Source organism: Pan paniscus, chromosome 15 (genome assembly GCF_029289425.2).
Source record: "Pan paniscus chromosome 15, NHGRI_mPanPan1-v2.0_pri, whole genome shotgun sequence".
Lineage (NCBI taxonomy): Eukaryota > Metazoa > Chordata > Mammalia > Primates > Hominidae > Pan > Pan paniscus.
The window spans coordinates 77,362,009-77,650,366 of NC_073264.2; the positions used below are offsets into that span (position 1 = coordinate 77,362,009).

The following is a 288,358-nucleotide window of genomic DNA, read 5'->3' on the forward strand; positions in this document are numbered from 1 at the left end:
TAGAGACAGAGAGACACACACAGAGAGAGACAGAGACACAGAGAGACATATAGAGAGACATACAGAGAGACACAGAGAGACACACAGAGAGAGGCAGAGGGGGGGGAGGGGAGAGAGAGAGGGACAGAGAGAGAGGAAGAGAGAGAGACAGAGAGAAAGAGAGAGGGAGGGAGAGAGAGAGAGAGGGAGTGGACAGAGAGAGAAACAGAAAGGCAGAGAGAGAGGGAGAGAGAGATAAGGGAGGGAAAGAGACAGAGAGAGTAAGAGAAAGAGACAGAGAGGGAGACAGAGAGAGAGGGAGTGAGACAGAGAGGAAGAGAGAGAGAAGGGACACACACCCACACACATGCACACACAGAGAGAGAGAGTGCTCTTGTATCTCTTCTTCTAAGGGCACTAATCCCATCAGGAAGGCTCTACCCTCATGAAGACACCATCTCCAAATATCATCCTTCTGGGGCTTAGGGTTCCAACACAAGAATTCTTGGGGGACAAACATGCAGTCTATCGCAGACATAATGATGCAAAGAGCTGGAGAGGGTGAGTCAGGCAGGCTGGAGGCTGGACCCCATCAAGGCTCACATTTCGGTTGTAAGGATGGGGAGTCGAGGCTGAGAAACAGCATGTGCAGCTCTGGAGAAGCCCGAGAGCCTGTTTCTCACATTGGGGAGGCTGGAGGGTGGGGGTCAGAGTAAGAATGAATGGAGATACTAGGAGTGCATGCTCTATTTTCGGTTCTCTGCCTGGTCCCTGCCTGTTAGCCTGGTGGATTCAAGGTTGGGCCCTGAGTCAGACAGACTTCAATTGACTCCCTGTTCTGCTACTCCAAAGCTGTGTGACCCCAGGCAAGTTTCTTAACCTCTCTGAGCTTCCATTTTTTTTGTCAGTAAATTACAATTTATAATCCTCCTTGTTGGAGTGTGCACTATCTGTATATTGAGGGTGGCAATAGTACCTACTTTACAAGGATGTGTGTAGATTAAATGAGATCATGCAAGTAGGGTACTTTGTGCAGTTTCCACTACATAGGAGGGACTCAATATATGTAGATGCTACAGATGAGATCAACCTAAACCCTGGGCCTCTTTAGGAGACAAAGACCTGGGCTCCTGGAACAGCCCTGGCCTGCCAGGTTTCTTTCCCCACCTTTCGCATCACACATCCTGATGACCTGTCCGCCTGCATCTCCTCCTGCTTCCAGCCCCACTTCCCCCTCTCTCTTTGTGGTACTGGAATATTTTCTGCAGTAGCAAACCAGGCTGGGACTTAGTTTAGTGGGTGCATGCCAGGATCTCAAATCACCTTTGTTATTTCTCCCCTCCTGTAAATACTTGTAATTGCAAAGATGTATTGAACATGCACTCTTCCCTGGCATGTTTCCAAGTTCTTTACTGGAATTCATGTATTTAACCCACACACTATCCCTGGAGGCTAATTGCTATTAATTATTAACATTCCCATTTTACAGATGGGGAAACTGAGGCACTGGGAGGTGAGATAACTTGCCAAAGTCACATGACTGGTGTGGTCAGCAGCCTCTAAGCTGCCCTTAAGGTTCTTGCCTCTGGTATTCACATCCACATGCAGTTCCCGCTCCCTGTGTGTGGGCTGTGCCTAGTGACTTGCTTCTAATGGATAGAATAGATCAAAGTGCGGCCTGTCACTTCTGAGATTAGGGCAAAAGCCTGTGACATTCGTCTTGCTCATACTCTCTCTCCCTAGCTCCTTTAGGTTGTTTGCTCTGGTGAAGGGACCTACCATGTCAGTTGTCCTCTGGAGAGGCCTCAAGGAACTGAGGGCAGCCTCCCATCAGCAGCCCATGAGGAACTGAATCCTGCCACCAACCATGTGAGTGAGTTTGGAAGTCTGAGATGACTGCAACCCTGGGCCATACATTGGCTGTAGCCTTGTGAGAGATGCTAAACCAGAGGACCCAGCTCAGCTAGTCCCAGATTCCTGGAGCCACAGAAACTGTGGCTCCTAAAGGGGCCCAGGGTTTAGGTTGATCTCATCTGTAGCATCTATGTATATTGAGTCCCTCCTATGTAGTGGAAACTGCACAAAGTACCCTACTTGCATGATCTCACTTAATCCACATACATCCTTGTAAAGTAGGTACTATTGCTACCCTCAATATACAGATTGTGCACACTCCAACAAGGAGTCTTTCTTAAGCTGCTGGGTTTGGGATAATTTCTTATGCAGCAATAGATAACCAGTGCAACAAGTAATAGCCCAGCCAGGATTTAGACCTAGGCAGTTGGACTCCAGTGCCTGTGCTCTTGGCCATGTTGCTATATGGTGGATGGGGAGGCCTTTGGGATTGAACCACTCAGGTTCCCAAGTCATGTTTGAAAGAGACAAGTGAGCTTGCATGGCTTTTTCAGACAGATTTAGGATGAGATTAAAGAAAGTAGTGTCTTGGTCAAGAGAATTTTTGTTGTTGTTATTTGTTTTTTTGTTTTGTTTTGTTTTGTTTTTTTGAGGTGGAGTCTCGCTCTGTCGCCCAGGCTGGAGTACAGTGGTGCGATCTCGGCTCACTGCAACCTCTGCCTCCCGGGTTCAAGCGGTTCTTCTGCCTCAGCCTCCCAAGTAGCTGGGATTATAGGTGCCCGCCACCACACCTGGCTAATTTCTTTATTTAAGTAGAGATGAGGTTTCACCATGCTGGCCAGGCTGGTCTCAAACTCCTAACCTCCAGCGATCCAAGTGATCCACCTGCCTTGGCCTCCCAAAGTGCTGAGATTACAGGCCTTGGTCAATAGAGATTAGTAAATACCATTTGGAAAATGTCACTTCTCCTTTGGGATTAACTTAGCCCTGTCCAAGAGAAACATGAGTATGTTCTTTGGGTATAGAGGAGCTTTATTCTTTAGGTGGCTGGTAGGTGGAGAGAGAGCTCTTCTTTCATAAGAAATGTGGTGTCATCAAGGGAGTCTTGGGCCCAGAATAGATAACAGTAATCCCCAGTAGTGTTCTCAAGAAATGCTTCCAAGTCAGGGTAGCCCCACGTGGTATATAACATGGCCCTTCCTCAGTGGCTGGAAGGACTTTGCCTCCAACAGGATCATAATCTTCGTGCTACCTCACTAACATTGGAAACAAATGGAGCCAATCTGGATTTATTCATGTGCTCTGTAAACAGTGGAATTCTGCTATGGCTCTGAGGAAATGGGGACATCATAAATTTGTCATTAGGACATTATTCCTTCTTTTTAATAAATAACTTTCTTTAGTTTTGCAAGAATTGGCCAACTCTCTCAGAGGAAGGCTGTGGAACCCTTAGAATTTAGTGGAGTCCAGGGACCATCCTTGAATAATGAGGGAAATCAACATTAAGGCCAATGCAGTGCATTTGTTATAAGGGTAGGACCCATATGGAGCAACAAAGAAGATAAATGTTATGTTCAAATCATAGAAAGCACCATCTGGGTAGAAAGGTAAGATGCCTTGATACTTGAGAAAATATTACCACTTTGAAGTTGGGTTTAGACTGCGTTATCTGCCTCCTACAATTAATATCTTTGGGGGAGCTCTGTGCCTCCTTTAAAAGGCCGGTAGATGAAGTAGCTGGCCTCCCTGTGGCTTATGCAGATTTAGGTACTGAAGGATAGCTGGATCTGGAAGGATCCACATCTACCACAGGGTTCAGTCTCTTTTTCCTCCCAGCTGTCCTTTAAAAGTTGGGTGAATTTTTTTTTTTTGAGACAGGATCTCACTCTGTTGCCCAGGCTGGAGTGCAGTGGTACAATCGTAGCTCACTGTAGCCTCCAATTCCTGGGCTCAAGTAATCCTCCCACTTTAGCCTCCGAAGTAGCTGGATCTACGGGTGCACACCACCATGCCCAGCTAATTAAAAAAACTTTTTTTCTAGAGGTGGGGTCTCACTATGTTGCCTAGGTTGGTCTCAAATTCCTGGGCTCAAGTGATCCTCCTGCCTTAGCCTGCAGAGTAGCTGGCACTATAGACATGCACCACTACATTCAATGAAGTTGGGTGGATTTGAGTATCACTGACCATCCAGTCAGGGCCTGATCTTTTGCTCTGTAATGATTGGCTCAGTCTGGGGGCATTGCCTGGGCACAGGAAGGATATAGTCAGAGAGAAAAAACTCTTACGGTGTTGGAGATGTTTCCCAAGTGAAGTGGAGAACATTTCTGAGAAATAGTCTGAGAAGGAAGAGACCCAGGGACTTCAAAGGGAAGAACATTCACCTTCAGCCCCTTATACTGCAATTTCATTTAAAAATTGCCCGACTCCTCACTAAACAAAATTTCCCAGACCTGGACTTAGGAGATAGAAAGGAGAAGCTGGTAAGGCAAAGGTTAGACTGTCCAAGGCATTGTATCACCAGCTCCATTGTTGTCTGGTTGCAAGAAACAGAAACTGACTGAGCTGACCTAAGCAAAACTGGAATGTATTGGAAGGGTGGCAGAGCTCACAGAAAGGGCCAACCCTCATAAAGGAGCCAAGGCGGCTGAAGATGTGGGGATGCTTGGCTGTTTTCAGCCTTTGGGTATCCAACTTTACACTCACCACCTAAGGAGAGATTGGCCCAGGATGAGTCATGTGATTAGCGGTGACTCCAAGGCTGCAAGTAATGGATGTGGCAGCGCTCGCCAGAGCAAAACTGGAGAGAAGTTATCAGACAAAGGGTATGCTGGACAAACAATAACAATAGAATATCTACCAATTACAACCAATCTCTCTCTCTCGCTGAAATCTTCACATTTGTCTAAAAAGTTAGTATCAGGCAAAGAGCTTTCTTTCCATTGATCCTAAGCTCATCCAACAGAAATGAAACCATCATTCCTTCATCATGGTTAAGCCTCTTTTCCTTCTCAGTCTCCCGTCAACACCCAAGACCCCATTCCAACTGCCGGTGTTCAGTGTGTGTCCTGGAGACATAAGCAGCACCCAGGGAGAAGCTGCCAGGGAGGAAAAGCACGTGGAATTGTGTGTACAGTTGCCCCTTTCTTAGGAGCTTCCTTGGATGCAAATAGATGATTCTACAGAGGACCAGGGCAGGGCCCAGGGACAGCAGCTGAACCTTATTTAAAAACGACAGTGAGATGTCTGTATTTGTTTGGGAGTGTGATGTGCCGGGGCAGGGGGCACTGCGGTGAGGTGTGTGCTATTCTGATGGGGCCTGGGAGTGGAACAGACCAGGCCATTGGTGCCTCACGTGCTACAAGCCTAGGAGCATGAACTTGCCTAGCCTCAGGCAGCACCTGGTGCTGGAGGAGCCAACTCGAAGTGCGTCCTGGGAGAGCAACCTCTTCATAAGAGCAGCCATAGGGGGCATGCGGAAAGTCATCAGGGTAACCAGCCTTAATAAAGGTAGAAGATGAGATTGGAGAGGGGTAGGTTGGAGCAGGGGGGGAGTCAGAGGGAAGGAAATGATTGCAGGAGAAACAGATGCAATTGAGCAAGACTCCTGGAGATGGATTTCCCTGCCTTGGTCCAAACTCAAATCCCTGTGCTCAGATTAATTAGCAAGGAAATATTTTCCTGTCTGCAGAACAAGGCTGCTGGATTGCCAGTGGGACAGGAGGGTGGGCAGTCTATCAAATAACTACTAATTAGGTTACTTCCCACTGCTGTTGACATGCTGGGGACATGTTCCTGGGCCAAAATAAAAGGGGGAGGAGGGGAGAAGAACGGAGGCAGAGATAGAAGAATAGACCAGGATCCTCTCTGTTCATTTTAGAAAATTGTTGGCTGGGATTGTGGAAGAACTGGATGCAAACAGGAAGACAACAGAAGAGAAGCAATGTGCTGGTTAACAGACAGCCCAGGGCCAAGACCTGTATTTGTGCTTGTATTTTATTGTTTTCTACAAATGATAGGAAAACATGAGCAGTGGTGGGACAGGTGCAGGTAGGGCAGGGATTTGGATGATGCTAATAATGATGGTGTTTGTTTATTGAGTGTTTACTTTCTGCCGGGCTTTTCCTAAGCACTTCATTCATCCATCCACTCAACAAGCATGGGACAGGAGGTTAGGTGATTCATACACATTTGCATCATTTGTTCTCACAACTATGGGGAAGGCCATTTAGGCTTTTTTATAGATAAGGAACTTGGGGGGGCTCAGAGAGGTTTCATAACTTGCCCATGGTCACACAGCAAGTAAGAAGTGGTAGAGCTGAGTTTTGAACCAAGGTCTGCCTGACTCCAGCCTCGCTACCCTTCACCACTACTCCACCAATAATGCACATTCGACCATACACACATTCTCTTCTTTCTTGTTCCTTTGCCTGTTTCCTAGTTCTACCCTGAAGTTCTCAAGGCATATTCTTTACTAAGTCACATGCAGGAGTCTTAAGTGTATGGCAAGAGGGGCACCATCATTTTCCCTGAGGTCTGAGGTTTTGAGATCTGGTAGTGACCTTGAGAGGACATCATCATCATCTAGTTCCCTCTCTTTAGCCAGAACTGAATTTGAACCATGTCAAACTGATGAGCATCCATTGTATTTGTAGACACCCCTCAAAGGAGAGTTGCACAGCCTATTCCACTGATATCCTGACCAAGGCATCTCCATCGTGCCTAGGTGGAGTTGGCCTTTTTCCTTACATTCTGTCTTCACTGGAGACCAGGCAGGTGAATCAGCTGGGTGTGAAGTGGCCTTCAGCCATGTCCTCTCCTGGGGAATCCATCCCCCTCCTTCCACTCTTTCCTTGTAATTGGAATTGGACCACCTGGTGCCCATGGCTCTCTGGGGTGAACCTCCCTCTTGGTGAATCCTGTTCTTCAGTGACATTTATTTTTGCTTTCCTCATGTCCCCTCTTGCAGTGCTCATCCTGTTGTTACAGTAGCTATTTGTAGCCTATGCACCAGCCTGTGTGTTCTTGGGGCCAAGGACTGTGTCCTATGCTCCTTCCTGTCCCCTGTATTGCATATTGTACCAGGAACCTAGTAGTGAGTGTCCCATGCATGTTTGCTGAATGAGGGAGTGAATGTCTGACAGACGTTTCATGGCTTGCATCCAGCCTGCCCCTAAATGTTTCCCTAATTTCTAATGCCGACACTAGACACCCCACTGAAGGACTAGGGTGTCTAACTATTCCATGCTAAGTATGGGCAAAAGAGGACAGTTTGACCAAGATGCTCTTTTACCCTTGTGTATCCAAGTTCCCTCTGATCATTAAATGAGCAGAGACTTCACACAGAAGGTGTTGCTACTGCTGCAGATGGAGGTCAGAATTAAGGTACTGCTACTGTTGATCTCAGACCTTTGAAAGCCAGACCCAAGCTTGGGGTCTTGGGGATGGGGATGCCAGGGGATGGGATGGCCAGATACACCAGAGTGGCTGGGAATGAAAGAGCGTCCCGGAAAACCTGCTTCCTTGGAGCCGATCCTGTGTGAGCAGAAGAAATCTATCCACAGAGGGGTGAGATCGCAGAGCAAGTGGGTTACCTAAAAATAGCAGTGCTGGTTTCCCACAGTTAGAGATGGGTCCTCTGCCATTCATCTCAATTGCTTTGTGCAAGTTTGCTTATGTATTGAGAGTGAGAGAAAAGGATCAAACCATTCATCCAAAGATGGAAATCTGCAACCTCTTCTACAATGATCAGCCAGCCAGATGAGCTGAGTGAGAAGTCCCTGAAATCTCAGAGGCCTCGGGCTGGCCAGGAGAGTGGGATGGGCATGCTTAGGAGAGTGGGGTGGGCATGGTTAGGAGCTGCCTCCAGCTTGCCCTGCCTTTGTAGCAGAGTTGACAGTGGGCTGAACCTTACCCCCATCATGGGGACTTTTGCAGGGGAGGCAGACCTGTGTGTACATGTGAGGGTACATAGACATACATGAACATCTAGCTCTCTGAGGGAAGAGATGAGATGCATAAATCACCTAACCCAGCACAAGGTACACACAATAGGTGCTTAGTAAATGTTAATTAGGGAGTCAAGTAGGTAGAAGTTGAGGTCAGGGCAAGAGGAGGCAGGGATAGAGGAACATAATGTGAAGTAGCCAGAGTATTTTTGACAAAAAGGTGTGGATTTTGGAGTCAGGAAAGCCTAGGTTCAAATCCCAGTTCCACCACTTGTTAACATGGTAACCTCAGACCAGTTACTTAACCTCTCAGAGTATCAGAGTCTTCACCTATACATTTTGAGAATGGCATGACATCTCATGGTGTTACTAGGATTATTAAGTAAAATAATATATTTAGAGTACCTGTACAAGCCCGGGGTTCAATAAATTACAGCTGTTTTTCTTTTTATTATCATTTATTGTGAATATCATGGACAATGAGGTTCCTCAGTTTATTAACAGTTAGAATCTTACTTTAAAAAAAGAACCCAAATTAGGCTGGGCATGGTGGCTCATGCCTGTAATCCCAGCAGTTTGGGAGGCCAAGGCGGGTGGATTGCTTGAGGCCAGGAGTTCGAGACCAGCCTGGGCAAGATAGTGAGATCCTATCTCCAAAAAAAAACAAAAAACAAAAGAACCCAAGTTGGAAATACTTGCAAGTCATGTATCTAATCTGATAAGGGGTTAATATCCAGAATATATAGAGAACTCATAAAACTCAACAATAACAAAACAAGCCATTCAATTAAAAAATGGGCAAAAGACTTGAATAGGCATTTCTCCAAAGGAGATATAAATGGCCAATAAACACATGAAAAGGTGTTCAACAACACTAATCATTAGGGAAATGCAAATCAAAACTACAATGAGATACCACCTCATACCTATCGGTATTAGGATGGCTACTATCACTGTCAATGGGGATGTAAATGATACAGTCACTCTGGAAAACAGTATGGCAATTCCTCAAAAAATTAAAAATATAATTACCATATGATCCAGCAATTCTACTTCTGGGTATGTACCCAAAATAATTGAAAGCAGGGTCTCAAAGAGATCTTTGTACACCCATGTTCATTCTTCACAATAGCCAAAATGGGGAAGCAACTCACCCATTGTCCATTGTACATTGATAGATGAATGGATATGCAAAATATAGTGTATACATATATATACATATACACACACACAATGGAATATTATTCAGCCTTTAAAAATGAAATTCTAACATACATTACGATATGGATAAACCTCAAGGATGTTATTTTTGGTGAAATAAGCAAGTCACAAAAAGACAAATATTGTATGATTCCATTTATATGAAGTACTTAGAGTAGTCAAACTCATTGAGCAGAAAAGAGAATGATGATCCAGGGAATGTGGGGAGAGGAAAATGGGGCGTTTTTGTTTAGTGAGTACAGAGTTTCAGTTTTGCAAAATGAAAAGAATTATGAAGATGGATGGTGGTGATGTTTGTACAATATTGTGAATGTACTTAATACCACTGATGTGTAATTTAAAAAGGATTAAGATGGTAAACTTTGCATGCATTTTATCACAACAAAAAAAATTGGAAAAGCACTAAAATCAAAGATACCAATTTTCCCCCAATCGATCCATAGATTTAATGCAATCCCAATGAAAACATCAGGCTTTTAAAAAACTGAAATTGACAAATGTATTCTAAAATTTATATTGAAATGCAAAGACCTCATAATAGCCAAAACAATTTTGAAAAAATGCAAAGTTGGAAGATTTATACTACCAGACTTCAAGAGATACTATAAAGCTACAGCAATAAAGTATTGGCATAAGGATAGGCATATTAACGAATGGAATAGAATGGAGAGTTTAAATGTATATCCATAGACATGTATGGTCAATTGATTTTCGACCAAGCTACTGAGGTTTTCCACGAGGAAAGAATAGTCTTTTCAACAAATTGATGCTGAAAAAGTTGGATATCCATTTGGAAGAAACCCCAAAAACCCAAAAAACAAAAAGCCTTAATTATTCTTACTTATCACAACACACAGAATTCAACTCAAAATGGATCATAGGCCTTGGGATGAGTAATATTATGTGTCAACTTGACTGGGTCACAGGTGCCCATACATTTGGTGAAACATCATTCTGGGTGTTTCTGTGAGGGTGTTTTTGGATGGAATTAACATTTAACTTGGTAGGCTGGATAAAGCTGAGTGCTCTCCCTAATGTGGGTGGGCCTCGTCTAATCAGTTGAAGACCTGACTAGAACAAAAAGGCTGACATTCCTTTGAGTAACAGAGGATTCCTCCTGCCTGATGGCATTTGAGCTGGGCTGTCAACTTTTTCCTGCCCTTGGACTTGAACTAAAACACTGGCTCTTCCTGAGTCTTGAGCTTGCAAGCTTTGCACTGCAACTATACCATCAGCTTTCCTGATTCTCAGGCCTTTAGAGTTGTCCAGAACTATGCTGTCAGCTCTCCTGGCTCTCCAGCTTGCCGACTCACTCTGCAGATCTTGTGACTTGTCAGCCTCCATCATCATGTGAGCCAATTCATTATAATAAATATCTTTTCATATCTCTGTATATCTCCTGATGATTCTGTTTCTCTGGAGAAACCTGACTAATAAAAGAAAAAAAAACCTTAAACTTTTGTTCATTGAAAGACAGTGTAGCAGGCTGAATAATGGCCTCCCAGAGATGTCCATGTCCTAATCCTGGGAACTGTGCATATATTACCTTACATGTTAACAGACTTTTCAGATGTGATCAAATTAAGGATCTTGAGATAGGGAGATTTTCCTGAATTACCCAAGTGGGCCCAGTGTAGTTACAAGGGTCCTTTTAAGGAGGGAGGGAGGAGGATCAGAGTAGATGTGATGACAGAAGCAGAGGTTGGAGTGATGTGCAGCCACCAGTCAAAAAAATGCAGAAAGCCTCTAGAAGCTAGAAAAGGCAAGGAAATGAATTTTCCCCTTGAGCCTCCAGAAGGAACACTGTACTGCCAACACCTAATTTTAGCTCCATGAAATTGACTTCCGACCTCCAGAACTATAAAATAATAAATTCGTGTTGCTTTTAGTCAGTAAATTTGTGGCGATTTGTCACAGCATCAATAGGAAACAAATACAGATGCTATTAAGAAAATGAAAACTCAAGCCATGTCTTGCAAGAAATGTACTCTCTCTCCACACACAGACACGCACTCACACGCACACACACACACACGCACACACTCTCACACACTCACACACACTCTCTCTCACACACACACACATCCTGACTTATACCAAGAATACATAAAGAAGTCTTACAGCTCAATAAGAAAAACAACCTGATTTTAAAATGGACAAAAGATTTGAACAGACAAAAAAGATATACAAATGGCTGATAGGCACACAATAAAGCATATCATTAATTAGGCAAATGCAGGTTAAAACCACAAGATCCTACCACATACCCATTAGAACAGCTAAAATTGAAAAGATTGCTAATACCAAGTACTGATGAGGATTTAGAACAATTAAAACTTGCATACATCGCTGCTGGGAATGCAAAATGGTCAACCACTTTGGAAAATTGTTTGCTAGTTTCTTACAAAGTTAAACATACGTTTACTATACAACCCAGCAATTCCACTTTTATTTACTCAAGATAAATAAGCACATATGTCCATGCAAAGATTTGTACATAAGTGTTTATAACAACTTTACTTGTAATAGCTGAAAACTAGAAACAATCCCAAATGTCCATCAACCAGTGAATAGGTAATTGTTATTATGATATGACAATATCTTGGAATAACACTCAACAATAAAGAGGGCTGAACTACAGACACACAACAGCATGAATGAATCTCAAAAACATTACACCAAATGAATTAAGTTGGGCCAGAAAAGTATATACTCTATGATTACATTTCTATAAAATTCCAGGAAAGGCAAAACTAATCTAGAATATCACAAAGTGGTTGCTGGGGCCAGGAGTAGATCTGGGCAAAGGGGCAGGAAGGAGTTTTTTGGGGGTGAAAGAAACAGTCCCTATCTTGATTGTGTAATAAGCTGGGTGTTAATATTTTAGAGGACCATATGATCTCTGTTGCAACTACTTAATTTTGTAAACAATATTTAAACAAATGGGTATAGCTGGATTTGTCTCAAGGGCCATAGTTTGCTGATCCCTGGTCTAGATCCATCAAGCTGTACTTTTAGAATAGATGCATTTTACTGTATGTAAATTATGCCTTAATACAGTTGACAACAATAACAAAAAATCAAAAGTAATATGTAGCTATTTTTGAAGTTAATTTTTTGGAAATCTGCATACAGAAAATGTACAAAGCACACGTACATAGCTTGATGAATTTTAATTTTAGCATTCTGGTAGATGTGGAATAGTATCTCATTGTGGTCAATTTGTATTTCCCTGATGACAACTCACATTGAGCATCTTTTTTATGTGCTTATTGGCCATCTGAAATTTTTTGTGTTAAATGCCTGTTTAAGTCTTTTTCTCGTTTTAAAATTTGATTGGTTATATTTTTTCCTTACAGATTTGTGTGAATTCTTCATCTACTCTGGATATAAGTCTCTTTGTCAGAGATGAGTTTTGCAAATATATTCTTCCAATCTATGGTTGCTTTTTTACTCTCTTATGGGTGTCTTTTGATGAACAGAAGCTCTTATTTTTAATACCAATTTATCAATATTTTTCTTTACATGAGTGCTTCCTATGACCCATTTAAGACATCTTTGCTTACCCAAAGATAATTGAAATATTCCTCTATGTTTTCTTGAAAGAGCTTCACTTTTTACCTTCCACATTTAGTTTTTCAACCTGGAAATGATTTCTGTGAATGAATATCCAATTGACCCAGTTCCATATATTGAAAAGGCAACTGTTTCCCACTTCACTGCAGGGACACAATTATGGTAAATCAAATAACCCTATATGTGTGGGTCTGTTTCTCTATTCTGTTCCATTAATCTAGTTCTCTGTCTTTGCACCAACACCATACTGTTTGAATGAGAGCTTTATACATTCTTACCATCTGCTATAAGTCCTCAAGTTTTATTTTTCTACTTCAAGATTACCTGTTTTTTATTGAGTCTTTGCATTTCCATATAAATTTTAGAATCAACTTGTTAATTTCTCTAAAAAACTGCTGGGGATCTGAGTAGGATTACATTGAATATATAGATCAATTCATGTACAATTTATCTCTTTACAATATTGAGTCTTATAATTCATGAACATTGTATATCCCTTCACTTATTTGGGTTTTATTTTCTCTCAGTAACTTTTCATAATTTTTATGTAAGGATTTTTGTGCATCTTTTATTATATATATATTTTTTCAGGTATGAGATTTCTAAAATGCTATTGTAAATTGTATCTTTTTTAAAATTATATTTTCTAATTGGTTCTGGTATGAAAGGGTATAATTCGTTTTTGTGTTTTAACTTATATCCAGGGCTTTTACTAAGTTCACTTATTAATTCTAATCATTTATTTATTTTTTACAAATTTTCCACATAGATAATTATGCTGCCTGCAAATAGTGACTATTTTATTTCCTCATTTCTAATTCTTAAACTTTTAATTTCTATTCTTTGCCTAACTGCTCTGGCTAGCATCCCAGCACAATGTTCAACAGAAGTGATATCTGTGGACATTTTTGTCTCATTCTCAATTTCATGGGTAGGGGAAAAGAAGGCTTTTAATAATTTACAGTTATTGCAAAAGTGAGGTTTATTGTGGGTTTTTCATAAATAGCCTTTTTAAAAATAATGAAGTTCTAATTTATTCTTAGTTTGCTAGGAGTTGTTTTAAAATCATGGGTAATAAATTTTATCAAAATTTTCTTCTGCATCTGTTAAAATGACCATATGTTTCTGTTTTTTCTGCAAATATAGTGAATTATATTGATTTTTGAATGATAAAAAACCCTTGATTTCCTATAATAACCCTAAGTAGTTGTGATGTATTTTCCTTTTTATATAACTCTGGGTTTGATTGGCCTATATTTCATTTTTATATAACTCTAGGTTTGATTGGCTAGCATTTATATTTGTGAGGGATATGGACCTATATTTTTCCTTTTCTATAATTTCCTTATCATATTTTATATCTGATTATGCTGACCAGATTATATTCCCCACAAATAACAAGCTGGGAAGTGTTCTCTCTTTTTCTATTCTCTGGAAGTTTGGGTACAGTAGGTGCCATTTTTTTCCCTGAATGTTTGGAAGCATTCGCCAGTGAAGCCATCTGAGATGTAAATTACAGATTTAAATATTTTAATATATAAAGATAACTATTCATATTTTCTGTTTTTCATATGTCCATTTTAAGATTTTTAAAGAAATTTGTTCATTTCATTAATATTTTTAACTATACCCACACAAAGTTATGATAGTCTCTTATCTTTTTTTTAAGTTTGTAGGCTCTGCAACCGTGTTTCTCTTTTCATTCCTGTTTATTAGTCTTTTCTGAGAACCGATTTTCAGCTTGTTGTTTTCCTCTTATATACATTTATTTTCTATTTAAATAATTTCTACTCTAATATTCATTATTTCCTTTTCTTCCCTTTCAATATATTGAATATATCAATATATATTCAATATAATTGAATATATCAATATATATTCAATATAATTGAATATTATATTCAATATTCTTTTAGACTTATCCGTATATATGCCCTTTTCATTTTTCATAATTATTTCCTGTATTTTTATATTCACATATGGAATCATTTTTGTCTTGCCTGAGAAGGGCTATCTTTAGCGTTCCTTTTAATGTGGGTCCAGCCACAATGGAATATTTATTTTTGTTTCTCTGAAAATGTAATTACATTACTTTTACTTTTGAAGTATATTTTCACTGAGTATTCCAGGTTGGCTTTCTTTTCTTTAAGCACTTTAAAGATGCCATTTCTTGCCTTCTGGTTTCCATCATTTATGTTCAGAAGTCAGCTGTCAGACTTCTTGTTGCTCCTTTTAGGAGTTGTATTTTTTTTATTTTTACTATGACAGCTTTTAAAATTCCTTTGTCTTTAATTTTCAGAAGTTTTACTAGGATGTGCTTGGATGTGATTTCTTCTGTATTTATCCTTCTTGGGGTTTGCAGTGCTTCTTGAATATTTGGTTTGATGTCATTTGTCAATTTTGAAAATTCCAGGTCTTTGTTTTTTTATTGCTTCCATGAATCATGGCTCTTCTCTACTTCTAGGACTCCAGAGACGCATGTTTGAGAACGTTTCACCATTTCTCGTGCACCTTTGCTCTCTTTTTATATTTTGCATGTTTTTTCTTTGTGTTTTAGTCTGATTTTTTTTCCAGCTGATCTATCTACCAGTAAAATAATCCTTTCTTCATTTTTGTCTATTATGCTGTTAAATCCAGGTATCGAATTCTTAATTCGTTATTGTATTATTCAATGGTAGAATTAATAAATTCCAATTCCGAGATGAACTTCTCCATCTTGTCAATTATCTTCTGGAAGATTTTCATTATATTTATTTAAAAGTTCATGCCTAATAATGCAAATATCTCTGTCATCAGTAGCTCTGTTTCTATTGGCTTTGTCCTCTTTTGTATGCCAGGAGAATTTATTGAACACTAGATTTGCATAAGAACAGTCATAGAGGGAGTGATCAAACGTTATCTCCCTCCAGAAAGGGTTCACTCTTTCCTCTGGAAGGCAGGTAGAGCAGGGCAGACCACCTCAGTGCGATCAAGGATTAAGATGATTCAAAGTGGGTTTAGACTTATTAAGGCTTGGCCTACCCTTGATGTTCCTTCCTCTTAGGGTGTAGTCTTCTAAAGGTTCTAAGAGGGAGCTTGAGATGTTTTCAAGCTCCCTCTTCAATGTTCAGCTGTTTTGAAAGCTCTTCGATACCTTCCAGCAGTTTTGGGTTTCATCCATCTTTTCTGTGGAAACATTGGTTGAATACAAGCTACTCTATTATAGTGAGAAGCAGACTATAACCAATATTCCTTTTTTTTTTTTTTTTTTTTTTGGAGATAGGGTCTCACTCTGTTGCCCAGGCTGGAATGCAGTGGTGTGATCATGGCTCACTGCAGCCTCAGCTTCTTGGGCTCAAGTGATTCGCCTGCCTCAGCCTCCCAGGTATCTGGGACTACAGGAACAGGTCACCTTACACCCAGCTAATTTTTGACTTTTTTTTTTTTTTTTTTTTTTTTTTTTTGGAGAGACAGGGTCTTGCCTTGCTGCCCAGGCTGGTCTCAAACTCCTGGGCTCAAGCGATCCTCCTGCCTCGGCCTCCCAAAGTGCTGTGATTACAGGCGTGAGCCAGCACACCTGGCCCAATATTCTTTTTTAGAATCTCTAGAACTGTTGTTTAGGTTCTGAGCCAGGATTAGAATTCATACATTTTCTGAACAATATTTATTGAATTTCTACTATGCTTCAGACATTGTTTAGGGGCTGGGGATATAGTAATAAATAAAAAGCAAAAATGTGGTGTTTATATTTCAGTGGGAGAGATAGACAATTAGCAAAATAACTAAGTAAAATATATAGTGTGTTACAAAATGAAAAGTGTTAGGGAAAATAAGAAAGAGAAATAGAAATGTTTAGGGGAATGAGTTATAATTTTGCATAGGATATAGGAAAAGTCTCACTGGGAAGGTCTCGTATGCATGAAGGCCTGATGGATGTGAGTGAACAAGTTATGTGGGTATCTGGGGAAGAACATTCTAGGCACAGGGAACAGTAAATGCAAAAGCCACGAGGCAGGGGCACAGCCAGTGAGTTGAAGGAAGAACAAGAGGCCAGTGTGGCTGCAGCAGGTAAATGATGAGAGCATGGTAGAAGATAGGTCAGAGAGGGCCAGGCACGATGGCTCACACCTATAACTCCAGCAGTTTGGGAGGCTGAGGCTTGAGGTCAGGATCGCTTGAGGTCAGGAGTTTGAGAGCAGCCTGACAAACATGATGAAATCCCGTCTCTACTAAAATTACAAAAAAAAAGAAAAATTAGACATATGTGGTGGTGCACACCTGTAATCACAGCTCTTTTGGAGGCTGAGGCACAGGAATCGCTTGGACCCAGGAGGCAGAGGTTGCAGTGAGCAGTGATCGTGCCACTGCACTCCAGCCTGGGTGACAGAGTGAGACTCTATCTTACTGTCTTAAAAAAAAAAAAAAAAAAAAGAGAGGAAATGGGGACAATATATGGAGGACCTTGGAGGTCCCTGAAAGGACTTTAGCTTTTAGTCTACATGAGATGCGAAGCCCTGGGAGGGTTTGAAGCATAGCAGTGACGTGACCAACTTCCAATTTAGCAGGTTCATTCTGGTCACTGTATGGTGACTAGAAAGAGGGAGGACAATGGCAGAAGCAAGGGGCCCCGTTAGAAGGCAGTAATCTAGGTAGGGAAGAGCTTGTACCGGGGTGTAAAAGAAGTGCTAGGATTGCATATGGGGTGAGAATGAGGAGAGTCAAAGATACTCCAAGGGTTTTGGCCTGAGCAATTGGAAGACTAAAAAACGGTTGACTAAGATGAGAACAGCAGGTTTCCAGGAGGCAGGAATGGGGATAGCAGAAGCTAAAACTTGGACATAATTTGAAATGTTTATTAGACATTCGAGTGGAATCAGATGACTGGATATAAAAATATGAAATTTGAGGAAGAGAACTGGGCTGGGAATGTAAATTTAGGAGCCTCAGCCAATAGCGAGGATTTAAAGCTACAACCCCTGAGGAGATGGCCAGGAGAATACATATAGGTAGAGAAGAGGTAAGGCTCAGGACTGATCTCCAGGCTTTTGCAGCTCTTAGAGGTTCAGGAGATAAGGAGAAACCAGCAAAGGAGATTAGGAAGCAGCCTCCAGAGCTGGAGCAGGAGAATGAGAAGAATGTGATACCCAGGAGGGAGTGATCAGCTATGGCAAGTGTGTTGCAGAGAGGGCCAATTAGGTTAGGATGGGGAACTGACCACTGGAATTAGTGATGTGGAGGCCATGGGTGATTCTGATAACAGCTGTTTGGTGTCGTGGTAGGGAGGAAAGCCTGTTATGTACAGGAGGTTGTCAGAAGAGAAATTGGAGACAGTGAGTATGCTCAACTCTTCCAAGAAGTTTTGCAATAAAGTAGACAAAGAAGAGGGGGTAGAAACTGCATTGGAAAGAGAGGTCAGAACTTTATAAAACTGGAGAAATAGCCAGGCGCGGTGGCTCACGCCTGTAATCCCAGCACTTTGGGAGGCCGAGGCGGGTGGGTCACGAGGTCAGGAGATCAAGACCATCCTGGCTAACATGGTGAAACCCCGTCTCTACTAAAAATAAACAAAAATTAGCTGGGCGTGGTGGTGGGTGCCTGTAGTCCTAGCTACTGGGGAGGCTGAGGTAGGAGAATGGCATGAACCTGAGAGGCGGAGCTTGCAGTGAGCTGAGATCGTGCCACTGCGCTCCAGACTGGGCGACAGAGCAAGACTCCGTCTCAAAAAAAAAACTGGAGAAATAGGCCAGGCATGGTGGCTCATGCCTGCAATCTCAACGTTTTGGGAGGTCAAGGTAGGAGGATGGCTTGAGGTCAGGAGTTTGAGACTAGTTGGGCAGCAAAGTGAGATGCCATCTCTACAAAAAAATTTAAAATTAGCCAAGTGTGGTAGTGCACACCTGTAGTTCCAGTTACTCAGGAGGTCAGTGAGCAAGTTATGTGGGTGGGAGGATTGCTTGACCCCGAGTGTTCAAGGCTGCAGTGAGCCATGATCACACCACTGCACTCTAGCCTGGGCAACAGAGTGAGACCCTGTCCCCTCCCACCACCCCTTGCAAAAAAACCCCCAAACAAACAAACAGACAAACAAAACTGGGGAAATAACAGCATGTTTGCTATGATGTTTGAGATGGTATGAGAAGGGAGAAATCAGTGATGCAGAGAGAAGGGGAGAATTACTTGAGCAATGACTTTGGTTGGGCAAAGGATACCGGGTGATCCAGTGCACATGTAGGGGTTGTCTCAACCAGGCACATAAACAGTTCAACAGTAGCCACACAGTGTGAGCCAAAGGCAGCTTTAGACCACACATTTCCAAGAAGAGGCTAAGGTTTCTGACCTGTCCATCTTATGACTTTATATTTTTCCTGTACTTCACAGCTAGAGAGTTGGCTTCTCTAACAAAGACTCAGCCAAAGGGGGAAAAACGTGCCAAGAGAAGGGGGCACCTTCAGAAACAGAAGAAGCAGGTTCCTTCTCTCCTGCCCTTGCATTTGGTCCAGGCTGTTTCCTGGGAACTACAATACAAGGCAGCTTGAAGGGAGACAAAGGTCTGTGGGTATGACTCAGCCCTGAAGGTCAGGCTGGCGCTTGAGCTCACTGCAGGGAGGGAACCCCCATCTCTGCCTTAGTTGAGGGTGTTATTATCCACCAGGGTCCCAGGCCTGAAATCTCACAGCTGAGGTGTTCAAGGAGTTTGAAGAGAATGAGGATTAGCTACTTCCCTACAACCTCTTATAATCACGTTATAAAAGGAGCAAGTCACAGACCAAACTATGTCCTCGTAGAGAAATTTATGAACTAACTTTCTACTGGTAGGCAAGCACAAAAACAGTCACACAACGTGTTTTGGAGGCTCAGAGAAGTCCCGCCTTTCTGCCCTTTTAGGTACTCCAAGTGCTCTTTGCTTGGAGGGTCCATTCAGGCAAACACCAAGATTCCAGAGGTGGGATTCTTAGTACCGTATAGCCCACTGGCAACCAGAATTTTCTAGAATCCACTGCTGGCTGGTTATTGAACCATGTTGGGTTCTGGCTCTGACCCTCACCCAGTGAGTAAAGCCCACAGATCCCACTGGATTCTTACACTCTGAGCGTGCAAGGGAGAGAGAATTTCTCCACAACATTTTAGCTAGCCCAGGTATTGTCTTAGTTTGGTTTCTCCATAAGCAGACTCTAAGACAAACCCTTAGGTACAGATGTTCTATGTGGGAAATGATTTCAGGAAGGACAGTGAGGAGGTAGGAAAAGTAAAACAGGGGAGAGAGAAAAGACAGCAAAATGTGTGCTAAGGAGCATGTTACTGCTGTGGGCAGCTGGGCCTGAGGGTAGAGCAAACTTCGGAGTCTTTTCACCAAAGGACCAGGAGCCTGGGGCATTGCACTAATGACCCACATGCCCATTGGCTGAGGATTCCCCCGGGGGCATTCACCCTCCTGGTGGTACCTGCTTTGGGCAGAGCAAGCTCCAGTAGCGGCAGAGAAAACACACAGAAAAGAGAAGAGACACCGGTGTTTGGGGGGACATGGTTAGGCAGTCGGACCACCCTGGCCAACATGGTGAAACCCAGTCTCTACATAAATATACAAAAAATTAGCCAGGCGTGGTGGCTCAAGCCTGTAGTCCCAACTACCAGGGAGGCTGAGGTAGGAGGATCACCTGAGCCCGGGAAATTGAGGCTGCAGTGAGCCGTGATGGTGCCACTGCACTCCAGCCTGGGTGACAGAGTGAGACCCTGTCTCAAAAACCTTTAAAGAAAGAAAATCTCACATGAGAATTCCCCTCAGTGATAGTTCACAGACCGCTACCCATCAAAATCAGTCTCTGACTTTCACCATGCTGCTTAGCCATGTGTTGTTCATGGATCTAGACACAAATAGGAGGCGCCCCGACCACGGGCCTCCCCACTAATTACCAACCCTGGCCCTGCACTATGTATTCCTGATGGGAGTCCCGGCAGCCCCTGGGTTACAGCTTAACCTGCACGGCACACACAGAACATCACGCTTACATGCTGAGCTGTGTTGAGGTAAATTATAGACACACAAATAGGTGGGTTGTTAGGTAAGGCTGCTCTGAGGGAACCATGAGCCTGAGCTCTGAATGAGAAGGAACCCGCCAGGCAAGGTCCAGGCAAGGTGGAGCATCTGAGGCCCAGGGACTAGTTCCTGCCACTTCCTCCCCCTCCCACTCCTTCTCTGTCCATCCCCAGGGCCTTGTATGCTTTTAAAATATCTACTTGGAAAATGCTCTTACCCATCTCTATGCTTGGCAATCTCCTCTACACTCTCAAAGCCCAGCTCAAATACCCCACCTCCTCATACATTCTCTTCCAACAACTCCAGTCAAACACCCCATCACCCAAGGCATTTTGTCCTACCTGTGGCTTAGCATTTACTGTGCTGCATAGATTTTGCCTTTTATGTATTTGACTTCTTAAGAACAGTGAGAGTGGTTTATTCATCTCTGTATCCCTGGTCCTTAGCTCAATGCCTGGCTCACAGCAGATGCTCAATAAACACTTATTCAATGAATGGTATCTGTGAGGTGGTCAAGGAAGGGGATTTATCAGGAGAATGGGCCAGGGCTCACTCTTCTTCCTGAATCACCTTCTATTAATACCAAGTTGTCACACTCCCAGCCCAAAGTCTCCTCCCAGAAATACAAGGAAGGGAACCGCTAATATCTGAAAGGGAGAGACTTCATTCTCCATGCTGAGCACAAAGGCAGGGCTTGTGAGCTATGCTGTGGGGGAGGTTCTGCCCTCTCCCGCTCCCTGGTTTAATGTGTAACTTGTCACCTTCCCTGAATGTCAATTTCTTCTATTTGCCTGTAACATTTTCACCTTGCTTGGTCTCCTTGGTTACAATGTGAAGTTTCAGGCCCAGGCCAGACCTGCCACCAGCCTACCCACCTCTGGATCCATAGTGACTGACAAAGGCTTTGACACCTTGGTCTCTGGCCCTAGGAGTCTGACCCAGACTTCCCAAATCTGCCAAACACTCTCCGAATCACCCCCATCCCAGGGCCAGCTGGTGGCTGAGCTCTTAGGAGCCTCAGTTACTCCTGGAGGTCATGAGCCTGCCCTGTGCCTCCCACAGAGCCCTGCACCTTGGTAAGGCTCAATACATATTTGTGGAATTCAATGGAATTATTCTCCCTTGTTGGCTACAGTCCCTTCATTTGAAGATTCTATTTCTGCCTCCTAGAAGAGTTCACACTAACCTACAAGCTCTCCCTTCTTCCCTTTTCCGTTTTCCCTCCCTCCTTTCCTTCTTTCCTTTATTTTTTTGAGACAGAGTTTTGCTCTTGTTGCCCAGGCTGGAGTGTGATGGCGCCATCTCGGCTCACTGCAAACTCCGCCTCCTGGGTTCAAGCGATTCTCTGGCCTCAGCCTCCCGAGTAGCTGGGATTACAGGTGCCCACCACCACACCTGGCTAATTTTTATATTTTTAGTAGAGACAGGGTTTCACCATGTTGGCCAGGCTGGTCTCGAACTCCTGACCTCAGGTGATCCACCTGCTTCGGCCTCCCAAAGTGCTGGGATTACAGGCATGAGCCACTGCGTCTGGCCTCCTTCCTTTCTTCTACACATATTAAATCAGCACCAAACATGCAGCAGGCAAGGAGGAGCCCCACAGTGACTAAGACCTTCCAGGCATCTCTTCTATGGAGATGACCTTACGGTACAGGACACATCAGCAAACCACAAGGTGACCTCACACAGTGGGAGATGCCATAAGGAAAAAACAGAGGCCCCGCCAGAGAGGAAAGGAGAGGGGTCTGCTCTGGAGAGGGCAGTTAGGGAGGGAGCTCTAGAGAAGGTGACAGAACACCAGAGGTGCAGCATCAGTGTCTTAATGATGCAAAGCTTTTGTTTTAGTTTTTAAGATAAGGTCTTGTTCTGTCACCTAGGCTGGAGTGCAATGGCACGATCTCGGCTCACACAGCCTCAACCTGCTGGCCTCAGGCAATCCTCCCACCTCAGCCTCCCAAAGTGCTGGGATTACAGGCATGAGCCACTGCGCTTGGCCACAGAGTCTTATTTCTGGGGAAAAAAAAAAAATCGTAGCTAATGACAGAAGAATAACATTTGTTCATTCTGGTGGCAAGTACATGAGCATTACCTTTTGCGCTTTTCTGTATTAAAAGTGTTTCTGTATTTAAAATGTTTTCTGCATTATATTATCAAATTAAAAGCTTCTATTCAACAAGTCACAATTTGTGACACTTCAGCCGTAGCTCCTACGAATGATGATTAGCCACCTTGGAGCGTTATCACTAGACCCCTGAATGACTCTGGCCCTTGTCTTGCGGCCACCCTTGATTTCCTCTTTTTCTCTTCCTGGCAATCTGTTATTCATCCTTCAAAACCCAGCTCAAAGATTACCTTCCCAGTGAATCCTTCCTTTACCTCCTCTGAGTCAGTTGTTCCGTAATTGTAGTCACTCAGTACGTTGTCTATATATTCCTAATAAATATATTCCTAGCATATTGTATCATTATTTATTTGTGCATATATCTTTCCTTAGTCTGTAGCTTCTTCCAGGATATACTGTCTGAATCTTGTTGATTTCCTTACCTTCAGTTTCTAGCAGAGAGCACACAGTAGCACATCGTAGATTCTCTGTGATGATACTCCACGCTGCCTGTTGGATGTATGAATGAATGTTTAACCTTCAAACAACAAGCTTTCAAAAGTATATTAATAGAAGATATTTGTATACAAGGAATATGCTAATTAAAATTAGTTTTATTTATTCATTCACCCAAACTCAGCAAGAACGCCATTTGGCTGCTATTAATGTTTAGTGTGATTTACTGTAAGTGCTAGAAGTGTAAAAAATGTGTTTCTTTTGAAAGGAAAGCTACAGTTCCTTCTTGTTTTCCTTCATGCCTCCCCCATTTGTCTGAATTAGTGAGGCTTTACTTTTAGTTCAAGTCTTTTCCTCAGACTTGAAAGCTGCTAGTACGGTAATTTAATTACCTCTGAATCTATCGAAGGCAAATACCAAGCAATCTACGAGGTAAGATTATGGAGTTCCAAGTTATGTATTAAGTCAGCCTCATGTAGTCCTCGAGGCGGTGGATGGTGACCCCTTACCCCCATTCCCATGTGTCAGTGCTGGAAGGGAAGCCCAGTTAGAAAATTTGCATCCTTGAGTTAACCAACAGAAGGGCGGCAGAGTCCTTACATGCAAGCAAACCGAGACAGAGGGCTGTCTGCTCCTTCCAAAGCTCTAGGGTTCTCCCTGGAGGGGCACGGATTAATAACCATAAAACCGGAAGGGAGTTGCCACCATCACTGAACAGATTGTGGGGGAAAACGTAGGTCTGGAGCTGGACTGACTTGGTTTCTATCCCAGCTCTGCCTCTTTCAAGGTGGAAATGCTACAGGACCTCCCACTGCCTCAGTTTCTTAATCACTAAGATGAGATGATAATGGTATCTCCACTTCAGGGGCTGCTGTGAGGATCAGATGAGTGAACACGTGTAAAGTGCTTAGAACAGTGCCTGGCACATAACACGTGCTCAGGTGCAAAAGAAGCTCCCCAAGAAACTCTCTCCTGCAGCCCAACTGATTCACAGACAAAGGACATCTTCATTGCTGCCACTTGTCCCCTGGGTGTTTCCTCACCTTGTCCCATATGCCCAGGGGCTACTGTGACTGAAACAATGGGGAATCATTGTGTAAAGTGCTGCAAAATGGGCAGGTTTTCTTCTAGCCCAAAGACTGACAATAATTTTTTGGAAGTGGGGCTTGGGGTTAAAGGAAGACGGTGGCCAGGGGCGATGGCTCATGGCTGTAATCCCAGCACTTTGGGAGGCCAAGGTGGGTGGATTCCTTGAGTTCAGGAATTCAAGACCAGCCTGGCCAACATGGTAAAACCTCATATCTACTAAAAATATAAAAATTAGCTGGATGTGGTGGCACGTGCCTGTAATCCCAGCTACTCAGGAGGCTGAGGCACAAGAATCGCTTGAACCTGGGAGGTGGAGGTTGCAGAGAGCCGAGATTCTGTCACTGCACTAGAGCCTGGGGGACAGAGCAAGACTCCATCTCAAAAAATAAATAAAAGGGAAAATGGTGCCAACTTATTACAGAGAGAAATGGAATAACTGAAAGTGTGAAATGGAATTCACACCATTGACATTATTCTACCAATGTTTGCATTTTAGGGATTCTTCCTTTTTTTTTTTTTTTTTTGAGATGGAGTGTCTGTCACCCAGACTGGAGTGCAGTGGCACAATCTCGGCTCACTGCAACCTCTGCCTCCCGGGTTCAACTGATTCTCCTGCCTCAGCCTCCCAAGCAGCTGGGATTATAGGCATGCGCCACCATGGCCTGCTAATTTTTGTATTTTTAATAGAGATGGAGTTTCACCATGTTGGCCAGGCTGTTCTCAAATTCCTGGACTCAGGTGATCTGCCCACCTCACCTCCCAAAGTGCTGAGATTACAGATGTGAGCCACCTCTCCCGGCTGCATTTTAAGATTCATAACCTGTGGGGTCTCAGGGCTTTTCTACTGGTTTACATGCAGTTTATATTAATTGTCTGGCTCTGGGCCATATGTAGCACCACACCCAGTTTATCAGTTAGAATGCTTTGGGATGCAAGTAACAGAGAGACTATGAAAAGGAAATAGTGATTTAAGAAATAGAAACATGCATCGTCTTCTATAACAAGAAGTAGGTGATTCCAGAGTTGGTTTCTTGGCCCAGCAGGTCACCAGAGAGCCATGGTCCCACACATTTTCCATCCTTGTGCTCTGCTGTCCTTGGCATGTTGGCTTTTCCTCTGCAAGTTTCTTTTTTATGGTTGCACTATGGCTTCTGAGGCTCTTTCCCCTGCCCTGTCTCTCTTTCTATCATGGAGGAAAATATTGCCCAAATGCCTTCCCCTTCCACCCCAGCAAACTCCCCCTTAAGTCTCATTGTTTGACTGGGACACATGGAAATCTCTAACTATAAGGGAAGCTGGGGAAACACCTGGTATTTTTAATGTCTACAGTAATTGGCCCAGCCAGCCAGGAAAACCGGAAGACTACAACGCAACCCATGATGTCTGCTGCACTTGCTCAAATGCCTCTTTTATCATTTCCATCTACATTCTCTTCTCCAAAAGCCTCTTCCAACTCAAATATTAACTGGTGGCTGGTTCTTTTTCTCCTGGAAGAGGGTCTATCCCTTCCTAAGTCAGTTCTTTCTATGGGGCTGCTGCACGTACCTGCCCACATTGTGATCTGCCCAATTCTAGGAAATTCATACACACTGCCATATGAATGGTGCTTCCTGGAGTTATGCAGTGCACAACCTTCTCATCTGATACCCTGCAGACCATTTCTCACTCATCCTATGTTGATCTCTTACCCTACTCTTCACCCATTTACTCTATGTTTCCTAATTCATTGTCATTCATTCATTCAACAAACATTTATAGATCACCTAGTGAATGCCAGGAACTGGGATAGGCACTGGTTGGTAGAGGATGGTAAAAACAAGAAAAAAGCAAGTCCTCATTCTCCAGGAGCTACATCCCAGGGATGGAGACTGACGTGTGAACAAATCTTTACAGTACTGTGTGATATGTGTTCTAGGAGAGTGTGTCCCACAATCCTGTAGGAGTTCAGAGGGAGGAGTGGCTGAAGTAGGGAAAGGCTCCTAGAGGAGGTGACACTGGAGCTGGGTTTTGAAGGCCGATGGTGTATTTCAGGCAGAGGGATGAAAGAGAACACAGTGGTGCAAGGGAGACAGTACCATGTGCTGGGGGCGGTGAGAGATGTGACCAGGAATATGAGTTAGATCTGAATTATGAAAAGCAAAGGACTTGGATTTTATCCCATGGAAAATGAAGAACCATTGGATATTTTTAAACAAGAAAATTAACAAGACAAGGATGCCCACTCTCACCACTTGGCTCAACATAGTACTGGAAGTCCTAGCCAGAGCAGTTAGGCAAGTGAAAGAGACAAAAGGCATAGAAATCAGAAAGGAAGAAGCAAAATTATCTCTGCAGATGACATAATATATACAGAAAAATCCTCCCAAATCTGTTAGAATTAATAAAGTTTCAAGATACAAGATTAACATACAAAAATCAGTTGCCTTCCTTTCTTTCTTTCTCTTTCTTCCTTTCTTTCTTTTTCTTCTTTCTTTCTTTCTTTCTTTCTTTTTCTTTCTTTCTTTCTTTCTCTCTCTCTCCTTCCTTCCTTCCTTCCTTCCTTCCTTCCTTCCTTCCTTCCTTCCTCTCTTTCTTCTTCTTCTTCTTCTTTTTTTTTTTTGACAGGGTCTTACTCTGTCATCCAGACTGGAGTGCAGTGGTACAATCTTGGCTGACAGCAATCTCTTCCTCCCAGGCTCAAGCAATTCTCCTACTTCAGCCTCCCAAGTAGCTTGGGACCACAGGCGTATGCCACTACACCTGGCTAATTTTTTGTAGTTTTTATAGAGACAGGGCTTGGCTATGTTGCCCAAGCTGGTCTCAAACTCTGGGACTCAGGCTATCTGCCTTCCTTAGCCTCCCAAAATGCTGGAATTATAGACTGGAGCCGCCACACCTGGCTTAATTAGTTGCGATTCTATATCCTAACAACAAACTATCTGAAAAGGAAATTAAGAAAGCAATCACATTTACAATAGCTTCAAAAAGAATAAAATACTTAGGGATAAACTTAGCCAAGGAGGTGAAAGACCTGTGCACTAAGAAGTACAAATCATCTTTGGGAGGCCGAGGCGGGCAGATCACAAGGTCAGGAGATCGAGACCATCCTGGCTAACATGGTGAAACCCCGTGTCTACTAAAAATACAAAAAATTAGCCAGGTGTGGTGGCGGGCACCTGTAGTCCCAGCTACTCGGGAGGCTGAGACAGGAGAATGGAGTGAACCCAGGAGGCAGAGCTTGCAGTGAGCGGAGAGCGCGCCACTGCACTCCAGCCTGGGCGACAGAGAGAGACTCCATCTCAAAAAAAAAAAACAAACTACAAATCATTGGCCTGATGCAGTGGTTCATGCCTGTAATTCCAGCACTTCGGGAGGCCGAGGTGGGCAGATCATTTGAGGCCAGGACTTCAAGACCAGCCTGACCAACATGGTGAAACCCCATCTGTACTAAAAATACAAAACTTAGCCAGGTATGGTGGTGCAAGCCTGTAATCCCAGCTACTCAGGAGGCTGAGGCAGGAGAATCACTGAGACAGGGAGGCAGAGGTTGTAGTGAACTGAGATCATGCCACTGCACTCCAGCCTGGGTGAAAGAGAGAGACTCAGTCTCAAAATAAAAGTACAAATCATTGATGAAACAAATTAAGGAAGACACGAATACACGGAAAGCCATCCTGTAGTCATGGATTGGAAGACTTAATATTGTTAAAATATCCATATATCCATAGCTATCTACAGTATTGATGCAATCCCTATCAAAAATCTCAATGGCATTTTTTACAGAAATAGAAGAAACAATCTAAAATTCATATGGTACCACAAAAGACCCCAAATAACTAAAGCAACCTTGAGCAAGAAGAACAAAACTGGGGGCATCACACTTCATGATTTCAAAATATACTACAAATCTATAGAAATTAAAACAGTATGGTGTGGCACTGGCATAAAAACAGACATATAAACCATGGTATAGCATAGAATAGATAGCCCAGAAATAAATGCATGTATGTATGGTCAACTCATCCTTAACAAGGGTCCAAAAATACATGTGGACAAGACAGTCCTTTCAACAACTGGTGTTGAGAAAACTGGATTTGCATGTGAAAAAGAATGAAATTGAATGCTTATCTTACACTATACGCAAAAGTCAACTCAACATGGATAAAAGATTTAAATGCAAGATCTGGAACTGTAAATCTCCAAAAGAAAACATAGGAGAAAAAATTGGCAATGATTTCTTGGATTTGACACCAAAAGCACAGGCAACAAAAGCAAAATTAGACATGTAGGATCATATCAAACTAAAAATCCATGCAGCGAAGTAAACAATCAACAGAGTGAAAAGGCAACCTGTAGAGTGGGAGAAACTATTTGCAGACCATATATCCGATAAGGGATTACTATCCAGAATACCCAAGAAACTCCTACAACTCAACAGCTGGAACAAGAACAAATAACTTGTTTGATTGATTGATTGATTGATTGATTGATTTTTGAGACAGAGTTTCATTCTTATCTCTCATGCTGGAGTGCAATGGATCACTGCAAACTTTGCCTCCTGGGTTCAAGAGATTCTCCTGCCTCAGCCTTCCAAGTAGGTGGGATTACAAGCATGAGCCACCACGCCCAGCTAATTTTTTGGTATTATTATTAGGAACAGGGTTTCACCATGCTGGCCAGGCTGGTCTCAAACTCCTGACCTTAGGTGATTCCCCACCTCCGCCTCACAAAGTGCTGGAATTACAGGCATGAGCCACCTTGCCTGCCAATAACTTGATTTTAAAATGGGCAAAGGAGTTGAGTAGACACTTCTCTAAAGAAGATATACAGATAGCCAACAATATGTGAAAAGAGGCTAAACAACACTAATAAGCAGGGAAATGCAAATCAGAACCACAATATCACCTCACACCTGCTAGGAGGGAAGGAATGAGTTCAAATTTGACCATATCCTGGTGATTAGACTTGGTGGCTAATTAGATGTGGAGGGAGACAGAGGAGTTAAGGATGACTTGGAGGCTTCCAGTTTGGGGAATGAGATGGATGATGGTACTGTTAGTTAAGAGGGATCACAGGCAGAAGAGTGTGTTTATAGAAGAAGATGATAAATCTGGTTTTGAGCACACTGCATTCAATGCAGTTACCTGGTTATGAACGCGGCCACATGTAGAAGGGAGACTTAAATAAGAATCTAAAAGACCCATGGTCCAGGGGGGTGACATTGCACAATGAAGGGAAATAGACTGAGGGGAAGGCAGGGTCCAACACAGTGCAGTTTTGTTTTGTTTTGATTTTGAATAGAGCAGACTTTAAAGCATTTCAATAAGTTTTGTGGAAGGAGTCATTGGAGAGAATCAATGATGGGAGAGAGGGAGGGGAGAACTGATAGGATGGAGTCCTGGAGAGGGGCTAGCAGCAGGGCTGGATGGAGCCGGTATCCTGGGGCAGGAGGAAGAACAGAAACTTATCTGAGATATGGTAGAGGGCTGCCATCAATCTCTCTATCCCTTAAAAGGCTCAAAATCCCCAGAGATTTTTTTTCAATTTGGTAAATTCATATTCCTGAGAGTCCTGAACAATTTCTACATTTATTTATTTATTTATTTATTTATTTATTTATTTATTTATTTATTTATTTTTAGAAACGGAGTCTTGCTCTGTCGTCCATCCTGGAGTGCAGTGGCGGGATCTCGGCTCACTGCAAGCTCTACCTCCTGGGTTCACTCCATTCTCCTGTCTCAGCCTCCCAAGTAGCTGGGACTACAGGCGCCCGCCACCGCGCCTGGCTAATTTTTGTATTTCTAGTAGAGACAGGGTTTCACCGTGTTAGCCAGGATGGTCTCAATCTCCTGACCTTGTGATCCGCCTGCCTCGGCCTCCCAAAGTCCTGGGATTACAGGTGTGAACCACTGGGCCCAGCACAATTTCTACTTTTAAAGTTTGAGTACCAGTATCCATTTCCTCTTGGAGAGGTGACAGGACCCTAGTCTCTTTTTGGGGAATTACTTTTCTCCCATTGTGCATAGTCCTGGTGAGCTGTCAACCTCTCCGAACTCCTCACCACCCAAGGTGATCACATGACCCAGGCTGAGCTGGTCATTGTCTTTCCTGGGGCTTTTGGCCTTTGAGCAGAAGGAAGCAGGGTTGGCAGTTGCTTGGAGCTCATTCATTCCAGTGACTGTGTCCTCAAGAAGCCACCCACCACATTCTGTTCTCAGACCCCCGGAGCCACCCTCGTTTCCTCAGTCTTTCCTTTTGTTATTGTTGTTGTTGTTTGTTTGTTCATTTTTGAGATGAAGCCTTGCTCTGTCACCCAGGCTGGAGTGCAGTGGCGCAATCTCAGCTCACTGCAACCACCGCTTCCCAGGTTCAAGTGATTCTCCTGCCTCAGTCTCCCAGGTAGCTAGGATTACAGGCGCCCACCACCACACCTGGCTAATTCATATTTTTAGTAGAGACAGGGTTTCACCGTGTTGGCCAGGCTAGTCGTGAACTCTTGACCTTAAGTACCCACCTCAGCTTCCCAAAGTGCTGGGATTACAGGCTTGAGCCACCGCACCCAGACAGTCTTCAGGGGACTTTTTAAAATATGAATGACTTATATCATTTCAATAAATTCTATTTCTGCTTAAGTTGGCCACAGTGGGATTCTGGCTGCTTTTGACTAAAGTATACTAGTGATAGCTCTGAAAAACTGCAGAATAATAGCGTGTTTATTGCTGATGAGGATTGTACAGGTATTTTCAACCTCCCATTTTACAGAGCAGATTTGACATCAGTCTCCCTATCCCCAGTTTATAAGGAACAAGACATAAGGCCTGGGAAGAGCTGCTGGAATCCATGGCCAGCATGAGCTTTGGCCACACCCAGCTCTGAGACTTCCTAAACTTTCCTCCCTTGTCCTTCTCCTGCCCCTCACCTCTCTTTGCCTGCTTTAAATCCCATCCAGAAGGAAACACTAGGGAGATCTAACTATTCCCCATGGGCTCTATCCGATAACTGGGAAATCTCCCAGCAGTCATTAGGTTCTAAGATCTTTCTCTTACTCAGCCAGAGGAAAAGACTCAAACCATGACAGATATGTGCTGAGCCCTGGAAACGTCCCACAGAGTGCATCCAGCCAGTGCAAACCCGTCTCTCTTTGTGCATTCCCTTCCAGCTACGTTCTTGGTGGAAATCCTATTGCTTTAGTTCACTAACACCATGAGGAAGTGTCACTGTGTACCCCCCACTTGGGTGGGGGGCCATAGCAGAAAGGCTATGAGCACAGGCTTTCATGCCAGGCAGAGGTTGGTCCTAACTCTACCATCTACCCACTGTCCGAAGTGGGCAAGTCACTCGCCCACTTGGCTTACCAGTTTCCCAGCTGATGAACTGGAGAAAATAATTACTGACCATCAGGGTAGTTGTAAGGTTTAAATAAGGTGATGTAGATCAGGTGCTTTCCACAGAACTTAGCACACAACAGTGCTCAATGAATGACAGCAGTTGTTCCATTATTACTGCCTTTTTGTAGCTTGAGACAAACACAGGTGAGAAGACAGCACACTACTCAAGGTGATGTGAGATGTGACATACACTCAGATGAGACGTGTTGGTGGTGGTGGGAGGAGATTTGAGGTGACGGCTGCTGTGGACAGGGAGTGGACAGATGAGATGTCACACTTAAGCTGGGCCCTGAAGAATGAATAGAAATTAAATAAGACAGAAGGGAGGCAGTGGAGCCAGGAACACACCTAGCTGGGACAGCATGTTTACGGGATGCCATGCAGTCTGGCTGGGCAGCAAGGCGGGTCTCCTGGAGTAAGGAAGTGGTGGAAATGGGGAGAGGGAGTCTGGGCCTGGGGGCCTTTGATTTGTCGACTTAGGTCTCCTGTTATTCCATGAGTCCCTGTTCTGGCAGCTCCCCTTCCTCTAAGAAGAATACAGCATCCCCTAGGGGATTGTAGGCATGTGCCAAACTGCTGGGCATGGAGAGTTCCCCAGCAAATGGGTTCCTGGTCAAAAGGCATTCTGCTTCCACCAGGTAGTGGGTATTTACTTCAGCGTGAGCACCTGCTTTTGAGGAATCCTTTGGAGACATCAATGTGCCCTTTCTGCCTCCTCTTCCCATGCAAGATGTCACCAGCATCAAACTGTGTGACCTCCACCTGACACACTTGTAGAATGCCCTCTGGAAATGGTGTGCCCAGCAGTGTCCCCAGAGCTTCCTCGTCCTTGAGTTTAAAGCCAGCATGCCCACAGTGCTGCTTCCCGGTCTCCTGTGTCCCGGCGAGAGATGATTAATGGCCTAGCCGCACCGGTGTGTTGTATTTAGGTCTCTCCCCAAGGAGATAGATTTTTCTTTCCAGATAAAGCGGAGGCAGGCCCTTCCTGGACTGCAGGTCCTTGCCCACCCCTCCTGGCTGGCGGTCTATGTTAGGGAATTCGGAAAAGTAAATGAATTGATAAGACAGTGTGGGAGGGGGATGACTGCACTTTCAGTGGCCCTTGTAAACAATGTAAAGTCACCTTGATGTGCCGGGACTAATGACGCTGGAGTGAGCCAAATGGAGCCCGGTGGCACTGAGCCAGTGGAGGTGCACACATCCCTGTGGCCGGAGAGGAGCCGTCAAGGGCCCACCTCCCTCTGCCTGTGTCTTTTTTGTGTGGTGACACACAGCTCTGTCTCATTCCAGGGGCAAGACCTCCTGAACTTTCAGTTGCTTCCTCTGTACAAGGGGATCTTCTAGGTTGAGCTGTGTCTCCTACAATGATGTTTAAGTCCTGGCTCCCAGTTCCTGTGAAGGTGACCTTTGGAAATAAGGTCTTTGCAGATGATCAAGTTAAGATGAAGTCACTAGGGTGGGCCCTCCTCCAATGACTGGTGTCCTTATAAAAAGGGGAAATTTGGACACAGAGGCAGAAACACACACAGGGCTAAGGTACTGTGAAGCTGAAGGCAGAAATTGGGATGATGGTGCATCTACAAGCCAAGGAACCCCAAAGACTGCCAGCCAACCACCAGAAGCTAAGAGCGAGACCTGGAACAGATTCTCCCTCACAGCCCTCAGAAGGAACCAACCCTGCTGACACCTTAATCCCAGACTTCCAGCCTCCAGAACTACGAGCCAATACATTTCTGTTGTTTTAGGCCCCCCAGTTTTGGCGACTATTCTGCAGCCCTTGCACACTAATACGAGAAGTAATAATTCTTCCTGTGGGGGTGTGCCGAGGATGTGACAAGAAAATCCGGGCGAAGCAGCTAGTACGTAACAGGTGTTCACAAATGGTCATTGACTTCTTAGGCTGGGAGGCTCACCCCCAGACCTAGGGGTTAAGAACTGGGCTGGATGTAGGCCAAGGGGCTGGCAGACCACGCAAAACAAAAAGTACTGCAAGGTCAGCCTCCTTGTTTCTACAGAATAGACACACGGGGTTAAGAGTTTAGGAAGGGACCGCTTATTGTGTGATGTTGTTTCTATGAAATATACAGAATAGGCAAATCCATAGAGGCAGAAAGCAGATATGTGGTTGCTGGAAGCTAGGGTTTCCAAAATGCATATGTTAAGGAGAAATAAATGCCTTTTGTTTAAGCCACCAAGTATGAGGTCTTTTGCTATGGCAGCCCTAGCAGACTAATGGGGGAATGGAAGGTGCCTGCTTAATGTGTACGGGGATGTCTTTGGGAGTGATGAAATGTTCGGAACTAAACAGTGGTGATAGTTTGCACAGTGTGCAGCATTGTGAGCGTGTTTAACGCCACTCAACTGCATACTTTAAAATGGTGAATTTGCTCATATGCAGAATCTAAAAAAGCTGACCTCTCAGAAGTAGAGAGTAAAATAGTGGTTACCAGAGGCTGGGGAAAGGAGTGGGAAGGGTGGATGGGGAGCAACTGGTTAGTGGTACAGTGTCTCAGTTAAATAAGCGAAATAAGTTCTGGTGTGCTATTGCACAGAAAGAAGGTTACAGCTAACAATATTGGATGGTATATTTCAAAATAGCTAGAAGAAAGGATCTTGAATGTTCTCACCATGAAGAAACAATGAATGTTCAAGATTATAGAAATGCTAAATACTCTGATTTGATTATTACATGTTGTATGTATGTACAGTTATTATGTGTCAATTAAATTTTTTTTCCAGTGGGCTTTAGTATATTTACTATGTTACGTGAGCATTCCAGCTATCTAATTCCATAAAATTTCCAGAACAATTCAGAGCCTATCAGTGCAATAAAAAAAATTAATAGTGAATTTTATGTCATATGAATTTACAGTATTAAGAAAAAGACAGCTGGCATGGTGGCATGTGCCTGTAGTCCCAGCTACTTGGGAGGCTGAGGCAGGAAGATCACTGGAGCCCAGGAGCTTGAGACTAGCCTGGGCAACATAGCGAGATCCCATCTGTAAAAGAAAAAAGGAAAAAGTATATATTGCACACTAAAAAATTTTGAAAAGGAGGGATTAGGAAGGAAAACTCAAGAAATTCTAGAAAAGTTGGAATCACCTTTGAAGGAGGAGGCAGAGCTCATAATCTCATGGAATAATTGGGGTTGCTGAGATATTTGGATTTTTTCAAAAATGTCATGTTCTGGTCAACTGCTGAGTGGTAGTAGCCTCAGGGTGGAACATGTAACTGTTCTGGGACACCAGAATACACCAGGTGGGCAGAGCATCTCTGGAATAATTGAAGTTGCAGTGATATTTGGATCATTTTTTTTAAATGCCATGTTCTGGCCAACTGCTGAGTGGTAGCCTAAAGGTGGAATATTCAACTGTGCCGGGACACCAGGGCATCTCTGGGGAAAAGGAATGGAGCAGGGTAGGGAGGAGTGAGTGTATTATGAACCTGGCCCTTTGTGATAGGTGCAGCAACCGGGACAGATTTGGAATCCTCTGGGTCTTCCTGTTCTTCTCTACACCTGCTTTTGGGCTGGCACACTAAAACTCCTAAAGTCCCCATGCGGTCTTCTCTTCCTGACTTCTGACCTCTGGCCAGCTCTGCGGCCAGAGCACGCCTTGCCGTGGGGTACTTGCCCTGCCAGTGCCGCTTCCCGTTTTTTGGGAAGAACCAAGGCAAGATCGAGTGATGTGGCTCAGGTAGGCAGGACACTGGATGGGCCAGGCATTGTTCTAAGCATCCTTTTGTGTTGAGTCATTTTGTCCTCATGACAGTCCTATGAGATAGACACTTAGAATTCCCACATTGCAGATGAGGAAACTGAAGCACAGACATACTAAGGAATTTTTCTAGAGTTTCCCAATAATAAGCGGAAGAGGCAAGATTCCAACCCAGGAAGTTCCGGTCCAGAGCCTGTGCTTAACAGCCCCATCTGACAGGCTCAGAGGTGTGTGTCCGGATGTGCATCTGCTCCGAGTGGACTAGCGGGCCTGGCCCTTGAAGCTGGAGAGGTTTTATGATGAGAAAGTGAGGCCATGATGAGTCTCCTGCAAGCAAAAGCCTGGGGTCTCCTAAGATGATGACCTGCCATTCGAGAGAGCCCCTGTGAGCAGAGAGAAATGCCGCTGGTTATCAGCTGGTCCCAGCAGACCCCTGCTGCCCCCAGGCCAGCTTCAAGGGGGCAGACACCAAGGCTTGGTTCAGTTGGCAGAGTTGAGAACGAGACTGTGAGATGATACGGAGGTCGACCTTGAGATAAAAAGCCAAAACAAAGGTGCCACAGGGGCTTCCTAGGGAGAGGGGTGGCTGGGTTCAACCCAAACACTGACCCCTTCCTACAGACAGGGTGCTGTGCTAGGGGGCCGTGGAAGCCCTAGGAGGGGCTGCAGGATGTCTGCCAGAGATCAGCGAGGGCTCGGTGAGAGTTGGAGGAGAAAGCAAATCACGGAGGGAAGTCCTCAGTTTGCATCAGAAGAGAAAGGTTTTTCCCTGAGAAGGAGCCTGGTGGTGAATGTGCGTGTAAGCGGCTATAGCCCCAGTCATCAGAATGGGAGTCTCTCTAGAGCCCTGTCTCTGCAGGGTTATCTGCTTTTCCAGCAACTAAACTTGCAGGGAACCCTGTGTGTGGCCAGGCCTGAGTAGACAGGAGTGCCTGGTGGCTGACCACTGGCATCACTGGCCTGGTACTCAGAAGGGCAGTGGTTCTCAGATAAAACTGTGAGTGAAAATACAGCAGTTTGACTATATCTGCCTGAAGTCTCACTCCCAGTTCTGGGCCTTCCTAGGGACACTCTTACGATACAGACATTTCTAGAGAGTATCTTACTTAGTCCAAAGGAGTGGCTCAAATGACAGTATCTTAAGTATCACTCTTTCATTCAATTAGTCAGTCAATCAATCCATACTCAGGAGGGTCTTGCTACAGATCAGGTATTATGGGGATGTGATGATGAATGAGACAAACACATAGTCTTTACCTTCTTGGAGCTCATATTGCAATGGCAGGCTACTGGTGGAAAGATTGGAGGCCCTACACGTTTAATAGGTTTTTGACTTCAGCAGCTTAGATACCACCCCATCCTCATAGTTTCTGATAACCTGGGGAGTAAAGGATTAGATCTAACATGAAGAGGAGGTTCAACTTCATTTCTTTTAAAAATTGGGGATCAGGAAGTTTTAGGGATTATGAAGTACCTGTCCCTTATCCACACCAGCAAGGGGTTCATCCTATGACCCCTCTTGAAGGGGAAACTCACCTGAAATTCTGCCTCATTTAGCATGCACAAGAAATCCAGAAAATCAAGACAGGTGACCCTGTGTAGTCAAAGCAAGTGGGTCTCCAGATGGCAGATGGGAAGCCCCCTGGGGTAATGCATGCTCACCTGGTTAATTGTTGAACAGCCCATACTTGTGCCGTTTCACCATGATTCTTCCAACTTCCAGAAACAGCCCCTTGGCTCAGCTTTCAGAACTGGACTGGCCTATCCCAGAGAGGCGGCCCCAACTTTGTAGAAACTGGGACAGGCAGTGCTTCTTAGAGACCCTCCGGTACCCCAAAGAGCGGGGCTTGTTCTCCAAAAAGGAAATCTTTTCAGATGACTTGATGTCCTAAGAAATCTTTCTGGAGAAAGCAGAGACATTAACACCCCCAGGGCCTTTCAACTTCAGGCCGTTCTTCTGTTGGGAACACCATCTCTTGGCCTCTTCAAAGACCTGGCCTCACCAGGCACCTGCACTTCCTCTCTCACCCTCCAGGAGCCTTCTGCATGGCCCCCAAGAAGCCTGCCTGGCCCCTGAGCTGGGAAAGCTGAGTTCCCTCCCTGCCTCCTAATTTGGCAGGAGGAATGGAAACTTTCGTGGAAAGCACTTGAGCTGACGAATGCTCCCAAGTCAGGACTTTGACTCGGGCCCTGACAGGGCCACGGGCTCAGGATCCGGAGGGGGGCGGCTCTCCTTCTCCAGGTCAGGACCTCCTGCCCTGGCTCCTCCCCTTGCTTTCTGCCGACCATCAGTCACCAGCTTCCCTGTGACCCCAAGTGACGGCCGCACACCACTAGAGAAGTCATTGTCTTACACATCCCCCCTTTTCACTTGCCCTCCCCCAGTTCCTCATGGTGTATTTTTCTTCCACACTTTCCTGCGTCCATCAGTGGCTGTGGAGTCTGTATGGGGCTCGGTGGAGTTGAAAGTCTAGAGCTTTTTGCTGTTTTGTTTAAGACCTGGTTATGGTTGTGAGACTTTTTTTTTTTTTTTTTTTTGTCAGCTGCCTGTTATATCAATCACGGAGTCGGGATCTATTTATAGGTTGGGAGTACTGTGTCCTTAGTCACAAAGAGACACAGACAGGGGACTGTCAGCTGGTACCGGAGGAGCGGAGCAACGAGTTATCAGCAACTGAAAGCACCTGAGGGGCCGCACATTCCACCCCAGCCCAGTCCTCGTCCTCCACGCCAGCCCCAAGCATGTGAGTAACCCGACTTCTCCCTTTCTCCTCCCCAGACTCTGCGGGTCCTTTTCTGTCCCCTTTCTCTCTCTCTCTCTCTCTCTCTCTCTCTCAATGGATAAAAATATCTCCCCATGCCTGTTCTTTCATCCTGGTTTTCCGCACTCTAAAGCATCCCTGTGTGGCCGAGAGGAAAACGTTGCCTCTCTTAGACTGTCACAGGAAGGTCAGAGGGTCTCTGGATGGCTGGGTGGGACGGTGACACAAACTCATTTGGAAGCAGTGAGTTCCCTTTGATTTTTGTTTGTTTTCACTGAGAAAAAAGTAAGTACATCAGAAGGGCAAGGGAAAGTTTACATGCAGCTCAGCAGGGTAGCGATGTCGCCCAGCATGAAAACTTTTATTTGCTGGCAGCTCCGGTGTAGGGCAAGCTGGGGAAGGTTACCCAAGAAGACCCAGTGCCCACAGGACAGGTAATGATGGGGGCTCCTGGAAGTTTTGGTTTCAACCTGGGAGCTTCCAGGTTCAGGGAAACTCCCCACAGTCCCGATGACCAGTTTTCTATAGCACCTTAAAGTAAATGACTTTCCCTCTCCCCTCCGCGGAGCAAGTTTGCTTTGAGAAGTCAAGATGAGAGCTGAGGATTTGTCCTGCCTTACAGGCTGTCATTGGCTCCCTCATTTGGTGTATTTTCTTAATCCTGAAAGGGAACTTGGCTGGGGACTGGGAGGAAGAGTCCCAGGCCAAAGCCAGGTGTGGAGGGAGGGCTGTTGACTGCTTTGCTCTGCATCCTTCGCAAAGGAAGAAACTTAATATAGCGAGGCTTTTCAAAGCTGTGCTTGTTTCAGACAATTCGAATAGTGTGCCGGCTCTGAGTGCACCTCGGGCGGCTGTAGATGGAGCCTCCCCGGCCACAGTCCTGTGTCCACGGGGCTTACCTGCCACGAGCTTCCCGTGCAACGTTTGGGACTTTAGTTTCTGGATATTGAATAGTATTCACCCGAAATCCTGTACTTGGGAAGATTTGCTTTATAGAATTTACAAAGGAAAAGTAGCCCTACATTTTGAAAAAAAAAAAAAAAAGTAATGATGCCTAATTTATACTTAAGTACAACTTTTTAAATGTACCTCTTTTTTTTTTTTTTTTTTAACCATGAGTTTCTATTTATCCAACGGATACCATATGCTATATGACTGAGGACTCCTTGATTTGTTTGGGAGAACAATATCCTACAAAGAAACAATCTTTCCAACAATTTAAAAGCATTAAACAAAGCAGATATGCCTGTATTATTTTTGATTGATTACAAACAAAATAGTTTTACCGGCAAATCTAACTCAATGAAAGTTAAATAAATATGGATATACACACGTATGTTTAGAGAAGCAATTTGATATCATTTTTATTTAGACTTTTCTGAAACTTTAACTTTCCTTTTTCTGGTTCCATGTTTTCAGCTGTATTTTGTTTAGGGTTATTAATATCTTTCATCCATTCATTCATTATTTTGGACGGGAGAGTGGGGATCAGGAAGCAATGAGAAATTAGAAGGCAAACGTCCCATGTTCAGCCAGTAAGACCGCATTCAGTAGTGGAGAAATTCAGAACAAGGAGTATGGCGTACAAGGGGGTAAATGTCACTATTTAAGATCTAGTATAGACGGTGAAGTCTAAGAACTCCAGAGGGGGACAAACGCCAACTAGGAGTTAAAGTGTCTTATACATATGGCATTATTATTCTTCCTATTATGAGGGCCTCTATTTTGGTAAATATGTCCTGCTAAGGTTTTTTCACCATAATGCTGAAGTGGGATTTGGTGGATTATTGTTAATTAAAGCTCAAGTGAATGAAGTGATTGAGACATTGCATTCAGAAATCAGAGAAGATTGCTATTGGCAAAGCTGAACTTCTAGGACTTTCAGATCTCAATGGCTTTTGAGAAAAAGTGTGGCTTTTAAAAATGCCTTTTAGTACAAGAACAAATTCTACCTCCCCTCCCCAACCTGCACACTGGAGCCTGCCTGGCCCACTGTGCAGGCCCAGTGTGTCAGGATTAAATGCAGTGGGAGAGAGTCCCGCATTCCTGAACAAGTCCTGTGTTCTCAGAGCCTTAATGGTCAGACAGAAGAATATTTTGTTGGGACATTTAGCTAAAAACTGCCTCTTCCCTGGGCTACGTGTAGATCCTTTCAGGTGAGATAGGGGCTTCTCTGACAGTGTGATAGAGGGCCTGGCTTTCATCCTCAAGTTCAGGGTGTGGTTTGGCCCATCGGGCTTAGTTATAGAGATGCAGTTCAGGGAAACTTCAGTGTATTTGCATGAGACAGCCTCTGATTACTTAGTTTCTGCTTCAATAACTATTAATTTTATGTGGTTTGAGCTCCCATCAAACTCTTTTTTTTTTTTTCAAACTGATTTCTTAAATGCAATTGGTCACGGGGCTGTCTGTGACTTCATGTCTGCAAAATCTAACCATTCCATCCTTGTCATTGTTTATTTCTCTGAATGTAAATGAGCAGTTTCCTGTGTGCATGCACTGTTGTTTTATGGGTTCCCCCCACCGCCCTCGAACACATAGGAATCCAGTCCTGACCTCCTCCCAAATTGGGGACAGTGGGGGCAATGAGCAGGTGCTTTGGAATGCAGCAGGCTCAGGTGCAGGAAGAGGGAATCACAAATACCTGGAAAGTGCTCCCCTAATTCAAACGATTTTACATAGTTGAGGCCTCTCCAAATACCCCATCAATTAAAATGGCAGCTGGCAGGATTTTAAAACCAAAGACCATGAGCAGCTTTTTCCCTATCACTTCACTTCTACAGTATATCTGTCCATCTTTTTCTTATCTCTATTTTTACATTTCATTATCCTCCCACTCTTTCTGTCCCTCCTGCTTTCCCTCCCCCTTTTCGCCTTTCTTGAAAACACATTTCTATCTGGCACAGAAAATAAACTCAGATTGTGGGTAGTTATGTTAATCTAATTCAATCCTCAGTGGGTTAAGAGTGAAATTCTAATAGTGGAGCGGTGGAGGGCTTTTTTGTTAATGGCTTGGGGATTACATTGAGTTAAAGGCTCATTTCCTAATCAAACAGAGAGGGAGAGAGTGACTCCGAATATTTATGAGTCTCCCAGTGAGAGTTTAAACATTCAACTCCAAAAGCAGGGTTTCTGCAGGAGGAAAGAGTTAAAACCCCTCAGGGCTGCTGGGAAAAAAAAATTAAACCAGTTAAGCCATCAGCATTTTCAGGCTTCTGTACAACTTCTGTGCTTGCAAAGTGGAAGGCAGTGTGGAGCTGGAGAGAGGGGAATCATTCCACAAAGCAAAAATGGCAACTGTGGTGCAAGCTCTGAAGCTGAAGTCAGCTGATTTGCTCAGAAAATAGTGTCCCTTCCAATCCCCCTACAGCTGATGCACCCCTCAGCTTGCTAAGGGCCTGGAGGGGCTGTGTGCCTTCAACTCCCCAGATCGCTTCTCCTGCTCCAGTTCGGAGGTGAGAACACAGAGACAGGAGTATGGCTCAATTTGCTAGCAGCTAGAGAGCTCCTGTGTCGTCTGGTGGGGCCAGAGAAATGGATTCTCTCCCACTTTGGTCATGCCCCTGGAGTGCGGAGGGCTCAGTCTTCCCCTTTAGCACACCAATTAACATCTCCACAGGACCCTTTTCCCACTGTGATGTGTTTGGGTCTGAATCCCTTGGTTCTCCTGCTGGCTTTCTTCACGTGAGGCCTTCAAAGTCCGCCTGGCTCACTGTTCCCAGGTAAAGGCAGGTGAAGAACTCTCTGGTCTCCAGCCAGAGAAGCAACTTGGCCAAGGTCGAGCAACGTCAAGGCCAAGCTGAGGTCAGAAGTCTAAGTCCAGGCAAGCATTCTGGCCTCTCTCGCCCCTCCTACTCCAGGGAAAGTCAGAGCCATATGGCTGCCGAAACAGGCCCTGGCTCCCCTGGAGAGAGATTTCCTTCTTCAGCTTGGAAAGGGAGGGCAGGAATCCCTGATACAAGGGGATTCTGCATGCTCTGTGAACACACATCCTTTTTTCTGCCACCAACCAAGTGAGCAGTTTCTATTTCTTTCACTTGGGCCTTTTTTCCCTGCTTCATGAGGTCAGCAGAGGCACCAGGGTGCCAACTTTTCTTCTATAGCATCCCCTGGCTTTTTATTTCGCCTGTACTTGGGCACTGTTCTTTCTTTAGTGCTTCAAGCTCAGTGCCCTGTGAGTCTTGTATTTCTCCTTTCAAGTCAAGGTGGCATCTATAACACGTCTAGATCAGCTCTTCTGGGGCGCCTTCTCCCTTTTCCTGGGGCTTTCAAGGTCCTTGCCTGGTCTCCCTCCATGACTGCATTCACCCCCTGTGCTATGCTTGTTAACTTCTGTGTCTCCCTCATTAGACCAGGATCTCCACCGAGGAGAGTCCATGCTTCATTTCTCTTTGTTAGCCTGCCTCATCATTGATAATTCCTGCCCTCTTGCCCTAACCCGTGCTCTACGGACAGTAGAGAGCTGCAGTTAAGCATGCGCCTTCCAAGTCAGACAGCCAGGGTTCAAATCCTGGCGCTCACCTTTCTCAGTTATGAGACTTGAGTTACCAAACCCCTCAGGGTCTCACTTTTCCCATCTGCAAAATGGGGATAACAATAGGATCAACCTCATAGGGTTGTTGGGAAGATGAAACACACGTGAAGTGCTTAGCCCTGGGCCCAATAGGTGTTGACACTTTTATTTGTTCAGCACGGAGCACTCGCTTCTGCACACATCATGTCACACCATTAAAGACAGGCTCCCACGCCTTCCACTGAGGGGATATTTTTCCTGAAAGTTGGCCATGCAGAGCTCTGTGTCAGCAAGACATGCAGCTTCATCCTCCAGTGGGCTATGCCATGAGGAAGCCCTCTAACCTGAGAAGAACCCAGGACCTTACAGCACTGTTTAAACCACTGTGGGAGAGCAGAGGATGTGACCTGGGCTTTGGGCATCACTCCTCAGTCAGAGGAAGCTGTGACTCTTTTCCCTCTGTAGAAAGAGAATTTTCTCAAGTTTCTTTGCCCTGGCTCACATTCCAGTGAGCACTTTTGTTCTTGGGTCTCCAAGTCACTGCTGCACCCCCTCCACCCCACATTCTCAGAGGGCAGTTTAGGCTCTGCCTACAGAGCAGGCCAGACCAGTCCTGGCTGTGCAACCAACAGGGCTGCTTTTATAGGGCAGCTGGTGACTGCTTTGGCCTCCTCCCTCTTAACACGATCACTTGACAAATGAATCCAAACTCCATCACTGGAGTTCCTGCAAGAGGTGTCCTCTCGTGGGATGTCTGCAGTCCTGAGACCCTCAATACTCCTTGTCCCCATGCAGGGACTCACGACGCTGCCAGGCAATGCTCTCTCTTCCTTTTCTTTGCCCACTGTTAAGCCATTGTTTCCTGATTGAAGCAGGTGACTGGAATATGAATCCCAGGGCCATCCAAACTTACAAAGTGTCCCATATCCTCACTCCCTCCCCTCTGCTCCCGCTCCTAGCAGTTGGTAGTAGTCATGGTAGTAGTACAATTAGTAGTAGTCACTATCTCCCTTTTTGCCTCCTTATTATTCACCTTTGAAATTCCCCAGTGCCTAGTGCAGTGCCTGGCACATAGTATGTGTTCAGTAAACACATGCAGAGTGAATTGCAGAAGTTCTTTCTTCATGGGGCCACTTCTAATCACTTCATCACAGGAGGAGGGATTTGATGCTATGGATGTCCACCTGCTTTCACTACTAGGTCAGCTCGTGACTCACTGATCATGGTCCTTGCCCCTATCCTTCTCTCCTCTCTGTCCCTCTCTCCTGCTTTCATGTTCCTCTGTCCAGGAAAAAAAAATGAGATGAGTCTTTTATCATATGTGCACAAATCTTCCCAGGAATTTTATTCTGTTCAGTGAAGAAGCTTTGTCTAAGTCGATGTCAAATTTAATTGCTAAACTGGTATCTCTCCTGTGAATATTTCCCTCATTTATCATGCTCTCTCCTCTCCCCTTTCTGAGCCATACCTGCTTCCTCTGGCTGTTCAAACTCTGTAGGGCCCCCTGTGCTCCTCCTCTTGCTTTAACCACTCTGGTCCCGGGTGGTACACATGAGAGGAAGACCTTCCTTCTGAAGCTTTCCAAAGTGTCTGCTTCCATTAGCACAGACAAGGCTTTTGAAAGGTGTCAAGTTATGAACATCATTTTGGGTACTGGATTCTTCCCACAACAGTTTTTCTGCTCTCGTTTGGAAGACAGGGGATAAAAACTCAGGCTGCTGACGGTTAAATGACAGCAATGAAAAGTCTAGGCATCTCTTGGGGACAAGTGGCTGGCTAAGACAATTGATTAGCTTGGCTTAGTGATCTTTCTAGCAATATTCAGGAGTAAAATTATTGCTGATTAGGCTCTGTGTGTGTGTGTGTGTGTTTTAGGGTTTACGGCAACAATGGTAGGATAAGATATGAGAAAGAAATGGATTGTTTGCTCCTAAGTCGGTCTCAGGAAGGAAGCTATCATCCCATGTGCATCTGGGGTTATATTAAAATTGTGGACCTTGTATGCACACAGGTCAGCTGGGGGAAGGCACAACGAAGGGTACCTAGGGCCTCCTCGTAGATTTTCTTTGCTACTCCCTGTGAATCTGTCATTATTTTGAAGTAAAAAGTTAAAAAATAAAGTCAACTGGAAAGAGGCCCAATGTTGGAGACCGCTTCCGCCCGCGGGCTCCGGTAGTCGGAAGGATGGCCCAGTGTGCTGTGGAAGGAGGCGGGTACCAGGCGGTCCAGCCCAGTTCCAACCTCAGGATTGCTGGTAATTCAGGTGCGCATGCTTTCAGGACCACAGTTTCCTTAATTATAAAATGAGCCACTGGGAGAGATCTCTTAGGCTCTCCAGCTCTACAAGTTTACATTTTTAGATGATGAACCCGGGCCATTGTTCTCCTAATATCACCAGTAAGATAGGTTATCCAGCCTGTGTTCCTCTCATCCAAGGCCTTGGGCCCAGATGTGGCTTTTCTTGTGCTATGTGGCTTTAGCATCATTCTCCTTGGTTTGTTTTCTGTCCTCACCTTCCCCTGTCTATAAGCACCTCTAGGGGTTAGTGGAAAACTGTCAGGGTTCCTTGTTCAAAAACAAGTTTCCAAACTCTGCATTTTAAATTTTGGCTTTAATTTGTAGAGACCCTAGTTTTGTACCTCTGTGGCTTTAATTTTCCTCCTTCCCCAGTCTTCCACCCCAGCAGTCGCACCTAGGCTTGTACGTGTCTGGAGAGGCCCAACACCTGGGCTCCAGGTTTGCTAAAAGTCCTTTAGCAGAGTTGGAAGTGAGGAGCACGGTTGAGGTTTGGGAGGGGAGTTGCCAAACGGGGTGACCTCTGCAAGTTCTTAACTTCACTGTAGCTTAATTCCTTCACCTGCCAAGTGGGGCTGACACCTCCTCTGAGTGTCTCCCAGCACTGGTGTGAAGCAAAATAAAAATCAGAGGATAAACTTTCCTTTAAAACTGGAAGTGCTTGCCAGTTTTAGACTAAATTATTCCCCCTAATGGTGACCTCCATGAAACAGTTTTGGTGAAAAGCAGGCTTCAGCACCAAGCTACTAGAGCCTTATCCACATTGTAATAGTTGTGACCTTGGGCAACTGTCCCAGCCTCTCCACTTCACACTCAGTTTCCTCATCTGTAAAATATGGGTTATAAGAACACCTCCTTCATTGAGTTGTTGTGAGAATTAAAGGAGCCCTGTGTAAGTCCCTTGAATAGTACCCGCTGGATAATAAACCCTCAAAGCCACTGCTGTGGGTGAGGATGATGACATTTTGGCTGTTATCATCATTTTGCAGGGCCTGGTGCCAGAAAGGCCAAGAAAGAGGAAACTTTCAAAGTTCCTATATTCCTCCCAGAGTCCCCCGGACAGCTTGCCAGTATAGCAGAAGATGCTATATTGAGTCACGGATGGCTGACCACCATACCCCTAATGTGCACATGTGTGCACAAGCATCTACAGGTGGTTTAAAACATGCTCTCATCCTTTACAATTCTCTGCTGAAGGGGACTCCACTCCCATATCCGATGACCAAGTGAGCATCCTTCCATTGCCTGTCTGGGCTTTGGGGTGACCTGGCCAAGCCTTTTTCCTCTCATGGAAATCTGCTGTCCATAACCTAAAACATCCATGGGCTGCTACAGTCCAGATGTGAAGGTGGGATGCCATTTAACATGGCTTGTCTTTGCTGTCCTAAGCATTCAGAACCACTGGAGTGTCGTCTCTGCACAGGGCCAATTCCTCTTCCCTGCGTAGCATAGCTAAAGTGGGGTTGCTTGTTTGCCACATATTTGATGGTGCATCTTTGGGGAGTACTTTGCAAGGAAAGAAGAATAGGAATAAGCATGGGCAATTTCTCATGCCTCTAAGGGGTGCCATTTGTATATTTCAAGGGACTTGGAGAACTAACATCAGGTTCTTGGGGAAAATTCCAAATCCAGACTTGTGACCAGCCTGGGTGTTTGTGCACACGTGTGCACATTAGGAAGGAGTATTGTGGTCAGCCATCCATGACTCTTCTTTCCCCATCTCAGGCTAAGAGTAATCTTGAAGGAACATGTAATTACTATTTACTCTAGGGCACTCAATTGAGAACACACTCATGTAATGACTCTTGAGTTTTTCTGCCTTTAGAATCCCATATGCTGTTTCTCCTTTGGAAACCAGTGGGTATCAAGCACCACTTTTAGCCCAGAGGAAAAGACCACAAGATGGATATGAGTCCCCGCAAGTTCAGACTTTACTCTTAATTAGTAGAAACATGGTTGGTGGTGGTGTCTTTCTTCGGCACAATCTTCACTCGGATCTCTGCCCTTTATGATGGAAGCTTCAAAACAGAGCCAGTGTTAACCTAATGGATAGTCTTGGTGGACTGGGGCAGTCAGCAGCATGGCTAAGGGAAGGGAGTTAAGAAAATTCCTAGAGACAGGATGATACCATTTATATAAGATTTTAAAACTTGCAATATATGCCATATATAGCCTAGGGATCAACCGTAAGACATGCATGGGAATGAAACACCAACTTCAGGAGAAAATGGATATATGCTCATTGGGATATCATCTGTACTCATCTGCCAAGCATGCTTTGGCTTCCTCGGTTTCCCCACTTATTTTTGGGATGAATTTGCCTAATCATTTACGGTGGGTAATGAGGCCAGAGAGGGGGCAAGTGGATGCATTGTTATTAAACCTGTGGAATCTATTTGCTAAAAATATCAGAAATATTACTTTGAAATATGACACTCTACTGATGCCGTAGGACACTGTCTCAGAGGCTACCAAAGTGCTTACAGAAATAAAACTGATTTTGTAGCAGCATATTGAGCAAGCCTTTACATTAGCTTCTATAAGCCTCTGCCTGATGGCTTTCTATGAGCCACTTCATCTCTTTCTGCCTCTGTTTCTTCTTCTGTAAAAGAAATCGGTAGACCAGATGACCTCCAAGGACTGTTCTGTTCAGTCCTGACCTTCTCCTATGCCCCCCTGGGCAGTGATCATGTTGTATGACAGCTGTTTGCCTGTCTGTTTCCCCTCCAGAATTAAGGACTCTGTAGGCAGGGCATGGTGGGCCCATCTTCCAGCACTGTGCCTGGACATGGCAGGCACTTGACACGCTATGGATGTACTAATGAGAGAAATGATACAAAAGTAGATGCCAACCCCCACAGCCCAGTATCGACTTGGCTGTTTCCAGAAATGCCACAAGCCTGGCTGATTGTGCTTAGCGGTTTTGGTTTCCTCCCTTAAGGCCCTCCCTCATGGGTCAGGGGTGGTGGTTGGTGCCTTCATGGTGTGAACTGGAGAATATGTTAGCAATAATATGTAAACTGAGCTGCCCCAAACAAACCCCTGAAAACACCTTGGAGGAATGACATTGTTTCCTGAATGCCATGCTTACTTCTCTCCATGCCCATTCTACTGCCTGTTTCTGGTTTTTTCCCCTCTATCATACTCTATTAATTTAAAAATATTACATTTGGAGACTTGCTAAATAAAGAGACCTCAGAGTACAAAATATCCCTCATCCATTTTCTGGGTCCCTATGTGCTTCCTTATAAAGATTTTTTCTTATTTTTTACTAAATGGCCTTGATTTTATCATTAATTGCTGTGCGACAATTCTTTTTACTGTGTCTAACTTATTTCTTAAATATTCTCCCATAAGTCCTTAACTCTATTGGTCTCTGTGCCCCTTTCCATTCTTGTCTTTGCCATTTTATAAAATTTATGAAGTGATTCCTTTATATATTGAACCCTTGATCTCAGGCCTTCCCTATAGTTTTCCACCCAAATTTCCCAGAAGAATGGTTCTTAACAGTTGGACTTTCACAGTCCAGGTAATCTCGGGTCTTTGTCATTTCCATACTGAGCCTGGGGACATGCTTTGTTCTCTGTCCCCTAAAATCTCGTATTTTCTTTAACCAGCAGTTTTCACATTGGGGTTGAACCATATTATGACTTTAAAGCTTTAAGAATTCTTCAGTATCTCTCTTTTGCTCTATATTGTGAAAGATTGTATGTTTTCACCTAGACAATAATCTCTCCTTGTGTTAACTGTACCCTTACCCGATACCTAATCATGACATTTCCCTAAGACATTTCTTTTTGTTTCCTTAGCTTGTTGTCTAGTGCTTGCCTGGTTCTTCACTTTTTCAAGTGTGCCTCCCCTGTATTACCCTTCTGTGTGTGGGAGAAGGAAAGAGGCATTTTTTGAGAGCCTGTTCTGTGCTGGAAACTTTCTACAGTTTATCTCACTTATCCTTGGAACAACTGAAAGATAGTATTAAGATTCTTCCCATTATACAAAAGAGGAAACTGAGGCTCTGAGGTTAAGGATCTTGCTTAAGGCCACCCAGGCAGCAAATAGTACCATAGAATGTCACCTTCTACAATAGGCAACGGGGCTGAGTGCAAACAGGCAACCACGTGAATACCCTTTTGTATCATTTACATGTATATTGAACTCAGTTCAACATTTTCAAAGTTTTCATCTTTTTATGTATTTTCTTTAAAAATGTTTGAGTGTCCGCCTTCACAGACCCATGTGAAAGAGAGGTCCTGATACTCTAGCTTTGATTCCCCAAGTCCCTGTGTCCTTGTAAAGATGACAACACAGACGCCTCTGCCAGGTCAGCCCTCTGTTAATCAGCCTTAGCTTTCCTTTGGAACTGCTAACAGCCTTGCTTTTCCATAAGTCAGTTTCTAAAAATCTCTGCTGAGGAGCCGGGAACCATGTTGGAGAATGCAGACCTAATCTGCAGGTTTAGACTTTCAAAGTGGCTGCGTCGCCGGGAACTCTTTCCGAAAGCACATGCTCATTTTCCCCTACCTTATCACATCCACACCTTCCTGGCCCCATCTCCTGCCCTACTTCTGACCTTCTAGCCTCCCTTCACCATCCCGTAGACAATGTTTTCATTCCATTGTGTTTCACATCTTGTGTTTTTCCCCACCATACTCTTTCCACAGGTCATCTTTCTTGAGACCTGAACCTGGTAGTCCATCACCTCTCCCACCACCAATATCATCTTAACCCCTTGGGGGACACGAACATGTTCATCCCTCCATGTGGGCTGTCCCAAGCTTACTCCACTGCCAGGCTTTCTCATCGAGGGAGTGAGACGTGGGCAGTGGGGTCTCCTGCCGATGCTGATTCTACCGCCTTGGGCAGCTGGCCTCCTCGCCCACTGTCCTGTGAACTTTATCTCCACACAATCCGCCCACCTTGGCTCTTGGGATGCTAATCACATTGCTGAGGAGAGTTATAACATCTCCCTACCTTGGATGGAGTCCAGCATGCGCTCACTGTTTGGGACAAAGTGTTTATCCTCTATCTGCCCGTGATATTCCGTGGACACAGGTTCATCAGGTTTCTGCCTTTCCGCTGGCTTCACTTTCTGTCCAGGGGCTCCCACAGCCTGTAGTCTCCCTTCTGAATGCAGTGGGTAAGGGGCGTCTGGGGTATGCTAGCAGATGTTTAGAAGTCCCTGATGTGATTTCCAGTGTTCAGCACTTCCTCCTTTTCTCTATGCCACAGTGTCACATTGAAAACCTCAGATCACCGAAGTTAGATGACCCAACAGAGAGATTTTTTGTCTCTAGAGCATTCGCATTCTTTGGGGACATTTTTTTTCTATCTTGTCTGGCATTCTTAGAGTCCCCAGTTTTTGGTCTCTCTCTCTCTCTTTTTTTTTTTTTTTCTTTTGAGAGAGGGTCTAACTCTGTTGCCCAGGCTGGAGTGGAGTGGTAGGAACATGGCTGACTGCAGCATTGACCTCTTGGGCTCAAGCAATTCTCCTGACTTGGCTTCTTGAGTAGCTGGGACTACAGGCATGTACCACTATGCCTGGCTAATTTTTTTAATTTTTGGAGAGACAGGTCATCACTTTTTTGCCCAGGCTTGTCTTGAACTCCTGGGCTCAAGCAATTCTCCCACCTCAGCCTCCCAAAGTGTTCAGATTACAGGTATGAGCCACTGCACCTGGTCTGGTCTTTCTTTTCATAAGGAGCCCACTCAAGTTCCCATGCTGGGGAGGGGAGGTGTGTTGGATGTGACTGTAGTTGCTCCTGATAGAGGCCCCTGGGTTCTCAGCTGCAGGGTGACAGCATGTTAGGGTGAATTGCATGGGATCTGTCAACTTCCCGAGTGGTGGCCTTGACCAAGGCGCTGGTTCTCCAGATGGGAGTGACCCAGAGGAGGCCAATGCTGTTCTCTCTGGTTTCTGGGGCCATTGCAGGTTCAGGGGCTGGAATTTCCCCCAGAGTGGGCGAGTCTGCTGCATAACTGGTGCTTCTTCATCTGACGGAAGCATGTAAGTATCTCTGCCTGGTGGTGTTTGGCATTGCCTTGTTCTTGGGTTCCATTGTCACCCTGGCTGTTTGGGGAAGACTTCTGAGAGGTAGGGGAGGAGACTAACTTAGGTCAGAGTCTCCAGGGGCAGAGCCTGAAATGGGCATTCTGGGCAAGAGCTGTGTTGAGGGAGTGCTCTCTGGGGAATCCTGTAAGGGACTGAAGAAGGAAAAATAGGGCGGCAGGAAGCTAAGCAAAGCTGTGGACTCAGCCAAGGTCTAGCCTCAGCCTATCCAGGAGCATAAATGACGCTGCAGAGTTGTCCCACCTTGAGGCACAGAGACTGGTCAGTTCCAACCCCAAGTCAATCAGTCATTGGCTGAGAGCTGCCCTGGTGGGGAGGGAGTTGACTCCTAGGCCCTTCTGGACCCCATGAGGGCTCCTGTGGGTCATGGGTTATTCTCAGGAGAAGGCTGCAGCTGTTAGCAGCTGGGGATGGGAGCTTCACTGGCCAGAGGGATCTGAGCAGAGCACCAACAGCATCTAGGACAGAGAGACGATGGGAGCTGGTGCCCTAGTGTTGTCCTCATCCCCTCCCTCTCTGTGGGGGTCCCTCGAGAATGTGACCATGAGCTTCCATCTCTCTCCAGGTTGAGCCCATGGTAGAACTCATCAAAGAGAACCAGGACCCTGGGTGTTGAAGCTTCTAGGCTACAAAGACAGGGATTCTGAAGACCATCAGTGTCTGGAGCTTGGGTTACATCTCTCTTTCTCTCTGCTAGTTTGGGCTCAGCAAAGGCAGAGGAAGGGGAATCACTCACTGCCACGTACGTACGCTTGGTGGAGGGCTGTAAACAAAGTAAGAAATCGCCTCTTTCTCTTCTAAGGATGACAGCTTCCCTCCAGGTCCTTTTGATGGAATTAGTTGCTCCCTACAATTGCCTTCCTACAGGGAAGTCTTTTGGCCTTTGATTTGCCTTCAGCGAAAGGCCAGGATAGGGAATGCAGGCATCACCTGTTACAAAGCGGCACTTTCTTTCTTTTCTTTTTCTTTTGTTTTTTTTTTTTTTTTGAGACAGAGTCTTTCTGTCACCCAGCCTGGAGTGCAGTGGCTCAATCTTGGCTCACTGCAACCTCCGCCTCCCAGGTTCAAGGGATTCTCCTGCCTCAGCCTCCCAAGTAGCTGGGATTACAGCTGTGTGCCACCACGCCTAGCTAATTTTTGTATTTTTAGTAGAAACAGGGTTTCACCATGTTGGTGGAGGTCTCCTGACCTCAGGTGATCCGCCCACCTTGGCCTCCCAAAGTGCTGGGATTACAGGCGTGAGCCACTGCGCCCAGCCCCAAGCAACACTTTTTATAAATGTCCATGTGCCTGGCTCTGCGTGGGAAAAATACGGAAGATAAATTCTTATTCTTTTGGAGTTTGAAATATCAAATTAGTTAGGGCAGGAGTGGGGAGAGAAAGGGAGGGGTTGTCTGCTGGCTTTAATTGGTTGTCGTCTGTCTGGCTGCCTCAAGGGAAAGGAGACGGGGTGTGTAAGGAAGGCAAGCACACGGAGAAGGGAAACTTATATTGCTGAAGGACCACGTTTAGAGTCCTGGGCCAAGTTCTTCTCGTATTAATGCATCTGATCTCCACGGCAAGCCTTTGAAGTAGGTGGTATCTCCAGTTTGTAGCTCAGGGAACAGAGGTACAAACAGGTACCTCTGAACAGGTAGCTCCTCAGCCTACCTGAGGAGGCTGCAGACCTAGGCAATGGCAAAGACAAGTTTCAAACTCAAGCCTGGTTGCTTCTTATAGCTCATGTTATCTTGCCACTAAACCAGTAGGGCTTGGATACCTAATTCTAGGAACACTGGAGTGGCTGAAGGGGGAGGTCAGGGCCATGAGGGTGCGCTGGCCCGCAGTAACTCTAGACGGCCCAGCTCATCCCAGGTCCCAAGGGCTTGAGTGTCTCCCTGAGTGAATTCCTCTACTGCACTCAGCCTCCTCTTCTCATCGCCCGCCTGTGCTGCACACCCACAGGCTGCAGCCCCCCAGCCCTATGCCACATCACATTTTCTCTATGTTTGAGACACCTCCTCCCTGAAGCCTCCCTAGTGATATAAAGGCTAAGAGTAAAGCACCCTCACTCCACATGCCCGGCATCCACCACTGACTGCAATCATATCTGTGCTCAGGGACCCATGCGTTCTCTCTGTGCCAGCCTGAGTGCCTGTGGCTGCCCAGTGGTTTCTTGTATACCCGCTCAGAATGCCATGCCCAAGTGTGTTTTTAACACCTGCTCTGTGCTGGGCACTGCTGAAACTAAGGAAAAAAAGGTAAGGAAAGAAAGAAACTCAAGATGCAATGATGTCCCAGTGCTGAAGTGAAGGAACCTACACATGGGCAGCTGATGGCCTGAGGACAGCATAGGGGATGGTAAAAGTCCAGACTTTGGACTTGGACAAATCTGGGTTCATATTCTGGCTCTGCTCCTTCTTAGCTTTGGGATCCCTGGCGAGTTAATCTGCCTCTTTGCACTTCAGTTTTCTTGTCTGTGCAAAGGGAACAATAAAATCCAATCTTGTGGGGCTACTCTAAGGACTAAAGTAGATGAGCCATATGGAAGCACCAGCTACTCTTGTAGCTAAAGTTCATGGACAGTGAGTGTTGCTGGCATTTGTGGACACAAAAGCATTGAGTGAGAAGAGTGTTGGTGGTAACAAGGTCAGTCTAATCTAGAACTTTGCTGACTCAAGAGTTTGGCTGTAGAAGTGGGTGGAGGGTAGGAAAGGGGTTTGCTTTGGAAGACGTTGGGGCTGCACGACTCCCTCCTCCTCTCCCAATTTCAGGACCCAGTTGCACCTTTGAAGGCCACTTGGCTTTCTTCTCTGGCTGTGCCCTGCACAGAGCAGGGGAAAAAAGCACCCTTCTTGCCAGCTGCTTTTTCCATACTTGATATGTTTACATCCCTGGGCGTAGGGAGGGCTCCAGGGTGCATAGGCCACCATCTGCTAGAGCAGCCACGCCTGGGCCCAGCACCAGCACAGCCTCGGGACCCCGTGCCCAGTTTTTGGCAGCTTCCAGGGCTGGGAGAGCCTAGGCCTGGGCCGGGTGACCTCGCAGCTGTGCCTTCCACCCCTCAGGGGCTTGTGTTTGTGTCTCTCTTGGGGGCCTTCCTGGCTGCTGGGCAAATGGCCCACTGTCCTTCACTACCAGCAGCTCACATTGCCCGGCCTGTGCCAATGGTTGCCAAGGGATTCTCAACCAAGAGGCCTAGTGTCCTGGTGTCTCTTGCATATGCAGCTGCCTGCGTGTCACCCAAGGCTGGGGACCCACGTGGGGGTGGGCTGAGCCACTGGTCTCTACCTCCTGGGGCTTGGCCAGCTTCCCCATTTCCCTCTGACAGGTCTGGAAACTCCTGAAAAGTGTCTATGCTCATGTGAGTCCAAGGGGAAAATTGGACAAGTGTCTCAGAAAATAGAGATGCTTGTTAAATTCTACTGAAAGGATATTTGACACTATGTGAGGTGGTAGGTTTTCTAGCCTGACTTCCCAGAAAGGTATTCAGCTTGTGATGATGATGATGATGATGATGAGCCAGGCACTGCGCTCTCTCCTGTCTTCCCTTCTCAGGCTCAGCAACCCAAGGAAGTGCATACTGTAATTCCCCCAGAGGAGAAAGATGGGCCCTGGGGAGTTAAATGAGTAGCCTATGGCTTACGGCTGTTGAATGGCGGCACTGGAAGTTGAACCATTTCTTACCCTAATGCCTGTGCTTTTTGTTGTTGTTGTTGCTGAGACAGAGTCTCACTCTGTAGCCCAGGCTGGAGTTGTGCAGTGGCATGATCTTGGCTCACTGCAACCTCCGTCTCCCAGGTTCAAGCAATTCTCCTGTCTCAGCCTCCCGAGTAACTGGGATTATAGGCACGTGCCACCACACCTGGCTAATTTTCGTAATTTTTTTTTTTTTTTTTTTTTTTTTGAGACGGAGTCTCGCTCTGTCGCCCAGGCTGGAGTGCAGTGGCGCGATCTCGGCTCACTGCAAGCTCCGCCTCCCAGGTTCACGCCATTCTCCTGCCTCAGCCTCCCGAGTAGCTGGGACTACAGGCGCCCCCTACCACGCCCGGCTAATTTTTTGTATTTTTAGTAGAGACGAGGTTTCACCATGTTGGTCAGGCTGGTCTCGAACTCCTGACCCCAGGTGATTCACCCTCCTCGGCCTCCCAAAGTGCTGGGGTTACAGGCGTGAGCCACCGTGCCCGGCCATACCTGTGCTTTTGACCTTGTACTGCACTTCAGCCCCATGCAATGCTTTGTGGAAATATGAGATCATTTCTACCAGAGCTACAGAGGAGACCTCAAACAAGTAAGGAGTACTTCCCCATTTTATAGGATGAGAAACTGAGGCCGGTGGTCAGAGCACCCTCAGTCCAGTACTCATGCCAATATAGGACCTCAGCAAGGAGGGTCCTCACCTCCTGGGGTGAACTGCAGAGTTGCTGGGACACTGTGTGCATTTTAGCAAAAGCTCTACTGTGTGTTTTAGAAACTTCAAATGTAGGAAGATACAGGAAAGAGAGGAAGCAGTTAGAGTTGGCCTAGGAATGAGATGTACTGGCTGGGAGGTCCCTTAGTCCCCCTGAGTCGGGGACCAGGACCATCAGCTTCTGGGGGACTCTATCAATGCCCCCAATCCACACACAAGTGCCGCAGGCAGCCTTTAAAAATGTGCATATGTGCCTGTGTGTAGGTGCCACCGTTCATCTAAGGCCAGGGCCCTTCTTGCCCCACCCCCGCCCCACACACCTCCCAGGGCTCACACCCACCTCCACTGTCCTCTTGTCCTTCCACTGCCCTTGAGTCCCATGCACCAGCTATGCGGCAACACCCTGTTTTCCTGAATGAGGGCCAGGCTGGGCTGCATCCCTGTGTCCTGGCTCACACAGACCCTTCATGACTCTGCTATATTCTCCCCTTCTCAGAGAAGCCTCCTCATGCCTCCTCTTGCAGACATCATCTCCCCTGCTCTGGTCCACGCATGGACTCTGTGCCCCGTCTGCAGTAGCCCCTGAGTCCCAGTTATGCACTGCTGTGTCTGTCTTCCCTCCAGGACTGAGATCTCTTGAGGCAGGAACTATGTTGCAAATATTCAAAAGAATGCCCCCAAGAGCTGTGTGTGTTTGATCTCTGGTGCACAGAGTAGTTGCTCAATACGGTTTTGTGGAGTCCAGTACAAAAGAGAGCAGGGGCTGAAAAACCAGGTTGTGAAGGGAGCTGAATGTCAGCATGGTCATGGGGGTGGGAGGGTAAGAGAAGGGAAGGGGCTTGGCAGCCAGTATTTTATGGTATTTAGGAAAAAGCAATTGGGTACCCGTTTGGCCACCACACACCAGTAACTCCAGTGTCAAATTGGATCACATTCTGGGAAAGGGGTCACTCGAGAACTTGTCTTCCCAGGGCCCAGGAGAGAACAAGGAGAAGTGGGAGGTTCCCAGCCCTAGAATAAATAAATAATTGAGTCAATCTCAGGTTTAACTCCCTTTGACCTTATGTCCCCAACACTGCTACCAGGCAGTCCCAGGGCCAGCAGGTTCTCTCTGTGTGCCAGTTCCCCATTCCCGTCCCTCTGCAGGGAGCTGGGAGGTTCCGTGAATCCCAATGCCGGCTGGCCCAGCTGGAAACAGCTGTGCACAGCAGAAAGATGCACAGCACATGCCAGGCACTGACCTATGCAAACACAAGCAGAATTATAGCCGCCCATAAACAAATTAGCATCCTTTAAAAGGTGAAAAGCTCCATAAAATGTCTGGGTTTTGTTTACGGCTCCGCGGTGGGGTGGCAGGGAGCTGGATTAAATCACTGAGGTGCCCATGTAGCGCGGGCTCTCTTTTCTCCTCTCACCTCCCCCCACCACCCTTGTGGGCACACACAGACCCGGGCGCACACTCACATGCACACGCTGCCCTGCCTGCAATGGCCGCTCAGTCCGTCCTGCCGTTGTTCCTGCCAGCCCGGGTCCCAGCAGGTGTTCCCTAATTAGCAATCTCTTCATTTCCAATCAAAGCACAAAGCGGCCCCAAAAGCCTGTCTTTATGAGGGAGCCGAGCAGCGGCTAGGGATGTGCGGGGGGGATAATTGTCTTCGCCAGTGGCGGCAGTAAGCGGGCTGGCTAATTCATTATTGTAATAACTTTGCTTGTCCTTGGGGAGGTGTGGGTGGGGGAGGGAGGGAGGGGAAGAGGGAAGGGATGAGTGTGGCTGAGGGTGGGGTGGGTGAGGGTCTGGGGCCAAGGGGTGGGAGGCAGAAGAGCGAATGACGGACACACCTGTTCGCTGCCCTCCTTGCCGGCCAGCAGGGAGCCCTCCCTCTCTCTGTGTACCCATTCCCCACCGCAGGCCAGGATGGGCCCTGGTTCTGAGGGAGGCTCTGGGATCTAGGAAGCAGGGCAGCGTTTACCCTCTGGGGCCCAAGGGTCTGGCACCCGAATAAATCTTAGGGTCAGTGATGTGGGGTGGGGCCCCGGGAGCCAAGCTGCTGTCTTCCCAGGACCAAATCCCACAAACTCCTGGACCTACATTTTCATCCCGCCTGACACAGTGGCAGAGGGGCTCCAGTTAGAGTGTCCAAGAAGCATCCCTGCACTGTTGTTGGCAGAGCCATATAGGTGACAACTCAAAGACCCCCCAACCCAAAGCAGGAACTAACCACGAAGGTGGCTATGAATACCCCTAAAAAGAGGCCATCATGGCCGCTGGCCCTGGTTGCCCCCGCACTCTGTCCTGGTGTACTTGCCCTGACCACTTCCTGGAGTAAGAGGTCAGGACCCCTCCCTGGCAGCTGGTTTGCAAGTAGACTAAGAATCGAGGAAGTGAGGATCGCGGTGGCTGGGTCGCCAGGGGGCTTCGGGAAGCTTTAGGACTCCAGCTGAGCCCCCATCAGAAACAAAACACAGGTATGGAGGAAGCAAGGGCACTGTCCCTGGTGGAGGAAACCTTGTGAGCAAAGGCTCAGGGTGAATCCTGGGCTTGAGGACAAAGGGAGGCAGGTCTGGGGGATGGGGGCAGGGGTATGCTGAGGAGTCCTGGGAGAATCTGGGAATGCAGGGTGGGGCTGGCCACGGAAAAGCTGAGTGGCAGGCTGGAGACTCGGTCTTCATCTCTTGTACCCCCAAATCAATAGCAGTAGCAACCCCTGCTAGACAGCCTGCAGATGGCATTGCCCTGCCCTGGAGAGATGGGGTTAGTTAGGTAAACCCTCGGTTTCTGGGGACAGCCTGTCCTTGCTCACACTGGAACTTGGGGGAGATGGCCAAGATAGGAACCTACCAGATGGCCAAAGAGGAAGGGATCGCCTCCCCATACTCCTCCCTCTCCCCTGAAGCTGCCGTCCCAAATCCCGGCCATGTGACACTTGCTGTGGACATTAGAAATGACTTCTGACCAGCCCTGGCATGACTCCTGGCAGCTTTTCTCTGAGTTCTGGGCATTTCCCTGGCCTGAGTGCCTGGTGAAGACCGGCCAGTGGTAATGGTTGTGGCTCCAGAATCAGAAGACCTAGAGTCAAATCCTGGCCCCATCTGTGAATTCACCTTTGTGCCTCAGTTTCCTCATCTGTAAAACGGGGATGATAAAAGTAGCTGCCTCACATGAACTAACACGGGTGGCATGCACAGCACAGCGCTGGCTCATGCAGTGAGGGCTCCTAATGTGTTCGCTCCTGCTCTTAAAGATGTGAGAGGGAGGAGGTGTGTGTGGTTGGGGGAGAGGCTATCAGAGCTTCACTTCCTTCCTTTACCCATTTTTCTCCCACCTGGGAAATGGAATGGAGAAGGCCGAATATGGACTATCTAAGGTTCTCTGCTTGAAGGACAACAGAGAGCTAGGGATGTGCAGCTGCCTGTCCTCTTGTCCAGGGGGCTAGCTAATTTGGAGATCTCGACATCACCCTGGCAGCAGTGACCAGGAGGCCAAGGCCCAGCCCTGTTCCAGCTCAGCCCTGCCTCTTTCTGCTTGGTTTGGGTCAGGAGGCCCTGTGGCAGCATTCTGGTCCCTGCACCTGTGCCAGGAGGGTGGCCACATCCCTGGCTTTGCTCATCAGGAGTCCCCCAGCCCCGATCTTGGTCTGGCCCAAAGAACTGAGTTTAGAAGTCCAGGTGCCCAGCGCCCAGTCATCTCAATGGTCATTTCCTGAGAACTTTGTGGCTTTGGTGTTAGCTCTCATCCTAGCTTAAGAAAACCAAGGAGCAAGCTTTCTGTCCCCTCCCCAACCCCAATTTACAGATCATTTTACAATAGCCTTTCAACAAATATTTATGAAGCATTTATTATGTGCTTGGTGGGAGAATCTGATGCCACACCAATAAAGGAGAGGATGATTGGAGTTGCCTCTCTCTTGGGATGGAGAAGCCCTCCCTGCAGAGGTGACATGTAAGCCTCCATCCACCCGAGGGACCTGCAGGGAACCAAGTTAGAATCTGCGTGGGCTGGAGCAGTTCTGTCCAGTGGAAATGCAATGCAAGCCACGTGTGTAATTTTAAACTTTCTAGTAGCCACACTTTTAAAATTTTTGAGACAGGGTCTCAAAAAGGCTGGAGTGCAGTGGCACAATCACAGCTCACTGCAGCCTCTATCTCCTGGGCTCAAGCCATCCTTCTGCCTCCGCCTCCTGAGTAGCTGGGCCTACAGGGTGCACCACCATATATATATATATTCTATATATATATAATATATAAATATATATTTATATATGTATTTGTATATAATATACAATATAATATATATTTATATATTATATATATTTATATATTATATATTTATATATTATATATAATATATTATATATTTATATATTATATATTTATATATTTATATATTTATATATTATATATTTATATATTTATATATTTATATTTTATATATTTATATATTATATATTTATATATTTATATATTATATATTTATATATTTATATTATATATATTTATATTATATATATTATATATTTATTATATATTTATATATTATATATTTATGTATATTATATATTTATATATTATATATATTTATATATTATATATTTATATATTTATATATTTATATATTATATATTTATATATTATATATATATTATATATTTATATATTATATATTTATATATTATATATTTATATATTATATATATTTATATATTATATATTTATATATTATATATATTATATATTTATATTATATATATATTTATATATTATATATTTATATTATATATATATTTATATATTATATATTTATATATTATATATATTTATATATTATATATTTATATATTATATATTTATATATTATATATAATATATTATATATAATATATTATATATTTATATATTATATATAATATATATTATATATAATATATTATATATAATATATATGATATATTATATATTAATATATGATATATGATATATTAATATATAATATATGATATATTATATATTAATATATAATATATATAATATATATTATATTATATATTATATATTTATATATTTATATAATATATATTATATATTTATATATTATATATAACATATTATTATATATTATATATTATATATAATATATTATTATATATTTATATATAACATATTATTATATATTATATATTTATATATAACATATTATTATATATTATATATTATATATAATATATTATTATATATTTATATATTATATAATATATTATTATATATTATATATTATATAAATATATTATATATATTATATAATTATATATTATATATTTAAATATATAATATATAAATATATATTATATATATTTTGTTGTTGTCAGTGGAGACAAAGTTTCGCTGTGTTGCCCAGGCTGGTCTCAAACTCCTGAGTTCAAGCAATCCTCCTGTCTTTGCTTCCCAAAGTGTTGGGATTACAGGCATGAGCCACTGTACCAGGCTACATTTTTTTAAGTCAAAAGAAACAGTTGAAATCAGTTTTAATAATATATTTTATTTAACCCAATATATCAAAATATTATCATTTCCACATGTAGGTAATATTTAAAAAATCATCACCGAAATACTTTACCTTCTTTTTCTTGTGCTAAGTGTTTGAAGTCTGGTATTTATTTTACACTTCCAGTACTTCCCAGTGTAGACTGGCTGCATTTCACGTGCTCAGTGTCACCTGCGGCCCTCGGCTACCATGTTTGACTGTGCAAGTCTAGAGGTTAGGAGCACAAACTCTGCAGCCACTTGCTAGCTGTGTGACCTCAGATAAGCTGCTGAATTGCTCTGTGCCTTAGTTTCCCTATCTGTAAAATGGGGCAGGAATAGAAGCCCTACCTTGGAGTTGTTAGGAGAACTATAGAAGCTCCTAAACGTACAGGGCTGAAATAGTGCCTGGCAGGTAGAAAGTGCTAGCTAAATGTTAGCTATTAATAAGAATTATAAAAATAAGAATAATAAATCTCTGAAGGATGAACAGTCCAGGCAGAAACCAGCAGAATGAAGAGCAGGAAGCCAGAGGGGCCTGGGTGGGTGGCGAGGGGGACGGAGGAGGCCAGTGGGGCACCTGATCATCATGTCCAGCCTCCAAGATCACGGTTTCCTTTTCAGCTCCATGCGCAGAGCTCGAGAATATACTCTGGAGAGAGAACTCTAAGGGCCGAGACTTTGACACCTGTTCCCAGGTGAAGGGATGGGGTACGAGTCCTGGGCGGAGGGCCCAGTGTACCCCTCCGTCTTCCTCATCTTGCTCTGACTCCAAAACTGTTGCAGCCTCGCGCTCACAGCCGCCTGGGAAGCACAGGGCATCAGCTGGAGGGGGAATATTAATGATTCAATTTTCAACCGGGTTCCACTCCAGGGCCTGGCCTGCGACATGCATTTTTAATCATAACAAAACAGAATGACAAAGGGAGTCATTTGCAGCAAGGCAGCCCCTGCCGGCTGGCCTCCCTAAAGGATCTGATGTGGGGAGGGGTGGCTGGCCCCAAAGACATTAAAGATGTCTCCCCAACTTCAGAGAGTTTGTAGCTGTGGCCCAGCCTCTGACCCTCCTGTGCTGTACAAGCCATTTTCTTTGGGCCATCTCCTCTCCCAAAGTGGGGCTGCTGGGTTGGGGGAACCAGAAACACTCGGGTGCCATCAGCTAGGGCTGGTAGAAACTGGGGATACCAGAGATCTGACCATCTCCTTAGGGTTTCAGCTGGTCTGCAGCAGGGACAGGGGGCCACGTGGTGATGGGGGCCCTGTGGGTATGGAGGTGACTCCGAGGCCCGAGGTGACTCTTCATTCTCTGAGACTCTATCAGGCATGTGGGTGTATTCCTGAACCAGCCTTCTGGGCCGGTCTCACCTTGGTAGTACCTGGTGATTGGCCAGCCCCTCTCTGATGAAGGGCACCTTAGTTCCCTATTGGTTCCCCTTAGTTCACCACCACTGGGTCCTGGCCCATCCTGTTTGGCAACTCGCTTTGCACTGAGTCCATTTGGAATGCTCTCCTTCACTGATATCCTTGAATCTCCATTAGCCAATCTCCCAGGCTCTTTTCCGCCAACATTACTCATTGTCTGCACCACTGCCTTGGCACCTCTGCTGCCCTCTGACCAACCCTCTGTTCATCCACCCAATCTCTGAGCCAGTATGTACCCAGTATATACCAGGCACTGTGCCTGGCTGGCTCAGTCTGGTGGGGAAGGCAAACTGGAAGCCACTGTATGGACAGTGGTGTATCAGCGGTCACAGAAGAAGCTGTAGGGACCAGTACAATTTAATGTACACATGTTATTTATTTAACCAACATTTATAAAGGAGCTACTATGTGCCAGGCACTGGATGCTGTGGTTGCAGTGGTAGCGAAGACAGACATGGTCCCTGCTTTCACGGAGTGTACAGTTAGGTGAAGAGGAAACAAACCAGCAGGTGCTCCATGTTTCTTTTTAGATCCTCCCTTGTGTCTTGTACACAGTGGGTGCTCAATGATTGCTGGTTGGTGGGTTCTAAGTTGGCGAATTATCTGACTATGCCATTTTCTTCCCGCCCCTCACCATGGCTTTGTGTTTTTGAAGTTGATTCCTAAGTTGGACTTTTACTTGCTGGGCTGTCCCCTGTCCTGATTCTGCAAGCTCTGGTTTCAGGTGTCATAAGTTAATCACACCAACCAGCATTCATTGAATGCTCATGATGCGCCCGGTGCTAAGCACTTTGCTGGCGTAGTTAATATAATCTTATGTAATTGTCACAACAACCCCAGAATAGATTCTATTATTCAACCTGTTTTAACAAAGGGGAAAATGAGGCACAGGGATGTGAAGTCATTTATTCAAGATTGCACAACAAATAACGGGCAGAGCTGGGATATAAACCCAAACACTCTGGCCCCAGAGTCTGTGCTGTAAACACGCCGTGTCATCCTGTGGCTTCCTCTTACCATGTGGAAAGCAGGTCAGAAAGATCCCTTTTCACCCAATCTGCAAAATCTCGCTGCCTTTTAGTTGACAGGGAGCCATTGCCAGGTAGGTCCAGGCTGTCCACATCCTCCAGGAATCATGGAATGTCAGTGCTGAGGGTCCTTAGAAGTCCTCTCCTGCACCCCTTTCATGTTTCAGCCAAAGGAACCAAGGCTCAGCGATGGAAAAAGACTGGCCCAAGGGCTAAAGACCAAGTCTTGGCTGAGTGGTTCTCCTGGCCTTGTGTGTCCACAGCCCCAGGCTGACTTCCTGAGCATGGTTTTACATGGTTTAATAGAGAGCAGGCAGCAGATGGCTGGTCTTGGATGAAGGGGCAGAAAGGCCCATGACCTTGCCTCTGCACCTGCCCCACGGCAGTCCTTGAAACTAACCAGACCCTGATTCCTGGGCTTTCAGACCCCCTGATCTCTGACACCCTCTTCATGGCTGGGACCTCCCGCTCCCTTCCTTCTATTGTCTTTCCTGCTGGGGTGACAGAAACCAGCAGCCTGCACTTCTCCCCAGGATCCCCAGGGCAAGAGCAGGAGTGAGAGGAAGCCACTGAAAGCTCAACTGCAGGAGCTGCAGTTCCCTGGGGGCATCTGCCTGGGGGGGGACGATACCCACTTTTCACTCACTCACGCATTCCAGCAAATGTATTAGCGTGTGCTAGGTGTGGGATACAGCAGTGAACAAGACAGACAAAAGTCTCTGTTTCAGTGTATCTTACATTTATGGGGGTGGGGGATGGAGGAGGCAGACAAAATAGCCAAGATCGTGAACACATTTATGTATTAAACAGGTAAGTGCCATAGAGAACTAGTAAAGGAAGGAAGCCAGGGCGATCTCCACCGCCCTTCACTATCCCTGCAGGAGGTGAGGGAGAGAGCCAGCCCTGTACAATTCCAGAGAAGAGATTCAAGCAGAGGGTACATGTAGCAAGTGCAAAGGCCCTGAGGTAGGAACGGACTAGGGGTGTTCAAGGCACAGCCGGGCCAGTGGCTGGCGTGGCGTGGATGAGGGGAAGCATAGAAGGAGATGCAGAGAGAGTGAATCTAGGCATGGACAACTTGGGATGCTGCTGATTAAAGGTGCCAGTGAGAGACAGAAGTCACTTGCAGTGGCCAAGACTCTGCTGGGGCTGAGGCATCCTGTCCCATGATGTGGGAAGGCAGATCTGACATCTAACTTGGCAGAGATAGAGGACTTTCCCTTTGGAGCTGCCATGGGTGGTGCAGGATGCAATAGAGGTGTTAGGTAGGAAGGTAGGAAGCATTCGTGGTGGTAGGTGCTCCTGTTTGTTCAACTCCTGCCTCCAGATCAAGGGAATTTCAGAAAAAGACGGGTCCACTCATACATCGTGACTTCCTCTCACCTTATATGGTGCTGTAGGTGGAATCCATAGAACCTTCTAGAAAATGAGCAATGGGTAGGTGTGTGTGTGGGCAGGGGCTGGATGGGGAAGGGCGGGTGCTTGACTGTTCACCTGAAGCTTCATCAGCAAGCTTTCACCTTGGAAATAATCTTTCTCTTTGCTCCAGCAAAGGGTTTCTCAAAACTGTGGTTCCCACAGTTGTCCTAGGAAGGAGGCTTTGGTTGATTACCAACTTTTCTAGGAACTCCTGAGATCCTGGTCCTTGTTCTGAGGGGGACTGTGCTGAGAGCACACCCTCTATGAACACTGCCTCCTTTGCCCAATCCTACTCCTACTGCCACGGCCTCAGGTAGGAGTCCCTGACACGGTGTAGGGTTTTGTGTGGACACAAGCTCCGGGGCTGCAGCCGTCTTGCCCGATGGGGCCTGCAGCTTCTGCTTTCCATGCAAGCTTACATCGCCTCCTCCTTCCTTCCTGCAGCCGCCTCTCTATGATTTAAGGGCAGGTTTTATTCCCGAGCTGCCTCGGGGCCCCTCTTTCTGATTGCATTAAAGTCTCTGCAATTCTCCCCTCATTAATGATTGGCATATTTTTACCTCTCACTAAAGGAGCTTCAAGGCGACTCCCAGGGGGCCCTACTCTCCGAATGAAACAATTTCATCCTGCTCCAGAAACGCATTAAAAAGGGTTTGTCAGGATCTTATCGCCAGTTAGAGAAAGCTAATCAAATTACTTCTATTTATTAGCTAGTACAGCAGTATGTCATTCCATCAAGCCCTGGCCCTGGCTCCAGCCCGGGTGGGCATGGAGCGAGCACCCAGGCACCCTGGCTGCTGGAGGGGAGAGTGCCTGATGGGAGCCTGCTGCCCAGCCTCTCTGGCCCAGCTAGCACCTCCGTGCCAGCCCTGCCAGCCAGGAGAGCCGGGTGAGCTACTGGGGCACCAAAACCATGGACATCTGTTATTCATCAAAGATGGTTCCTCACGGCTGCCTGCATCTTCTCCTTAGCCAGACGGTACATCTCAACTCCAGGCTGCCTGTCCCTGGCAAAGCCGGGTATGAAATTGTGGCATATTTATAGGACATATATTCTCCCCTCCTTTCGAAGAGAGGGGTATAGCTTATTTTGTGTTCCTTTAGGAAATAAGTTTTCTTTTTTTAAAGAATAGAAAATAGCAGGCCAGGTGTGGTGGCTCATGCCTGTAATCCCACCACTTTGGTAGTCCAAGTTGGGTGGATGACTTGAGGTCAGGAGTTTGAGACCAGTCTGGCCAACATGGTGAAACCCGGTCTCTACTAAAAACACACAAAAAATTAGCTGGGTGTGGTGGCCTGTAATCCCAGCTACTCGGGAGACTGAGGCAGGAGAATCTCCTGAACCAGGGAGGTGGAGGTTGCAGTGAGCCAAGATTGTGCCATTGCACTCTAGCCTGGGCAACAAAACTAGATTCTGTCCCCTTAACCCCCTGAAAAAGAAAAATAGCATGCACCTCAAAGGGACCATGGATAATATGTTACCTGTGTCTCGTGTTTTGATAAAAAAATGAACATTTGATTTTTTGTGCCACATCTTCCAGTTATTTTCTCCTCTTTCCCAGTGATGAGTATCATGAATTTATTATGTATCTTTCTAGGGCCCTAAAAAATCTTTTAAATAATGTGTATATCATATCCAAGAATGGCACACCCTAGTGGGTGCAGCTGCTCTGAGCCTCTGCTTTGTGGCATCACGGAAATCAGCATCGACTCCACTTGAAATCATCAGGTCCTCCACGCTTACGGTTCTGTGACCTAACCTCCCCATGCCTCAGTTTCTCCATCTCCATAACGGGGATACTACCATCACTTACTTTGTAGGATTTGTTGTGAGGATGAAATAAGATAATGAATGCACTTAACAAAGGGCCGGGCACATGGTCAGTGCCCATGAATGGTAGCCATCGTCATTACCATTGTCTTTACCCCTTCCACCTGCACCTCTTGGGGCCCCATGAGCTTCCGGGCTCCACCTCAGATGTGTGTACTCATACCCACCCAGCTTTAGGCTGCTTATGGACGTGTACTATACCATGTCCAGACAGGCCCCTGTACAGCTGTGTGGACATGTGCATGCTCTGCAAGGAGCCCCAGAATCCCACAATTCTCTGGACAGAGAAAGCAGCCTGGGTGAAAGAACAGGCCTGACTCGCCTTGGTCTGGCCTCCTGGAGCCGACCCAGGCTGGGGTAGAAGAGCAGCCCCCCACACTCACAAGCCCGGGGCAGGAGGATCTCCCAGCTGCCTGGCTGCCTCTATGGCCCCAGGAATGGTTCAAAAGGCTATGCCGCGTGCCCCGTCACATCGCACAAAAGGACATATTGATTGGTTTGTAGAAGCATTTCCTGGGGTGCTTTATATCTCTCTCCCTCGTCACCCATAATGAAGGGGCTGAGTGCACAGAGGAGGGAGAGGCCGGGACACATCCATCCGGGTGGGATTTCTTCATCTTATCAATCAGGACTTTAATTAGACACGTCCGAGAGGGCAGTTCCATCTCGGGGCAGGCGGCAATCTTTATCAAGCATGCCACATCTCTAATTACTGTGTACTGACAGATAACAATTGGGGGGCAGGGTGGGGAGCCCAGGAGGCCGGAAAAGGACAGCAGGGCCCAGAGAGTGGCCATTCACCCAAGCAAAGTGTCCTTCCTAGACAACCTGGAGGGAATCGCTCCAACTCTATGCCCAGGGGCTGGGGATATGGCCTCAGATAACACCCCTCAGAGTGATGACTGGAACGAGGCACAGAAAGTGGCTGGGTCAGGAGACAGACAGATGTGAGCACCCCTGTGCCCCCGGCCCATGCTCCTGACACACATTTCTTTCTTTTCTTCACATCTGAGTTTTCTTTTTACTCAGAGTTTTTAATGGCATTGTTGAAAGAGCCAGGAAGACCTAGGCTTGAATCCTATGGTTCGGTTCCATGGCTTCATGTCAGCCAGCTTATGTGACTTTAGACAAGTGACTTAACCTCTCTGGGCTCGGTTGACTTCACTGCCACATGGAGATGGTTCTACCTCCTGGTAGGATTGCTGTGGCCGGGAACTGAAATGAGGTGTGTGCAGGAATGTGCGTTCTCCCCATCCCCACCTTTCTTACTTCCTTGTCCATCAGGTGAATGGCTTTATTGAAGGAATGAGGAGCAATTCAGTATCAACAAAGGCTAAATACAAAGTCTGTGCCTTTCTGGTGTGAATTTCCTGCTTAGCTGTGTTGACAAACCATGAGGGAGGACAAATCTGGACTTTGTAGACAAGGCACAATGCAGCAGGTTGGCAAACTCTGTCATGGGTGAGGGGCTCTGGCTTGGAGGTGATGGAAGAGGAATATGCTTCTGCAGTGGAGCTGAACTGCAATGTCTGCTCTCTCTGTTATGAACTGAGTGAGCTCGATCATTGGTTCTCTCTGAGCCTCAGTTTCCTCATGAGCAGAATAGATGTAATCATCCCTCCTCCCAGGGTTGGAGAAGGGGCATGTGAAGTACCGAGACTCAGCCTGCCCCTGCACCCAAGTAGCTGCCCAGTAGGTGGGTCGAGACAGGGTTTCCCCAAGCCCCCTCTAATCTGTGTGCTCCAGCCTCCTGCAAATGGGATTTTCTCTTGCTCCTTCCTGTCTTCATGGACTGAGTCTCCTCCCTCTGGGCTCCCTTCTCCCCTCTCCTGGGTCCTGGCGTTTCTCAGAAGGGAAGCCTGCACAGTCTTCGCTGAGTGCCCAGCCACGTTGTCCAGACAGCCCCCAGCTCTCCCTCAGCTGGTTCTCGGCCTGGGGGCCTTATGTCCTGCTGTCCTCGTCCCCTCCCCAGCCACCACATTGTGACCACTTTCAGAGATACCTCAACATTCACACCTCACTGGCGGGGGCTTCAGCAAACAGTTCATGTACTCCCCTCCCTGTGGCCTCCTGGAAGCCTGCAGGTTTCACCCGGCTCTCCTGCCTCCCTCAGAACTCTTGTCCCCAGGCCCTGCGGGCTGACATTTCTCTTGAGACTTGGCCTGAAAGCCTTTAATGCTCCTGGCCTCCAGGGTCTCAGGCCAAGTTTCCTAGGGAAGATGGGCCATGAGGTCTCCAGGGAATAGAGTGGGGAAACAAAAGTATGTGCTGTTCTTGATGATCATTAAATTGATCAAGGCAGTCTTGCTAGTTGGATAGCTCAATCCCTGCTCAGAGAGGTTAGCAAATTAATAAGCCCACCCACTGTCTCTGGGAGCCAGAATTTGACCCTAGCTTTGGTGTCCAGTTGGTATTCTTTAAACTACCTGGAGGGAAGTGAGTAAGGCTGGGCACTGGAGGCATGAGAATACCTGAGGATGCATCTGGATAAGAATTCTCACATAAAGCTTTGGCGAATTCATGCTTGTCCTTCTCCAGGCTGGCAGCGTAAAACCTGTTGGAGAATGGTGAGGAGTTGGAGATGGTACTCTGGCAAGAGTCCACATGTCCCTGAGATTGCCCAGTGAGGCCATGGCCTGGAGTTGGGCTGATGGGGACCCCAGGGAGGAACTTCAGAATGCTAGGCAGGTTGGGACATGGGAGGGCAGGTGGTGGCAGCAGTGATGCGGGTATACAGAGAAGGATAAGGTGAAGTCTCACCTCAAAGACATCAGAGCGTATTTGGGGCAACAGGGCTAACACACAGGCCCTATTAGAGAATAACAAAGGGCCCCACTGGGTGGCATTGTGAGAGTTCCCAGGAAGGAGTCAGCACAATGGTCCTGAGTGGCAGGAGGCTTTCCCAGGGGTGAGCAGCCTTCTCCCTCTGGCTCTCTAAATCAGACACACCTTTCAGAAGAGGTGGCATTCTGGCAGGGAAGAAGGAACAGCATGGGCAAAAGTGAGGGGCAACAGGGAACTTGGTGAGAGCCCTAAGCAAGCCTGTAGGCAAAGCCCACTGAGCCCTCAGACCACTCCAAGACCAGGGAAATATTGCTGATTACAGTAAGGGCATTCTTCCACCTGACACCTGTCATGATGCTGATGCTGGTGCTCCCACTTGCAGCTGCTATGGTCATCTCCACTCGTTCAGGTGAGGAGCCTGAAGCTCAGACAGGCAAAGAGAGGAACGGGCGTGGCTGTCTGCTTAAGGTTATAGGCTATGGAGCCAAAGACTTCTGGTTTGAATTTGGTCTGCATGAGCTTTGATTTCCCCATCTGTAAAGTGGGAATAGTAAGGTCCATGCCACAGGGTTGTTGGATGTTGACCACTTAGCACATCTCCTGGCATGATTCCTAATAGGAACTTGACAAATAATAACTGACTTTTTTGTTTGTTTAGAAAATTCTTGTTGAGCATCTACTCCATGCCAGGCATTGTGACAGGTCCTGGGATCACAGCAGTGAACTTGACAGCCACGTTCCTGCTTTCAAGCCTTTTATGTTCCAGTAGAAAAACGGGCAGGGATCGAGTAAGCAAAGAATGAGATCATTACAAATTAGACTAAACTGCAGTGAAGGAAATGAACAAGGTGATGGAGTGGACAGGGGAGATGAAGGGATCCAGAAGATCCCCTAGACAGGGCATTCAGGGAGGGCCTCTCAGAACTTCTGACCTCAGGCCTGAGAAGTGAGGAAGATTCAGTCATTGCCAAGAGCAGCCCAGGCAGAAGGAACAGTGGATACAAAAGTCTGGGTCTTCAGAATGTTAGAGGAACAGAGATGAACTGAGCCAAGTGAGAGGGAGGGTGGTCCAAGAAGATGTTGGAGAGACAGATTAAGCAGGGCCTTGTACATCCTGGCAAGGAGTTGGTGGTTTATTCTAGGTATGGCATAAAGTCATGGGATGGTTTTAAGTAGGGGAGTGATGGCATGATGCCAATCAGTGTTTGAGAACACGGACTGTGAAGTCAGACTGTTTGGATTCGAATCCAACAAGTGTAACCACCTCCCTCAAACTTAGTGTCTTAAAATATCAACAATCCTTTCTTTTGCTAACGAATCTGAAATGTGGGCAGGGCTTGGGGAGAGTGACTTGTCACCACACCTTGCAGTATCAAGCTGGGGTGGCTCAGCTGGAGCTGGAGGTGATGCCCACTCACATGTGTAGCAGGTGGTGCTGGTTGTTGACTGGGAGCTCAGTCGAGGGGACTGTCAGCCAGGGGCCTCAGTTCCTCTCCACGTGGGCCCCTCCATGGGGCTGCTTGGGCTTCCTCATAGCATGGTGATTAGGTTCCAAGAGCAAATGTTCCAAGCTGCATGGCTTCTTCTGACCTAGCCTTGGAAATTATGCATCATCGTTTCCACTTCATTCTGTTGATTAAACTAGTTACTAGGGCCAGCCCAAATTCAAGGGGACAGAAATAAAATCATTAATTTGTAGGAGGAGGAGTAAAGAATTTTCAGCCATGAACTACAGAAATTTAGAGAGGTAGGCTAGATTAGAGACAAATCAGGCAAACCCTTGTAGGTAATGGTAAGACATTTTAATTTAAGTGTAATGTGAAGTCACTGGATGATTTTAGGTAGGGAGTGATGTCAAATATAGTGGGAGATAGACTGAATATGAGGATTAGACTGCCTGGATTTGAATGGTGCCTGCGGCAATAATTATTAGCTTCAGAAATATTTCATTACTTCTCTGGGCTCAGTTTTCTCATCTGTAAAATGAGATCAGTAACAGTACTAACCTCAGAGGGTGATTGTGAGGATGAAATAAATTTAATTCTGTAAAAGACTTAGAATAATGCCTGGCATGTGTTATGTGCTCAAAATATTCACTATTGTTATTAGTGTTGTGCTTTTATTTATTTATTTATTTTTAATTATTTTATTTTTCCACAAGTTACGGGGGTACAGGTGGTATTTGGTTACATGAATAAATTCTTTAGTGGTGATTTGTGAGATCCTGGTGCACCCATCACTCAAGCAGTACACACTGCACCATATTTGTTGTCTTTTACCCCTTGCCCCCCTCCCACTCTTCCCCACGAGCCCCCAAACTCCATTGTATCATTCTTATGCCTTTGCATCCTCATAGCTTAGATCCCACATATCAGTGAGAACATATGATGTTTGGTTTTCCATTCCTGAGTTACTTCGCTTGGAATAATAGTCTCCAGGCTGGGCGTGGTGGCTCATGCCTGCAATCCCAGCACTTTGGGAGGCTGAGACAGGTGGATCACCTGAGGTCAGGAGTTCAAGACCAGCCTGGCCAACATGGCAAAACCCTGTCTCTACTAAAAATTCAAAAAATTAGCCAGGCATGGTGGTGGGCACCTGTAGTCCCACCTACTTGGGAGGCTGAGGCAGGAGAATGGTGTGAACCCAGGAGGCGGAAGTTGCAGTGAGCTGAGACGGTGCCACTGCACTCCAGCCTGGGTGACAGAGTGAGACTCCATCTCAAAAAAAAAAAAAAAAAAAAAAGAATAATAGTGTCCAATCTCATCCAGGTCATTGCAAATGATGTTAATTCATTCCTTTTTATGGCTGAGTAGTATTCCATCATATATATACCACAGTTCCTTTATCTACTTGTTGATTGATGGGCATTTGGGTTGGTTCCATGATTTTGCTATTGTGCTACTATAAACATGAATGTGCAAGTATCTTTTTCAAATAATGACTTCTAAGACTTGAAACTATAAAAATTCTAGCGGACACATTGGAAAAACCCTTCTAGACATTCGCTTAGGCAAAGATTTCATGATGAAAAACCCAAAAGCAAATGCAATAGAAACAAAGATAAATAGCTGGGACCTAACTAAACTAAAGAGCTTTTGCACAGCAAAAGGAACAGTCAGCAGAGTAAACAGACAACCCACAGAGTGGGAGAAAATCTTCACAATCTATTCATCTGACAAAGGACTAATATCCAGAATCTACAACGAACTCAAACAAACCAGTAAGAAAAAACCAAACAATCCCATCAAAAAGTGGGCTAAGGACATGAATAGACAATTCTCAAAAGAAGATACACAAATGGCCAACAAACATGAAAAAATGCTCAACATCACTAAAGATCAGGGAAATGCAAATCAAAACCACAATGCGATACTATACCTTACTCCTGCAAGAATGGCCATAATCAAAAAATCAAAAAACAGTAGATGTTAGCATGGATGCTGTGATCAGGGAACACTTCCACACTGCTGGTGGGAATGTACACTAGTACAGCCACTATGGAAAACAGTGTGGAGATTCGTGAAAGAACTAAAAGTAGAACCACCATTTGATCCAGCAGTCCCACTACTGGGTATCCACCCAGAGGAAAAGTGTTGTGCTTTTCAACACTTGCCCTGGCTGCTCTGTAGAGGAGGAGTTGCAGAGTAGCTTGAATAAGATCAGAGAGACCCAATTAATAAAGCCAAGACTTGAATTCAGACCTTCCGGGCACTCTCTCACGTTTGTTTTTTAGGTAGGTACTGTGTGCCAGGCTGTGTGTCTTGCTTTCCCAGGGCTGCTGTCACAAATTGCCACACACCAGGTAGCTTCAAACAACAGAAATGGATTCTTTCGCAGTTCTGGAGGCCAGAAGTCCAAAATCAAGGTGCTGGCAGGGCCATTTGAGGAAGGATCTGTCCATGCCTCTCTCCTGGTATCCGGTGGTTGCCGGAAACGCTTGGTGTTTCTTGGCCTGTAGACATATCATTAGGGCCCGCTTTAATCTCACATGACCTCATCTTGATTACACAGGCAAAGATCCTATTTCTAAATAAGCCCGCATTCACAGAGTGGACATGGATTTTGAGGATATACTATTCAACCCAGTATATGGTCAGGGCTAAAAAGATGGAATCCATGCAGATCCTGCCCTTAAGGTGAAGGAAAGCTGCTCCTCCAACTTCTGTAATACTTGGTGGGGAACTGCTATGTGTCCTAAGTGGGAATGTTAACCCCTCTGATTGGCTGAGACGTCTACAGCCCAGCCTTCTCTAAATCCCCAAAGGCCAGACCCTGAAATGACTTCCACCTGGGGCACCCATCCCTGGCTCACCCAGGGCAACACCCTTAGTGTCCTGGGTTTGAAAGCAGGAGGCAGAGAGCATAGGGGTCTGCAGGTTGCTTTTGTCTGCTGGAGGGACTCCCCTGGGGCTAGGCCTCAAGACACCATGGGGGCTTGGTGCCGGGTGAGCTGACCTGAGCCTGGATTTCTGGCTGGGAGTGCCAGCCTCCACGCCCCTCCTTCCCATCCCTCAGGCAGCCCGGCTGTGCCCAGGCACCTCAATTGGGAGCTGCTTCTGGGGGCTGCTCCCCGACATGCCCAGACCACGGGAGCATCTGCCCCAGCTGCTCCAGACAGACCATCCCCAGCCAAGCCAAGCCAGAGCCCTGCAAGGTCTGAGAGGTGTGCCCAGGATCCACCAGGATTCTGTAATTGGACTGTTGTTCTTTCATTTTGCCACGCCGTAGTGTGCGGATTATAGACACCACATGCTATAGATTTCCTGTCAGAGCTCATGAATCAAGCCCCACTGTCTTATTTACTGTCGGCCAGCAGCTGTGAATAACATCACCCCCAACACACAGGCTCACAGGCACGTGCTTATGCAAACACTGCCTGCAGAGCCAGGCCAAGGCTGGGACCCAGATGCCACTTTGGGGGCTGTAGCAGGAAGTGAGGCTTCTCCGACACCTTTGTCCCTTACTCTGGCCTCTTGGAAACAAGCAGTCTCCCTATATCACCCTGTAGGGAGACTGATGCCTTCAGATGTCATCTTTCCTCATCCAACTCAGGGTTACTGTCTGTGGGCTGAAGGAGGAGTCCAGACCCTAGACTAGGCTGTGAGCTATCAGCCTATGCCTATGTATGTGGGTAGTGGGAAAAGATTGCTATTGTGCATGGACTCTGGAGGCAGAGAGATGTGGTTCAAATCCCAGCCAGGTCTCTTAGTACCTATGCAATCCTGAGCTGGTTACATGTTCCCTGAGTCTTAGTTTCCGCACCAATAAAATGGGGACAGTATTTGCTCATGAAGTGTGTGTGTGTGTGTGTGTCACACACACACAGAGAGAGAAAACTAAATGAGAATTAAATGGGTAACACTTAGCACAGAATGGGGGGCCCCATACTCTAAGCTACTATTATGGACGCTAAAGCCAGTGCCTGCAACAGTGCATGTCATAGACACTGAAATAGCTCACTTAATCTGCCCAACAACTCTTCCAGGTAGGTATCTCTTCATTTTGCATATAAAGAACCCAAAGCTCAGAGGGGTTAAGTAATTTGTCCAAAGTTGTACAGCTAGTAAGTGATGGAGCCTGGACTCCAATCCAGTTCTGCCTGACCCCAAGGTCCAGAGCATCTCAATTACACTCACCTTGAGGTCAAGGACTCTGAGCAAACAGTTCAGGAGACTCCTCACCCCACTGAGCCACCAACCAGTCAGATCACCAATGGGCAGCAGCCACTTCCTTTCTCCTACCTGAGGGCACAGACCATGTGTGTCTAATTCACTGTTCTTTCTATATGTGACAAATGGTCAGGAAATATTTGGATGGATAGGTGGATGCTGGATGGATGGCTGTGTCCCTACAGATGTCGTAAGAATGACATCTGAGTATGTTTTAAACTAAATACCTACCACACTTCCCAATCAATTTCTTTTGTTCAGTATCCTTCATTAAGTTGGTGCAAAAGTAATTGTGAGTTTTGCCATTACTTTCAATGCCAAAAACCTCAATAACTTTTGCACCAACCTAATAATTATTAGCCACTTCAAGGTGGCACAAACCTGGTAAAATCATCATTAAAATGCAAATTCCTTCACTTCGATTTAAAGAGAGATGTCAGATGTCCACAAAGGAAACACTGATAACCTTTCCCCCAGGCTCAGCGCCAGACCCAGCCCTGTGGTGGGTGTCTGGGGCTTGAGACTGTTAGTTTCCACAGACTTGCAAGAGGCTGTACTTAGAGGACAACAGGAGGTTTTCCAACGTGAATATTGTTTCCGTCATACCCACAGGCTGGTTTCTTAGTATTCTTTCCTTGTGTCTTTAAAATGTAAGTCAGGAAAGAGGACCAGACTTCAATTTTTCTGGGCTGTCCTCCTGCTCACCTGTGCAAGACCTCAGAATCATCCTTAGCCAACTGAATTCTTAAAGCCAGTGCAGTTCCTGAGAAAGCAGGTCACTCAGTCTCTCCAAGCCTCAATTTCCTAGTCCATGAAATGGGACTGAGAATACCTGTCTCACAGGGATGCTATAGAGCTTAGAGTCTTTGATTCTTCTTCTCAAATCTAGGCTGAGGGATCATATTTTATTTATTTCCTTTGTATCTGGGCAAGTGCATAGACTGTGTTAAATAAATATGGGTGATTGCGGGGTTTTGGGGTGCCACCCGGGGCTTTGGGGACACTGCGCATAGTTACTGATATACCCCGTGTTGATGCAGGTGTTAAGTCCCCTTTTGCCTAGGAAGGTGGGTGCATTCTCTTTCTCCCCCCAAGAACAGAAACTTCCACGGAGTAATAAGGCCTGTAGGGCACATAGCATTTGAATGAGACACACCTACCCTGTGGGATGCCACTAACCTCAAGGCCTGCTCGTGAGTCATCTCCAAGCAGGCCCCCCTTCCCACTCCCCCAGAAAAGCTTTCACTAGCTTGTTCTGTGCCCAGAGGAAATGGTTCATCCTCAAATGTAATTGTGTCTGAGGAGGTGTCCTCTGTGACCAGGCGGGTCACAGAGCCAATGAGTGAGTCAGCGCATCCGGGCAGAGTTAATTAAAGCAGCAAGGGCTGGCGGGGCAGTTGGAGTCCGGAGTGGCTGAGCTGCTATGGCGGGAGACAGCTCCCATCAGGAATGGGGCCCAGTGCGTGCCAGGGCTCCCTCTGTGGTCTCCTGGGCTCCAAAGGGTGCAAAGCGGGGATCACGAAAGGAGGCAACAAAGGGAAAGGCAAGATCTCAGTGGCTCACACCTAACTCAATCTACATTCTTTACGCAATATCCACTAATAATCAAGAGTTTCCTGCAACATCTCTGTGTCCAGAGGGATGCACTGGTCTGGGAAGGGAGGGGTAATTCTTTTAGACTGTACTTAACCCAAGAAGGTGTGGCCTCCTGCGAGATGCTCAAGATCTCCAGGGTCTAGAATGGTGCCTGGCACATCCTAGGCACTTAATGGACAGCCCTAGAATGAATGAATGAATGAGATTTGGACTCTCTAGTTGGGGTTTATCTGAACTACCAATAGCCTAGTGGGTGGTAAGAGAAGGATGAGAAAAAGGAAAGCAGAGAGCATCCTCATCCACTAGAATGTAAATTCCGTAGAGGCAGGTCATTTTGTCTGTTTTTTCCCTGCTGGGTCCCCAGCACCTGGAACAATGCCTGACTCTGGGTACGTGCTCATTAAAGATTTGTTTAGTGATGAATGAATAGAGAAGGGAAAAAGGGAAGGAAAGACTCAGGAAAAGGAAAGAGCCTTTGCAGCTAGGAAAATACTGCTGCACTACTGGGGAAGTAGGATCCATGTGCCTGGGGTGGGTCTAATGAAAACCAGGCTTACATTCAGTAAGATTCATCAGGCTTACTATTCTCTCTGCCACCTCACACTCCTTTTCTTGGGTACCTGTTCCTGTAGGAGACAAGCATTCTTTTAATGAGTGATACTGGAGCATTCTTTTCTTCCTCTACTCCCTTGCTGCCACCGACCAACCTGCCCCAACTTCTGAAATTCCCATCCTGGGGGAAGTTCCCATGAAGGGCTCCTCTACACCTACATGGAGCAACTGCCCTGAATCTCTGCTCCTCTCCCTCCCACGTAAGCTGGGCTGGACAATCCAGAAGGAACCTCTACTTCTCGCTAAAGCATGTCCGCCCTCAAGCCAGCCAGGGGTGTGGGTAGGGCTGACCACGTGCCTAGCTTCCTTTGATCATAGAAAACACTGTGCTGGACACAGAACAATTCAAAACAGCCCTTGCCCTCGAGAAGTTTGCTACCTTCCTAGAGAGACAGGACATATGCCTGCGAATGTCTGTACATCCAGAAAAATGTCAGCAAGCTGAAGGGGTTTGAGAAACACTTGCATGGCTGCCCAAGAGACTCAAAGTGACTGTTGCCAAGGCCCCAACCTACCAGGATGGCAGAAGCCACTAGTGTCTGTAACTTCACAATGAGGGACTGAGTCACTCCCCAGTTTTCAGATTTGGCACTTTGTTTATTTTCAAACCAGAATATCCTAAGCCAAGCAAATCAATATTCTGTATCCCAGAGCCTGAAGCCCTCTGATGAGCCAGGAACAATGACAGCTGTATCGAGGCACTTTAGGGGGTGATTGTTGAGGGAGAGAGACCGGGTCAGGCATGACTCCCCACAAGGCTGATGGCCTCTACCTGATGCCACCATGGGCCACCTGGACACAGCTTGATGGACTAGCAGGACGCAGCTTCTCCCTCTGCCCTGTCCCTCGGCAGGAATCAACAGGCAGTACATCAGTGACATGAGGCTTTGGCAGTGCTGAGTGAGGCTGGCAGGTGAGGTGCAGGGGCCCTGGGCACACCTGCCTGCTGTCTGCCTTGCCTCTGCCAGCTGAATACACCTTTGTCATCTTGACTGGTAACCATGGGTCTGTTCAGTCAGGTAGAGGATGGTGATGCTGAGACCACAGGTTGGGGGTAGATGTCATTGCGGCCGGTGAGCTTTGCACCTGTGCATGACCTCAGTATTCCCCCAACCCTGGCCACTGTGGGGCTGGAGTGAGAAAAAGAACCTGGATGAAGGAGCACACCATCCCCATGAATGGAAAAGAATTAAAGTTAATATCATTAGAGTGGTTTCCTAGGGCAGCTATACCAAAGTACCACACACTGAGTGGCTTAAAAATAAACAAATGTATTGTCTCACTGTTCTGAAGGTTAGAAGTCCAAGATCAAGGTATGGGCAGTGCCATGCCCCCTATAAAACCCTGGGGAGGATTCTTCCTACATCTTCCTCACTTATGGTGGTTGCTGGCAGTCACTGGTGTTCCTGGCTTGGAGCTGCAGCACTTCAGTCTCCTCTGTTGTAACATGTCTGTGTCATCCCCACGTCTTCTCCTCTTCTGATAGGGCCACTGGTTGCATTGGGTTAGGGCTTGCCCTGCTCCAGTATGGCCTCATCTTAACTTGACATCTGCAATGACCATATTTCTAAATAAGGTCACATTCTTAGGTACTGGGGGTGAGGACTTCAGCATATCTTTTCGAGGGATGCAATTCAACCCATAACAGCCATCAGTATACCACCTTCTGGGTGAAGGTGAAGGAATATTATCTCATGTATGCCACCATATGCAAAAAGCTTGTTTTCCTTTCTGTTCAGAGCATATGACCTCTTCTCACCTCTTCTCATAAACCAACAAGAAACAAGGACTGGGTGAATGTCAGTGGGGGACTCTCTATAGCTGATGAAGAGTATAAACTTCCCTGGGTGCAGTGGTTCATGCCTGTAGTCACAGCTACTTGGGTGGCTGAGGCGGGAGGATCACTGGGGCCCAGGAGTTCAAGGCTGCAGGGAACTATGATGGCACTACTGCACTCCAGCCTGGGAGACAGAGCGAGACCCAGTCTCTAAAAAAAAAAAAAAAAAAAAAAAAGCAAACTCCAAGAAAGCAAGTGAACAGGTTTTTAAGTGTCGTATTCGCTGTTGAGTCAGAGTGCCTGGCACAGAGTAGATTTGTTGAATGAATGGATAAGTGAATATGGTGGTTGGAGCTCCACAGGCTGGAGTGAACCGTGTGACTCAGGAAAACCACTTACCCTCCTTTACCCGCCTGACTTTTTTCGTGTGTAAAATGAGAATCAGAACAAGTACACGTAATTTACACATCATTGGGAGTATTGCATAAGAACCTATGTAAATGCCTTAACTCAGTTCCCAGCATGCAGTAAGTGTTCAGTACATGTTAATTAAATCAGAACCTGTTGGCGGCCACTGAGCAGTCTTTGAGGTTTGGGGCAGCTGCAGTGATGCCAGCCTAGCAAGTGGGAACGTAGCTACTCAACTCTTCTGCAGGAAAGGGTTGAGCTACCTTAACCAGGGAGCTGCTAGTGAGAAAGTGATCAAGCCTCAAGTGGACCTGGGAGACTAGATTACTAGAGAAGTATTATTACAGGGCACCGGTTGGGGGCACAGGCCCTGGAGCCAGACCCTGGGCCTTCAAATCCCAGGTTTAGCCCCAGCCAGATGTGGGACCTCTGGCGCAGGGAAGCTCAAGTTTCTCTGACTATAAAGTGGAGACAATAATAACATCTGGCTTTCTGGTGAGGATTGGATAACAGTGCCTGGCACATGGTGAGTATTGTGTAAGTTTGATATCACTAGTGAAAGTTTTCTATGTCCTCGGCCCCGGTTGCTCTGAGCTAGCTGATTGGAAAGCCCTAACCCTCGAACTCCGGGCTTTCTGGAAACGCGGGCTCTCGCCCCTCTTTCCCTCCGCCCCCCCACGCACACAGGCGAGCACCGTCCGCCCTTCCTAGCTCCCACCGCACGCCCCTCGCTGAGCGCTCCGCACACTCTGAGATCCAGCGCGCCCTCTGGTGGCACACGGCCCCGAATCGCCGCGCTCCTGAGGGCCGCGCGCAGGGTCGCCGGGTAGGCACAGGCACGTCCCGTGGCCACGGACCATTGCGCTCTGAGGCACCCTAGACCTTGGCTTTCTCTCTCTCCATTGCTCCTGTGAGAAAAGCTGCCTCGCTCTGCGGCCTCTCTCACGAGCGTGCCATTGTCCCGGAGGGCCCGGGAGTTGAAACAGCCCCTGGATAGAGCTGGGAAGAGGGCAGCACCCCCTTATCTTGGTGAGGTTTCAGGGCTTGCCCTCCTGGTTCTAACCTCAAAGGAGGGAGTTTAGCTAGGAGACAGCTGTTTTTACAGTCCCCAACCCCACCACTTTTTTCTCTGATGTGCTGTTGAAACCGATGGGCAGCTGAAAGGCCCTCATCTCTGCAAATCCGCCTGACTTAAGGTTCACCCTGTATGTCTTGGGTTCGCCAGCCATTACCATCCCCTAAGACTCGGGGATTACAGTTCCCGCCCTGCCTGCCTCTGTGTGGGTTTATTTAGACCTTCCAGCCCCATCACTTCATCATCATCATCATTTATGAATCGCTAAGCATGTGCCAGGCACTGTTCTAAGTGCTTTGTGCATATAACTCATTTTATCTGGACAAGAGAAGAAACTATAAGTACAGGAGAGCCTATGAGGAAACTGAGGCACAGAGCGATTAGTGACTTGTCCAAGATCACAGATTGTAAGGGCTGGGTGTGGTGGCTCATGCCTGTAATCCCAGCACTTCAGGAGGCCAAGGCAGGAGGATCGCTTGAGCCCAGGGGTTTGAGACCAGCCTGGGCAACATAGTGAGACGCTATGTCTCACTATGTTAGTTACAAAAAAAAATTAAAAATTAGCCAGATGTGGTGGTGTGTACTTGTGGTCCAGCTACTCAGGAGGCTGAACCCGGAGGATCACGAGCCCAGGAAGTTGAGGCTGCAGTCAGCTATGGTGGAGCCACAGAACTCCAGCCTGGGCAACAGAGCGAGACCCTGTCTCAAAATAAAAATAAAGAAAAGAAAAGAAAACTAAAAGGTCACACATTGCAGGGGTTTGAAACCTAGCAGCCTGACTCCAAGCCTATGTCAGCCCCGCTGGGTCCTGCTGCCTCCCTGCTGAGCTTCGTGTGGCTGGTCCTGCTCCCTTGCTTTGCATCCACAAACCCTGACCTCTCCATCTGGAATGCCCTTCCTCACCCCCGGGAAATCTGCTTGGCCAACTCCTCTATGAGCCCTTCCTTGGCCCCCAGGGTCCTCTACCCGCCCCCCGCCCCCCACCACACTTCCACCCTCACCTCTCCATGTGCCTGTCATTAGTGTTACTTGCTTGCCCCTACCACTGGGCTGTGGGGCTGCTGACAGCAGAGGCTGTTTTCTGTTCATATTTGCTCTCTCCACTGCCTAGTACGATGCCAGGGACATGACAAGTGCTCCTGCAATGAAGCCAGGCTCACATAGCAGCAGCCTTTTTCCAGGGACCTATCTCACCATTGCACTCTGAAGGGGGAGGACAAGTGCATTAGTCCCATTTTACAGATGTAAAGGCTGAGGTCCTGGGGGTGAGGGATTCATCCAACATTGTGACCCAAATGGGAGACACTCTTACCACAGTCCCTTGTTCTGTGCTCAGTGTCTTAGGCCAAAGGCTTCTGAGGGACCAGAATAAGGTGAGGGGCTGACCCACAAGAACCCATGGGGTCTCGGGGGTGGAAGAGTGTGCCTCATTTGTGTAGGTAGGTCCTGGGCTTTTTTTTTTTTTTTTTTTGGAAATGAGTTTTGCTCTTGTTGCCCAGGCTGGAGTGCAATGGCTCGATCTCAGCTCACTGCAACCTCCACCACCTGGGTTCAAGAGATTCTCCTGCCTCAGCCTCCTGAGTAGCTGGAATTATAGGCATCCACCACCACGCCCGGCTAATTTTTTGTATTTTTAGTAGAGATGAACGTTCACCATGTTGGCCAGGCTGGTCTCGAACTCCTGACCTCAGGTGATCCACCCACCTCAGCCTCCCAGATTGCTGGGATTACAGGCGTGAGCCACCATGCCCGGCCGGTCCTGGGCTTTATCTGCACGGGCCAAGGAGGAGAGAATTTGAAATCCGTGTTTGTTTTATTCTCTAGGGTCTCCCCTGGAAAGATGTCACCCTTTGGGTATACCTTCCTCCTCGGATGGGTCTTTTCCAGGCAGCCTTCCTTGCAGTCTGAAGCCGGGGCCAGGTGGCCAGAGGTGGTAGAGACCCAAGTAGGGCTCAGAGAAGTTAAGGACAAAGATAGGGACAGCTACCAGGGCTGGGGATGCTGCTCTATAGGGCAGCTTGGGACCCGAAATACTGAGTTTGTGTGTGTTAAGGACCCTGGCAGACTTTTACCACACCCTTCTCCCTTTCACCACTCATGTTTCCCTCACTCCCCACTGCCCATCCACGTGGTTCCCAACTTTCAAGACTCAGCCCAAGCCTCACCACTCTCTCTTGGGCCCAAGTCACTTGTTTCGTCTGCCACGTCCCCACAGTACTCCATCCAAGCCACGTCACTGAGCACTCTAGCTTGTATCAATGTGGATCATTTGCAAGACTTTCCCAGGCCAGTCATTTCTCCTGCTCTAATGGACACCACTTAAAAAGAAAAATCAGATATTCTGTCCTGTCTGTGTCCCCCTCACTGGCCAGTACAATGCTGGGCAGTAATAAATGCTCAAGGGTGGCCAAGCTGCCTAACTTCTCTGAGCCTCAGTTTTCTTCTCTGTAAAGTGGGGATAATATATGTATATGTGAGACTGTATACATCAGAGCAGCCAGCACAGGGTCCAACACATAGGAGGGAATCATTCGATGTTAGTTCCCCATCTTCCTCATCAACACTTTCCTGCTGCGCCCTCAGCCTCCTGCTCCAATCAGAAAATGAGGCATGGTGAATAGTATCCTCTCTCACCCCACCCTGGCCCCAGGTGTCTGGTGTGCAGAGGATCAGATGACCCTCTTCTGCAATCCCTTCCCCCAACCTTGAGGGGCTGCAGGGGACTCTCAGGGCTCCAGCCAAGTGGAGGTTGGAACTTGCTTCTTCCTTGCAATGCCCAGAGGGAGCCATAGGGAGCTGGAGGTAGAAGTTGAAGGAGTGGCTGTCATTGACATGACCTGCTCCACAGCCCTTTCTCATCCTCACCACAAATGGATCGGTGAATGAATGGGTGGAAGAGTCAGAGAAGGGGCTAGGGTTTCTCTCTGGGCATTTTCTGGGTTCATGAGTGATGGTGCAGAGGGCACAGGCTGACCCTCCTTACCCTTTCTCTGCCTGGCTGTGTCTACAGCAAAGCATTGACTCCTACATTGTGGTGCAGGGAGGAGCAGGTTTATGGGATGTGCTTGTCTCAGTGTTTTCTCCTATGAACCCATTTCATCTCACAATCACTCTAGGAGGCTGGTACTCTCTCTCTCCCATTTTACAGATAAGGAGACTGTGACAGAGACTTGCTCAGATTATACGACTACCCCAGAGACTCTAGCCCCAAAGCCTGTGCTCTATGTTATCCTGACTCTAGGATGACAGAGTGAACATTGTCATTGAAACCCACAGTCTGATTCCTTCTAGCCCCAGCCTGCCCTTCTGGCCCATGGCCATGTGGCCCCACCAACCTCACGTGACCCCACTGACCTCACATGGCCCCATGTGTGCGCCCTCTTTTTAGACCTCCCCACTCTGTGCTAACTCCAGACTCATCCTATCCTCTTGGTGCTGCCTGCCTTTCAAGGGGAGGGGGCAGGTCCCTTAGGAAATGGAGAACAAGCAATGCATGAATAAATAATCACTCCTGTCCAGCCCCATCAGCACATGGTCCTGCAATTGTTCTGGGAGGCTGGATTCTCCTGTGGGTTTTAACTCACTCTTATTCTCTTGTCCAACTTTATGCTCCCTCACTGCCTGTCCCCCATGATTTCCATCTCTCCTGAGGAGGGAAAGGGGCCTTGTTGGGCCTTTGATGGCCACTAGGAGCTCCTCTGAGGATCCTCAGGGAAGGTTGACTCTCTCCCTGAACCCCCTCTCCTCCACATGCACCCCCTGGGGGAGGGTGTGGGCTCCTGCTGATGCCCCTGCCAAGCTATAGCCCAGCTAATGGAGGATAATCTACTAGTATTCGCCACTCCTCCCCAATGAGGGATAATCTACTAGCATCCACCACTCCTGCCCAGTGCCACCAGAAGTATTTTTCTGGGTTCACGGGGCATGAGAGAGAAGAATCTATATCCAGAAATTTTAAGGTGCAAGGAGGAGCTCAGAAATGCACAAAAGTATTACCCAAGATGGGATCCACATTTTTTACAAACAGTGCAAATAATAAAGAGCCCTAATAAAACATTCAGAGCCTTTGACTTAGTCATTTCTCCTCTGACAGCTGATTCTAAGGAAATAATTCCAGAGAAGAAAAAGGATGCATGAGACATGAGGAGGTTCATTGCAGAATAGAAGCAGCCTACATATGGGGGAATGATGGTTAATTGACACTTTGATATGATGGTACAATGTGGGGTCATTTTCTTTCTTTTATGTATGTATATAAGTGTTTATTTATAGAGATGGGAGTCTCGCTCCCTGCCTAGACTGGAGAGCAGAGGCATGATCACAGCTCACTGTGGCCTTGATCTCCTGGACTCAAATGATTCTTCTGCCTCAGTCTTCCAAGTAGCTAGTACTATGGCATGCACCACCATGCTTGGCCAAATTTTACAAACATCTTTTAGAGCTGGGGATCTTGCTACATTGCCCAGGTCGGTCTCAAATGCCTGGTCTCAGGTGATCCTCTCACCTTGGCCTCCCGAGTAGCTGGGATTACAGGTATGAGCCACACATTAAGCTGGGGTCGTTTTAAATAGTGTTTATGAAAATTATGTAACAACATGGAACAGGGACATTCTAACAGGATAAAATACAAAACTACATAAAATATATGTGCAGAAGGGAATGAGCAACACTGAAATAATTTTGGTGTAAGTGAGGTGACTAGGATAGTAACTTTCTTTAAAATAAATTGCCTGTTTGAAATATTCCTGCAATTAAAAAAAAAAAATTGCAGGCTGGGCACGGTGGCTCTCGCCTGTAATCCCAGCACTTTGGAAGGCTGAGGCGGGCAGATCACATGAGGTCAGGAGTTCAAGACCAGCCTGGCCAACGTGGCAAAACCCCGTCTCTACTAAAAATACAAAAATTATCCAGGCGTGGTGGCGGGCGCCTGTAATCCCAGCTACTCGGGAGGCTGAGGCAGGAGAATCGCTTGAACCTGGGAGGTGGAGGTTTCAGTGAGCCAAGATTGCGCCACTGCACTCCAGCCTGGGATACGGAGCAAGACTCTGTCTCAAAAAAAAAAAAAAAAAAAAAAAAAGAAAGAAAGAAAGAAAGAAAGAAAAGAAAAGAAAAGAAAAAGAAAAAAATGGCAATGGATGGGGCAGGGGTGGGATTAGGAGGAAGCATGAGCTGGGGTGCTGCAGAGTTTGATTTTCTCATCGGCGTGCTGGGTACATAGATATGTTCATTTAATGAAAATTCAGTTAACTGTATGCTTAGGATATGCGAACACTTTTGTATGTATACTGTACTTCAATAAAAAGTTGACAAAAGAAAAAATAAGAAAAAAGTAAGACATGGTGATCACCTTGCGTTCACTAAAACACACTGTGAACTGCAATCTGCACCATCTATGGCTAATAGATTTCCCTTCTAAAATGTTTTCTTGTTAAAAATTAGTAATGACTGTTTTTAAAAGCCCTGTTTTCTGAGATTGTTTGAAGCTGAAGATATGGATAGTAAGAAGACAGACTTAAGAGCTTAAAACATGTAGAATCTGTAAAACTTCTAAATTAGTGGCTCCCATGCTTGAGAATCTTCTCCATGACTTGAGCGCTTGTGAACACACAGATTGCTGGTCCCCACCCGGCAAGTCTGTGGTGGGACCCGAGAATATGCATTTCTAATACTTTCCCAGGTGATACTGGCGCTGCTGGCTTTGTGGAACCCACATTGAGAACCACTGCCCTGAAATAACCTTCTAGAATACCAAGCATGTTGGTAGGGGAAGACCATTGCTGAGAAACATCGCCATATGTTCTTCCTTCTGCAAAACCGAAGCTGGTGTTAAGTTTCGATAATAATAATTCCAACATCCAGAGGACATCAGTTCCTATGATCATCTGGCACTATGATCTGTGCAGAATGAATTGATTTTAACTGACCCTACTGATGTCTTCCAAAAACTCTAGCTGAAGCTGGTATTGCTGTCGTCAGGTATGAAAAGGACATAGAGAGAAACCCATTCAAGGGTGAGGAAATGCACAAATTAGAACTATTGGCATTATATCTTTAAACACAAGTGACTGCCTTTTATAGGGGTGAAAAAACAATAAATAACATTTATTGAACAATTACTCTATGCCAGGCACTATGCTGAGAACTTTTATCTGCCTTGTCTCATTTCATTCGCAGAAGCACCCTATTAGGTCAGTCCTATCAGTATCCCCATTGCCCAGAGAGTTGAGTAGAGTAGCTCCCCAGAAGCCCACAGCCGATACATGGGGGAGTCAGGGTTGAAGCCCAGGTCCAGAGCCAGTGCTCTTGCCCAGACAGACCCCAATGGGTACACAGTAACCTCCTCTTGGAACCACCTGAGGAAGTGGCCCACAGGGAGGAGGCAGAATCCCAGGGCTGTTGGAATGGGCAGGCCAGGGAAAGCAGAGGGCTTGTGGGAAGGGTTCGTGCAGGAGGCAGTCTTCTCGGAAGGTAAGCATGAGAAGGGAGGAAGAGGAAACAAAGTGAAGGAAAACACCCAGGAGGCAAGGCGATGTGACTCGTATTTGCTGGGACTCTTGGGAGTGAAAGAAAAGCAACTGACACAGCAGAAGCCCCAAAGGCTCACGTATCTGTTATGTCTGGGCAGATCCTGTCTTCAGGTATGGTTGGATCCAGGATCATCAGGACTCCACCTCTCCTTATTTTCTGACTTCTGTAAAGGGGCATAATAGGAAAAGAAAAGAAATAAGGCTAAAGTCAGGTTGCCAGGGTCTAGTTTTCAATTGCCCAAGTGCTCTGATGCCTCTCAGTGGGATGCCTGTGCCAGGGACTTCTCTTCCTCCCTCTCTGAGTGAGCATGGCAGGTGGAGAGTGCCTGCTGGTTGCCTGTGTCCCCAGTGCACTGTCACATTGCCCTGCTCTGAGTCCAGCGTGTTGTATGTAGGCTGATAATCCCATCCTGTGTGGGCACATCCTGGTACAGCCATGCACCTTTCTAGGGTTCCTAGTGGAACCACTGGATTTCCTCCCTCTCCATGAACTCCAAGATACTTGGGTCTCTGGAGCAGAGCAGGGATCTGGTTAGTTGTAGACAGGTGAACTGGAAGGAGAGGGAGAGGGAGAGAGAGAGACAGAGAGAGACAGAGACAGACAGACAGCATATGAAGAGGCCAACTTTGCTGTAGCAGGCTAGAACCCATGAAATCAAGTGGGCAAGAGAGAGCACTGGGCAAGTATGCAAACCTTCAACACCTAGTGGCCCTACCGCCAGTAGAACATGACCCTGAGAATACCCTGGACACTGACCAACAGACTTCTCCCCCCTTTCCCATGAGCAGAGGTGGCAATGTAGGAGAGAGGCTCCCTCTCTCTTTAAGCATGTGTTGTTATATTTGTTGGGGCAGATATAACCCCAAGTCCATTGCCTTGCAGACTGCTTTATCAGAGGGCTCCCTCCATTAGCTAGCACTGAATGTAACAAGACTTAACAGTTGATAGATAAAGAGGCCTGTTGCTCTGCCCTACTGCTCCAAGTCTGCACACACCTGTCTACCTTTCTGGGTTGTTCCATCCTTAGCTCCAATGACATAGATTGACCTTACTCATTTCCCCCCGGCCAGACAGAGAGGAGGGATTATTCTGCCTCTGACTGTGAGCTAACAAGATCCATGAGACAATATTCAGGCAGGGCTTTGAAATGGCAAGACATCTTATACTCATGCACCTAACACATGGCTTCCACCCTGGTTGGAGGTACTTCTACCTGGTGCCTCCTGCAGGTGTTGGACAGGGAGCTTTCTCACATTGCTGGTGGTAGAATCATGAAAGAATACATTTGAGAAGCTGCCCCTGTGTTCATTATATTGAGACCATCCTACATTGGAGATGGTCCCAGCACATCGAGATGACTCGGCTGCCCAGTGGCCTGGCAGGTGGAGTCTATGACTCACGTGCTTATCCACCTGGACTGTTGATGCCATTCAAGGTGGCTGCCTTGAGACGTCCCTTATGATGGGAGGCTGGGGTGTAAAGGGGACCCCAAGGTAGTCAGCTCCCCTCTGCCACAGCAGTGAGGTGAGGTGAGCTCAATTGTGAGAGATTAAATAGCCATTATCTCTCCATTACCTCCAAAGTTTCCTTTAGAGCAGAAAAAGCTAGTGTTTGGATTGTTACATATTGATGACTCTTCCTCCAAGACTAAGAAATCGAAGTAGTATACATACTTCTGAGAGTTATCGGCAACACCTGGTGTTACTGAAAAATGTGTAGGAGAAGGGAAGATTTCCAAGGCTGGAGTAAGTCTCAGAGGCTGAAGGAATGGCTGTTCTTTTTACACCTGTTGAAGGACTCAAGTAACAGTGGGGTGTTCTTTTGAACTGTGAAACTCCATGTCTGAATCACAGTGAAGACTCAAAACCAACCCATGGGCATCTCTCATGGATGGTCCTAACTATGTGGCCTTAGCCCTGACATTGTTGGGGACTCTATGGCTCACCATGATGGATCAGGCATTGGGTTATGTGGTTGGGGAACTCCAGGGAAGGTGGACACAGCATGACTGGGCTCTCAGGTGCCGTGCTGCAGTCACATTTGGGAAGATATGTTTGGTCCTATAGGCTCTGGGGATGAGATGGAGCAGAGAGGGCAGCTTGGGAATAGGAGCCTTATGAGCTGTCACAGTAACAAGGTCAGCCACGGGTTAATGCCTCAGCTGTGCTCTGCCCTGAGTCTGGGGCTGAGTCTTACCAAATCTGAGCACAGTGTGGGTGCTGGATAGTTACAGGGAAGAAGATGACTGTGAGAGACAGGCTCCCCTTCTCCAGAGTTAAGGTCAGGACTTCCACTTGGGAAAAGAGTGGGTGTAACTAGTGTCTGTTGAATGTCTGCTACGTGCTAGGCACGGTGCAAAGTGCTTTCTTTACACACACTACCCTGCAGCAAGCCATTTTAGAGACTGTGGAAACATGGGCAGCGAGGTCACAGATTGTCTCAGGGTCACATTGCTAATGAAGGGCACAGCAAGGATTCGAGCTTGGGTCTGCCATACTCCAAAGCCAGTGCTCTTATTTGCCAACATCAACATCCCTAACAACCGGCTTCATACCTGATTTGAAATCCATCAGTGTATCATGATGCTGTTTGAGTTCCACCAAGCCATTCTACCCATGAGGATGAGTTTGGTCCTGGCTTGCAAGGTTGCTGCAAGACCTGCCAGCCTCATCCTGGTAGCAAAGGACACCGAACAGGAAACAAGGGTGTTTGGGCAGTTGCTAACTTTTAACTATGGCCTCCTTTGACACAGCACCAGAGCCTCCAGAGGGGATGTTATTCTAGGCATGGGTCTGATTTGTAGTCGTGACACTTCTTTATTCATTTGATTCCTTTAGAGAACAACTGATTCTAGAGATGCTGTTTTGATTTCCAACACATGCTCCGGGGAGACCTAGGAGTGCCACAAAGATGTTTCCTGGGCTTCCTGGGGGTGGGGGTGAAGGACTGAGTGGGAATGGGGTGATCCCTTCTTCCCGCTTGCCTACCCCAGAGCAGCTAGGTTTTTTCTTGCTTTCTATAGCAAGTTTCTATGTACAGTTTCAACTGAAGAATGACTACTCGGGGCTCTTTTTTAAAGTTTGAAAGCCATTGCTTTAAGATGATGCTTTTGAGACCCATTAGGCAAAAACATTTCTGTTTGTGGGTGAGTCACTCTCCCACAGAAGCCAAGTGCCTGGTCATTTGCGGAGTTGTTGAGGAACTAAGTCTCCATAAAGACTCATCCTCTACCCTATCCTTTGATGGTGAGAGCAAGAAGTGCATCTCCTTGGTTGAATGGCTGGGTTGAGAATCCAAGGAATGAGAGGAATTGTGCATTGGTTGATGTTGGAAGAAACGAAAATAAAACCACCTATTTGGTCTCATTATGGCCTTTCAAACTGGAAGAGGAAGGAATATGGTGTAACAAGCCCTCTTTATTTTGCTAAGGAATTTATTTTACCTCCAAAGGGGACCTCCTAATTTCTTGGGTGTGTTTGCAGAAATCCTTCAAGTGCACCTAGCTGGCTTCAGAACTGCTGCCCATTTGGACCTGCTCCAACCAAGCGAATTGGTCCTCATGGGGAAATTTTGCTTGGCAGTGGACGGTCTTCCTTTTCGTCACCTCCTCCTTCTTCTTCCGGCTGCCCTTCATCTTCTCCAAGTCATAGAAAGTTAAAATGGACCCTTTGGCATCATTCCATAAAATCAATTGGTTTCTTCCCCAATGTTATATTCCTTTTCTCATTTTCTCCATTCAGCACTGAGAGCACACCTCATTCCAATTGGAAAGAACTTTTCTATTGGGAATGGACACATCTTTCTAAATACATGGACAGTGAGGAGAGGGCTGGCCCACACTGGCCTCCCAAAAGGAGTTGTTCCTAAAGTCCTCTTATCCATCAATTGGTTGGACCTACGCACATATTTCCCCAGTTATCTACTGTGCTTAGGTTTCCAGGCCTACTCACAAACGCCCTTTCTTTAGTGACAGCATGCTGCACTGGGATGGACTCTGTTGAAGTAACGTAGTAGAATTGACAGAGAGGACAGATTTGGGGTGAGCTAGACTTGGGTTCTAATCCCAGACTGTTTTCTGGCCTTGAGAATCTTACCCCCAGAGCTTCAATTTTCTCCTCAGTAAATAAAAGGAGAGTGATGACACCCAGCTCAGATGAGAGGTGGGCTTGACTTCCCTGAAATGGGACTAAGTGGCAGAGCACAGCCAGGTTCCCAGCACAGAGTAGGTGTGCAGCAACTGCCAGCTTCCTCTCTGCCTCCTGCTGCCCCTGGTCATTGAGTCTGAGATTGATGCTCTAGTTGGCTTACTCCACAGGTACAGTGAAGAAGGGGCCGAAAGTGAAAATGCTATGGTTTTTACAGTGATTGCCCAAAAGAGAGGAACCAACCATATGATTGAATAAGAAATAGAGTTTCTGTCTTTATTGCTGGTATTTGATAAAAGGCAGCATGATTTGATTAGAGAAAGGTAGAGTAGATGGGCAAATGATGAGGATGCTGAGGGGGCTTCTGGACACTTTCAGGGGTTTGGTGATGGTTACTACTGATCTGTTTGGGGATGCATTCTCTTAAAAATGTCCTAAGGGGCCAGGTGCAGTGGCTCACGCCTGTAATCCCAGCACTTTGGGAGGCCGAGGTGGGTGGATCACCTGAGATCAGGAGTTCAAGACCAGCTTGGCCAACATGGTGAAAACCCATCTCTACTAAAAGAAATGCAAAAATTAGCAAGGTGTGGTGGTGCATGCCTGTAATCCCAGTTACTTGGGAGGCTGAGATGGGAAAATTGCTTGAACCTGGGAGGCAGAGGGTGCAGTGAGGTGAGATCACACCACTGCACTCCATCCTGGGCAACAGAGCGAGATCCTGTCTCAAAAAAAAAAAAAATGCCCTAAGGACATGTGGACAGTTGCCTTTTTCTGTTTCTCAGAATCACCAACCCAACTAGGGGGCAGGAAGAGACAAAGAATAACTGGGGAAAAGGAAGGGTAGCAGGACATGGCTGGGAGGGACCTCAAGCATGTGACACCTAGATTGGATCATTTTGAGCAACTGCCCTTCTCTATACAACAAAATTATTCTTGGTAACAATCATGTAGTAATAATAATCGTGAACTTTCCTGATCTGTCGATTAATTTAAAAACAAACCATAAGCTGTTCGGAACGAAGAATACATTTCTATTTTAAAGGTATTATTTAAATTCATTGAAATTTGTTATGTATGAACTAATATGTGATCCTACCAAGAATTACATCTCATAGTTCGGGATTTGTTTCATTGTTCTCAATTTTAAATGCAAATAAAAATGCCAAGTGGTCACAGAATAACCAGAGTGAAGTAACTTGAGTTCTTTGTTTTTAGAATCACTGTGCTAAGACTGGCATGGTGGCTCACGCCTATCATCCCAGCACTGTGGGAGGCCTAGGCAGGTGGATTACTTGAGTCCAGGAGTTCAAGGCCAGCCTTGGCAACAAAGTGAGACCCTTGTCTCTATAAAAAAATTTTTAAAAAGTAGTTGGATGTGCTGGTGCACACCTGTGGTCCTAGCTACACGTGAGGCTGAGGTGGGAAGATCACTTGAGCCCAGGAGATTAAGGCTCCAGAGAGATGTGTTCACGCCACTGCACACTAGCCTGGGTGACAGAACAAGACCCTGTCTCCAAAACAAACAAACAAACAAACAAGCCCCCCACTGAATCTATTGTTTGAACGCAGGGGTATGTAGTACTTCAGGGGCTGAGACACAAAGTGTGCCTAAGCGAGCTTGAACCATTCTGAACCATTAGGAATTTACTCTGGAAACATTTGTGTAGTGTGTGTGTGTCTGACTTTTTAACTTCCAGGTGGAATGCAATTTGTATTAAATAATAGGTAACAAAAACTTGCTAATTTGAAGCTTACATATATTATTAAGACTCAACAGCAACTGCAAAAATTGTTTAGAACTTAGACCAACAAAAGATTTTCTTGGAGAGGAGTATTTTATCATTGACATCATTTCGACTAGCTGGAGCAAGATGATAATTAAAAACACTCTGACTTTTAGTCAGTGTAAGTCTTGCTTTTCCATTCTGTACAGAAAATGCCTCCCTTATTGCTCGCTGACATCCGGTCTCCTTCCACCACCCTGCACACGGTACACCTCAAGGTGTAGCAGTCTATTGGTTGCCAACTCAAGAGCCATTCCTGCCTCTGCTTACAACAGAAGTGGATTTGCTTGTTATTAAATGCCAGCGTTCTCAGAAAAGGCAAGCCTCTCCCCTACCTTCAGGGAGTGATCGTATTTTAAACCAGTCATGGTGGACTATTTCTCCTTTGACAGTGATTGGTTTGGGGGTGAACACGTGACTGGATTCTGGCCAATAGGAAGTGAGGATAAGTTGCTGGGGTGGGGAAGAGAAGCTCCTGTAAAAGATTTTCCTTCACATTAAATTCAAATCAAAACACAGAAATAAACAAAAAAACAAACTAAAGAAATAAGGAGTGACATATCCCTCAACACGAACACACAAATACATTCACCTCTTTCCTGGATTTGGACACAGCTGGGTGAGGAAGTAGGATGCTCAGGCCCACCAAAACCGGCCTTCAACAATGGGAGAACAAGTTGAAGGTGAAAGCCAGTATGTTAAGGACGGCAGAAGAAAAAAATGAAACTACCTGCCTCTGGAAAATTTGCTGTGTGATATAATAGACTCTTACCCTTTAAGCTACCGTCACTTGACCCTCCCATTGCTTGAAGACAAAAGCAACTTAGAGCTATTGTTGGATGTGTGTGCACGTGGAGGGGAGATGGTCGCCCCGGGAAGTAGCAGACTCCTTGTGGAGAAAACCAGGGCAAAGAAAGAGCACAATATGTACTTGGCCTCTCAGGTGTGGTGGGAGGAGAGCAAGCCAGTGGAGAAGGGATACTGGGCCAGATGGTTCTACCGCTTGGCTTTAGGTGACACCATTAACCTGAACATCCTGGCAGCTGAACCGGAACTAGAGTGTTGAAGTAGGTGGGTGGGTGGATGGTGCAGGGCAGGGCCTGTGTGGGGCTCTGCAAAACAGTGAGTCTGTAACTGGGTGCTGACTACAGATAGTCATCCATCAATCACTGTACTCACTGTGTGCCCCCTTCCTAACCAAAGAGGGGGTTCGTAAATAATACAAGAATTAAATGGAAAGAAAGTCAGTGACCCTAAGCGATTTGCGGACTGGCTGTTTGACTCAGCCCTGGTCGTCTAGAAAACAGAGCCCTGGGGCGAGCATTAAGTTACTGGTACTTCATTTGGGAGTTGCAAGCCCAGGGAATGGAGGTGGTGGCAAAAGGGAAGTAAGGGGAGGGGAGATGCCAGGCAGTGAGACATGATGATGTGTGCTGTGCTGGCCACCACTGCATCCAGCCTCAGAGGCTTAGCAGGTTGCATGCATTTTCTGGAAGGCTTATAAAGAAAAAAAAAAAATTGACTGGGCACAGTAGTGGCTCATGCCTGTAATCCCAGTATTTTGGGAGGCCAAGGTGGTAGGATCACTCGAGCACAGGAGTTCAAGACTACCCTGGCCAACATAGTGAGACCCTGTCTCTACAAAAAATTTTAAAAAATTAGCTGGATGTGGTGGCACACACCTGTAGTCCCAGCTCTCCAGGAGGCTAAGGCAGGAGGATCGTTTGAGCCTGGGAAGTCAAGGCTGCAGTGAGCCATGATCGTGCTACTGCACTCCAGCCTGGGTGACAGGGGGCGATCCTGTCTCAAAAAAAAAAAAAAAAAAAAAAAATCACGCCATGAAGCAGTACACAGACTGGGAGAAAGAAGGAGAAATTTGGGGAGCTGCCCTCCTGAACTTCTGGGTGCCATCATCTGGCTTCTCAGCAAGCCAGATCTTAGGCACTGGGAGTAGAGGTGAGATTTCACCTGAGAGGGAAGCTGACTAAGAGAGACAAAATAAGAAGGCAGTCCAGGGAACCCGAGCCAACAGCCTGTGTGTGGTACAGGGTCGGCCCCTAAGTGTTTGCCCTTCCATGGGCAGAGACAACCCATCCCTCCTTGTCCCATGTTCCTCCCCCTCCTTGTGGTGCTCAGACACCCTGCAGAAGGCCTTTGTCCCCCTCCACCTTTCTTCAAGTCCTTTCCACAACACCCTTCCAGTTTGCTTTTTTTTTGAGATGGAGTCTCGCTCTGTCACCCAGGCTGGAGTGCAGTGGTGCTATCTCAGCTCACTGAAGTCCCCTCCTCCTGGGTTCAAGCGATTCTCCTGCTTCAGCCTCCTCAGTAGCTGGGACTGCAGGTGCGTGACACCATGCCCGGCTAATTTTTCCTTTTTTTTTTTTTTTTTTTTTTGTATTTTTAGTAGAGACGGGGTTTCACCGTGTTAACCAGGATCGTCTCAATCTCCTGACCTTGTGATCTGCCCTCCTCAGCCTCCCAAAGTGCTGGGATTACAGGCATGAGCCACTGAGCCCGGCCCCAGTATGCTTTCAAAGCAAGTGCCTCAGAGGTGAGTGTAAAACGCCCTCTGTGGCTTCAGGAAGGGAGAGTAAAGAGGAATTATTACTGCTCCCTGCTCTGCTGGGCTTGGTAGAATTACCCCAATGCAGTGTTTATTATGCCATGAAGCTGGATGCCCATGTTTAATGTGCTATCGGTTCTGACCCCAGGTGTCTCTCTGCATCACTGCTCTCCAACCAGCGATCCTACAGTCTGTGGCTCAGCTGAGGGTCATTGCTGACAAGTGTATTACTGGTGTTTATCCATATTAAATCTTGTAGCGGTGACTGCCTTTTACCCATTTTTCTAAACTCTCTGATTCCTCTGTAGTTTCCCTTCCTGCTTTGTCTTGTCCTTCTTGGAAAGGCAAACCCTCCCAAGTCAGGAATTCTATTGAAACTTGGTGTTCCCAGTTGTTTATGAAGAATAAAGATGTTATGGATGGCCATGCTATGAAGCTCGAGCCTTCATGTAGAATTGTACTGACCCATTCATAATTACATCATTCAGAGTGGTGGGGAGTTCACCAATGGGACTGTTTTAATTACAGTATACATCTGTGAAGGTAATGGTCAGCCAGCACTTTTCTCGTGTAAAAACACAGTTAAAAGCTGTCATCTTGGCTGGTCGTGGTGGCTCACGCCTGTAATCCCAGCACTCTGGGAGGCCGAGGTGGGTGGATCACCTGAGGTAAGGAGTTTGAGACCAGCCTGACCAACATGGTGAAGTCCCGTCTCTACTAAAAATACAAAAATCAGCTGGGTGCGGTGGTGCGTCCCTGTAATCCCAGCTACTCAGGAGGCTGAGGCAGGAGAATCGCTTGAACCAGGGAGTCAGAGGTTGCAGTGAGCTGAGATGGTGCCACTGTACTCCAGCCTGGCAACATCTCAAAAAAAAAGAAAAAAAAAAGCTGTCATCTTAACCATGTTTTCTATAGGTCTACACTTTAGAAAACACTGATCTTTGATTTTTTTCTTTTCTTTGAGGTTTTTTTTTTTTTTTTTTTTTTTTTTGAGACAAGATCTAGCTCTGTCACCTAGGCTGGAGTGCAGTGGCATGATCTTGGCTCACTGCAACCTTTGCCTCCCAGGCTCAAGCAATTCTCCTGCTAAGCCTCCCGAGTAGCTGGGACTACAGGCACACACCACAGTGTGTGGCCAATTTTTGTATTTTCTGTAAAGACAAGGTCTCACCATGTTGCCCAGGCTGGTCTCAAACTCCTGAGCTCAGGTGATCCACCTGCTTCGGCCTCCCAAAATGCTGGGATTATAGGCACGAGCCACCATGCCTGGCCTCAATGTTTGATTTTTCCTAAAACCTGGAAGCATTTGCTGGTTTTTTTTCTCTCCACAAAACATTTTACTAGAACAAAAATAAAATGCATTTTATTCCAAAAAATAATTGGGTACAATGAAGTTCTACCTTAATTGAGCCATTAGGAAATAAAAACACCTTTGAATGTCCCCAATGTTGAATTTTCTGTCATTCATACTAGGGAGACAGGCTCTGTCAACATGTTTCTTTGTTTGCACTTAACAACAATACAAGTGTGTGTGCTGCTTTAGAATTAATTTTCCGAAAGTTTCCCATATTTTGTGGTTTCTCTAAAATAGTTATCTTTTAGAATAGACATGCAAATGGAGGCATAATCTGTGAGTTTGCAAAGAAACTGTTTATTCTTTCTGTGGCCATTGCTGACCATGGGATTTTTGCAGTTAAAACTATCATCAGCCAAGGAGAACTTTTTCTTCTACCAGTGATGAGACCCTAGAAACAAATTGCTTGCATTACTATTTGTAATCAACTATGTATGCTCAAATTGTTGCCAAAGCCAGGCATGGTGGCTCACGCCTGTAATCCCAGCACTTTGGGAGGCTAAGGATGGATTACCTGAGGTCAGGAGTTCGAGACCAGCCTGGGCAACATGGCAAAACGCCATCCCTGCTAAAAAAAAAAAAAACACAAAAGTTAGCCAGGTGTGGTGGTGGGCACCTGTAATCCCAGCTACTTGGGAGGCTGAGGCAGGAGAATTACTTGAACTCGGGAGATGGAGGTTGCAGTGAACTGAGATCACACCATTGTACTCCAGTCTGGGCGACAAGAGTGAAACTCTGTCTCGAAAAAAAAAAAATTGTTGCCAAAGTCACAAGAAACTAAACGATAATGTAATATGTGACACGGACAAAAATAAGGTCAAGTTTCTTTGTTATAAGAAAAAACTCCACAATCCACTGTAATGGAAAATATTTAATGAGACAGATCATTCATTCAGTCAATAGCTAATTGTTCAATGCCTCTTAGCTACCAGGTACTATCGAGGTATGGTATTCTTTCTCTCCCCCTGATCTCCCTTCTCCTCCTTCATTTTCTCTTTGTGCTTCTCCTACTCCTCTTTTTCTCCCTTAGAAATTTGGCAAGGGATAAAGCTATTACAGTCATAATGTGCTCCTATTCTCCTGGTAGTTGGTAGGAAAAAAAAAGATTTTTGTTTCTATGGGGAGACAAATCTCACTTTCCTCATCCTCCAACCTGCCTGCTCACTGCAGCTACCATCTTGTATAGGGCCTACAGGAAGAAAGAATCTATGGTAAAGAGAGAACTTTAATATATTAATCAGCTGTGGTGGTGAGAATGGATCTTGAGGCTCAGAAAAAAGAAAAACTAATGGAGCTTTGAAATATCTGGAAGTTATTCCAAGACCCCTGGTAGGGATTTCAGATAACGAAATGGATGACGTCAGTGGTGGGAGGGCACCCAAGCATTTATCCACTCAAGATGCCCCCTTCATATTTTATCCTTGGTGTCGTGGCAGCAGTGCTAATAGGACATGAGCCTTCTTGCCCCAATAATGGCCCATTACGGCTTCAGGAAAAGCCATCATGTTTCCGCAGCATTTATCTGTCAGCAGGAGACTATTATGAGAGCACAAACTCGCATTGTATTAGCGTTATCAGTTAATTATGATCCTTGGGACCAGTGCCAGCCAATGGGCTAGCAGTCTGCTGACCATCACTCAGGGATATAACTCCACACCCCCAAATTCAAGCATGTAAGAAGACAGCAGGTCCGCAGAGACGTGTGGTCAGGGACATTTCCCCTGGCCGGGAGCCCATGGAGCACTGTCCTCAGAGATGCGCAGGTTAGGCTCACTGTCTAGGCCAGGCCCACCTTAGTCATTGTGGACTGGCAATGGAAGCCCTTCCTGGACACACCTGCCCCAGCCCTCACCCTGGGGTGGAAGAGAAATGAGCTTGGCTTGCAACTCACACCATTCCACGGAGGCATCCTCCCCTTCCTGGGCTGGTGGTAAGAAGTGGCTACATACTGTGGGTGTTTCTGAAGGTATCATTCCCACCTGGAAGCTTGGCTTCAGGAAAATGGGGATGGGTGAGGGACAGGGATGGCATAAACAAACAGTTAGCATTCCTACACTCACTGGATTTAGAGAGCATGTGGCAGATTCTCCCAAAATGCCTGTTGGGTCTTGTCTTTTAGTGAGGAAGCCGTCAAGTCCTCTACTCTCCTGGGGACCAAGCTGGCTCCACCAGCTTCTGCTAAGTTGCCTGGCTTGAAAGGTGGAGGAAGTATCCTCCTATTGTTGGTCCTAGGGGAGCATATGGCAGGGAGGGGATTTGAGGACCTAAGAGACACTGCTTGCTGCTGCCTCATTTGTGCAAAAATGGCTGGTGTCTGGGGAGGCTGCCTCAAGAGAGGGAAGATACTACCAAGACTGGATTCCATTAAGAGTGGAGATTTTCACCCGACCTCTGGCAAGAGTTGCTGTGCTGGGTTAGCCTGCATATATCATGACAAGACTGCTCTAGTGACCCCTGAGATCTGGGCCTTGGAGTAGGATGGCATACCCTGAGGACTTAGGCAGGCTGGGGTGGGAAAGGGCGGGTGGTTAGTGGGAACCTGTGTTTGTCTAGATCTCTGACATACTCAGTGCTTTTTGTACCCAGGGAAATAGAGGCATAGGGGACAGAGTGGGCTAGGCTGTGTGTGAAAATTTTTCCTAATTATCTGCCACATGGAGCATTGCTTACTGTAGGACAGCAGCCTATGACATCGGCATCCACAAACCAGTGCTTCCTTTTTCCCTCCCAGGAAACCACTGGGGGAAGGATGAGGACACAGAAGCCTGTGTCCCCTCTGTCCACCAGGTAAAGAGTGTGTGGAGCATGTTGTATTGGACAGTTCTTGTTTGTCATCATTTTTCTTAGGGAAGAGCTCAAACTCAGGGAGGGAGGGAGTAGGAAAAGCAGAGTGGCGGGTCATGGTGGCTCATGCCTATAATTCCAGCACTTTGGGAGGCCAACGCAGGCAGATCACAAGAGGCAAAGAGTTCTAGACCAGCCTGGGCAATATGGTGAAACTCCATCTCTACTAAAAATACAAAAACTAGCCAGGTGTGCTGGTGGGTGCCTGTAGTCCCACCTACTCGGGAGGCTGAGGTGAGAGGATGGCTTGAGCCCAGGAAACAGAGGTTGCAATGAGCTGAGATCATGCCACTGCACTCTAGCCTGGGCGACAGAGCTGGACCCTGTCTCAAAAAGAAAGAAAAGAAAAGAAAAGAAAAGAAAAACTTGTCTTTTAAGATTTAGGAATTGAATAAGTAGAAATTCAGTGACCACAGATGGAATGCTTTGCCAGATATTCTCTGTGTGACCTTGGTTAGGTCACTTCACCACATAGAGAAATTTACAAATTTCCTTTGTCAAATCTGATGATGGTTCTAAATGGTTCTCTGAGTCCCTCCTAGCCATAAGGTGCTGTGAATGTAATGAATATCAATTTAAAGGCATTTGTCACAAAAACAACGTGAGCTGCTGTCATCTTACATCCTCCACATTTACTGCATCTAATACTTTTTGTCCACTTTCCTTCTGGCTGACTTGCCTACCTGGGGGTACTAGTACTGGGGTGGAGGGTAGTGAAGGGGTGGCTTAGAGTTCTTGCTGAGCGTGGATTACAAACAGCCCCTCCTCTAGGTGAGCAGTAAAATAAATCATGATTGGTTGACTGCATTTTAGGACTGAAGAAAGCCAAGAACCCTGCCCACCCCACTCCACCCCTGTACAGCCTCCGTTTTCTGGAGAAGAGATGACTTTGGCAAGGTCACACGGAGGAGTCAGGACCCGATCCGAGTCCTTTACTGTCCCACACTGCTGCCTCTCCAGCCAGAGGCATGGAGCCTAACCCTGGCTTTGGGAAGGAATCCATCCTCCGTGAGTTGGCTGAGGGCAGAATGGGAAAAATGTGGGCCCCATGCACAGTGTGGGACCCAGGCAAGTTTGTCTGGAGAATCACAGGAGGATCCTGGCCCTGCCAAGTTGGATCATGCCACTAGGGTGTCCCGGCGGCTGGCCCTCATCTCTCCTCTTGCAGAGTCAGAAAGGAAATGAGAAAGAACTTGGCCCCAGGGCTGTGTGAGAGGAGGCTCAGGCAGAGGAAGGCTGAGAAGGCCTAGCTCTCTAGGAGTTCATTCCCGCCTGGAGGACAATCAGCTAGTGCCCAGAGATAAGGCTCCGGGTCACCTTCATGCCTAGACCTTAGAGGCAGAGAATAATAGTAGGCAAGCATTAGCCTAGTGTTTTAACCAATGCAGACCCCACTTTCTCCTCATTTGCTCCCAGTGGCTTTGAATCCATTGCTCTGGGCTGTGACGTGGTCTTTCTTTTCAGGCCATGAAGAGGACCTTATTTCTACCAAGTGTGCCTTGTTTCCAATTAAAAACGGTGCACCCACACAGAGTAAGAAGCCAAGGGGCCCCAGACAACCCATCAGTGCCTCACCTTCTTCCTGGGCAGCGGCCTGTCATTCAGCAGGCTGTGGCACCCCACTCCAAACTCCTACAGGTTAACCATTCATTCAGCAAAATCTTCATCAAGCAACTGTTATGTATCAGGCAACTTTAGATGCTAGAGATTCTCTGGTGAACAAAAAGAGACATGGTCCCTACTCCCATGGAGCTTACAGTCTAGTGAGGGAAGGGTGGAGGAGGGAATTATCACCATGCCAGTACACAGACAATTGCAAACTGTGATAAACTACCCGAAGCAAAGGAACCATAGAAGATTCTGGCACTATATGGAAGGTGGGGCCTTCTAGGTGGCAGATGTAAAGACTGGGGCCCAGAGGGAAAGCAGCAGGGGCTGTGGAGAGGAGCAGACGGACCTGCAGGAACCTGTCATAGGATGCCTTCCTTGGAGGCCAAGGACTGGGGCCTTTTTCCTAACTGCAACAACGGGACATTGGATGTGCATTTTACGAATCGCTCCCTGGCTGCTGTGTGCCTGGAGAATGGATTTCAGCAGGGCAGAAAGGATGCCGAAAAACCAGTCACTGAGGTCTTGGTGAGAGATGATGGTCATATAGAAGCCAGGCTCAAGGGAAGCATCTCTGCACCCCTCTTTCTGTCTCTGATGAAGTACCTATGTGATTTTTAAAAATCGGGGGCTGCTGGGGGGCTACTGACAGAGGAGACATCTTCATTCATCTCTCTGTGAGATGCCTTCCTGAGACTTGCGCCCAGAGAATCCCACTCGTTCTTCCACTTCAGCACGTATGAAAAATCTCAGCTCTGTTTCCCAACCTGCACGAGCACATTTATCCAAGTCAAAAATCATCTGCGATCCTTCTGCCCACTCTCCCAGCCCCTGCCCAGGCGGCTGGCCCCTCCTGGGGTTTCTCACAACCCTCCCTGCCTTTATTCCTGAAGTGCTTGAACATTGCCTGCAGTTACACTCCATTTAGACATTATTTTGATGATAAAATTATGTCTTCCCCCCTACTGCTCATTGTCTTCTGCAGAATATAGGAGAATAAGGTGGTGGTCTCTCCTGAGGGCTTTTCCCCCCTTTTAAATAATTCTATACCTACCCCCCTCCCCACACTCATTTGAATCATCAAATTGATTATTATCCCTGTGGCTGGTGCATCTCAAAAGGTGAAAAACCCAGAAGCAGGGCTGGGGCATGACTTACAGCTCATTTTGGTACAGTGGCATCCCATAATATTCGGGTTCACTGAGGGAGCAGCGGACGGCGATGCAGGTGCGTTTGTAGCTGGGGATTCAGGTGTGTATTTCAAAGTGTGTACTTGTGCCTTGGAGTGGATGTGGCGGGTAAGTTGATCATTTTCACCACGATTGTATTTTCCTAAGCAGACAGGAATTTATTTGCTCATGTCTGTGTCCTGGGTACATTTCAGAGAGCTGCCAATGACTAGAGCATCACTTCATACATTGAGAGAACGTTTTATAGATGCGCACCCTGCATCTAGCCGTATGAGAGTGGTGCAGAACTGACTGGCCCAGGTGATGAGAGCTGGGAAGGGAATCTGTTTCTCTCCTGCCTTCTTGCTGTGCCTCACCTGCTGGCCTGACCCTTTGCACTTTTGCGCACACAGCGCAGGGTTTGAGGCTGCCTCTTCTCTTTGGTGCGTGGGTGGAGAAATGTGACTCATTTTTAATTTGGAAAACAAATCCATTCCAGAAAGGCTGAGAGGTGAGTTTGCTAGACCTGCCAGTTAAAAGATGGGATAGGGGTGGCCGGGGGGTATGTAAGCAATAAATCTCCCCCCACCCCAGACCCACCTGGCGGTTGGACATTCCCCCCCCCCCCCTTTAACTGCGAGAAGGCAGGCCTTAGGGCTCTAACACCCAGTACTCCTATTGCTCAGGAGGTGGGGACCTCGCGCGCTGAGCGTCTCATTCCATGAAGTCTCTCTGTCTCACCCCCCTCCCCCCACCCCAGCTTGATTCTGTCACTTTAAGTCCAGCCCCTGAGAGATAGCCAATAGGAGCCAAACTATACATCAGTCTCCCAGCCTTAAAGCTACAGTAGGGTTAGTGGGCTCCAAGTCTCTTGTGCCCCAGCCTCCTCCACGGCTTCGCATCCCCTCTGCCCGCTCTCTCCGGAGCGTGCGGATGAGTGGAGCGCTGGGCTGTGCGCGCACGGCTCTCTGCCTCCCTCTCCCCCGCCGCGGCCGCCTCCTCCCACTCTGCGTTCTCGCGCTCACTGTGCCCTGCCCGGGCTCGCACCTTGCCCGTGCCCTTCACTCGCTCTTCCGCGTGATTTCCCCGCCGCCTTTCTCTACCAACTGGGAATGCTAAAACGGGACTGATGGACGTGTCCGAACTCTGCATCCCGGACCCCCTCGGCTACCACAACCAGTAGGTGCCCTGCTTCTCGGTCTGTCTGTCCTTCTGCCCGTCTGGCAGTCTCTGTCCTGGGGATCGCAGTTCCTTTTCTGCACATTCTTGTGTAAAAGTGGAAGGGACTTCTGGGGGGCACTTGGGGGACGAAGGAGGGGAAAAGCCGCACACTTCTGGGTTTCTTTCTAGGGCATAAACCCACCTCTAACTTTTTCCCGCACCCCCTTTTACAAATCCACACTTTCAGGCAAGAGTGGCGCTTTCTCATGCACTTTCTCCCTTTCTCTCTCCTCTCTGATCTTGCTCCGGGGTGAGAAAATATTTGAGTTTTTGTGGAATGGAGCAAGAAGGGAGGCAGAAGCCCAGAACAGGTGCAGGGATGTGGTTGCAAGGATGTCCTGTCCTGTCAGAGAAAGCCTTTCCCGCGGGCGCTTTGTTTTATTATTTCCATCCTGGGGACCAAAAATGATCCCGGCAAGAGAGAGAAAATCGAACGTGCCGCGGCGGTTTGGAAACTGCGGGCGGCCAGTGCCGCTCTCGCCTCGCGGTCTCCGTGGGGCGCCCCGAGGGTGCGCACGTGGCGCGGCGGATCCAGGGCGCCCGGGGGATGCGGGCCCGGCGCTGCGTCGTAGGCAAAGTTCGTTCTCGGCTTTGGGGGAGGCTGTGCCCAGCGGAACAGAAGGGCACGATTTCCCTGCTCCGAGGCGGCTTTGCGCTCGCGGTGCCAGAACCTGGGGTTATCCGAGCGGCGTGGGCGCGGGCGGCAGCCGGCGCCGCGAGAAGCGACTCTCAGAAACCGCGGGTCCCCAGCCCCGGGGCAGCGCGCCAAGAGCGCAGAGTGGGAAAGTGAACTGATCGCCCAAGCAGCGGGTGGTCAACCCGCGTGTCATGTCCGGGCTCTCGGGGATCCCACTCTATCCACCTACGGTTTCCCTCCCGACACCCTCCACGGTCGCCGCTCCACCTGCTCGGGTACCTGCCCAGGTCTCCCCTTGGGCGCTGCGCACCCCACGGCGCCCCCGGCGGGTGTCCCGGAGGCAGGTTGTGTGCGCGTGCAAAGTGGTCCCTTGGAAGGCTTAATAATAATAATACATAAAACTCTAGGTTCTTACGGACAGCTTTCCTGCTTAACTTTGTGCTCATCTTCCTCTTTTTTTTCTGACGCAAACTAAACTCTCCAAGTCAGCGTTTCTCCAGTTCCACCGTGCTTTCATTTGTGTACCACTCGCTTTCCCCCTCCCCCCAAGAACCACGACTACATCTCTAAAATAAATACTCTGGATCATGTGGGGTCCCAGGAAGTACCTAACCCCTCTCCTGGCTGCACGAAGCACCTCCACCACGGTGCACCCCGCTTGAGAGAGAGGGCAGCTGTCCACAGCATGGCTTGTGTTGTTGACCAGACTGTTCCTGCTTCTAGTTTGGGGATTTTCCCCACTCCACCCTGGGGCAGAGGGCCTTTTAGATGCCACCAGAATGTCGGCAGAAGGCGCTGGTCTGGGATAGGAATCCTTAATAATAATGGATTCCGATTTCCATCAGCTTGAAAAGTGGCTTTCATTCCTTTTAAAGGTTAGATTCTAGCTGGGGTGGGGATAGGGTGGGAGAACCTGAGGTTAGTGAGGCTGTGGACAGTATTTGGTGCTTGTGGAGCATTTCCTTACATAAAATGATCAAGTATGACAAATATTGGATATTTAAATTATTAAGGCTCCCTCTCTCCAGAGGTGACTTCTTTAGTTGAGCATGAAATACTTATGTATTTGTTCCTGGCTCAAGTCATAGTCAATAAATATGAAAATTTGTATGAAGGAAGTACATTCTTTGCTTATGCTTACCAGGAAAGCAAGGAGTGAGATGGAGGCTTTAACAGCTGGGTAATTCATCGAGTTGACGGCAGCCCTGACTGGAGTTTGAGGAGAAATATGGGCAAAAAGGCAATGTCAGGGAAGCAGCAGAAGGAAGTCAGGGAGCTGAGGTCCTGGGGGTCTGGGAAAGGTTTGAGATAGAAATCATTTATAAACTAAGCCTGACAGAGGTTTAGATCCCCAACCCTTTCCGTTTTGTTTTGTTTTGTTTTGTTTTGTTTTGTTTTGTTTTTTGCAAAGAATTAGCTTGTCCCTCCATGGGGCACAGGAAAAGCCAAAAATATACCTGCTGTCTCCACTGAGGAATTGAGCACCCCTGTGAGATGTCATTTCTCAAAGCCCAGGACCCACTGGGCAGCAGCCCAGGCATTGATGAGCTGGCCTCTTATACATATATGTGCCGCCTGGGGAGGGTCTGCGTGTGCTGTGGCGCAGAGGGGCATCATTTCAAGGACGAGCTTGTGGAGGTCTGGGGCTGGTGTCTGGGGAGACATCTTTCTGACCTCTACCCCACGGCTTTGTGACACAGCTTTAGAGCCATGGGTAGTAAAGTAACAGAGCGGGGGACTGGATTCTTTGGTTTGGTAGAAGGATAGTAGGACAAAGCCATTCATTATAGTGCCGGCATTTCCCAGGGAACATACAGTAAGTGGGTTCGTGTATGCTCTGCTCACAGTTTTGACCCCTGTGGATTGGCTGACATTCCCAGACTTGAGAAAACCCAAGGGCACAGGGACTAGAGTTGAGGGAGGAGGAACTCTCTGGTCCTCCCTTTTGCTTCTAACACATAGAGAGCATTTGTTAATGCTGTAGAATCATTCTCACTTTCCCAGGTGAGAAATGAACACACACAGAGAGAAACATACGTACCTTCCTACCTTGCTCTCCTTCATTTTCATTTTCCTGTAGCCAATCCTGTAGGTGACTCCATTACCCATTCTAATCAATATTTTATGTACATATATAATCACCCAGAGTGGGAGGCAGCGTGCTCGCCTGTGTGTGCCTGTGTACAAATGGGTCCATGACTGGACCAGCTGGAGACCCACGGCAAACAGTCCAGAGAGCAAGGGGGGCTATCTTCCCCACCGTCCGATGACCACTTTGCTGTTGTTAAAGAAATAAAGAACAAATTGTCCTGAAGGTAAAATATGTGGGTTCACACGTAGGAAAAATGCCACATGGTAATTCAGAGTCAGTGACCCGGAGAAAAACAAAGGGGGAAATTAATTTTTAATGGTACATTTAAAAATAAATCAGAGTGAGGACATTAGTCTCGGTTTTCCAAGGGAGGGGCTCTAGGAAATAAACCTTTATGTGCCTGTCAGCCTTCTGGAGGTGTGCGCTGCCATGGAAGAGGATGGGTGATAGGAGGTGGGAGGTGTTCAGGCCTGAAGGCGATGAACTGGGAGGAGACATTAGGTCAACGCTGGAGGGCCCCGGTCCCGGGTAAGGCCCTTTCCAGCTCAGTGAGATCCTGACATCACTGGAAATTTCCTCTTGGAGTTTGTTACTTCCCCCAACCCTTTTCATTTTAGAAACAATCCTTTATTTTGCTGATAATGAGGACATATGAAAAAGATCTGTTCCAAAAAAAAAAGCACAGAGAAACAACCTGGCCACAAAACAGGAACCTTTTTATTCTATTGATTTGGAGTAATCAATAAATATTCCATTTAGTCTGGGAGAGGAGGGGCAGAGGGGACTTTCGGGGAAAGCACTTCAAAGGAGGTGGCGGTGACAGAGATTTCATGTCACACCCTGCCTTCTCAGAGCACCCCTGGCCCTAGCTCGGGGGCCCTTATAACTTTGTCCTGCGTGTGCTCCATTCATATTCCTGATAACTGGACATTTTGCCAAGTGGTTTTTAAAGATAATCTAAACTCATTGAGAAAGTTTGTCCCCTTCCTCAGCCCTCTGCTGAATGCCTTGTTTCTTTTGAGCAAAGATCTGCCTACTTCTGATGGGCCGGAGGAAGGATGCGTGTGACAGAGAGACATTGAGGGAGCATGTACATTGGGGAGGGCGGTGGAGTTGGCCATGAATGCATAGGATTCAGAAGGAGACAGAATTCGAAGACAGTAGACAAGCAAGAAACAGGATGCTTTTGGCCTGACTCTGCAGCGCCCTTCTCTAGAACTTGTCTCCCCAAGTCCTTTAAGCGACTTCTTAAAAATGATTAAAATTCTTTTTGGTTCCAAATTTAAGGGAAGAGATGGCAGATATTTAGACCATAATGTCCTCCTTCCAAGTAAAGCCCACACCACACCTTGATTGCCTCCATTCTGGTGTTCCCCAACACCTACCGGCCATCGTCGAGTCTCTGTCCATTTCTTTCTGAAGTGAGACCCTCGTAATGCTCTTCCTGCTGAGCAGGAGCTCTGCCCAGAATTAGCGAGGATGCCGCACAGCTCCCCTGGGAGCTTCTGTCGTAGAGTCTGGTGGCTCTTGACTGAATGTTACTGGGGTGGGGAGCCCCAGCTTGACTTGAATGCTCAACCTCTGGGGTCCTCCAGTGACACTACAGCCCCTAGAGGTGCTGCCAGTGCAGGGTCTAAGGAAGGACCCCAGGAAGCCAGGAGAGTACAAATTAAGAATGGGCTGGAACTAGCCAAATCTGGCCCGGAATCTTCCTGAACATCCTGCCTGTTTGCCCTTGAAGGCTTTTGCCGATTTCTAGAGATAAATCAAAGACCTTTTTAGTATGTATGCGCTGGTGACCCCTGATTGGTCTCTGTCTCTGGTGAGTTTCCCCTTCCTCAGCCCCAGCAGCCTTAGACCTCTGGGGACAGTCACAGATATGGTCTTCCCTCAGAGGAGGGACCCATAGGCTTTGGGTGGCCCTGGTGTCCCCTGTCCCCTGGCATGGGTGGGGTGGGATTATATCCTTTTAGCCCCGTCAGCTGGTATGGCTTCGTCCCTGTGCGGGGAGGTTGTGGTGTTTATAATTGCAAATGTAATTAGCAGACCAGCTCTGGGGGACTGGGAGGCTCAACTTCTCTGCACATCACGGTGACCCCTGTAATGGCTGGCCCGGCAGATTAACCCTCACCGGGCCAGCCTGCCTCCTGCCACTGGTGAGGCTGCTGACCTTTTCTAATAATGGCAGGGCTGTCCTGGGACCAGACACCTTCCGTGGAGGGGTTGTCAGGGCAATGACTGGGAGAGATCCGTAGTTGGGAGGATTTTTTCTTCCCCAGGGCACTGCGCTAGTGACCTTTGCCTCTTGAGACACTGTCACCCTGGGCAGCAGGCTGTGCTGGGCCATTTCTTCTCTCGTGTTCCTGGCCATACTGGAAGGATGTGACGGAAGGACTGTGAGTGCATGCTGGTCAGTTCTGTGGCTCTAAAGGGACTCATTGTGACTTCCATCTGGTGCTCCTGGGCTCAGCGGGCAGTAGCTTGTATTCACCCATCTCATCAGCTTCTTCTCAGAGCCAGCTTTGGGGAGGTGACTGTTCGCTGGCTCCTGGACTCTGAGCAGGTGTTCCACAGAGCTGGACTGCTTCGGGTAGGGAGGCTGGTCATAGGAGAGCACAGGCTCAATTTGTTTCTGAGAACAGAGACCTCCCCAGTTAACCATCCAACAAAAGGACACCAAAACACCAGACAAGTGGGGAACATGGAGCTGCATAGTCTTTTCCCTCCCTCCTATGAGTGTACTTGTATTTGCCTCTCTAGGGTGCCCTTCTGTACTGATCAGGATTAAAATCATCAAGGGTCCTAACAGGACCTTTCTTTATAAGTCATTGCTTAACAGAGTGTCAAGCCCTTCTGTGCTGCCAGTAAAGCCCCTGTTGTAGAGGATGTTTCTGAACCTCGAAACATCAAAAGCCGTGTCCACCCCTAAGAGAGTTTCCACCGTGGGAAACCTGTGTGTGCACATGTGTGAGTGTGTTCCGGTGGGTAGTCCCCTTTAAGATGGGGTGACAGTGGACAGGGGTCTCTGCTATTTAAACATGTTCCTGCTGACTGCTATACCCCTTGGCTGGGCTGAGGTCTGGCTGTGACCACATTCCAGCAGGGGCTGCCATGCCTTGGGATTGGTTCGTCCATGGTGCAAAGGGGACTGCAGGGGCACCTGCTAGGTGGCTGTCCCTCTGGTTTGCCCAGAGGATTTCAGTCTTAAGAGCCTCTCTGCAATTTTCTGGCCTGGGTAGGGCTGGGGCAGACCCCAGAGAGGGAGAGAAGGAAGTCCTGCCCTTCTCCAGGATAACAGATGGCCACACTCAGAGGAGCATTTGGGCCATTCTGTTCCAGGTTCCCGACTTCCCCTTCTCTCCCTGGAAATAGCCATTGACAGGTTGTGGCTTAAAGAGTCAACTGTTTTCTTAAATCAAGGAAAATCATACTGGTTAATCAGCCCATGGGATGTTCACTATGGAGTTGGACTAGGTGGAAAAAAATTATTGGCCAAATGTTTTAAATTCAGAATTGTCTGAGTTTGAGTTAAAATTGTATAAATCTAAAACAAAAGTTTTCCTGGGGCTCAGAGATAGAATTTTTTCATTTCATTTTGCTGTGCTTTTAAACCTATACACATTTTGGTCTGAAAGTTTCTTTTTTTTTAAAAAAAATGTCTTTCCTTTGTTCCTTAGGACTTTAAAATACTCTATTCAATATTGTCATTCAGCATCCCCGGGACTGAACCTTTTCAGGGAATGGTTTTCTGGAAAATTTTATTTTATTTCTCAATGTCATTTCATTCAGAGGTCAAAAGGCAGTTAAACAAACTCCAACAAGCCTTTGTTTTTATCTTCTGATTTCAAATGTGATCAATTTTTATTTAAAATCGTATCAGAGACCTCTCCTACCAATTATAGTGGCAGTCAGCCTCGTGCCTGACCATTGGTGTTTACCAAAATCCTGCATTTAAAACTGTACGAATGTGAAGTGTCAAATTGAATTCAATCTTTTCTATCAAGGAAACGATGAGTTTAAAAACCCCAAATACCAAATGTGGTTTTAACTTGGTTCTTTTATTTTTAATGGCTTGAATTGGCTTGAGTTCATAAATTAGTTTTTATGTTTTATTCTTTTTGTTAATTCATTTTGAAATTTTTATTGTTTTTTTTGGCATTTTCATCTGGCTTATGCTTTAAAAATGATGCCTGATAAAGGGTTTTTGAGAATCATTGGCCTTTTGATGTGTTCTTGGTTTCTGAAGGGCAAAGAACAAGGAAATACAGGTGTAAGGAAATGCTATAGGAGAGGATGGAAGGGGTGAAGAAGCATGATCTTTTAGATGAGATTTCTCTCGTGTTTTACAATTTAGCATTTTCTTTTGTCTTCATTTTTTCCCCTCTATTTTTATTCCAACTTGCTGTAGTTTGCCCTTGTCCTTTTGTCCCTCCTTGACTGTTTTGGAGGAAGGAGTGTAGGTGTGTGGTCTGCCTGTGTGTGAGTGTGTGTGTGTCTGTATGGCTGGCTGAGCTGTTCAGAGGTGCTGAGCATGATTAGTTGGGTAAAGTCCCAAAGCAGAATGCCTATAATTGGCCCCCCTGTTCTGATTCAGCCATCAATACCTTTATTCATGGTCGCTGGCTGGCTCATGTTTTGGTGAAAAAAACAAGAAGGGTGTAGACCTGCTGTTTACAGACAAATTTCGGGTGGTCTGTTTGTTATCTGAGGAGCGTGGTGATAGGGGCTGCAGGTATGGGTGAGGATATGAAGAAGCACTAAACTTTATGCAAAACCAATTTTTAAATCCCTCCCCTCATCTCACCGCCTATGCTTGGAACCCTAGTTTGGGATCTTGGTGATGCACAGTAAATGAGCTGTTGTATGCTTTTGTTTTTGTCTTCCTAATCGATCAGCAGAAAACATTTCCTTTTGATGGTGAAACAGGACTTCAGCATGCAGAGCGCAGTATTTATCCTCTTACTTTTAGCTTCACTCTTTGTCATTTGTCTCTTGGGTTTGTTGACATTGTCTACCTAAGCAGTCAAGCTAACAAGCTTTGGCAGAAAGAACACTGCTTTTACAGAAATAGTAGCAATTTTAATGTGATGGTTATAATAATTGTGATTACAGTAATCACAGCTTGTACCTTTTTCTTCCCAAAAAGCGCAAAGCAATTCTCGTAACCATTTTTCTCATAGTAGCTGGATGAGGGTGGCCGTTTCTTGCTCCCAAACATAAATATCTTCATGCAAACATAAACATGCAAAGGCTGCAGGTTTGCGTGTCTGAATTCACCCAGGAGCAAAAACTGCCTGGTCTCTGAATACGAACAGGCAGGTAGAGGAGAATACGGTGTTAACCACCTGGCCCCCCTGAGAAAAGCTGGGTGCTTTGCCTTTGAACGAAGATGGGAGAAGTGTTTCTTGTAAGTGATGCTGTGCCAAGTTTGACCCCACTACCGCCGGCTTCTATGCCCCGTGCCATGCTCTGCCTCCCAGTTTCCCCTTGCTCCTTGGTTCCTCTGGCTGCATTCTCATGACAGGTTTGCAGACCAAAGGCACAGAGAGGACAAGGGGGGATTATGACTTGGCGCATGTGAATATCTGGGAGAAGAACTGTGTGAAGAGAGAGGCAAAGTCATCTCTCCACCCTTGATCGCCTTCTTGGCCATTTGGCTTCTATGAGGCCGTTGTCCCTGCTCCTGAGTACCTCAACCTGCACTATGGAGGCGATTAGAGGGAGGTCATCAGGGAACTGACCTCTCTGAATTTCCGTGACCCTTCTTGTGATGCTTCATGGCGACTCCCAGACCTGAAGCCTGCTCACCTACAGACCATGCTCATCTGTGCGTTACTTTAGAATCCATCAATGCTTTTGTTATTTCCTCTCTCATTTCCTTTTTTGTATATGTATCGTGGAACGAAGAAGCAGCTCTGCTTCACCTAATATTCCAGGGTCCCATAGCTGTCTGTATTTTTTTTCCATCTTAATATTCTTACTCATGTTCTTACTCATAGTTTCTTTTCCTCAGGAAAAAAAAAAAACAAACAACCAAACCTCAAAGCTTTGGATTATTAATTGATTATTAACTGATTTTACAAACAAAACATTCCACCCCCAAGGAATGCAAGCAAGACTCTGGCTGTGCTGCTCAGGTTGAGATCTGCTTTCCCCCTCAATCGGTGAGAAATTTTATATCTTCAATTCCCTTGTCGGACCCCGAGTAAAAAATTAATTCATGAATAATAAAAACCAATCAGTCTTGTTGAGTTTAAGAAGGATTAGGAGAAAGGGTGTTTTTTCTTACAGAGAACATTTGGAATCTGTGTGTCACTGTCACCGAGTGTTTGGGGGTGGCTTGAGCGAAGCCTTTATTCACGGCAAATGAGCTGTTGATTATCCTGAGTATAACACATCTTCCTCAGTTGTTAAGGCCAGCTTACTGCTGACTGTTACGGGGTTCCTACTCACTGCTCTCCCACCATCCCGTACTCCAAGCCAGTGATAATTCACTGAAATTAAGACAGTTTCCTGTGTAAGTGGCATATAACCAAATAGCAACCGACCTGGCCTTTGCATTATGAATAAGCCCATTTGTTGATGGGATGGAGTCCTTCTTGGTTTTCTTCCCCTTTCTTTCTCAGGAAATAATTGACCAGAAATTTACATGCTTTTCCCAGAACTACAGAAATTAGATGTGTAGATTCTCTTTTCAGTTTCCACTAATAGTATCTACCTCCCAGGGTTGTTTTGAAGATTTAGTCAGAGGACAAGCACCAGGCATATAGTAGGTGTGCATTAAATGTCCAGTGTTATTAACTTTTTGATGTTATCTTTGGGGCATTACTTTTTATTCCTTTGACATAATCTCACAATTATAGTCTTCCCTACAGTGAGACTGGGGTGCTTGAACTGACTACTTTGTTTAATGTGATCAATATGGCTTGCGTGTCAATATATAACACAAGGGGATTAAAGAAGGAATTACAGTTTGGGATGGAGAGGATGAATAGGAAATTTTCCTCTGAATGAATCCCTATATTTTCAGTAGGGCTGTCCAGTAAAATACAGGATACCCAGTTAAATGTGAATTTTACATAAATGTGAGTATCTTTTTTTGTATAAGTAAATCCTATGCAATGCTTGTTAAATCTGGCAACCCTATCTACCCATGACTGTTTTTCTTAAAATAGTCTGATAAGAAACACATTGCCCTTATTTTTTTTCTGCTTTTGACCAAGCCTGAAAGATTAATTCTAGGTTCGGTTTTTTAATTTTTTTTTTTTTTTTTTTTGTGACGGAGTCTCACTCTGTCACCCAGGCTGGAGTGCAGTGACACGATCTCGGCTCACTGTAACCTCTGCCTCCCGGGTTCAAGCGATTCTCCTGCCTCAGCCTCCTGAGTAGCTGGGACTACAGGTGTGTGCCACCACACCTGGCTACTAATTATTTTGTATTTTTAGTAGAGACGGGGTTTCACCATGTTGGCCAGGTTGGTCTCAAACTCCTGACTTCAGGTGATCTGCCTGCCTCTGCCTCCAAATGACCATCTTTAACATTTTACGAATATGAATGTGTTAGGCTGGCCGTGCCCTTAGATAAGGCAGTGGGTAAGTTCCATTGACCAGATATATTGATAGAGTTACAATTAAGTAAATAAATCTGCTGAATGAGGTCTCCTAACAGCACCCAGGGCTACTGAATTTTGCCTTAGGGAGGAACAGGGTAAGTCAAGTCTTTTTGGGAAACTGTCTGTGCCTGATGTTTCCCTGACAAACGGGTTGGGGTGCTGGACTGCCAGAACCTGAGACCCCAGAAACTGGAAGTTACCCTTGCCCCACCCTGGAGGCCAAAGCAGCAGCTCTCCCTACCTCCCCACACAAGGACAGAAGGCTGACCCTTGTGAGGGTCTCCCAGGAGGCTGAGGGGAAGCAGCCCAAATCAGTGTTAGGTGATGGATCAGGGAGGGTTAGGACTCCAAACCTGAAGCAGAGCTAGTTGAGAGCATGGATGAACCAGGGCTCGCCAACAGGGTACCAGCGGACCCCAGCTTCCCCTCATTCACCTCTCAGAACAGCACAGTCGCACAGCCTTGGTAAACACAACCATTGTTTTAAGCCTGATGCCCTCACAGCCCAGGGTACGGGGAATGGAAGAGCTCTAGAGCCCCCTACAGGCACTCACTGGCACTGCACCCCATGGGTGACAGTTCTGCAACAGAGCCTTCCCTTGGTGGGGTGTATGGAGAATCCCAGGGAGTGAGCCTTCAGAAGCTCAGGGGTGAGCTCAGGACCCTGGCTTTAGAAAGCAGCTCTGGTTTTCACCTTTCCGAGCCCTGCTCCATGCAATTTAGCACTGCAGCTGCCTTGTAGTGTGGTATTCCTCCCAAGCCCCACCATGCATGCAGGCACACCTACACACCACACACTCACTGCCTCCGTGGCTTGCCTGACCTCCAGACGGGCTGGAAAGTGCTCAGGTCTGATTCAGTTTGAGGAATGCCCTCGAGCTGCTGAATATGCAGAAGCCGTGCAGCCAGCACCATTTTCAGAGCCAGATACTGGTGTTCAGATGCTCTTCTCCAAGCCACCTAATTCTCTGGGGAATCATTTTAGGATTTGATGTAAGAAAAGTGTCTGAGGGGGGATAGGAGAGCTAAATATAAAGTGTAAGGCCAGAGATGGGTGATTGTAATAGTAATAGTTGTAGTAGTTGACATTTATTGAGCATTTACTGTGTGTCAGGCTTTGTCCTAAGAATATTTCATGTATGAAATCATCACTTCCTCACAACAATCCTAGGAAGTAGGTATTATTATCATCCCCCATTTCACAGGTAAAGAAACTGAGGTACAGAGACGTTAAGTCATTTGCCCAAGGTCACACAGCTGACAAAGCTAGGATTTGCACAGAGGCAGTCTGGGTGTGTGCCTGCACTCCTCACTCCGATGTTATGTGTTTCTCATTGCATCTAGAATTTCAGCTTTCTTTCATTCTTTTTTTTTTTTTTTTTTTTTTTTGAGATGGAGTCTCACTCTGTGGCCCAGGCTGGAGTGCAGTGGTGCAATCTCGGCTCACTGCAAGCTCTGCCTCCCAGGTTCACGCTGTTCTCCTGCCTCAGCCTCCCGAGTAGCTGGGACTATAGGCGCCTGCCACCATGCCTGGCTAATTTTTTGTATTTTTAGTAAAGAAGGGGCTTCACTGTTCATCCTGTTAGCCAGGATGGTTCTGATCTCCTGACCTCGTGATCCATCTGCCTCAGCCTCCCAAAGTGCTGGGATTACAGGCGTGAGCCACTGCACCCGGCCTAGAATTTCAGCTTTCTAACTCCTGCCTTCAGAACACCTTGTGTGGATCTAACACTTGGGCAAAATTTAAGGTGGTGGTGGAGGGGGAAAAGACCAAGACCCATGTCTTGGTTCTGAAAAAAATAAGGTGGAAGAATTGCTGCACAGAGTCAGACCTCTCATCCCCCAGGTCAGCTTCCATCCTTGTCCTCGGCACAGGAGAAAGCTGTAGGAAGGAACTTTTGGTCTTCTGACATCATCGTCCAAGGGCCCATGCCCAGCCTCTGGAGGCCACTTAGTGGTTTGACCCCCTCCATGCCTCTCCTGGAGTCTATCATAAACATATTTTGAAGCCGACTTCCCTCTTCTCAGCTTGCATTTTCTCCTGTTCCTTGCCTTCCCATCATTCTCTATCGCCCATTCTCCAACGGCTCCCAAGTCTGAGTCTCAGTGCCCTACCTTGGTGCCCGTCTTGGATTCCCGCAGGCACCACACAGCAGCACGTGCAAAATCAAAGACAGCATCACACTCTAAACCTGCTTCTCCTCATGTCTCTTTAGGCAGGGACCCCCCTACCAAGCCAAGATATGGAGCGTATCTTCAGTTCTTCCCTCCTGCTCTTCATTGTTGAGTCCCCTCCTACATCTGGAAAACTTTTACCTATGTATACACCTCAGATTTAGTCATTCTTGTATTGCTTCCCCCAACCCTGGTCTGCTTAGCGAACTTCTATTTATCCTTTAAAACCCTGCTCAGGTATCCCCCTCTGTGTGGAGACATCCCTGACTTCTCCCTGGGGGAATTAGTCTTTCTCCTTGCAGCTGTTCTCTGTCTCATGCCCCTGACTGGGTTACAATCTGTTGGATTTGAATATTTGCTTATTTTTTCTCCTAGATCATGAGGTCCTAGAGTCCAAGTTCATCTCTGTGTCCCCAGTGACACAGAGTGGGTGTTTAATAAATGTTGGTTGAGCTAACCTGAGGGGATTGGAAGTAGTTAAAGGGGAGCCCTTGGGGGAAAAGAGGGAGAAAGAAGGGCCTGGGAAGAGGTAACCAGGAGAGCACTGGTTCTGCCACATCTTTTGCCCTGGTTGAGACATGGAGGCAGCTCTGGCTTGGGGAGCATTATATCCTTCTGGGAGGCAATGCAGTGTTGGGGTTAAGAGGGAAAACCCTAGCTCCAGACTAACTGAATTGAAATCCTGGTCCCAATGGTGCGCTGGAACCAGCTCAAACCAGCTCAGGAGAGCTCACTGTTAAATATTCAGCAGTTTTGTGGGCTGATGGTCAAACACAATCATTATTAAAAATTAAATGGTATAAACTTATAATTAAATACATTGTATTAAAAACAAAGGTAATAGATACCACTCCTCACTTCCTCATATCTTAGTACATTTCACTTTACGTTCTTGCCATCAATTTACACCTAATGTATGGTGGAAAAAACCATGCGATGCTGAGCTGCTGCCTGTCTCTTCCCAAGCCTGCATTCCATGATGACACACTGGTAGTTTGAGAACAGCCATGATGGGAGTATTTACACCACGGAAACTGGCAAATGCTACAGATCCGCCGTCCCCCAGCCGGCCGTTAAACATTTATTACCACACCACTGCACTGGCTCCGTCACATCCCAGCTCTGTGACCCCAGATAAATGACTCAATCTCTCTGTATCTCAGATTCCTCTTCTGCTGTGATCTTCCACGTTAGATTGCTGTAAAGATTAAAAGTTGATAAACATGGCTGAGTGTGGTGGCTCACGCCTGTAATCCCAGCACTTTGGGAGGCTGAGGTGGGCAGATCATTTGAGGTCAGCAGTTTGAGACCAGCCTGGCCAACATGGTGAAACCCCATCTCTATTAAAAATACAAAAGTTAGCCAGGCGTGGTGGTGGGCATCTGTAATCCCACCTCCTTGGGAGGCTGAGGCAGGAGGATCACTTGAACCCAGGAGGTGGAGATCGCAATGAGCCAAGATTGCGCCACTGCACTCCAGCCTGGAAAATAAAGCAAGACTCAGTCTCAAAAAAACAAAAACAAACAAACAAAAAAAGATAAATATAAGGTACTTATAGCAGAAACTAGTACACAGTAGGTGCTCAATAAATATTAGTTCTTTTTAGTATTTCTTCTCATTGCTCCAGTGATGCCCCTATCCAAATTCTACGGAAACAGATGACGTGCCAGGTAGAGGAATGTAAGTTTTATTTCTAGAGCATAAGGTTCATGTCTTTTCCCTACAGGACCCCTGTGCATAGGGTTTAACCTGAGGAGCTAAGTGCGGGAAGTAAAAACCATGAATTTTCCAAGGGGAAAGGCGCTGATGGAGAGGTATGCTGAAGCCTCCAGGCCATGAGAGGATTGTGCCCCAGGCCCTTTGAGGAAATGAGGCCACAGCAGCACATGGTTGAACAGGTGAGGCAGGCACAGGTGAGGTCAGGAGAGGAATGAAGCAGATGCCAAGAACAGCCAAGCTGCAGCATGAAGGGAGGCTCTGTGTGTGGCTGCAGCGGGGCCCCAGGACCTTGCGAGGAGGCAGCTGCCCTCTCTGGAAATGCTGGGCTGTGCGGTCATGCCCATGAAGGCAAGGGCTCCTCTGGCTTTGGAAGTGGAGAAAATATTCCTGGCCAATCCCGAGTTGGATCACACAGTTGAGGTTACATTGGCTGCGTTGTGGTTTCTTGGGATGCTACAGGAAAGTGGGAAGGTAAGAAGATTTGGTCTGCAGCCTCCAGGACAGCAGAGGCCAGGAAAGAGCAAGAGTGCGTTTGGGCTTTTCTAGACTCCTCCGTGGCAGGTTTCCTGGGTCCCAGCCAACCCAGGCCCCTGGAATGAGGATTCGCACTTAATCTCTCTGTTACCTGGAAATCGCTTCAGGTTCAGACCTTTGCCATCAGGAGGGGCAGTTCAGTGACTCAGATACACACAGTTCCCAGCCCAGCCCTTTTCCGATGGTAAGTGCACTACAAGCCCACAGACCCCTGGCAATGCGTACATCTGCACGCTGTACAGGCCAGAAGCTGCAGCTCATTGCTGGGGTCTGCTTCTGTTCTTTGAATCCCCGGTCTGTAGACAAATGCCCTTTGGAGCGGCCTTGCCGAGGAGAAGGCAGCGTTGAGAGTGAAGCCCTTCCTTCCCGCCTCACTGTGGGAGTCTTTCACTTTACCCTGAGCTCCTCAAGGGCCCATCTGGCTCTGATTCGTCTGCAGCACAGGGTCACTCATGGAGGAGCCTTCAGTAAACGTGAGGTAGAAGTTTAGATACATTTTGAGAAAATTTGTGCTTTGGGGTGCACCACTAGTGGGTTACCTGTTCAGTTGTACAGGTTGTTCACTGTCCAAGAGTGCCTGGTTGAGGAGGTGGGTGGGGTCTGAACTTAGTTTTTCTAATTCACAACAAGCCACACATAGCTGGGGCATGGGAGTGAGTATCCAAGGGGTTGAGGGCCTAGAGGGGACTGAGGAACCACCTCACCAGGCTCCAACTCATTCATTGGGAGCAACTTCCTGTCTAACCTGTGTCTGGATTCTCTGAAGAACTCTGTGTTTCTTTCTGCTGGCAACATCCCTGCAGCCTGCATTTAGAGCCGGATAGCTCTTCGAAGGCTTTCTGTTCTGCGTAACTGCAGTACTTAGCGGGTCCCCCATGGCTCTCAGCAGGCCCCGGGGCAGGGAGGGGCCTCCAGGCCCTGCCCTGGCTGTTGATATTTCAAGATGCCAGTGGAAGCAGAGACACTGCGGCCCTGTGTTCCCAGAGTCAAGGTGCAGGGTGGTGTGTGGGTGTGAGTAAGCCAGCGGCCCTGGCAGGCAGGGGCATATCCGAGAAACAGTGTCACAGGGTTCCTGGGCTCTAAGGGCTTCTGTGAGTAGATTTTGGGGAGTGCTAGAATTTATCAACTTGGAGGGAAAGGAAGCTGCCGTTTTAGCATTTGATGCCTTTAATCTTTACAGTAATACCTAAGTAGGGAGTCCTGTCCCCCGTTTACAGAGGTCCAGAGGAGCTGAGTGACTGCCCAAGGTGGCGCAGTGGATCCACTTGAAGAGCCAGGATGCACGTCCAAGTCTGTCTGCCTGAAATAGCTCAGAATTCCAGGGGCCCAGAAAACCCACTGTTTCTATCACAGATCTCTGTCTTGCCAGGCCCACCCTCCTGATGTTTTCCCCAACACATTAATGTGGTCTCAGGCTGAACTACTCAGCCGACCCTGGGCTCAGGAAAGGGGAGCGCAGACCCTGAGACAGGCATGTGGCTCGGGGGCTGCCACCAGGGCCTCATCCCAGTATGGCTGTGGAGAGGGTCAGGACATCTGGAAGAGCCAGTGTTGGGATCTGTTCATGCTGTGCCGAGAGAAGTGCTTCCATTTGCCAAGAAAGAATGAGGAAGAGGGAAGGGCAGGCCCACCTCCTTGCTGCTCGCTGGGTCAGTAGCCCTGGGTGGCCACTGGCCTTCACAGAGAAGAGCCACTTGGGGGTGGTCCACATGTGTGAGCTGGAACCCAGGGCCTGTGGCCAGCCCTGGGAGGGCCTCTGTGCGGGCATGTGGGGCAGGGAGGCACTGGAGGCCAGTTTCCTGTGCAAAGCCTTTGGGGCATAGCGGATTTGGGGCATAGCAGAGAAGGAGGCCTGCTTTGGTCTGTAAGGTGCTGTAGCCAGGATCTAACACACCTGGGCTTGGGTTTGTGGGTTTATCTCCCTTGTGTATTCTTTGACCACCCAGCTCCATGCCTGGCCAGCAGAGTTCTCGCAGGAGACCCTGCAGGCTTGATGTGAGGCCATAGTTGGAAACCTGATGGGCCCTCCCTAGAGACCTATTGCCTGGAGAAGTGCTCCCTCCGTAGCTCCGGTAGACGCCCCTACGTGCAGTCTTGCCCACCACCTTGCTCTCAACGCTCCTCTCCATGCCCTGCAGCCTCCTAAGTCTTTCCTCTGTGCCAGCTATTTTTGCATGGCAACAATAGTAATAAAAATAGTTACATATGGTCAGGCAATGGATCTGTTTTTTGGTCTATAAGTGTGTTTTATGTTAAAAATTTTACATTTTATGACTTCAAGACTTTGCATGAAATACCTTTACTGCAAAGAAAAAAACATTACCTGGGATCAGAGCAGTCACAGAACACAGAGGCCCCTGGCAGTCAGGAGAGAGGTCCCCTGGTCGGTGCCCAGGTGGAGAGTGTGGCCAGGTGCCGGCAACTGCAAGTGTTTCCAAGCAGGTGCCCATGTCCAGCAGATGCCTGCAAGACTTGAATCAGAGGCACTGTTATGAGGGCGGAAGGACCTGGGGTCCCCAGGCTGGCTGAGGCAAGGGACTCCACTGCTGTCTTCTCAGTAAGAACACCTTGGATTCTTCTTTTTGAGACAGAGTCTCGTTCTGTCACCCAGGCTGGAGTGCAGTGGCACGAGCTTAGCACACTGCAATCTTTGCCTCCCAGGTTCAAGTGAATCTCCTGCCTCAGCCTCCCAAGTAGCTGAGATTACAGGCATGCACCAACATGCCTGGCTAATTTTTTTTTTTTTTTGTATTTTTAGTAGAGTTTCACCATACTGGCCAGGCTGGTCTGACCTCAGGTGATCTACCCTCCTCAGCCTCCCAAAATGCTGTTATTACAGGCGTGAGCCACCATGCCCAGCCTAGAACACTTTGGATTCTAATTTTAGTACTTCCAGCTCCTGGCCATGTGGATGAGATCAGAGATTGTGCCTGTGTCAGGTAGACTTGGCCACTCCAGACAAAACCAGCTTCTCTTTGATGCTGGGCTCTTTTCTTTACCCCCATCCTTCTTTCTTTCTAGCCCTGTTTCCCTGCCTCTGTCGTTCTAGGCCAGTTCCCTCTATTTTTCTCTTTGCTGATGCTCACGACAATAGTAATATTTGCTAACATCTTCTGACTGCCCACTATGACCCAGGCGCTGTGCAAAGTGCATCTTGTGGCTACTCATATGTTTTGCCTCCTTCCCTCTTTCTGGGCCTTTTGTACTGAAGATTCACCTGGTATCCCCTGAGCACCTCATGTGGCTGGTGCTCTCCTCCCCAAAGAGGATGCAGCCTTGTGGGGGCTGGGAGGGAGCCTCATTGGCTCCAGCGCCCTCATTTTACAGAAGAGAAAACTGAGGGCTTGAGCTGATGAGGGCCTTGGCTACAGTTATGCAGCTTAGGTGCAGAAGGAAACCCAGGGCTTGGCCTCTTGACCTTTACCCAGAGCTGTCTTGCATCTTGTGGATGCAAATTGTTTGCTGTCAGCTGCGTTGAGGGCCTCTTTGACCTTGGGGTTCTGAGTACCTAAATGGTGAGCCTCGGGCCAGGCAGTGCAGATCACTGATGTCACTGTGCCAGGGTCACTGCATACCCACCTCAGGCTGGGCAGGGCGAGGAGACTGCAGGAGCCACGCAGAGCCAGAGGAGGGCTGGACGGACTGACACGAACCATTCCCATGTAAGAAAATTAAAAGATAAAAATAATTTTGATAGAGGGAAACTGATAGGAGGGAAGATGAGCTGGCCGTCTGGGCGAGGTGGCCTCCTTCACAGGTTTTGCTGCCATCATCTCCCTATGTGGGCCCACTTCTCTCCCCGGGCCATCCCTGTAGGCTGTTCTTTGCCCTTGGTGACCTCAGTAGGAGCTCTCCGTTTCCGACAGTCAGCCCCTCGCCCAGTGGGAGGAGGAGATGGAGAGGTAAGAGCTACCTGAGAATTAAGCCATGTGCACTATCTGGCTCATGCTGGTCTTCCCGGGGCCTCATTCCATGGTTGGTATAGAAATATGAATGCATCATCCTGCTGTCAGGCAGCATCCCAGCTACTCCAGCCTGTGTCCAAGGTCAGTACCTAACTGGCCATCCCTGCTCCGAGGTCACTTGAGGGTCTGGCAATATTACCATGGATCTGAACACCACTGGCTCCCCGGGGGCTGCAGCAGGGCGTGTGGAGGAAGGAGTCCCTCCGGACTCACGGCCCACACTAGAAGAACATAAAGGAATAGACAGCCCCTGTGTGGTGCAGCAGAGCAAGCAGGACCTTTGATGTCAGACAGGTATGAATTCAGCTGACAACTCAACTCTCCCTTGGTGTGTACCCTGCGGCAAGTCACCTAACCTCCCTGTGCACGCTGGCCTCATCTGAAAAGTGGGAATAAGAATCCTTCTGTTATAGGGTTGCAGAAGAATTTAATAAAATAATGCTTGCAAAATGCTTTTATGCAGGGTACTGTCAGCCTCACAAAGCCAGAGATGCCCCAAGCATTCTCTGTAAACACGGCTATGACCATTCAAAAGAAAATTATAAATTCATTTTAAAGTATTACTTAATTAGGAGTTATTATATATTTTTCCACCTAATAAAGACTAAAAGCACCAAGATTATGATACTTGGTACTTGGGGTGGGGGGCAGGGTTGAGAAATGCTTTGGCATTAAAAAGAGGCCTTCAGCCGGGCATGGTGGCTGACGCCTGTAATCTCAGCACTTTGGGAAGCTGAGGCAAGTGGACCACAAGGCCAAGAGTTCGATACAATTCTGGCCAACATGGTGAAAGCCCGTCTTTACTAAAAATACAAAAACTAGCTGGGCATGGTGGTGCGTGCCTGTAGTCCCAGCTACTCGGGAGGCTGAGGCAGGAGAATCGCTTGAACCCAGGAGGCGGTGGTTGCAGTGAACCGAGATCACGCCACTGCACTCCAACCTGGTGACAGAGTGAGACTCCGTATCAAAAAAAAACAAAAACAAAAAACAAAAAAACAGCCTTCACAGGTTCATGTGGACTGAGATAAAAGTACAGGCAACACAGAGTTGAGTAAAAATAAAAATCAAGTACCTGGACGGTGGATAGAGTAAAATCACATGTATGGCTTTTTAAGCTCTAAATGCTGGGTATATGCTTTTGAAACTTGGGGAAAGAGATATAAAAAAAAAACTGTCCTTTGAGTTAGCTGTAGGGAATGGGCTTAAGAATCCTGGTATTGGGAGAGATTTTTACCTTTAACTTTGACTCTTTTGATTGTATGTACATATTCTATAATGAAAACAATTTTAATGTGTAAGTTAAGGGAACCAAGTGTGAGCAAACAAGCCAGCAAACTAATAAACCTTCCTAAGAAAAACATTGAAATACAAAGGATCCTTATGAAAACTTGGAAGTCAGCTCTCTGGACACACAGTCCTCTAGAAACCAGGTTCTGTCCCTGCTCCAGGTCCCTGCCCACCTGCTCCCCTGGTCCCCTGCAGTGCACATGCTACCAAGCCTGTGCCTCTGCCTGCAGCAGGACAAACCCAGACAGAGGCTTAGCCTGGAGGCTCAACTCCCGGAGCCAGCGCTGGCGGTAGATGCAGCAGCCAGGCTCGGCCTGGGTTGGCAAGGGTTGGCCTCACCACTACATTCTCTCTCCACTTCATGCCTCATGGAGCCAGGCCGAGGGAGTCGCTGGAGGATCGTGACTGCCCGAGTGGGTGGTTGCTCACCTGCCCAGGAAGCCATTAATCTTGTGTCTCTGCGGCCTCTCCTCCCACGCCAGCCGCCCGGGCACGGACTGACTCGGGAAAGGACATGAAAGGGGCCCTGGGCTTCACTCCATGGTGGACCATGACCCTGGAAAATACCATCTGGCTTTTCTGTGTGTCTTCTGACACCAATTCCCCTGGTCGGGACACATCAAAGAGAGTGCGTCTGGTGACATTTCTCATTGTTATTCCTTTGGCAGGGCCTTCGGATTCAGGTCACAGATAGACTCGCACCTCCAGAGGCTGCCTGTGGGGCCTGAGCCCCCCATCTTACAGATGCCTCAGGAGGGGGCTTGTAGAGGTGACCCAGGACCCCCTAGCGGCCAAGACCCCAGTCAACGGCACCCAGCAGGCCAGTCCCCCAGGGCCAGTCTGGGCAGCAGAACCTCCTGGAGTGACCGCTCTGACTTTCCTTCTCTGCCCTCTGATGCTACCCACGCAAAACAGCCAAAGCGCCAGGTACCCCATCCAGGGTGTCAGTAATGTGTGGAGTTTGACCTGACCCTGGGAATCCCAGCTTCAGTCACAGAGTCATATTTTCTTTACGGAGGCTGGGCTTGCTGGCTTTAAAGTAATTCCAAAATAGATTTATTGGACAAAATTTGGGCAAAAATTGGGACAAAATAATTTGGGGCAGGCCAGGCATGGTGGCTCGTGCTTCTAATCCCAGCACTTTGGGAGGCCAAGGCAGGAGGATTGTTTGAGACCAGGAGTTCGAGACCAGCCTGGGCAATGTAGCGAGACCTTGTCTCTATTTTTCAAAAAGAATAAAACATTTAAAAGAATAATAATTTGGGGCAAAAAGGGGGCTTCTGAATAACCTCGAGGTTTGATACTCAGAAATGCACTACCTCCTGAGCAGAAAGTTGCCTGTGGCAGGAGGTATGTGCATGCAAAGTTGACCTTTTTGGAAGGTTATAGAAGATACAACAGCAGCCAGGGGCTTGCACTTTCTGTTGCACACTTTCCCCTTTTGAATAAACCCCTTTGTTTCATATCAGTGGGGAACAGAGGATGGGCACGTGCAGGGCCTCATTGGATATCCTCTCACTTTTTTATGTCTAGCTGTTTAAACATGGGGCCTCCTATGCCAGCTTGTGCTTTGTTGGAAAATTGGTTCAATAGCCCTGCTAGCTGGCACGCATCGAAGTATTTCCTATATGCCAGGCACAGTGTATCGTGCATTGCCCAGTTAGTACTTTTGAATCTCACAACTGTCCTGCAAAGTAGGCACTTGCATTTTCCTCATATTCCAGATGAGGAAATAGGAGCTCAGAGAGGTTGAGTAGCACCCCCAAAGTCACAGATCTAACACAAGGCAAAGCTGGCATTTAAACATAGACCCACCTCCAAAGTCCACTGTGCTGGACACATCTGCAGAAGACAAATAGTTCCCCCATATTTCAATCTCTCTCTCTGTTGGAAACTGAGTCCGCTTTTTGTTATTGCTTCCCCCATCAGAGTTCAAAGGCAGCCAGGAAATGGGGTGGTCTCTGCTTTGCTGCTTACCACCTTGTCACCTTTCATTTGTATTTCCCTAGAGTAGGGAGGCAGTGCCCTTTCTTGGCAGGGTGCAGTGGGTGGAAGGAGGGTAGGGCTGTGGGGGAAGGGGTCAGAAGAGAGGATTGCCTCTCTCTAGGTAGTCAAGGGGGCATACGTATGGGGTAAGAGGCTGGTTGGCATTGGGCATTGCATTCAGGGTCAACCATTCCAGTTCCCAGATATACATGCTGATAGAATCCTTGTGACAACCCTGTGAGGTAGAAGCTCTTCTGCTCCTCCTTTTACAAGTGTTGAAACTGAGGCTGTGTGCCTTGCTCAGGTTGCTGAGCTAGCACACGGTGGAGTCTGACTCCAGCCTAGGTCTGCCTGCCTCCTAAGTCCCAACTCACCACCACCATCCTGCATTTGATTTGGTTCAGCCTCTCGGTCTGTTGAGGGGACTGTAGGAGGTGACAGAAAGGATGCATTTGCATAGGTGGGTTAGGGATTTTTTTAATCCTCATTTTCCTGATGGAGACCGTGAGACCCAAGTGTCTTGCTGAACTCAGTACGTTGGGGACTGAAATTACCACCTGTCCCCTGGCTGCAGCCTGCCTTTTTTGCAGATGGGTCCAAACAGCAGATGTGGATGGTCTGGGAGGGAAGGTTCCTGTGGCTGTGTGAAGAGGGAGACTGGGGTGGCTTCCTGGCCAGCCGTGTGTTTTAACCAGCGCGTATATATCTTTATTTAAAGGAGTCCTATGCTTTTGACAATCCATCAGGAAGCTCCCTGTGACGGAGTCCAAGGGGTTCCCTGGTATTGCTCTGTGATCTTTAGACAAGCCACTTAGCCTCTGAACCTCTATGTTCTCATCTGCCTGATGAGGATAAGAGAATCCCAACTCCCTGGGTCAATGCTAGGCTAGGTGAAATCTAGCAGCCAACACAGGTTGGATGTGCACTCCAGGAGGCTTCCTAGCAATGTCCCCGCCGCTCATTCCTCCTCATTATGCCCTCAGAGCCCACATCATCCCCTTTGAATATGCTCGCTGATGGCAAGTCTCCTTCCATTCCGGGTGGATTTAATGTTGAATGCAGCCAAGGTCATTTGGAGGCAAGTCTAGGGAATTAGCTGGGTGACAGAGCTGAGCAAAGAGATTTTTGATTACAAAGAAAGTGAGGATGTGACTCTATTTCTCAGATAATCTGGCCTGAAAGGCAGCTCCCAAGAGGAACTCCAAAAATGGTTTGACGAAAGCCAGCATCACTGGGAACTGGGAAGAGATGCCCAGGGTGACCATGAGGAAGGGGACAGCGCTCACTAGGGTGTATAAATACCAGTTGGTCACAATGGGTCTCCTGACTTCACAGTCACACCCTGCTGCTCCTGACCAGATGCTGCCGTTTCAAGGAGCAAACTCGGTGGGAGGTCACATAGGTGTCCAGTGGAACTGGGGTAATTGTGGCCGTCTCAGGTCAGGCTCAGTCCCTGATCTATGCGGAATAAATAATGGCCCAGCAAGATGCCTATACCTTTCTCATCTTACCAGCCAAACCTGCAAATTACCCAACAGAACCCACGCTGCTTTGGCTGGGAGGGCCGAATGAGCCAGAGCTTGCAAGAGTCTAGCTGGGGGCAGAAGGGAGGAAGGATACACACCCCTCCTGCTCCTGGTACCTCATCTGCTCTTGAGAATTAGCCTGGCAGCGGGAGCCCTTCAACTGGGTACTTCGTGTACTGCCGTCCTTTGACATTTTCCTTCTGGGAAAACTTCTAGAGAAGCCATTCTGGGAAAGGTAGAGATTTAGAAGTTTTGAATAAGAAAATAGCAAGCTGAGAACATAATCTGGGGAGAAAGAGCACAGGGCAGAGAACTCTGAATAGTGGCAGATGGACTTCAATCTGAAGACTGTTGCAGATTTGAACAAAATCAGGGAAATCACAAGAGCCGGGAGCCTTCCAAAAGGAACCGCTTCCGTTGAAGTCTGTCCCTGATTCTCAGGTTAGGGTCTTCCTCATTTGGGATGTGAAAATGGTTTTTCTTTTATAATGTGATGCTTGTACTAGGTTGCCTTTTCCCACGTTTTATGTTCTCACTTGACAAATAGCGTCAACCTTGTATTGGTCCCAGTTTGGGTGGTAGTGAACGGGAGTGGGAATTATCTTGTGTGGTTGGAAGATGGGAACCACTGGCCTAGAACCCAGAAACTGGAAACTAGCTGTCCTCAAGCTGGGCCTTAAGTCTCTGTAGGGAACCTGGGGACAGAAAGTGAAGACACACGAACAACTGTTTATATCCGTCATCCTCCAACAGGCAGGCTCCTATGGGTGGGGCTCCATTCAGCCCAGGAATTCTCCTCTTCCCGTTGGTGCTCTGCTCTTCTGCTCTGTGCAGAGGGCAGCTGGTTCTAAGGTCCAGAGATATAAGATTTCTTCTCTGGTTTAAGCAGCACCGAGAGCATGGTCCTCTCGCTCTTCCTGATTGTGCTCTGAGCTCTGGCCTCTTGCAGGGAGTTGCCAGACACATGTGTGAGAAGAAGGGCTCCTTTTACCGTTATACTCTGGGTGTGATCACAGCTCCGGCCCAGGCCACTACTGAGCCCTACACTGTCCAATATTCACATGGGAGGGTTGAGAGGAGAAAAGGCACTAAACATCCTGTGTCATAGGAAAAGGGAACAAAAGAGGAAGCCTCGAAACAGACTGGGAGTTGTCATTCATGAAAGAGTGAGCCTTCCAAATCCCCCACGCTGGCTGGTCTTTACAGCCTGGAAGACTTCAGATTAAAGAGACCATGATGAATGGGGACCATGGGGATAGATTACTTCAGGTAACACCACAGTGTCACCCAGCTGATGGTGGCCCCAATTTCTGGGCAGTGGGTGGGGAGTGGAGGCCTCCAGCCCTCTTCGATTCTGACCTTCAGCTGCAGCATTCCTTGAGCATTCGTGGAACTTTAGTACTGCAAGATACTCTCAGGGGAAACAGCTTCCTGGGGAGTTCGCCAAAGAAACAGAACCAATACGATGTATAGTCATGTGCCACATAATGACATTTCAGTTAACGATGGGCTGCATATATGATGGGGTCTCATAAGATTATAACACTGCATTTTTTACACCTTTTCTTTGTATAGATATACACATACCATTGTGTTACAATTACCTACAGTATTTAGTACAGTAACATGCTGTACAGGTTTATAGCCTAGGAGCAATAGGCTTTACCATACAGCCTAGGGGTGTAGTAGGCTATGCCATCTAGGCTTGTGCAAGTACACTCTATGATGTTCACACAATGATGACATCTCCTAACAATGCATTTCATTATTAAGCAATGGATGACTGTGTGTGTGTATATCCTTTATTTATGTATATAAAGAGGTTTATTATAAGGAATTAGCTTACATGATTACGGAAGCCGACAAGTCCCAAAATCTGCAGGGTAAGTCAGCAAGCTGGAGACCCAGGAGAACTGACAGTGTAATTCTAGTCCAAAGGCAGGCAGACTTGAGACCCAGGAAGAGCCAATATTTCAGTCTGAGTCCAAAGGCGGGAGAAGGCTGATGTCCCAATTTGAAGGCCATTGGGCAGGAAGGATTTTCTTTCTCTTGGGAGAGGGTCAGTCTTTTTGTTTTATTCAGGCCTCTAGCTGATCGGATGATTGCACAGGGCAACCTGCTTTACTTAATTTGCTGATTTCAATGCTAATCTCATCCAAAAACACCCTCATGGAAATACCCAGAATAATATTTGGCCAAATATCTGGAGACTCCATGGCCCGGTCAAGTTGACACTCAAAATTAACCATCATAGCAGTCACATGAGTTTGGGAGATTCTTGTAAACCATGGCCCTGTCTTTGGCCTTCCAGGGCATTTTAGTGTAGTAAAGGTTCTGAGAATGCAGTCAAGAAACCTATTTGACTTGTTCACTCAAGTGTTTTCCTTATTTATTTGGCCATGGTACTTTGTGGGGACTGGGGAGGAGGGAAGGAGGAAAGGGCCATGATGCCTGTTGAATCCCATGACTCTGGGAACTATCCATTGGGAAACACCGCCCTGGTGATGTAACATTAGAAAGACACTGCTGTGCCAGCTGCAAGAAAGCGGCCTGTCCATGACTGGGGCTGTGGTGCATTTTGAGGCTTCCAGGCACTGTCATGGTCAAGCTGCATCCCAAAGTGAAAGGACTCAAGAGAGAACTTTCTGGGAATTCTCTTTCTTTTCTTTTATTTTTTTGAAATGCGGGTCTTGCTATGTTGCCCAGGCTGGCCTCGAACTCCTGGCCTCAAGCTACCCTCCTGCCTCAGCCTTCTAAGTAGCTGGGACTACAGGCATGACATCCCACTCAGCTCTGGGAATTCTTTCTTTTTCTTTCTTTTTTTCTTTTTCCTGGAGACAGGGTCTTGCTCTGTCACCTAGGCTGGAGGGCTGGAGTCCAGTGATGTGGCCACAGGCATACACCATCACACCTGGCTAACTTTTGTGTTTTTTGTAGAGACAGGGTCTCCCCATATTGGCCAGGCAGCTCTCAAACTCCTGGGCTCAAGCAATCTTCCTGCCTTGGCTTCCCAAAGTGCTGGAATTACAGGTGTAAGCCACCACACCCAGCCAGAATTCGTAATTCGGCTGCACTTAGAGGGTGTTTACTCGGTACTGGCTGAGTGCTAAGTGCTTTGTATGCATGATCTCATTTAATCTTTTCAACCACTTTTTGCATTAGGAGCTAGTGTCTCATTTTACAGATAAAGAAATACGCACAGAGTTGTGTGACTTTCTCACAAGTGGGAAATCAGGATTTGAACCTAGTCCTGTCTGACTCTAGAACAATGCCCTTAACCACTCTACCCTGATTCCCACTGTGTGGCTGGGAAATCTATAGGCAAAAACAAAACAGAGGCCTCACCAGGCATATGGTTTGAAATCAAACAGTTTATCTGAAAGTCCTTAACTGATAGGATGCCTTTTGATGGCAAAAGGGAAAATGAAGAGATGAGGGAATGGGAGGAAGTGTAATACTGTTAGGGAAGACAGACTTTGCATGAGGGTAAGATGTGGTCATGTCAAAGAGGGAAAGGCAGAGCATAGTTCAGGGTGTTCTGAGCCATCATCTGCCTTGTTGATGACAGACAGACCCTGCTCAGCTCTACATTTCCTTGCTGCACGAGGCCCCGGTGCCCTCAGAGGTGGTCCCTGAGAGTGCAAGAGAGGTGGAGGTGGTGACAGGTGGTAAGACCCTGCTGAGCAGGACCATCTTTTTTTTTTTGAGACAGAGTTTCACTCTTGTTGCCCAGGTTGGAGTGCAATGGCACAATCTCAGTTCACTGCAACCTCCGCCTCCTGGGTTCAAACAATTCTCCTGCCTCAGCCTCCTGGGATTACAGGCACCCTCCACCACGCCCGGCTAATTTTTGTAGTTTTAGTAGAGATGGGGTTTCACCACATTGGCCAGGCTGGTCCCGAACTCCTGACTTCAGGTGATCCACCCGCCTCGGCCTCCCAAAGTGCTGGGATTACAGGCGTGAGCCACCATGCCCGGCCGGGAGCAGGACCTTCTTGTGCTCCAATCATTGGTGTGACTTGGACAAGTCTACATACTCTCAAATATCTGGTATGTTTTCTATCTGCTGTGCAAACAAGGTTGTTGCATCCTATTTTTGCATTAGGGTGTTCCAGAAAGGAAGAGTCTCGTGTGTATGTGTGTGTGTGTGTGTGCGTGCGTGCACGTGCGTGTGTCTTCAGCAACCAGTACTCACCAGGGACCTAGCCATAGGAGTGCCCACAAGCAGTGTGTCTGCATATGTGTGTGTAGATACATACCACACATAAATGTATTCCTGTATCACAAAGTACTTTTAAATTCTTTATATATATTATTTATATAATATTATATAATACAATTAATTATCTGTCTCTCCCACCAGAATAAAAGTTTCCTGAGGTCAAGGACTTCCTTTTCCCTGCCAAAATGGTGTCCAGAACTTTGAGGTATCTAACAAATATTGTGAATGAATGAATGGCCAGACCATGGGCTGTGATCTCTTAGCTAATGTCCTAGAATTTACACCTTCAGCAGAGCCCCTTGGGAAATGGCAGTCGGCGTTGCAGCCACCTTCACCTCTTCCTCCACCGTCTCCTCTTCCTTTATTGTTTCTGCCTCCTTTTCTCCCTCCCCTTCCCAGTGCTTAGAATCATCTCTGGCAACAGCTCCAGCCCAGCCTTTTGAAAATACACTTAATGATGGTTTTGACTTTTTTTCTAAAAGCAACAAAATCATTTGGAACCAAGAAGATTAGCTGTTTTTTTGGCCACTGAGGTCCTTAACTCAGAGATGATAAATAGGGCACGGTAATCAGATGAGTATTTTGTTGTGGGCAGTAAACTATCTCTAATGGTCATTCCCCTTATAGAGGAGGGCTCAGTATGAAAGAACAGGGACAGAGAGACCCAGGAAGCCCCTCAGAAGGGGACAGACCCAGCTGGATGTTGACATTCTGGTTGCATCGTTTTCTAAAGCAATTTCCTGAGTTTTTGCCCTCCTGTGTGTATTTACATAGACACGAACTTTAAGCCTGACACCTCAGAAGCTGTTTGGGAAGGATGGGCTCGCAGATTTTGTTTTTGTCTTTGTTTGTTTGATTGTTTTTTAGATAGGGCCTCTCTCTGTCACTGAGGCTGGAGTGCAGTGGCGTGATCAGAGCTCACTGCAGACTTGAAACTCCTCGGCTCAGGCAATCCTCCCACCTCAGCCTCCCAAGTAGCTGGGACTACAGGCACACACCACTGCACCACTACCACTACACCCGGCTAATTTTTTTTTTGTAGAGACAGGTTCTTGCTGTGTTGGCCAGGCTGGTCTCAAACTCCTGCCCTCTAGCAATACGCCTGCTTCGGCCTCCCAAACTGCTGGGGTTACAGGTGTGAGCCACTGTGCCCATCTGGTTCCCAGAACTGAAGAAGGCCCGGAACCTAGAGGGTGGATGAACTGATAATGGGAGTGTTTCCTTGTAAGTTGCCTTGGGAAGTAGTGTGGGTGGTTTATCTTGGGCATTTAAGTCCATGAGCATGATCAGAAGAGGTAGAATGCTTCCAGGGGGCTTGTTGGTGAGACCTCAGGAAAATGGACAAAGGAAAAGACAGAAGGAAAATGGACAAAGCTCGGGATTTGCACATGGCCTGCTGTAGCCAAACTACCCTTAGGATTTAGCCCTTCTCCCTGCCAAGCCTCTCTGAGGTCGTGCCACTGCACTCCAGCCTGGCAACAGAGCGAGACTCTGTCTCAAAAAAAAAAAAAGGTGTGGTGGCATGCACCTGTAGTCTTAGCTACTAGGGAGGCTGAGGCAAGAGTCACTTGAGCCAAGGAATATGAGGCTCAGGAGTTTCAGGTTACAGTGAGCTATGATTGTGCCACTTCACTCCAGCCTGGGTGACAGAGTGAGACCCTGTCTCAGAAAAAGGGAAAGAAAATCTAACCTATAAATTATTTTCCAACATAATGAAATGTTTACGAATATACCGTTAATGAAGCAAGTTGACATTAGGTTGTGCTTTGTGGACATTTAATTACACATTTAAACATTTTGATCTTGCATTTTTCCTTTTCATATTTGGGGATTAAAAATGTATTTGCATATTTCAAGCATGTTGAAGGTCTTTGGAAAAACTCAAAGGCCAGAGGCTCTGTGCCTACAGGGCTGAGTGGACAAACCGCCCCTGCTGCGGCCCTGAGAAATTACAGAGTAAGGAAGAGGCAAGGGAGGAAGCTGGAGAAAAATGAAGCATTGACTGGAGATGTGTCTGAGGGTGGTAGGTGGGGTTGGGGCTGGGAGTTAGGGCTTGGTTCTCAATGGTTCTCTGATATCTAGTTCATTTAATCCCCATTGCCTGGGGAGCTCTTCCCCTAACTCTCCAGATACCCATTAGCTCCCTTCCTCTCTTCATTAAGGATTCTACTCAAATGTCACATTGGTTAAAACAGTGCCCCGGCCGGGTGCAGCGGCTCACACCTGTAATCCCAGCACTTTGGGAGACTGAGGCAGGTGGATCATGAGGTCAGGAGTTAGAGACCAGCCTAGACAACATAGTGAAACCCCATCTCTACTAAAAATACAAAAAACTAGCCAGGTATGATGGCAGGCACCTGTAATCCCAGCTACTTGGGAGGCTGAAGCAGGAGAATTGCTTGAACCCAGAGGCGGAGGTTGCAGTGAGCCAAGATCATGCCATTGCACTCCAGCCTGGGCAACAAGAGCAAGACTTCGTCAAAAAACAAACAAACAAACAAAAAACCAGTGCCCCATCCTTGCCCATCCTTGTCTAATACAAGATGTAGTGCTAAGAAGCCATTAATGCCATGTGGACAAATAAACAGACTAATTGGGTAGGGAGAGTCCTCTGTTGTCGATTAGTCTGTTTACTTGTGCGTGCTCTGTCTTGATCCGCCTCCTGCGGGCAGGGAATGTGTTGTATTCACCAGTGTCTGGCACCTAAAGCCTCCACAATAAATGCGTGGTTGTTGGCACAACAAATGAACAAATGAATAAATGAATCTTGGCCCTCCCTGCCTCCAGTGGCTGTTGGGAGAATCAGGTGAGAGAAAATGCAGTCTTCAAAGGATAAGCTGATGTGCCATCGGCCCCAGGAGCCACAGCACATTTTCTCTTTCTAGGAGTCCTTAAAATGCAGGCAGAAGCTCATCCTCAGAAATTCTGAGTCAGTCGGTTGGGGGCAGAGACCAGCGATCTGAATTTAACAAACTCTTTGGGTGATACTGATGCTGCTGGTCATCAGCCTATGCTGGGAGGAGCCTTTGCTGACAACTAGCTGTCACTTTTTAGTCATTTTGCTGAGCGGGACACAAACGTAGAGCCACAATGCAATGTGACCCTAGAGCCCATGGTTCCAGAGTCGGGGGTTGCCCCCTCTCCATGTTTGAGGGCCGAAGAGCCTGCATCGAGCAGAGCCACCAGGCTAAATCCTCTGACCTTGACTTTGGTTTAGGGACCAGAGTCTGGTATCTAAGTGCGATCTTACTCTAGCTTTCCCATCTGTTCTGTTTAGGCCAGAGGTGATCCAGTGATTTGGGAGCTGCAGGTCACACAGGCTGCTCAGAGGGTAAGTTGGGTCCAGTCGGGCCAGCAGGGCCACATGGCCGATTCACACTCAGTCCAAAACCCTCGTGGCTGAGCATTGATGCAGACCATGCTGTCTTGTGGGAGTGGTCTGGGTGCCTCTAGGAGGGCAGAAATACCACATTACTGCCGGGTGACCTTGGAAAGGGGCACAGAGGTGCTGGCACTGGGATGCTGAGCAGCCGAAGCCAGCGAGACCCACGTGGAGAGAGACAGCTAGCTTGCTTGCTTCCTAAAAGCCAGACAGAGCCTCTCAGCCTAATTTGCTTGTGCCAGGCAGCCTGTGAATTCTTATAGCCAAACCACCTGGTGGGTGACTGTTGACATGGGACTGCAGGGTCCTGGCAGCCCAGCCCTAGCACAGACACCAGGCAGCACACAGACCTCAGGTCACATAGGCACTGGCCAGTCTTTGAGGACACAGTGTCTGGCTGCAGTTATTTCTACCTGCAGTACAGTCTCGGGCCCCTGAGTCAACAGGCAGGTTTGAGAGGACTTCAGGTCTTGGCCCCAAAAAAGTGCACACGACCAGGTTCACGGTCACCTCAGGCTATGTGGCCCCACTCATTGATTCATACTTATGTTCATTCTACAGAAATTATTCAGCACCTTCTACGAAGACACAAAGAAGGAAAGGAGTTCCCATCTGTCCTTAAAGAACTTAACTGTTAAATGATGTCCCAGGCTGGGCTCAGTGGCTCACGCCTGTAATCCCAACATCTTGAGAGGCCGAGGCAAAAGGGTCACTTGAACCCAGGAGTTTGAGACCAGCCTAAGCAACATGGCAAGACTCTGTCTCTACAAAAAATTTTTAAAAATTAACCAGGTGCAGGTGCATGGGGGTGCATGCCTGTGGTCCCAGCTCCTCCGGAGGCTAAGGTGGTGGGGCGATTGCTTGAGCCTGGGAGGTCAAGGCTGCAGTGAACCAAGATCACACCACTGCACTCCAGCCTGGGTGACAGAGTGAGACCCTGTCTCAAAAAAAAAAAAAAAAAGATAAGCACTACATAGAGCAGTGGGCAGCCCCCAAATGCATAGAGCTGGCATGCAGCAGGCACTCAGTATATCTTGGTTGAATGAGCAAGGTGCTGGAGGAGCTAGGAGGAGAGAGTGAGAAACTGGCCGGGGAAAGCTCCTGCATGAAGGAAAAGGAAAAGGCATTCTACATGAAAGGTGTGAATGTTACAAAATATATGAGGAGTAATGTGGCCACGTGGAGAAGTAAGAGCTCACTTCCATTGAGCGCTTCATTTCAACCAGGCATTGCTCTGAACATATTACACATATCATCTCTTTAACCTTTGAGATAGGGCCTATTGTTGTCACTCCCATTTTACAATTGCACAGCCTGAGGCCCAGAGAGGCTGAGCTTAAGGCCATGCAGGTAGTGAGTGGCAGAGTCAGGTGTTAATCCACTCACCAATGGGCACTTAACCCAACCTGAGCCTCCACTTCTCCATCTGTAAAATGGGAACACCCGGGCTTCCCCTGACATTTTCTTGGACAGATTAAGAAAGCTGTGCATGAGTGCACATGGAATGTCTGTGAAAAGGTTACAAGATTCACAGAAAACTTGCTAACAATGGTTACCTTTGGGGAGGCTGCCTAGAGGACCAAGGATTAGAGAAAGTATGTATCAGTTTTTGGATCTCTTTTTGGGCCTCTAGCGGGTGAAAGTTAAAATGACAAGCAGCCTAAATGGGAAGGAGTTGGAGGGTGGGTTAAGTTTGAAAGGAGAAAGAGCAGTTGAGGCTGGAGAAAGGATGTTATTTGACTGTAGCGAACACTCTGCCTGCACCCCCCAGTCCCTCTCTCTTTGAGGGGAAGGATGCCGTGGCGACGGTCTTCCTCCTTAATATAGTATGTACATTTTATCTCTGCAGACTTCTTGCAGACTTGGTTTAAAGATCTCAGCTCAATACCATTAGTGTATATCTGCAGAGGGCCCTTTGTAAAATTGATTAGAAAGTGGGCTTTTGCATGTGGGGTGGGGGCGGGGGTGGGACCTAATCGGATTTGAGCATGAGATGGTATCTAATTCCCTGCATCTAGCAACTGGCTTGGGGACCTCCCTGGGAGCCAGGGCCCCCCTAATTTGGTTTGCGAATACATTAGCCAAACAAGCTAAGGGGGCTCCTTCGGGGAGAGGGTTTTTGGGGGATGGGGATGGGAGATGGTGGGAAGGCTGAGGAAATGAAGAAGGGAAGGGTTTTCTGTGCAGGTCCTGGAGTATAAACCGTACATGCGATTGTCAAGGCTGTGCATGTCTCATGGTTTTACCCCATTCGGGAGAATGAAGCAAACTTTTAAGAGGACCAGGCTGGGCCTGGTGGCTCAGTCCTGTAATGCCAGCACTTTGAGAGGCTGAGGGGGGGTGGATCACCTGAGGTCAGGAGTTTGAGACCACCCTGGCCAACATGGTGAAACTCCGTCTCTACTAAAAATACAAAAACTAGCCAGGCATGGTGGCACACGCCTGTATTCCCAGCTACTCAGGAGGCTGAGGCAGGAGAATCACTTGAATCCAAGAGGTGGAGGTTGCAGTGAGCTGAGTTCATGCCACTGCAATCCAGCCTGGGCGACAGAGCAAGACAGGTCTCAAAACAAACAAACAAAAAAAGACTTGGTGTATTGCTTACCATTTATTGAGCCGTTATATATACATTTTGTTTCATTTTTTCAGTCTTTTAAAAAAAAGTAATACATTCACATGTGTAACAAAAATGTCAAACACTATGAGAGTGCAGGCAGTGACTGGTAGGGTATTTTTCCTCCCCTAATCCTTGGTCCCCTAGACAGAATCCCTAAAAGTAGCCACAGTTACCAAGTTTTCTGTGAACCTTACAATATTTTCAAAAATTGTCCATGTGCACTCATACACAGCTTTCTTAATCCCTCCAAGAAACCTGCAGAGGAAACCTGGTGTTCCCATTTTACAGATGGAGAATGGAGGCACAGGTTGGTTAAGTGCCCACTGGTGAGTGGCAGAGCCAGGATCCAAATTGTGAATGATCTGGTGGTCTGGCTTTATATCCCGGGGTCTTTCTGTGAAATCATATGCTCTCTTATATGCCTTTCCCAGAAAGAGAGGGGGCTGTTCAGAGCTATAAACACAGCAAATATTTGAGTTTTCACTTCTCCAACTCTTTTCTTCTTATTTTTTTTATTTTTTTATTTTTTGAGACAGAGTCTCTCTGTCACCCAGACTGGAGGGCAGTGGTGTAATCTCAGCTCACTGCAACCTCCCCCTTCTGGGTTCAAGTGATTCTTGTGCCTCAGCCTCCCGAGTAGCTGAGATTACAGGCAAGTGCCACCAAGCCCGGCTAATTTTTGTATTTTTCGCAGAGACGGGGTTTTGCCTTGTTGACCAGTCTGGTCTCAAACTCCTGATCTCAAGTGATCTGCCTGCTTCAGCCTCCCAAAGTGCTGGGATTACAGGCAAGAGCCACCGCGCCTGGCCCATTCATTTCTTCTTGGGTCCATCCATATGCTATCGTTTTGTCCACTTATACCCAAGCATCCTAAAAACAGGATGCAAGGCTGGGCATGGTGGCTCATGCCTGTAATCAATCCCAGCACTATGGGAGGCCAAGGCAGGCAGATCACCTGAGGTCAGGAGTTCAAGACCAGCCTGATCAACATGGTGAAACCCCATCTCTACTAAAAATACAAAAATTAGCCGGGCGTGGTGGCAGGCACCTGTAATCCCAGCTACTCGGGAGGCCAAGGCAGGAGAATCACTTGAATCTGGGAGAAAGAGGATGCAGTGAGCTGAGATTGCGCCACCGAACTCCAGCCTGGACAACAAAGCAAGACTCCATCTTCCAAAAAAAAAACAGGAGGTGAACTTGCAAGGGCATCTTTACTAGGGTCTCCTTCAGTTTAGTACCCCTTTATGAGAGTGAGGGGTGGAGTGTGTTGAGTGAATCCTTGCCTGCTTTATCTGGATCTTGAGTTCTGCCCACTTCCTACTAGACACTGTGTGTGTTGCAGGAAGGAGGATGCTGGTGGCAGCACGTGCTGCAAATTGTGTGGCAGCATCCAGCTTCATAACAGATAATCACAGTATCAACCTCGGAGGGTTCTTTGGAGGGTGGAATAATACCATGGCATGGTACCTGGTACATGGTAATCTCTCAATAAATATTAGTGGTTAGTAGTATCACTAGCTAGAGAAGCTTTCGTACATTGCTCATCTGTTCTGTGCAATTTGCCTCAACTATAAGAATAGTATTCTGTTATCATCACACTATTATTTAATATTTAATATTTTTAAACAATCTGTGTAATAAGCTGGTATCATTTTAAATACAATTAGCGTAGTGTCAGGTATACAAAAGATGCTCAATAAATATGATTTCCCACTTTATTCCCGTCTCTTTACCAGTTTTAAATCAAGATCTTGATTCTTCTTTATCCTTGTTGTGAATCTAATTTCTGTAAAGTGAGTCCATTTGTATTCCCACTCACATTTATTGAGAACCTGCTGTTTACTTGGCATTCTGCTCTGCGCTGCGGGGCACACAAAGAAGAACAGACCTCAGACTCCGCCCTCACAGGACGAAAAATCAAATCAGGAAGACTGAGAACAGAGGCATCAATTGCAGCCCAAGCTGTTCGCAGGGTTTGGGGCATGCTCCTGGGGTACAGGAATAGATGGAGTGGCTTCATGTTCTTCAGTACCTCAGTTTCCCCTTCTGAGGAGTGGAGGTAGTTCCCTTTCTTGTTTATTGGTATTTGGAAGATGTGGAACAACCTGGCTGATGTGGTTTCAGTCTTGTGGGAACCAGTGGGCTGAGCCCCTTTCTTTACCCCTCTACCTCTCCCTCACCACCAAGTACCCTATACCTCTCTCCCACCCTACCCTGGCTGGAAGCTGCTCCTCCACTGGGCTGTCGACCTGGGAGCCTCCATCCTCCTCCTCCTTGCAAACCACACCTTTTCACCAGATCGTCATGCCAACCCCATCCTCCCCCAACAAAGAAGGTTTTGTAGGGACCAGAATACCTCAGCTTTGGATGCTGTACTATAAAATCCAGAATTATATAACTGCTGGATTATGGAGTGATTATTAGCTTTGCTGAAAGATTTTCCATTTACATAAGGATTAGCTGCGGGGTTCCTTTAAATAGCTGGCTTTGCTAATGCATTTGTATTGCAAAGAAAGGTGGGTGGGGGAAATAAGGACAGGATTGTGAAGCAGAAGGCCCGAGCTGCAGTGGCTCAGGCCTCTAATCCAAATGACTCAGGAGGCCGGGGCAGGAGGATCGCTTGAACCCAGGAGTTCAACACCAGTCTGGGCAACATAGGGAGACCCTATCTCTACAATAAATTAAATTAAATTAACTAGGGATGGTGGCTTGTGCCTTTAGAAAAATAAAGAAAAGAAGGCTCGAGTTCTAAGCCAGCTGAGTAACTGGTCATTTTACCTCTTGAAGCCTTGGGTTTCTTTGATGAGGAAAGTGAGCGGTGACCACCCTACCCAGACCCAGCATTGCAGGAGAGGACTGTGCAGGCAGTTTGCAAAGAGCTGGGCGCAGGCGGTCAGGTGAGGCAAAGCTGCACCGCAGTGCTGTTGGTGTGATGAGCCTGCCCCTCAAAGGGTGATGTCGAAACCCCTGGTGTTGAATCTTCTAGCTGGCCTCTGCCCACCTGTCCATGCTGGTCTCCTGACAGACCCCCACCTGGCTTCTTCCTGTGCCCCGGCCCCGGCCACACACCTGTGTCCCGGACTTCCCATGCCAACTCCAGTTCCTTGGCTGTATACTGCTGTTCCCTATCTCTGTGACTTGCACATACTGGTCCCAGTGCCCAGAACGCCATTCCCCACCCTCTTCCCTTCTTGGCCTGGCAAACACCTACTTGTCCTTCAAGACATAGCCTAAACTTCTCCTCCAGGAAGCCTTCCCTGACTCCCTTACACTAAGGAGGGTTAGACACTCCTCTGCACTCGCAGGTCCCATGAATATGTGTGTGTGACCCTATCGTATTGCTTTGAGATCCTTCATTGTCCAGTGACTTTATGGTCATTGATCACTTATTTGTATCTGCCATGAGCTACTGAGCTTAGGGGCAGGGTCCCTGTTGTGTTTGACTCAGTAGATGTGTAGTAAATGAAATAAGTAAGCGAATAGTAACAACTTCTCATGTGCAGCAGGTGTTTCATCCCCAGCCACATGCAGCAGAGGCGGCCCCCGCACCGTCCCCCACCCCGTACCATCCTCACCCCTGCACCATCCCCACCCCTGCACCGTCCCCCGCCCCTGCACCGTCCCCTGCCCCTGCACCGTCTCCCGCCCCTGCACCATCCCCCGCCCCTGCACCATCCTCCGCCCCTGCACCGTCCCCGCCCCTGCACCGTCTCCCGCCCCTGCACCGTCTCCCGCCCCTGCACGGTCCCCCCGCCCCTGCAGCGTCCCCCCGCCCCTGCATACTGCATGCCCTGAAGCACAAAAACCCTGGTGTTAGACCACAGGGGTTCAAATAAATCCTAGCTCCACCCCAGCTGTGACCTTAACCAAATTATTTTGCTCCCGAGTTTCTTCATCTATAAAACAAGATCATAATAGTTCTGACCCCTTAGGGTTGCTGTGAACAGGAAGTGAGTTAATCTGTGTTCTGTACTTAGAGCAGTGCCTGGGCGCAGTACCTTCTGCGTCTGATGGCGGTTTTCATTTCGGAGGGCCCTGAGTTGTGCCCCTGTGGTTCCTCCCCAGCTCAGTCCCCTGTGTTGCTGAGCTTGCAGTCTCTGCCTCTTTACTTTCTTCGCTTGCTCTAGTGACCTGTCTCAGATCCCCACTCCCCCAACCAGTCAGCACAGAAATAATCAAATTTTACTTGATTATTAGTCATTACTTTCTGCTGCTGTTTTTGTTTGTTCCTTAAAAAAAAAAAAAAAAAAAAAACTATTCTAGATTTAATTGAGTTGATTGATTAGCACAATCGCTGATTGGAAGGAGATACTCTGTAACCCTCTCCTCCTCCGGTGCCTTTTCCCAGAGAGGCACCAGGTGGACTGCCCGTGGCCTGGAGGTGCAGTGGCTTGTGGTGGCTGTGTGGGCTGGGAGCCTGGTCCTCCCAGGCCTAGTGACCTGAGGCAAGTCCCCGGCCCTCTCAGGGCCTCATCTGTAAGAAGGGGATTGAAGTAAATGAGCCTCTGAATCCCCTCACCTTTAAATTCTATGAAAACTCTACACCTGAGTGCCCCTAGCCTTGGTTTGTGAGTCGCCCATCCATTCAATATCACAGCTACCTCTGGGCCAGCACTTCTCAGGGTGCTGTGGGGGCCCAGATGTGAGCAAGTCAAGAGCCCTGCCCTCTAGGAGCTAGTAGGGTGGGGTTGGGGACTGGCAAGACGCTAACTCCAGCATTTTTAACTTAGTGTGTTCCAAGCTCAGTGGAGTTTCAGAGGGGAGTGCCTAATTCGAACAGTTGTAGAGGGGTGATATTTGGATTCAGTCTAAGACAAAACACCTTGTACAAACTTTAGGGGTGTGGAGAGTGAACTTTATAGAAGCCACCTCTATGTGCTGAGTACAGTGGTAAGCACTTAAATTGTTTTAAAACTTTTTATATCAAATAGAGATAGGATCGCCGGGCACAGTGGCTCAATCCTGTAATCCCAGCACTTTGGGAGGCCGAGATGGGCAGATCACGAGGTAAGGAGTTTGAGACCAGCCTGGCCAACGTGGTAAAACCCTGTCTCTACTAAAAATACAAAAATTAGCCGGGCGTGGTGGTTTGCACCTGTAATCCCAGCTACTCAGGAGGCTGAGACAGAAGAATCGCTTGAACCTGGAAGGTAGAGTTTACAGTGAGCTGAGATCGTGCTACTGCACTCCAGACTGGGCGAAAGAGTGAGACTCCATCTCAAAAATCAATAAAAAATTGGTAAATAAATAGAGATGGGGGTCTCACTGTGTTGCCCAGGCTGGTCTCAAACTCTTGGGCTCAAATGTTGCTCCTGTTTCAGCCTCCCAAAGTGCCAGGATTACAAGCATGAGCCACGGCGCCTGACAAGCACTTTCTTTTCATTTTCTTTTTAATCCCCACATCAACCCTCTAAGTAAAAGGATATGATATCACTTTTATAGACAAAACACCCAAAGCTCAGAGAGGATAAGTGGCTTGCCTACAGTCAACAGCAAGCGAGGGAGAAGTAGACTTTGAATGATGTCAAACCTTATCCTCTTTACACAGTTTCATACCATATTACAGTATTAAATAATTTGAAGGTAAAATAATCAGCTAATTTCCCAAATGTCACTTCTATGTCCATTTTGGAACATGATCTTCCATACATACCCTTTTTACATTACATAATTAGAGTGATGTACCATTTTCCCTTTTTTTTTTTTTTTTTTTGAGACATGGTCTTGGCTCTGTCACACAGGCTAGAGTGCAGTGGTGTGATCATAGCTCACTGCAACCTCCTGGCTCCTGGGATCAAGGGATCCTCCTGCCTCAGCCCTCCAAGTAGCTGGGCTATAGGCGCCCACCACCACACCCAGCTAATTTTGTATTTTTGTAGAGATGGGTTTTTGCCATGTTGGCCAAGCTGGTCTCAAACTCCAGTTCAGACTGCCTTTGTCTCCCAAAGTGCTGGGATTACAGGCATGAACCTGCGCCCCGCCTCTATTTTTTTACTTATAGCATTCCTCCCCCCGTCTCTGCTTTTTTTTCTCTCTCTCTCTTTTTTTGAGATGGAGTTTCACTCTTGTCGCCCGGGCTAGAGTGCAATGGCATGATCGTGGTTCACTGCAACCTCCACCTTCTGGGTTCAAGCAATTCTCCTGCCCCAGCCTCCTGAGTAGCTAGGATTACAGATACCCTCCACCACACCTGGCTAATTTTGTATTTTTAGTAGAGATGGTGTTTCACCATGTTGGCCAGGTTGGTCTCGAACTCCTGACCTCAGGTGATCCACCCGCCTCGGCCTCCCAAAGTGCTGGGATTTCAGGTGTGAGCCACTATTCCTGGCCCATCTCTGGGTTTTGTTCATTGACTCATATATTTACCGAGCACCTACTATGTGTCTTGATTCTGAGATAAAACAATTAGTCCAAGACCCTGCCTTCAGGGAACTTAAACTTAGGTGGACAGATGATAAACGGAGAAGCAATAAAACAAATAATAGAATGTCAGATATTAAGAATGGCTGTGAAGAAAGTAAAGCAGGATAAGATGTAGAGTATATGAAATTAGCCGGGCATGGTGGCGGGCACCTGTAATCCCAGCTGCTCAGGAGGCTGAGACAGGAGAATCGCTTGAACCCAGGAGGTGGAGGCTGTAGTGAGCTGAGATCATGCCACAACAATCCAAGCTGGCCAATAGAGTGAGACTCCACCTCAAAAACAAAGAAAGAAAGAAAGAAAAAGATGTAGAGTATCGATAGGGGTCAGGGTGTCTTCCCTGAAACATGACATCTCAGCAGAGACCTGACTAATGATGAGGTGAGCTGTGTGGGTATCTGGGTACTCCAGGTAGGGGGAGCAGTCAGTGCAAAGGCCCTGGGATGGTGATGCCCTTGGCACACTTGGGGAAGAGCAGGAGACCAGTGTGGGTGGAATGTGGGAAGGTGGGATGTGAAGTTGGAAAGGTGGCCAGGGTCAGGTCACAGGCTTTGCAGGCTATGGAAGAGACTGGCTTTTGTTCCTAGTGTGTTTCTCTGGTGTCTTCTAGTTCCCATTATTCCATAATTCAACCCAGTGGATGTGGTGTTATTAATCAACATCGATGTTGTTTCCTGCAGCGTCTGTGTGTGCCTGTGTGCGCGCATATGTGTGTGCTTGCAGCGAACACACATTTCAAGCGTATTTCAAGCATGTGACTTTTGACTATGTTGGGGTAATTCTGTAGCAGCGAAATAACTGGTTGGAAGTGTTTGCTCATCTTTTTGGCTCTTGACAGGTAAAACTATAGTGTGACTTCTGGTGACAAGAGCTGAAGGCATGGCAGGCAGTGGATCTGCGGTGCAAAGGTGCAGAGGCAGAAAGAACAAGCCTTCCCAGAGGCCCGAGGCATCACACAGATAGTCCCTGGCCATAAGGGAGGAGCCACTGGAGAAGCAGGTGCCTCGTGAGGACAGGTGGGCGGTGGGCCAAGTGAGCGCCTCCTCTCTCCTCCAAGAGGCAGAGCCAGGTGGGGCTTTTACATACTTTTTTTTTTTGGTGGGGGATGGAGTCTGGCTCTGTCACCCAGGCTGGAGTGCAGAGACACAATCTTGGCTCACTGCAACCTCTGCCTCCCAGGTTCAAGTGATTCTCCTGCCTCAGCCTCCTGAGTAGCTGGGATTACAGACGCCCGCCACCATGCCTGGCTAATTTTTGTATTTTTAGTAAGACAGGGTTTCACCATGTTTGTCAGGCTGGTCTTGAACCCCTGACCTCAGGTGATCCACCCACCTCAGCCTCCCAAAGTGCTGAGATTACAGGCGTGAGCCACTGCGCCTGACCTTTTTCCACTTTTGAAAAAACTTTTTAATGAAATTGTTTTTTGGCTTTACAGAAAAATTGTCAAGATAGTGCAGAGGACTCCTGTATAACCCTTATCTGGTTTTCACTTTTGTTAGCTTCCTATGTTACCATGATAGATTTGTCACAACTAAGAAACTTACCTTGGTACGTTACTATGAACTAACCTCCATACTTTATTGAGATTTCATTTATTTTTCCATTGATGTCCTTTTTCTCTTCCAGGATCCCATGCAGAATCCCACACTGCATTTAATTGTCATGTCTGTTTAGTCTCCCCTTGTCTGTGACAGTTTCTCAGACTTTCCATAATTTTCATAACCTTGACAGTTTTTGTTTGATTGTTTGTTTGCTTGTTTTGAGATGGAGTCTTGCTCTGTTGCCCAGGCTGGAGTGCAGTGGAGCGATCTCGGCTCACTATAACCTCCCACCTCCTGGGTTCAAGTGATTCTCGTGCCTCAGCCTCCCTAGTAGCTAGGATTACGGGTGCCTGCCACCATGCCTGGCTAATTTTTCTATTTTTAGTAGAAACAGTGTTTTGCCATGTTGGCCAGGCTGGTCTCAAACTCCTGGCCTCAAGTGATCCGCCCACCTTGGCCTCCAAACTAACTGCTGGGATTACAGGTGTGAGCCACCGCATCCAGCCTAACCTTGAGAGTTTTTAGAAGTGCTGGCCAGGTACTTTGCTTTTCCGTTTTTCAACTATCTATTTTTATTTGGAATCGTGATGTTGAGAGTCTGTAAACTTTTTTTTTTTTTTGAGACGAGGTTTCACTCTGTCACCCTGCCTGGAGTGTGATGGCATGATCTCGGCTCACTACAACCTTCGCCTCTCAGGTTCAAACGATTCTCCTGTGTCAGCCTCCTGAGTAGCTGGGACTATGGGCATGTGCCACTGTGCCTGGCTAATTTTTACATTTTTAGTAGAGATGGGGTTTCGCCATGTTGGCCAGGCTGATCTCGAACTCCTGACCTCAGGTGATCTTCCTGCCTCGGTCTCCCAAACTGCTGGGATTACAGGAGTGAGCCACCGCACACGGCTGAGAGTCTGCAGAATGTTGAGATCGAGCTTAGAACTCAGGAATCAAGGGTGGGGGACACGGTGCTGGGTTCAGTCCTGGCCTTGCCCCCTACCCACTAAGTGACATTGAACAAGGAAATCTTCCATGCTTCATTCTTATCCTGGGGGTGAGAATATTCACCCCCAAGCCTCATGAGGGTTAGCTGGGATAAGACATGGAAATTCTCATGAACTTGGGGTTCCTTCTCAGTTTCATTGCTGGGTAAGCCCCTGGTGAGACTGATTACCTGAAGACATTCACTTCCTCTCACAGGAGCTGGGGCTGTGAAATGCCAGAGTGAGGATGGCGGGGAGGTTGTGACAACTTGGCAGGAAGCACTTTGAAGGTCGTATTCTATATTGATCCTCACAATAACTCCATGAGTTATGGTAGTAAAATGGGTTACTGTAGGCTCATAGAAGGTCAAGAACCTGCTGAAGGTCATGGAGGAAAGAAGGGCAAAGTTAAGACTTGCACATGGGCCGTGAGACCCTGTGCTCTTTCCAGTTTAGGCTGGCCTGAGCTGCCCGGCAGAGGGGGCAGGCAGCTCTGGGGTGGATGTGGGCAGGAAAGCCCAGAGCCCTGGATCCTGGGATGGAGAGGGTCTGTCTCATGGGTCAGGAGGACTGGGGTTCGGCTAGGGGTCTGACTCACGGGGCAAGAGGCTAGAGTTATGGATTCTCAGTCTTTACACACATATTGGTCTCAGGCCATTGCATTACAGCAAGTGTTTCATTTTGTAATGTAGATTTTTTTTCTCTAGGTAATTTCATTTTTAACCCTTGAGTTACCTGTGAAACCAGCATGAGCAAATGAGCAAAAGGCTCATGACTAGCGGGCAGCTTCCCAGGTAAATCTCAGGACCAATGGTCCAGCTTCCTGCCAGAGAGCCAACTGTCTTACCTCCTGTTTCAGGTATCTTCAGGCCCCCCCAGCAGATGGTGAGGGCTCTCTGTTTTCCAGGAAGGGACAAAGAATGACTGAAGCCAGACAGGGCAAGTGGCTGTCTCTAGGACACACAGCTTCAGAGCAGACACCATATCAGTTAGTCACTGGGCTCTTTCTACCAAACGTAATAAGAACTCAGAAGACACTCGTGCTATTTATTATATTTTAAAACTTGAAATGTAAACTACAAAGTTGCAGTTCCGACATTAATGGGAGAGTTGGGAGGCCACAGTTCTAAGTGCATGAGCTAATAGGTCTTCTCCTACAGGGTGTGAGTGTGTGTGTGTGTGTGTGTGTGTGTGTGTGTGTGTGTGTGTGTGTTTGTGTATGAGAGAGAGAGAGAGAGACAGAGAGCAACACATTTAGGTCAGTGCACTGTGAGGACAAAGGACAAAGCAATTTTGGCACTTGGGCCAAATGGCCAAAAATTACCTTCAATTCAACCAAAACACACAGAGGTTGGAGGGATGGACGGTCCTTTTCAAAAAGGGGTCCCCTGGAACCGGTGGCCACCATGCCCTTTGTATCAGGGGTTCCCATTTCATCCACCTCAAAGTTTCTAAATTCAGAGCTTGCAGACCACCCTCACACACCCCACCTGTGCACATGGATGACATGGCCCTGCTGATTCCTCTGGCTCTAAATGATACCTCTTCTGCCTGTCCCCTGCAGTGAGGTGTGCCCAGGTATTCAGACCCCTGCAGTGTCTCACTGAGCACCCTAAGCACTCACCCGTCACCCTCTGGTTCCTTGGGGCCCGGTGCTGGCCTTGGAACACTGGTCCCAGTACTCAGGCAGTCCAGGAAATAGTCTGTTTGGCCTGCCAGCTGTCAGCAGCCTTGCCCCTCCTCCTAGCCTGGATCCAGCCGGAGGAGGACAGAGCCCGTTTCTCTTCTGCCCACCTTTAAAGGCTAGGCTGGCCAGGATAGGGAAGAAGTAGCCCTGTCTGGAGTCACCCCTCCAGAGATGTGTAACCCCAGAGTGGTTAAAATCCCATACATTGGCATCAGGATGGCTTAGAGGGCAAATCTTTGCCTTTCCATGTGCATGGAAGGTGTGGGGCCCACCTGACAATGTCTGGTGCCTCGATTGATTTTCCCATGTATAAATTAGGATGAAAAATCCAGAGTTATTTTGAGGAGTAAATAAGCTTATATATGTAAAGCGCTTTGCACATAGCAAGTGCTTAAAAAGAAAGGAAATGTAGTATTGTTATTCGGTTATATAATATAGCAGCATTTGTGTCTCTTTTTCTTCCAAAGAGCTTGCACATCTGTTTACTCCATGTACCCTTACAACAACCAAGTGGAGTAGGGCAGTTTTTCTTGGATCCAGTTTACTGATGCAGCAGCTAAGATGCAGTGAAGCGTAATGACATGCCCAAGGCCACTCCACAAAGCAGCAGGGGCACTGAGGTCCCTGGAGGGCACAGGCTAGGTTAGGTGTGTCCCAGTCTGGCTCACCTGCAGCCGGAATTCCTGCCTGCCACAGCTGCCCCTCCAGTCCCCCTGTCACTCCTCCCTCCCCTCCCTGAGAACTGCTGTCTTCCACAAGGACCCCTCACTACCCAGGGAGGGAGGGTGTGGTTGGGCGCTGGTAGGGGGTGGCTCTACCTCTTCAGCCAGTGGCAGGGCTCTGCCATTGCCAGCAGCATCTTGCAGGATGAAGGTTGCATCAGTGAGCAGTAATTGAAATGCAAAATAACATTTTGATCGAGCCAGCAGGCTGTTTATTTATCAGATCAATAGTCAAAATGCCCCGTCTGGAGAAGCTAGTGTGATAAGTGACAGTCTTGCCAAGGGCAGTCCTGGTGGCTACAGTCCCCTCCCTCAAAGGCCTGGATTAGAAGGCCAAGGAGCCTGGGAGTGACACCTACCTCTGCTTCTCCCTTACAGAATGTGGGCATGCACACGCACAGCCCTTGCCACATTTCCTTCTTTTTTTTTTTTTTTTTTTTTTTTTTTTGAGATGGAGTCTCACTCTGTTGCCAGGCTGGAGTACAGTGGCGCAATCTCAGCTCACTGCAACCTCCGCCTACCGGGTTCAAGCGATTCTCCTGCCTCAGCCTCCCAAGTAGCTGGGACTACAGGCACGTGCCACCACACCCAGCTAATTTTTTTTTGTATTTTAGTAGAGACAAGGTTTCACCATGTTGGCCAGGATGGTCTCGATCTCCTGACCTCATGATCTGCCTGCCTCGGCCTCCCAAAGTGCTGGGATTACAGGCATGAGCCACCACACCCGGCCGACATTTCCTTCTTATACTCAGTTTACAGAGGAGACGACTGAGAACTATGTGGGCAGGGACCACCCTTGCTGTGGCTGCCAGGACCTGTACCCAAGATTGCTGAGATAACAGCACATATTTTCGAGCACTTACAATATACAGGTGCCCAATGCTTCACATTATTGGGTCATTTACTCCTCAGAATAATTCTGTGAGGTACATATGTCTATATTACCCATTTTGCAGATGAGGAAACCAAGTCCTAGAGAGGTCAGGCAACAGTTGCACAGCGAGTCAGTGACAGGCCGGGATTCTGACCCAGGCGAGCTGGGCCCAGAGCCCTCATGCCCAGGCCCTGTCAGTTCCCTCTCTCAAGGGCAGGGGGCCGTGAAACATTTTTGTTTACACAGTGGGGTTGTGGCTCTGAAGTCAAGCAACCCCTTTCCAGCCCCACTTCCCACAGTTTCTTTACGAATTACATTGATTTTGTGTTAAAATTTAGTTTTTAGCATTTTGAAAGCAGATGTCTCAATGAGTGGCTCTCAGACTAGCCTCTCTAAGTTGCCAGCCCAACACATTAAGTGGCTTGGGGTACTTACACAAAAGCAACCCAAACCAGAAAATAAGAAAAATGCATATATCTTTCATAACCTTTTTTTTTTTTTTTTGAGAGAGTCTCACTCTGTCACCCAGGCTGGAGTATAGTGGCGCAATCTCGGCTCACTGCATCCTCTGCCTCCCGCGCTCAAGCAATTCTCACGCCTCAGCCTCCTGAGTAGCTGGGATTACAGATGTGTGCCACCACACCTGGCTAATTTTTGTATTTTTAGTAGAGACAGGGTTTCACCATGTTGGCCAGGCTGGTCTCGAACTTCTGACCTCAAGTGATCTGCTCACTTTGGCTTCCCAAATTGCTGAGATTACAGGCGTGAGCCACCGCGCCATCCTTTCATAGACTCTTTAAACCAGGATGATCAGAATTCGATCGAAACTGATGGCAAGGTGGATCCTTTAAGAACTTTCGTGGGCTCCACTGGACCCCAGGGGCTCTGTGGGTTCTGCTCCTGGGGCGCTGGTGGACTCCTTTTCTCGGACCTTGATCCTGTCCTGTGACTCAGACCGGTGACTGTCACATCCTGAGGGAGTGCAGGCCTCTGGAAACTGTAATGGTTGTTTGACTGAGGTCCTCAGATCCCACCTAACCCTCCTTACTCATTCAACAAATATTTATTCTGCACCTACTGTGTGTCTATTCTAGACACTGGAGTAGGACAGGAAAGAAAACAGACAGCCTCTGCCATCATATACGGGGAGCAAAGACCCTGAGGTGGGAGCGTGATTGGTGTAGTCAAGAACCAGCCAGGAGGCCAGTGTGGCTGGGATGGAGTGACCTGGGGGGAGAGTGGGCAGGAGATAGCATGACAGAGGTTGGGGGGCAGATCCTGAGGCCTTCTGAGCTGTGGAAAGGACTCCTGCTTCACTGGAGCCCCTGGCTGTCTTCAGCAGAGGAATGTTGTGACTTACACCCCTTCATGATGTAACTCATGACAGCACTTTCTGGCTGTGTGGTCCCTGCCGAGATATTTAGCGCCTCTGGGCCTCAGTTTGCTCCTCTGCAAAATGGGGGAAATGATAGTACTTCAACTAGTTGTTGCAAGGAATCAGTGATTTACTAACCATTGTCCCGAGCATAGAGCAAGCCCTCCATATGTGAGCACTGTTGTTGTTACAGAGATCAGAACAGGGTTCTCAGCTGGCTACAGTGGCCAGTCTCCATCTGTCCACCTGAGTTAAGATGCCTCTTTGTCATCTGCCCAGGCTGCCCATTTGCACAAAGACTGAAAAATTGAGTCAGGATGAGCCCTAAGCTTCCTATGTGGGTTCTGCTCCTGGGGCGCTGGCTGATCCCCTTTCTTGGACCCTGATCCTGTCCTGGTGTGCACAAGGCTATGTAGAAAGGGCCATGGCCATGACCAGGGAGTGGATAGAAGTGTCGTCCCCTTCGTTGTGTGGGCCTGCACACTGTCCTTTGGGAATGCACAGGGGGCAGCAGTGAGGCTCAGTCACATGTGTGATCAGAGTGGAGGTCAGCAACATAAGCCAAGCACCTTAAACGCCGATTCCATCCTGGGTTGTATAAGCAGAAGTATAGTGTCTAGGATGAGGGAGGTGTCAGTACTGCTCTGCTCTGCACTGGGCAGAGCTCACCTGGAGAGCTGTGCTCAGTTCTAATGCTCTTTTTTGTTTGTTTGTTTGTTTGTTTGAGATAGAGTGTCACTCTGTTGCCCAGACTGGAGTGCAGTGGCACAATCTTGGCTCACTGCAACCTCCACCTCCCAGGTTCAAGTGATTCTCCTGCCTCTGCCTCTGAAGTAGCTGGGATTACAGGCATGCACCACCACGCCCGGCTAATTTTTATATTTTTAGTAGAGATGGGGTTTCACCATCTTGGCCAGGCTGGTCTCAAACTCCTGACCTCAAGCGATCTGCCCGCCTCAACCTCCCTGAGGCTCACACCTGTAAATCCCATTATAGGTGTGAGCCACTGCGCCTGGCCTGATGCTCTTCTTTAAGAAGAGAAGACAGAGCAGATGGGTTATTCTCAGAAGTGCAGGGGATGTTGACCCTGGTGAGGAGAGGGGAGGATCCACAGGGAGCAGGAGCTGCCTTCCGCAGTCTGGAGGGCTATCTCATGGAAGGGCTTAGACTTATTCTGTAGGTCATGAGGGGTGGGGTTGTATAAACTGTAACTGGAAGCTCAGAGGGAAGAAATACTTTTACTTTTCGCAAAAAAACCTTTTATTTTTATTTTTATTTTTAGCATTCTGAGCAAGATGTAAATATTTGCCTCCTGAACTAGGGATCTCCCTATCACTGGGGTCTTTATAAGGCAGGTAGCCACATGGCTGGGATTCAGGGAAAGGGACTCAAGCATCGGATGGGGGTGGGTTGGATGCCCTTTGAGGTCCTGGCCTGCCTGAGCACCCCTGGCTGTGTGGGGGTTCTGCCTGCCCCTCCCTCCTCACCTCCTTCCTCCCCCTCCTCCTCCCTTCCAGCAACAGATTTCCCTGCTGTCCCTCCAACATAGAGCTTTCCCTGTGCGGCCCCTCCCTCTTTTCTTCAGGTATCTGCTTAAATGTCACTTCCTCAGAGAAGCCCTCTCTGGCAGCTCTATCTGGACACTCCCCTGACCCACCACGCTGTGTCCTCCCTGCTGGTTTTTTGTTTGTTTTTTGAGACAGGGTCTCACTCTGTTGCCCAGGCTGGAGTGCAGTGGTGTGATCTCTGCAACCTCCGCCTCAGCTCACTGCAACCTCTACCACCTGGGTTCAAGTGATTCTCCTACCTCAGCCTCCTGAGTAGCTGGGATTACAGGTGCCCACCACCACACCCAGCTAATTTTGGGAGCCTCAGCCTCCCAAAGTGCTGGGATTACAGGTGTGAGCCACCACACCCAGCCCTCCCTGCTGTTTCTCATAGCACTCACCACTAACTGCATTGATACTATTTGGCTGTTTACTTATCATGTTAGGGGGGATGACACTTGTCATTATTTCATACAATCCCAGTGTTTCAGTTGCTTAACACGGCAGAAGCAGGTCTTGCCCAGAGGACATTTTGGTGAGGGCGTTTGGCAGTTGGCCTTTCACAAGGTGTTCAGGGGCCCAGGCTCCTGCTAATTTGTGGCTCTGCTATCCCCCAGGGTCTTGGAGCCCCCTGGCCTGAAGATGGGGGAAGAGAGAGGAATAGGAGACAGGAGGGGAGGGAGTGGAGTGGGGAAGGAGGGCAGGAGTCTGTGGGAGATTTTTATGGGCCAGATAAGGGAGTGGCTTATATTACTTTGCCCACATCCCATTGGCCAAGACCCAGTCATATGGCCATAGCCAACTGCCAGGGTGACTGGGAAATGTAGTCCTCCTGGTGTCTAGCAAGAAAATTAATTAACTTTTGGTGAACTCATAGCAGTCTCAGCTACACTTATTTATCACATGTCATTGAATTTATGACATCATCTATTGCAAGGGACACCATGATTTCTGGAACCACTAATTAAATTAAACTAAGACATGCCATTGATTTCAGGTGAATTCTGATTGCCAAGATGGTAAAATGTGGAAAAATGGTACAGCTCTGAGTCAATGAACCATGGTATTGTCTCTCCTTGAGGACAGGGACCCATTCACCTTGCTCACCAACGTATTCCCAGAGCTGCAAGAGTGTCAAGCATGCAGTAGATATTCAAAGAACAATAGTTGAGGCCAGGCACACTGGATCACACCTGTAATCCCAGCAATTTGGGAGGCTGAAGTGGGAGGATTTTCTAAGCCCAGGAGTTCAAGACCAGTCTGGGCAACATGGGGAGACCATGTCTCTACAAACAAACAAACAAACAAACAAAAAATTGTTTAAAGACAATAGTAGTTGAATGAGTGACAGTGTGTGAGCTACTCTTTTGTTTAAGTGTGAGAAGCCCCCTTGAGTAAACTACAGTGTCAGGGAATCAGGCCATGCTCGTTCACCTGAGCAGAGATGCTGCAGGGGCATGGGAGGAATTGCCAACAGTAACTGGGGCTTCTAGGACTCTCTGCCTCAACCGTTCCTTCTCTCTGCTGCCAGCTTCGATATTCTTCTCTCTCACTGCACATGGGAGGGAAGAATGACCTTGCTCAGCTCTTGAGCTGTCCATCTTACTGCCCCTGTCCCTGGAGAGGCAGCCCTGACACCAAAAATCTAATGGGAGAGACTCACTGGCCCAGCTTGGATCAGGAGCATACCCTGGGTCAATAAGCTGAGCCAGGAAGGCAGATATAGGATGTCTCTAAGAATATGGCAATTTCTGCAGGAGCTGTGTGTGTGTGTGTGTGTGTGTGTACGTGTACATGCATGTGCACAGAAAGACAGGCAATGTATGTTGGGGTCAGACGTCCTTCACAGGAGAGAAGCTAGTGCTTGGCAGTCAGTTCTAGCAGTGCCTGAATATGGGACCCCTTTGCCTGAAAAGGGACTGTGTCAGTGAAAGTAACAGGCATGCAAATACATAATGAAATGGGTGGGTGGGAAGATGCATGGATGGATGAATGACAGAAGGAGAGAGGGAGCAAGACAGTCTTACTTGCTTTAGGATTAAACATTTTAAAGAATCTAAATGGAAGCTGTCTCCTCATTACCAAATAGGGATGCTAAAAACAACTCTTAATATTTATTAAGTACTTCCTGTATGCCAGGCATTGTTCTAAGCTCTTTTCTGCATTAACTCACTAATTCCCAAGACCATCTTGTGAGATGAATACTACGATGAATACTATAATTCACATCCCCATTTTACAGATGACAAAACTGAAGCATCTAGAGGTTAAATAACCCCATTCATAAGGGGCAGAGCTAGGATTCAAACCCAAACAGTCCAGCTCTAACCACAAAGCTCTCTGGCCCAGCGCCATGGCTACTATGAGGATTAAAGCCATCTGGAGGCTACTGAGTGTGTTCAATGACAGTAATTGGGTTATATATATGTTTGAGATGGAGTTTTGATCCTGTTGCCCAGGCTGGAGTGCAATGGCGCAATCTTGGCTCACCACAACCTCTGCCTCCTGGGTTCAAGTGATTCTCCTGCCTCAGCCTCCGGAGTAGCCAGGATTACAGGCATGCACCACCATGCCTGGCTAATTTTGTATTTTTCGTAGAGACGGGGTTTCTCCATGTTGGTCAGGCTGGTCTCGAACTCCCGACCTCCGGTGATCCGCCCACCTTGGCCTCCCAAAGTGCTGGGATTACAGGTGTGAGCCACTGCACCCAGCCATGAGATAGGATATTTATGCCACATCACTGCTTGATATAGAGTGAAAATAAAAACAGATTTAAGAAAAGTTAAGCTAAATTTACAGATGTCAGAACTCCAATAGCTACTGAAAAGAAGGATACTAGAGGTGAGTTTGGGGGCATATTCTGAATTTTCGATGTCCTTCCCTCAAACACACCCCTTTGTGGTGGTCAGAGCCCAGAGCTGGCCAAGGCTAGGTGGACTAAAGTGAGAGCTACCAGGTACCATTGGGCCCTGCATAAGGACACTTGACTGACAGGACCCAAGGGAGGGCTGAAGTTTCAAAAAGCCAGCAGCGGCCACTCTCCGTGAGCCTGAGCTCATGTGTGCTGGGCTTGGCCAGTGAACTGGGATCTCCCAGCTGTCCCAGGGCAGCCACTCTGCCTCCAATTGTCTCTTCCTGCCTTGGTAGAGCCTCTCTCTTCTCACTGTGATGCCTGCAGCCTGGAAAATCATGGATAAAAAGCCCTGATTGAAAGGCACTAATTACCCATCATTATTTTCCATGCCGTAATTTGTGCAGAATGAGATTTCAATCAGTTGTCGGGGATCAGCCTGGTTTTGACTAATCTTTCTAACGACAAGATGCTTAATTACAGATTTTTGCCTGAGCTCCAGAGCGTGCAGAGGGAGGCAACTCTCGCTGAAGCCACCATGCTCTTGGGTCATCCTGCAGCCCTGGGTCCCAGAGGGCCCCCAAGGGGAGAAAGAGAAAGAAATCATTAGGAAAATATTCCCAAGGAGGCCAAATAAAATGGCACCACCACAGAGAGGGGGCTGTGTTAGCAACATAGACATAGAGGGTATCGGGGGGCTGCTTTCTAAGTCAACTCATCCTCCAGAACAGGTCACCACTTGCTGTGTCTCTATTGCCCCCATCAGCCCCAGCCTCCCCCAAAGCAGCCTGGCATTCTAGTTAGTAAGTTTGAGCAAGTCATTAGTTTCTTAGGGCTGTTCTATTATCTGAAAGTCACCAGGGTAGTCAGAAAAATCTCTGAGAACTTATGATTCAGTGACTCCAGCTGTGCTGAAGTGTGTGTCCAGAAAAGTGTTACCTATTGTTGAAAGCTGAAAGATACACATACCCAAGATTCAATCACACAGGAGTGATTAAAAAAAACACCATCTATTAATAAAATAGGCAGTTCAGGCCAGGCGCAGTGGCTCATGCCTGTAATCCCAGCACTTTGGGAGGCCAAGACGGGTAGATCACCTGAGGTTGGGAGTTCCAGACCAGCCTGACCAACATGGAGAAACCCCGTCTCTACTAAAAATACAAAATTAACTGGGTGTGGTGGCTCACGCCTGTAATCCCAGCTACTCAGGAGGCTGAGGCAAGAGAATCGCTTGAACCCGGGAGGTAGTGGTTGTGGTGAGCCGAGATAGTGCCATTGCACTCCAGCCTGGGCAACAAGAGTAAAACTCTGTCTCAAAAAAATAATAAAAATAAAAATAAAATAAAATAGGCAGTTCAGATTACTCAGAGGGAAGGTCAATTTGAATTGATGAAAAATCTGAGCTTAAGTTTTATGTGTGTGTGTGTGTGTGTGTGTGTGTAATTAATGGATCTCAGTGCACAGAATTGGATTCTTCATTATCGCTGGTTCGTAACACTTAACCATTGGCCTACTTGCCCCTTCCTTCCTTCCTTCCTGCCTGCCTTCCTGCCTTCCTCCATTCCTTCCTTTCTTCCTTCCCTACCCTCCCTCCCATGTAATAAGTGCCCATGAATCCATATTCAACAGGAAAACTGGAACCTTGACAGTAATTCGCATCTAGCCACATGGTCCTCCCCATCCTACCCTCCTGTTAGGGGCATTCTGCAACTTTAATACTATTTTAAAGGAAATTTAGTTACAGTATAGTAGTTCTAGGTGCCTGAGGGGCTGATTTGTGACTCATAAAGCCTTGCTGGAGGGTCTGAGGATCTGCTTTAATGGATAGCTCTTGATGGCCCCTGGTTAGCAAATTAATTATTGAAATGTACATAAGAATCTCTCAAGTGTTCAGAAACCATTTTTCTTCTGTGGAGTGGATTCCCATGTCAGTCTTGTTTATCCTCTTAATTTGCCCAGCCGGCTTCTTTCCCTCCTGGTCTATGGCAAGTTCCTTGAAGAATCATCCTCAATTCTAGGTCTGGGGGCCTTGGATGAGGGAAGGGGTTTGCTGGGTTTAACCACAGGCCTGCCCACTGCTGGACTTTCTCAGAAGAATCACAGCCTCAGGCAACATCCACTGAGTGCCTGCTTGTCACCTGCGCTGTTCTAAGCATTGTGCCTTCATTGGCTCTTGCTCAACTCTGTGAAGGAGGTGCTGTGATTGAGCCCATTTTACAGATGAGGACCCTGAGGTCCAGAGAGGATGACCTGATTACTCAAAGTCAGCAGCAATTAGGGATAGAACTGGCACGTCTGCTACCAGCATGCAGGCTTGTAGCCATTAAGTGGCCCAGCTGCTTGTTCCAGTTCTTAAATGCATGGCCCCAGCAGGGATGAGGCTCTGGGGGCCGTCCTTCAGCCTGACCCAGATTCTTGGGTGTGGTGGGTAGATTCTACCCCATAGAGGAAAGCAAGCTGGACGCTTATCAGGCCAGTCCATTCCTCTGCCTGCTGCCCTCTGACCAGCAGCAGGCCACCTAGTGTGGGAAAGATCCTTGAGATTCCAGCGTAAAAAACAATGAGAGGCCGGGCATGATGGCTCATGCCTGTAATCCCACGCTTTGGAAGGCTGAGGAGGGCAAATTACCCAAGGTCAGGAGTTCAATACCAGCCTATCCAACATGGTGAAACCCGTCTTTACTAAAAATACAAAAATTAGCCAGGCATGGGGGCACACGCCTGTAGTTCCAGCTACTCAGGAGGCTGAGGCAGGAGAATCACTTAAAACTGAGAGGTGGAGGTTGCAGTGAGCCGAGATGGAGCTACTGCACTCCAGCCTGGATGACAGAACAAGACTCCATCTCAAACAAAACAAAAACAAAACAAAACACCAATGATGATCTCTTGTTGATACCCTGAAATCTGTCTTCCTCTGGAAGTCTAAGGCAAAATAGTTCAGCAATTTGAGTTTCATTCAGAACTTTTAAGATTCCCCTGGTCTCTGCATTAGGAAAATCTTCAACCTGCTTTGTAGTCCAGCAGAGCAATGTCCAGCCAAGGCAGGAAGAGCCACCCAGCAAGCTCGGTGTCCCCTGGGGATCAGGCTGCGAAGGGAACAGGGTCCCACGCTGGCTACTGAGAAGGCCCGGGGCAGAGCTGAGTTGGGGCACGAGGGAGGCCACGTTTAATCAGATGGGGGTGAAATTGAGGCCAGGGCAGCGCTTGCTAAGCTCCAGTTAGGAGATGAATCAAAGGTAAAATGATGCCCCAAGGGGCTTCGACCACTGACTACTGCCCTTTAAAAGGCTGCTTGGATGGGCGTCTGTTCCCTCCCCATGAAGAGTCAATAGTTATCGATCCAGTGGGGAACTGGGTCCCAGCCAACCACAGATGATGGACTTGACACTCCCCGCTCCTCCCCAGAACACAAGGGTCAGCTGCCTCCTGCCTCATCCTGCAGCAGCTACTCCTCCTAGACACCGGCTTGGCCACCACCCCATGGCCACCTCTGAAATCTGAAGTGCCAGTCTCAGGCCTAGACGCCATCTCCCAACCTTCCAGCTTTCTTGCTTCTTCCTCCTACTGGACCTCAGCCTCAGCCTCCCCAAGACCACCATCGCCGCCTCTCCATTTTCTCCCAATCCCGTCCTTTCTGACATCACTCCCTTGTCCACCCTCTTCCCTCATACTTCTAAGTCAGTGGTTCTCAGCAGTTTTGCTCCCAGGGAGACATTTGGCAATGTCTGTAGGTTTTGGCTCACATACTTGGGGGCAGGGTGCTACGGGCATTGAGTGGGTAGAGGCCGGGGGTGCTCCTGAGCATCCAGCAGTGCTGGGACAGCCCCATCACATGGAATCACTCAGCCCCAGATGTTAGTAGTGCCGAGGATGGAAACCTAGGTCTCAGCTGCTGGAGATGGGGCTCGCTTGCATTGTTGCACCAGCATCATGAGTTAAGAGGCCTGGAGAACCTTTGTGTCCCAGATTTCTGCTCCCGCTTTGTCCCACAGTTACTATTGCAAACTTCCCTCCTTCTCCTAGTCCTCCTGCCCTCCGGCCCTTGCCTTCACTCCCTGTCCCTCCTACTTCACAGAGTCACTGCAGGCTGAGTGGAGGTGGTGTGGGTGGGTTTGGGGGGTAAAGAGGGCCTCACTCAATGCCCCCCTCTGCCACCTACAAACTTCTCATCTGTACAGCCAACCTTCCCTCTCACTCTTACTGAATAAGCTATTTCTCTCTCTTTTTTTTTTTTTTTTTTTTTTCTGAGACGGTGTCTCGCCCTGTCACCCAGGCTGGAGTGCAGTGGCACAGTCTCAGCTCACTGCAACCTCCGCCTCCCGGGTTCAAGTGATTCTCCTGCTTCAGCCTCCCAGTAGCTAGGACTACAGGCGCATGCCACCATACCCAGCTAATTTTTGTATTTGTAGTAGAGATGGGTTTTTGCCATGTTGACCAGGCTGGTCTTGAACTCCTGGCCTCAAGTCATCTGCCCACCTTAGCCTCCCGAAGTGCTGAGATTACAGGCATGAGCTACCACACCCGGCTGGATTCCTTGCAAACTCTTACAAGATCCTCTCATGATGGCATCACTTCTTCCAGTAGGACCCCACCCTTAAGAATCACAGCTGCACCACCAAAACCAAACCAAACCTCCCTGTAGATTTCTTGGGCCCTGCCTGCAGAGACGCTTCTTCAAAATATGACGTCAGTGGGATCAGGTCTAGGAAGCCACCTGTTCACCAAGCCCCTCAGCTGCCTCCGATGAAGATTGAAGTACAGTTTGCAAAAAGCTGACACGTATTTTGTGTCTTCAGCCTTTAAATGTTGATTTTGCCCTCTACCACTAATATTTAACATCGGGTAGCCATACGATTCATGATCTACTTCAGGGAGAGAAGTGGGGGCGGTGATGGTAATGACACTGGGCCAGCAGTAGGACCGAGATTGCTCAGGGCCAACTGGGAGGTATGGATACCTAATTTTTAAATGTCTTAAATTCCTTACATTCTCAACACGCCCCCTTCTCATCAAAGAAGCTGACAATTAGTACTGAAAACAGTAACAAAACATTCCTTCCCCACGTCACAGCCTCCAAGTCCAGGAGGGCATGCTTTATTTACAAGGTAGCTGGTGCTGCCTGAATGTGTTCATGAAGGCACCCCTGCTCCGCCCAGTCCTCTACCCTTCACGGCCAATTTTCCTGAAAGAATTGTCTGCATTCACTACTTTCAGCCATTGCAATGAGGCTTCTGTCCCCACCATGCAGTAACCCGGCTGTGGTGAATGTCCCCAGCCACTTCCTGACTGCTAAGTGCAGGGATACTTGCCCCTTCTCACTCCACCTGACCTTATAGGATGGAATCTGCTGCCCACCGCCCTTCTAGATGGCTCTGCTCATCCAATTTCCATGACATGCTCTATTTTTTCCTTTTCCCACACCTCTGGTTACATCTTCTCTGTCTTCTTGGACTTCTTTCCCTCTGTCCTGCCTTTACATTTTTTTTTTTTTTTTGAGACGGGGTCTCTGTCACCCAGGCTGGAGTGCAGTGGCACAATCTCGGCTCACTGCAGCCTCTGCTTCATGTGTTCAAGCAATTCGCCTACCTCAGCCTCCCCAGTAGCTGGGATTACAGGCATGTGCCACCAAGCCTGGCGTGAGCCACTGCACTTGGCCTGCCTTTAAATTTTTCATTCGAATGAATTAACACATGAGGTCCTGGGGGATAAGGACAGATGGAGGGAGTGGGCAGGTCTCCCAGAGGGTCTGGCCTCTCCAGCAACTTTCTTCCCCCTGCCTGGTGCATCAGGAACCAGGCAGCCCAGAGAGCACTGTGCCTCTCTCCCCCTCTGCTTCCAGAGAGTTCTCTATTCTGACACTTTATAGGTTAAGAAATAACAGCGAAGCTGGGGGTGGTGGCCTATCCTGTAATCCCAGCACTTTGGGAGGTAAAGGCGGGGGATCACTTGAGGTCAGGAATTTAAAACCAGTCTGGCTAGCATAGCGAACCCCTGTCTCTACCAAAAAAAAAAAACAGAATACAAAAATTAGCCAGGCATGGAGTCACGCGCCTGTAATCCCAGCATCTCGGGAGGCTGAGGCAAGAAAATTGCTTCAAACCAAGAGGCAAAGGTTGCAGTGAGCCAAGATCGCACACCTGCACTCCAGCCTGGGCGACAGAGCCAGACTCTGTCTCAAAAAAAAAGAAAAGAAAAAAAGAAAAAGAAAAAGAAAGAGCAGTGACAGGATTCCAGGGTTTGGAACTCTAGGTGGCAGTCAGACATTGTCTGCATTTTGGGGGGTTGGAAAGATGAGGTCCCTGCCTGGAGCAGCTCTTGCCCAGGCCTGGTAGCAGAGAGGCAGAGTGCTGTGAAGCAAGGAACGTGGACCTGCGGTCAGGTTCGGACTGCAGCTTCTCCCAGGACTCAAGTGAATGGGACAGGCTCTGAGCTCCAGCCTTTTCCTTCTCCCAGGACTCAAGTGAATGGGACAGGCTCTGAGCTCCAGCCTTTTCCTTCTGTAAGGTGGGGATAGGAGGGCAGAGCGGACAGGCTGTGAGGATTAAATAAGATGGCACGGAAGAAGGTGTCTCACATGCAGCTGGGGCCTGATGGGCAGCCGCTAGTATCGCCCAGCCTCTGAGAGGGGAAGCTGGGCAGCTCCTGAGAGTGAGGAAAACATGCAGAAGAGCCTGGAAGGAATTTCAACCCAGAAAAGAAGCTGTGGCCTTCTGGGGGTCTTCATATAGTGTGAAAATATGACGAATGAGAGAATGAATGAAGCAAGACCAGAGGCACCGCAGCAGTGCCCCCATCAGCATGGCACCCGCAGGGCCCTTTCTGGCGCTCTGTGCACTTGTGTTGGCTTAGTGTCTGTTGTTCCTACGAAAGTATGAGCGTCTTGAGATCGTGAGCTGTGCCTGTTGTGTTCCCATTATCTGGCCAGCACTTGGCACATAGTAGGTGCAAAAAATACACATTGACAGTTCCTGGAAAAGGCATGCTGAGGAGGCCAAAATAATAGTTATGGAAATGAGGCGGGGTGTGGTGGCTCACGCCTGTAATCCCAGCACTTTGGGAGGCCAAGGCAGGCGGATCACCTGAAGTCAGGAGTTCGAGACCAGCCTGGCCAACATGGTGAAACCCCATCTCTACTAAAAATACAAAAATTAGTCAGTCCTGGTGGCGGGAGCCTGTAATTCCAGCTTCTCAGGAGGCTGAGGCAGGAGAATCACTTGAACCCAGGAAGCAGAGGTTGCAGTGAGCCGAGATCACGCCATTGCATTCTAGGCTGGGTGACACAGTGAGACTCCGTCTCAAAAACAAAAAAAAAGAAAAAACATGGAAATGAGAAAGCTGGAGGACTAAAATTACTAGATCCTCCTGAGTTGGGACTCAGGCTCTAAATTAATAGCGGGCTTCCTGTACCAACCCTGATAGTTAATAGCGGGCTTCCCGCACCAACCCTGATAGAGTTAATAGCGGGTTTCCCTCACCAACCCTGATAGAGGCCAGCATCTGCTTTGCTTCCCTCTCAGCCCTGAGGGTCTTCATCCAGGGCCTGGAGGTGGGGCCCAGACACTGCAGGATGCAGGATGCTTTGCACCCTTCTGAATCAAGGAGGGGAGCAGAAGAGGAAACCAAGGCTTGGGGAGCAAACCGCCGCCTGCTCTGGTGTCCTTCAGGGTTGTCCAGCCATGAGACGGGTGCAGGGAGGCAGTTGGGAAAACTGTGGCCTGCCCTCTCCTAGGAGGGGCTGGGAGCTTTCCATTTACTTTCCTTGGGGCAAATGCCTCTTATCCATCAAGGCACAGATCTGAAACAGGTGACACAGAGTACTTGGTCACTACATCATCACTGCTGTAATTACTGTTTATGTCAAGTGTATCTTCTGAGATCTCTGGAGCCCTCTGCAGCCTGGGGAAGGTTTGGGCTGAAGGCCCCTGGGATCTGGGAGCTGTGTTGCTCAGCAGGGTTTTTCACAGTGCCCTAGGGTCTTCCTGTGAAAAGCAAAACCTAAAGCAGCCATCAGGAAAGCAGGAGGGGATTAAAAGTTAGGATGTGGTCAGCTCTATTCTGCCTGCCTCGTGGAAGGGTGCCTGAGGAGCAAGGTGCGCCCCTGTTGGCTCATCACATGCCCCTGCAGCTGATGGCCTGCCAGGCTGATGGTCTTTCCTGGGGACTCCACTGGTGGTTGGGAAGAAGGTGTGTGGCAGTGCCCAGGGAGATGATCACAGAGATGTAGAAGGGCCTGGAGGAGATTCTCAACCAGGGGACTGGGGCTTATAGGAGGGTGTCTCCGAGGACTCAGGGACATTCCACAGGAAACAGAAGAGACCCAGGAGTCTCTGTCTTCACACACTGCATTTTGGGAGTTGGTGAACTTCTGGAGAGTAGGAGCTTTATGTTATCTTTTATCTTTGTGTCCGTAGCTTCCAGCTTCTGGTCTACGGGAAAGTGAGTTCCTTGACTCCAGCCATAGTCAATGGCAGCCCCTCAGGAGGGGCTAATTAATTAATTAATCAATTTTTGAGACAGAGTCTTGCTCTGTCTCCCAGGCTAGAGTGCAGTAGCCCGATCTCGGCTCACTGCAACTTCTGCCTCTTAAGTTCAAGTGATTCTCGTGCTTCAGCCTCCCGAGTAGCTGAGACTACAGGCCGGCGACACCATGCCCGGATAATTTTTGTATTTTTTGTAGAGACGGGCTTTCACCATGTTGGCCAGGCTGGTCTTGAACTCCTGACCTCAAGTGATCCACCCACCTCAGCCTCCCAAAGTTCTGGGATTACAGGCATGAGCCACCACGCCCAGCCAGGAGGGCTTAATTTGTATTAATCATTAATGAGACCAGGGACAGTGGAGGCCTCTCCCCATCATAAGGTTGCACAGACACATTTTGTGGCATTGCTATTTGGCCATGGGTTGCAAGATGCGAGTGGGCTCTGTGGGTGTGATAAGAGGGAGAGACAGACCCTCCGTGCCACCCAAGAGTCGTCTTTCCATTGGCAGGCTGTCCTATGACCTCCCTATCCTTTGCTCCTCTGCAAGATCTTTCCTTTTTCCTTTCACCTGCTCCAGGCATAAGCATGAGCCTCCTCTCTACCTCCATAGGGGGAGGCTCAGGGAGTGAGGCAGCCTGTCAAGGACAGGGACAGATCAACACCACCCAGGCCACCCTCAGACCCAATCCTGGCTGGAATGTGACCCACAGCTGGGTTTCCCTGAACACACACCTTAATCTCCCAAGTGTGAGCTCAGCTGTCTTTCTTGTCCATGTTGAGAGAAGGACAAGTCCTCTCCCTTCATCCTGGGAGCTGGGATATGGGAGGGGAACACCCTTGCCCGCCTTCTCCTCCACCAGCATGGCCGGGGTGGAGGGGCTTGGTTTACAGGAAACATTCTGTTATCCCACACAGTGATCTTGCCATACTGGTAATTCACCTGGACTTTGTGGGTGGGTGGGGAGGCTCAGTGGGTAGAAATAGCTGGGGGATGCTCAGGGTTGGGGTTAGAATGCTCCCTCAAGCTTTCCAATGGAGACATGTCTCTTGGGGGACAGGTAGGCTGGGTAGAAGCTGGCTACTCAGGGTCTAGGAAGGGAAATGAGAGAGGGAGGGTTTGGGAGCCACCTTCCAGACATGCCTTCTGGTACCAAGCCTGGACCAGTGGCAAAACCCAAAGGGCAGCCAATCTGGCTGGTACCTTTGCCACAGGATTCCTTCTTGAATCAGCCAAATAACCTGTTGCCTCTGGTTCCGATCTTAGTGAAGGTAGGGGTCCCAGGGAAGCTCCAAGCCAGGTCACTGTACTTAAAGTCTCTGGGCCAAAGCTGTACTGCCAAGACTGTTATATTGTAGCCATTGGCTGGGTGCAGTGGCTCACACCTGTAATCCCAACAGTTTGGGAGCCGAGGCGGGTGGATCACCTAATGTCAGGAGATCAAGACCAGACTGGTCAATATGGTGAAATCCTATGTCTCTATTAAAAATACAAAAATTAGCTGTGCATGACGGCAGGTGCCTGTAATCCCAGCTACTTCGGATGCCGAGGCAGGAGAATCGTTTGAACCCAGGAGGTAGAGGTTGCAGTGAGCCGAGATTGGGCCATTGCACTCCAGCCTAGGCGACGGAGCGAGACTCCATCTCAAAAAAAAAAAAAAAACTTGTAGCCTTTGTGTATTATTGTTATGCAGGAAGGTTGGCCAAACATTTTGGCTGACTAGTTTCCATCTTGTGTCACCCTCAAACTAGAAATTTGCAAAGCACTATGGTGCCTAATCTGAAGATTTTTTGTTTGTTTTTGAGATAAGGTGTTGCTCTACCACCCATGCTGGAACGTAGGGGTGTGATCATAGCTCACTGCAGCCTTAAACTCCTGGGCTCAAGCAATCCTCCCTCCTCAGCTCCTGAGTAGCTGGGACTACAGGCATACACCATCATGCCAGGCTAATTTTTTTTTTTTTTTAACAGATGGGGTCTCCCTATGTTGCCCAGGCTGGTCTCAAACTCCTGGCTTCAAGCGATGATCCTCCCCGCTCAGCCTCTCAAAGTGCTGGGATTTACAGGTGTGAGCCACCACACCTGGTCCGCTGAAGTTTATTGATCAAAATAAAGTTTCTTTGAGGCCTCCGAAGGTTTTGGAGGTAATGCCAGAAACTTGCTCCCGGCTGTGCCGAGGGGAGACCAGCTGACCTTCTCCACCATTGTTTTATGGCACCGAAGCCTTAGCATAGAGCCCTTCCCAGCCACCCTACCTGCGGGGCTGGACCCGCCCACCACACCCACCGCACCTTGCTGGGGCTGACTTCCCGATTTGTGTCCACAGGCTGCTGAACAGGATGTCCTCGGACGACAGGCACCTGGGCTCCAGCTGCGGCTCCTTCATCAAGACTGAGCCGTCCAGCCCGTCCTCGGGCATCGATGCCCTCAGCCACCACAGCCCCAGTGGCTCGTCCGACGCCAGCGGCGGCTTTGGCCTGGCCCTGGGCACCCACGCCAACGGTCTGGACTCGCCACCCATGTTTGCAGGCGCCGGGCTGGGAGGCACCCCATGCCGCAAGAGCTACGAGGACTGTGCCAGCGGCATCATGGAGGACTCGGCCATCAAGTGCGAGTACATGCTCAACGCCATCCCCAAGCGCCTGTGCCTCGTGTGCGGGGACATTGCCTCTGGCTACCACTACGGCGTGGCCTCCTGCGAGGCTTGCAAGGCCTTCTTCAAGAGGACCATCCAAGGTGCGTGGTGGGCCTCAAGGAGCCTGGGCGCAGGGTTGGGGGTGGCAGCCGTGCCTGCGGGTCCGGCAGAAGCCCGAGGAATTCCCAGAGACTGCCAATTCTGGGCGCTGTTGGAGCGGTACTTCTGTGGGGCGCCTTTTCCCTTGCTCAGGGCTTCTCATTCTGGCACTGGACAGCTGCAAGACTGTTGTTGAGATGACATGCGTTCCCCACCCCCTCAGCTCCCCCATGCAGAGCCCCAGAAAACCAAAAGAAAATCCACAGGAATGCCAAACCCTGGGTGCTTCTCACTGGTATGGAGTACACTGTCAAATGTGTGTCCCTCAAAAAGTTTATTTTGTGCGGGGGAAAAATATAACATAATTTGCCCTGCGATTCCAGACTTACGGGACATAGAAAGCGTCCCTCACCTTGTTTTTGTCTTACTTATACAAGTAAAACGCCAGATGTGGTGACTCATGCCTGTAATCCCAGCACTTTGGGAGGCCAAGGCCAGAGGATAGCTCAAGGCCAGGAGTTGAGACCAGCCTGGACAACACAGTAAGACCCCATCATTATTATTATTTTTTTTAAATTAATGCATGGTGGCACACACCTCTAGTCCCAGCTACTTGGGATGCTGAGGCTGCAGTGACCTGTGATGGCACCAATGCCTTCCAGCCTGGAAGACAGAGCAAGACCCTGTCTCAAAATAATAATAATAATAATATGTGAGTATTTTCTCATTGTAGAAGACTCAGACCTGTTGGAATCAGGACAGGAGCTCATCCTGTCTGGATCCCAGTTTAACCTATTTTTAAGACCGACCTTCCTTCCTTCCTTCCTTCCTTCCTTCCTTTCTTCCTTCCTTTCTTCCTTTCTTCCTCCCTTCCTCTCTCTCTCTCTCTCTCTCTCAACCCATCCTGTCTGGATCCCAGTTTGACCTATCTTTTAAGACCTGTATTTTCTTTCCTTCCTTCCTTCCTTCCTTTCTCTCTCTCTCTCTTTCTTTTTCTTTCTCTCTCTCTTTCTTTCGATGAGAGTCTTGGGCCAGGCACACTGGCTCAAGTCTGTAATCCCAGCACTTTGGGAGGCCAAGGTGGGCCTTGAGGTCAGGAGCTCAAGACTAGCCTGGCCAACATGGTGAAACCCCATCTCTACTAAAAATACCAAACAAACAAACAAAAAATCAGCCGGGTGTAGTGTCAAATGCCTGTAATCTCAGCTACTAGGGAGGCTGAGACAGGAGAATCGCTTGAACCCAGGAGGTGGAGGTTGCAGTGAGCCAAGATTGGGCCGCTGCACTCAGGCCTGGGCGACAGAGTGAGACTCCATCTCAAAAAGAGAGAGAGATAAGGGTCTTGCTATGTTGCCCAGGCTGGAGTGCAGTGGCTATTCATAGGCACAATTATTGCACACTGCAGCCTTGAACTCCTGGGTTCAAGCCATCCTACCATCTCAGCTTCTCAAGTAGCTAGAATGACAGTCGCTGTCACCACACCCATAAGCTTTTTATCAATACATTTACATATCACCTGAGTCACATTCCAATGGCCATGGGGGTGGCAGCCTCTTTCTGTGGGTACTAGAGTCAATCACTCTGACAAAGGAGTGCAAGAACCCTGGTGGGTCGCTCTGTAAAGTCACCACGAGGTGAATTGGGGAGAATAAATTGGGGAGAATGGTGGGCCTGCCCCCACAGGGCTGTTATCAAATTCATGGCAGAGAGAGACCACTGGGACCACTGGTGCACATCACCACACCCAGTTAATTTTATTTTTAATAGAGATGGAGTCTCACCATGTTGCCCAGGCTGGTCTCGAACACCTGGGCTCAAATGATCCACTTGGGCCCACTTTGGCCTCCCAAAGTGCTGGGATTACAGGCCTGAGCCACCGTGCCTCGCCGATAGTTGTGACTGTTAATTGCATCAGGCCCTGGGTAGAGCACTTTCATCCAGTTAGTCAAGTATCTGTTGAGCACCTACAAAGCACCAAGCCAGGCTGTAGGTGCTGGTGATAGGATAGAAAAAATCCCTACTCATGCAGGTCACTGCAATGAGCTGGTGCCATCCAACTGGCACAGAAACTGCAGACCAGACAGGAGAACACCCAGGAACCACCCATCCTGCCCCTGCATCAGATCCCTTTCCAGGGCCCTGCCTCACTGTCCCCAGAATGTACCTACCCCATTCATTTCCCTTTTAGAAGAGGCAGGCTAAGCTTCCCCAGGATGATTCTGTTTATTCAACAAATATTTATGTGTTTAAGTTTCTTCAGATGGCAATCTATTTATGAAACCAATTGAAGACATTAAGATTGGATATATTTCCACTTCCACATATGAGTTGAGATGGTGTGGTGCATTGGCTAACCACCAGGGCTCCTGGTCAGAGAGTTCCCTCGTCCCCTTATAGCTGCACCTTGGACACGCTCCCTGTTTCTCTCTGTGCTTCAGTTACTTCATCTAAAAAGTGAGATATCAGCTGGGCGTGGTGGCTCACGCCTGTAATCCCAGCATTTCAGGAAGCCGAGGAGGGTGGATCACTTGGGGTCAGGAGTTCCAGACCAGCCTGGCCAACATGGTGAAACCCTGTCTCTACTGAAAATACAAGAATTATCCAGGCATGGTGGCAGGTGCCTGTAATCCCAGCTGCTTGGGAGGCTGAGGCAGGAGAATCCCTTAAACCCAGGAGGCAGAGGGTGCAGTGAGCCGAGATGGCACCACTGCATTCCAGCCTGGGCAACAGAGCAAGATCCCGTCTCAAAAAAAAATAATAAAACTTTAAAAAATAAAAATAAAAAGTAAGATATTGTTCCTACCTTATAGAGCTGTTAAGAAGCTTACGTGAGTTAATATATATAAAGCACTTAGAATATTGCCTAGCACCTAGTAAGTGCCAAACAAATGTTTGTAATTATTATTTTAACTTTAACAATGTGATTTAAGACATATTATTATGAAAACAACAGACACATTTATCTTATAGAATAAGCTTTTGTAATCTACATATATTTAAATAAAACAATAATTGTTTTGATCTAACAGGACTCAGATTATTTTAGCTATTTTAGTTATAAATTTCTTTTTTCTTTTCTTTTTCTTCTTTTTTTTTTTTTTTGAGACAGAGTCTCACTCTGTCACCCAGGCTGGAGTGCAGTGGCATGATCTTGGCTCACCGCAACCTCCACCTCCTGGGTTCAAGTGATTCTCCTGCCTCAGCCTCCCAAGTAGCTGGGATTACAGGTGCTGGCCACAACACCCGGCTAATTTTTTGTATTTTTAGTAGAGATGTGGTTTCACCATGTTGGCTAGGCTGGTCTCAAACTCCTGACCTCAAGTGATCCACCCGCCTCAGCCTCCCAAAGTGCTGGGATTACAGGCATGAGCCACTGCGCCCGGTCATAAAGTGATTTATTTCTTAAATGAGCCCTTTTGAAAAAATAAACATGATAAAAAATTCTAGCAGTGCAAAACAGTAGAGCACGTTTTCCTGAAACCCCAGACCTCAGTTTTCTTAACTATCCCAGAAGGACCCCTTTACCATCTTTGTCAAGCAAATATTTTTTGAGCATCGTCTTTATCAGGCACTGTGCTGGCCTCCAGGACATAAAAATGAATGCACCCTGGTCTCTGCCCGCTTTATACACCCTGAGTCTGAGTCTGGGGGAAGGCCCTGGGATCTCTGTATTTGAAAAGCACTGCATGGTGATGCTGTCTCTTGCCTCAGCCAAGAATGAGAACCTCCAGTCTGATGGTTTTTACACAAATCATCAGATATTTGACAAACACAAAATGTTTAAGTCAACTGAAGTTACCAAGATAACAACATTTTTCTTTCTAAATTGGAAGGTTGTCTTGGAGAGGTTGCCATTATTTTAGACTCTTTGAGGTCAGTTTTTGAAGAATTGCTTGTTAGAAGACAGTCACATTTTCTTCTCACCATGTTGTTCTTAGATGGGCTGGAGAGTTTTGAATCACATTTTTTGAAAGCAGAGGTTAATGTGTGTAAACTCAGAAATCCTACTGCATGCTTGACAGAGGCCCAGGTGTCTGCGAATGTTCTCAGCAAGTTAGGAGTCCACATGAAAGATTCGTAAATAGTCTTAATTACTTGCTACCGCGAATAGGATAATGATCTCTTCGTAGAAGTCAAAAGACAAACAGCAGCATTTGTGCAGTTGGAACTGAACTGCTGCAGCCTCTTCTCTTTCCACAAGGAGAGTTTCAAGTTCGTAACCGGAAAGAGGTTTATATTCAGGACAGGGAAAAGTAAACTCAAGGCTGACAGATTGCTGTGGTTATTTTATTAACTCTTTGGTTTTGTTCTAACAAAGATTTAGATTTTGTTGTTGTTGTTTTTTTTTGAGACAGAGTCTTGCTCTGTTGCCCAGGCTGGAGTGCAGTGATCTCACTGCAACCTCCACCTCCCAGCTCAGCTTCCCAAGAAGCTGGGATTACAAGCCTGTGCCACCACACCCGACTAATTTTTGTATTTTTAGTAGAGACGGGGTTTCGTCATGTTGGCCAGGCTGGTCTCGAATTCCTGACCTCAAGTGATCCTCCCATCTTGGCCTCCCAAAGTGCTGGGATTATAGGCGTGAGCCACCATACCCAGCCAGATTTTGTTGTTTCTAAACGTAGCAACTGTAGAAAATCTGGAAAACTAGGAAAAGTACAGACAGGAGAAAAATGACCTAGAATTGGACAACCACAGAGACAAACTCAGAACTCAGTGAGCATTCTTTGAGTCCCTCTCTGAGTAAGGTGCAGAGGGGGAGCAGGAGAGAAAGGGACGTGGTTCTGTCCCTAAGAAGCTGGAATCTGTTGTGGGTTTTTTGTTTTGTTTTGTTTTTGTAGAGATGAGGCCTTGCTATGTTGCCCAGGCTGGTCCCAAACTCCTGGCCTCAAGCAATTCTCTTGCCTCAGCCTCTCAGAGTGCTTAGGATTAGAGGGAGGAGCCACTGCGCCTGGCCCAGGTAGCTGCAATCTACTGCTTAGTGCCCATGAGTCTACAGGCGTAGCACTGTGCTCCAAACCAGGACATAGTCTCCTAAGCACCTAATATTCAGGTCATTTTTTTTTTAAGTCCTATTGTGTGGACAGAGGGCTTAAGTCATGGAATGAGCCATTCACGAGTGCCTGTAAATGCTTGGAAAGCTCTGAAAATTGGGCCAGGTGTGGTGGCTCCTGCCTGTAATGGTAGCACTTTGGGAGGCTGAGGCAGGAGGATCCCTTGAAGCCAGGAGTTCCAGCCCAGCCCAGCTTGTGTAACAAAGCGAGACCCTCATCTCTACAATAAATTTTTTAAAAATTAGCTGGGTATGGTGGCTCGTGCCTGTAATCCCTGCTTCTTGGGAGGCTGAAGTGGGAGGATTGCTTGAGCCCAGGAGTTTGGAGGCTGCGGTGAGCTATGATCCTGCCACTATACTCCAGCCTGGGCAACAGAGCTGGAGTTTCTTTAAAAAAAAAAAAGCGGCCGGGTGCGGTGGCTCACACCTGTAATCCCAGCACTTTGGGAGGCCAAGGCAGGTGGATTACCTAAGATCAGGTGTTCAGGACCAGCCTGGCCAACAGGATGAAACCCCGTCTCTACTAAAAAATACAAAAATTAGCTGGGTGTGGTGGCGCATGCCTGTAATCCCAGCTACTCGAGAGGCTGAGACAGGAGAATTGCTTGAACCCGGGAGGCAGAGGTTGCAGTGAGATCTTGCCATTGCACTCCAGCCTGGGCAACAAGAGCAAAACTCCGTCTCAAAAAAAAAAAAAAAAAAGAAAGAAAGAAAAGAAAAGCTCTGGAAATCATGTTAATCGTGTTACCTCACACCCTGCCTCTTCCTTAGATCACTTCCTTCTGCGCAATCCAATGGTTGTACTAATACGGGAAGAAACTTTGCAGAAACAAAGACGTCATGATAGATTTAGGGAGAAAGACTAAGACCGAGTCATTCCTTCTCCACCAATCTTTTTTTTTTTTTTTTTTTTGAGACAGAGTCTCGCTCTGTCACCCAGGCTGGAGTTCAGTGGAGCGATCCTGGCTCACTGCAACCTCGGCCTCCCAGGCTTAAGCAATTCTCCTGCCACAGCCTCCCAAGATAGCTGGGATTACAGGCGTGTACCACCACACCCGGCTAATTTTTGTATTTTCAGTAAAGACAGGGTTTCACCATGTTGGCCAGGCTGGTCTCCAACTCTTGATCTCAAGTGATCCACCCACCTCAGCCTCCCAAAGTGTTGGAATTACAGGCGTGGGCCACTGCGTCCAATCCACCAATCTTTATTGAGCCCTCACTATGTGCTTGGCTGGTAGTACAATGGCGGGGGAGGGAAGAGGGGGAAGATGGTCAAACTAAGGCCTGTAAGCCGGCCACCCTTGGTTGTATAAATCAAGTTTTGTTGGAACACAGCCACACCTATTTGTTTGTATATTGTCTATGGCTGCTTGAGCGTTACAACAGCAGAGCTGAGTAGTTGCAATAGTGACGGCCTGATCCACAAAACCTGAAACACTCCTCTGCACTACATTGAACTAGGCAGATTCAGTCTCCTGGCTCTCAGAGACCTATAATCAACTCCTAGTAGTGCATGTTAGTGTTTATTCCAACCCTGCCCAATTCTATGCTATGAAAGGGAGGTTTTTTTTCTGTTGTTCGTTTTTTTTTGTTTTGTTTTTGTTTTTGTCGCTGGGGGCTATGATGACACTCACTGAGAATAGATGAGCTCATAGACAGATGAAGGCACCTTCCTGAAGGAACAGAATGGCTCCAAGTCAGAAGAGATAGACCTCAACCTGATTGCATTTACTCGCATATCTAAAGAAAAAAAAAATGCCAATTAACAAGGATTGGCTAGCCCTGGAGGCATAGAAAAAACAGACATACTTAGGCAAAGCCACCACTCCTAGGAAAAGGGAGTCTTAGCCTAGGGACAGCCTGATGTGATTAAACATTCCGTTTATCTGATTAATATCTTTCTGGTTAGGATCTAGTTCCCCTGCAGGTCTTCTGCAAGGAGTGAATTTGCAGGTCAGGCAGACAGATCAATTTCTCCTTGTATGTGTGCTCTCTTTGCATGGCATCCCTGAGCTTATACATCAGGTTCCTGAATTTAGGCAATAGGAGTGCCTCTGAGAGATGGAGCCACTTTCTGTGGCTGGAAAAGTCAGCTGCTTCTGGGACTTAGGGCTGAGTGACACTGACTCCACCGTAATGAAAACCTTTGTAATAACCTTGACCCTGTCACCCTGTGTCTCTCTCAGCAATGACTCTGCCTCCTGTTTTATTGAGAAACTAGAACTCCCTCAGCTTCCTGCCGCCAAACCGAAGCACTCTCTTCCATGTTCGCAGCTGCTTCCGTTCACTGATTCCGCAGCTATTTCTTGCAACTCACTCACTGCTGGAAGAGATGTCTCCTACCCCAGGCTCAGCTCTTCTCTGGCTTTGAATCCTACCTCCTTCCCTCCTCCTGAGACCCTCTCGCCTATTACCTCCTCTCCTTTGTCTTCCCCTGCTCATTTTCTAAAGTCTCCTTCCTTCCTTCCTTCCTTCCTTCCTTCCATTAACATTCAACTATCTCTAGTATCTCCAGTCTTGTAAAATATATATCTCCTCTACCTTCAGCTTCCTGGTTCTTCCTCTCTTCCTCCTCTCAGTTCTTGACCCAACTTCTGCGCCCAGCATCTTCCTTCTCATATCCATGGCTTCAGTTGTCTCTGAAATCAGGATGAATGCTAATTCCATAGGTCTTGCTGTCATCCTCTTCCCCAAGCTCCATTCCTTTCACACCTAATGAACATTTCCACTTGGATGCCCCAGAAGCACCCCAGTTGCACGAAGTGTTAAACAGAAGCGGTTTTCCTTCCATCACCATTTCTCCTTGTGTTCCCAATACAGTGCCTGCATCAGCCCTCCATGTTCAAGCCAGACACCTGGGTCTTACCTTTAACTCTGCTTCCTGTCCCAGCGCCCACCCCCTACCACCCCGAACTAACATCCCAGTGGCCAAGTCTTGTTCATTCTCCCTCCTTCAGATCACTTGACCCGGCAGCTTGTCTTCCTTCCCCTGCTTCAGCGCAGGCCACCGCTGACTCCCACCGCTTCCTACCTGTTCTCCCTGCTGCCAGGCTCGGCCGTTCCCAGCCTGAACACACATCTGACCATGTCTCCCTTCTTTCTTGTGGGGAGAATCAAAGCTCCAGAACATGGCCAAGGACGCCCTCTGGGATTGCCCCACGTCTCATGCCACTCTCTTTTGCATGCTGTGGTCACCCTGATTGCTCTGTTTTCTAGTTACCAGATTTTATTCCATGCTTTCAATTTCTAGACTTTGCATATACTCTTCTCTCTGTTGCACCTACTCCCAACCTCTACTCCCAGCTTGTGTCCCTTAGGTCTCCAGTTAGTGGGCATTTCCTCCAGGAAGGCTTCTCTGATTCTCTCCTCTCATTCCTCCTGGATGCCCTGGAAAGGTTCGCCCATCACGCCACCCTTCTCCCACTGTATGGTTATTGCCATTTTTTTTGTCTGATACCCCAAGAAGAGTACAAGCTCCTAAGGCACAGGGTTACATTTACTTACCTTTTTTTTTTTTTTTTTTCTGAGACCAAGTCTCCCTCTTGTTGTCCAGGCTGGAGTGCAGTGACGCAATCTCGGCTCACTGCAACCTCCGCCTCCCAGGTCCAAGTGATTCTTCTGCCTCAACCTCCCAAATAGCTGGGATTACAGGCACGCACCACCATGCCTGGCTAATTTTGTATTTTTTTTTTAGTAGAGATGGGGTTTCACCATGTTGGCCAGACTGCTCTCGAACTCCTGGTCTCAAATGATCTGCCAGCCTCGTCCTCCCAAAGTGCTGGGATTACAGATGTGAGCCACCATGCCCAGCCCACATTTACTTTGATTTTCACTTAACCCCATGTCCTCTCACAGTACCTGGCATGTAGAAGGTTCTCAGTGTGTCCGAATGCAATGCAATCCCCAAACAAAGTGATCTCCCATTTCCCAGGGAGGACAAACTGAAGAAGTTGGGCCAGTTTGCATATGTGTAAACTTTAAGAGATCTAGGTAAAATAGTCAGATGTCTGCTTATAACAATATATTATTTAGTTACGCTTGTATATTTTAAATTACCTTATGGAAAACAATATATTATTTTTGAAAAGTTGTTTTTCTACACATATTTTGTGAAGGAAGTCTTATCAAATGAATCTTTGATACAAATGTCTTTGTTTTCCTTCTCTAGAGTTTTTTGAGTCATTTAACAGTGTTTCAGTGTGCTGCCTTCATTTCCATCAGTTAATTGAAATTTTATGAGAATGTATGCGCTGCTATCCCTAAAGTTTTTTTATTTTAAGCCATAAGTATACGTCCTACACCATAAGAGGAGTTCTTTTTTTATTTGTGTTGACTTATGATCAGGATATCCACAATGTATCAGGTACATACTGCTTTTGACACCCAACACTTGTAAGATTATTTTCCTGGGAATAACTAAATTTGTGTTAAATTTCTTTACTCCCAGGCCAGGCATGGTGGCTAATGTCTGTAATTCCAGCACTTTGGGAGGCCGAGGCGGGTGGATCACTTGAGGCCAGGAGTTGAAGACCAGCTGGCCAACATGGCGAAACCCCATCTCTACTAAAAACACAAAACTTAGCTTGGCATGGTGGCACATGCCTGTAATCCCAGCTACTTGGGAGGCTGAGGTACAAGAATTGTTTGAACCCGGGAGGCGGAAGTTGCAGTGAGCCAAGATCACACACTGCACTCCAGCCTGGGTGACGGAGCAAGACTCAGTCTCAAAAAAAAAAAGAAAAAAAAGTTTGTTTTTATTTACTCCCTTTGTAGTGATTCACTCAGGCAAGGAGCATTGATTGCGGTCTTCTTAGGTCCATGTGTCTTCCCAAATTTTAGATTGTTGTTCAGTACAAAGTGATTGACTTAATAGCACCTCTGATGTGAGAACTTGTAAAGACTCAAATCATAAGCAATTTTCTCTCTTTTTTTCTTTCTTTCTTTCTTTTTTTTTTTTTTTTTTTGGTTCTTGGGACAGGGTCTTGCTCTGTTGCCCAGGCTCAGTGCAGAGACATGATCATGGCTTACTGTAGCCTCAAACTCCTGGGCTTCTGCCTCAGCCTTCTGAGGAGCTGGAATTACAGGCATGCACCACCATGCCCGGCTAATTTATTTTTTTAAAAAATTGTAAAGCGGAGTCTCTCTATGTTGCCTACACTGGTCTTGAATTCCTGGGCTCAAGCATTCCTATGGCCTCCACCCTAGTGGGCTTGCATTGTAGGGGGAAAGCTGACAATAAATATGATAAATAATGAAGCGTGGTGACAGACTGAGACAGTTGTTATGAAGGAGAAAAAACAATGATGAGACCAGAGAGTGACTGAGAAAGGGGGGGGTCTCATTTAGAAGGAGGATTAGGGAAGGTTGTGCTAATAAGGTGACTTTTAAAGGAAGCTGAAGCTCATCAAGGAATCCTGGGACCAGCGTTCCAGGCAGAGGAAAAAGCCAGTGTGTTTCAGGACAGCAGGAGGGCCAACATGGCTAGTGTCAGTGAGCAAAGGCTAAGTGGAAGGGGCTGGAGAGGATGGGCAAAGTCTAGGGGCCATGGTGAGGGGTGCACTTAGATTTTTTTCCTGGTAGAGTAGCAGCCGTTGACTAGCATGTGATACATGGCCATGAGGGGCTGTATGGTTAGGTAAAGCCAGTCTGCACTCCTCCTTGAGTTCCCAGCGTAGATGGCCAACTTCGCACAGGCCACTGGGAGTCTTTTGAGCAATTCCTGGGTCTCTAACTTAAAACAAGAAGGAACAAGTAAGAAAGAGGCCTGGCACAGTGCTTCCTCCATTCACCTGGGGCACAGATGCAGGCTTGGAAGAAAACTCCCCTAGGAGAGGGGAAGGGGGATGATTGATGGGTTATTCCACCTTGGGTCGCCTCCAGGTCTTTTGTCCTGGAGAATGCAGCTGGCGGATCTGGATCCTGGATCCTGGGAGGCACAAGACAGGGGTTCAGAGACAAGAGCAGGAGAGGGCAGGAGTCAGGAGCTAGGTGCTGGTCCCGGCCCAGTCACTAGCCAACTGGCTGACCTTGGGCAAGCAAGGACTGAGTTCCTCTGGCCTCAGTTTCCTCATCTCTACAAGAAGAGTCCATTAAACCCACAAAATGTTAGCTATCTGCAGGGCACTGGCAAATGACAGAACAAATCACAATTCCTCTTTTTGGAGACACAGCCAGGATGCCAGTCAGAATGTGGTCAGCCTGTGACTTCGGTGACACATAGAGTCCAGAGAAGGTTTATACCTTCTGGAGGGCAGGGAGGGCTTCCTGGAAGAAGGGACACTTTCTCAGAAGTGGAAGGTAAACATGCTTGGCAGCAAGAGAGGAGGGGGCTCAGTGGTGGATGATGGGCTGGGAAAACAGCATGGCACTGGAGTGCACCAGGCTTCACAGGTCATGGTAAGGAACAGTTAAGTAAGGAGTCATATTTAAGATTTGAGGGCTATTTAACCAGGCTTAGAATCTCAGCTTCACAATTTCTTAGTTGTATCACCTTGGGCAAGTGACTTAGCTTTCCTGAGCTTAATGTCCGTATCAGTAAAATGTGAATAGTTCCTGCCCCTACAGTGTTATTGCAAAAATGAAATGAGACATGCATGTGAGGGTGTAACTAAGTGCCTGGCACATGAAATAAATAGTATTTGTTTTGTTAGTTGTGCTTGGCAATGGGAAGTCATTGAAGGCTTCTGAGCAGGGAATTAATCAGATCTCCTTTCAGCAAGATAATTCAGGCAACAATAGGAACGATGATGTGGAAGCAGGAGAGGCTAGGGGCTGGGAGCCCAGTGAGGAAGCAATTTTATTTTATTTTTATTTTATTTATTTATTTTTGAGACAGAGTCTTGCTATGTTGCCCAGGCTGGAGTGCAGTGGTGCAATCTCGGTTCACTGCAGATTCTCCTGGGTTCAAGCGATTCTTCTGCCTCAGCCTCCCCAGCAGCTGGGATTACAGGTGTGGGCCACCATGCCCAGCTAATTTTTTTTTTTTTTTTTTTGTATTTTCAGTAAAGACAGGGTTTCACTGTGTTGGCCAGGCTGACCTTGAACTCCTGACCTCGTGACCCTCCTGCCTTGGCCTCCCAAAGTGCCCAAGTGCAGGGATTACAGGCGTCAGCCACTGCGCCCAGCAGGAAGCAATTTTTTTTCCCCCGAGATGGAGTCTCACTCTGTCACCCAGGCTGGAGTGCAATGTCATGGTCTTGGGTCACTGCAACCTCCGCCTGGGTTCAAGTGATTCTCCTGCCTCAGCCTCCCGAGTAGCTGGGACTACAGGTGCACGCCACCACATCTGGCTAATTTTTGTATTTTAAGTAGAAAGGGGGTTTCACTATGTTGGCCAGGCTGGTCTTAAATTCCTGACCTCATGATCCACCTGCCTTGGCCTCCCGAAGTGCTGGGATTACAGGTGTGAGCCACTACATCCGGCCACAGGAAGCAATTTTAACAGTGCAGTTAGGGCCGTCCAAACCAAGATCAGGGCAAAAGGGCTAGAAGGAGAAGTTAGGCTTGAAGAACTTTCAAAAGTGGATTCAGGCTGGGCACAGTAGCTCACGCTTGTAATCCCAGCACTATGGGAGGCAGAGGCGGGTAGATTACTTGAGGTCAGGAGTTTGAGACCAGCCTGACCAACATGAGGAAACCCAGTCTATACTAAAAATACAAAAATTAGCCAGGCGTGGTGGCTATAATCCCAGCTACTTGGGAGGCTGAGGCTGGAGAATCGCTGGAACCTGGGAGGCAGAGGTTGTAGTGAGCCGAGATCAGGCCATTGCACTCCAGCCTGGGCAACAGAGTGAGACTCTGTCTCCAAAAAAAAAAAAAAAAAAAAAAAGGTGGATTCATTATTAAAGGGATAGTGACTGGATTGTGGACGCTAAGGGAAGGAGGACTCTTAGATTTCTAATTTAGGCTACTAGGGAGATGGCAAGGCCATTAGGGGGAAAACATAAATACCCAGAAGGAACAATTTCGTCAGCTGGGAGAGTCAGGGTGGGAAGGAGCATGAGATAATGGATAAAGTTTTGGACATATTGAGTTTGATCAGTTCACAGAGACCCTGGAGAGTTTGGAATTACAGCCCAGAAGCAAAATCTTGAGTGGGGTTTTAAGTCTAAGGAGAGCCTCTAAGACTGTGGTTCTCAGTGTGGCCCTCAGGCCAGCAGCAAAGGCTACACCTGGGAGCTTGTTAGAAATGCAAATTTTGGGCCCCACCCCAGACCTACTGAATCTGAGACTGGGGGGCAAGGCCCAGCAATCTGATTTAGCCTTTCAGGTGAGCTTCATTCAAGCTCAAATTTGAGAACTGGTGTTCTAGAGAAAGCTCTTTAGAAGGAGAAGGGTTGAGGGACCCTGCCGAACAGAAGGAGCATAGGAGGGGCCTTGAAAGGAGATTGAGGAGTGCCATATTTCATCAGTTCTAAGATGCACATTTTCTCCAAGTAACATCTCTGAATTGGGCTGCCTGTCACAGTTACCATTGACCAGGTGACAGCCGTTCCCTGGTTGTCACTGCACTCAAATGCACCTCAAAAGTTGCAGAGTAGGGGCCAGTGGCCTGAGACAACAGTGAACACTTTCTTAACAAAGCCCTTGATAGTAGAGAGGATGAGTCTGTGAAAAAAACATGAAAACAATGACTGATCAAAAATGATTCAGAAGAGTTTGAGATGTTTTAGCAATATTTTAACCAATCTGTTTTTCTCGTATTTTCTCTTATGTATGTGTAAGAAGGCTACGGGATCAAATCAAATCTGAAAAAAAGCTCTTTTTTTTTTTTTTTGAGACTGGGTCTCGCTCTGTCACCCAGGCTGAAGTGCAGTGGCACAATCTCTGCTCACTGCCGCCTCAGCCTCCCTTCAACCTCCCTGGGCTCAAGTGATCCTTCCACCTTGAGCCTCCAAAGTAGCTGGTACCACAGGGGCATGCCACCACACTCGGCTAATTTTTTGTATTTTTGGTAGAGATGGGGTTTCACCATGTTGTCCAGGCTGGTCTTGAACACCTGGGCTCAAGTGATCCACTGGCCGTGGCCTCCCAAAGTGCCTGGATTACAGGTGTGAGCCTAATCGGTGGATTCTTTTTTCTTTCTTGACTGATGGGTAAAATAATGGTACATCTTACCACTGAAAGCATCTTAGTTCATTACAAACCAGGCGACTAAAAAAACAAAAGAAAGCAAGTACTCCAGAGTTGATTAAATACACATAGAAATAGTCAGAGATGTTGCAAGAGTCCCTGCAGAGAGAAGGGAGATGAAATCTAACAAAACAGCCTGTTTTAAGAGGGTGGCAATGGGTGTCTGCTGCTTCAGGAAGGACCAGGAGGAGAAAGACCAAGAGGAGACAATTGCATTTGGTAGCTGAAAGGTCACTGTTGTGGAATTCTAGGATTCTCTGGGTGGGGGCTCTTGCTTTCGATTCATTTGCATTCATTATCTATTCAACAGATATTAATCGATTTCCAGGATTGAGATACTGTACTTGAGATACAGAAATGAAAAACATAATAATCTCCATTCCCAAAAAGCATGCAGTTCAGAAGGGAGGCCCACAGGTACACCTGTGATTATGAAACACTAAGGTAGCTGCTTTGAGTGTGGGGATGGGGTGATGGCGAGAAACATGCGAGCCTATCTGGGGCAGAAGGGAAGAAAGTGTCACCAAGGAGGCCATGTGAGAGCTGTGGCTCCAAGGATGTGGAGGAGCTGGCCAGGAGGACCAAATGAGGAGTTTCAGGTAGAGGGAGGTATGGGAGGGCTGGGGGCTCCATGAGATCCATGAACTATTATACTTACTGACAGTTCAGATCTGCTGGAGCCTACAAACTGGAGGCCTCAGTGAGAGGGGATTAGGGTGGACAATTTGGAAATGGTCAGATCATAAAAGGCCTGGTAGGCTTTGCCCTGGAGTTTAGATTTTGTTCTCTGCTCTGGGTGGCAAGAGTTGGAGAATTTCTTAAATTTATACTTTAAATTTATTTCTAATTCTTTTCAAAATAAGGTATACAAATAGTTTAAAGAGTATAAAAGAAACATAACTTTTAGGCCAGGCACAGTGGCTCACGTCTATAATCCCAGCAATTTGGGAGGCCAAGGCAGGCGGATCACCAGGAGTTCAAGATCAGCCTGGCCAACATGGTGAGGAGTTTGAGACCAGCCTGGCCAACATGGTGAGGAGTTTGAGACCAGCCTGGCCAACATGGTGAAACCCCGTCTCTACTAAAAATACAAAAATTAGCCAGGTGTGGTGGCGAGTGCCTGTAATCCCAGCTACTTGGGAGGCTGAGGCAGGAGAATTGCTTGAACCTGGGAGGCGGAGGCTGCAGTGAGCCAAGACTATGCCACTGTCCTCCAGCCTGGGCGACAGAGCAAGACTTTGTCTCAAATATATATATATATATATGTTTTATAATGAAGGATCACAGTCACTGGCCCTACCCATTCTCCTCCCACTCTAATTCAGAGTTAACCATTTAAAAAAAACTCTCTTCTATCGTTTAGTAATATTGTAATCTTATAGCTATATTTGCTGACAGCAATTTTTACCTTCTTTCTTGACTTGCTGTTATGGAAGATGAGTTAGCTCCAATTACACAACCCATCCCAACACACACACACGATCATCCCGCTGTCCCAATATGGTAATATCACAAAATTTTCTATTTTGCCTGTTGCCATTTCCTTCTTGACATGTCCTTGACTTTTCTCGTGGGTTGTATTCCCTTTTTTCTGGATCCTACCTCTTCCTCTTTTTAGTTCTTTCCTTCTTTGGGGAAAGCATGTAGTTCATGGGCGTCCTTAAAAGGTATAGGAGAGGTAAAATCGGCAATACCTTGTATATGTGGAAATGCCTCTATTCCATCCTCCAACCTTCACATTAGATTCATGTCTTGGCTTGGTACAGAATTCTAGTTGAAAATTAATTATTCTCAGCTGGGTGCAGTGGTTCATGCCTGTAATCCCAGCACTTTGGGAAGCTGAGGCGGGTGGATCACCTGAAGTCAGGAGTTCGAGACCAGCCTGACCAACCCGGAGAAATCCTGTCTCTACTAAAAATACAAAAATTAGCTGGGCTTGGTGGTGCACGCCTGTAATCCCAGCTACTCAGGAGTCTGAGGTAGGAGAATCGCTTGAACCCGTGAGGCGGAGGTTGCAGTGAGCCGAGATCACACCACTGCACTCCAGCCTGGGCAACAAGAGCGAAACTCGCACACACACACACACACACAAAAAAAAAAAAAGAAAGAAAGAAAAGAAAAGTATTGTCCCTCAGAATTTGGACACCATTGCTGCTTTGTCTTGTAGCTCCTGCTGCTGCTATATCTTGAGTCTTCAATGCCTGACACTTTCTGAGGTTCTGCAGTGTGGCTAGCTTATTTCTTATCTGGATCCCTTGCTTTAGCTACCTAGGTTTCTACTTTCCTCGTTCTCTGAGACAGTTCCCACTCCCATCCTGCCAGTTATTGGATTTTTGGGATGATGCATAGACAGGTGTACTCCATGTGCCATGATGGGCCAGAGAACCCATAAACTTGTCTGGGAAAGTTATTAACTGACCTCTAGGGGGCAGTGTGGAGGATAGATTGGAAAGGGAAATGGAGACAGGCTAGTGCAGGATGATGGTCGCAAGGGGTGATGAGTGTGGAACTAGGACTGTTGCAGAAGGGAGGGAGGGAGCAGGTATCAGGAAGTAGGATGAAAAGGATCTTAGGGGTAGATATGGAAAAATCCAGGAGGCCCCTTCATTTCTGACAGGTTGCAGGTGGCTAGTCGTCCCTTTGATGAGACAAGGGATACAGTAAGAGGAACAGGTTGGATGAGGATGGGTTCAGTTTGAGAAAGGTGAGGGCCCAGGGGACCTCCAGGTAGACACATCAGCAGGCAGATAGCTATAAGGGCATGAGCACTGGCTGCAGATCATTGCCAATTTCGTGATAGTGGAAGCCAGTGGCATGAATGAGATCATCCAGCTCATGGGTGAGGGGGAGGATCAGGAGAGCAGAGGGCCCTGGGCAACGCAGAGATGAAAGGGATGGTCCCTGTCTCCAGAGGTGTGTAAATAAGGGAGTGGAACTGAGTGACCATCACCCCAGCCCTTTCACACCAGCTGAATAGAGTGGTACCATTTGAGCTCTGTCATTAGCCAGCAGCCTCTGAGCCCACAGGTCCCCGAGAGCTATTTGTCCGAGCTTAGCAACCCCCTTCCTGAGCCTGTGGCAGGGCTGCCCTGCTCCCTGCAGCTGTTCATGAACAGCTGATGGGGATGCCCCTGGGATTTCCTTCTCTCCGGGAAGCACAGGATCAAAGAGAGCTGATGGTGGTGGTTACCCCTCTGCCTTAAGGTCACGGAGAAGTCCAGGTCAGGTTCTACCAGTGCCTGCCTCCTTCCCACAGGCACCGGCAGCATCCACTCTGAGGTCTAGGGACCGGAGGCAGACCTTAATGTTCTCAAATATCACAGTTGGTGGCTAGCCTCAGATCCAACACCTAGAAAAGACTTACCCTGGAATCCTTTGATTGTCCCTGTAAGACAATCTTGTCCAACCTGTGGCCCAGGATGGCTTTGAATGTGGCCCAACACAAATTCATAAACTTTCTTGTAGCAGGATGAGTTTTTTTTTTTCTCATCAGTTATCGTTAGTATATTTTATGCATGGCCCAAGACAATTCTTCTTCAACGCGGCCCAGGGAAGCCAAAAGATTGGACACTCCTACTGTAAGATCTGCCTAAATATAAAAATAAGCGGAGCAGCCGTGGTGGCCTGTTTGCCAGTGCCTGCACTTCACTAAGACCTTCGTATGCTTTCTGTCACTGAATCTAGGGAACTTTTATTTTTTATGTATTTATTTTTGAGATGGAATCTTGCTCTGTCACCCAGGCTGGAGTGCAGTGGCATGATCTCTGCAACCTCTGCCTTCTGGGTTTAAGCGATTCTCCTGCCTCAGCCTTCCGAATAGCTAAGATTACAGATGCCCACTACCATGCCTGGCTAATTTTTTTATATTTTTGGTAGAGACGGGGTTTCACCATGTTGGCCACACTGGTCTCAAACTCCTGATCTCAAGTGATCCTACTGCCTCGGCCACCCAAAGTGATGGGATTAGAAGTGTGAGCCACTGCGCCTGGCCTGAATCTGGGGAACTTTTAGATAAGAACTTTATGAGATGGGGGCTGTACCCGTTTCACAGATTAGGAAACTGAGGCTCAGAGAAGTTAGGTGATGTGCCCACAGTGGAGTCTGCACCTGTCTATACTGAATACACTCCCAGGTTAGAACCTGGAATTTATGCTAACCATTGGCTATGTCCCTGTCCTGAGAGAACTCATCCCCAAAACTGCCACACCTCAGCTGTACGTGTGTGTGCTGCCAATGTCCTATCCCTGTTCCTACACGCTCCTAGGCCCGCCTCAAGAGACCACAGGAATTCTGATGAATTAATTTCATCACTTTATCGAGGAGGCACTTAAAAAAATTACAAAGCAAGGCCGCCAGCCTGGCTTTGCTGGCAGCTAGCCGCTGGGGCCATAAAATAAATGGAAAGGAACCAAAATAAATAAATAATTAGGTCTCTTTCTCTGACACACACCAACACACACACACACACATGCAGGCCAACCCCTAAAGGGTGAAGAGCCTGGTTGGGGACTTGCTGTTAGCACTTGGTCGTCTTGTCCTGGGAGAGCACCAGTTCCAGCTCTGCACACACACTTCCTGACTCCTTGCTCTGAGCAGCAGCCTGTGGCCTTATCCTTCCTCAAAAAGTGACAGGTTGGCTGAGCAGCTGAGAGCAAAGCATGGGAAAAGTGAAGAGTGTGCAAAGGGTGTCCCAGGCAGCTGGAGGTGTGAAGCCCATGGAGAGCCCTGTGAGCTCCCAGCACAGTGGCTCAGAGCAGGCTGGAGCTGACAGGCTGGGTCCCAGTCCTTACTGTCCCATACCCTGGATTCTGTTCACCTTCTCCTTTTTTTTTTTTTTTTTTTTTTCCTTTGAGACAGAGTCTCGCTCTGTCACCCAGGCTGGAGTGCAGTGGCGCGATCTCGGCTCACTGCTACCTCTGGCTCCTGGGTTCAAGCAATCCTTCTGCCTCAGCCTCCCGAGTAGCTGGGACTACAGGTGTGCACCACCACACCTGGCTAAGTTTTGTATTTTTAGTAGAGACAGGGTTTCACCATGTTGGCCAGGCTGGTCTTGAACTCCTGACCTCAGATGATCTGACTGCCTGGGCCTCCCAAAGTGCTGGGATTACAGGCGTGAGCCACCACACCCAGCCCCTCTATCTTACAGATGAGAAAAATCTGTTTACCTCCGGGGTTGCTGGGAACATGAAATCCTCGGGATCTGTAAAGCAGAGCTGTGGCTGCTCCCTGACAAGCATTCGCCAGTGTGAGCTCCCCGTGTGTGCACATTGAGCGGCTGGGTGGCCCAGGCAGTGGGACTAGAGAGGAGCTGGAGTAGGTGGAGGAGGCAGACAGATACAACACAGGGGACATTAATGGGTTATCAGCAGGGAGAAGGAGCGCCTCCCCATGTGGGACCTGGAGAAACAGAGAGTGGAGGGAGCATAGAGAGTCTGTTCTAAGCTGCAAAGCAAAGGCCTGGCGGCCTAGGAGACCATGGAGTTCCAGAAAGTGACAGTTATGCAGAGCGAATGGAGGGAATCAGCACGCTGAGGCTGCAGAGAGAGGGTGGGCCTGGGTGGGAACGGGCCAAATCCTCCAGCGCCTTCTAAGCCAAGATAAAGGCTTGAATGAATTAGCTTTCATATGTGTTTTCCTCCTTTCTGTTTGTCTTTTGAATTTTACCGGGCTTACATGAATATTGATATTATTCCCCAAGAAACCACCCAAGCCAGAATGCTCTAAGAAATAGGGCTAGACAAAAGCAGGGAGGGGTACACAGAATCTTCATCCCTTCCCCTTCCCATCGCCTTCCAACCTCCAGCACAGAGCTCCCTCCCTGCAAGAAATGGGATGGGGAGAAAGGTGGTGCCTGCTGGACTTGAGACAGGGAGAGAGAGGGAGAGGGGGAGAGAGGGAGATGGGGAGAGAGGGAGGGAGGATAGCTAGCCTTCACCGGTAGATCTCTGAGGTGCTCTGGAAATAGTTTTCCTCACCAGTAAAAAGGGATGAGAATACTCACTGAGCCTTTGTGAGTACTCGATACAGTTAGGCACATTGAGTAATTTTGCTACCTCAAAGCACTTTGTTAATGGTAGAACATGGTTCATGCTTGTTTCCAGAAAATCCAATAGAAAAGGTTTCCATCCATATCCCATGTGGGGAGGTGGTGACACAGGGAAGCCCAAGGCCACCCTTCTCCCCTACTACCCACCAGGCGACCTTAGCCGCTGGGTCAGCACCAGGCGCCTGTCCTCAGGGGGGCAGCACTTCCAATTTCCCCATCCTCCTTGTGAGATACAGGGTGGGACAGGAGATCTGTGTGGCCTTGGGTAACCTGCTTCAGCTCCCAGAGCCTCAGTTTCTTGGTCTATGAAATGGGACACTGATGTGCCTTCAGAGGCTGTTGTGAGGACTGAGGGAGCTGTGCAGACTATGCACACAGTAGGTGCACAATAAATCTTAGCTGCTATTCCTCTGAAGTGGGTAGGGTTTGGTGTGGAGGATTCAGACAGGCAAGCCTCCAGCTCCTCCCTGCTCCCTCAGGAGGTGGGGCTGGAACGAGAGATGTGTTCTAGTTGAGAGATTCTGTTCTGGAAAACCCTGGCTCAGGCTGACCTCAGGGACTTTGGGACAGGAGTCGAAGAGACACAATAACAAAACAGCCCTGTGATGTGCTGTTCTTCGTTTGTACGTTCCAGTTACTTTTTTTTTTTTTTTTTTTTTTGAGACGGAGTTTTGCTCTTGTCACCCAGGCTGGAGTGCAATGGCGCAATCTTGGCTCACTGCAACCTCCGCCTCATGGGTTCAAGTGATTCTCCTGCCTCAGCCTTCCGAGTAGCTGTGATTATAGGTGCCCACCCCTACGCCCAACTAATTGTTTTTTTGTATTTTTAGTAGAGACAGGGTTTCACCGTATTGGCCAGGCTGGTCTCGAACTCCGTACCTCAGGTGATCCACCTACCTCTGCCTCCCAAAGTGCTGGATTACAGGCATGAGCCACTGCGTCCGGCCACTCCAATTGCATTTCTTTACCTCCCTCACCTGCTCTCCCCCCATCGCCTTTCCCTCCATTACCAGGCACATTGTAGGTGCTCAATGCATATTCGTTAATAAGAGTCAGCAGGTCAGCATGCCCAGGGCAGATGCCTGTATTAGAAAGGCAGTCACAGCCTCTCCTGACTGGACTGTCAACCCTCCCAGGAAGAGCACTGGAAGGTCAGTTCAACCTAAATAAGACCTCTGTGTTCACACTGCATAGAAACACTTGGAAAACTCATCTGTAAAATGGGAATAGTATTAGTACTTATTTTCTCTTTCATGGAATTGCTATTGGGAGGGGAGGGACTCTGTAGATCAGTCATTCACTGCATTCTACCTGCCTGTCTCTATATTGTGGGGGCTGTGCTAAGTGCTGCTGGACACTGGGGAGCAGCCCAAGGTCTTGGCTTCGTGGGGCCTACAGCTTAAAAGAGCATGGGTTGGGTTTATGGTAGCCATTCTTTTGTTTTGTTTTGTTTTGTTTTGTTTGAGACAGAGTCTCGGTCTGTCACCCACGCTGGAGTGAAGTGGCGTGATCTCGGCTCACTGCAACCTCCACCTCCCGGGTTCAAGCAATTCTCCTATCTCAGCCTCCCGAGTAGCTGGGATTACAGGCACACGCCACCACACCTGGCTAATTTTTTTTGTATTTTTAGTAGAGACAGTGTTTCACCATATTGGTCAGGCTAGTCTCGAACTCCTGACCTCAGGTGATCCACCAACCTCGGCTTCCCAAAGTGCTGGGATTATAGGCATGAGCCACTGTACCCGGCCTGGTAGCCATTCTTATAACCCATGAAAGGAGTGGCCTGAAAAATTTATCACAGATTCCCTCTGCTGAATGAACTCTGCTCATAAAATGACCCCCTCGCATTGAATAGTGTTTAAAGCAGTTGTCCATATGTGGTCTTGGTTAATTCTTCCTTTAGTAGATTATCTCACTGTTTTGAAGATGAAGAAATTTCAACTTGGTCAGAGGAAAGTATATCCTCAAGGTTAGCAAAGCCAGGTGGCCTGGGCCCCTCCAGTGGGATGCAGAACCCGGGCCTTGATCCTGGTGGACGCAGAGTTTCCAGGAGGCTTTTCCCACACATTGGGGTCCCAGGCTGGAGGTTGGAGGAGCCTGTGGTGGTGGTGGTGGTGGTGGTGGTAGTGGTGGTCTGCACTAATGTTCTGGTCAGCATAGGGGGCGTTCTCCTCCTGGAGTAAAAGGCCAGCTTAGTGAGTTTTGATGTCCCTGCCCAGGAGTGGCTTCAACACTGTGGGTGGCCATCCTCTGGAGAGTGTTTCCCCAAGTAGCTGCCTGGTCCACCCAGACCTGCCACCTGGAGTCTCCATATGGAAGAGTTCGAAATGTTCTGACAAGCACCTCAGAGCACCTGCTTTGAGAACACTAGGGGGGAGTGGCAGCTCTGGCAAATTAAAATCCCCATCCATCCAGCCCTGCGCTGGCAGGTGGGGGCCCTGGGCGGCCAGCACCCGGCAACCCTCTCTGTGTCTGGTTGCAGGGAACATTGAGTACAGCTGCCCGGCCACCAACGAGTGCGAGATCACCAAACGGAGGCGCAAGTCCTGCCAGGCCTGCCGCTTCATGAAATGCCTCAAAGTGGGGATGCTGAAGGAAGGTAAGAGACCCCACCGAGTCGGGGTTCACTGTGAGGCTCTGCTTGCTGGGGAGTTTTTGTCCCCTGTGAGACACCCACAAGCTGTGGACCTGTGTCCCAGGGTGAGACCCAGTCTGAGCGCCCATCTCCTCCCACACCCTGCCAGCCCGCCACGGCGCCCGCATGGCTCTCCTCCTTTAGGGAGGTGGGAATTGGAATTTCTTCATTAAGGATCCTTCCGAACCCCTGGCCCCACTTGGGCCCCAGTGGGCCTGGCACTCTGGGAAGGCCCTCCTTTAGGGGCAAACCCCACCTCTGCCCTAGGAGGGGTAGGCTTAAGAGGCTGTTATATCCCCTAGCACCCTCAAGGGCTCGGGGGTGAAAAGGACAGACACATTAAGTCCAGGAATGATAAATAATGTTCCCTTCACCTGTGAAGAATGGCATTTGTTTTCTGGTGGGTGGACAGGACATGGCTTTTGCCTTGGGAACGCTGCTCCCTTCCTTGTTCCCTCTCTTCCCATCCTCTCCCTTCCCTCTCCTTTCTCTCCCTGCGTCCTCTGTCTCTAGAGCTGTGCTCATATGGCAACCACCAGCCACACGTGGCTCCCGAGCGCTGGTCCAAACAGAGGTGTGCTGAGTGTACAACACATGCCTGCTTTAGAGGACTTAATAGGACCATAAAAGGCAGTGTAAAGTCTGGTGGTGATCCTTTTAAAAATGTGATTGCATGCAGAAAGGCTAATCTTCTCGACATGTTAAATAAAACATATTGTGAAATTAGCATCACATGCTTCTTTGTTTTTTGTTTTTTGTTTTTTTTTTTTTTGGAGACGGAGTCTTGCTCTGTTGCCCAGGCTGGAGTGCAGTGGCGCAATCTCGGCTCACTGCAAGCTCTGCCTCCTGGGTTCACGCCATTCTCCTGCCTCAGCCTCCCGAGTAGCTGGGACTACAGGCGCCCGCCACCTCGCCCGGCTAATTTTTTTGTATTTTTAGTAGAGACGGGGTTTCACGGTGTTAGCCAGGATGGTCTCGATTTCCTGACCTCGTGATCTGCCCGTCTCAGCCTCCCAAAGTGCTGGGATTACAGGCGTAAGCCACCGCACCCGGCCTCTTTTTATCTATTCGTTAATGTGGCTACTAGAAAATTTGAAATGACACGTAGCTCTCATTGGGACAACTGCTCCAGATCTCCTCTTCCTCACTTTCTCTACTGATTTGCTCCTTTTTTTTTTATATTAAAATATTATTGATAGAGGCAAGGTCTTGCCATGTTGCTCAGGTTGGTCTCCAACTCCTGGGCTCAGGCACTCCCACCTCAGCCTCTTAAAGTGCTGGGATTACAGGCGTGAGCCACTATGCCCGGCCGATGTTTTCAGTTTGAGGAACCTTGTTCAGTACCATTTTGGGGATGGGTCGTGAGTGCATGTGTTTTCCTGCTTCTCCAGCTTCCAAGGGGAGCCAGTGAAAATTCTTAGAGATCAACTTTTAAGCTCCGGGCCTGGAATCCTTCTAGAAGTGGGAGGAAACAGGAAAAGAGGTGTGTGGGGGTGATCAGAAGGGGCTACAGAGAGAACGAAGGGACAGGTTTGGAATCCAGACCCTTCCTGGAGGGGGAAGGCTAGGAGTGGGCTTCTGGAAGCCCAGCCCAGCCTTGGGAGTCCCAGGGCACTCCTGCTACCCCCTCTCCCAGGGCCCTCTGAAGATAAGGGCCCAGACCTAAGACGCTTTGTCAATACAACTTGGACCATCATGTGCTATAGAAGTTGGACCTTCCACTTCCGTTTACCATTTCCAGGTCCCCCACTTCACCTCAGCTCAGCCCAGCACCTGTATCCATAAAACAGAAGCTCTTGAAGCAGGGCCCTCGGCGGCCTTTGTGTCGACATGGCACACTGGCTTTTAAAATGCTCCTCATTCAGGCTTCATTTAACCCCTTTGTGATGGAGTGGACCACTCAGCTCTTAGACAGGCCAGCTGCTTCGTTAGGGGCTCAACCGAAAAAACAGTCTCCTTTCCAGATTAAAAATGGGCTACATCGAGCCCGCGGAAAGGCTGTCTGTTGGTTCATTTTTGACTCTATATAATTTTGGTCTTGCTCCTGGATAGGATGACCCAAACTAGTGGCTGAACTGGGTCCCCTGACTCCTATGTTGGGCCCTTTCTGCTCCTTCAGAGCCTCCTGGTATTCACAGATGGGAAAATTGAGGCAAAGGGCCCATAGAAGCATGCCTGAGTGCTGGTCTCTTGACTTTCTCTCCGTGTGGCGCTGGGAATCTGAGGGTTTCTAAGCCTTGGAGACTCATTCACTCCTCTTAAGCCCAAGAGACAGAGCTGCTTGACCTGTTGTTCTCACATACAGAGCTGGATGTGAGAACAGCAGGTCAAGCAGGGGGCCAGGGGCCACTTGGTCGCAGCGTGCAGCCTCCCTGCCTACTTAACAGTATCCGCGGCACTTAGAGCAGCCAGAAGCCTCATTGTTTTCAATATAGCCCTGAATTTTACAGGTGACAAAATGGAGCCCTACAGGGGCTGGGGTGAGATGACTCCTACCCTCAGTCACACATTCATTTGAGGGGAGCTGGGCCCAGAGGCTGGAACTTTCCTTTCCCTGTTCAGTGTCTGCTCCCCATGGCACAGCACAGGGATGGGGGAGGTCGAGAGGGAACCTCCCACTCAATTCCTGGACCATCTTGTAACACTGAACAGAGTCTCTTTAGGGGCTATGCAGTGCTGGGAAGAGAGAAGGGCACTTTCTAGTGGCTTCCCAGAAAGCAGGAGATGGTGAAGGGGTGCACTGATGGCAGGGAGGGAGGTGGTGAGGCCCACAATTGACCGGTGGCCACTCAGACATCCAGACTGGCACTTGTCAGAGAAACGAGGTGGACACTGTGTGTCCCAGGATGATGGTATTGGGGGTGCTGGGAGGACAGGGTCATGAGACCCCTGCTGCCTCAAGTGGGGAGGATGTTCAGGGGAAGCCTCAGTGTTGACACCCCTGCCCCGCTGCAAATATAGCCCTTCGGTTGATGGTCTTTACCCAGAGTGGCAGCTGGGGCCTCCCAGGCAGACATGCTTGGCCCGAAAAGGCCCTTTAAGGAGCTTTGCCTGAAGGAGGAAGGGACAGCCACTAGAACGCTCCCTCCCCCACTCCCCACCAGTGCTGGCAGGTCCAGATCCAAGAGCGGGGAGATGACACAAAGGCTCCTGAGTATGGACAAAGCAGGGAGCCATGTTTAGTTTCTGTCCCCTGCAGGGCCTTGGAGAGATCCTGGGATCTGAAGCTCCGTGGGGACCGACCCCCTTAGGAGGAGCATCCTCCTTCAACAGCCTGGGCCCCTGCCAGGTGGGGGCTCTTGGCAGCTGCCTGGCTTGGCTTTTGTTTGGGTGTCCCTCCTGGCTCTGCAGGCAAGGCCCAGGCCCCCCGAGACCAGCGTGGGCTCATCGCCAGCCTCAGACTCTGACGGGACTCTAAAAGGCAAACTTCACCTTCCCCAGGGCTGCTCTCTGCTTTAGGGTCCCATAGTGGGCCTCTGTTGCTTGGGGGGCTTTGGGGGTCCAGGGGCTTGGGGAGGGCTGCAGATGGAGAGATGTTTGTGCCTCCGCCCTCTCTGCTCCCCTGGCCTGCACGTCTGAACACCACCCTCCCGCCCTCATCCAGCCACATTCTCCTTGTGTTTTATGATTTTTCCTTTCTTAGGTAAAATAATCAGAGATCGTTTCCCAGTTTGGGGGCCCAGCAACAGCCACAGAAGAAATCAGACTTGGGGCTTCCTCTGGCTCTCCCTCTCTCTTAAGACTGTGGCCAGCTCAGGGATCTAAGCTTTTCAGATTCCTCACGTGGCTGGGGACAGATCCTATGGCCACGTCCCTGTGACTTTCTCCCTGGAACATCCAGAGCAGACCATGGAAAACAGATGTCCAAAGGCCTATCTTGCTTTAAGCAAATCTAGTACATAAAAATCTGTATTTTCAGAGAAAAAGTAATTTTTCTCTTTTAAAAACTGAACACGAAATCTGGGTTAGGAGTTGATGGCCTGTGTTCTGCCCCTGGTTATTAGGTATTTTTGCCTGCGTAATTTTTTTTTTTTTCTTTTGAGAAAGACCCAAAAAAAGCCTCACTCTGTCGCCAGGCTGGAGTGCAGTGGCGCGATCTAGGCTCACCACACCCTCCACCTCCCGGGTTCAAGCAATTCTCCTGCTTCAGTCTCCTGGGTAGCTGAGACTACAAGTGTGCAACACCATGCCCAGCTAATTTTTGTATTTTTAGTAGAGATGGGGTTTCACCATGTTGGCCAGGATGGTCTCAGTCTCGACCTTGTGATCTGCCCACCTCAGCCTCCCAAAGTGCTGGGATTACAGGCATGAGCCACTGCCCCCAGCTGCTGTTTAATATTATTACTCACACCCACATGCTTCCATTTCTTCACTGTAAAACGGGGATGTTGATACCTGCTTTCCGTCACCAGGTCAAAGTGGGGACCTGGGACAGATGGGACAGCTCCTCTTGGCAGAATCCACTGTGGGATTGCTTTGCAATGTCAGCTCCCTTGATGCGTTAAAATACTCCAGTGTTGGATTCAGGCTGGGTGCGGTGGCTCACGCCTGTAATCCCAGCACTTGGGGAGGCCAAGGTGGGCAGATCACCTGAGGTCAGGAGTTCGAGACCAGCCTGGCCAACATGGTAAAATGCCTTCTCTACTAAAAATACAAAAATTAGCTGGGCGTGGTGGCACGCGCATGTAATCCCAGCTACTCTGGAAACTGAGGCAGGAGCATTGCTTGAACCCAGGAGGCAGAGGTTGCAGTGAGCTGAGATTGTGTCACTGCATTCCAGCCTGGGCGACAGTGCAAGCCTCTGTCTCAAAAAAAAAAAAAAAAATTCTAGTGTTTGATTCAAAGACAACCTCGTTTACACTCAGCTTTTCATCAGTCTGCCCCTTGTGTTTGGGGAGGCAGACTGGTGTCTGGCCACCCTGATTTTCTTCCTGGATTTGTTGGCGGGAATCTTAAAAGGCGGCCTTGTCTTGGGCTGGTCCCCACTGTGGGTTCTAGAATCAGGATGGGCAGCTCCCCTGGTAGTCAGCCTTTGCAGCCTGGCTAGGGTGTGGACTGACTCTGGAAAACCACTAGCTGCATTTCCTAGGGGGCTCCCCGAGGCCTCAGTACAGCTCTGGGATTTCAGCAATTCTCTCTAGACAGCCTGTCCCCGCCAACTTCACCTCCTCCTCACCTCACCTCCCTCATGCGACCAGCCTCCCAAGCCCGCTCCATTTCTCCCCCACTCAGCCCCTGCCTGCCTTTCCCCAAGTGTTTTCTAAAAGATATTTGATTTCAGTGAAAGCTGGGCTGACATCCATGCAATATGCTCTCACTTGCTTTGTGCTTGTTGGGAAGGTGGAGGGCTCCTCCGGGGATTCTGGGTAATTGTGTTAGTGGCCAGCTCATGTCAGGAAATTAAAAGGAGGCCCTGATCAGGTTCCCACTGCATGGGATTTAATGGCCTTGTATTTATAGAGTATTCTGCCTCTAGCCCATGCCAGAAATATCACTTTTTTTCTGGCCCTGTGAATGAAGAAAGAGCATGAGAGAGGACTTGCCTTTAAAAATTCTTTTTCTTTTCCAAAATATATTAGTGTTTTGAAACAAACCAACTCTTTACCACTTTATAGAATGGTATTGAGCTACAGCCTGAGAATGCCAATGTGTGTTGCATCCCTTTCGAGCCACTTTACATTCTACACACACTGCCCCCCCCAACACCACCACCCCCCACACACGCACACACACACATACCTGACAGCTCACAGGATCTTCCCAGGCACCCTGAAGCCTTTGGGCCACTCAGCCACAATGACCTCTGGTTGGAGAAGTGTTGATTGAATGAAGACGCAGGAGATGATCTTGTCTGTGCTAAATCGTTCTTACTGTTCCCTGCAGGCTTTTGGATAACGGTCCGGTGGTCACGTAGGCCTGGTTAAACCTCATCTTCACCACTTATCGACTCCTTGGGCCAGTTACTTAAACCCCTGTAAGCCTCCCTTTCCTCCTCCATAAAATGGGAATCATAATAGTGCCTATCTTCATCTTGCTCCCAATCTTCAGGGAAAGCTCCTAGAGTTATACTGTGAAGTCTGATTGTTGATTGGAGATAGATATTCTTCATGTACAAAATGGATTTTCTTCTGTGATCCAGAGGCAATTTTGAATCTCCCGTAGCCTCACTCCCTACTCTTGTAATCTTGCTTCACATTTTCATGAAAAAATAGAAAGTCAAATGGGAAACATCTTACCCTCCTACCATTGAATCCACAAACCTACCAGTTTGTGCACCTGTTTTCTGCCTTCTTCTTGGTAGAATAGAGGTATTCCCAATCCTGACAAACGCTGGTCCCCCTCCTGCCCTTCTGTGCTCTGAATCGCTCTCTTCTTTACCAAGGACTTCATTCCTTTATTTATTTATTTTTCTGAGATGGAGTCTCACTCTGTTGCCCAGGCTGGAGTGCAGTGGTGGGATCTTGGCTCACTGCAACCTCTGCCTCCCAGGTTCAAGCGATTCTCCTGCCTCAACTTCCCAAGTAGCTGAGATTATAGGCATGCGCCACCATGCCCAGCTAAGTTTTTGTATTTTTAGTAGAGACAGGGTTTCACCATGTTGGTCAGGCTGTTCGTGAACTCCTGACCTCAAATGATCTGCCCGCCTCAGCCTCCCCAAGTGCTGGGATTGCAGGAGTGAGCTACCATGCCCAACCCCTTACCAAGGACTTCATTCCTATAGTATCTTCTCTGCTTCCAGCATCATCTAATTCTCTCTCACTACTGGATCATTTCATTAGCACACAAGTATACTTCTGTTCTCCCATTATGAAGACAAAATTAAATTTATTTTTTAACTTTTAAAAAATGTTAAAAAAAAATTTTTTCACATTAAAAAAAAGAGACAGGCTGGTCTCAAACTCTTGGGCTCAAGCAATCAACCCACCTTAGCCCCTCAAAATGCTGGGATGACAGGGGTGGGTCACCACGCCCAGCCAAAAACAAAATTAAATTTAAAAAAATCCACAACTATATTTTGTCCCTTCATCTCCATCTAGATATTGCTACCTGATCCTACTGTCTTTCTCAACAAAACCTCCAAAAGGAATTGACAGCACTTGCTATGTTCATTTTCTTGTCCCATTCACCCCTTTCTTTAAAAAAACTTCTTTAAAAAGTAAACATTGAATAGATCCAGAAATACACTTATAATATAGTACATTAGGTAAAGACTAGGCTGTGTTTTTTGTTTTTGTTTTGTTTTTTGTTTTTTTGTTTTTGTTTTTTGAGACAGAGTCTTGCTCTGTCACCCAGGCTGGAGTGCAATGGCACAATCTTGGCTCACTGCAACCCCTGCCTCCCAGGTTCAAAAGATTCTCCTGCCTTGGCCTCCTGAGTAGCTGCTATTACAGGCATGCATCACCACGCCTGGTTAATTTTTTGTAATTTTAGTAGAGATGGGGTTTCACCATGTTGGCCCAGGCTAGTCTTGAACTCCTGACCTCAGGTGATCCACCTGCCTTGGCCTCCCAAAGTGTTAGGATTATAGGCATGAGCCACCGCTCCAGGCCATGCTAGGCTTCTAAAAGAAGGAGACTCCCTTTTTCCCTCCACAAACCAAACCAAACCCCAAAACCACCCAGAAGCCTAAGCAGGATAGCAGTTTCATTCCCGCTCATTTCTTACATAACAGTCAGAAGGTCACAGGCAATCCCAGACTGGCTGGCAGCTCTGCCAAGCTTAGCATGTGGCTTGCCCTTGTGGACCCCAGTTCTTCCCATCTCACAGACATCTAGAAGGAGGAAAAGCTCCATGTGAAGGGCTGGACCCTAAGTAGCACACATCTGTTCTTCCCACTCACAGCCCAGGGCCACACTTTTCTGCCAGGGAGTCTTGGAATTGTAGCCATTATCTGGGACGCTGTGTACCCAGCTAAAACGTTGTTGGTATGGAAAAAGGGAATGACATATTTTCAAATACAAGTATTGTTTTTTTGTGGGGATTTTGTTATTGTTGCTGTTTTTAAAGAGACAAGGTATTGCTCTGTGGCCCAGGCTGGAGTGCAGTGACATGATCATAGCTCACTGTAACCTCAAACTATTGGGCTCAAGAGATCCTCCCCACCTCAGCCTCCTAAGTAGCTGGTCTACAGGCATGTGCCAACATGTGGGGCTAATTAAAAAAATTTTTTTTGTAGAGACAAAGGTCTTGCTTATATTGCCCAGGCTGGTCTCGAACCCCTGGCATAAAGCAACCCTCCTGCTTCAGCCTCCCAAATTCTTCCCTAGATATTTTAGACCTGAATATCTAACCACCCTATTGGCATTGCCACTTGTGTCCTTTATGAGACATCACAGATTAAACATGTCTAGAGAGGAACTCTAGGTTTGAACCATTCCTCCTTCTACTGCTTCCAGTCTTTCCCATCTCAGGAATGGTGATGCTAGTCACCTATTGCTCAAAAGAAACCTGGAGGTCATCCTTGACTCCTCCCAGGTCAATGTCCAAAATGTATTTCAGATTCTCCTACTTTTCTTCATCTCCATGGTCATGACCCTGGTCCAAGGAAGCATTGTTTTTTCCTGGACCACTGTGACAGTTTCCTAACTGGACTTCTGATTCCACTCTTAGTCCTGTTTAATCCCCCTAGCAGTGATCTTGTTAAAGCACTGGTAAGATTCTGTCATTTTGCTTTACATCAATCAGTGGCTCTCCATAGCACTTAAAATACAATCCAAACACTTTGCTTTGGTCTTCGAGACCTTGCGTGGTCTACCCACTCCCTACCTCTTCAGTATCATCTCATACCATTCCTTTCCTGTCTGTTCACTCCTACCCACTCTGCTCCAGCCTCCCTGGCTTATTTTTGACCCTCAAGCATGACAAACTGTTTCCCATCTTAGGACTTTCAGGGCCTTCCCTCTGCCTGGAATCCTCTCCCCAAAGCTGGCTCCTTCTTATCCTTCCGACCTCAAGTTAAATGTTATCTTCTCAGAAAGGCCTCCCTATCCACTCTATTACTTGCTGTCATATCCCCTTGTATGCTTCTTCATTGAACTTCTTTCAGTCTGACATTATCTTATTTATTTATTTGTTTATTTGCAGACGTGTTTGCACTGGCTGCCTCTAACACAGTTGTTCTTAATTCAGGCTCCAGGATGGCAAGTTGCCTTTAGTTGCACTCAGCTGGAGTGCATGATTGAAAGGCTTCTTAGGCAGTGTCTGGGATCAGCAGGTAAGAGTGCCATGATTGATTAGCAATGTCTGCCACAGACTAAGAAATGAAAGGCAGGGGCACAGGTGATAAGTCTTTGCCATGCCTGATCTGGTCAACTGAGTTTCAGCGATTTGACCAAGGCCAGACAGCTAGTTAATGACAGAGCTGGGTGGAATCTAGTCTCCTTGGCTATGTGGAATTCCTTCTAAGAAGCCTATTCGAACCTCACGGTTGATGCCTTGGCCAGTAGTGAAGCCTGTAGCCCTTTCTCAAAGGGGAAAAAAGAAAGGAAAGGAAAGGGAAGCTGGGCTGAAATAACTTCTCTGTGTCAGGCGTACAGTTTTGGAGACTTCTTGGCAGTTGGGAATGCAGGCGTAACATAGTTTTGTCAAAATGCCCTTGGGGACATGGTGGCATGGTAAGAAGTGTCTAGAGGAGCCCAGCATGATAGCAGACACTCCTTTAATAGGCAGAATTCTGAGAGCTCATCACTCACTACCACTTATCCACCGCAGTGCCCGGAGCCCACAGAGCAGCTGGCAAAAGCCCCGGAATATTAGGTGTCATGTATGTCTGTTTAGCTACAAGGCTCTCTCTCTCTTAGCTTTTAGGAAGTCAGGTGTGAGGCACTCTGCCTTTACGGTGTGTCACTGGGGTAAGAGGCAGCCCAAATGAGCCATTGTGTCTGAGGCAGCAAGGCAAGCTTGCCTGTCACCCAGAAACCCGCACAGGACAGGTGGCTGAAGGAAGTCCAGTGTATACAAGGGTTGTGGCTGAGAGTTCAGGGCATCGCACTGGGCTGGAATGCCCATCAGCATGCCCACACAACTTCCAGAACCTCAGGGGCTCATGATACCCACATCACCTTCTGGGTGGTTTTCTCCTCCTCCTGGAGATGGGTCAGCTATAGTTTGGTAGAACCTACAGGCAGGGAGTTCACCCCCAAGTTTCCTGGGAAGAACACTGGCCACATAAAAGTATTGAAAAAACAGGTTTAGCACAGTGCTCCCCAGACCTGGCACATAATTAGAATTAGTAGAGGAGCTTTGGAAAAATACTCATTCCTCAACATCTCCCTTGACCTACTGACTCAGAGCCTCTAAATGAGTAAGTCCTCAAAGTCTGTGCTGTTCAAAGGCTTCCTAGGGCATTCTGAGGTTATATGGGACTGGCGTCACAAGTTTAGGGCAAAGAAGATAGGACCTGGAGATCTGAAAATCAAGGTTCAAAATTTCCCTGTGACGTTTCTTGGCTGTGTGATCCTGAGCGAGTCGCCTGACCTTTCTGAGCTTCAGATCTTGCATGGAACTAATCATAATCATGTATATTCTTCCTCCTCAACATTGTTGGGCAGCTTAAATGAGATACGGGTATGAAATAGATTTGTAAACCATGAAGCTGCTTATTTCGTTAATAAACCAGGGATGTTGAATTTGGTGATGGGGGAAAGTTCTGGATAAGGGGAAGAGAAGGGTGTTGGTCATGAAAACCTTGCAATGCCAGTGGGGATCTTGACCTCAGACCTGGATAGTAGCTGGTGGGAGGGCAGAGGCCTTTCCCCCGCCTGCCCTGTCTGAACCTTTCCTGTTGGAAGAGAAATATGATGTGGGAAGCGCCTGGGACAGGCTTAGGGCCAGGTGCAGGGCCACGCTTTGCAGAGCTTTAGCCGGCTATTTTTAGTGCCCGGGTATAAAAGAAAGAAGCTTAAAGTGGCCCCGCTGTGGCTGACCCTGCACACTCGGCTATTTTTACTTCCGAAAGACTGGGATCTTGTCCAGCTTAGGCAGGGAAGATGAGAAGAAAGGAGGGAGGTGGAGGGAAGAAGGAATTATTTTACTTCCATTAAGAAAAATGTCAGAAGCCTGATCTTATCAAGTCAGCAAGTGGGTATCCAATCCCGGATGTGTAAGGTGCCGGCTGTGGACGCTGTGACGTGCCTGCAGTGGATTGGAGAGGCCAGCAGAGGGGGAGCCCCGCTCCCCTCCTCTCAAGGAGTTTCTGTCCCAGAGTGGCCCCGAAGCTTCTTTGCTATTTTTTTGTGCCCTGAGCTGGGAAGTGGGCTTGGCCACCACAGGCACGAGGGGCACCAGCCTGGTGACGAGGCCGGTGGAGGTGGGAGCAGTTATGACTGCAGCCAAGGGTGGAACCTCTGTTCTCAAGTTGGACAAAGGCAGCCATCAGACCCGCTGGCATATTCCAGAGAGTCCCAGTGTTGGGGCTGTGTGCCCTGGGCACAATATTTAACCTCTCTGAACCTTAATTTCTTCAGGGATTTTGTTTAATACATGTGACTGACAGTAGTTACAACTGTGGGGATGTGTTTCTCTCTTCCATGAGGAAGGCAGTTCAAGCCAGACTCTATGACTTTCAACAGGCAGATGAAAGGCAAGAAGTTACTACTGAGTGCCTACTGTGTACCAAGCACTCTGTTACGTTTCAATATTTTATGTTGTTAATTCCACTAACCTGAGAAAGGATACATATTTTTTAAAAATTTTAACAGCTTTATTGAAATATAGTTCACCCATTTAAAGTATACAGTTTGATAGCGTTTTGTATTCCTATATTTGTAAATTGTGGCAAAATATACGTCAAGTACAACTTGGCATTTTAGAAATTAAGTGTACAATTCAGTGACATCAAACACATTCACAATATTATGCAATCACCGGCCATGTACTGTGGCTCATGCCTGTAATCCCAGTATTTCGGGAGGCTGAAGAGGGTGGATTGCTTAAGCTCAGGAGTTTGAGACTAGCCTGGCCAACATGGTGAAACCCTATCTCTACAAAATATAAAAAAATTAGCCAGGTGTGGTGGCATGTACCCATAATCCCAGCTATTCAGGAGGCCGAGGCAGGAGGATCACTTGAGTCCAGGATCGTGCCACTGCACTCTAGCCTGGGTGACAAACTGCGACCCTGTCTCAAACAAAACAAAACAAAACAAAACAAACCATTATGTAATCACCATCAGACCAGGAGTTCAAGTCCAGCCTGGGCAACATAGTGAGATCCCCCATCTACCAAAAAAAAAAAAGAAAGGAGGGGGCCAGGCACAGTGGTTCATACCTGTAATCCCAGCACTTTGGGAGGCTGAGGCAGAAGGATCACTTGAGGTCAGGAGTTCGAGACCAGCCTGGGCAACATAGTGAGACCCCCATCTTTGCAAAAAAATTTTTTAAAAATTATCTGGGTGTCATGGCATGTGCCTATGGTCCCAGCTACATGGGAGGCTGAGGTGGAAAGATCTCTTGAGGCTGGGAGGTCAAGGATGCAGAGAGCCACCCTGGCCTATAGAGTGAGACCCTGTCTCTTAAAAAAAAATGGGGTGTGGTGGTGTACACTTGTAGTCCCAGCTCGTGGAGAGGCTGAGGCAGGAGGATCACTGGAACCCAGTAGTTTGAGGTTGCAGCGAGCTGTGATGGACTCACTGCACTGCAGCCTGGGCAACAGAGCAAGACCTTGCCTCGAAAAAAAAAAAAAAAGAAAGAAAGAAAAAGTGGAATCACATAATATTTGTCCTTTGGTGTCCTTTTGGTTTATTTTCCTTAGCGTAGTGTTTTTAAAGTGCATTCATGTTATAGCATATATCAGAACTTTATTCCTTTCTATGACTAAGTAACATTTCATGTATATACCACATTTGCTTCTCCACTCATCTATCCACGGACACTTGGGTTGTTTCCACCTTTTGGCCATTGTGATTATGCTGCAGTGAACATTGTCCTACAGGCGTCTGTTCAGATTCCTTCTTTTTATTTTTTTAAAATTTGCTTCTTTTCCCCACACTACACAGATGTATGTTCAGATTCCTCTTTTCAGTTTTTTTGGGGGTGTATACCTAAGAGTGGGATTGCTGAATCATATGGTAATTCTGTTTAGCTTTTTGAGGAACCATCAAACTATGTTCTACATGGTTACACCATTTTACTTTTCCAGCAGCATTGTTTTTTAAGTTTTTAATTAAACTTCTTATTTTGAGATAATTGCAGATTCACATGCAGTTGTAAGAAATAATACAGAGAGATGTCATGCATCGCTTACCCAGTTTCCCCTAATGGTAACATCTTAAAAAACTACAGTACAATATCACAACCAGGATATTGACATTGATACAGTCAATTGACATTGATATGGTCAAGATGCAGAAAATCTTTAAGAGTGAAGTGGGTTTTTTTTTTTATTAATTTTTTTTTAGATGGAGTCTCACTCTATTGCCCAGGCTGGAGTGAAATGGCGTGATCTCAGCTCAAGCTCTCCATCTGCACAGGGTCATGTATTCCAGGGATTATCAATTTTTTTCTATTCATGGAGCACTCAGAAATATTAAAATTTTGACCTGTACACATTAAGGGATTAAATGGTGTTAATGGTGGTTAAAACAAAGGATCTGTATTTATTGCAGTATTTGGAAATATGTGACACTTTACATTTGAGCATTATTAATGCTTTTTTGCATTCAGAAAAGTATCAATAAGATGATAAAATCTAATAATCCTAGACAGTAATTGTAAGTTAATTAGTATTTTAATGTGTTTCCTGAGTCTACTTTTAGATATTTTACTAATATAAGGACACAAACAATAAGGCAACTCTCATTTCAAGTTCAAGTCTTCTTGTTTATTTCCAGTTAGTGTTTGTAAGTCTTAAGCATCCTAATTTTAAAAGTAATTGCCCATTGTATCAGTCAGTGAAAATTGCTTTCTGCTGCAAGTTACGGAGAACCTGATAGCTAGCAGCGTAAGCATGGATAAATGAAGTTGGTTTTTCCACCTTACAAGAAGCCTGGAGATGTGCAGCTGCTGTATTGCACAAAGTTCTCAGCCATGGCGGCAGGGGCGCTCCAGCTCTTTCTTTCTTCTCTGGTGTTCTTTGGTGTCCTCAGACAGCCATGTCATGGCTGCAAGGTCGTTGCCACACCTGTAGGCTTCACCTTCCAGGCTGGGGCAAGAGAAAGGCAAAAGAGCTGCACTGAACATGGCTGTCCCTTTTCTCAGAAAAGCAAAACCGTTCCAGAAGTCCCGCCATGGACTTAACCTGACATCCCATTGCCGTGGTGGCACGCACCTGTGGTCCCAGCTACTCGAGAGGCTGAGGCATGAGAATGGCTTGAACCTGGGAGGTGGAGGTTGCAGTGAGCCGAGATCACACCACTGCAGTCCAGCCTGGGCCACAGAGTGAGAGTCTGTCTCAAAAACAGTAAAAAAAGGAGAAGGCCGCTTCACTTAGGTGGGGGTCCATCTTCCCCAACCCCAGGCTAGGGGTGCACAGGTCTGTGTCACAGGACCCTCCCACTCTAAATGGCCTTTAGCAAGCCCTGAGTATGAGGCAGTGCCAGAGCAGGGGAGAAATAGAGCAAGCCTGGGTCCTGTCCTCTAAGAACCCATTGAATCGAAGAGCTGATGGGTGTAAAGGGAAACCAGCATGAGGTGGCCTGTGAGGTATCAGATGAATGTTGAAGTGCTATGGGTTGGCAGGAGGGTGGTAGAAGAGATGGCCTCACCCAGCCTACTGGAACTGCTTTCCAGCTTACCAAGCATTTTCTCATCATTAAGTCATACAATTGTCACAAAAGCGATCCATCTTGAGCAGAGTTGGTTTTACCATCGCTCCCCAGACCTGAAGATGCAGCTGAAGCCCACTTGTCCAAGGCCAAATAACCTGAAATAACCCGTAAGGGACAGAGATGGGTGTGGGACCTTCATTATCGAGCCCATGGGCTGCAGTGATTATGGGCTGTGCTTAGGGCAGGCTCAGAAAAGCAGACAGGAAGCAAGGGGAACAGACACATTTCACATCAGCTGTCAGTTTGTGCATAATTAAACCCAACAGGCTACTTTTTTTTTTTTAACAGCATAACCTGATAATTGATACACGTATTGATTGGAGCCATTGACCACTATGCTGTAAAGATCAGGAGGAGAAAATTTAGAGGAGAATTTAACATTTGCTGTGCCCTGGGAGGTCATACCATGGAATGGCAAAGAGCTCGGGTCTTTTATTGGGGAAATTACTGAATCTCTCTGAGCCTCAGTTTTTCTTATTTGTAAAATGAGGATAATAGCACCTGCCTTATATTTTTGTGGGTTAAGTAGGGTAATACATACAGACAGTCCTTTACAAATTATGCTGTTATCATTATCATTATTAATGTGATTTACCAAAAGCTTGGATGCAATGCTGGGGAACAGTAATAATAAGGATGATGATAATAACCATAATAATCCCATTTTCTAAGCACATGGTGCATCTTGGGTACCATGACAGACTTTGGGGCAGGACTGTGAGCCACCCCTGGCCTTAACGGGCGCCTAGTCAGTAAGGGAAGCCCAGTGTGCTCTGGGAGCCCATGAAGAAGCCCCCAGCCCGGCATGGGGATGAGGAGGACAGAGGTACATCCACCCCTGTATTCATCAAGTCTTTCCTGAACATCCATGAAAGGTCAGGCCCTATATCAGGACGCAGAACATCCCAGATGGAGACATCGGTAGAGGTGGCGGCTGCCCATCTCCTTGCCTTACCAAGGGACAGACACCTCTTTTTATTTTGTGTTGAGCATGCCTCACTCTGATTGACAGTTGCTTGCTGGGAAGCAGGCTGGATGGGAAGCGAGAGTTCATTCCAGTGGCGTCTAGGAGAGAAGGTCAGTAAAGTGGGGAAGGGGCTTGTCCTGGACTCAAGGAGAGTATATGTTTAAGATCCTGGCATATAGTAGGTGCTCAGTAAGTGGGGGCTCTTACTGTCTCTTATGGATGAGGTGGACCGTTTTCACTTTCGGTCCTGTCACCATTCCAAGGGGAAGCAGAGCTTGGTGGAGGGTTTGGTTTGGCCTGGATATAGTGAGCAGAGGAGGCTTCTATGTAGACATGTCACAGGATAGAGTCAGAAAGCTTTTCTAGACAGGGAACGTTTCCCAAAAGACTTTTACAGGAAGAATCATCCTTCCTGTGTTTGTGTCTGCTCCTTATGCTGTCACTGAAGGGGCTTGCAGGGGGTGAGGGAGCAAATGTGAGCCAAAGTGCTAGCAGCACATAGGTTCAGGTCTGGAGCTGGATGGCATCTAGCTGTCCCTTTAGGGTCCAAGGTACAGGCAGAAGTTGATGGTACAGCTGCGTTTGCTAGGATGCCTTAGTGCAGTGCTCCTCAAACTCTGTTGTCCGTGCAAATCACCTTGTCTGATTCCTCTGTGGCCAGGCCTGAGATTTTGAGGCATCTAAACAAGCCTCAAATGATGGTGATGATGCTGGCCTGCAGACCACACTTGAGGAGGAAAACAGTGGAGACGGCTCCTGCCCACACCTACTCAGCATTGTCTGTGTGTGTGTGTACATGTGCATGCGTGCGTGCGTGTGTGTGTGTGTGTGTGTGTGTGCTGATCTGACGCCTAGGCTTTCTTTGGCCACCAGAGTCTGCTCAGCCTGGACCTGGGAGGCAGGCAAGAAGCGCCAAAGCAGCCGGTAGCTGGGAGCCTCAGTTGCCCACAGCAGTACTGTCCTCAGGAACACATTTGTTATTGGCTTTCTTCCCTCCTTGGAAACTGCTCGCATGCACAGCCTTGTCTCAGATTCTGCTCCTGGAGAAGTCAACAACAAATGTCAGTTACAAAACCTGATCTTCTAGGCAGAAGGGGAGTTTATTGGAAGCCTATCAGGAGGCTCAAAGAGTACATTTAGAAACCAGACAAGAACCAGGAGAATCCCTGGAAAGCCCAGGAGCAGGAAACCCAGCAGCCAGGACATACTGGCCAGGGGCTGCCTACACTCTGCTGGGGAGGCGCTGCTGGTCTGATCAGTCCTCACCTTCGCTCTGTCCTTGTGCCTCCATTTGATGGTGCACTTGGCTGAGCCTGTGTCACGGGTCCATGCCTTGACCTCCAGAGAGCAGAGAGAAGGAGAATATGTACTTCTCAGATATCCATTGAGGGGTGGGGCACAGACTTCCAACAATTTCCGTATTCCCAATAGGGGAATTACATTTTTTAAATTTTTTTTTAAATTTTCTTTTGAGATGGAGTCTCACTCTGTTACTCAGGCTGGAGTGCAGTGGTGCAATCTCGGCTCACTGCAACCTCCACCTCCCGGGTTCAAGCGATCCTTGTGCCTCAGCCACCCGAGTAGCTGGAATTACAGGCACGTGCCACCACACCTGGCTAATTTTTGTATTTTTGGTAGAGATGGGGTTTCGCCATGGTGGCTAGGCTGATCTTGAACTCCTGACCTCAAGGGATCCATCCGCTACGGCCTCCCAAAGTGCTGGGATTACAGGGGTGAGCCACCGCGCCTGACCAGGGGAATTACCTTTAAACAGGAAGCCTGGGTGGGCTGCTGAGTAGACTCCCCCTCTCCCCGACTAAAAAACATTTAGCACCAGGTACAAATACACCAGGTTGTGGGGTTGAAAAAGACATTGCTGACAAAAATGAGGAGTTGTGGGCTCACTCAGTGAACTCACAGCATCCTTGCCCTCCAGGGCTGGAGTCCTGAACTGAAAACACCTGGGGCAGCAGAGGGGTGGGGGGTAGTGTCCTTAGCATCCCAAAGTTCCTTTAGGGCAATGCGCACTTAAAGGAGTTTTCTCCACTCATTCAGTAAACAAAGAAATTTTGCTTTCAGTTGCTCTAGGAAACTTCCTCCTTCTCAGGGACTGAAATTTAGTAGCTGAACATCTTAACAAAGAAACAGCCAGAAAATAGCCCCAGGCATGAATGGGCTCTAAATCATCATTCCATTAAGTAACCATTGTTCTGACTTCCCCTTGCCCGTTCTGGAGAAAGGCCTGAATCCGGGGGACTGGCAGCCAACACTCTGGGGCTGAAGGATGGACAAGGCTGGGACAGGAAGGAAGATTCTGTTTCTTCTGCTCCCCATCTAGGAAGTACCAGAGTTTATTAGAAAAGGGAAAGACAGGGCCCTGAAGGTCAACTGACTGAGGCTCCGTGAGGGTGATACTCACTGCCTTTGGGGAAAAGAACAGAAGTTGAACCTGGCCTGTCGCAGCAGAGGCTGAGGTGGCAACCCAGCTTTCTTCTCTGAGGACTCTGGTCTCCGTGTCTGACTTCTTGTGTGTTTCAGTCAAGGCCCATTTCATGATCAGGAAAAGGGAGCTGTTCAGTTAGCTCAAGGTAAGGACTCCAAGAAGGAACGTTGTCTGAGGCTGGCCTGGAAGAGCCACAGCAAGAAGGCAGAAGTGGCTTCCAGGCCCCACAGGGCCCCAGCAGCATGCTTGGGGCACCTGCTCTCTGGTGCTTTTTGTGTTGGTTCATACTTTGTAACCAATTTGTTGGGATTCATCCTTGCAGGCCAGGCCACATTAGTGGGTAGCCAGTCTGAGCTGTGTGTCCACCTGAGGCCCTGTGCCTTCGATCTGCTGGTGGGGGGCATGAAATGGTACCAATGTGTCTGTCCAGGCAGCAGGAGCTGTGGGTGAGGCAGGCTTCCGGAAGGCAAGTTGGATTCAGTGACAATGACAGATCTCTCCAGGGTAAACTCTCACTCCTGGAAGTGGCTGTCTACGTGGAGTAGCCACAGCTGCTTTTGAACCTACTTTCAAGATATTTCCAGGCACTGATTTTCCAGTCCAGAGGTGGCCAGTCCAACTGTTGCATTCCCATCCCCTGGGGACTTGTGTAAAGACAGACTCTAGAGCTTTATGCTAGAACCTCAGAGAGTGGGGTCTAGAAATTGACATTTGTAATGAGTGCCTCCTCAGATGCTTCTTGTGTGAAAAGTCTGAAAACCCTTGAAGTGCCTGTGAATGACCGGGATTCCTTTCTTTTGTTGGCAAGTTAACTTAACCCTCCCTGGATTCAAAGCAGATCTAACATAGTATGACTTCTTCCGCCAACACTTGGTAGAGTGCCTTTGTTGACATAAGGAGAACCAAGGGCTGAGGGTTGCTTGGGATGAATTTCAGAAGGATGCTGAATCCAGAGAGACAGGACCAGGCCTGGGGCAACGGGATGCGCCGTTACTGTTAGACAATTATTTTAGGATTGTCCAGCCACCTGGCCTGAGGCTGGCTGTGGGGCAGCTGTCGAAGGTCATCCGAGCAAGGCCCTGAAGGACCCAGCCAGTGCTGAAATTCCAAAGTCAGTGCTTCTACCCTGGTGATGTTGAACAACTGCTGAGATCTTTTCCCTTTCCTCCCCAATAGGTGTGCGCCTTGATCGAGTGCGTGGAGGCCGTCAGAAATACAAGCGACGGCTGGACTCAGAGAGCAGCCCATACCTGAGCTTACAAATTTCTCCACCTGCTAAAAAGCCATGTGAGTGTCAGGGCAGTCCCTGCCCCTTTTGCCAGCATCTGTACCTGGAACATCAGGCATCCCTTAGGGAAACGTCATCTTCCCACCACTGGGTCATGAGACAATGTGGATCTTGGGGAGGTGACATCAGTGCCTGGCACATTTAGAATGTGGCTCCAAATGAAGCATGGTCCTGACAAGCCACAGGCCCCAATGTCCAGAACATGCTCCCCTTGCCACCCACCCAAAGTTGCTCTGCAGGTTGCTCCTGGAGAATTCATCAGGCAACTTCCCTTGGAGGGATATTTCTCAACAGCCCAGATCACCACTACCAGCAACTTCATGGAGCCAGAACAGGAGGGGAGATTATAGCCGCTTTGACCTTCCTGGAGCTCTTAGGAACCCAACTTTGCTTCCCGACCCATCTGAGCCTCCACCCCGGCCCCTTTCCTCTTTTCCCAGCGTTTACCTTTCCCTCTTTGGTTGTTGCAGTGACCAAGATTGTCTCATACCTACTGGTGGCCGAGCCGGACAAGCTCTATGCCATGCCTCCCCCCGGTATGCCTGAGGGGGACATCAAGGCCCTGACCACTCTCTGTGACCTGGCAGACCGAGAGCTTGTGGTCATCATTGGCTGGGCCAAGCACATCCCAGGTGAGCATGTGGGACCAGGGGAGAGTGTGGCCAGGGACTCTCAGCCGGTATCTCCGCAGCCTACCCAATGGCTGTGCTTCTGATGCCCGGATCCTGGACCCCAGAAGGCCTGTGAAATCCTGGCAGGCCTGTTTCTCTGAGCTCCTCTTCTCTCCTTGTAGCATTGGAGAGGAACAGGTAGTTAGAAGACCCAGTGAGGCTTATACACTGCTGCAGGCTCTTCAGAATTAGTTATCATTCGAGGCGGGGCCATGTTTGGATCTACAATCAGTGTAATATTCAAAGAACAAGTTCCTTGAGCCCTTAAAAGGGCAAAGAGTAGGGTTTTCTTGTAGACCTTATTGGAAGGATGCCGGAAAACAACAGAAGAAAGACTGACCCTCTCTTCCTATTGGAGGCAGCAGAATGGAGCAGTGAAGAGCATGGGCTTGGGAATCAGATCGGGATTCCAATTCTGGGTCTGCAGCTTACTAGCTGAGTAACCCTAGGTAGGCCACCTGACCTCTCTGTCAAATGGGAATACAAGAGTCCCCCACTTTGTGAGCTTTGATGTGAGCATGAAATGAGATCCTGTGTGTGAAGTGTTCGGCACAGTGTCTGGCATGTGCTGGCATCAGTTGCATGCCCACTATTGCCATTCGCCTGATCTCTAAGGGAGGCCTGTCTCTGGATTGGCTTCTGAGATTTTAAGGGCCTTTCTGGTGCGGAAAGTGTGTGTTACATGTTTCAGGCTGTGTGGACTTCTCTTCGCTGTGTGTGGACCCAAACCCTGCTTTCAGCCTCTCTAGGTCTGGGCAGATGGCGGGAGTTTTTTTATTTTTGTAGACACCAACACCCATGTATTCTACATTACATACACATTGGGGGCCTTTCTCTGTGCAATTTATTCCTCAACTCCTTTAAGACTCTAATAAGTTGACTCAGAGTGTGGTAGAAACATCCTTTTATCCTTCTGGTAATGACCCACCATGAACATGGGACAAGTCAGCTTCCTGTCTGTAGATCCGTTTTTGGTTTGTCATGGCTCTGAAAGGTGATTACGGCAGACGATACAGCAAAGGTGACCTAGACTTTAGATAGCAAGACCCACAGTTGTTTGTTTGTTTGTTTTTTGAGACAGAGTCTTCCTCTGTTACCCAGGCTGGAGTGCAATGGCGCGATCTTGGCTCACTGCAACCTTCGCCTCCCAGGTTCAAGTGATTCTCAGGCCTCAGCCTCCCGAGTAGCTGGGATTACAGGTGCCTGCCACCACACCCAGCTAATTTTTTTGTATTTTTAGTAGAGACGGGGTTTTGCCATGTTGGCCAAGCTAGTCTCGAACTCCTGACCTCAAGTGATCTGCGCACCTCGGCCTCCCAAAGTGCTGGGATTATAGGCAAGAGCCACCATGTCTGGCCCAAGGCCCACAGTTGATTGAGGGAATAAAAAATGTCCTTCCATGTGAGACCTTACATGCCCAAGTTGCAGGAAGGAGCCTTCCCGTGGACAGGGACGCACAGAGACATCAGATGGCCCAGAGGCTCTGCTGGCAGGGACTGCCTGGTGGCCCCTGGGCATTCTGACCAGGGATCTGGGCTGGTACGCCCTTACTAAGGAGCTCAGCCTCTCGGGGATTACACACTCAGTAGTTTTTGAATCTGCCCAGTGCTGGTTCAGCACAGATGTGGGGTCAGGCCACTGCTTAAGACACTTCAGCCTGGATTGCTCCACTAACCCAGGGCCAAATTGGGTACGGGTACCCCTGCCCCCGCCCCACACTCCTGTTCCAGGTTGAACAGATCCTGCATCCTAGCAATGGCTCACGAGTGGCGCCTGGCGGTCCCCTGGGTCAATGCTTCCTTCTTCCACAACCCCACCCCTGCAACACCACGGAGGAAGTAGATAAGACCAGGAGACCCTGTCTCCCCTGCACTCATTTTTCTCTGTGCCTTTCCACCTCCCAGCTCCATCTCCCATCTGTGCCCAACCAAGAGGGCAGGGCTAGAGCAGAGTGAGTGCTAAAGGCATAGACTTTGGAATCAGGCAGCCTGGGCTTTCATCTCAGCTCTGTCCTTACTGGCCTTGTGCAAGATGCTGAATTTTTCGGAGCTTCAGTGTCCTTGTCTATAAAATGGGAATCACGATAAAGCTCCTTCACGGGATTGCCGTGAGGATGCAGCGAGCTTAGTGTGTACACTGGGTGAATGGCAGAGACGCTTACCAGGGCTGTTGTAGTTGCTAATAGTAATAAAAGCCTCCTTTCATGGCTTAATTTATCCTTGTCCAAAGCCGGATTCTTTTTGGTAAAAAAATAAAATAAAATAAAAACAGGGGCTCAGTTGTCCATCTTAAATGCTAATTTGCCTATTTTGCATAAATCTGCATGCTGAATTCTTTGCCTCCTGACCTTCCAGTGTTTAAGGTAAAATTAATTAGTGGAGTCTCCTGCCACTGCATGTAGACTCATACTAAGGGCAATGACAGAATCAAATGCCTGATTTTTTTTTTTTTTTGAGATAGAGTCTCCGCTCTCTTGCCTAGGCTGGAGTGCAGTGGTGCGATCTCGGCTCACTGCAATCTCCTCCTAGGTTCAAGTGATTCTCTTGCCTCAGCCTTCCAAGTAGCTGGGACTACAGGCACGTGCCACCACCCCTGGCTAATTTTTTTTTCTATTTTTAGTAAAGATGGGGTTTCACCATGTTTGCCAGGCTGGTCTCAAACTCCTGACCTCAAGGGATCCACCCGCCTCAGCCTCCCAAAGTGCTGGGATTATAGGCGTGAGCCACCATGCCTGGCCAGGTGCCTGATATTTTTAAACTAATCAACTTAATCCCATCTCAGATTAGATGGAAAATGCATCTGAAGATGGGCTCCCTCTCCCTGAAAGAGAGAGAGAGAGAAAGAAAGAGAGAGAGAGAGAGCTGGTTGAGTAGGGAGGATAAAAGCTGGGGCCCACCCTGGGGCCTGTGTTGGCTCCAGTCCATCTAGTTCCTGCACAGACAGAAAGAGGGGGACTGGCCACTGCAGGCTGCTCAGGAGTAGAGCTCTGAAGAATTTAGGCCACTGTCCTTAAACGCAAGGTACCGCATCTCACGAGAGGGCATTGCACACTTAGCTTTGCATGCACATATTGAGAAGTCACTACACATGAGGTCCCCTGATAGGAGTTGTGGCTGAGACAAGGAATTTATTTTGCCCCAAGGATCCCATTTGGAACAAGGCTGACATCCAGGGGGAACTTGGTTCACTCAGAATCCCAGCCATTGTTCAAGTCAGTCTGACATTGTCCTACCCCAAATGCAGGTTTTTTACCTTGAGTTGAATGTTCCAAGTATTGGGTTCCCCATAGGGCAAGCCCAAGTCTTCAGAGTGTCCACTTCTTATTCCATGAGATCAAGAGCTAGCAGACTTTAATAGGCAGTGGGGAATTACTTGATGAATTGCAGCCTCCTCCAAATGACCCGAGCCTGCCATCCTGCCTCCCTCGGCAGCCTCATGCCTGTGCCAGCCAGGAAAGCCTGCCCAGGGAGTTTCCACCACCCTGTCCTGCCCAGGCTCCCATGTGCAGGGCATCCCCAGAGGCCTCCTCACAAAAGTCCCTCAGCGGTGCTGCTCCCAGGTAGCCCCCGTCTGACTCAATGAAATATGAGCTGCCGAGTGACAGCAGCTGTGTCTGAAGTGGCCCCAGATCCTATAATTACATCTCCCTTTATTACCTCTGCTAATGGCCCTCCAGGTCGACAGAAACGATCATAAATTAACAGATTATGAACTCCACTTGCCACAAATTACGTGCTTTTTTTTTTTTCCTTCAATTCTAGGAGCTTGTGGTGCCAAATCACGGATGGGGGGATGGGGAGCTTGGGGAGAGCCTGAATGTTATTAGATGAGTTGGTGCAGATAAAACAATTTTCCTGGGGCAGCAGAGCTCCAAGTGGGAGCATGAGGAGCCAGGAGCTCTGGGCAGGCCCGAGAGCCTTGAGGGGGCAGTGCCGCCTGCAGTGAGCCCGGCACAGGGACACCCCTGCACTCCCAGGGGCACGGGGCATCCCCAGACCCTCCCGGTAGCCTCTTCAGGGGCCTTTTGGTCCCAGAGTTACTAATAACTTGAGAATGAGACCCAGCCCAGCTGAGAGAGGCAGGGGTGGAAGGCGCTTTACTGAAGGGCAGAGAGGAGTGCCTGGGCTCCTTCTGGGTTTTAAATAAAAGAATCTGTGGTTTTAGTAAAGACATCAGATGGGACCAGTGGGTTGAAATTCAGAGCTCCAAATTCCCCATCCTAACCTTCCTTCTGGGAATTTCCTGGGCAGATACAACCACTGTGTGAGGTGTGTGTGTGGATGGGGGTTGTGTATGTCCCCCAGTCCATGGCACTTATACCATAACACTGCTTTACACCTGCTTTTTCCATTTAATTATACAAAATAGTAGCACTTACCTGGCAAAGCAGGGTTCTAAGTGTTCCACATGTCAGCTCATTTATTCTGAACCCCATGAGGTGAGTGCTGTTACGATTTCCATTTTACAGAAGAGGAAACCGAGGCACTGAGAGGCAGACTTGCCAGGGTCACAGCTAGTGAACAGCAGAGTTAGGAATCTGATCTCTGTGCTCATACGATTACACCCTTTGTGCCCCCTTGGGTGTCTTTCCACGTCCACACAGAGTTCTAACTTATTTGGCACATTCATTTAACTAAAAATTACATCTATATAATAATCACATGTATTACATTAGTTACCTTTTTTTTTTCTATTTTGAATCATTTCAAGCAGTGATCTAATACCCTTTTACATTTATCTCTATGTCTTTATTCATACTTTTCTTTCTAGGATAAATTTCTTTTTTTTCTTTTTGAGCCAGGATCTCGCTTTGTCACCCAGGCTGGAATGCAGTGGCGTGATCTTGGCTCACTGGAGCTTTGACCACCTGGGTTCAAGCGATCCTCCTGCTGTAGCCTCCCAAGTAGCAGAGATCACAGGCATGCACCACCATGTCCGGCTAATTTTTAAATTATTTGTAGAGATGGGGTTTTGCCATGTTGCCCAGGCTGGCATTACACTCCTGGGCTCATGTGATCCTCCCACCTCAGCCCCCAAAGTTCTGGGATTACAGGCGTGAGCCACCGTGCCTGGCCACTAGGAGAAATTTCTAGCAGTAGAATTGCTAGGTTGAAGGGAGCAGGCCTTTTATTTTATTTTTAATTTAATTATATTTATGACTTACTTTTATTTTTAAGCATCTTAAGCACTGACTGGGTTCAGAAGCCAAATGTAGACACAAACGTATGTAACAGAAGTCTCACCTCTATCCCTGTCCCCTCCCATTCCGACCTCCTAGAAGTCACCACTTTTTCTTTCTCAGTTTTCCTTCGGGTGTTTCCTTTTGCAAATACTAGAAAAGATTTGAACTATTTCAGATGTTAAAAGATGTCAAATATCTCCCCCTCCCTTCCTTGCACAAAATGAAGAAGGCTGTATCACCATTCAGCGCCTTGGAGTATACCTTTGGATTATCACAGCTATTTTCAGGGCTTTTTGAAAATGTTCAGGGAGGAAGAGAGTGATCAGGGGCTGAGTCCAGAACTCGAAGCAGCCTATCAGAGGTTTGGGAACAGGCCTCCCGGGTACATCCTCCCATGGCAGCACAAAACTTTCCAAGTCCAGTCTCCCTCCCACCACCCAAGGGCAGGGCCTGACTCCTACAAGATAGGCAAAGGCAGCTAACCCTGAACCTGAGTCCAAAGATCTTAGAGGGTCTAACCAACTACTGTGGGCATATTTTCTTGTCTCCTGGGAGTCAAAGCCTGTGGCATTTGTCCATTCTGTCTCTCCTTTTAGCTGCAAAGTTTTGTCGGGCAGCTTCTTTGCTGTGCCCAGTCGTGGGGGTAGGGGAAGGAACAGCTCAGTGACTGTGCACCCTGGGAACTCAGAGCTGGGATGGGCCATCCAGGGGCACCTGGGCATGTGCCTCATCAAAGGTGCCCTCACCACCCCGCTTGACAGCTCAGCCCTCAAGGCTCCCCTTCCACAAAGCCTCCCCAGACTCTTGTTTGGACCACCTTCCCCAGTGCGTGCTCTCAGAGCCCTGCATTTGCTGTAGCTCTTCTTATATTGCAACTTTGTGCTGATTTGTGCCCCTTGGCGTGTGTCTTCCCCTTCACTGTAAACCGTTGAAGGCAGGGAGCAGTTCTGGACTGAGCACACCATTCTGTCCCCGGTGCCTAGCACAGGCCTGGCACTTAGTAGGTGCTCTGTAAGTTTTTGCTGAATGTCTCAAAGGGCAGAAAAGCATTCTAGTAACATCCTAATGATTGTACCTGCAGGATCCACTGCACAGGGGACTTTTCCCCTGCGTTTCCAGAAGCCTAGTCCTTACCTCATCCTCTCTCTCCACCACCTTCCAATTCAGTTGTCTGCTAATTTCGCCCCTGCCCTCCTCCTCCATCTCCCCTCCAGTCTGTCTGCTTTTAGACTCCCTCCCTAGAGGTGTCCAACACTCCCCCCAACACACTCTCCGGTGCTGGCTGATTGGTATCTGTTAATTAATGTTGCCCACGGCCTCTCTCCTACTCAAAGACCTGATAAGGGAAATTGGATGTCCATTTCTATCTATCTTTTATTACCTCCCAGCTCCCCCGGCCACCACAGGCAGCCACACACCCTCTCCCATGCAGGGAATCTGGACAACCACACACACACACACACACACACACACACCCTGATCCCCTGTCACAGCCTCTCCCCTGAGAAGGTGCATCAATCAAAGCTCCCCCGTGTCAGTCGGTGTAATCACTCCTGCTCTTTTGTTGATCACCCATGGATTCCGTTAGCCAGTGGTGATCTGAGGCCCAAGTTGTATAGATCAGTCTTGGGAACTGTGATAATTCACTTGGAGAATGCTCACAGGGTAAGGGTGGTCTGCCTAGTCAGGGACCTTCAGCTCCAGGAGTGACCCCTAAGGTTCAAATGCCATGCCCTGTGTGGAAGCCAGGGAAGAAGCGGCATTTGGAGACAGGACAGCAGATGGATGGGGGAGCCACACAAGCCAAAGAGCTGGGTGGTCCAGAAGCTCAGGACCCCCCAGGCCTCCAGGCAAGTCCAGAGAGGAGAAGTGAGTGATGCCAATGGTGTGCCAACAACAACAACACTATTAATAGTAACAACAGCCACAGCCATCACCAGCACCCTAGCATGTTGAGTGCTGATGGCGCCGGGAGAGGTGCCCGGCACTTTACATGCATCTTCTCTTTTCGCCCCCACAGCACCCCACATCAGAAAGTGGCTTCCAGCCAAGGATGGGGTCTAAGTCAGCAAATGAAGTAGAAAGTCCTTCCTAGGCAAAATTACCCCTGAAAAAAATCCCTTCATGTCAGTTACCCATAGTGCATGGTGCAAACAACTTTGTGGATGCCCTTCTTTCTTTGAATAAATCCAGCATGTCCATGTTAGAACCAATCACTGAGTTTCTGTTTGAATCTCCAGTGAAGTTGCTGCCTTGTGTTTGGTGGTTAAGATGCTTGAAAATCAGCTGACTTATTTATTTACTTACTCTCTCTTACTCTCCTATAAATCAAGATGTTAATTGACTTTGCCTAATTTAAGTGCATGTATAATGCAATTCCAGTACATTATCATTGTTCTGCAGTGAGAACTTTCATCTCATCATTAGTAATAATAGCTCAGTAAATACTTTGTATGTTCTGGAATCATCGTCTCATTTAGACCTCACAGCAACTCTCTGAAGTAGACCCTACTATTATACTATTTCCTAGATGAGGAAGCTAAGGTTTGGAGAAGTTGCATGGTTTTCACAAGTTCAGCCTACAGCTAGTAAGTGGGAGTCAGGGTTCAACCCAGGCAATCCCCACAGCTCATTGGGCAAGACAGTGTCACAATTCTGGAGCCTTCTCCATGCCCAACTTTATTTTCACTGTGGAATCAGCCTCCTCAATAGCAGGCAGGGGGGAACTAGCATGATTCCAAGCTCCCAGAACAGGCCTGCTGGGTCATTGTTAAGCAAAGAGTGATGGCCCGGGAAGAGGGGCTCTGACCCTGGGAGAACAGGCTGTCCTGTGAGAAAGTGCCCCTGACCCCGGGGGCTCTTGATCTCTTAGCAGCCCCAGGCTGTGGTCACTGGGGCCTTCCCCTGTGGCTCTGAACAGCTGCGTCCTCATTCTTGGTCAGGCCCGTGGGTCTCTGCACAGCTGAGACTGCATCAAGGATCAGGTGTCATTTTCAAACACCAAAGCCTCCCCTGGTTTGAGCAGAGAGTGGGCCCTGGAAACTCCCCAGAGTGGCCGAGAGCACGTACTGCTGCCTCCTGGTTCCAGTATGTACTCAGTCACTCCTTTAACTACAAATGCATTGAATTAATCAAAAAGCCTCTACAGACGTTTGGAAAATACCATAGAGCTAACAATCATAATGATAACAACTGTCAACATTGACTGAGCTCTCGTTTTGTAAGTCTTTTCCGTGAATTCCAAGTCTGAGGCATTCCCCAAGGGGAGGACAGTGAGTCTTACACTACACAGGGAAAGCCTGGGGGCAGGATCCAGGGGTGCCAGGGACACCCCGCAACCAGCCACGCCCTGCAACCTCTGCCCCCAGCGAGCCCCAGGGAGGCCCCTGGTCCGCCCTCCTGACCTGCTGCTGCCCTCTGTGCCCCCTCTTCCTGCAGGCTTCTCAAACCTCTCCCTGGGGGACCAGATGAGCCTGCTGCAGAGTGCCTGGATGGAAATCCTCATCCTGGGCATCGTGTACCGCTCGCTGCCCTACGACGACAAGCTGGTGTACGCTGAGGACTACATCATGGATGAGGAGCACTCCCGCCTCGCGGGGCTGCTGGAGCTCTACCGGGCCATCCTGCAGCTGGTACGCAGGTACAAGAAGCTCAAGGTGGAGAAGGAGGAGTTTGTGACGCTCAAGGCCCTGGCCCTCGCCAACTCCGGTAAGGGCGGCGGCGGGGCCTGGAAGGGGAGCTTCTAGGGCTCTGCATGGGCCTAATGAGCCCATCCCTGGGGCCTGTGGGCAGGGCTGGCTGCCATGGATAGAGATGAAAGGAAAACACTGAAACTTTTTATTACTGAAGATTGTCCAAGGGGTGGCCTGCAGATAAAAAGCTGGTGATGAAGGCTGACACTGGCTGAGCATTTCCTAAGCCTCAGACATCCAGACTGGCACACTGGCTAAGGACATGGGTTCTGAGGCCACATTGCTAAGGAGCAAATCCCACGTCTACCAACTGGGCAAGTTGCTTTACTCTGTGCCTCAGTTTCTTCATCAGTAAAAGGAGGGCAGCCAAACAGTCCCTACTCTACAAGGCTATTGACAGGATTTCTTTATACATAATTATATTGCTTGCAACATGCTTGGCACATAAAAAGCACTCAATTATTTATTTATTTGTTTATTATAGACGGGATCTTGTTCTGTCGCCCAGGTAGGAGTGCTGTAGCTTGATCCTAGCTCACTGCAGTCTCAAACTTTTGGGCTCAAGCCATCCTCCCACCTCAGCCTCCTGAGTAGCAGGAACTACAGGCATGTGCCATTATTCCAGCTAATTCTTATTTCTATTTTTTATTGAGATAGGGTCTCACTATGTTGCCCAGGTTGGTCCCAAACTCCTGGGCTCAAGCAATCCTCTCACCTCAGCCTCCCAAAGTGTTGGCACTACAGGTATGAGCCACCACGCTCAGCGTCAACTTATTAAATTAGCTAGGAGTTTACTGAATTCTTACAAACAACCCAAGAGTAAAATTCTTATTGTTGCAACCCCATTTTACAGATGTGGAAACTGAGACCTGGAAAAGTAAAGAAAATCACCCAGGGTCACACAGTTAAAATGTGTCAGAGTTAAGAGTCAAACCAAGGTCCTCTGATTCCAAAATCAACCTGAACCTATACCCACTCCTTGAATCTTTCAGTCAAATTTCTTGAACACAGGAGGATAAAACCTTCCCAACTGAGTGGTTTAAGCTGGAGTTACAAAGGAGGACTCACTCCATTTCATTAGCATCCACCAACTTCTGGCTAAATTATCTGAGGAGAGAGGCAGGCGTTGGGTAATGCCAGTAAGTGAACTTGAATGTAACCAACATCCACACTTAGAGAGCTTCCACACTATTCAGGGAATGGTGCTGGGTGCCAGGGGGCTGCAGGAGAAGGATAAATACAGAGTACCCTCCCTAAAGAGAACACATGCCAGGAATCACACACGACTCTGCTGCAGAGCAGTGTGTGGCAGAGTTAACCGCCCAGGTCTGGGTCAGATAGACCCAAGTTCAAATTCTATCTCTGACACTTCCTAGCAGTATGACCTTGGGTAACTCAGTGTCCTTGTGTGTTCAGTGGGGATATTCTGAGCACCTCTTCCAAGCACTTTTTTTTTTTTTTTTTTTTGAGACAGAGTCTCGCTCTGTGGCCCGGGCTGGCGTGCAGCGATGCAATCTCGGCTCACTGTAACCTCTGCCTCCCGGGTTCAAGCGATTCTCGTGTCTCAGCCTTCCGAGTAGCTGGGACTACATGCGTGCACCACCACACCCAGCTAATTTTTGTATTTTTAGTAGAGACGGGGTTTCGCTATGTTGCCCAGGCTGGTCTCAAACTCCTGGCCTCAAGTGATCCACCCGCCTTGGCCTCCCAAAGTGAGGGGATTACAGGTGTGAGCCACCACGCCCAGCCCCAAGTGCTTTTGTGAGTATTAAAGATCGACTGACAATAAAGCACTCAGCCTGGTGCCTGGCCTAGAGGAAATGTTCAATAAATATTAATTATTATCATTATTATTAATGATAGAGGATACAAAGTGCTATTAGCATATGGAAAAGGGAGAACTGGCTCCCAGATGCAGACAGTACACACAGGGTAACCAACTGGTTTGCTCAATACTGTCCTGCTTTTACTGAAAGTCCCATATCCCAGGAAACTCGTCAGTCCCTGGCAAACTGGGACAGTTGGTTGCCCTAGCACATGGCTTCATGGCGCATGCAGGGGGTGCTGTTGATGACCCACTTGGATCCCTTTTACTGGGTTAGTGCATCCATCCCCCAGCTGCTAACAGTTCAGAGGTAACCCTTTGCAGGGCCTACCCTCCTCTGCCTTGCCCAGAGGGTTATGTGGCCCTTTCCTTGGCACCACCAGGCAATGGTGGACCCACATGGGTACAAAAGTTCGGATCAGAGCCCTGCATGGGATCAGGCTGAAGCCGAGGTCCCATCTTTGCCTTGCTTTCTCCTTCCCTGTGCTTCCTGCCTCCCCACTTCCTTTCTCCTGAACACATGCCCCCCGTAAATGTCTGTACCTAAACCCTTGCCTCAGGCTCTGCTCCCAGGGAACCTGATCTAACACAGAAAAGGATGCCACTTTTTTAGTTCAAATCTTTTATTAATAATAAATGAATGCAAAATAATATTAAAAATTTTACATACGTCCACAGAGAATATTTACACATTGAATTCCAAAATTGTAGTGCATTCTTTGTTAGAGAATCCCAATGCTGTTTTTTTAAAGTATAGTTTTAGATTTACAGAATAACTTTTTTTTGAGACAGAATTTTGCTCTTGTTGCCCAGGCTGGAGTGCAGTGGTGCAATCTCGGCCCACTGCAACCTCCGCCTCCTGGGTTCAAGTGATTCTCTTGCCTCAGCCTCCTTAGTAGCTGGGATTACAGGCGACTGCCACCACGCCCGGCTAATTTTTGTATTTTTAGTAGAGACATGGTTTCACCATGTTGGCCAGGCTGGTCTCAAACTCCTGACCTTAGGTGATCCACCTGACTTGGCCTCTCAAAGTGCTGAAACTACAGGCATGAGCCACCGCACCCAGCCAATTTTTCAGAATAATTGAGCAGATAGTACATAAAGTTCCAAACACCCACTCCATCCATGTCCTCCTTCCCTAGCAGTTTCCTCTATTATTAATATCTTGCATTAATGCAGTAATGTGTTACAAATAGTGACCTAATATTGACATATTATTAAGTAAAGTCCATAGTTTCCATCAAGGTTCACTCTTTGTGTTGTATTGTTCTTCTTTTTTTTTTTTTTTTTTTTTTTGCTTTTGCTTTTGTTGCCCAGGCTGGAGTGCAATGGCATGTTCTTGGCTCACTGCAACCTCTGTCTCCTGGGTTCAAGCGATTCTCCTGCCTCAGCCTCCCAAGTAGTATGCACCACCATGCCCGGCTAATTTTTATATTTTTAGTAGAGACATGGTTTCTCCGTGTTGGTCAGGCTGGTCTCAAACTCCCGACCTCAGGTGATCCACCCACCTCAGCCTCTCACAGTGCTGGGACTGCAGGCGTGAGTCACTGCACCCGGCCGACTGTGTTGTATTGTTCTATAGGTTTTGACAAATGCATAATGACATGTTTCTACAATGACATATACAAAATAGCATCAAGGCCCTGTGCTTCACCTACACAGAGGGGAGCATTTGAACCAGGCATTGCAGAGGGCTTCGAGGTTCCGTCGGGTGGAGGAGGAGCAAAAGCAGTTCAAGCAGAGGAAGCCAGGTGCACAAAGCCAGGTGCAGGAAGGCTGGCCAGGCCTTGGAGCTCAAGCCCTCTATTCTGGGCTCTCCTAACTTACACCAGACACAGAGCTCAATCTTGCCTGTGTTGGGAGAGGAGAGTAAAGAGGTAGTGTCTCCTCCACTCTTACTTGGTCCTCAGTACCAGACCACACCACACCAGCTTTCAGCTGCTCTTCCCTTGATCTCACATGGACCCGCACACATACACACATGCACATGTATACAAACACATGCACATACATACACACCCACACATACACACACATGTGAACACACATATGTGCTTGCACATACCCACATATGCAGCCACATCCATGTGTATATAGACATACACACACACCCCCACCTGAGGACCCATGGAGGTTTGTCAATATGAATCCATACTGAACTTCTGTTGGCATCAACAGAACTTCTGTTGGCATCAACAGAACTTCTGTTGGCATCAACAGAACTTCTGTTGGCATCAGACTTTGCCTGAGTGCACTTTGTCCCATGGTATGAGGATTCAGGTCTCCGGACTTCTTGCCCCAGCAACATGTAGAGAGCCATCCTGCAGCTGGTGCACAGGATAAGAAGCTGGAGGTGGAGGAGGAGTTTGTGATGTTCAGGGCCTTGGCTGACCCCCGAGAGGGAACACACGTTGCTTATTCCAGAGAGCCGCAGGCCTTGATGAGGGGAATGCTTCCTTCCCAGCACGGAGGGGTTGAGCATGAGGCCCTCTTGCTATCAAGCAGATACTCAGAAAGCAGGCTGGCTAGTCTTTTTTTTTTTTTTTTTTAAGTAATGGTTTTCCAGCCTAGGCAACAGAGTGAGACCCTTTCTCAGAAATAAATAAATAAATAAAATAAAGTAATGATTTAAAGGAGTGCTTGCCAAAGTACCTGTGATGAAGGACCCGTTTTTAAATGTTTCAAAATGTTCAATCCATTACGGACAGATCGTTTTGTAAAATACAACAAAAATAAATTATTAAAAAAATGAAATTAAAAACCAGATGTACAAAACATGAGCCAAATTTTTAAATTTTTATATATAACAGATATAAATATAAATCATCCTTCCAAAGTGCTATAAAGTTTCTAAATGCTTACTCTCAGTTTCTTATCACAGACCAGTAACCTCCAGAGGGCAGGCAGGAACCAGTCTGTGTACCATGCTTTGAGCAGGCCGGGTTTAAAGCGTGTACTTCAGGGTCAGTGAGACCTGGGTTCAAATCCTGCCTCTGCCACCTGCTGGCTGAGTGTCTGGCAACCTGACCTTTGTGAGTCTCAGTTTCCTCATCTGTGAAATAGGGAGAACAGCAGTTCATTGTGAAGAATGTGCAGTGACGCACATAAGGCTGTGGCCACCGTGCTTGGCACAGATCCCTCCTAGCTCATTGTGTTTCTGTTGGGCTCTGCGGGGCATAGTGGGTGGCCTGGGGAAGAGGAGCCAGTTGGATGTAGCTCCTGCTTCCAAGGGAGATAAGACATGAGCCTGGATGTGGCAGAAAGAGCCAGTGATTCCTGGCATGAGAGAGGATCATGTAAAGGGCTCAAGGAGGGAAGAGTAAATTGTTTTCAGCTGGGGAGGTAGAATCTGAGTGGGGTCTTAAAGCAAGAGATGGTTCGGTAGGATGGGAAGAGGGAGTGTAAACTTCTGTAGTGGGGCCATCAGCTCCAGGCAGGAAATGGGGAAAGAACAGGCCAGTTTCAGGGAGAGGCTAGAAAAGCAGGCTGGGGTCAGACCAGAAGCTCAAGGGCTGTGAAGGGATTGGATTGTGATGGGGTCAGTACAGGGAGGCAGGAAGGGTTGTGCGGGAGTGACCTGCCTCAGCCTTGAGGGAGAAAGATCACCCAGGCATCATAGAGAAAATGTGTTGGCTGGAGGAGGGATGGGTGCCAGGAGACCATTGAGGTGTCCTAGCAGCAGCCCCCAGGGCCGCCATGGGTGCCACTGCTGAGGCTCAGTGCACGGGATGACTCAGGTGTGGGTCCAGTGGCTCAGGGGGCTGACGCTGGGCAGAAGTGCCCAAGCACATCAGAGGCAGACTGTGACCCCACACCACGGCCCCCTGGGAGCCTGCTGGCTGCCGTTTACCCCACATCCCAGCCATCCCCAAAGCTCCCTGACAGCAGGAAAAATTCATAGCCATTGATTTTGTAATTAACAGTTTATCAATGCCATCGATACAGACCGGCTGATGGATTGCAAAGAAATTAATCTTGCAATGTTATTTTATTTCATTTTTGGTCGAAGGCAGCTGCCAATTTTGTCCTCCTTGGGGAGAGTCGGGGGAGGATGGAGAGGGCGGGGAGAGGGAGCTGGCAGGAGTCAGGAGCCCACATGGCAATGCCCAGCCATGTTAGGTACACACTCTGTAAGTGGCCGAGAGTGTAGGATTGGGGCCTTGCTTCATCTCCCACCTGATGACGAAGGAGTGCTCACTGCCTTGGTAGCAGGGAGCAGAAAAATGTGGAGGAGGCTTGGATGTGGGGCCAGTGAAGACCCAGCCCTGCAAGGACACTCACCCCCAGCCTGAGTCCCCACAGGAATAACACTACCTGACACTGACCAGGTGCTGACCAAGCTCTGGGTAATGTGCTGCTTCAGTCACCCTCACCACCACCCTGTGAGTCCTCACTCCTGTGTTTTATAGCCGGCTCAGACCCAGCTGTAACGTGGCCGTCAGCAGGTGCCTCCCTGCCGTGCTGGGATGTAGGTAAATTTTGTTTGAACCCCTAGGTCATGGCCTAAGTTCAAAACCTTTCCCAAGATTTTAGAGAACTCCCTATAGCTCCCTCCATCACCGTGCCTCATGCCGCCACCCTGACACAGAGCTCAGCCCCTATATCTGTGCCTATATTCTGTGTCCTATAACCAGAATTTTGTCAGGTTAGCGATTGCACTGAAGACTTGGGGAGCTGGTGCCTGGCAGCGGCAGCTGCAGTGGTTGTCATGGTGATAGTAGTGATGGGGCTAGGGGCGGTGGTAGGGGTGATACCGCTACCAGGGCACTGACTTGTGACAAGTTCTGTTATAAACCCTTGACCTGTTTAACTCCTTTAAGCCCTTGAGGTAGGCATGGCTATTATCCCATTTTACAAGTGAGGAAAATGAGGCTCAGAGAAGTTAATAACTTGCCCAAAATCACACAGCCTGCAAGTAAGGGACACAGGATTCCAACAGTCTGGCTCCAGGGTCTCTGCTGCCACCCCCTGGTGACCTTTTGAGAAATGTCCCCTGTAGACGCCAGTCTCTCCCTGGGTTTGAGTCCCAGCTCTGTCATTAGCTTCTGTGACCTCTCTGGGCCTCAGATTGGCTCTCTGTGAAGTGAGGGTTCTGAAGATACCCCTGCCTGCCTGCATGCTGCCTCCTGGACCCCAAGATGGCCCCCACGCCAGGCAGCACTCCCTGGCCAAGCCTGCTAATGCTCGTCCTTGTGCCTGCAGATTCCATGTACATCGAGGATCTGGAGGCTGTCCAGAAGCTGCAGGACCTGCTGCACGAGGCACTGCAGGACTACGAGCTGAGCCAGCGCCATGAGGAGCCCCGGAGGACGGGCAAGCTGCTGCTGACACTGCCACTGCTGCGGCAGACGGCCGCCAAGGCCGTGCAGCACTTCTATAGCGTCAAACTGCAGGGCAAAGTGCCCATGCACAAACTCTTCCTGGAGATGCTGGAGGCCAAGGTGTGATGGCCCCGCACACGGACCAATGCCCACCTACAGACGGACAAACGGACAGACCGAGGTGGAGACCTCCACAGCCACCAGCCTCCACCTTCAACCCCTGTATCATGGCTCTGAGCTGTCCCAGAGGCGGGGGTTTCTCACCTCCTGGCTGTGTGCAGACTCCCGGGTGCAGTGGGGCGGGGGACGGGGATGGGGGGGCAGGGGTGTGGGGCTCGACTGTAACTGGCTTTTTCTTTGGTATGTCTTTCCTTCTCCATGGACGGTGCGGAGGCCTGGGCCAGGGCTGACTCCCTTCAGGAGTGGAGACCACTGGAGCAAGTGCCCTCTCCCCTCCACCGAGCCACCAAGAGGCAGCATGTGCATTTCCTAACTCCCTTGCCCCCTCCCCCATCTGTGGCCTGGGTGGGCACCGCTCAGGCTGGATACCACCTGGAGGTTTTCCTTCCGCAGAGGGCAGGTACGCAAGGGACTACAGTATCTTTCTTCCAGAGGCCCTACCTGCTCTGAGATCCTCTGGGGCCCGTCAAGAGGCCCCATACCTTCCACAGTTTCCACTCAGCTTTCAGCCAGGGGGGACCCACAGGAGAGCAGCGGCTAGAGCTCAAGTGCTTCCTGGGCACCCCACCCCTCGGGGCCTACCCCCCTGCCTGTCACCCACCGCGCCGGTGTCCACCTGTCCTCCTCCTCTTCTCCTCCCCCGGGGAGTCCCCCGCTACTTCCTGACCCTACCTCAGAGCTCACTCACCCAGTGGGTTCAGCCAGCCACAGCGACTCCAGGGGCTGTAGACAGGAACACGCTGGCACAGAGAAGAGCGGGGACCACACCATCCTCCCCAGAACCCTCTCCCTCTTCCTGCCTTCCCCCTCTCCCTGAAGGGCAGGTCCAGGCCAGGTGAGCCTGTGAGAAGCTCAGGAGCCTGGCTCCATCCAAGAGCACCCCGGGGGGAGGATCAGGACAGGATGGACGGAGGCCCAGACTCATCTTTGCCAAGCACAGAAAGGCCGAGCAGCTGAGATAAGTAGGCAGGGGAGCCCCAAAGGGAGGGAGCTCAGCGGGGTGGCCTGCCTCATCCTTCCTGGCTTCCCTTCCCTGCACTCAGCATCATGCCGCAGGGCTAGCGTACCAGTGCCACAGGAGGGGTGCCCTCCTACCACACTTGGGCGACCAGAGGTTTGGTGTAGCTCCCCTGGGCACCGCGAGCACGCCAGCTCTCTGGCAGGACCCCTGCAATCCCCCTGGCTGTGCCAGGTAACCAACCGTCTTGGTTTGTCCAGGACGTTTCTTTATCCCAGGAAACTCCTCTACCCCAGGCACACGGGGACAGTGGGTCACATCCATTTCTGTGGATGGCCGTGAAAGTTTTCACTAACTCAAGGGGCAGCACAAACACCCATTTGTGCTCACAGGTTGGCCAAGAGCAGCTTAGAGGATCTCCCAAGGATGAAAGAGTGTCAAGCCATGATGGAAAATGCCCCTTCCAATCAGCTGCCTTCACAAGCAGGGATCAGAGCAACCCCCCGGGGATCCCCAATCCACGCCCTTCTAGTCCTACCCCCCTCAATGAGAGAGGCAGGCAGATCTCACCCAGCACTAGGACACCAGGAGGCCAGGTAACTTTCTGCAGCCTTTCCATAGAAGCCCTGGTCCCACATCCCTAGCTCTACCCCAGGAACCTCCCGGCCTGGGCTTCTGGGCTGAGGTCATCCCAGACAGGAGGGAGGGCTGGCTGAAATCCACAAACTGCAGAGCAGCTCTCTGATGGTGTCCCACACAGAAAATGTTAAGGATTCCAAGAGCCCTCCCAGACCAGTGATATGTCCCTCCGGCTCCCCTTGCCTGTGGGGAATCGGGTCTGAGTCACTTGATGAGTAGGCACTGGAGCCGTTACCCAGGATGCTGCGGCCCTAGCCCTCCATGCAGCCCATCTTCCCTCATTTGGGTGTAGGCACACATTTGGGGCAAAGGCCCCTTCTTGGCATCAAGGAACACCAGCTACAAACCAAGTCTAGCACAGTGTTTAGAGGCTCTGCCCTGAGGTTCTGCTCCGGGGAAACCTTCACAGTAGAGACCTTGGGGTGTGCGCTTTGGGACTCCCTCAGTCTCTCACTGTGCTGTGTCCTTGCAGCGGGGCCGAGGTAGCACCCTGCTCTGTCACTTCCTGCTCAAGCTGGAGGACCCAGGTGGCAGGGCATCATGCCCAGCTGGCATCTGCTGTCCGTCTTTTCTAGGGAAAGCATTTCTGGCTCACCATGTAACATCTGGCTTGGAGCAAGTGGGTGTTCTGCACACCAGGCAGCTGCACCTCACTGGATCTAGTGTTGCTGCGAGTGACCTCACTTCAGAGCCCCTCTAGCAGAGTGGGGCGGAAGTCCTGATGGTTGGTGTCCATGAGGTGGAAGCTGCTTTTATACTTAAAACTCAGATCACAACAGGAAATGTGTCAGTAACAATGGAACTCCATCCAATGGGAAAGTTCCTGGTACTGAAGGGGTCCATTGGACACTCAGAAAAGAAGTTCAGGGGCCAACTTCTTAGCTGGAATCCTGGCCAGATGAGGACCCTCTCCGGGGAAGGGAGAGGACTGACTTAGTGGAAGGTGGTGAAGTGAGGAGAGTTTAGGGGAACCTTCCCCCAGTGGAACAGATCTCAAGTTTACCCTAAACCTGCCATTTCTGGAAAATCTGTAAAGAGGAAACAGCCTATCTCAGCTGTACTCTCATGATACAGGTCATTTGAAATGAACCAAGAAATAAAACATAAAAATCCAACCATGGAGAAGGTGGTATGGCTGGGTTTTGTTTGGTCCCCTTGTCCTCATACGTTCTAAAGTTTCCAGACTGGCTTTGTCACTTTGTGAACTCGTCATGTGTGAAAACCAATCTTTGCATATAGGGAACTTCCTCGGGCCACACTTTAAGAACCAAGTAAGAGGCTCTCAAGACTCCAGCAGAGTTGGGAGGCCATGGCAGCGCCTTAGAGGAGCTGGAACCTGCACCCACCTGTGTTGGTGGGGAGGGCCTCCTTTCCCCATAGACTCTGCCCTCCCTCTGTGCAGATGGAAGTGGCAGGGGAGGGTGACCAGCTTGTGACAAGAAGACTGAAGGGTCCAGAGTCCATGCTCACGGAACAGCACCAAAGAAAAGCACTATGTGGAAAGATTGTTTTATTTTCTAATAATGATAATATGGCTGGAATGGCTTCTTAAGATGTATATATTTTTTAAAATGGCAGTTCCCCATTGCAGCATCACCTACTTGTACGTCTTTCTGCCTCTGTATATGTTCTCCCAGAAACCCCCATGTAAATCAAATGCCCTAGGATGCTTCCATCCTGGTCCCATGTATCTGGAATCTAATAAATAAGGAAAGGAACTATTGAGTTTCTTCACACATTGTCTTTCTGGGCTGACTGTCCCCCGGACAGCACTGCCCTTGGGTTTCAGGCTGAGGCTAGGAGAGGCCGTTGGGAGAGGCAACCCAGCCTTAGTGTTCCCTGGGAAGTCCCATGGTGTCATTTTAAAACATGTTCATCAGCAAAGCTCAGGAATGCAACTGGAGAAGTATGCTGCAGGTCTGAGAAGCTCCCTGTTGCTTTTATGCTTTTAATATTAATGGTAAGGTAATCGATTACTTTCATTAATGCCAGAGAAATGAGATATCAGATATATGTGAATGAAAACCAATTCATTGCCTTAGGATTTTGAATTGCATCTGTGACACACACAACACCGATAGCACAGCCCACATGTTATTCCAGGACACACTCAGGACCAGTGAGAAGCAGAGGGGAGGGCCTGAAAGAGATCAAAGAAGACATTTCAAGATGCCTTTTGTTTCAAGTAAAAGTTACCTTAGCTTATACCGGCTTACTGGATTTATATGTGAGTCCAGAAGTGGGGTAGGCATCAGGCAGGGTTTGATCCAGAGATTCACAAAGTAAATAGGGTTATGGTTCAACTTTTCCGATTCCCCCAGTTCTTCTGTGTGTTTGTTTCATCCTTATGCTGGCCTCTTTCCTGGTAGCAAGAAGGCTGCCAGTTTTTTGTTTCACACCCTGGGGGAGAGAGAAAATCTCTTTCTGCAACCATGGAAAATGTCTGAACTTCTTTCTGAACTCCACTGGGTTTTGTATCTATCCCTTAATGAATCCCCATGACCAGCTTGGGGTAGAATCAGTTCCACTCAATGGCCTAGCTGCCACGCTGTGGGAAAGGAGTAGGTTGGAAGTCTAGAAGTCTAGAAGACAGCCAACCATCATGCCCACAGAACCCACATACGTGAACAGCTCAGGGTCTGGTCAACTTTCAGTGAGAGGTTTGTGAGTCTCCTGCAGCTCTTGGAAGATAAGAACCACATGGTTATCTTTGCATTTAACACCTTCATGCATGATATGCATTATGTACTTGTGGGAATGAAAGTACTCAATTTGTAGATTCTTTTTAGGTAATTCACCTTAAAAGAATGCACACACGGCTGGTATTTATGTTGCTATCTTAAGAAAAAAGTAATTAGGAAAGAAAGTCAACCATAATATCACGTAATGCAGTCAAAATGAAAATCTTTATTTGATTATCTGTATATTAGGATATTCTGTGCTACCTTTTCCATTTATACATGTAATTGTGATCAGACCAACTAATAGCTCATATTTTCAAAGACCTAACCCTCATCCATACCTCCATCTCCATTCATTCTCTAGTCTCTCTCTTTTTTTTTTTTTTTTTTTAGCAAAAAAGTGAAGCTTCAAAGAAAGGGGAAAAATTCAACTAATATTCATTCATTCAACAAATATTTACTGAGGATCTACCCATTCCAGGCCCTATTCTGGGCATGGAGACTATCTCCATAAAGAGAACAAATAAGGCCGAGCACGGTGGCTCACACCTGTAATCCCAGCACTTTGGGAGGCCTAGGCGGGCGGATCACCAGGTCAAGAGTTTAAGACCAACCTGGCCAATATGGTGAAAACCCGTCTCTACTAAAAATACAAAAATTAGCCAGGCATGGTGGCACACACCTGTAGGCCCAGCTACTCAGGAGGCTCAGGCAGGAGAATCGCTTGAACCTAGAAGGCGGAGGATGCAGTGAGCTGAGATCGAACCACTGCACTCCAGCCTGGGCGACAGAGCGAGACTCCACCTCAAAAAAAAGAGAAACAAGAACAAACAAAATCCATCTTCATTCTTCATGGAGCAGACAGTCTACTGGGAGGAAGAGAGAGAAAATAAGCACAGCAAATAACCAAATTATATAGTTTGTTAGAATGTATATAGTGTAAGTGAGTTGGGGAGAAGCAAGGTATGGGTGATCAGAAACGGGTAGGAGGCTACAATTTTTAAGGGAGTGGTCAGAGCAGTCTCAATGAGGATGTTACATTCAATAATAAAAGTTAAAGAAAGTGAGGATTCCGTGGGTGTGTGGAGGGAAAGCTCTTCACGCAGAGAGAGCAGCCAGGGCAAAGGCCCTGGGGTAAGACTATGCTTGGCATATTCAGCAAGCATCAAGGAAAGGAGTGTGGGCGAAATGGAATGGGTGAGGCCCCGGGGAACAAGGGACACAAGGCCATAGTAAGTGTGGCTCTCACGCTAAGAGATTACATGAGGAACCAGTGGAAGCGTTTGAATACAGGGGTGACGCGATCACACATTTTAATAGGACTTTCAGTTGTTTTGTGGTTTGCTGGGCTGTTGTTTCTTTGAAAGTGTCTGGCTGGGCATCGAACATGGCATTGGGGTTTTATCTGGGTCATGTATTTAAATAGGGGTCTTGAGAATGGGGCCGGGGTGGAAGTACATGGGACAGGTGTGTCATCCTCAAGTCTTCCTGGGCCACCAGAGGCACCTGGCTGGCCCCACCTTTGTGCCCACCCCATCTTAGTTTTGCCCCAAACTTGTCATGGGGGCTTTGGTTGTCCCTCTCCTCTTTTGGCTGCTGTGTTAATAACACGCTCCAAGAGGACAGGGTGGAAGCAGGAAGAACAGCTAGAAGACCACTGGTGAGGTGACTGTGGCTTGGAGCAGGGATGTTTCAGAGCAGGTGTTAAGAAGCACTGGGGGCTGGCCACAGTGGCTCATGCCTGTAATCCTAGCACCTTGGGATGTCAAGGTGAGTGGGTCACTTTGAGCTCAGGAGTTGGAGACCTAAGCAACATGGCGAAACCCTGTCTCTACAAAAAACACAAAAATGAGCTGGCATGATGGCTTGCACCTGTGGTCCCAGCAGCTCGAGAGTCTGAAGCTGGAGGATAGCTTGAGCTGGGAAGTGGAGGTTGCAGTGAGCCGAGATCGCATCACTGCACTCCACCCTGGGTGACGCGGCAAGACTGTCTCAAATAAATAAAAAAAAATAAAAATAAAAGAAATGCTTAGGTTCTAGATCTACTTTGAAGCCACCAGATTTGCTGATAAATTGAATGTGGAATGTGAGAGAAAGAAAGGAGATGTGGGTAATTCCAAAGATTTCGGCCGCAGAAACTGGGAGTAAGGTTGTTATCCAGTGAGATGGGAAAGACTGATGGAGGGCAAGCTTGGGGACTGGGTGGGAGAATCAGTCATGTTAAGGGTGAGATGCTATCACAGGTCCAGGGGAGACGTATTGCCAAAAAGGCCTTAGACCGTAGGACCAGCTAAACAGGAAACAGGAAATGTGCTTCCCCCAATAGCAGATGTAGCACTGGTGGTCTTTCCCAGCTGAGAATTCCTTCTCACACCCAGCCAACCCCTCCATTGTTCTCTACCTGTCCTCATAGGCAATAAAGTAAATTAATCCGGTGAACATAGATTTGTGGAGTAGAAAGAGCTTAGCGATCATCTTTTATGTCATTATTTGTCAGCTGAGCGAAATAACCCAAAAGGTTGCTTCTGGGGAAAAGACCCTTGCTGGAAGAATCAGAACTACAACTTCGCCCTTGATTTTTCAAAAACAGTATGGGGTGCTGAAAAGCTCGCTGGACTGGCAAGTACACAACTGCTTGACTAGATTTAGGCCAGGAGTCCACAAATGGGGGCAATTTTCCCCCCAGGAGACACTTGGCAATGTCTGGAGACATCTTTTGTTGTCACACTGAGCATAGCTACAGGGTTGGAGGCCAGGGATGCTGCCAGACATCCTACAGGGCACGGGACAGCCCCCCACTGAAAGAATTATCTCACCCCAGATGTCAGTGGTGCTGAAGTTGAGAAACCCTGATTTAGATGTACTCTGGGCATTATCAAGGAAAAACTGGAAGCCATTCTTCTAGAAGGGCCCCTGTGTTCCACCCAGAGTTCCAGGAAACACAGTGTGGGGGCGTCAACTCCTGTTACCAAGTTCTTCCCCCCAGTGCCTTCTGCACCCCACCTGGTCTCACTCTACCCTGACACTTCTATCAGGGGCAAACATCCTACGCACTGCATGAGCAGCTTCTGTTCAGACTCAGTCTTCAGGTCCAACCAAGCTCTTCCCCCCAGTGCCATCTGCACCCCATCTGGCCTCACTCTACTCTCACACTTCTATCAGGGGCAAACATCCCATGCTCTGCATGGACAGTTTCTGTTCAGACTCAGCCTTCAGGTCCAAGGAGAGATTGCTCTGGTCCTGCAGTCTGCCCCGGCCTGGTTCCTGTCTATGTCAACTTTTTGTTTTGTGAAGCCAGGCAGCACCTGTGGCTTCAGGTCTCAAAGAGGTGGAGACCCTTCTTGGCAGACCTAAGAGGCCCCTGTTGAAGTGTGCTAAGAACAAAGGTGACTCCACATCCTCTTCCTCTCCCCAAGTGGCCCCAGTCCCTGATTGTCTGTCCCTACACTTCTGGTCTACCTCTGGGTTTTCTCTCATTACTTCCTCCCCTTGCCTGGGACGGGCAGAGGCTCCCGGGTTTGGCCATTTGAAGTCCAGCATCTGATGATCAGAAGTGAAGCCTTCTCTGCAGAATGGTGGGGGAGGAGAACTAAGAGACTTTTGAGACCTTTTCTCCTACTTACTTTTTCCAGGCCATTGATCTCACTTCTATAGACATCTCTCCCTTATCAGCCCAAATGTCCCACCCACCTATGCAAAGATCCCATTGTCAGCTCTCACAAACCAGGACCAAGCCACAAGGCACCAGGGCTTTCACTTGGGTACTGAAGAGTCTCTTCCACTTCCCTTATGGTGGAGAAGGACAGGCAGAGCTTTCCATCCCCTCCTCCCACAGGCAGACAAGACAAGCTTGGAGCAAGACTAATACAGGGGTGGGCAAAAAGGAGGGGGCCAACAAGGTGCCTGGGCTGGCCCAGGAACACTTGAGAACAGCCCACCTGTCATGTGGTCTGTACTTCCACCCCACCCCTTTTTTTCTTTTTCTTTTTCTTTTTCTTTGAGACAGAGTCTTTCTCTGTTGTCCAGGCTGGAGTGCAGTGGCACAATCTTGGCTCACTGCAACCCCCGCTTCCTAGGTTCAAGCAATTCTCCTGCCTCAGCCTCCCAAGTAGCTGGGATTACAGGTGCCTGCCACCATGTCCAGTTAATTTTTTTATTTTTAGTAGAAATGGGTTTCACCATGTTGGCCAGGCTGGTCTCGAACTCCTGACCTCAAGCAATCCACCCGCCTCAGCCTCCCAAAGTGCTGGGATTACAGGTGTGAGTCACCGCACCCAGCTATCAACCCCTTTCTTCAGATTATGACACTGATGGACTGCCCACTGCACCAAGAGGGCAGGACAACCTATCAACCTCATTCTTAAGATCCCTATTTAATACATGTCCCAGGTGAAACCCCAATGCCATGTTTAATGCCCAGCCAGTCACTTGCAAAGAAACAACAACCCAGCAAACCCCAAAACAACTGAAAGTGCCACAAGTCTTTACTCCCCAATTCTCATCCCTCCCTCACTGATCCATCCCTGATCCAGACTGCGTAGCCACTTAAACATTTTCCCATTTTCCTGCACAGGTTAAAGGGCTAGAGGCTGATCCAGTGAGCGAAATCTCTTCTTCAGCAGAGGATATGGGGCGGGGGCGGTGGAGGAAGACTGGAAACCTCACCACCTATGTCGTTTATCTTACCTCAGTTGCAAATTCATTTCACACTCCAAGAACAGAAACTGTGAACCCGAGAGAGCTGCCCTTGCCTGCCCCAAGGCTTTGCTATGTGCATTGTCCTTCTACAGAACCAGGATGTGCCCCTCTGGGACCCACCTCCAGGCTCAAAGGTTGTAGCAGTTGTTTTATTTATTCATTTATTTTTATTTTTTATTTTTTTGAGACTGAGTCTCAGTCTGTCACCCAGGCTGGAGTACAGTGGCGCGATCTTGGCTCACTGCAAGCTCTGCCTCTGGGGTTCACGCCATTGTCCTGCCTCAGCCTCCCAAGTAGCCGGGACTACAGGCGCCCGCCACCACACCTGGCTAATTTTTTTGTATTTTTAGTAGAGACAGCGTTTCACCATATTAGCCAGGAAGGTCTCGATCTCCAGACCTCGTGATCCACCTGCCTCGGCCTCCCAAAGTGCTGGGATTACAGGCGTGAGCCACCACGCCCGGCCAAGCAGTTGTTTTAAGTCTTGTTTCAGCAAGCACCCAGCAAGGCAAGGCCTTTCCAACCTAAGGTGGGCCCTCTCCCCTCCAATGCTCCTAAATTTTCCCAGTTAATTCTACCAGAGCAGTCTCTCCTTGGACCTGAAGGCTGAGTCTGAACAGAAACTGTCCATGCAGAGCATGGGATGTTTGCCCCAGGTGGCATCGGGGGGAAGAGCTTGATAACAGGAGTTGATGCCCCCACACTGTGTTTCCTGGAACTCTAGGTGGAACACAGGGGCCCTTCTAGAAGAATGGCTTCCAGTGTTTCCTTGACATTTGACTCATTATCTATTTCTCATTCATTCATCATCTGGCACAGGGCTAGATTTGCGGGGTATGGTGGGAGCTCAGAGTCCAGCAGGGAAGGTAAACATTGAACTAGTGGTTCACGAGTGTATTTTATTACAGGAGACTTTTAGCAATATAAGAGAGACTTTAATGGAGGCAGCACCAACCTGGCCTTTAGTGGTAGGGATGGTGAAGAACAGTTGTCCAAGGACATCAGCCCTGGGGCAGCAGGTTGAGGCCAAGTCCTGAAGGAGTGGAGTTAACCAGGTGAGGGAGGGAACAGTGTTTCAGGAAGAAAGAAGAGAAATGCTGTCCAGGGGAGAAAGAGAGAGAGAGAGGCTGCTCTGCTCCATGCCTGCCCAATAAACTGGAAGAAGACCACCTGATTGGTTGAGCGGGGGCAGAGGATGAGGAAGAAAAGAGAAGGCTGGAAATTGCGAGGGCCAGATCATTGAGGACACTGCTCAACATGGCAAGAGCAGTGGGAAATCCTGCGGAGTTTCAAGCAGGGGAGTGACAGGGTCAGATCTGTCTCCCCTACCTGGAGACAGTGGGTCAAGCGTTTTGTTGTCCATGGACTGGCTATGGGATGAAACATGGGTTTCAGATTCAGACTAGCTGAGGCCCAGAAGTCTGCCCTGCCACTCACTGGCTGCATGGCCACGGGCCAGCCACCTCCGCTCCCAATCTGTGCAATGCAGCTGATCACACCAAGGGAGGATGCTAATGGGCAGCATTAGTGGATGCTCCCATATCCCAGACACTTCACACGTATTAGGCCCTTCATTCCTCACAATGGGTGTCCACTGTAAATGCCACTGCCTTCATTTTATGGGAGACCAACGCTCAGAAAGGTTATTCTACTTGCTTGAGGTTACAGAGGTCAGATTTGAATCCAGATCTGTATGAGTTCAATTAATGTCTCTTCTCCTAACCACCATGTCATATTTCAGACTATGCAATTGTTGTCTAAAAGACTGGGTGCATAGTAGGCACTTAACAAGTGTTTGCTCCCCACCAACCTTCCTTTTACTGTAAGATACCCATGGCCTCACGGGAGCCTCCCCCAGCTACAGATGTCTGCCCCTCATCCCTGCCAGGCACGGCTTGTCCCCAACCCAGGTCAGCTTACTAACATCTCCACCAGGGCAGGAAGGGAGAGAGGAGACACAAGCATGCATTTGGAGACTTCTGCGCCAAGCAGCTGCCGTGCTCTGTGACAGTGGAGCCACCAGAGGAGGCACTGCTGTGCCAGTTTGCTGGTTAAGTGACTTTACCCAAAGACATGCCCTGCAGAAGTAACTGAGCTGAGATGATGCTGCTGCCTTCAGACTACATTACAGGGGACAAAAATCCTCCTACCTTATTCCTTTCCACGTGTCTTTGGAGAAAAAAATTCAGCTGAACCTTAGGCACTTATATTATGGTGACATTTTTATCATCATCCTAGAGGTCCCTGGAGTGAAGGCTCAGACTTACTAAGAGGAAAAAGTCTTAACTGTATGGAATGAGAAGTCAGAGCTTAGGCAGAAGGAATCCCATATTCCCAGACAGAACGCAGAAGGATCTTAGGAGGCAACGCCTGGCTTGCACCGTGGGACATGGAGACGTCTGCAGGGCAGGAATGTTTGGAGCAGATGTTCTGTGTCTCACAAACCGTGCCTTATAGGGGGCTTGTCCTGGCTAAGATTGCTCTCCTATCCTAGTCACGGGTGTCCTGCAGGATGGGGAATGGGAAGGAGACACCAGTGTCAGGTACAGAGGAAAGCCTGGGTGGTCCTTGCCTGGTTTTGGCCAGGGACCTGTGACTTCCTTTATTCTATGTCTCAGGCTACCCTCTGCTTCACATTGAGGTCACTAGGTGGGGGGAAGCAGGGACAGGAAGCCAACAGAGGGGAGGGCCTCAGGGCAGATGTGGAAACTGCTGGCCAAAAGGAAAGACAATGTGATTCAGAGGAACCGTTCCTGGAAGGAGACAAAGCTCCCCCAGCTTCCTCTGGAAATTGCTTTGTTTAAAATGCAAAGTGCGAATGTGTTTTGATGACATCTCAGCATCCATCACCCTATGCAAATGCTGACCCTGGGGGAGAGGAGCCCCTGTAAGTCACTCCAATCCCCTAACGGAGTGTGTGTGGGTGATGACAGGCCAAGGGAGCCAGCGGCCTAGGGGCAGGCAACAGCTCACCACCCAAGAGAGGCTTGATAAGGGCTGAAGCGGGAGGGAGTCCAGCCCTGGGGGGGTCCACACCTGCATCATCCCCAGGCTAGCTGCTCTTGGATGCAGGATGCCAGCTGCTGCTGTAGGTGACTGAGGACAGAGCTCTAAACAAGTTGCTGATAGACCTAGTTGCCTCAGTTGCAAATTCACTTCACACTCAAATGGACAGTGAATTAACAGTCCTTCCCCTGAGCAGGAGGATGCCCCTTACCTGAACACTCTGCAACTGGGAAAAAGGTGAAATCGATTTCCTGACTGGGAGTGGGGCTCTTCAACCCAAGCTGCTATTTGAGATCTCAACTCATCCCCATGCGACAGCCTTCCACCTGTGTCCCAGACTCGGCTTGGACACCTTCAGTGACAAAAACTCATTGTCCTGGGAGGGTGTCCAGATAAAATACAAGATGCCCAGTTAAATTTGAATTTCAGATAAACAATGAAAAATGTTTTAGTATAAATATGTCCCAAATATAGTATGGGATGATTTATTGTTTATCTGAAATTCAAATTTAACTAGGTGTCCTGTTTTTTTGTTTTGTTTTGCTTTTTGCTAAATCTGGCCAACAATACACCCTGATCAAACCATTCCCATTTTTTTGTATATGTCTAATCATCGAAAAATGGATCGGGTCCACTTCTCTGCCTTTCATATCTTCCCATCTTACTCCATCCTCCATCCTGGTCCTGCTTTCTGGGCCATATGAGGCAAGCTGTACCCTTCTTCTACCCACAACCCTTTGGGAATGGAAACAGACTCTCAGCTACTCGCAGGTTCTCTGATTCTGAGCTCTCAAACTGTCCTCTGGTTGCTTCCTGTGTATCAACTTTAGGTTGGATTCAGGAGCCTGAGACAGAATTGAATAACTTGGCAAGTCAGGTAGTAATCTCTTCCAGAGGCTACGTCTTTGGTGGTGAGGGGCGCTTAGGGTGGGCCAATACAACATGCTCACAACCACCCCACCCACACCCACCCATCCCCGCCAAACACACCTATAATTTTCTAGGACTTGACTGGAAAATGTCATGAAAGACTAGAAGCTAATCCTGTAAGTAAAATCTCCTCTTTAGCAGAGAATGTGGGTTGGAGGGCATAGAAGAAGATTGAAAACCTTACCACCTATATATTTTATTTTGCCGCAATTGCAAATTCACTTCACACTCAAAGAACAGAAATCACCCGGACTTCAAGAGAGTTGTCATTCTACAGAACCAGGACATGCCAGAAAGTTCCATGAATGCTACAAAACGTCAATGCAGAGGAATTAATTAGGCAGAACAGTGCTTTTTGCACTTGAGTACCAATCCACGATTAGGTCTTCTGCCAACCCAGAGTACAGGTGAGTGCGGTCCTGATTTTCAGGTAGCCTGCAGAACCTTCTCCTAAGCTCTGTGCAGCCGTCTCCACAGAAGTAGCTGTGGGGACGTCTTCAGTGTGCTAAGCATCGGCATGGAGCTGCCTTCAAAGGCACAGCTGCAGGCGAGGGTACGTCTCTGAAGACCATATTAAGCCACCAGTCACAACTTACATGGAAATTGCTACCTCTCCCCAGTAATGAATTAATAACCCAACCAATAGGAAGAAGATAATTTTCAAGCAATTCTCAGTTGCAGACACAAATTTTAGGGGCTCCATCCATTTACAATACGGATAACTTCATGCATCAAAATATATAAGGAGCCAAATGCCAGTGGGGTAAGGAAGGGTTTTCTCATCAGCATTCTCTTGTGTTTCAGGTGTAGGTCTTGCCTTTCCAGGGATAGTGGCCACATAGTTTGCCATGTTCCCAGCAGTTATTCCAGTACATGGTAGGTTCCCAATTTCCTGAGGACGTACAAAGATGAGACTTTGTTTACCAGTTTCCTTTATTTTGATCTGTTATCCCATCTTTCCAAGTTTTATACTTTTGGTATGTTTGTTGATCACGGTGATGGTGATTGCTCTCAACACAATGTCTACTTCTTCTCGAAGGTCAAGGAGGGAAATAGACAGAGCCCAGAGGTGGCCAGTCATGGTTCCTCAAGACCTGCCAAGAAGAGTGCAGGCCACCAGGTAAGTCCCGAGTGTCCTCTGGAGGGGGCCATGCTGCTGACCCACCTCAGCCCTTCTTCTGCTCCCCCAATCCCTCAATGGCCCACTCCAGTTTATTGCATCAGCCCTCACACCCTCAGTGCCACCTAAGACTTTACCACCAAGACCACAAATCTGGAATCTTCCATATGGAATAAATGCATGCTGATCAAATGAATAGATCAGTAAACCTCCTGTCTCTTTCCATTTCTTGGCCATACCAGCAGCGGAAAAACCTGCTTTTATTCCTACAGTTCTCAGTCTGCCAGGGGGTCAGTTTGGGCCCTCTGGTAGGCAGATGCTGAGATGGAGTTAGGAAGACGTTTATTGGGGGAGGGTGTAGTGGGTTGAATAATGTCCCCCAAAATTCACATCCACCCAGAATTTCTAATGTAACTTTATTTGGAAATAGAGTCTTTGCAGGTATAATTGATTAAAGATCTCAAGATGAAGTCATCCTAGATTTAAATCATCCACATGGAGCTGCCTTCAAAGGCACAGCTGCAGGCGAGGGTACATTTCTAAATCCCAGGACTAGTGTCCTTGTAAGAAGAGAAGACACGGAGAGACACACACAGAAGGAGATGTGAAGATGGAGGCAGAGACTGGAGTGATACAGCTCCAAGCCAAGGATCACCAGCCATTTCAAGAAGCTAGGCAAGAAGCATGGAATCAATTCTGCTTCCGAACCTCCAGAAGGAACCAATCTTGTCAACATTTTGATTTTGAACTTCTGGCCTCCTGAACTGTGAGAGAATAGGTTTCTATTCTATGATTTGAAACCACTCAGGGTGTGGTAATTTGTTACAAAGCCCTGGGAAGCGAACACAGGAAGTAATGCCTGCAAAAGCAGATTGGACAGGGAGAGTGTCAGGCTGTGGCCCAGTCTTTCCCAGGTCAATTCTGCTTCTTCCCTTTTACCATTCACTGGTTAACCCCCTACCCCCGACTCCCAACTCCAATAAAATTCTTGCTCTGCCAACTCTATCTCAGCCTATGATTGCTACAAAACCTCTATTGACACAGTCTTGGCTGCCTCAGTACGGAGCTCTGGGCAAACCCTGTCCATCAGGGGCAGCCCTCCCTCTGTCTTGACCCTGCCTCACCCATCCCGGCCCCAGCTTTGCTCCATTGTGACTTCCTCTTTCTTGTAGCTCCAGCCTTGCCATTCCACTGGCTCCTCCCCTCTCACCTTCAAACCAGCTCAAATACAGTAGCTCCTCTTCCAGCTGTGACTTCCTCTCTTTCTGTCCTCAGCGATGTTTTTTTTTCCCAAGATATTTGTTGTTTCTGTTGTCTTCTTCCCCACTCACTCCTCATCCAGGCCTCTGTCTTCCTCCATCCTCCACCCAGCTGCCCTGCTCTTTCAAAGGCCCTCTACGCTCCCTTTCCCAGCCTTTCCTGACGTGCGGTTCTCTCTGGGCGTGACTGTGTTTTGTGTTTTATGCCCTCTGCCTAGGACACTACAGTAGTTTCTTTGCTGGAAGACAGGTTCCTTGAAGGCAAGAACTTGTCTTATTGATGTTTTTTGTTTGTTTGTTTTACCACCCAAAGCCTCAAGCACAGTACTTTGCCCAGATGAACTGCTCAGCAAATGTTTAAGAGTTGAGTTCAACAGGGGTATCCCTTGGGCTTCTGGGAACCAATAGGGGAGAGTTTCCTCTGGGGTACATACAAGAGGGCTCCTCTCAGTGGCAGGGGGATCAGGCAAATAGGGAGATTGGATTGAATGTGGGAGTTGGGAGAGAGAGAGAAGGAAGAGGGAACAGGCGGAGGGTGCCAGCTCTTACAAGAGGAAGATAAATGATAACAGCGCTGGGAACAAAACCAAACATCCTTCATGTTGTCAGAGCAATGAAGCCAGCACATTGCAAGTCATGGGCCCCAGACAGTGCCTTGCTTTTGGAAAAGGCTTGGGTTCTTAGTCCCCTTCTGCTCTCAGTGAACAGCACAATTCATCTTCCTTGGGGTGTCTCCTGAAACTGTGGGTAGATGGTACCCTGGGGTTGGCTAGAGGGAGGGGAGTCAACATGAGCCAGCTGTCCTTCTCAACGTCCCCTCTCTGGGCCAACAGTGGTCTTGTGTGACTCCCTGGGTCCCTTCTGTGTCCCGGGTCAACCAGACAGGGCTGGCTTCCATGTATATTTAGCAGGTTTTGTCCCACCCTCTTTCATAGAGCACTCAAATATTAATGATGCTCTAAGAGGAAGCAAACTGAAACACACCGGCAGGGGGTGCTGAGAAGATCACAGAGACTTAGCTGTTGCGTAATTTCTGGCTTTGAATGCAGATAGAGCATGAAGAAGAAGCCCTGCTCTGAGAGTCAGGGAACCCGCCTGAATTTGGGGCTCTGCTTTGCCACTGAAGAGCCAAGGAGCCAAGTCAGTCACTTAACCTCTCTGGGTCCTAATCCCTAACTTAATGTTAGGAATGTCCTAATCCCTAACTTAATGGGTTGACCAAATGGACTTCAAGTTACCTTCTAATTTTTTCACTCTGTTATTTCTTTTTTTTTTTTGAGAGGGAGTCTCACTCTGTCGTCTCACTGCAACCTCCACCTCCCAGGTTCAAACAATCCTCCTGCCTCAGCCTCCCGAGTAGCTGAGCTTACAGGCATGAGCCACCAGGCCCAGCTAATTTTTGTATTTTTAGTAGAGACGGGGTTTTGCCATGTTGGCCAGGCGGGTCTCGAATTCCTGACCTCAAGTGATCCGCCTGCCTCAGCCTCCCAAAGTGCTGGGATTATAGGCCTGAGCCACAGTGCTTGGCCCACTCTTATTCTTTATGCAACTCAGCGTGTACATCTGTGGTTTTCCTGAGGGCAGCATCCCTTTCCCCCCTTATGATAATAGCACTCACTTCTCTCTTCCCTTTCCACTTGGTGGCAAAGAGGCTGCCAATCATGCTGCTCTCCACACACATGGGGTGGGGCTAGGACGCAAACTCTGCCAAACAGACTCAGGAAGAGGGTCACATGATGGCAGCTCCTTAAAGGACCTGCTGTGGATCTGGCTACCTAGCTACCCAGGTTCCTGCCCTTTCTAAGGTGAAATTGTTCATCTCTCTAATAAAATCCCCTTTCCTCCAGCATGAATGCCTGGTGCTTGTCATTAATGACCTTGATAGCTTTCTGTTAGCATCGTGAATCCAGAAAGTGTCTCTAGACAATGCGAGAGGCTTGTCAGCCAAGCTACCTCCCAGCTGGGAGGCTTTTAGTAGAAAAACAGGGACTAGTATGGTGGAGCTTCACTGCCTGTTTTCTGTGAGAAAAAGACACGTGTCCAGAGAGTGGGGATCCCTTGGAGAATTCTGAGAACCCTGAGGTCCCCTGAGAACATGCCATGTACGTCAGCGATTCCCAGCATTTCACACCAAGTGAATTCCTCTGTGCCCACGCCCAGACATGTGAGGCACCTGTAACCTGAATGATGCTCCCCATCCCAGCGTGGGGAGCAGCAGGCAGATAGGTCCGCAGTTCACATAACCTCCGTAACTGCCCGTGATCCAACGCTGTTTGTCCAACAGTATTTAACAAGTCAGTAAGGATATAGCCATTGGGTGCCCTCCATGGGCTTATATAGCAGCCCTTGTCCACAAGGGACCCTTATCGAGTGTGTTGTTGAATGTCTGTACCCTTGGGGAGCTGGTAATAAAAGAACTTGAACAAGACAGGAGGTCAGGGCTTTACCTGTGCTAAAAGGATTTGGGTATAAAAATGATGAAGGGAGGGGCTGGGCGCAGTGGCTCATGCCCGTAATCCCAGCACTTTGGGAGGCCGAGGCGGGTGGATCACGAGGTCAGGAGACCAACCTGGCCAATATGGTGAAACCCCGTCTCTACCAAAAATACAAAAATTAGCTGGGCATGGTGGCACACACCTGTAGTCTCAGCTACTCGGGAGGTTGAGGCAGAAGAATTACTTGAACTCATGAGGCAGAGGTTGCAGTGATCGCGCCACTGTACTTCAGCCGGGGTGACAGAGCAAGATTCCAACTCAAAAAAAAAAAAATTCCCTAACATATTGAAATATATGATATCAGTTATTTTGCTTAGGAAGAGATTAAAGTAGGCACATAAGGTTAAAAAGTGAGTTTGTTTAGAGATCGTGCCATGCACTCCAGCCTGGGTGACAGAGTGAGACTCCATCTCAATAAAAAAAAAAAAAAAGTGAGTTCTTTTAAAGAAAGATATTACATAAATAACAATACAGGTGAGACATGGAATTGGTGAACTTCATGACTGTGAGCCTGGAGTAAGTGAAGTTGAGTAGCACTTGTGTAAGAGAAACCTAGGGGTCCTCCCCACCCTCCCCCCAGCCACCTTGTCCTTCTTCAGTATACTGAGGTGAGGAACATGTCTTGAGACTATGAGCTCCTCCAGGCACGGGCTGGGTTTTGTTTGTGTTGAATCCTCTGTGTCTAATGCAGAGCCAGCAAATAGGAAGTACTGACAGCTTGAATGATAGCTTTATGCCCTGCCTTGTTCTAGAAAATAATTAAAGCAGTCAACATGGAGCTGACTTGCACAGAAACAAAGCATGACACAAGTTCAGGCCTGTCTTTCACAACATGCTCATCCTGTCCAACGGATCAATCTGTCTACTTGATAGGTAGCTTAATACCACCCCCTCTGTCTACTGGCATTCCTCGCCATTGCCCTGCCTGGGTCAGACCACAGATATCTCTCACCTGAATTACTGTCTGCCACAATCTACTAACTGTTCTCCCCATCTCCAGTCTTGCCCCATCTAAGTGATTTTTTTTCATGCAACAGCCAATGGGTGGCTTCCAAAATGTGGCTCAAGCCCCTGATGGCTTCCCACTGCAAACACAGTCTTTAGAACGACAGGTAAGGCCTTTTGTGACCTGGCCTCTTCCTACCTCTCCAGCATCCTCTCTTAGCAATCGCATTCCCCATCCTGCATGCCAGCCATGTTTTATTCTTTTCTGAAAGTATCTTGCCTCCATGCCTTTGCACATGTCATTCTCTCTGCTTGGAATGCCCGTCCCTTTCTTCTTCTGCCTCACTCCTCCTCAATCCCCAGGATCCATTCAAGCATCGCCGCCTCCAAGAAGCTGGACCAGACTTCTCAGTTGGGATCTTATGTTCCCATAGCACCTGCTTTTGCTTAGTCATGGCACTTACAATGATGGATCCCAATTGTTTGTTTACTCGTCTACCTGCTACATGAATCCTTAAGCTCTTTAGGGCCAGGGGCTATAGCTTGTTGATCTTTGTTCTCCAGTACCCAACCCAGTGACAAACTAACTATAGGCCCCTAGCAAGTGTTTGACAATTGAGTAGCCGATGGCTACAGGCTTGGGAAAGCCCATGACAAATGGGCTTGGGGGCCTCCTGTGGAAACTCTTAACCTCATTAGTGCTGTTCAAAATATTTCTAACTTCTCACCTGGTGGGCTTGTGGTAGGACTGCATGCCCTGGACACCCTGTGGTTGGGTGGGACAATGTGGTCGTTCTGGTCACTGAGTTATGAGTGGATGTAGCAAGTGTCACTTCGAGGCTGAAGCATTTAATTAATTACCAGAGCTCTCTGTCCCGCTCTGTCCCTCTGCTTTCACAACGTGCAAGAATCCAGATGGTGGAGGCTCAGTCAACTGGGGTCTTAGAGTGACAACAACACTTAGTAGAGCCTCCAGCTTGCCAGTGAATAACATTTAGGATAAATGAGAAATAAACCCTGTTATAATAAGCCTCTGATTCTTAACTAGTACAACCTAGGCTGTCTCAACTGACACACCCACCCAGTCCATAGGGTTCCAAGTGCTTAGTCTAAATTATATTCTATTTCTCTTCCCTCATTCTGGTTCAGTTCACTGCCTATGCTGACCCCAACCTGACAAGTTCTCCTCCCACCCAGAAGAAATAAGGCAGGGAGGGAGGGAGTGAGGGAGGAAGGAAGCGAGTGAGGGAGGGAGGGAGGGATGAAAGGAGGGATGAAGGGATGAAGGAAGGAAGGAAGGAAGGAAGGAAGGAAGGAAGAAGGGGGAGGGAGGGAGGGAGTTGGGAGGGAGGGAGGCCATCACACCAGTAACCAGGAACACTGTCCAGTCAATAGTCACTAGAGAAATGCTTTCAAGAACCACGAAATTCATAGTAAGTTCACCACCATGAAGGCAAACCAGCCCTCCCTCAGACAGCAAAGTGTGGTGGGACCTGGGGGGAGGGTGGGGGACTAGGTATTTTTTCCTCTCTGTCTTCTATAGAACCAGTTATTTGGGACTTCTAAAACTTGCAAGGCCTTTACCAACTAAATCTGACCCCTCTTACCCCTTGCTTTATTCCTAATTTGTGTGTTCCAAGATATCTTATATAGGTAGGTAGGTATATATACCCCATGTGGGGAGGGAGTCACACCTCACACAATGCCACACCTGGGCCACCTGCCAGCCTCCCTTCCACAGCAAGGGTCCATACCACTCACAGTTCACAAAATGTACTCTCTGCTAATCCCCACCACAACCTTGCCAAGGGGTGTCTGCATGGCTTCCTAGATAACCAATCCCATCAAACACACGCCAGGAGTCACAGGTGGATGCCAGGAGTTATGAGTGAACGCCAGCCAGCCCAGGGTGCATCTTGTTCCAGTCTCTGAGCCCCGGGGTCCTTGTGTTTCTCTGCCTGGTGGGGGATGCATACCACATAAAACTGTATGTTCCAGGTCTTTTCTCACTCCCATTATTCTTCATTAAGCCTAATTGCAATGCCACTGAATAATCATATTATTCTAATGCTCCATGTAATTATTAAGAATAATGGTGATTTCCATTTCTCTTTTCCTCTTGTATTTTTTCTTTCCTCCCACACAAAAGCTACGTTTGCTTCTTCAAGGTGTTGTGCTTGACTTTATTCCCTTCCCTGGGGCTGGGAAGACCTTGGCTGGGTGATGACCATGACGGCCACACCACTCTGGCAATTTTGTCACTGGATTCTCCATGCCAGTTCCAGAACATGGCATCAAATGTTGCCAGTGGGGATGGGGACAGATCAGAGAGGAGGAGAGTAATTTTTATGTGGTGTACACATTGTGCTCTCCTGGACATTTGCTCATTTAATCTTAGGAGCAACCCCGCAGGGTAAATGATATTATAACTATCATTCCTATTTTACAGATGAGGAAATTAAGGTTCTATTTCCTTCTTTCATGAGTTTTCTATTTCGAGAGTTTTTAAGTTGTAAATTCAATTTCCTCAAAAGTTATAGGGCTATTCATATTATTTTATATTGGGTTAATTGTGGTAGCTGGTGTTTTTTGAGGACTGGATTCATTTCATCTAAGGGGTCAAATTTATGCATGTAGAGTTGTACATAGTATTCTCATTCTCTTGAGGTCTGCAGCATCTGTTATGGTATCATACCCTGTTTCACTCCTGATATTGGTAATTTGTATTTTTTTTCTGATTTTTTTCTGTCAGTCTTGGTACAATAATTTTTTATTGTCAGTTGTTTTCTTTTTTTTCTTTCTTATTTTTGTTTTCTTGTTCCTTCTTTTGAGGCAAAAGAGGCTTTTGTTTTTTTTAATAGAGACAGGGTCTCGTTATGCTGCCCAGGTTGATCTCAAACTCCTGGCCTCAAGGGATCCTCCTGCCTCTACCTCCTAAGGTGCTGGGGGGATTACAGCCATGAGCCACCATGCCCACCCAGTTTGTTGATATTATTCATTATTTTCAAAGAGGAAGCTCCTTTTTTCACTGATTTAATTTTTTTTCTGTTTTTAATTTCACTGATTTCTGTTCTTATCTGTATTATTTCCTTCTTTCTGCATGCTTTGGGATTATTTTTATCTTATTTTTCTAGGATCTTAAGGTGAAAACTTGGATTATTATTGAAAGCTTTTCCTCTTTTCTAATCTAAGCATTTAATGTTCTATGTTTCCTTCTCAGCATGACTTTAGCTACATACCACAAAATTTAATATGCTGTAGTTTCACTTTCATTCAGATCAATTTTCTGCCTGGAGTCTTTCCTCTTTGATCCATGGATTATTTGGAATTATATTTCTTTGTTTCCAAGTAGTTGGAAATTTTGCCATTATCTTTCTTTTATTGATTTCCAGTTTGATTATATTTTAGTCAGATAACATACTCTGAAACTCTTTTAAATTTGTTGAGATTTAATTTGTGTCTCAGGATATGATCTATCTTGACATATGTTCATTGGACATTTGAAAATAATGTGGCCAGGTGCGATGGCTTGTGTCTGTAATCACAGTGCAAGGTGGGAGGATTGCTTGAGTCCAGGAGTTCAAGACCATATTGGGCAATGTAGTAAGATGCCATCTCTACAAAAACAGTTTTTAAAATTAGCTGGGAGTGGTGGTACACACCTGTGGTCCTAGATACTCAGGAGGCTGAGGTGAAAGGATCACTTGAGCCCAAGAGTTAGAGGTTACAGCAAGCTATGGTCATGTCACTGCACCCCCAGCCTGGGCTACAGAGTGAGACTCCATCTCTAAAAATATAAAAATAAAAACAATACAAAAAAATTAAAAAAGAAAATAATATGTATTCTGCTTTGTGAGGTGATGTGTTCTATAAAGGTTGATATGAGTCTGTTGATTTATGGTGGGGTTCTTCCGTACCCTTGCTGGTTTTCTGTTTAGTTGTTCAATTGAGAGGGGGATATTGAAGGTTTTAGTTTGTTTGTTTTGTTTATTTTATTGTACAGATTGGGTCTTGTTATGTTGCCCAGGCTGGTCTCAAACTCCTGGTCTCAAGCAATCTTCCTAACTTGGCCTCCCAAAGTGCTGGGGTTATAAGTGTAAGCCACCACGCCCAGCCTGGGTATTAAAGTTTTTAACTATAATTATGAATTTCCCTATTTCTCTTTTCAGTTTTATCAGTTTTTGCTTTACATAGTTTGCAACTCTGTTATTTGATGCATACACTTTTAGAATTGCAATATCTTCTTGGAGAACTGACTCTTTTATCATTATGTAATATACCTCTCTGTCTCTGGTAATTTTCTTTGCTCTGAAACCTACTTTATCTGATATTGATACAGACACACTTCTACTTTCTTCAGATTAGTATTTGTAAGGCATATCTTTTTCATCCTTTTACTTTCAACCTATTTATATCACTATATTTAAGGTGAGTTTCTTGTAGCTAGCATATAGTTGGGTCATGTTTTCTTATCCATTTATCTAATCTCTGTCTTTTAAGTGGTGCTGTAGGCCACTTACATTTAATGTAATTATTGATATGATAGGGGTTCAGTTTTTGTTTTCTGCTTGTTCTCTCTGTGCTTTGTTTCTCTGATTTATCTTTCCTGACTTTGTCTGAGTTACCTGAATACTTTTTAGCATTTAGAATTTTTTTTTTTTTTGAGATGGAGTTTTGCTTTTGTTGCCCAGGCTGGAGTGCAATGGCACGAGCTCAGCTCACTGTGACCTCTGCCTCCTGGGTTCAAGTGATTCTGCTGCCTCAACCTCCTGAGTAGCTGGGATTACAGGCATGCGCCACCAAGCCCAGCTAATTTTGTATTTTTAGTAGAGATGGAGTTTTACTAGGTTGGTCAGGCTGGTCTCGAACTCCTGACTTCAGGTGATCCACCCACCTCAGCCTCCCAGAGTGCAGGGATTATAGGCGTGAGCCACCATGCCTAGCTAGACATTTTTATTTATCTATTTTTTTAGTGTATTACTTTGTGTAGTTTCGTTAGTTGTTGCTGTAGGCATTACATTATATATGCATAACCTATCACAGTCTTCTGCTGTCATGATTTTATCTGTTCAAATGAAGAGTAGAAACCTTACCTCTCTTTATGTTCCTTTACCCTCCTTTTTTTTATTATGTAATAGTCTTCAATATTTCCATTTTATTTCCTTTTTTAATTATTAGAGACAAGGTCTCGCTATGTTGCCCAGGCTGGTCTTGAATTTCTGGGCTCAAGTGATCTTCCCGCCTCAGCCTCCCAAAGTGAGGAGATTACAAGCATGAGCCATTGCACCCAACAAGTCTTAAATATTTCTCCTGCACACATTTAGACCTCCATTTAGACAGGGTTATAATTTTTGCTTCATAATTTAGAAAAATCCAAGAGGAGAAGGAACGTCTATTGTATTACTCGTAATTTTGCTGTGTTCTTTCTTCCTGATGTTTCAGAGTTCCTGCTTTTATTGTCTTCTTTCTGTTCACAGAATTTCCTTTAGCCTTTCTTTTAGGGTAGGTCTGACGGCAACAGATTATCTTAGTTTCCTTCCATCTTAGAATGTCTTGATTTCATTTCCCCCCTTCATTCCTGAAGGGTTTTTGGTTGTTCTTGTTGTTGGGGGTATCGGATTCTTGATTGATGGTTCTTTTCTCTGAGCACTTTAAAACTGTTGTGACACTGGTTTCTGATGAGAAATCTGCTGTGATGTAAATTGTTTTCCCCTATAGATATGGTGTCATTTATCTCTTATTGTTGTCAAGAATTTTTTATCTATCTTTAGTTTTCAGAAGTTTGACTATGTTGTATATTGATATAGATTTCTTTAGGTTCATTCTGTTTAAGCTTTGCTCAATTTTTTGAATCTGCAAGTTTATGACTTTTGCCAAATTTGTGAAATTTCCAGCCATGATTTTTTCAAGTACTTTTTCAGCCTTGCCGTCCTTCTTTTCTCCTTCTAGAATTCTCATGATACAAATGTTAGCTTTTTTTGTTATAGACCCAAGGTCCCTGATACTCTTTATCTTTTTGAGGTTTTTTTATTCTCTGTTGTTCAAATTGGGTGATGACTGGGTTATTTCTATTGTTCTATTTTCAAGTTTACTGATTATTTCCTCTGGCCTCTCTATTCTGCTATTGAGCCCATCCATTGAGGGTTTTGTTGTTGTTGTTGTTGTTGTTGTTTTTGTTGTTATTGTACTTTTCAGTTCTAACATTTCCACTTTGTTCTTCTTTATATCTTCTATTACTTTACTGATATTTTCTATTTCTTAGCTGATGCTTCCTATTTTTTTTATTTGTTTCAAGTGTGTCTGTTGCTTGTTGAAGCATTTTTATGATGGTTGCTTTAAAGTCTTTGTCAGCTAGTACTAACATCTGTTATCTTGGTATTGGCAACTATTGATTGTCTTTTTCTATTCAGTTTTAAATCTTCTTGGATCTTGATATAATAACTTTTTATTAAAATCTGGATATTGTGGGCATCATATTAGGAGACTTTGGATCTCATTTAAATCTTTTCTACTTTTTTCTGACACCCCTCTGGCAGGGGAAGAGGGAGTACCCTGTTGTTACTGCCAGGTGAGAGTACAAGACAGTACTCCTCATTACTTCTGAGTGGGGGTGGGAATTCTGGCTCTCATTGGGCCTCCCCTGATACCTCTCTGGAAAGTATCAGGTATCTCTGGCTGGAAGAGTAGGAGTGCCTCCTTACTACTCTCTATGTGGCCTCCAGTGACACCATAGAGTTAGGGGCCTCATTGCCAACTCATTACCAACTGGTGAGGATGAAAGTCCTGGCTCCCTACACGGTCTTCTTGGATATCACCCTGGTGGTGGGGTTAGGCTGCCTCCTTATAACCCAGCAAAAACGGAACTCTAGGCTCCCCACTTGCCCTTTGATGGTGGTGGTGAGGATATAAACTCAGATTTTTTTTCATGTGGTATTTGGCTGGAGTAGAGCAGTTATAATCTAAGTTTTCCGTCTTGCTAGATTTGCCCTATCCCAATCCTTTGGCTAGAGACAGCAGGCTTTTGTTTGGGGTTTATGAAATCTTCACTCAATATTTCTGGGTTGCTGTCTTCTCAAGCTTCAAGTTTAGGGTATACAAGGCAAAATGAGAACCCAGAAAACTCACCTCCATGTTGTTCCTTGGGACCTGACATCTCTAACCCATCTGCCTCCTTCTTTCCACCTCTTCTTATGATTGTTTTCCAGACCTTCTAGTTATACTTACTGGCAGTAATAGAAAAAAGTATGTCTATTCCATCTTCCCAGAAGCAGAAGTCCTACTGCATGACTTTTATAATTAGAAAAAAAGTGTGAGTATATATGTGTGTGTGTGTGTGTGTGTGTGTGTGTGTGTGTGTGTGTGTGTGTATTTTTAGGAGCATTAACATACAGGAACATAAAGGCTCACTGCCAGCCTTTTGGTTAGGTGACAGGCACTGTCCTGGCACTGCAGAGACAGGACAAAATAAGGCACATCTCAGGGTTCAAGGAGCTCAGCATGGACAGATGAAGCAAGTACGTAGGTAAATAAGTGTAATACTATTACGCTTACCATGATTTTGCCTCATGTACCCTAAACTTGAAGTTTGAGAAGACAGCAACCTAGAAAAGGCCTGGTCAAGTCTCTTTGGGGCCTGGCTTCATGGAGGAGGAGATGCTTGAGCTGAGCCCACTGTAGCTTCTGAAAGAACCTTTCTTGACCAGTAAAGATGGGGACATCAGGGTGGTGGGAATGGGGAGCAGATCTTAAACTTGAACGTATACATGTACGCATGAATCACCTGTGTATTTTGTTAAAATGCAGATTCTGATTCAGTAGGTCTGATGCTATGTCCAAGTAACCACACTTTGAGTAGCAAAAGTAGGGTATGGATTTTGGAGTCAGTGTGCAAATCGACTAACTGGGCAAGTCACTAAACCACCAGCAGTTTCTGCATTTAAAAAATAAAGATAATAATAGTCCCTGCCCCATAGGGTTGTAGTGAGGACTAAAGAGGCAATGGATAAACAGTTCCAGGCCCATGATAAGAAAAGTCTGGAGAATTTATTCCCTGGATGCAATTCTCTGCCATTCTCCAGCTGCCCCCTAGCCCTGATCACTGGCTGCACGTGGCTGCAGTGACTATATGGGCCTGGCAGTGGCACACATGGGGTTAATTAATGCTCCTGCTCTTGCCCAGAGACAAATGTTTTGTATTGAAGAGTTGCTGCTGGGAAGGAAAAGGAGGGGGGAAAGAAAGCCCCTTTTTTATTATTCTGAGGTGCATTTTAATTTGCACAAGCAACGTTGTGTCTGTGATGGATGACACAGAGGGAAAAATTACAGCCCAGGAAGCCCAGCAAAGGAGAAAAAAAATAAAAGAGATCTAGCAAGGATTAAAAACAGCCCATTGTGATGCTGCATTCTGATCAGGGGCTGGGAAAGCTGGGGAGGGGTGTCTGAGTAGGATGGGGAGCAGAGGACTGGCCAGGAGAGACAGAGCAGTGGCAGGAGTAGTTGACTGATAGGAGACCAGCCTGGACCACATGGATCCTGGGGCCCAGGGATGTTTTCTCTATGAAACCTGGCAAGGCTGAGTCTGGGCACCTGAGAAGGAAGGTGCCAGGCAGAGCAAGGCCTTGACAAATTGTAATGTATGGGAACTTTGCTTTTCTTGCCTCTGGCTTCTTTCTCCACTTGGTTCTCCTCTCCATGGCATCACCACCATCTCTGGTTCATCTGACTGCAAACTTTTGAGGGAACCTCTTTGATCTCTTCTCCCATTAACAAAACTCAGGAACCTGGGGCTCTTTACTGAGGACATTGAACAAACCACCCAAGGGCAGAATCAGAGCAGCCAGGAGCGAGAGATCTAACTTAGGCAGCTGACTGATTTCCTGACAGCTCATGAACAGCCACCAAGGCTGGCCACCAGCCTGGGCAACATAGCAAGAGCTTGTCTCTACCAAAAAAAAAAAAAAAAAAAAAAAATTAGCTGGGCCTGGTAGTGCATGCCTGTAATCCCAGCTACTCAGGAGGCTGAGGTGGGAAGATGGCTTGAGCCCCGGCGATCAAGGCTGCAGTGAGCCATGATTGTGCCACTGCACTCCAGCTCCAGCCTGGGTGACAGTGAGACCCTGTCTCAAAAAAACAAAAAAACACCACACACACACACACACTCACACACACCTCTGTGAGACATCATTCTGCCTTCATAGTGCCTGGGTTGTCATTATTACTATTTAGTGCTCTTTTGGGTCTTTTCTGTGCTTCCCAGAAGCCCTGTGTTCTCCTCCCACTTACCCTTACCACTTGCCCTTATCATTCTGACAAGCCCAGGTGTGGGGTCTGGACTTGGGGGAAGGTTTAGGACCACGGGGAAAGTATTAAAGGAATGAGTTGGGCCAGGTACCGTGGCTCACACCTGTAATCCCAACACTTTGGGAGACTGAGGGGGGCAGATCACTTGAGACCAGGAGTTCGAGACCAGCCTGACCAACATGGTGAAACCCCATCTCTACTAAAAATACAAAAATTAGCCAGGCATGGTGGCACACACCTATAGTCCCAGCTACTTGGGAGGCTGAGGCAGGAGAATCGCTTGAACCCAGGAAGTGGAAGTTGCAGTGAACCCAGATTGTACCACTGCACTCCAGCCTGGGCGACAGAGAGAGACTCTGCCTCAAAACAAACAAATAAAAAACTAAAAACAAAAATAAAGGAATGAGTTGGAGGGATTAAGTTCCACAAGCCAGGACTTACTTTCCTTCCAGTGCCTTTGGTCACACTGACAGCAACAGGGAATCTGATTGGAGTTAGATAAAGCAGGTTAGCCTTCCTCTGTCATGCAGCCTCTTTGACCCTCTGTTTTCTCTTCTCTAAAGTGGGAATAATACTTATTCTTCCTGCCTCACGGATTATTACAAGGCCCAGGTGAGGTCGGTAATAGTTATTATTAGCAGCGGACCTTCATTTGACATCTAATTGGCCATAGAGGATGACTCCCTGTGTGGTATCAGTGCTAGATGGGGCTCCTCTTCCCAAGAATCTCTCCCCAGTGAACAACTCTTGTGGAGCCTGAAATTCTACCATTAGTGATGTACTTTTTGGGATCTATGATCATCCTTCATTAGTATTAATCCTTTGGGATGATGTTATCTTCAGTCTTATCAAGTTATTCCTTAAAGAAATGGCTCCTAATATTCCTGAAATCAGACCAGACCTTGTTGGAAAACTGTTGCAATTTATGGCTGTGCTGTCCAGAAACATGCACCAATTTGGGGGGTGAGGTTCAGAGTTCAGCTTCCCCATCCTGGATGCTGTCAGGAGCGTGGCTTAAGCGGATGTCTGCTCTTTGTGCCTGCCTTACGGTCCTGTCCCATTCTTTTGACAACAGCCTCCTACTTTCCCTTGGGGACCACCGTGGCCTGCCCATTTTCTTCCAGCACTTGGTTTCCACACACCCTGATGACCTCTTACTGCAAGGTCCTGCCTGAAGGCTCTCTCTGGCCAGGGAAGCATGCTCAGCCCACAGGCGTGGGGCAGGTGAGAAGCAGGGAGAGCCAATGGCTGCAGGAGGAGTTTTCAACCAAAGGGAAATTGGACTGTTGGTGACTGAATGCTCCAAGGCTGCTTCTTTACAAAGTCCCAGGGCCTTGGGGCCTCAGTGGAGTTGAGTGGCAGTTGCCCAAATTATAACCTGCTCATGAATTCACCCTCTGTTGTTCCCCTCCCTTCCCCATTCCACTTCCTTACTTCTGCTGATGCTTTCTGGCATCACCTCCCGAAGAAACTGCTTGGCCTCAAACCCTGTCTCAGTGTCTGTCTTTCGGTAGTACCCAAAATATACCACTTTTTCACCATGCCCTTTGGTGGGGCTGATCCTACTCCCAGTCCTTGAGATGGACACTGACCCAACCTGTGCCAGTGAGAGTCATCACTGGGACTTTTGCTGAAACTGCTGGGAAAGTGGCACAGTCTTTTTCACTGGGATCACTGGCTGCAAAATCCACGAAGGCCTGGAGTTACCAGGGTCAGCCTTGCCACCAAGTAGGGAAAGACCAAAACCAGGAAGGACTGAGAGAGGGTGGGAGGGATGGATTTCCGACATCAGAATCTTAGCTCAGCCTCAACCCATACCTGCCCAGGACCTCCCAGTGACAGAAGCCAATAAAGCCCCTTTTTTGCTCACAATTATGCCTCTCACTGGAACCACACATTCCCATCTCCGTGAAATAATGGACTTTTTTTTTTTTTTTTGAGACAGAGTCTTGCTCTGTCACCAGGCTGGGGTGCAGTGGCATGATCATAGCCCACTGCAGCCTTGATCTTGATCTCCTGGGTTCGAGCAATCCTCCTGCCTCAGCCTCCTGAGTAGCTGGGACTATGGGCACGTGCCACCATGCCTGGTTATTTTTTTTTAATTTTTAGTAAAAACAGGGTTTTTTGTTGTTTTTGAGACAGAGTCTCACTCTGTCGCTCAGGCTGTAATGCAGTGGTGCAATCTCGGCTCACTGCAACCTCTGCCTCCCAAGTTCAAGCAATTCTTCTGCCTCAGCAGCCTCCCAAGTAGCTGGGATTACAGGCGTGTGCCACCACGCCCAGCTAATTTTTGTATTTTTAGTAGAGACGGGGTTTTGCCATATTGGCCAGGTTGGTCTCGAACTCCTGACCTCAGGTGATCCATCTGCCTTGGCCTCCCAAAGTGCTGGGATTACAGGTGTGAGCCACTGCGCCCAGCCGAAACAGGGTCTTGTTACTTTGCCTAGGCTGGTCTTGAACTCCTGAGCTCAAGTGATCCTCCTGCCTCTGCCTCCCAAAGTACTGGGATTACAGAGATGAGCCACCATGCCCAGCTGGAATAATGTTCTTTGAAGGATGACCAGGAAGTTTTTGTGCCACCTCCCCAGGTCTAGAGCTTCCAAGGAGGTTTGGTATAACAGAGCCACAACCAGATCACCAGTCCCTTTGACAGAGATGCGTACACTTCCTCATCATCTCTGAGCTGTCCACCTCCTATCAGGACAGAGGAGGGTGACCAGCCTGGACTGTGATCCTGTGGGTCCGGGCCTGCCCCACAATGAACCCATCTCCTCCCCAGTGGGTCACCGGCCTAGTGAACACTAGATCTGCCTAAATCACTAGAGTTTAGGGCAGCTCTCCTCCTCTGCAGGCCAGGGCGTGCAGTGGGAAACCTACTGAGTCAAAGTAGAGGTGCTCCAGCCAAGCCCTGGGCCTCGGTGTTCGGTGCTCACCTAAGTTGTGCCTATGTTGGTTCACTGCGCCTTAGCCCTGATCTCTCCTTTCTACTAGGATATGAAGATAAAGCAGTCAGCACAGTCCTTGGCACATAATGAGGCTTTAATCAATGGTACCTATTACTATACTACTATGCTCACTACCACCAGTATCATTGTTTTCGCTGCCCCTCTTTGGGGTCAGGTCCTCGTCATTCTTGCTAGTTTTGTTGTTGTTGTTGTTGTTTGTTTGTTTTGCTGTTGTTGTTGTTTTAGCAGAGTCTCCCTCTATTGCCCAGGCTGGAGAGCAGTGGCACAATCTCGGCTCATTGCAACCTACACCTCCCAGATTTAAGCGATTCTCCTGCCTCAGACTCCAGAGTAGCTGGGATTACAGGTGCCCGCCACCACACCCAGCTAATTTTTGTATTTTTAGTAGAGATGGGGTTTCACCATGTTGGCCAGGCTGGTCTTGAACTCCTGACCTCAAGTGATCCACCCGCCTCGGCCTCCCAGAGTGCTGGGATTACAGGCGTGAGCCACCACACACACTGCCCTTGCTTGGATTTTGACAAAAGCTTTCTAAATTTCTCTTCTCCCCCGTCCTTCCTCCTCTTCACATCCAGATTCTGTCCTCGGGTGCTTTGGCTCCTCCTTTGCTGGCCTGGCTCTTCCTTTCTGACACTTGTTTCTGCAGGGGCAGCCACCGCCTTTCCCTGAACATCCTGTCCCCTTCCTGCTCCTACAGTTCTGCCCACCTGGAATATCTTGCATATCTTCCTGTCAAATTCTGCCAGTCCCTCCAGATAGCTCCAATGATCTTCCCCTCACATTAGTTATGTAGACTAGAGTCACAAGCCCCAAATCGCAGTGGCTTAAACAGGAAGGTTCCTTTCTCCCTTACAGTACCCGTGCGTCGTGTATGGTGGCACAGGTTGGGTGGGTCTCTGCTCTAGCTCATCCTCGAGGGAGATACAGGCTAGGAGGCTCCCTATCTAGAAGGTAGCCAGTGAGCACTGTCCATTCCACCGGAAAGAGGAGTGGAAGCCATGTGTTATGGTCTGAATCCCTCGTCCATGACTGGTTCAAGGACCAGGCTGGGCCCATGTTAGCCAGAGAGCTGTGAGAGTGGCTTGCTTGGGGCTTACGGAAAAGTGACTTCTTCACTCTTTTTTTTTTTTTTTTTTTTTGAGATGGAGTTTCACTCTTGTTGCCCAGGCTGGAGTGCAATGGTGCGATCTCAGCTCACCGCAACCTCCACCTCCCAGGTTCAAGCAATTCTCCTGTCTCAGCCTCCTGAGTAGCTGGGGTTACAGGCATGTGCCACCATGCCTGGCTAATTTTGTATTTTTAGTAGAGATGGGGTTTCTCCATGTTGGTCAGGCTGGTCTCGAACTCCTGACCTCAGGTGATCTGCCTGCCTCGGTCTCCCAAAGTGCTGGGATTACAGGTGTGAGTCGCCACGCCCGGCCTGACTTCTTCACTCTTAACCAGAGAACCACACAAAGCCAGCCGGCTCACCCACAGGAAGCACACTAGCAGGCATGTATTTGTTTCCTGAGACATCTGTAACAGATTGCCACAGACTGGGTGGCTTAAAATAACAGAAATGTATTCTCTTACAGTCCTGGAGACCAGAAGTCCGACATCGAAGTCCTGGCAGGGCTGTGCTCCCTCTGAAGGCCCAAGGGGTGACTCCTTCCTTCCCTTCCACCTTCTGCTGGCTCCAGGCAATCCTCAGTTGTGGAGGCATCACTTCCTTCTCTGCCTCTGTCTTCCTGCAGCCTTCTCCTCTGCGCCTGTGTCTCCTGTCTGTTACAGTGACACTTACCATTGGATGTAGGGCCCACCCAGTCAATCTAGGATGATCTCATCTCAAAATCCTTAATACAGCTGCAAAGACACTTTTTTTCAAATAAGATCAAGTTCACAGGTTCCAGGGCATGGGCCTATCTTTTGGTGGCCACCATTCAACTCACTACAAGGTGGCAATCTTGAGGAAAGCCAGCCTTGAGATGGTACTAACACGATGGAGAGGACAGGGTCAAAAAAATGGCAAAGAGATTAAGCCAGGGCCTTGATCATTCTGTGCCTGAAGCTAACCCCACCTGTCTAATTCCTACGTGTGATATAAGTTGTTCAAAGCAGGTTTTCTGTTACACCTGCTTCCGGCTTTGGCCACCTGTGTATCTCCCCATCTCTTCAGTATTTTTCTGTACACTAACCTGGACTTAGCTTTCTTGTCCGGTAGACTGGTTCTTCAGGTCACAGGCATCTGCCGTACAGCACACACTAATTTCTGGCAATAATTATCTCTTGGGTTTCCCACCCTCTCCTCCTTGTGTCACCCTGGCTAAATGACATATGCAGATTTCATTGACCAGCCATGAACCTCACCTTCATGGAGACTGACGATACGATCGGGTTTCTGCTTCTGCTGATCTCACCTCGCCCAGCAGCAGGCCCGGGCCTGCCCCCTTGCCCCTCTGGTCTGCGTCTCCCATTCATCACGCCTGTGTTTATAGCCTTTCAGCCGAGCCCCATCCCTGAGACGGTCCCTGTCTGTGCCAATTTAAATTAATTTTGCCAGTCAGATTTCATGAGACACTGAATCAAAGGCTTTTCTAAAATCAAAAAGCACTAAATCTTCAGTGGACCCTCTTCCCACTAATATTACAAATTAGTTAGAATAAAAAAGCATTATGGTTTCCCGGCATGACTTCTGCGTAAACCTGCCAGTTCCGTTTATGGCTCAGGTCTCTGTTGCCCTCCAGCTGCTTACTGGATTTTCTACTCGTAAAATTTATCGTAAATTTTTAATCATAAAATTTGTTCTATGGCTTGCCTACAAACGGAACTTATGGCTTCCCTGGAGGGAACTTGCTGGAATCGGTTTTCTTCTTGTTTTTTGAGTCCCACGTTTTTCCCTCTCTAGCCATCTCCCTGTTTGCCGTCGCTTTTTGAAAGTAGGTGTCAAGAGTTTCTTAAGTTCATTAGCTAATTCTGCCGAGACCTTTTGGTTTGCATGCCATAGGGCCCCTTGATTTATGTATCTCTCTAGCATTTAATTTTTCTAAGTGACCCTTTACCTGTTTTTTATTATGACTTACTAATTGCACCCATTTCCTAACTTTATTTTTCTTATTAAAGACAGGTTTTAATAGGTAGTTCATTTCTCAGCCACTTAAAGACCCTGATTAATTTTACTAGCCTCCTAGTCACTCAGGAATAGATCACCTTTCTTGCTAATATTTCTTTGTCCCTGACCTGACAGGTCTGGATTCTGTGCTTGAGGGGCAGGCTGATGCATCGCTAAATGCATGGGCTCCAGTTCAAATCCTGCCTTCACCACTTTTTGTTTTTTTACCCAAGACAGGGTCTTGTCTGTTGCCCAGGCTGGAGTGCAGTGGTGTGATCTCGGCTCACTGCAACCTCCGCCTCCCAGGTTCAAGCGATTCTCCTGCCTCAGCCTCCAGAGTAGCTGGGATTACAGGCATGTGCCACCACGCCTGGCTAATTTTTGTATTTTTAGTAGAGATGGGGTTTCACCATGTTGGCCAGGCTGGTCTTGAACTCCTGACCTCGTGATCCACCCACCTTGGCCTCCCAAAGTGCTGGGATTACAGGCATGAACCACCATGCTCAGCAACCTTCACCACTTCTTAGACATATGATGTTACTTAAACTCCCTGTGCCTTAGTTTCCTCATCTATAGGAGGATAATAGAACCTCCTTTAAAACCTCATGGCAGTGAGACAGGGCATATAGACTAGGTTCTGGCACACAGGAAGTACTTAGTAAATGTTAACTATGCTTATTTTGGGGAGAAACTTTTTTCTATCTAAATGTTCTCATGTAATTCATTAATTTATGAGCAACTTGTATGTTTATAGCATTGGGCCAGGTTGAAGAGGGGATGATTACAGAGCTGAATACTATTACCTGGTCTCTGCCCACATGGAGCTCTCATCCTGGTGAGAGACAGCCAAGCAAACAACTGCCTATAATTCCAAGCAGAATGAAAGAGATGCTTGAACAGATAAAAAGCAAAGCTCAGGGAGACTCAGCAGGAAGAAAGTTTCATTCTCTGGAGGCATTGGAGAAAATGTCATGAAAAAGAAGCCTGAGTTTTAAAGGACAAATGGGGTTTGGGTTGCAGAAAAACAGGAAGAATGAGCATTGCAAGGTGAGGGACTGACCTGGGCAAAGGCTTGGAGGTGTGAGCACGTTGGGTATTTGGGGCATCCTCCAGACTGGTGTGGCTGGAGAATAGTGTCTTGGGGAAATGAGTCGGGGGAATCAGGGAAAGGGCTGAAAATGCACTTTGGGTCAGTTGTTTGAGCCCTGTGCTGTAGGGCAGTGTTTCTCAAAGTGTGGTCCCTGCACCAGCTACATCAGCATCCCCTGGGAGCTTGTTAGAATATGAAAGCAAATTCCCAGGTCCTGCCCCAGTCCTACTGAATCAAAAGCTCTGAAGGTGGGTCCTAGTCACTGTGTACAGGGCCCCCAAGCCCTGTCTGTGATTCCCATTTATACCCAAGTTTAAGGACACTGCTGTTGCTAGTGGTGGGCTATGAGACTGACCATTAACACAAACTTTGAAGAATGCGTGATCCCCTGTGTTTATTAGGTATGACATTTGGCTGCATTTAATGGAAATCCAAATGCAGTCACTGAACCAATTATAGGCTTAGTTTCCTTTTGTACCAAGAGTCCTGAGGACAGTCGTCCAGAGCTGGTGCAACAACTCAAGGAAGTCATCGAAACCCAGGCTCTGTCTAACTCTCTCAGCAGGCGACCTTCATTCTCATGTCTATACGATGGCTGCTGCACCTCCAGGTTTTGCTACCATGCTACAGGCAGAAAGAATGAGGGAAGAGCAGAGAGAATGGCTCATGCTAGCTGACCCTGTTCCCATTTATACTTGCTGGAAATCCTCCTGGATAGTAGTCTCCCTGGGCCAGGCGCAGTGCTCATGCCTGTAATCCCAGCACTTTGGGAGGCCAAGGCAGGCGGATCACTTCAGGTCAGGAGTTCAAGACCAGCCTGGCCAACATGGTGAGACCCTGTCTCTACTAAAAATACAAAAATTAGCTGGGGATGGTGGTGTGTGCCTGTAGTCTCAGCTACTCAAGAGGCTGAAGCACAAGAATTGCCTTAACCGGGGAGGCAGAGATTACAGTGAGCTGAGATTGCACCACTGCACTCTAGTAGCCTGGGTGACAGAGTGATGCTCTGTCTCAAAAAAAAAAAAAAAAAAAAAAAAAAGGAATCTCCCTGGAAGCACCATCCTGTAGCTTATTTCTCCTTAATTAAAACTAGTTCACAGCCGGGCACTCATAATCCCCAGCACTTTGGGAGGCTGAGGTGGGTGGATCACCTGACATCAGGAGTTCAGACCAGCCTGGCCAATGTGGTGAAACCCCGTCTCTACTAAAAATACAAAAAATTAGCCGGGTGTGGTGGCACATGCCTGTAATCCCAGCTACTTGGGAGGCTGAGGCAGCACAATCGCTTGAACCCAGGAGGCGGAGGTTGCAATGAGCCGAGATTTCGCCACTGCACTCCAGCTTGGGCAACAAGAGCGAAACTAAAAAACTAGTTCACATGGTCACTCTAGGTACAGAGAGGTATGAAGGTATTTTTAATGGGATAAATTGGAGTCCTAAATAAAATCAGGGTTCTGTTAGTTGGGAGGAAATGGAGAATAGACACCAGGTGAACAACAATCAGTGCCTGCCAAACCCCATTCCGAGGGTGCTGCAGGAAGGTACCTCTGGTGGACATGAACACTGGTTGGAGGAGGCTTGTAGAGTGGTTAAAAATTAAGCTCCAAAGCCAGACAGCTTGAATTTGAATCTGCTGCATGCAGCTATGAAATCCTGAGCAAATTATTTACTCTCTCAGCCTCAGTTTCCTCATCTGTAAAATGCAAATGCCTCATAAGGATTTTGTAAGGATTAAACTAGTAGATACATATAAAGCTCATGGAACAGAGTCAGGGGTGTGAGCACTCAGTAAATATCTAGCAGTGAGTGATACTATGGGAGGCTGTTGAACAAATCATTCAAGAAATGATGAGAGCCAGCCGGGCTCACACCTGTAATCTCAGCTACTCGGGAGGCTGAGGCAGGAGAATTGCTTGAAACTGGAAGGCAGAGGTTGCAGTGAGCCGAAATCATGCTACTGCACTCCAGCCTGGGCGAAAGAGTGAAACTCCGTCTCAAAAAAAAAAAAAAAAGTCTTTCCAATTCCATGTTTCTTCCTTGGTTGCACAGCACTTCCCAATGTCCAGTGCCTTAATTCTAAGCCTTCAAAACAAGAATAATTTCAGGGGGCAAAGTGACAACTTTGTACTCTTGAGCCCATGGAAGCCCATTCTGGGGCACCTATCACTCAGGGGGACTGAGCTGGGGTAAGGTCTAGATAGAGTTCTCTGAGCTTCTAAACCAGGGCTTCTCAACCTTGGCTATAGTCTAGAATCAGCCAAGGAATTTTAAAAAACATCCCAATGCCTGAATCATTTCCCAAACCCACTAAAGTAGATTCTTCCAGCCTGGGCAACACAGGGAGACGCCATCTCTACAGACGATTTTTTTTTAAATTAGCCAGGAGTGATGGCACATGCCTGTGGTTGTGTCCGGAATTGGTGGGTTCTTGGTCTCACTGACTTCAAGAATGAAGACGCGGACCCTCGCGGTGAGTGTTACAGCTCTTAAGCTGGCGCGTCTGGAGTTTGTCCCTTCTGATGTTCACATGTGTTCCGAGTTTCTTCCTCTGGTGGGTTCGTGGTCTCGCTAGCTCAGGAGTGAAGCTGCAGACCTTGGCGGTGAGCGTTACAAACTCATAAAAGCAGCGTGGACTCAAACAGTGAGCTGCAGCAAGATTTAGTGCAAAGAGCAAAAGAACAAAGCTTCCACAGTGTGGAAGGGTACCAGAGCGTGTTGCCACTGCTAGCTCGGGCAGCCTGCTTTTATTCTCTTATCTGGCCCCACCGACATCCTGCTGATTGGTAGAGCCAAGTGGTCTGTTTTGACAGGGTGCTGATTGGTGCCTTTACAATCCCTGAGCTAGATATAAAGGTTCTCCACGTCCCCATCAGATTAGTTAGATAGAGAGTATCTACACAAAGGTTCTCCAAGGCCCCACCAGAGCAGCTAAATACTGCTCTGTCGATTGGTGCACTCACAAACCTTGAGCTAGACACAGGGTGCTGATTGGTGTGTTTACAAACCTTGAGCTAGATACAGAGTACCGATTGGTGTATTTACAATCCCTGAGCTAGACATAAAGGTTCTCCAAGGCCCCCCTAGACTCAGGAGCCCAACTGGCTTCACCCAGTGGATCCCGCACCAGGGCTGCAAGTGGAGCTGCCTGCCAGTCCCGGTGCCGTATGCCCGCACTCCTCAGCCCCTGGGTGGTCGATGGGACTGGGTGCCATGGAGCAGGGGGTGGCGCTCGTCGGGGAGGCTGGGGCTGCACAGGAACCCACGGAGGCGGGGGAAGGCTCAGGCATGGCAGGCTGCAGTCCCGAGGCCTGCCCCGCGGGAAGGCAGCTAAGGCCCTGCGAGAAATCGAGCGCAGCGCAGGTGGGCCGGTACTGCTGGGGGACCCAGTACACCCTCCGCAGCCGCTGGCCCGGATGCTAAGTCCCTCATTGCCCGGGGCCAGCAGGGCTGGCCAGCTGCTCCAAGTGCGGGTCCCGCCAAGCCCACGCCCACCCGGAACTCCAGCTGGCCCGCAAGTGCCGCATGCAGCCCCGGTTCCCGCTCGCACCTCTCCCTCCACACCTCCCTGCAAGCTGAGGGAGTGGGCTCCAGCCTTGGCCAGCCCAGAAAGGTGCTCCCACAGTGCAGTGGTGGGCTGAAGGGCTCCTCAAATGCTGCCAAAGTGAGAGCCCAGGCAGAGGAGGTGCCGAGAGCAAGCGAGGGCTCTGAGGACTGCCAGCACGCTGTCACCTCTCAGTTCCAGCTATTTAGGAGGCTAAGGTGGGAGGAGCTACAGAACAGGAGCCTGAGAGGTCGAGGCTACAACGAGGCATGATCCTACCACTGCACTCCAGCCTGGGTGACAGAGCGAGACCCTGTCTAAATAATAATAACAATAATAATGTCAATTTTGGGGGGTAAGACCTGGGCATTGGTAGTTCTTAAAGCTTTCCAGGTGACGCCAATGTGCAGCCACAGTTGAAAACTACTAACTTAAACCAGCGGTAATCAAGCTTTGGCATGTATCAGAGTCACTTGGCGGGCTGGTTAAACCTGAAATTGCTGGCCTCCTCAAGTTTCTAATTCAGTAGGTCTGGGATAGTTTTACCCACTTCTACAGGGTCAGAGGATTGCATATCTAATGAGGTACCAGGTGCTGCTGCCGCTATGGGACCACACTTTGAGAACTTCTGCTCCTGACAGTTTCACCCAGGTCTCACTCAATCTGGGTGCTCATGGCACCCAGATATGATGTCTCTTCCTAGTCCATATCCCCTCCCTTGTTGGAGGCCTCTCTAGAGCTCTATAGAGATTCTGTAGATACAGGAAGCAAGGACTTTAATAAAATAGGAGACACTAGGAAACTTGGCCCCAGATAACAGGGTTGATTATGGAATGAAAGGGCAGGGGGCAACATAGTTAATTAAGTGGAATGTCTGTGTCACTTATTTAATATATCCTGTCAGTAGTAAGAGGTGATTTTCATCCTGTGACCGGCGGCACTGGTCTTGTAAATGGAGCAGCCAAGGGATACTGGCCACTTTGGGAAAATCTGCTTTCAATCAGACCGGGCATTTAATGACTGGGATTGTGGCCAAGCTGCTTGCTGTCTCTGAGTCTCAGTTTCCCACTCTAAAAAAAAAATGAAGGTTAGAATAAGACTTGCTTTGTGGTATACTTGAGAGCATTACATTAGCATTTGAAAGTGCCTATGCAATAAACAGCAGCTATTCTCGTTACTATGTTATTCTCCTTGGCACTGCTGCTGTCGGTGCCCCTTATGTAAAGATTCTCAGCACCAAAGTGTGCTTTCAGTTTAGTGCTGGGGAGATCATCTCTCATCCGACAGGTCACAGGCGGGGATGCTTTTTATTGGTTGATGGCAGCTACTGTATTTACCAGGGAAGCTAAGGGCTAAATCCTGTGAAGTTTTGACAATCACCTTCAGCTTAAGCTTTCTGGCATAATTCCCACTCCCCTTGATCATGCAGCAGACGCTCCTTTCTTTACTTACTCCATCTCATTCGTGCCACCAGCTAATCTTTTCTCCCACTGGCTTCTATGATTCCAGAAAGAAATCTGACTCTTTGCTGTGCCTGACTGGATGCCTACTCAGTCATGTTTGAAGGATGGATGTAGTCATCTAAGTGAATACGTGATCTAAAGTATTTTTCTGTCAAGGAGTGATTTAAAAATAATAAATTATTAAATATACAGGAAACATATGAAGGCTCTGGGTTCCACTGACCTCATTCATGAAGTGGAATCAATGCTACCACTTGGTGGAAAAAAAAGAACCTCCCTTCCCTTCCCTTCCCTCCCCTCCCTTCTCCTCCCCTCCCTTCCCCTCCCTTCCTTTCCCTTCCCTTCTCTCCCCTCCCCTCCCCTCCCTTCCCTTTTCCTTCCCTTCTCTCCCCTCCCCTCCTTTCCCTTTTCCTTCCCTTCTCTTCCCTTCCCTTTCTTTCCATTCCCTTTTCCTTCCCTGCCATTCCCTCCACTTTCCTCCCCTCCCTCCCCCTTTCCTTCCCTCCCCTCCCCTTTTCCTTCCCTCCCTTCCCCTCCCTTTTTCCTTCCCTCCCTTCCCCTCCCCCTCCCTTCCCTTCCCTTTGCCTCCCCCTCCCTTCCCTTCCCTTTGCCTCCCCTCCCCTCCCCTTCCCTTTTCCCTCCCCTTCCCTTTTCCCTTCTTTTCCTTCCCTTTCCCCTTCCCTTCACTTCCCTTTCCCCTTTCCTTTCCTTTCTTTTTTCCTTTCCTTTCTTTATTTTTTCCTTTCCTCTTCTTTCCTAACCTCTATAAGCCTGGATGTCCTCAGGTATAAACTGATATTGATGCTGTTTCCATTGCAGGTGCTTGTGAGACTGCCAGATATGGCATCTGTGTGCCCCACAGGGCACAGTGCCATTCCTTTTGGATGTTCAGTTGACTCTTGATTCTTTCTCTTGCCTTCACCTTGCCTTATGAGGATTTAGATCCAACAACGCTATGGCTTTTGCAGAGCCAGGACTGAGAGGATCAAGACACCCCATCCATGACATTTAAGGAGGTCCTCACTCTCAGGATTGTGCAAGTGCATGGCCAGTCTCTGATAGTAAGTGCATCCTTAAGTTTTGCACCCTAAATATTTTGCTTGCAGTGCCCTAGTTCCCACCCTGGACTTCTGGGTGACTTTTTATGTATCTATACCCCCCACACTATTTAAATGGTGTCTCAGTCTGTTTTGTTAGTGGTGCCATAACAAAGTACCCGAGACTGGGTCATTTATAAAGAACAGAAATTTATTTCTCACAGTTCTGGAGAATGGGAAGTCCAACATCATGGCACCAGCAGGTAGTCTAGTGAGAGTCTGGTCTCTGCTTCTAAGATGGTGCCTTGAACGCTGCATCCTCCAGAATGGAGGAACACTGTCCTCACACCGTGAAAGATAGAAGGGCAAGAAAAGGCTAACTCCCTCTGTCAAGCCTTTTCATAAGGTCACCCAATCTCATCCATGAGGGCAGAGCCTTCATGACTCAATCACTTCCCAAAGGCCACACTTTCCAATACAGTTGCACTGGGGATCAAGTGTCAACATGAATTTTGGAGAGGGCAAAAACATTCAAACCATAGCAAATGGCAATCATGAAACTGGCTTAGAATCCACTTTGGGGTTCTCAAACCTGCAGGAATCTAATTTTCAAATCCAATCAAAACAAGGGGCTGGGCTGGGCATGATGGCTCATACCTATAATCCCAGCACTTTGGGAGGCCGAGGCAGGTGGATCACCTGAAGTCAGGAGTTCAAGACCAGCCTGGACAACATGGTGCAAACCCATCTCTACTAAAAATACAAAAAAATTAGCCAGGCATGGTGGCGCACTCCTATAGTCCCAGCTACTCGGGAGGCTGAGGCATGAGAATTGCTTGAACCCAGGAGGCAAAGGCTGCAGTGAGCTGAGATCGTGCCACTGCATTCCAGCCTGGGCAACAGTGCAAGACTCTGTCTAAAACAAACAAACAAAAAACAATGGGCTGTGCTGATGCAAGGCTAGTATGCAAATACCCATGGGTGGGGCTGGATCTCTGTCCCGCAGATGCTGAAGGAAACAAGCCACACTTGTGCGTCCCATCTCAACAGAACTGGGCACCTGTCAAAATCCATCTGCTACTTAGCTTGTCAAGTTTTGACCTTCTCTGACCTCTATGAGGTAGGAAGAACAGTTAAGGTTCTCCCAGTTTAAGCAATTACAAAATGGAAAAATAAGTGATTTTCCTAAGGTCACCAAGTAAATTAGGTTTGAAGCCCAGGATAGACCAGTATTTCTCAAAGCATGGTCAGAGACACCTGGGGGTATGTGTCCAACTCCAGGTTTCCGGGCGTGGGCCATATCCTAGAACTCCCAAATCGGAGTTCCTGAAGGTAGGGCTGGAACTGGCATCTTATCAGGCTCCTGGGGCTTCCAGGGCACAGTGAAGTCTGCACAAGTCTGAGCTGCTGACACTTTCTGAATCTTGGTCCCATGTCCCCATCATGCCACATCTCTGAGTGTGCAGGAGGGACTGATGCTTTAGCCAAAGCATGACACATGTGCGATAGAAGATCTCAAAACAATTTCAGTTGGTATAAAGTTAAGTTCACTGGTATAGTAACTCAGCATTTATTTCCATAGGTATGGGGGGAAATGTAACTATCCGTTCAAGCACATGAGTTCATGAATTTTTGCATAGAACAAAGTTAAGTTTTTGAGAGCTGAGCTAATTTAAAGTTGGTTTTAAGAAAATACGGTACCAAAATGTGGCAATAATTGTACAAGTGATACAATAACGACTGAAGTTTGAGTGATTCTATGTCAGCAGCAGAAGCTGGGCTGGAAGGCAGGGCCTCTTCTAAAGGAGTTTTTAGAGCCCTGCAGAGACTGTCTACCTTTGTCCTTCAAACAATGTCAGCAGCCAGTACTTCTCATGATAAGTATTTATTATGACCATTGTTGTCGTGCCAGGAGCCAGGGGGCGTGGAAATCTTTCCTCTGGGGAGAATGGGATGCCCTTTCTAACAGGTTAGGAGAACCCCAGACTCAAACTGTGTCCAAGCCTACAGACCAAGAAGCAGGGTGGGGACAAATGTCTCTCAAGTTTGAGAGGGGAGAGCTGTACACCCTTCTCACATCTTTCCCAGGTGCTCCAGGTGCCACCACTGCCCAAGGCAGTTCCTCACTCCGCTTCCCAAAGCACCCACTGCGAATGGCCAGGTTGGCCAGGGGCTGAAGCAAAGAGAGGAGGGGCATTGTGCAAAGGAGAGATGACAAAGACAGAAAAAGAGAAGACAGCCAGAGAATGGAAGGCTGGGGGAGGGGAAAGACTGAAGGAGAAAGAAGAAAGTAAAGCGGGGGAAAAAAAGCATTTGTAAAATTAAAAGGCAGGGCCCCATCAGATGGGGTTGGGCAAGGAATGCATGTTACAGGCAGGAGTAATTGGTAATCGGAGCTGATGTGAAGAAGGGATGATTTATGGGAGCGTGCAGACAGGGGTGGAATAATTTTTGGAGCAGAACGGGGAACTTACTGAACACCTGAAACTCAGCTACTTATCCACTCGTTCTTGTGATGAATTAGCTCTTGTTTAAAGTAACCGCGGCTCCATTTTTCATTCTGATTACTACACTTGATATCTTTCTCTCTCTCTGTTTCCCTCTGACCACTGCCCCCTTACCAGGTTCTGGGTGCAGAGGCACTGGGTTTGTAGAAATTCGTCACCCCTCCTCCTTACTTCCCCCTCTCCCCCACCCCGCCCCACCCCCATAGCAGCATTAACTCTAAATAGCCAAGTCTAAAACCCAGCCACTTGAAATATTGCACAGATTAGGAATGTGCAGAATTATTGAAGACTTTAGATGCAACATGGCCTGCTTATGCATCCCAAATGATTACAATTCCTTTGCCGATCTGATGTGGGAAGTGTCTTTCCAGGGCTGTCTACCACTGTGAAGTAGAGAACACACACCCCTTCCTAGCTGGGTGCAGCGTTCCTTCCAAAGGTGGAAAGACCTCTGAGGATGCTGGCGAGCCCCGATGAGAGGGAAATTCAAGGTAAACATGTTCTTTCTATACCATATAGCGCTCCTTACCAACATTTTTTAAATATTAGTTTTAAATTTATAATATAAATGGCCGGGCATGATGGCTCACACTTGTAATCCTAGCACTTTGAAAGGCCAAGGCAGGAAGAGCACGTGAAGCCAGGAGTTCAAGACCAGCCTGGGCAACATAGAGAAACCCCATATGTAGAGACCCCATCTCTATAAAAAATAAAAATAAATAAATAAATTTATAGGCCGGGTGCGGTGGCTCACACCTGTAATCCCAGCACTTTGGGAGGCCAAGGCGGGCGGATCACGAGGTCAGGAGATCGAGACCATCCTGGTTAACAGGGTGAAACCCCGTCTCTACTAAAAAAATACAAAAAAATTAGCTGCGCGCAGTGGTGGGCACCTGTAGTCCCAGCTACTCGGGAGGCTGAGGCAGGAGAACGGCGTGAACCCAGGACGTGGAGCTTGCAGTGAGCCACTATACTCCAGCCCGGCCGACAGAGCGAGACTCCATCTCAAAAAAAAAAAATTTATAATGTGCAGAAAGGGAGCAATACTAAGCATAGGTGTAGGTATACAAATATTACATCCTTTTATTATTTCTACCTTTTATTATGTATTTTTGTTATTTTGTTATTTATATTTTTGTTATTGTTATTTTGTTATTATGTATTTTATTAAAAATACAACCTCAAACATTCCAGCTCCCACGCGGGTCTCAACACAAATTTCCCTTAAGAAAAAGGCTGATGAAAAAGTGACTAAAACAGGCCGGGCACAGTGGTTTATGCCTATAATCCCAGCACTTTGGAAGGCCGAGAAAAGTTTGAGACCAGCCTGACCAACATGACGAAACCCCGTCTCTACTAAAATGCAAAAATTAGGCAGGCATGGTGGCACATGCCTGTAATCCCAGCTACTCGGAGGCTGAGACATGAGAATCACTTGAACCCAGGAGGCAGAGGTTGCAGTGAGCCGAGATTATGCCACTGCACTCCAGCCTGGGCAACAGAGCAAGACTTCATCTCAAAAAAAAAAAAAGTTATTAAAACAATTTAAATATTCACAGAAGTTACTTGTGACTATCACAAAGGAAAAATATTTATTAAATGCTTGGAAAAAACTTCTAAGATACTCTTGACCTCTGTTTCCTTCCCCCACCATCAACTCTGAACCAAGAAACCACCCCAGGGCAGGCCGCTGGCTCTCAGTCAGGTTGCTGCAGACACTCGGGCAGGTTGTGCAAGGCAGTGGCCCCAGGTCCTCATGTCGTTAGTGCCCCCGTCCCTCCAGCTTGGCTGCCTCTATTTTTTTCTGCTGTCGGTCATAAGGACACTCATCTCACCCCTGGGCCTCATGATGCCCCCTCGATTTCTGTTTGCTTGCTGCCAGCACCTGCCTAGGTCTCTTGCATTCCTTGGGTGGCTCTGTCTCAGGCCCTGGGGTCTTTCCTGCCTCAGCAGATGCCAGGTTCTTCCAGCTTCTTTTCAAAGTTTGCTAAACACCAAGGCCCCCTAGTTGTGGTCTTCGTTGCTTTTCTGGATCCTGACCCACCATGACCCTCAGGAACCTGCATGTGCCCCACCTCCAGCTGCTCTGCTGGCTCCTGACCCCTGCTCCTATCTTTAAAACCAGCCCCACTGAGCTCCCTGGGGCTCAAGCCTATGCCTATGTGTTTGGCATCGTTTCACTCACATCCAGATCCCGGCTCTTCTGGCCCTGGGTTCCCTTTCTCCCTGCCTTTATGATCTCCCTCGGCCTTGGAGGGACAGGAGGGAGGAAAGGAGAGCTGTGTTTCTAGTTCACAGAGAAAAGCTTTAGATTTGGAATTAGGACACTTAGAACCCAGTTGCAGCTTTGCCACTGATTCTAGGTGACAGGTTTCCCTCTTTGGACCTCAGTTTCCTCCTACAGAAAATGAAGAGATAGAGTGGCTGGTCACTAAGATCCTTTCCAGTGGCCAGGTGTGGTGGTTCATGCCTGTAGTCCCAGCACTTTGGGAGGTGGAGACAGGCGGATCACTTGAGGTTAGGAGCTCAAGGCCAGCCTAGCCAACATGGTGAAACCCCCTCTCTACTAAAATCTCAAAAATCAGCCGGGTGTGGTGGCAGGAGCCTGTAATCCCAGCTACTCAGGAGGCTGAGGCACGAGAATTTCTTGAACCCAGGAGGCGGAGGTTGCAGTGAGCAGAGATGGCACCACTGCAGTCCAGCCAGGGCAACAGAGCGAGACTCTGTCTCAAAAACAACAACAACAGGCCAGGCGTGGTTGCTCACGCCTGTAATCCTAGCACTTTGGGAGGCTGAGGTGGGTGGATTGCCTGAGCTCAAGAATTCAAAATCAGTCTGGGCAACACGGCGAAACTCCATCTCTACTAAAATACAAAAAATTAGCCAGGCGTGGCGGCGTGCACTTGTAGCCCCAGCTACTCAGGAGGCTGAGACAGGAGAATCGCTTGAACCTGGGAGGCAGAGGTTGCAGTGAGCCGAGATCGCACCACTGCACTCCAGCCTGGGTGACATCTCAAAAACAGCAACAACAACAATAACAACAAATATCCTTTCCAGTGAATAGTTAAGAGCATTTGGTGTAGAGTTAGACCCAGGGTCAAATCCCATCTCTACCCTCACTGCAGATCTCTCTGAGCCTCTGTAATACCAACTTCCTGGGTTTTTATGAGGATTAAATGCAAGACTGAATACAAATTGCTTATTATAGTACCTGGCACATGGCGAACACTCAGTAAGTGTCAGCTGCTATCGTCATCATCGTCATCGTCATCATTATTGTGTGCCACTCTGTCATTGAGCTAATCCTAGAAGGTCTTTCCTGGTTGGCCTTTCATTTTGTTTTATATATTAAACTTTTTAAAAAAATGTATGTATGTACGTATGTATTTATTTATTGAGATGGAGTCTTGCTCTGTTGCCCAGGCAGGGGTGCAATGGTGCGATCTCGGCTCACTGCAACTTCTGCTTCCTGGGTATATATTGAACTTTTTAAAGTAGGGTCTTGGTCTTTATTCTGCCTCATCACACTTGCTGAACAAGACCCACTCTCAGCAGTGGACAGCGATGGCTGGAGAAGGGAACAGCTCACACAGAGTCTGGGAATTACTGTTTTAGACTCATGCTTCTTTTAATAAGAAAACACTCCATCAAGAAGGAGCTGAGTCAGCCTGACAGCTGAATCCACAACATAGCCAATCAGGGGCCAGCACTCTCAGAGATGCCCAAGTCCATCCATCATCAAGGTCCAGACATCCTTGCTGGGCGTTGGGAAGCAGGGTTGGGGACAGGGTGGGGCAGGGTCCTGGTTGGCAGAGATGCAGTCGGGAGACTAGAAAGACAGCAGCCAAGGCTGAAGCCAGAATTGAGAGGCAGTAGGCCCCACCCAAGTTCCGGAGGGCCCCTAGAGGGGTGCAGACTAGAGACATGGCCAGCCAGATTTATGTAGCATGACTGCATGACACCTGAGCCCAACCCTTCCCAGGATTCCTCCAGCACCCGCCTGCCCTCCACTCTTGGGCCACCTCCCACATAGAGTAGGAAGCTGGGTCCAGGGTTGGGGTATGCTCTGGGGTGACCTTCCCCTCCACCTCCTGCTGGTTGGCAGGTTCTGCAGATGTCTGGTCATTAAGCAAAAATGCCAGAAAAGAGAACAGTCGCTCTGGCTCTGCCAGCAACAATGGGGAACTTCATTGCCTAGCTTACATCCAGTGACAATGGACACTTCTTTCCTTTTTGCTGGGTTGTCTCTTTACCTGGCTGGAGCTTGGAGATGGACAGTTCCCCCAAGCTACGCCAACAGCCTTTCTTTCCTAGAAAGCAGGCCCTAATCATACCTCCAGCCTCCATGAGGCTCAGCAAGCATACACCTGTCCACCTGCGGCTCAACACTGCCTAATTCCAACATCCATCCATTCATTCCAAAAATATTAGTTGACACCCACTATGTGCCAAGTACTCCATGGGAGTTGGAGATGACTCAGATCCGGGGCTGGACCTACCATGAGTGAACCTACCCCCGGGGACAAAAATCATACAGAGCACTTGATTCTCTTTTGGGGACATGAGGCCCATTCCATTAGACTGTGCCCAGGTGGGGAACAGGAACCAGATCTGTTACGTTCATTATTCTCTACTCAGCCCTTAGCACCGTGCCTAGAAGATAGAAGGCAGTCTGTAATATTTCTGGAAGGAAATCCAGAAGGAAGGATTCCTTCTGGAAGGATATCCAGAAGGAATCCCTTCCAAAAGGGATTGTGGATGGATGACCCCTGAGTAGCCCACGCCAAGCAGCCAATCCTGACAGCTGCTACTACTCCATGGCATTCCATCTGTGCACACGTGTCAATCCAGTCTCCCACTCCACCCAGGAGCCTCCATAGGGATGCCCAGCCAATCCTGAGGAAACACTTTATAACAGCGACCCCTAGAGGCTGATATTATCATCACACCCCATCACATGAAGAGGAAATGGAGACAGTTTCAGCGACTAGCCAATGAGCACACCCAGGTTCCAAAGGCTGCCTCTTTCCCTTACACCATCAGTACAGAGGACACTGTCACGGAGTTTGGGGTGATGGTGTGCAGGCTGGAGATGGAGAAGGAAGGGCAGAACGAGCAGACATTACCAGTGTTGGGCTCTGCAGCAGGAGGCCGTGCTTCTAGTGCAGACTAAGGATCCGGATGCACCTTTGCTGGGTGTATTGCTGGTATGCGCGGTTAAGCCCTCCAAGCCCCCTAACCCCTACCCTTTTATGGAACAAATATTCAGCAATTATTTTGTTATCAACTTGAATGACATTTTTTATAAATACTTTTTATTTTATTTTATTTTTTTAGAGATGGAGTCTCACTATGTTGCCCCAACTGGTCTCAAACTCCTGGGTTCAAGCGACCCTCTTACCTCAGCCTCCTGAGTACCTGGGATTACAGAATTACAGGCACACACCACGGAGTGGGGCCTGGCTTTCAGCAATTCTGATTGGCTGGACTCAGGGTTACCAGGTGGGACCAGGCCCAGGCCTGGAACCAAGGCTTCTGCACAACAGGCCTGGAAGGGATCTGACTGTTCAATAACCGAACTTCTCTCTTCCCCAGGTGCCCGACCCTTTTACGGTGATCTGTGTATCTTTAGCTAATAATTAACTTGTCACAAACCCCATCAATACCCCATCAAGGGAGTGACAGAGGGAGAGGGAGGGGATGGGGGAAACGGTCCCAGCCCAGCACCCCAGCCGGCCACAGCCCCACGCTCATCTGGCCCATAATAAATAGGATGAAAGGCACTCCTGATAAATGCCCGTGTCAGGGAGAGATTTTACCTTCACTCAGAAACAATGTAATATCTCGGCTATTACCCAAAATAATTTATCAATGTGTAATAGCTTTGTGCAGGCCTCAGATAGGAGGGGAGCTGCGCTATCAGAGATGGATGTAGCCTACCTTCAGCTTTTAATTTTTAATGTTCGCAGCCAGCTTTGCATTAAAGGCCAGGTGTCATATAAAGACTTAATGTAAGAAGGGAGTTCATGAATTCTAATCAAGGGACGAGTGCTCCCTGGCTGGCTGCTGTCACCTCCTGGCTGGTCTTATTGATCTTTTGTTTTCTCCCCTTCTGGTTCTTCTTGCTCTTCCTTCTCCTCTCTACGTCCTCCACCTCACCCCTCCCCTCCCTGCCCAACCCTTCCTGCCCCATCCCACCCTGGGTTTTCCTCTTCCCAAGATGCATTTGTTTTTTCCCACTGTAAGAGGGAGGGTCTCTGGCTGGGCCAGGGCAGCGAATGCAAAGATTCTGGAACAGCTAGATGAGACACCCAATTTCAAGATGGCAAGACTTTTTTTTTCTTCATTCATTCCATTTTTATTTATTCATTCATTTCTTTTTCATTCATTCATCCAGAAAATGTTTTTAAATATTCACGAGGAGCCCAACTCTGTGCTACACAATGGAAGGGGCAGGCAACATGGTTTCTGCCTCTAGAGGAGTTTCTAATCTTGCTGAGAAAATACTCTTTCAGGCCAGACATGGTGACTCACACCTGTAATCCCAGCACTTTGGGAGGCCGAGGCGGATGGATCACCTGAGGTCAGGAGTTTGAGACCAGCCTGGTCAACGTGGTGAAACCCCGTCTCTACTAAAAATACAAAAATTAGCCGGGCATTCTGGCACATGCCTATAGTGCCAGCTGCTTGGGAGGCCTCGGCAGGAGAATCGCTTGAACCCAGGAGGCAGAGGTTGTAGTAAGCTGAGATCGTGCCACTGCACTCCACCTGGGGTGACAAAGTGAGACTCTGTCTCAAAAACAAAAACAAAAACAAAAAAACTCTTCATGCAAACATACACGTGTAAATATGACTGGAGACAGTTGCATGAGATTTAAAAGAAATCCTCAAGTGTCATCTTCTGAGTGAGGTTTTCCCTAATTTGTGCATGAGCCACTGTACCTAGTCTATTCACTTGTGTTTTCTTGGGCTATGGCCCTTTGAGTTGGGTTTCAGTTGCTTACTTAGGAACCCAAGGCACTTTGGAGCTATCTCAGCCTAATGGCCTCCCAATTGATTCTTTTTTTCCTTTTTTCTTTTTTTTTGTTTTTTTTGAGATGGAGTCTTGCTCTGTCACCCAGGCTGGAGTGCAGTGGTGTGATCTCGGCTCACTGCAACCTCCGCCTCCTGGGTTCAAGCGATTCTCCTGCCTAAGCCTCCCAAGTAGCTGGGATTACAGGCGCCCACCACCACACGCAGCTAATTGTTGTATTTTTAGTAGAGATGGAGTTTTATCATGTTGGCCAGGCTGGTCTCAAACTCCTGACCTCAGGTGATCCGCCCACCTCAGCCTCCCAAAGTGCTGGGATTACAGACATGAGTCACCACGCCTGGCCCAATTAATTCTTTTATACCTATTTATTTTGTTTATGGTCTAACTCCTCCTACACATATATAAGTTCTTGAGGGCAGGGATTTGGACCTCTTTTGTTCACTGATATGGCCCTTGTGCATAGAACAGGGCTCTGTGTAGTAGCTGCTCAAAAAGTTATCTATTGACTGAATTAAGCAACAAAAAGGTGGTGCTCAGAGGACAAGAGCAATGGTATTGCCAAGCATTGGACAGGAAATGAACAATTGTGCCTTCCAGCAGCAGGCTACTGTAGCTCCTCTGCCCTAGGGAGCTCCACCCCTCTTTCAGATGCTACTGTAAGTCCCTGGGTAAACCACACTCCCCATCTAGCCCCAGTCCAGCCCACCCCATTCCTGCCTCTCTTTGGTAGACTCCTGGTGGTTTCCTCTTGCTGCCCTTTTCCCAGCCTGACTCAGATCAGAGGCAGGAGTGGGAAGGGAGGAGGACAGGGGATGTATGTCCACCTGGCTGTGAGCTCACCAGGGTGGGGCTGGGCCTTATGCCTCCTCGGATCCCAGAGCACAGGTCCTGGCATGCAGTAGGTGCTCAGTTCTGGGCAGGCCAGTTTTTATGTGAGTGCTGCATTCTTGCAAACTGCTTCTAATTTCAAACTCACAGAATTCAAGACAAGTTTTCCCCCAGGAATAGATATAAAGTAGGGTCTGCCTCCTTTCAAAACTTTTGCACAAGTGAGACTTCATACCATTTGCATTGTCCAGTTTCAGATTCTCTTGAAAATGCCAACTGTGTGAGAGGGGCCAAGTTCTCTCCCCTGGTTTTGTGGCCCTGTGGCCTCTTTCCACTGTTTCTGCCCTCAAGAATACAGGATTCCTCCTCAAATCTCCCTTTTGTTCCTTTAAGACCCACTGCAAAGGTCAGCCTCCTCCATGAAGCCCTCAGAAACAGTGGGCCCCTCCCTCCTCTGTGCTCTCAAAAAATTTTGTTCCTGCTTTTGTCACAGGCAGTTGAATCGTAAACGAGCTGCTAATGGGTCCATGTCTCCATTAGATCTTGAGTCCTTGACAGCAGACACTATGTCTAAGTCATCTCTTTAATCCTATCACCTTGTAAATAAATGAAGGAATGAATGAGTGAATGGGGCACCCAGGTAACTCCCACAGATCTCCTCCAAAGCTGATGTAAGCTTCTAAGCTGGATTCATCAGAATCACCTTTGGAGCTTAAAACAAACCAACAAACCAAAATAAAACAATGCAAATTCTTTTACGTCACTCCAAACCTTGCTTAGAAATACCCCCGCTCCCAAGAGATTTTGAAGATCAGGCAAGTGGGAGCCATAGCGCTAACCAGGGCCTGCCTTAGATTCACCTGGGGCACTTGGTAAAGGCACAGAATCCTGGGATACCATCCTGAATTTTTATTTTTTATTTTATATATATTTATTTATTTATTTGAGACAGAGTCTTACTCTGTTGCCCAGGCTGGAGTGCAGTGGCTCGATCTTGGCTCACCGCAACCTCCACCTCCCAGGTTCAAGCAATTCTCATGCCTCAGCCTCCCCAGTAGCTGGGATTACAGGCAGGCGCCACCACTCCTGGCTAATTTTTATATTTTTAATAGAGACAGGTTTTCACCATGTTGCCCAGACTGGTCTCGAACTCCCGAGCTCAGGCAATCCACCCTCCTGGGCCTCCCAAAGTGCTAGGATTACAGGCATGTGAGCCACCACAACCCAGACACTCCAGGGAGAGTTTTTGTTTAACAAAGGCCCGAGGTGACTGCAGGAGTCAGAGCGGTTTGGGAAATGCCCCAGGCCCATGTACCTCAAGAGCTCTTAATCCTTGGTGAGGACACAACCTCCATCCCCTTTCAGACAATGAGTACTTCCAGAAGTCCCCAGTAATTTCCAGGGCAGGAAGGAACTTTAGTGATGATTCTATTGCAGGATTTGTCAACCTCAGTACTGTTGCCATTCTGGGTCAGATAATTCTTTGTTCTGGGAGGTCCTGTGTATGGTAGGATGTTTAGCAGCATCCCTGGACTCTATCCACTGCATGCCAGTAGTAACACCTGCCCCTCCATCCTCCAGTGTGACAACCCAAAATGTCTCCAGACATTGCCAAGTGTCCTGGGGGAATATATATCACCCCTTGCTAAGAAACACTTTGGTCCTGCCTGGGGCTCAGGAAGGCTGAATTCTTTGCCCAAGGGGAGTAACAATAAGATTTCAGGAAATAGTAAAAAGTGAAGATGAAGACGATGTACAAAGACATTCATCACAGTTTTGTTTATAACAACAAAACGACCAAACTAGAAGCAGCCAAAGCGACTAAAAATAAAAGAAAGATTTGTTAGCACTTATGGCACCTTGTAAAATGGGATTTAGGCAGCCATGAAAATAGCAGTATCAAAGATTAACTAATGACATTGAAAAATAAGTAAAGGTTATATGAAAAAAACAGCTTGCATGGCGGGATGAAGAGTGTGGTCCCAACATTATCTAAATGTGAAAGCAAAAGAACATAACTTTTTGCTATTTTCACAATGGACACTTAATTTTTTTTCCTGAATAAAACTTATTGTACTAAAAAAACTAAAACAATACAGAGAAACTGAAATTCTTCCTCTACATTCTACTTCCTAATCACAAGGCCAGAGGAAAATGTTGGGGCGTCCCAGGCAGAGTAAGAATTAACAGGTTACACTGGTATTCTTCAAGCACACATTCAATATTTCTTTATTGGGAGTGGGGAGAAACTGATACTTACTGAACAAAAACAAAAACAGTATATCCTCTGTTTCAAAATAAGCAATTTATAAGCAAGCACTGAAGATGTTTTGTTTTCAATTACAAAATAATTGAAATATGGAAGGTTATAGAAAACAATATAAACAAATTCCTATGTACCTACATTAACTTACTTTAGGTGTTTAGTTTTTAAGAAATGTTGTGGGGCCGGGTGCAGTGGCTCATGCCTGTAATTCCAGCACTTTGGGAGGCCGAGACAAGAGGATTGCTTGAGCCCAGAAGTTCGAGACCAGTCTGGGCAACATGGTGAAACCCCGTCCCTATGAAAAATTAAAAATTAGCTGGGCGTGGTGCCACGTGCCTGTAGTCCCAGGTACTCAGAGACTGAGCTGGGAGGATCGCTTGAGCCTAAGGTTCAACTGCAGTGAGCCATGATGGCACCACTGCACTCCAGCCTGGGCAACAGAGCTAGACCCTGTCTCAAAAGAAAAGAAAAGAAAAGAAATGTTGTAAATCTACTTAAATAGTCTAAGCCATATTCTCTTACATTTTTCTTGCCTACTTGTCCTGAAAGAAATCACTATCTGCCAGGCACGGTGGCTCACGCCTATAATCCCAGCAATTTGGGAGGCTGAGGCGGGCAGATCACTTGAGGTCAGGAGTTGTGACCAGCCTGGCCAACATGGTGAAACCTCGTGTCCATTAAAAATACAAAAATTTGCTGGGTGTGGTAGTGGGTGCCTGTAATCTCAGCTACTCGGGAGACTGAGGCAGGAGAATCGCTTGAACCCAGGAGGCAGAGGTTACAGTGAGCCGAGATCACACCACTGCACTCCGGCCTGCATGACAGAGTGAGACTCTGTCTCAAAAAGAAAAAAAAAAGAAATCACTATCTTGAAGGTGTTAACAATCATTTCCAGGCATGTTTTAATATATTTATTATATGTGCATATATCCATAATTTTAGTCATGCAATTAAATGAATTTATTAATATTAATATAAATAGCATGAAATTATAGTCTCTTGCAATTTACTTTTTAAATCTTGTGATTTTTAAAAATTTATATTTATGCATATAGATTTATTTATTTCAGTTGTGAATTATTATGACATTATATGACTAAATTACAGCTTATCAATCCTTTCTTCTACTGCAGGACAGTTCTACTCTATCTCATTTTTCCATTATTTCAAACAATGTCCTGGTGAGTTTCCTGCAGATCTCCCTGTGAATTTGTGGGAGAGTTTGATTTCTATGGCAGCACTCATCAAACCTTTTGATGTCAGGATTCCTTTACATTCTTTTTTTTTTTTTTGAGACCGAGTTCACTCTTGTTGCCCAGGCTGGAATGCTATCTCAGCTCAATGCAACCTCTGCCTCCCGGGTTCAATCCATTCTCCTGCCTCAACCTCCGGAGTAGCTGGGATTACAAGTGCCCTCCACCACATCTAGCTAATTTTTTGTATTTTTAGTAGAGATGGGGTTTCGCCATGTTGCCCACGTTGGTCTTGAACTCCTGACCTCAGGTGATCCGCCTGCCTTGGGCTCCCAAAGTGCTGGGATTATAGGTGTGAGCCACCACACCTGGTCTTCCCTTACGTTCTTAACAATTATTGAAGGCCACAAAGAACTTTTGTTGAAGGGAGTTATATCTATCAACAAATACCATAGTTAACAGTTTAGAAATTCCAACTGAGAATTTTAAAAATTTTATTCATTTATTTGAAATAACAACACATCTATTTCATGTCAATATAAATAACATATTGTTATGAAAAGTAACTTCTTTAAAATAAAAAAAATTAGTAAGATAAGTGGTAGCAGTGTTGTTCTTCATTTTCACAAAGCTCTCTGTTTACTGTGCTATGTTGTTTTGGCTGAAGCCTATGAAGAAAATTCGGCCTCACAAAGCTACATAGTTGGAAAGGAGAGAAGCAACTTAAGAGTCTTTTCAGATCATTGTGGATATTCTTTGATAATACTCACTTAACAAGTGGTAGTTTCTTAAAGACTGGTTGCAGTGTAACATGTGAAACCACATTAGTGCTCACTTTGTGCTCTATTACGTTAAAAGGCATTGATCTATCTTGTACCTTGAAATCTTTTACTTGTGATTTTTGTAACATCCTACATTGATCATTTGGAAAATATTAGTTCACCCAGTCCTGCAAATCTGTCAGACACTGGCACACTTTACTACACAATATTACACACACAAAAAATGCATTCACTAACATCACCTTTTAAAAATTTTTTTAATTTTTTTTAAGACAGAGTTTCACTCTGTCACCCAGGCTGGAGTTCAGTGGCGGGATCTCAGCTCACTGCAACCTCCACCTCCTGGCTCAAGCGATTCTCCTGCCTCAGCCTCCCAAGTAGCTGGGACCACAGGTGTGCACCACCGCACCCAGCTAATTTTTTGTATTTTTAGTAGAGACGGGTTTCACCATTTTGCCCAGGCTGGTCTCGAACTCCTGAGCTCAAGTGATCTGTCTGCCTTGGCCTCCCAGAGTGCTGGGATTGCAGACGTGAGCCACCATGCCAGCCTTACCTGATAGCACCTTTGATTTTATCAGCAGAACTTTAGCTATTGAGAAGCTGTCAAGCTCATGGGGCAGCAGGTCCAAGTTTCCCACAATTTGAAAGCTCAAATTTTGTCATTGAATTGACAAGCTCTCTTCCTTTCTCAGAAAATATCTCCCAAATACCCCAATTTGAATAACCACGGTATGTCCATTGTTCTTTCAAGAAAAAATAACGTTCTGTGAAAAAAGTGGCCAGTTCATCTTTCTTTTTTTTATTTTTTGAGACAGAGTCTCATTCTGTCACCAGGCTGGAGTGCAGTGGCACGATCTTGGCTCACTGCAACCTCCGCTTCCCAGGCTCAAGCGATTCTCCTGCCTCAGCCTCCCGAGTAGCTAGGACTACAGGTGGGCGCCATCATGCCCAGCTAAGTTTTGTATTTTTAGTAAAGACCAGGTTTCACCATGTTGGCCAGGCTGGTCTCGAACTTTTGACCTCGTGATCCACCTGCCTCGGCCTCCCAAATTGCTGGGATTGCAGGCATGAGCCAGCGCGCTGGGCTAGTTCATCTTTCAACACACACATTCCCCCGTGTGCTTTCCTCTTGAGTATTCAGCAGAAGGGGTTTACGTGCAGTTCCCATTTCCTCATGCAGAACATTCAAAATAAGTACTCAGGGTTGAGATTTTTACGTTTTAAAAATTCTACTGCTCCATCAAGAACATCCTTCAGTAAAACTGGTTTTTGCCTTTGTTTGTTTGTTTACTGAAGGGCATGACAGTGACAATTGGTGCAGGTTAAGGCCACTGCCTTGTTTCATGCTAAGGCACTATCACTTGAACGTCATCAGTGCAAATGTTGTCACAGCAGAAAAGACAAATAACATCTTAGTGTTTGTTCTTTTATTTATTTATTTATATAGAGAGAGACAGGGGTCTCGCTATGTTGGCTAGGCTGGTCTCGAACTCCTGACCTCAAGCAATCCTCTTCCTGCCACAGCTTCCCAAAGTGCTGGGATTACAGGTGTGAGCCAGCACGCTTGGTTTCCTAGTTTTGTTCTGAAAATAGTTTTGACCTTGCAGGTCTCCTTGGAAACATCTCAGAAATCCTCCTGGGGTTGGGGGCCACATGTTCAGAATTGCTGTTCTAGGTTAGCTAAACAGAAGCTAAATTACTGGGTGGTGGAGTGGGCACATTTTACCTTTACTAGTCCCTCTCAAATTGCTCTTCAAAGTGGTTTTATCAACTTCCCTCCCACCAGCAATGTGTAAGCGTTCTCAAGTCTCCATATCCTGGTCATCACTGGGTGTTGTCCAACTTATATTTTGCCAATCTAGTGGGTATGAAATGGTGCCTCATCGCTGTATTCATTACAGGAGAGCATGTCAAGTACATTTGGAGCAGTCTTTCCAATCAGTTCTTTAACCACTCATAGTTGGGTGGTGCTTATGGCACTCACTAATAATTGAGGTAGTTCCCAAGAATATAGATATATAAAATCTCTATATATCTCTATGTTGAATAGGTTTAAAAGTTGGGCGTCTTTTTCCCGCTAGCTTTCATGTTGGCAAAACATTTCCCACTTCAATTTTCTTCTGCAATTTTCCAAATGAGAGAGCTTCTGGAAAATGCTATTCTAGGGTTTTTAATAATTTATCCCCTGTAAACACTGCTAGCCCATATGTGATTTGGTTTCAAAATTGCAGTTGATTACACAGCAGATTAGAGCCTGCTGTTTTCAGGAGCGGTGATGCTGCCTATAGTAGCATGTGTACATTGTCGAAACCCTCAACACAGATTTGTAGATGCTGCTAAAACTGACTGTGCGGGAATCTCGGTGAGAAATGGTATATCAGTCTCTAACATGCTAACTTTTCAGGAGACTTTCTAGAATGCATGTGTGTGTGTGTGTGATTTTTGCTTTACCTGTCGACTCTATAAACTCACCCTCATGTGAGGAGCAAGGCTATTCTAAATAGTATGTGGGAGCCAGAATTAACAGGCACCAGGTTTCTCATTTCTCATTTATTTCATTAATGTTTAGCTCCCCTTATAAATTTGCGTTCTCAGCATCTGTTCATCTAAACCAGAAATTGGCAAACTTTTACCATATAACTCCAGATAGTAAATATTTTAGGTTTTGTGGGCCACATGGTCTCTGTTACAACTACTCACCTCTCCTTTTGCAGGGTGAAAGCAACCAGCCATAATAAGTAAACCAAAGGTGTGGTTGTATTTCAAGAAAGCTTTATTTGCAAAAACAAGAGAGGGGTAGGCTGGGTATGGTAGCTCACGCATATAATCCCAGCACTTTGGAAGGCTGAGGTGGGAGGATAGCTTGAGACCAGGAGTTCAAGACTACCCTGGTCAACATAGAAAGACCCCCATCTCTACTAAAAAAAAAAGGCCAGGTGTGGCAGTGCATGCTTGTAATCCCAGCTACTCAGGAGGCTGAGGCTGGAGGATTGCTTGAGCATAAGAGTTGGAGGTTGCAGCAAGACCCTGACCCCTTCTGGACTGCTTCTTCATCTGGCTCTCTGGGGAAAGCCTTGGCTAAGCCTGTGGTGTCCATTCTTCCAGTATTATGGTCTGTAGTTTTTACTTTCTATAACTGTGGCTGGGTTTGGTGGCTCACGCCTGTAATCCCAGCACTTTGGGAGGCCGAGGCAGGCAGATCACCTGAGGTCAGGAGTTCAAGACCAGCCTGGCCAACATGGTGAAACCCTGTCTCTACCCAAAATACAAAAACTAGCCTGGCGTGGTGGCCTGTACCTGTAATCCCAGCTACTCAGGAGGCTGAGGCAGGGGAATCGCTTGAACCCAGGAGGAGGAGGCTGCAGTGAGCTGAGATCATGCCACTACATTCCAGCCTGCTGGGTGACAGAGTGAGGCTCTGTCTCAAAAAAAAATTAAAAAAAAAAAAATATATATATATACATATATACACATATATATATATAACTGTGCATGTGCCTATGTATTGTTGAATCTTTAATGAAAAAGAAGTAAATACAAGAAGGTAAACATGGAGATGATGTAGATAACAAATAAGATTATTATTACTGTAAATTATAAAACTATATAGGCCCTGAGAGAACTTGAAGTGCATGCCAACTAGGCCACATGATGAGGAGGACAGACATGACAGCTGTCCTTTTGGGGACCTCCACTGCTCTCCAGAAAACAGAAATCAAATAAGTTCCAGAAGGCTCCTTGGAGAAAAAGCTGATTCCAGGTCTGGGAAAAGAAAAGTCAAAGAGGAGGCCAAAACCTCTGGTTGTGCCAGACAGGAAGTTGTGCTCAAAGCATGAGGGACACAGGGATCCACTTGAAGGAGTCCCTTTGGCCAAATCTGGGGAATATGAGCATCAAAGTGAGTAATAATAGTAAAGAATAATAACTCACTGAATAAAATAAGAATCCCCAAATCCATACTGATATAAATAAATAAGTAAATAAGTAGACAGGGGAAAAGGGATAGTTCTTCCTTACAGCTGAATGCCAAGTAGTATAGACAGATGGAATGATGGAGTTCGAAAATCATCAATGGATGCTAAAACCAGTGGGTTAAAGTTTGATGAGGAACAGGCTATTTTCAGTTTTAGAGTACCTTAACACAAATTATGTATTCATCACAGAGGGAAGCATAGTAACTTTACAATGCAGAAATCTGGCACATATTACTTTTACCAAATGATTAAGGTTAATATCACCAATATTGGGTTAAATTGGCATCTTGTGCCTCCTGACGTGAGGCACTGAGAAGAACAGTGTCCCTATCCAAATGCACAAACTGAATCTCATCATGGAAAAACATCAGACAAGCGCAAACTGAGGGATGTTCTACAAAATAACTGGTCTGCTCTCTTAAACAGTAATGTGAAGGTCAAGAAATGCAAGGGAAAGCTGGAGAGCTGTCCCAGATCAAAGAAGACCAAAAGAAGCATGACAGCTGAATGCCCCAGGTTATCCTGGATTGGACCCTGGACTGAAGAGGAAAACTAGCTATAAAAGAAACTTGCTTTAGGGATCATTGATGAAATTTGAATATAGATTACAGATTAAATAATAGTTTATTTTTGTTTTTGTTTTGAGACAGAGTCTTGCTCTGTCACCCAAGCTGGAGTGCAATGGCATGATCTTGGCTCACTGCAACTTCCACCTCCTGGGTTCAAGCAATTCACTTGCCTCAGGTTCCCGAGTAGCTGGGCTTACAGGTGACTGCTACCGCGCCCGGCTAAGTTTTGTATTTTTAATAGAGATGGGGTTTCACCATGTTGTCCAGGCTGGTCTCAAACTCCTGACCTCAAGTGATCCACCTATCTTGGCCTCCCAAAGTGCTGGGATTACAGGCATGAGCCACTGCATCCAGCCAATAGTTAACATTAATGTTCTGATTTTGATAACTGTACTAAGGTTACATAAGAGAATGTCCTTGTCCTTTGGAAAAACTGAAGTATTTGGGGTTAAAAGAAAATTGGTTCTGGTAACACGAAGAAATGCCTTACAAGCCAAAGTTGGATTTCCCCGTATGTATGAATTCTAGAAGGTGGGGGCATCTTCTGGCTCATAGCCTGACCTGAATTAGTAGGCCCACAGATTTTCTCATCTATTTATTTTCTTCCTCTGGCCCCTGATACCTCTGCTATGTCTATTTATTTTCATTTCAATATATTGTATAATCAGAAAAAAATTACTTTTTTGGCCGGGCACAGTGACTCATGCCTGTAATCCCAGCACTTTGGGAGGCCGAGGCAGGCGGATCACTTGAAGCCAGGAGTGAGACCAGCCTGGACAACATGGCAAAACCCTGTCTCTACCAAAAACACAAAAATTAGCCGAGCGTGGTGGTGCATACCTGTAATCCCAGCTACTCGAGTGAGGCACAAGAATCACTTGAATCGGGAGGCAGAGGAGGTTTCAGTGAGATCGTGCCACGGCACTCCAGCCTGGGCGACAGAGCGAGACTCTGTCTTAAAGTTCCTTTTTTTTCTTTTGAGACAGAGTCTCACTCTGTTGCCCAGGCTGGAGTGCAATGGCGCAATTGCGGCTCACTGCAACCTCCGCCTCCCTGGTTCAAGCGATTCTCCTGCCTCAGCCTCCCGAGTAGCTGGGACTACAGGCACCCGCCACCACGCCTGGCTAATTTTTTGTATTTTTAGTAGAGACGGGGTTTCACCATGTTGGCCAGGATGGTCTCAATCTCTTGACCTCGTGATCCACCCGCCTCGGCCTCCCAAAGTGCTGGGATTACAGGCGTGAGCCATCGCACCCAGCTGCAAAAAAAAAAAGGTATTTTTTTTTAAAGTTTAGGAGAAGGGCATTTCAGGTGGAATGAACAAAATTATAAAGGTGGGATATGCGAGTAGTGGTTTGGGGGCTTAGAATATACCCAAGTTATGGCAAATGAGTAGTGGAAAAATAAGACTAAAAAGGTAGTTATATTCAGATTACCAAGGACACTAAATATCACAGTAAAGTGTGTTAATTTTGCTGATGGGGCAAAGGGCAACCATTCATTGAGAGCTGTTGAGTAAGAAAGCGACATAGAGGTGAACATAGGGAGGAGGATCCTGGCTGCACGTTTAGGTTGGAAAAGCAAGAACAACACCTGGAATTGGAGGATATTTGTAAAAGGAGGGAAGAAGGCTGTGATGGTTAATAATTGAGTGTCAACTTGACTGGATTGAAGGATGCAAAGTACTGTTCTAGGGTGTGTCTGTGAGGGTGTTGCCAAAGGAGATTAACATTTGGGTCAGTGGACTGGGAGAGGCAGACCCACCCTCAGTCTAGGTGGGCACCATCTAATCAGCTGGCAGCACAGCTAGAATAAAGCAGGCCAGAAGAAGTTGGAAAGAGCAGACCTGTTACTAGTGGAGGGTGTCCAGTTTCTTGGCTTCTTGAACAAAGAATTGGACAAAAGGCACAAACAAAGCAAGGAAAGAATGAAGCAACAAGAGCAGAGATTTATTGAAAACGAAAGTACACTCCATAGGGTGGGAGTGGGCTGAGCAGCGGCTCCAGAGCCCCGAGACAGAATCTTCTGGGGTCCAAATACCCCCTAGAGGTTCCCCACTGGCCACTTGGTGTACACCCCATGCAAATGAAGTAGTGACCCGTAATCAGTCTGATTTCGGGTTGCAGAAAGCAA

The 288,358-nt window shown here is 47.6% G+C and overlaps 1 protein-coding gene across 2 annotated transcripts; it reads left to right on the forward strand.

Annotated features, from left to right (window-relative positions):
• The first annotated feature begins 37,193 nt into the window (after positions 1–37,193).
• Positions 37,194–229,172, forward strand: ESRRB (estrogen related receptor beta). Of its 2 annotated transcripts, none has more exons than XM_034937890.3 (7): positions 37,194–38,062; positions 166,251–166,660; positions 189,372–189,488; positions 208,875–208,985; positions 209,457–209,618; positions 218,278–218,547; positions 225,559–229,172. In XM_034937890.3, coding segments are annotated over exons 1-7 (1,317 nt in total). In that variant the 5' UTR covers positions 37,194–38,060; the 3' UTR covers positions 225,804–229,172. The 2 variants fall into 2 exon arrangements, with proteins under 2 accessions (XP_034793781.1, XP_054953284.1); XM_055097309.2 differs by lacking the exon at positions 37,194–38,062 and adding an exon at positions 103,340–103,657.
• The last annotated feature ends 59,186 nt before the right edge of the window (positions 229,173–288,358 follow it).

Coding starts and splice junctions, on each gene's coding strand:
- ESRRB (XM_055097309.2), top strand. CDS start 103,608: ATGGACGTGTCCGAACTCTGCATCCCGGACCCCCTCGGCTACCACAAC. Junction 166,661..189,371: donor CTTCAAGAGGACCATCCAAG/GTGCGTGGTGGG, acceptor GTCTGGTTGCAG/GGAACATTGAGTACAGCTGC. Junction 189,489..208,874: donor AGTGGGGATGCTGAAGGAAG/GTAAGAGACCCC, acceptor CCTCCCCAATAG/GTGTGCGCCTTGATCGAGTG.